The sequence below is a fragment of the Leptodactylus fuscus genome, chromosome 1 (assembly GCF_031893055.1).
Source record: "Leptodactylus fuscus isolate aLepFus1 chromosome 1, aLepFus1.hap2, whole genome shotgun sequence".
Classification (NCBI taxonomy): Eukaryota; Metazoa; Chordata; class Amphibia; order Anura; family Leptodactylidae; genus Leptodactylus; species Leptodactylus fuscus.
Window position 1 is genome coordinate 73,157,199 of NC_134265.1, and position 288,358 is coordinate 73,445,556.

General features: G+C 41.5%; 3 protein-coding genes and 1 non-coding gene across 5 annotated transcripts; 2 read left to right on the plus strand and 2 right to left on the minus strand.

Moving 5' to 3' along the window:
* Positions 1-584: 584 nt before the first annotated feature.
* On the plus strand, positions 585-24,878 carry WDR36 (WD repeat domain 36). Its single transcript, XM_075272020.1, has 23 exons — positions 585-823; positions 4,373-4,400; positions 4,672-4,772; positions 6,730-6,847; positions 6,961-7,093; positions 8,916-8,970; positions 9,530-9,662; positions 9,812-9,987; positions 11,106-11,226; positions 11,326-11,391; positions 11,575-11,658; positions 16,741-16,889; positions 18,434-18,548; positions 19,835-20,000; positions 20,224-20,332; positions 20,414-20,493; positions 21,275-21,382; positions 21,957-22,057; positions 22,174-22,313; positions 22,414-22,530; positions 23,090-23,171; positions 23,298-23,485; positions 24,212-24,878. Exons 1-23 carry the CDS (start codon positions 665-667, stop codon positions 24,359-24,361), a joined length of 2,679 nt encoding a protein of 892 aa, XP_075128121.1. The 5' UTR covers positions 585-664; the 3' UTR covers positions 24,362-24,878.
* Positions 24,879-44,395: 19,517 nt separating this feature from the next.
* CAMK4 (calcium/calmodulin dependent protein kinase IV) lies at positions 44,396-218,120 on the plus strand. Of its 2 annotated transcripts, XM_075272258.1 has the most exons (12): positions 126,287-126,301; positions 144,534-144,592; positions 149,026-149,104; positions 155,458-155,520; positions 156,518-156,600; positions 169,969-170,041; positions 178,467-178,557; positions 190,285-190,359; positions 203,926-204,001; positions 208,465-208,591; positions 212,568-212,720; positions 217,001-218,120. In XM_075272258.1, exons 2-12 carry the CDS (start codon positions 144,549-144,551, stop codon positions 217,163-217,165), a joined length of 1,029 nt encoding a protein of 342 aa, XP_075128359.1. In that variant the 5' UTR covers positions 126,287-126,301; positions 144,534-144,548; the 3' UTR covers positions 217,166-218,120. The 2 variants fall into 2 exon arrangements, with proteins under 2 accessions (XP_075128358.1, XP_075128359.1); XM_075272257.1 differs by lacking the exons at positions 126,287-126,301; positions 144,534-144,592 and adding an exon at positions 44,396-44,757.
* LOC142190952 (small nucleolar RNA SNORA3/SNORA45 family) lies at positions 141,661-141,788 on the minus strand. The gene has a single exon (XR_012714590.1). It is a non-coding gene; the product is annotated as a small nucleolar RNA SNORA3/SNORA45 family (small nucleolar RNA).
* Positions 218,121-231,346: 13,226 nt separating the features above from the next.
* Positions 231,347-244,818, minus strand: STARD4 (StAR related lipid transfer domain containing 4). The gene is made up of 6 exons (XM_075262444.1): positions 244,796-244,818; positions 241,441-241,554; positions 236,073-236,122; positions 235,003-235,129; positions 233,714-233,828; positions 231,347-232,352 (listed from the first exon to the last, which is right to left on the minus strand). Exons 2-6 carry the CDS (start codon positions 241,543-241,545, stop codon positions 232,123-232,125), a joined length of 627 nt encoding a protein of 208 aa, XP_075118545.1. The 5' UTR covers positions 241,546-241,554; positions 244,796-244,818; the 3' UTR covers positions 231,347-232,122.
* Between the last annotated feature and the right edge of the window lie 43,540 nt (positions 244,819-288,358).

Sequence of the window (288,358 nt, forward strand, 5' to 3'; positions counted from 1 at the left end):
TAAATAAAATTTATTATTTCCATTTTTTGTTGATTTAAACACAATTGTTTAAATAGTAAAGATAAAGGGCTTATTATTATTATTAATATTAAATTATTATCTAATGTTGTCCCTTTATTGTGAGATTTACAAACATTACTGAAACCAGAGACAAGTTTTATAAAGGTTCTTACAGAGAGTGAGGCTTAGCTAAGTCACTGTGAAGCAACTAAATGGAAACTAGACTGCTCCTTCTGGAGTAGGGGATATAGAATTCAGTGTAAACTGGATAAATACAACTGCAGTTAAGGATCTGACCACTAGGGGGTAATGGTCTTTGCCAGTAAGGGGAAATAGATCACAGTGCGCCGCTATAATTGATAAGGACCAGGTCCTTACCGACTATAGTATTTAGTCACAACCTAATATAAAACGCTATTACAGTGCTTTCTAATAAGGCTCTCAGGCCAGTCTGTGCACCTTAATATAACATGCTGACTACTCGGGTCACCTAACTCCTAGGAACCAACATAGCGCGGAACAAATATGCCAGGAAACTGCATGACGGAAGAGTTAGAGTGAGGCGCTCTGACCCGGAAGTCCTAGTGCCACGCTGTGTTGTGGAGGTCCCGGCTTCTCCACACGTGGTTGTGACGGTGTATGTGGCTGGTAGCTCTGCAGAGACATGGAGGCAGAAAAGGGAAACCGGGGAAGCGTTTTATTCACCGGGTACCGCTCCGTGGGCATCTACAGTAACCACATACCTCATGTAGTGCGCTATCACAAGAAGCACAAGCAGTTTTACCTGGTCCTCGCGGTGGGCAAGAGTTTCCTGACGTATAATGTGAGTATGATGTGCTTGAGCCCACCATGGTGTATATAGTGCTGATGTTCACACGATGGCAGAATAGACTGGTGCTAGTAGGCAGGCAGGTCACCCAGCTGGCACTGTAGGGTACAGATCATCTAGGATTCAATGGCTGAAAGTTATCAAGATTCCTAGATCAGTTCTTGGGCATGGAAAAAATTGCAATTTCCTTCCAAATGTGGGTTTTCCATAAATTATCATTATTTTTTTAGTCACCCATGATACTTTCATGAAAGGGGGTGTGCTGTAGGTCGGCCATTGGCCCTGACAGATAACTGGTACCTGAAATATAGCTCATACCTGGCATAGAGTTTAGTGCTCCAATATACAGTACAGCTGGGGGATGCGCCTGAATTACGGTATATTCTTTAGTGCTGGGATTAATAATACTAAAGGGATTATCAACATACTAAATGGTCTCGTTAAATCCCCCCCCCAAGTGTGCGCAAAAGTTAAAGGGAGTTTGTCAACTATGCAGCTAGCCACTGTACTGTGTATTGGTTGGTCTGCTGAGTACCGTCATTTTGTTTTTGAGAACCATTGGCTCATTTGCACAAAATGGCATTTGTGGAGTTTGCAATATAGTCTAAAGCAGAAAGTGCTTTGAAGAAGTGGCAGAGCCTGAATGGGTTTTACTGCTAGTTCTGCCCCTAGACAATATACTCATTTGCATATTGTAAAAACCACAATTTTTGTACAAACAATTCTCAAAAATAAAGTAATAAATGTATTTGGCATACTCTCCACTAGAATGTACTGAAGATAGGCGCTTTTAGAAGGGTGGTACAACTGATAGTTTAACTGGTTGTGCTCTTAGAGGAGCAGTACTTATACACTGCTCAATAAAATAAAGGGAACACTCAAATAACACATGCTAGATCCAAATGAATGAAATCTTCTCATTGAATACTTTGTTCTGTACAAAGTTGAATGTGATGACAACAAAATCACACACAGATCATCAATGGAAATCAAATTTACTAATCAGTGGAGGCCTGAATTTGAAGTCAACCCCCAAATTAAAGTGAAAAGACACACTACAGGCTGATCCAACTTTGATGTAATGTCCTTAAAACATGTCAAAATGAAGCTCAGTAGTGTGTGTGGCCTCCATGTGCCTGTATGACCTCCCTACAATGCCTGGGCATGCTCCTGATGAGGTTGCGGATGGTCTCCTGAGGGATCTCTTCCCAGACCTGGACTAAAGCATCTGCCAACTCCTGGACAGTCTGTGGTGCAATGTGACACGTTGTCACGTTAAGGTGTAACTGCAATTTAAAAAAAAAAACACGTCAGAAGCTTTATGTGGTTGAAATTCTTATGAGTCCTTCCTTAGTTCCCAGGTGAACAGAGGGCTTAGCTGAGTGTTTTTGCTGCTTTGTTTCAGGGGCTCCGTTTTCGATCCACCAGCGATCACACCTTCTGATAGAACTTCTTAAAATGACAAATAACTCAATAAAAAATGTTTTCCTAAATCGTTTATCACTATATATCTGTCTGCTCAACATCATAGTTGCCACATACATCAGAGTGAATGGGTTACTTATTTATTCAGTCAATTAAAACCTACCCAAATAGCAAATTCTAAAACCAATAAATCGGTGTTGTATATTGGGCATACTAAACCCTTTACTCACGAGTAGTAGATCAGTGATTCTTAGCACATGAGATCATAGGCTGCAGGTAAGAAACACTTAAGTTAATGTCATTTTTATTTGGTGAACTACAATACACCCTAGTAACAAAGGAAACATTGTAAAACCAATAATTCAGTCTGGTGCTGTACAATCTATGCTAGGGATGCTAAACCATTTAGTCACGAGTAGTAGATCAGTGATTTTTAGCGTCTGAGATCATAGGCTACAGGTAATAAAGGTTATTTGGGATAAGAAAAATTTCAGTTAAAATATGTTTTTATGGAGAACTACAATACACCCTAGTACCAAAGAAAGCAGTAAGTCAGTACAGTACAGTAGGGATGCTAAACTGTTTAGTCATGAGTAGTAGATTGGGATTCTTATTTGATAAGATCATAGGCTGCAGGTAATAAAAACTATTTGGGATAAGAAACACTCCAGTTAAAATATCTTTTTTTTTTTTTGTCTGTGAACTACAATGTATCCTAGTAACAAAGGAAACATTGTAAAACCAGTAAATTGGTGCGGTGCTGGGACGCTAAGCTGTTTACTCACAAGTAGTAGATGGGTGATTCTTAGTGGATGAGATCATAGGCTGCAGGTAATAAAAGCTATTTAGTTAAAATATAACTTTTATTCAATGTGCTAAAATACACCATAGTAACTAAGGAAACATTGTAAAACCTATAAATTAATGCAGTGTAATACCTTATATACCAGGGATGCTAAACTGTTTACTCACAAGTAGTAGATCGGTAAGCCTTACCGTATGAGATCATAGACTGCAGGTAATAACAGAAGCTGGGATATCCCAGTTAAAATGTAACTTGGGGAGGTCAGGTTAAGGGCTCGTTCACATCTGCGTTCACTGTCCTTATTGCAGGTTTCCGTTTCCTGCATAAAACAGATGCAGGAGACGGAAGCCTGCAGGAGACTTTCTCACCCATTCATTTGAATGGGTGAGAAAGGTGTCCGGCCGTGAGCGGCAGTGAGCGTTTTGCGCTTTCCGCCGCGAAACCGGGTTTTATAATCCGGACACAGAGTCGGACATGCACTACTCTGTGTCCGGATAAAAAAAATCCGGTTTTGCGGCGGAGAGCCTAAAACGCTCACCTCCGCTCACGGCCGGACCCGGTCTATGGTTTCCGTCTTCTGCCATGCAGAAGACGGAAACCATAGAACGGAGTCATGAACGCAGGTGTGAACCCAGCGTAAGAAACCTTGTCCTTCTGTTCTCTCTACAGTCACACAGTCTAGAAGTGGGTTACATTCTCGAAAGTGTGTCACTTTGCTGTTAGTGTTTAGTCACCCTTAAAAATTATTCCGTTCTTTTTCCCATCAGAATAGTGGTGCTTTTTACAATGGCAGATTTTCTGCTCACAAGCAATGTCAAACGCATACGAGCGTGTTGTTGCACCCAGAACATGGCCGTGTCTACCAGAAACCTGCTTTTGTCTGCAGGTACCAGTGGTCGGGACTCTAGTAATCGGACACTTATTCCTTCCATTAGGTCAGGGATCATTTTTATTAGTGGGGAACCCTACTGTTATGCAGTAAAATAAAAAGAAATCGCACACTTCTGACAAGCAGGGATGCCTGACGTGTGACCAAGTATTTATAGTGGCTCTCCTATGTGCGTGTAAAAAATATTAGCCATCACATCTCACTTTGATCTGGCTTCAGGATAACGAAGAGTAGTGCAAGAACCCCATTTTCCCAATTGTTGGGGCTCCTGCAATGTATAATGTGAATATATTATTTTTATTAAGTAGTTTATAGAGGTTTCTTAATATATAATGCAAGAATTTTTAGACTCTCTTGCAATTGCCTCGTTCCCACTGCATACTTCCTGTAAGAAACCATTAACTCTGTCTGTTGTGTCTTTAAGGTTAACAAGCTTGGTCAAGTTGCTGTCAGTAAGTATAAATTTCAAAATTTTACGTTTTCTATGACTAAGGGAGATCCCTTATCTAAAAGATTGACAAATGCCCTCTAGAAACTCTATACACGTATTACATCGCGTTACTACATGTCAATTATTTACTATATACTTTTAGTATATTGAAGCCGGGAATTTTTGGCTTAAACTAACAGTATGTAAGAAAATTAGCCTAGCTTAGCTAAGGACCTCTAACACTGCAGACCTCTGTCATTGCTCTGTTATGTAATCTTTTTACCTACTTTCAGGTAATGCACTTCCAGAAGATATTACTTGTCTTGCTGCAGACCGCATGCTGGTGTTTGCATCTTATGGGAATCTCCTTAAAGCCTTTGCTAGGAACAAAGAGGTATGTATTAGTCAATATTCGGTTATTCACATATCACAATACTCATAGAGTGAGTAACCTATCCTTTAGCCCAGGGATAGGGAACCTTGGCGCTCCAGCTGCTGTGAAACTACAACTCCCAGCATGCTCCATTCATTTCCATGGGAGTTCCAAGAACAACAGAGCAAGTGTGCATGCTGGGAGTTGTAGTGTTACAACAGCTGGAGAGCCAAAGGTTACCTACCCCTGCTTTAGCCAATGGAAGTGTCAGGCAGAATGGAATAGAAGCAAAACAATTAAAATAATTCATGTTAGCAAGTTCACAATGATTCATTGAGGCAACGTTCAATTTTATTTTTTTATTAATTGCCCAATCCTAATTGGTGATGCTACACAGTTCATGATCTCACTTGGTTACCTTCTATTGGAGACACCGAGACTCTTTTAGCAGGCTTCCCTCTTCTTCCATATTCACATTTCCTTTGAGATTGGTCATAATCGTGACCTAATCATTGGGGATGGAATGTACTACGTGACTATGTGCTTACTGCCTGTGAGCTTTTAATTCACATTTTGTTACTTAAATAAAGAAATCATTCTTGCATCAGATATCGGGATTGAGTGCTGCCAATACAGGATACTGACTGTGATTGGTCCTTGAGGGTCACTAACAAGTTCATCTCTTTATATAATTTATTAGCTGCTGCTGCTCTACTGATTCTGGTGTAGTTGGAATCTTTTCTCTAGCTCACACCATTCCTGAGCAATCGGATATGCAGTTTAGTCTCTGTTCTGTCAGAAGGGTGGTATCGGGCAGGAGCAGACCAGGGGTGTGATTCTGAGCCCTGATACTGCCCACCTGTGACTGGAGCCCTGAATCACAGCCACCTTGCAGATTCCATACCTAAATTCTACCACAAAACGCAGTACTGTGATGGATTCTACCTGTTGTACAATTACCAGGCTATTCAGCACACAATTTTCATGATTGCCCTGCAGTTAAATCCGCCACAAATTCTTCAAATTTGCCTGTAAAACATTGTGTTTTGTACCGATTTTTACACTGTAAAGTTAGCAATTTAGTCAGTGTGGTCCTGGTTGGTAGGCTGCCCTGTACATATATATTTTTATAAAACGCTAGCAGTTGCAATGACCCAAAAACTGCAATGAAAAGCTACAGCAAAGTATGTACTGGGGTTGCTTTACCAATTAATAAATATTATATATGTGCATATCAGTCAGATGTAATGTGTGAGCAATGTCAGCCAGGTTTTCAAGGAGCTTTCAGAGAGTTAAATATTGATGACTTATTCTGGGTATAGATTTTCAATATTTGATCATGGGGTGCGTGATATCCAAGGCCCCTATAGATCAGCTACTTCTAGCGAGTTCTGCGACTGCCGTTCAATGATGAATGATATCACCTTCCTCTAAAGTGAAAGCGTTGCCTACCCAAGCACTACTGCTGATCTGTGGGGTTTCCAGGTGGGTGTATGACCCCCACCAATTAGGTATTTGATGTGTTTTGTTTTTTATAAGGGCGCCTTCACACGAAGTTACGCTTCGTGCATTTTGTCCATTTTACACGTATAAAAATACATGTGTAAAATGTAGTAAGCCATTGAGTTCAATGGCTTACGTGAGTATTTTTGCGCGTGTAATTTTGCGTCCGCAAAATTACACGTGCAAAAATATGCACGTAAGTCATTGAACTCAATGGCTTACTACATTTTACACATGTATTTTTATACGTGTAAAATGGACAAAATGCACGGAGCGTAACTTCGTGTGAAGGCGCCCTTAAACCCCTCTAAGTAAGGGAGTATAGGACAGGATACTCCTTTGGAGTTGCAGGAGCAAAAGCTTATCTCTAGCATGTAATAACCCTTTTATTGGTGTTCACTTTATATGACGATACTATACAAGTAACTCTAACTTCTTCTTTTCACTTGTTCACATGTGTTTGTGCTTTATCCAGGTAGTCTACACATACAAAGGTCACGATGCAGAAATTCATCTGGTGCTGCCTTTTGGTGACCATGTTATATCTGTTGATACCAATAACATTGTCATTATTTGGGATGTCCAGACACAAGGTGAGAATGGACATTGCCATAATTCTTCATTCAGAGCACTTTAAAAGCAAATATAATACTGCAGATTTTTTGCATTGTGATAGTAAATTATTTAATTCTTTTTTCTCCCACAGAGGAATATTTACAACTAAATTTTGAAAAAAGCAATTTTGAGGTTTCTGCAATAATGCACCCAAGCACATACCTGAATAAAATTCTGCTTGGAAGCCAGCAGGGCGCTCTTCAGTTGTGGAATGTGAAAACCAAGTAAGTAACAATTCTGGTGCACCATTATACTATATTACTGATGAATTGTATTAGACACAGATACATGGTGCTGTACAGTTATAAAGGCTGCTTAGTGCAGATATCTTCAACAATATTTTTGAGAAAATATGGCTGAGCATGTAAGTGTTACCAATGGGAAGAGGGGAGTAAGCCACTGCCAGAAACCTCTTATGGCAACTTCTCTTCGGAGAAGAAAGGATTGGGCGTTTTTAGAATGAACATGCTCGGATTCTGCATTTCTCTGGCATTATATGTCAGGGTAACATTAAAGTACCACCATACATGTTAGTTGGTTTGATAGTTCAGTCAAAATTACCATGTTTGACCTACAATTTTCTGGCTGAGATTGGAATATCCCTACTAATCTGTCCTGTGGATAGGGGATAAGTGTCCATAACAGGACAACCCCTAAATGGACCCCTACCACAGGTCTGTATCTTGCATCTGTTTTTCTCAGAACAAGTCCGTGTTACAATAGATGCATAAGAGAAGTATTCTTTTGTAAACCTAGTTTTCACACCTAATGGTAACCAAATCTGCAGTTTGTTCACGAAGCATTATACATTATAAGACTGGAGTCACACTTGATATTTTTTGAGCCAAAGTTGGGTATCATTTTAAAATGCATATACATATACCTCTTCTAAAGTAGCTATTGACTCTGGTTTAGAAAATTGTCAATGTGGTTTCAGGTCTATACTTATGACGAGGCGTAACTACCAGGGTAGCAGTGGTAGCAGCTGTCACAGGGCCTGGGACACTAGGGGGCCCGGTGGCAGCTGCTGTTGCTGCAGATGTTTTTTTTTTTTTTTTTTAAATAGGCTGTTACCTGCTGGAGTAACTCCAGCACGTAACAGGCCCTATATACTGCAGGGCCGGGGGCTGCCTGAAGATGGATGCAGAGCGGAGCTGCCTCCTCGAACAGTCCATCTTTTAACAGTAGTAAAGCTGGCAATTGCTGCCTTTACTACTGTACCCAAGTATGGGCCACCTGCTGTCTGGGCCCTGCCTCCCGGCACCCGCAAAGTGACAGCGGGAAGAAGAAACTTCTATCTCCTGCCCGCTGTCCCAAGCTCTGTGCCGGCATCTATACTAATAGATTGAAGGACCTGAGACCCGACGTCATCAAAGGTCCTTTAATCTACTAACATAGACTCAGTGTCTTTTGTGGGCGGAGCTACCCGGTTTGTATCGGTCAATGTACAATGGGGGGAATGGGTTGTAGGCTGTGTGTGAGAGAGTCTGCACCCCCATTCCTTCCTTTCTCATACACAGCCTGCACAACTATGTACCCCTCTTACTCGCAGTCTGCACCCCTCTTTCCGCCCTATGTGAGCAAGAGGAGGGAATGGGTGGTGTCTGTTGTGTGTGACAAAGAAGGGGGAATGGGTGCAGGCTGTGAGTGAGCAAGTGTGGTGGAATGGGGGGTTACCCCTACAGATCACCCTCTTGCTCGCACACAACTTGCACCCCCATTTCCCCTCTTGTTTATATACACCCTGCACCCCACGTCACCACGTCAGAAGTTGCCATAAGAGGTTTCTGGCAGTGGCTTACTCCCCTCTTCCCATTGGTAACACTTACATGCTCAGCCATATTCACACACAGCCTGCACTCCCATATACTTCTCTTGGAGGGGGCCCCATGTCCAAAGTTCGCCACGAGGTCCCGCCATTCCTAGTTACACCACTGACTGATGATAAATGTTGCATATATTATATCCCATCCTAAACATGGTATAGAGAACTGTGCCAATCTGATTCCATTTTACGATAAATATCAAATTTTCTTTCTTTCTTAGCAAACTTTTGTTCAATTTTCCTGGTTGGCAAGCAGGAGTGACTGTTCTTCAGCAGGTAAATATATTTCCAGATATGAGATTCTTTTTGTATCAGTTACTGGTCTATTGTCTAGTTATAAATGCAGATTGCATTCTTATTCATATATAGTATTCATCTTCAGTACTAGACTGATCTGATGTACTGCATAGAGTAAACTGTAATATATGAGATGTCATGTAGCAGCTCATAGCTTAGAAGTTTGTTGGGGGAAAAGTTGATGCGAATTCTTGCCTGTAGATACTTTTGACCTTATATATGAGAGAGGGATTGCTTAGCAAACTCAAATTATGTCTTTTACTAAGCCAGAGGTTATGAAATCCACCATATCTCATGTGTTTTAAAACGTCGAACTGATATTCCATGAAAGATAAGATTTCTCATACATATATACAGCTCCGATATCCTGACTGTAATACTAAATTTATAAACAACAAAGTTGTTTGAAGGTTTTAGGTATGCTTAAAGGATTAGACACTGTTTAAGACTATCTTGTCCAGGTTTGTCTTACATTTAGGCAGTAGTAGTGACTCTGCACAAGTATTATAACTCTCTTTTTCGCCTCATTATTTCGCAGGCTCCTGCAGTGGATGTTGTGGCCGTTGGTTTGACAAGTGGTAAAATTGTTATACATAACATTAAATTTGATGAAACATTAATGACTTTTCAGCAAGACTGGGGTCCTATTACTGCAATATCTTTTCGCACAGGTAAGTTCACTTCTAAGGTTCAAGCCTTATATTTTTTTTTATCCATGGTAATAACATATTTGTTAAATAGTGCTCAGCCACCTTCCTTACTGGAGGGTTATACATTTTGCTTTTAACATGAATGTTCATTCTTTCCTTTTACTTTTTAGATGGCCATCCAATAATGGCAGCTGGAAGTCCCATTGGCCATATTGGCTTATGGGATCTAGAAGAAAAGAAGCTGATGAGTCAGATGAGGGAGGCTCATTTAACAGCGATTGCTGGTTTAACATATGTTCAGGGAGAGCCTCTTCTCATAACCAATGGCGCTGATAATGCCATACGGGTAAATGCAAATTTGGTTATATCCTGCCTCCTTTCAACAAGTATGCGATAATATTGCTATATGTTTAGTTATAAACCCTTATTTGCGTTCATAGAGTTAGTTCTGATATTTACTATCTGATCATCGAGTCTTCACCTATCATTTGCATGTCCTGTAACCTCCTGTCCATAGTGGCAATGGCTGTTGCAAATAGGACTCAATGAACACAGCTCTCTCTGTTCTATATCTCTTCTGATCTGTAGGAGATACAGAAACCAGTTTGAGGCCAGGCCACATGTGGAGTACTCACAGTGGATTTTTGCAGATAACCTGCTGCTGATATACAGTACCAGTGCAGTGGATAGGATTTAAAAAAAAAAAAAAAAAATTGCAGAAAAAAATTCTGCAATGATTTTTCTTGTGCTGTGGGTTTTAAATCTGTACTATGTCAATTTCTTCCTGCAAGTGCATCACAATGCAAAGGTTGAAAGCCGACCCAGCTACAGGAGTAAAACTTGTGGCGAAAACCAGCCCTGGCGCGAGTCCGCTGCAGAATGTCCATGGAGGATATTCTGCAATAGATTTGCTCTTCGTGGCCTTAGCCAAACCGATATTTTTGAACATTTTTAATGACGCTGAGCAGTGATGAACACCTCCTCTACTCCTTATAGTACTCGTCCATAGGCTAGTAGTAGTATACTCAGCGTCATCACTGGGCGGTAAGGAAAGCCCCCTCTCACAGTACAGTGCAATAGACGCTACCGTGAGGAGAGGCGTCCCTGACAGACTGTCAGAAATGCCCATCTGACAGTGAAGAGCTACGGTAATGGCACCAATAGCCCTTCAGCGGGGGCACAGAACGGGAAAGACGATAGTGAACAGAATTCAGTGCACTGTCGGCTTTCTAGCGGTGTATTACACCGCATGTGTCCAAAATGGTGACAGGTCCTCTTTAAAGGTTTTTTCCAGGCTTTATAATTGATGACCTATCATTAGGATAGGTCCTCAATTAATGATGGGCTGGAGCCCAGCATCCGTGACCCCCACAAATCTTATCTTTGAAGATTAAAGGATTAGTATGAAAACCTTTTGGGCAGCTACTGAATGTAATAATCTTCCCACGTCTTTCCATCAAACAGGTATGGATTTTCGATGGCCCTGGAGGCCAAGGTCGTTTGCTTCGGTTCCGTCTTGGTCACAGTGCTCCTCCCACCTTCATTCGCTACCATGGACAGGATGGAAAACAAATCCTTAGTGCAGGTAAGGAATGTTTATCTTGTTATGTAGCTGTACTGCTAGTTTTATAGATGATTTATAAAAGTTGGAAATTTTTGATACATTTATTTTGCTTTTCTGTAGGACAAGATGGAGCCATGCATTCGTTTTCGACAGTTCATGACCGATACAGTAAAAGTCTTGGTCATGGTAAGTTAATAGAAAAACAGTAGCGTCTGTTAAAGTCTTTTAACCATTGACTGGGATTGCAGAGACTCAAATAAAAATATGTTGTTAATGTATATGATAAGACAAATCCCTCTAGCAAAACGTTTATTCACATCTTTGTTAGTCACACTACTAATGTTGAATCACATGGTCTTCTTTTCACAGGGTCACAAGATAAAGCCAAAGCTAAAAAAGTTGGACTTCGCTGCAGATCCCTAAGACTGCCTCCTGTTGTATCATTTGCGTCTGGTATGTTTCTTTCTAAATTACTTTTTTGTACATGTTCATTTTGTACTTCTAATAGTTAAAGGGGTTTCCCTGTTCTCCTGTTTCTTCTCCTCTCCACTACCTGGTTTCAATGACAGGTTGGTGGGCAGACTTAACCTGTGCGATGTAGAGCTCCTGCTCCAGAGACTAATCAGCACACTTAGTTCTGGTTCAAGCACTATTCTAAACCTTATCCGGGCTAATAGCTGAAAGACTTCTCTATGAGCCATAACAGTGTAGACAATAGAAGACGCTAGCCAGACCACTGCAGCCATATAGCAGAGGTGCTCTGAAACTTGGGTAATGAGCTATAAATAATGAGGAGGTATGATGAGCAATATCTGACAAACAGAGCAAGATTGATAAAGCAATGTTTTGGGTGAAACACTTAAGCTAACTTAAGTATGATGATATTGCCACCTTGAAAGAGTTTTCTTGGACTATGACATTTATTATCTATTCTTAAGATAGAAAGATATCATCAATACTTGATTGGTAATGTTGGACACCCAGGACCCCTGATTATCATCTGTTTGAAGATCTTGCAGCACTTTGTTAGCCTCTACTTCCTCTTCTTTGGCCAGTGACATCACGTCCATTTGTCACATGTCTATACTGAAGCTCAGTCCCATTTAGATGAATCTAGTTGAACTGCAATACCAAGCAAAGTCTGTATATAATGTACAGTATTATGCTTGGTAAACCGTAAGGAGGCTACAGTGCAAATACTAATTTTAATGAGCGAATCCTTGGGGGTTTCAGACCCACCGATCTCATACTGATGACCTATCCCAGTGACAAGTGACCAGCATCATAGTCCTGGAGAAACCATTTAGAGGCATGACGGCTGCAGTCAGAAAAAGTTGAATGTAGCAGTTGGGGCAATATTGATATGCCCTCTGGACACATTCGCCTCATGGGAATTTTTCTTATATTGCTGTGTCCTGATAATGGTACTTATTGTCAGAAGGCCAACAGTCTTGCAGAAAAGTAGAGAGAGGGAACTGAACTCCAGACATAATGCATGTAAGTGACGCTAGGTTCACACTAGCGGCCGAAGTCCGTTCTGAGCTTTCCGTCTTCTGCATGTGGAAGGCGGAAAGCTGTCAGACCGGGTCCGGCTGTGTGCGCCGGTGAGCGTTTTATGCTCTCCGCCGCGAAACTGTTTTTTTTTTTAAACCGGACACAGAGTACTGCATGTCCGACTCTATGTCCGATTTTAAAAAATCGGTTTCGCGGCGGAGAGCATAAAACACTCACTGGCGCTCATGGCCGGACATCTTTCAAACCCATTTAAAATAAATGGGTATGAAAGAGTCCTGCAGGTTTCCGTCTCCTGCTCAGTTTTGTGTAGGAAACGGAAACCTGCATGAACGGAGACCAGGCGCAGATGTGAATGAGCCCTGATGAATATTTATTGTTCTATATAATTTAATATTATATTTATTATGTTAGCAGGATTTCAGACAAGTTAGGCTTTGTTCACATTTCTGCTATTTAGTTAATTGTTCATATCTTTCATGGGATCATAACAACTGACTGAAGTAATAAAATGAAGGATGCAGACCATGCGCCTTCTGTCTACATCCAACATCACTGACAGTAACCACTTAAGGGCCACCATACACATATGTTCCATCACATACATACATCAGTGTATGACTGCTCTGATCATGAAATTTTTGAGGAGTCTTCAGTAGTTGATATCTTTATTAATGCTCTGATCATGGACAGTGAGCCCCTTAAATGCTGTGGCCAAATACAATCATGGCATCTGAGATTATACTTTCACTTTCAGCCCTTTTGTTTGGTTATGGTTCTCACCACAGGGAGATTTCCTGAGCCATTTATTTGTCATGGCAGCCACAAGTCTTTGAATACCTCCCAGGCCTGCCAATGCTATATTCATTTTCAGACTTGCCTGCATGGCAGTTTTTTAAAAATGAAGAAAGAATACATAGAAATATTAGATTCTAATCAGCCGGCCTTCGCTAGATCACATTAAAGAGGACTGTTCACCACATCCACCAATTCAAGTTCTTACCATCTTCTTCACATTTTTCAGCACAGTTGGAGTTTTTTCTCTAGCCCTCACTGTTCCTGAGCAACAAGCTCAGTCAGTTTTGGTGCCTGATGTGCTGTTTAAGCTGTGTAATGTCAGAAGGGCAGTGTCAGGCAGGGGGTGTGATTCAGAGCTCCAATCAGAGGCAGCAAGTATCAGAACTCAGAATCACACCCCTTGTCTGCTCCTTCCTAGCGCTGCCCTTTTTATTATTATTGTTTATTTATATAGCACCATTAATTCCATGGTTCTTTACATTTGGGGGTTTACATACAATACATAAAATATACAGGTAGGTATAATACTAACAATGACTGACTGGCACAGTGGGGTAGAGGGCCCTGCCCGCGAGGGCTTACAATCTGAGGGAAGGGGGTAGAGACAGAAGGAGAGGGGGAGACTGTACAGATGGCAGTGAGGTGATAGTGTTATTGGAGGTTGTAGGCCTTCCTGAATAGGTGAGTCTTCAGGGCCTTCTTGAAGCCTGTGATTGTGGGGGTCAGTCTTATGTGTCTTGGTAAGGAATTCCAGAGTATGGGGGGATGCACGGGAGAAATCTTGGAGATGGTTGTGTGAGGAGCGGATGAGGGCAGAGTGGAGTAGGAGGTCGCTGGAGGATCTGAGGTTATGTGTGGGCAGGTAGCGGGAGATTAGTTCAGAAATATATGGAGGGGACAGGTTGTGGTTGGCTTTGTATGTTAACGTTAATAGCTTGAACTCAATTCGCTGGGTTATGGGTAGACAGTGGAGGGACTGGCAGAGCGGAGCAGCCAATGAAGATCGGGGGGAGAGGTGAATTAAGCGGGCAGCGCAGTTTAAGGTGGACTGGAGGGGGGCGAGAGTGTTTGCTGGGAGTCCATGGAGAACGGTGTTGCAGTAGTCTAAGCGGGAAATTATGAGGGCCTGGACGAGCATCTTAGTGGTTTCAGGGGTGAGGAAGGAGCGGATTTGATGGATGTTCTTGAATTGGAGGCGGCAGGAGGTGTTGAGGGTTTGAACGTGTGACTTGAAGGATAGGTCGGTGTCCAGGGTTACCCCAGGGCATCGGACCTGTGGGACATGGGTAAATGTGGTTCCGTTAACTTTGATAGATGGGTCAGGTGGAAGGGCCATACGGGGTGGGGTGAAGATGATGAAATCTGTTTTCTCCATGTCGAGTTTGAGAAAGTGGGAGGAGAGGAAGGAGGCTACAGCCGCTAAGCAATCTGGAACTCTGGTCAGCAGGGAGGTAATGTCTGCTCCAGAGATGTATATTTGTTGTCATCGGCATAGCAATGGTACTGGAAACCATGAGATTCTATGAGTTGGCCCAGGCCAAGGGATGAGAGAATGGTCGACTGTGTCAAAGGCAGAGGGAGTGGTCAAGGAGGAGGAGGACAGAGTAATGGCGTTTGGCTTTGGCAGTTAGAAGGTCATTAGTGACTTTTGTTAGGGCAGTTTTCAGTGGAGTGCCGGGGTCTTAAGCCTGACTGTAGTCTGTCAAAGAGCAGGTTGGACAAGAGATAGGAGGAGCGTTCTGAGTGGACGTGTTGCTCAAGCAGTTTTGAGGCGTGCGGGAGCAGTGAGATTGGGCGATAGTTGGCTGGAGAGGACGGGTCGAGGGACGGCTTCTTAAGTATAGGTGTGACTGTGGCGTGTTTGAAGGCAGAGGGGAAGAATCCATTGGCTAGGGATAGGTTGAAGAGATGGGTTAGGGCCGGAGTAATGACTTCAGTGAGTTTGGGGATGAGATGTGACTGGATTGGGTCAAGCGCGCAGGAGGTGAGGTGGGATTTGGAGATGAGGGAGAAGAGTTTTTCATCAGTGATGAAGGAGAAACAGGTCATGGATGGGGAGCAGCGAGTAGTTGGGTAGAGGGGTTGTCAGGGGAGTAGGGTGAGACTGCCTCTGATGGTGTCAATTTTAGTTTTGAAGTAGGAGGAAAAGTAGTCAGCTGAGATAAGTGATGTGCGAGGGGGCGCAGGAGGACAGAGGAGGGAGTTGAAGGTGGTGAATAGCTGTTTGGGATTGCGAGAGAGTGCAGATATGAGTGTGGTGAAGTAGACCTGCTTTGCGGAAGTGAGTGCGTTCTTAAACGTGAAAACTGCCTCTTTGTAACTGAGGAAGTCTTCCTGGGAGTGGCTTTTCTTCCAGAGGCGTTCTGCAACCCGCGAGGCACGTCTCAGTTTTTTAGTCAGGTCGGTGTGCCAGGGTTGTCTATTGATTGGTCGGGCTCTGGTGTGTGTGTATAGGGGCCCACAGAGTCCAGGGCTGAGGTAATGGTGGTATTATAGTAGGCAGCAGCGGCATCTGTGTCCTGGAGTGAGGATAAGTCAGCGAGTGGTAGGAGAGAGTCTGAGAGGGTGCAGGTGTCAAGACGGTTGACGTTCCTGCGGGGGCATGTTGGTTTAGAGGTTGGGGTGTCTATTGGAGAGGAGAAGACAGAGAATGTCAGCAGGTTGTGGTCAGAAAGCCTCCTTCTGACAGTACAGAGGCTAAATAGCATATTGGGTACCAAAACTAACAGCGTTGATTGTTCAGGAAAGATGGGGGCTAGAAAAAAAAATTCCATCCCTCCAATGTTAGAGGGACAGCTCATCGTCATCACTGGAAAGTGATGAACACCCCTGACAGTACAAGGCTGTGGAAGAGTACTTTAGGTTGGGGGGGGGGGGGTTCTTGCATCCCAGCGATGACTCTAAGCTGTAAGGCCCATCCTTCTGTCAGTAAAGGGATATCTGTGTTTGCCGATAGCCGACTGTAATACAGTGATAGCAACTGAATATGCTTTAGGGTAGGGTAGACTCTTTAACTTATCTGGTGTTCCCATAGAGAATGAATGGAGTACCAAGGGTGCATGCTCGGCCTGCCACTCCATCAGGGCTGGAGAACTAGTCCACCTTACTCTGGATTTATGGAGGATCCTATCAATGGGGGATAACGTCAAATCTTGGCACAATTCATGTAATTTTCTTCATGTAGTTGGACTTTTAGAGATGTGTGAATTTTTTTTTTCTTTGCAGAGATTGCACGACAGAGTGACTGGGATGGCATTATTGCATGTCATAAACGGAAGTTATCCTGTACAACATGGAATTTTGTTAGATCTACTATGGGAGCTCACAAGCTAAAGCCCCCAAATTTCACAGAAATAAGAGGTGCCTATGCCACTGTAAGTATGGCTCACTTAAATTGTGATGTAGGTTGCAGTAACACATTTTATGACCCAAAATATGAGACATTTAAAGGAACCGATCCTGCTTTTATATGATAGAATTGACAATGAGTTTCTAATATTCTACAATTTAATAATATTTGCGGTGTTGTTTTGGTATAAAAGAGAAATACTCACCATCACTCCATTTGGGGGGTTTTGCAGGTCGTTTTTTGGCTTAATTGCTGGGTGCCCTAGCTGTGTGCCAAATATTTATTTCCTATCCTGTGGATAGAGGATAAATGTCATTAATGGGAAACTTTTTTTTTTTATCAAATGCCAAAAACTAGTGCAGCTCCTGTCTGAGTAGAACAGGTGAAATTTTTCTAAAAGTTGTATAATCAACATCACTTCGCACCGAGAACTAAATGATCCTAAAGTTTTTTGTTTTTTTCCTTTTCTATTAGTTGTTATGACTCCTAGTTTCTTTTCTAGCTGCTATTCTGAGCTTGTATGTGTTCTTTCTTGCAATATAGTACTATACTATCCATGCTGCTGTAACACACTGAATTTTCCCGTAGTGGTACTAGTAAAGGATTATCTTATCTATCTTATGATATTTTTGGCAAAAATGACATTTAGACCATTCATACATACAACAGTATTAAGAAAGTGCTTCCTGTGATTTACCATATGACGGTGAGTTTAAGCAGGATCCTGTTTGTATGATAGAACTGTTTTATATTGAGTAATGCTGCTTACTACTGTTCTAGCCAAGTTTAACTTGACCGCTAATCCATTAAAGGGATAATCTCATGTCAACTAGTTCTCATTTCTGGATAATTAATAGGGAAACATTTAATATGAATAATTGACAATTTTGCAGAGTTGTTAGGATTTCTCTATCATCTTGGTGAGTCTTTTGCCTTGATTGGTTGCCAATGAATATGACCATGAATGTAGGAACTTTCTATGCCCTGAACCCCAGCCATGTTTCATTAGTTTGGTTGGTATTAGAGATGAGCGATCACTATTCGAAACATCCGTTTCGAATAGCACGCTCCCATAGAAATGAATGGACGTAGACGGCACGCAGGGGGTTAAGCGGCCGGCCACCGGAAAAGTCTGCGTGCCGGCCATGTCCATTCATTTTCTGTGGGAGCGTGATAGTCGAAACGGCTGTTTCGAATAGTGTTCGCACATCTCTAGTTGGGATAGCTTCTCATACATGTAGTGTCCTTGCCTGATAACCTGTCCACAATAAGAAAATCATGATTGAGCTTCTGACAAGTCCCAGACCATAGAAAGACTGTCACTGCTACGATGGCTTGAGATCATCTTTAACATACTGCACATTTTTTAATCATTAAATTATTCTAACTTTTCGTTATCTATATATTTAAGTATGGTTCTGTTCATGGGACGATCTCTTGTAACAATAGCAAAAGCCAGGTTCATTTGTACCTCCAATTGCGTTTCCTTCTCTTGAGGGAGACTATTTGCAGTCTTTTATTGTCCGTCCGCATTGGTGCTTATGTCTTTCCTTTGTGTTTACTTTGCAGGCGGTAGAGATCACAAGCTGTGGCAATTTTGTGGTGATTGGATTGTCCTCTGGTAATGTGGATATGTATAATATCCAGTCTGGTATTCACAGATGCAGTTATGGTGAACCACGAGGTAAATGTTCCTTGGTGTTCTTCTAAATGTATATTCATTTAATTTGTCACTTTTGCGGATTTGCAAGATTTCAGCTCAATGTGTTCACCTCTTAGCTATTAGATGAAGGGCTTGATCAACAGGTGAATGGGTTTCTATCCAAAATTTGCACCTATTACGTATTTTAGAATAGTTAGTTTTTATTTAACACGACTAGAGGTCTGCACCAACATTTTGTAGTTCTTGAGCCGCTTATTACCATGTTTCCTCTCTTATTGTACATATCCAGTTTATCTCCATCTCTTCATTGTATTGCTTGATAGTTTTACATATACAAAACAACCTTTGGGGTCCATTTGAACTGGAAGTTGGGAATAGTTGACAGCTAAAGAGTTAACTTGTTAAGACTGGACTATCCCTTTTATTAGTTGGGGAAATAACTTGCAGACCAGTGGGGGTTCGACATCTCAGACCCTGACTGATAAGGAGAAAGGGGGAGTTTGAGATAAATAGAGCTGTGTGTGCTATATAATGGAATACAGTGCAAAAATTGACAAGATGGCGAGGGCCGCAGTAAATTTTTTTTGTAATGGGAAAAATAAAACTGTATCTTTTCATTAAGGCCAGCGTCATTACAGGGGGTCCCTATCTTGGCCAAATGTGACGCAGTCGGAAATAAGCTGCTCGTTCACCCAAGCTATAGTGGTCAGGAGTTACAGAAACAAGTTAATCGATATGTCCTAAGCTGTTTCTTTAAATTATGTAGAGGTAAATAAGAGTTGCAGAAACGACATAGCAAAGCAAGTTACACTGTTTCCACCGTTTTTGAAGTTACAGAAACAGTGTAGTTTGTTGTTCTACACTGCTTATATGACAACTAGTTACCTCTGTGGGAGATATGGAAACATCGTAAAACAGCCATGTCCTGCTTCCTCTAGAACTCCCAGTTACCTTAGGGAGGCAGAAATAGGACGATTTACATCTCAACCATGAAAGTGAATCATGCAGAATTGACTTTGGTGTTTCTCTGACACGCAGACTGTTACAGAACCAGCATGGGTGTCATGGATCAGAATTGCTAAATCTATTGTTTTACATGCTGCACATAAGACCCTAAAGTAGAACATTCACCTATTGGCAAGTTTTGTCTATCTTCCATTTAAGGGCTGTAATTTTTTGGCATACTTATGACAGCCACCCGGTACCCATACATTCTGCTGTGGTCAGATATATCTAACTGGCACAATTGTCTCATATCTTCGCTTATCACCAATGTTCTTCGCATACTGACTGAATCTGTTTTACAGCTCATGATGGCGCCATAAGAGGAGTTGTAGTAGATGGCTTGAACCAGATGACCATCACATTGGGCAGTGACAATCTCATCAAGTTTTGGAAATTTAAGTCCAAAGAGTTGCTGCACACAATAGACCTTACAGCACCTCCTACGTGTGCCCTACTTCATAGAGAAAGGTAGGTTATCACATGTTACATGTTGGTTCATTCTATCTATTGGGTTGTAGTACCATTTTCTTTAGAGACTCTAGGTCTACACCTCAGAATCAGATTTTATTTTGGATTTGGCCCTTGGTCGTGTGGTCAAGGTGCCATAAATGCAGTATAACAGCAACTTGTTCACATAGTTAAAAATGTTTCATATCATCTAACATTGCATAAATCTTATTTATTGTAACAGCGGTATGTTGGCAGTCGCCTTGGATGACTTTGGCATTAAGGTTTTCGATATTGAAACTTGCAAACTGGTGAGACAGTTTCCGGGACATAATGGAAAGATAAATGATATGGTGAGTGCAGTTGCATCATGTTCATTTACTGTGCAAAATCCAATGTCAATTTCTAATTTTTTTTTCCTTCGCTCTTATAAGACTTACAGTCCAGATGGCCGATGGCTAATGACTGCATCTATGGACTGTACTGTGAAAGTGTGGGACTTCCCATCTGGATGGTAAGATTGTCACAGAACACAGCCATGGACTGATTTAGTCACCGCATTGTCATCTTCATTTCCATGTCATATAATGTAATGGAATATTGGTTTATTGCATTGTAGGTTTGGGCTTTTTTGTATATAAAGAAGAGCAATAGGTTAAAACTTCACTTGTTTCATGATTAAACTTGTAAGGATTCACACAGTTCAGAACCCCTACTGGAAACACTGCACGCTGGAGTCCTCCAGTGCAGGACTCCAGCGCTGTAATGCTAACCACTGAGCCACCGTGTTGCCCAACACTGCATGCAGTTTTTGATGCACCTTATAGTGTATAGTATGGTTGCAGTTATTACTGGTGAAATTACATAAATATTAGCTCTGTGAAAACTGCAACATTGAAAGCTGCTGCAGAACTGCATATATTTGTTAGTGATTTTTAACCACTTCATGTGTGAAAGAACTGTAAAGCTAAAGTTTTGTTCATGTGTTCACTGTGTACGCAAGACAAAGTGAAGAAAACATTTCTACTCTATGCTGTGGATAGAGGATAAATACTTTTCATGGTATAATCCCTAGACTCGCTCTATGACTGTATTTTGACGCCTTTAGATTGTAGTGACTATATCGCTAATGGACATCAATGGGCCTCCCTGATATGACATAGCAGAGTTGTGTTTGTGGAAAGGACAATGCGTAGATTTATTAAGCACTTTTGATAGGTAGTTCTCAGTAATTAGACATATTTTTCTTGTTTGCCTTTTTCATGTTTTGGTTTTTTTTTTCCTCTTTCCCACAGCCTCATAGACTGTTTTCTGTTGGAGTCCCCTGTTGTGAGCCTCACAATGTCCCCCACAGGAGATTACCTTGCGACTGCTCATGTGGATGACCTCTCCCTTTACTTATGGTATGTTATAAGTATACACTTACAGGAATACACAAAAATACAGATTTCTATAATATAGCTGATGCCATGATTGTATAGCAAATGGCCTTCTTAAGAGCATTAAATTGAAGTTTTTCATGTGTTGGTGTCATCTGATTGACCAGAATGTAACACATTTAACCATTTGTGCTATCCTTTAACTAATAGTATGTCTAAGTGTCCATCCTGATGAGGGCTATACTCTCTTCTCTGTCAGTCCCAATGAAGTGAATGTAGTAGTGGCCACACTTGCGTCCTACTTGTCTTTACAAAACGTCTAAAACGTGTAATATTATTCCTTTCAAGAAACACATCCTTCTTAAATTCACACAAGGAAGCCACCATCCCAACATCCTGTGAGAGTGATTCCGTAGCCTCACTGCTCTTACAGTAAATGTGAAATGTTCTTCCCTTCAGGTGTAGAGGATGTCCCCTTGTCACCATCACGGGCTTGGTACATTAAAAGATCATTAGAAAGTTTTTTGTATTGTGAAAAAGATTTAGCAATGGAGTTTCTTTATATTTATTTTATTTATTTATATATATTTGGTAACAGGTCAAACAAGTCCATGTTCTCCTTGGTTTCCTTACGCCCACTTCCTTCCAATTATGAGCCTGCTGTGGTGATGCTGCCTGGTGCAACTGAAGACATTGAGGGTATATATATGTATATAAAATGTGTGTGTGTGTGTGTATATATATATATATATATATATATATATATATATATATATATATATATATATTGACTTCTTACTCTTTCTTGGTTACAGAGGACATAGTTGAAGTTGAAGATGCCAGCGAGGACATGATGGAATATGAATCACCTGAACAACTGGGAGAACAGCTTATAACGCTATCTCTTTTGCCTGAGTCAAGGTGGAAGAACCTCTTAAACCTCGATGTCATCAAGGTACTGCACCCTCTATATGATAAGTAAGCTTCGCCAAGTTAAATAGCACGTGGATGATATTAAATATTTACCCATCAAATATGAATGTTTGTTTTATTAGAGAAGGAACAAACCTAAAGAGCCTCCAAAGCTCCCAAAGGCAGCACCTTTTTTCCTTCCAACTCTGCCTGGTCTAGTCCCACGTTTTGGAGCTGAAGCACAGGATGAATCAACTCAAGTAAGTTATTTACAAGTTACAGGTTTCTTGCATAAAACTATAGGGTAGTTTATTTAAAAGTGGATTTTATATTCCAGTTTTGATATAAGGTGTGCTGGAGTAAAACTATTATATAGAAAAGTCTGCTAAAATTTCACTTCCCCCACCCCCAACTACAATTCTGGTACACAGCTGTTAAAAAAATACTATATATATATATATATATATATATATATATATATATATATATATATATATATATATATATATATATATATATATTATATTATTGCTTATATGTGGGTTTCTATAGCATCTTTAAAATTTAAAGGCCTTGTATAGGATTAGAAAAACATGAGTGGTTTATTTGAGAAACAGCATACCACCTGTCTATGATTTGTGTGAAAGGTGTTTACCTGCAGTACCACCCACAATGCTTGCAGTTGTGACACTGTTTTTGAAGGAAATAGGCCTTAGCATGTGTACATGTGTGTATGATATTAACTTTTATGGTACTTTTTATTTCCTGTTTTTAAGTTATTTACAAATCTTTCCTGTTTTTACTTTTACACATTTTTAGTCTAAAATTGTGAATCTTGGAGTTCTCGCACAGAAATCTCCATTTTGTGTCCAGCTTGAAGAATCCCTTGACCATAATAACTGTAAGTGCAAATGATATACTTTTGTGGTCTGGGTCTATTGTTGTGACCTATTAGTAAATTATACATACATTTGCGGTAACAGAGTATACAGTGGTTAAATGGCTCTGTATGAATTACTGTTTGCAGACGACATTCCACTAAAGATTATAAAGGAGTTGGGGCCTTCCAGCATTGATACAGAGATACGAAACCTGGCTCCAGAAAGTGGCGGCTCTGTACAAGTGATGCAAAGTTTCTTAAAGATGATTGGGAGGATGCTGGAAACAAAACTTGACTTTGAGCTGGCTCAGGCATACCTTGCTCTGTTCTTAAAGGTAAGAGTTTTGTCTTCATAGTTTTCTTTAAGATACTGTATATTGATGTATAGTGCATATTCTAAATATAGTGTGTAGATGTTGTTGTGATATATACAGCTGTAGCAATTGGTTAAACTGCTGCAGCATGATCTCTTATCACAGAATACAATATATCACGCTGCAGCAGGTTAACCTATTGCAGAAGTTAGGGTTAACGCTGCTACATCTGTACAGATATGCTCTTTTGCAGCAGACTTTGTACAGCAATCTGATATTGGATAATCAATTTGGCACACAACGTTGTATAATTTCTGCTAAGCTTTAAAGGGGTTTTGCCACAACAGCAGCTTATCTGCTACAGACAGGAAAGGGAATAAGTTGTAGATCGGTAAGGGACCCCAATAGTTACAAGGCTTAGTGTTTTGCTCCCCAGTCTGAATGGAGTGGGAAAAGTGTGGCCCACTTCAGTGATCACCGACGGCCCCTTTGAAATTTCTGAAGTTCAGCAATTGGCCATCTCTGGTGTTCCTATTTAAATGAATAGAGCAGTATTGCGCTCTTCCCACCGCTTCTCCATTTGAGACTAGGAAGCAAAATAATGCGTTTGTCATTTTCATCGAGAAAATAAAGCCGTTTGATGCAGATGTTAACATAGTGTAATATTAATGGGTGACTGATAACCTACGGTCTGTGTAAAAGTATCTTTCTTCATTTGTGTTCATTTCATTATTTACCTATTTCCAGATCCACCTGAGATTCGTCTCCTCACAACCCACATTATTAGAAGAGGTTTCCACATTGTCCACAAATCTGGAAGAGACCTGGCGTCACATGCAGACTTTGTTTAACCAGAGCTTGTGTGTGCTGAACTACATGAAAAGTGCTTTATTATAAAACCTTCGTATTTCACTACAAAAGTTTGGAAACTTTTGCTCTTTTTGCCAGTGTAAAGATTTGGGGAGCAAACCAGGCCGTGTACAGGTGAAACGACTGCTCAACCTAAAATCTAATGGTGTGCTTCTGGCAGGAACTTTACCCATATTTATATGAAGCAAAGAAGACGGTATTCAGCTATGAGAATTTCCAGCACGTTGGAAAATCTGACATAATGCACATTTCTGATTGGTTATTTTGTTTTATCGTATTTGTCCAGTTTTAGGCGAAAATGTCCTGAATGTGGCTGTATTCTACAAATGAAACGCCATGTAAAGATTTTGCTCTCAGTAGCTTTTAAGGGTCATCCTAAACTATCAGAAGTTGAAATGGTAATTTCCAAAGCACCGTTTTTATACAGAATTGAATTTTCTGAATAGCCAAGAGGGTGGCTAGAACCGTATTGTGACATGAGTACACAGTACAATGTGTAAATGTGATTATATTTTATGTCCCTTTCTATTGTTGAGACTTCAGTACAGATCATTTATTGTGTATAAAACAAAAATACATATATTAAAAAAAAGTGTATTTTATAATTCTATTTTGTTACATCATATAGGAAAAAAATTGCCTTTGTATTGTACAAAGCAAGTTATGATCTATGACTAGAAGACTCATATCTGTACTAGACTGTGAACACTTAACATGTGAAGCCATAGACAACACTGATATACTTAGTAGGCAGTAAGAGACCCCAGGTAATGTCAGGATGATACCAAACATGACAGAAATAAATACTGTTTTAATGGGGGTGCCTGAGATTTCCTGAAATTTCCACTCAGGCAGTGTATGGTATAAAGTCCCTTCTGTTCCAGCCTCGTGCTCAGATGATCGTTGCTATTTATGTGTTGATGTCCTGCATCTCATTCATGTGACTGCTGCAGCCAATCTGTAGTCTCAGTGGTCTCGTGCCAGCAATGCCACTGCAGAGGCTGGTGATTTGGCTGTAGCAGTCACATGAATTCTATATGTGAAGTCTCCTTTTCAGGAAAGGTGATGAGACTAAATAGGGGAGAACTGAATACTTTTATATTATTCACAGTAGTTTACAGATATCCTTTTAATGCCTCTATAATAGAACCTAAACATTTTTTTAATGAAATTGCATGCACCTATTACAATGTGCAGATTTTTCTAATATCTGGAAGATATCTGTAACAAAATTATTCCCCAAGTAGTAAGTGCTGCCATGTACTACTTTTAAGATTGATTTGGTACCACTATAATTACGATCATCAACAACAACAAAAAATGCTCCTAGATCAGACTTCTGCAGGATTCTGCATGTACAGTGGGAAAGGAAAGTATTCAGACCCCCTTTAAATTTTTCACTCTTTGTTTCATTGCAGCCATTTGCTAGAATAAAAAAAAAAGTTTTTGGGTCAGTGTTGGCGTAGAGCTGCGTATAGTTAGGCAAATGGTATTGTTTATGGTTGACTGTGTGCGCCCCTGCCCCCATTTACCCCCGCTCACCCCCAGGGGACCCCTACCTGCCGTTTGCTCCCGGCCTCCCTGGTTCCCTGCGACTCTGGGGGGAGGGAGGAGGGACTAAATGCAGGGGAGCCAGCCTGTGTTTCTAGCTATTCCTGTGTCTAAACCACGTGACCTAGGTCCTGCACTCAGATAGGGGAGAGGAGCTGCTTTCATTTCTGAACTGTCTTCTGTTCTCCCAGTTATCAGGCTAGCTAATTCAATTGTGTTCATTATGGCAGAGACAGGCAGTCTCTGTATGTAACACAGAATGGAGTTGCTGCTGCCTGTACTTCATAGTCCAATATGGGTGGGTGGAGCTACATGCTTATTTGGGGGTGGAGCTAAACGACAGGTTGCATGTTTAACCCTGACCACCAAATGATGCACGAAACCAGGAAGAAAGAAGATTTTACAGCAGTGAAGACTGGTTAGTATGCGACGTGGGAATACCACTTTAAACACAGCTGGACTCCAATGAAGGAGGAGAACCATCACAAGGAGGATCAGAAGGAAATAGACAGCATGTGAGTTAAATATGAGTGACACAGCAAAGGGTCTGAATACTTATGGACCATGTTATATTTCAATTCAAAGAATATAAAATATTCAAATAGATAACCAGTAAAGAAAGGAACATATAGATATTTTATGCAAAAATGCATTACTGAATGTTGTATGTGGTGGTTCCCTCGATTATGACACCAGTAGGCTAGGCCTTAAAAGGCAGGATTGGAGTTCTGACCATAAGGCCTCCATGCTTGAATGTGACTGTCATCGGATCCTAAACAGAACCTGCATTTATCACTAAAGACCATACGGTTCCAGTCCTTAGCAGTCCAGTTATCTTCATACAAAGGTGACGGTGTCTGGCTGGCAATAGAAGGACAAATCTACAAATGCAGACACTTTCAGCAGCCACGAACAATATATAGGCCACATTGACAGGTGACCCTGCAGCTGTACGGGGACGTATAGAGTGTTTTTTTTTTTTGCGGGGCCAGATGTACTTTTTAGTTATACCATTTTGGGGAATATCTATTGCTTAGATCACCTTGTATTGAAAAAAAACCTGGTGGTTTATGATATATGATTTTCTACTTTTATATATATATTCTAGGGACAGGAGGTGATTTAGAACTTTTATTTCATATTTTTAAAGCTTTTTTTTTTTTTTTTTCTTACTATTTTATTCCCCCCCGGGGGCTTGAACCTGCGGTCACTTGATTGCAAGTCCCATAGACGGCAATACAACTGTATTATATAGCAGCTGTAATATATAGCAGTGACAGGCCTGGGAGCCTCATTAGGCTCCCGGCTGTCACCCGAACAGGTCGGCTCTTGCGATATCGCCGCGCAGGAGCCGACCTGCAACTTCACAGGTACGAGGCCGGTGGGGAGAAGGGGCCACCGATACTGACCCGGCATCCGCTGTACTAGAGAGGCGGATGCCGGCGAGGGATAGACGCCGGCACAGGTGCCGGGGCCTGAGACATCGCTGCGCACCTCTGCCCTGCATGAAGCCAGCGGCGGGGGACGGAGGAGCGGAATAGCATCGCCGCTGCCGCTGCTGGCTTCATGCAGGGCAAAGGAGCGCAGCGATGTCTCAGGCCCCGGCACCTGCATCTATCCCTTGCTGGCTTCCGTCTCTCTAGTACAGCGGATGCCAGGCGCCACATTCGGACTATAAGACGCACCCTTCTTTTCCCCCCAAATTTGGGGGAAAAAAGTGCATCTTATAGTCCGAAAAATACGGTATGTGTGTGTGTATATATATATATATATATATATATATATATATATATATATATATATATACACACACACAGTGTATGTATATATATATTATAATATAAATGTATTTTATTTTTTTTTAATATAAGAGAGAATTTTCACCCTGACACCAGCTCTTCTGTTCCAGAAGTATAGATGATGTTGGCAGTGACTAGTGTATGATCGGGAATAGGCCTTATTCCCTACTCCATAGACACATGTGTATGGGAATAGCACTAATCTCCCTAATGAAACAACCCCCTAATGAAGTCTCTTCCTATAAGAGCTGCATTCTGTTTCTTATTTGTTGTTTTGTATCAGCAATACATGGTGAAATGGCTATGTGTGTTAGTGATGCATTTTGTGTGAAGAAGGAAGGCTTTCTAAATCTCTCAGGAGAGAATCCAATCTCATCCTGGACATGGCTAATGTATGGAGTCACTGCAAAATGATTTTCACTGCTAGAAGAACATGATATGAAAGATAATACAGCAAGAGAGGAGAAACCCATTGTTCACCCTCCCTTCTTCCATCGCCAGTACAGTTAGGCTTCATGCACATGACTAAGTGTACAGGCCGAGTGGATACTGATTTTATTTTTTATTTATTTATTTTTAGTAGAAGGCGCTCGGATCACCACACGTAGATGACATCCAAGCTGTCATCTCTGATACATTCATTTCTATGGGGGATTCCGTCCCATTCCGATCCGATATCATGAAACAGGATAGGATCTGCACTATAATTTTCGGTTTGGAATAGAGCATTAGAGCCTCACTTGTCCTGCACACTCTGTTATGTGCATGAGGCCTAAGTGTGCACCTGTTTTTTAACCTAAGTCATGACGCTCCTCTATGAGCTCAGAACTATCAATGGTGTTATCCAAAGTGATTTTCTGAGTTTGACATATATCCAAGTGGCGCAACTCTAATACTAAACATTGGAAATATTTGTCTATGGCGTTACCTTGATCTGTGCCTGGAAAATGAGGGTCATGTCCGTGTCAAGAGTCTCACAATAACTGCAATTTTATTGTTGAACTAGGGCCTTAAATTTTTAATTGGAAATACAACATCTTATAAACCATTGAATAATCTTGCTTTGCCTGACCTGAAGGAATCATTGATGACCTGTTTCCTCTGTCAAGAGAAGAGACATCTGGTGTGTGGGAAGAATCATTTTGGGTTCAATCTGAGGTAAAACTGGCTTGTTGGCAATTCTCAGAAGACTATCTGGCAAATCATATCGCTTTCAAGCTGTGACAGTTTCAGGGATGGGAGCCGCACTTATTCTTGGAACAAGGTCGCACGTCGTATGGGTTATGATGTCCTTATAGACCAGCCAGCATTGCTTCTTGCTTTAATGGTTTCTAGGTTATGCTAACGTGAGTTAATGGTGAAAATATTACTAAGATAATACTGAAGCTCCTGTACAACCATAACAAGATCTTATTTATCCATATTCTGATCTTCTACGGAGCAGAGCAGCCACCTGTCCTATGGCCTACCAAGGAGACTTGAATGTGATCTCTGTATATCAATGTACTTCATTTTTTTTTTTTTTTTAAATCCATGTCTAACAATTTGTTATTTATTAAATAACCCAATCCAGAAATATATAATACGATAAAACAGGGAAAAAAAACAGGCATTGCTTCTTAGGTCACATCCATATAGAATTAAAAAATATGAAAGACTAGCCTCTGCCTGTGACTTCGTCTATGGGTTGTTGGCATTGATGATTCGCCTATATTCAGCAAGTTGCTGCCATTGATAGTTTGCCTGCTCTGGCGTTTCGGCAGCTCTCAAGCTGCCCTGTTACTGACCTTGTTCCTCACACCATTCCTGTGATTGTTCCGGCATCTCAGCAGCTCGCTGGGACGCCACATAATGACCGTGCTGTTGGTGTTGATGATCCACCTGCTTCGGCGTTTCAACAGCTGTGAAGCTGTCCTGCTACTGAACTCGTTCCTCACGCTGTTCCTGTGATTGTTGCAGTATCTCAGCAGCTCGCTGGGACACCATATAATGAGCGTGTTTTTGGCGTTGATTATCCGCCTGCTCCGGTGTTTTGGCAGCTCTCAAGCTGGCTTGCCGCTGAACTTGTTTCTTGCACAGTGCCTGTGAATGTCCTGGCATCTCAGCAGCTCGCGGGAACGTCATATAATGAGTGTGTTGTTGGCACTGATGATCCGCCTGCTCCGGCATTTCGCCAGCTGTCAAGCTGGCCTGCCACTGAACTCATTCCTCGAGCTGTGCCCGTGATTGTTCCAGTACCGCAGCAACTCGCTGGGACACCATATAATGAGCGTGTTGTTGGTGCTGATGATCCCTGTCAGTTCCGATTGAGGAGACCTCTGTGACTTTTGGCTCCTTCATAGCTCTTGTTATTTGCGACAAATTACATTTTCTTTTTCCAGGCATGTTGAAAATTGGTAAACTGCCAATTTGCATTAAAGGTGTTTGCCCATTTTTCAGCAGTGCCTGGAGCAGATCAGATAATGTGCAAATGTGTGTACACTGAGAGTTAGCGTGTGTTTACGCAGAGTAATAACAGCCCTGGCATAGATAAGAGCAGTGTAATATAGTATGTAACCATAAATTCATAAGTCGTGAAGCCATGTAATTTACCGGGATAAAAAGTAGCCTATATGTTAATCGAGGTTACAATCTATGTGGCGAATTTTATCCATATCTGTTCAGCCATTTTTGCGTGATTGAGGAACAAACACACAAACATCAAAATGCACAAACTTTCCCATTTATAATATTAGTAGGATACCTTTTATCCCATGGCATATTTTCACTTTATCTAATTGTGGTTTAAACTGTAATTGGATTTTCCTCTAATACATAGTTACATAGTTGATGAGGTTGAATAAAGACATTAATCCATCAAGTCCAACCTATAACCCTACAATCCCTGCAGTGTTGATCCAGGGGATGGCAAAAAACCCCATGAGGCTCATGCCAATTGCCCTACTTATGACCAACATTACCTGAATGGTTATAGAACCTTAGAGCAAATATGGAAAAACCCAAAAGGTCTGTGGAGCTGCCTTGTGTATTGTCCATAGACCAGCGGTATCCGCATCATTCCTAATGTATGGATTAAAAGGGTTTGTAAGGGTTAAGTTTACTTAATTCTATTGGGCATTTGTTCAAGCTGGATTGGGAAGTTGTGGGCTGATTTGGACCCTGGGTCATGTGATCAGAACCTGTTCCTGTCCCCCTGAGTTTCTCCATCTCCTCTCCTGTTTTCACAGGTTGTTAAATATACCCAACTACAGTCATCTGTAATAATACAAGTGGCATAAATATGTTTCATGTTTTTATTTCCATGACATTTTTAGAGTTGTGTTATTTTACTAGTTTATAGCAGAGGCTATACATTGTCTCTAAGTGCGCCCAAGAGAATGACACTGTATGATCCATTGAAGTTATATCTATAATTGAAGTGTAATTTTTATGCAGCAGGTGGCAGTATAGATCTTTTCTTATGAAATAGAGCTGCACTCTATTTGTACCTACAAAAAATGTCAGTGATATTCCTGTCCATATGAATGTATTGAGTAGCTTGAAAAAAAATCATGAAGTAGGCGAGTAGAGCTTTATTTAAAAGTATCCTCTTGATTAAGAAAGGAGGTAGGGTCCTCAGAAATGTTGCATTTTGGATGCAGTTTCCAGTCTCTCCCTTGAAGTCTCTGCTCTCTAAGGATATGTAATCCTATGGATTGGTACACTTCACTTTATAAAAAGTCCAAAAAAATGCCACATTTTATGGTGATGCGTGAACCATATTTATCTTCAATAAAGTCTGTGCACGTACTGTATCAACTGTGAATTGTCTAGGCTGATCAGGTGGGGGGCTGGCAACAAAGACCCCACCAATCACCTGCTCGAAGCTGCAGCAGTGTTCAGATGTCCACTTTCTCAGCCCCTCTTGGCTCGCTCTCCTCTTCTGTGCACACACTAGATCTGTTCAGAATATAGCAAATATTGTTATGATATTGGCTAACCCTTAAAGTTTGGAATTACTCTATTAAGAAAATGACACATTTTAGAAAAAAAAAACTCAGCATATCCTTGCCCTAAAATGTATGTTAATTGGCTATTCACTGCTTACAAGGCTGAATGTTGGAGAGTATGTTGAAAAAAGGGAAATTTATTTTATGCTACATACCAAAATTCAATGATTTATTACAACGTATAAGGTTAAAAGAAAATTGTACCAATTATTATAACACTCAGAATTGCTGAAACATGTATCAATGAACAGTAGAAGACATCTTGGACCCTCTGGACATTCTACATCCTGACACTGTACCATGGCTACAGGGGATGCCGCACAAAGTGGGTTAAAGGGGCTCTATCAGCAAAATCATGCTGATAGAGCCCCACATATACGTGAATAGCCTTTAAAAAGGCTATTCAGACACCGTAAATATTATATTAAATCCCGGTCCCGTTTTTAAATAAAAGCATTAAAACATATGCAAATCTTACCGAACATGCACCATGGGCGGGGATGCACGATGTGACGTCAGCTTCGGGCACGCCTGCCTCTTCTGTCTTCTTGTAGTAACGCCCTCCGGTTCTGTGTCTTCTTCCGGCTTCTTCACTTCAAATCCTGCGCCTGCGTAGTAGCGCTTCCCTCTGGAACGCTACTGCGCAGGCTCACTTGCGAACTGCCATTAAGTAAAATGGTGAGTGAGTCTGCGCAGTAGCTCTCCGGAGGGAAGCACTACTACGCAGGTGCGGGATTTGAAGAGAAGAAGTCGGAAGACACGGAACCGGAGGGCGTCACTACAAGAAGACAGAAGAGGCAGGCGTGCCCGAAGCCGACGTCGCATCGTTTATCCCGCCCATGGTGCACGTTCAGTAAGATTTGCATATATGTTTTAATGCTTTTATTTAAAAACGGGACCGGGATTTAATATAATATTTACGGTGCCTGAATAACTTTTTTAAAGGCTATTCACGCGTATGTGGGGCTCTATTAGCATAATTTTGCTGATAGAGCCCCTTTAAGGTGAAACCTGCTAATATGGACTGTCATGCCATTTCATGTAAGTTTATAGCATTTGTAAAAAAAAAAAAAAAAAGCTAATGTAACATTGGTCAACCCCTACAAATTCCTGAATTATTGGATCAAACGCAAAAGGATATCATACAGTAGGTGAAGACCCATGTCCTTGAACTCCCAGAAACATTAAAAAAATGGAAGGGCCAGCTGTGACTGACTGTAAAGCCTAGGCCTCCTGCATATAAGTGAGTGAGCAGACTGAGGGGGGTTTTGGTGCTGTTATGTGCCAAGGATTTTGGAGCATGCTCTATCCAGCTCTATGAAAACAAAGCAGAATCACCCATTGAAATCAATATAGCATGCAAATCATTCAGATATCATCCAAGTAGCTCCAACTAAAAATCTGAATCCCCTCAGTTTGCAGACTCCGTCGTGTAGATGAGGCCTTACTAGAGATTTCTATTACAATGATAAACTGATTTTAATGTAGTAAAATGGCTGATAAGGTTGGAAAAAGTCACTGGTCCATCATGTCCATCCTATAATCCTATAGTGTTGTTCCTAATACACTACAATAGTGGGGGAAAATTCCTTCCTGACTCTAAATATGGCACTCAGATTAGATCCCTAAATCAGTGTCCCAGACCCGTACCATAACCCATACTAGAAGTCTTATTTGCTTCTACTACAAGCACAAGGCTTTAGAATAAGGGGCTCTATTCAGGACCATAACAACATGTCCGCAGGTAGAAATAATGTGCAAATAAAGTTTATTCATTTTATGACTGAGTTTGTATAAGTTTTTATAAGCTTCCAAATGACTTTACGTTTCTATTCCTCATTATTTGTAGCAGGACGTGACAAGCTGTGTAATGCCCAGTGCAAGCATTTATAATGTAGGTTTAGAGACAACATATCTGGTGACCATGGTTATGAGCAGTCACAATGTTATCAGAGGAGGTGCGGAAATGCTTCAAAGTGACACAGTCATTACAGTGTGCATTGTGCAGGGCTTTGAAATGTTTGGTAGAAATAAGTCATATGAGTTAAAGGGAGTCAACCACCTCCCTGAAGCGTATTCTATTACCCCCGCTTTGTAACAGAGCACATTACACCAATAAACATCATACCTTTCTTACATCTGTCACTTTTGTAGATTTGCAAATATTCAACTTTGAAGTCTTATGCAAAAAAAGGCAGGTGAAAGGGGGAGTTGATCCACCCAATGAAATCACTCACCCTACTTGTACAGCTAGAGCAGTGTTCCAGGGCTGATGGCCCGCCCCCAGTGCTCCAACTGCCTCATTTACATATTACTTCAAAGTTAATCTACAAAGTTATACACATAACAAAGGTATAACGTTTATCACTGTAATGTGCTCTGTAACAAGGTAGTAGAGTTAAATATGCTTATGGGAGGTGGTAGACTGTCTTAATCTTGGGTTTCTGTTCTTTAAGGTCAGTATTACCCTAAAAAGGATGTGGCAACTTTTTATCTGTCCACAGGATAGGAGATATGCGTCTGATTCAACCCTGTGAGCAGGGTTCCTTACTGTCTGAATGGAGCAGCATTTGCACTGGCACACTGCTGCTCTATCTCTTCTATGGGAATGTTTGTTTTTTATTTTATGCTTACTTGAATAGAACCATCATATTCTTCAACGCTTTACAGACATTGTCGGTCACTGCCCTATATAGGGCTCACAATCTACATTCCTTATCAGTATGTCTTTGGAGTGTGGGAGGTAACCCATGCAAACACAGGGAGAACATATCAATTCCTTACAGATGTTGTCCTTGGCAGGATTCTATCCCAAGACTCCAGTGCTGCAAGTCTGCAGTGATAACCACTGAGCTGCACCATGACTGTTGGAGAGACAAGTGCAGTGCTCAGTTATTTCTAGTATCCCAACAAGGATGAATGGAGTAGCAGCATACCTGCAGGAGACCCCCATTCTATGATCTATAATATAATATAATAATACATTTTATATGATCTATCCTATTGATAGATATGTTACTTGACACAGCCTCTTTAACCCCTTCCTGCTCTGCACCATATTATTACACTAGCTGTTACCCGCGACTTCGTCTGCGGTGATTCTAGAATTGGGTATATACAGGCGTGTGTAAGGTTTTCGTACTGTGTATAAGGTATAGGATATGAAATGTAACTTTGTATCTTGTTGTTTCTGTAATTCAGAGAATACGTGAGACTTTTGTGTTGAAGTTAATTTGTATTTGAGCTGCTATACAGTGTTGTGAGAAACTTTACATAGTGACTTTGGGACAGAAGTATTTGAAGTTAACCCTTTCCCGCCGATGGCATTTTTTGATTTTCGTTTTTGACTCCCCTCCTTCTAAACCCCATAACTTTTTTATTTCTCCGCTCCCAGAGCCATATGAGGTCTTAATTTTTCCTGGGACAAATTTTTCTTCATGATGCCACCATTAATTATTCTATATAATGTACTGGGAAGCAGGGAAAAATTCAGAATGGGGTGGATTTGAAGAAAAAATGCAGTTCTGCGACTTTCTTGCTGGCTTTGGTTGTACGGCGTTCACTGTGCAACCAAAATGACATGTCCCCTGTATTCTGCGTTTCGTTACGACTCCGGGGATACCAAATTTATATGGTTTTATTTACATTTTGACCCCTTAAAAAAATCCCAAACTGTGTTAAAAAATTATTTTTTGAAAAGTCGCCATATTCTGACAGCCGTAACTTTTTTATACGTGCGTGTACGGGGATGTATAGGGCGTCTTTTTTTGTGGGACCGGGTGTACTTTGTAGTTCTACCATTTTCGGGAAATGTTATTGCTTTGATCACTTTTTATTCAATTTTTTATCAGAATCAAAACAGTGAAAAAATGGCGGTTTGGCACTTTTGATCATTTTTCCCGCTACGGCGTTTACCGAACAGGAAAAATATTTGTATATCTTTGTAGAGCGGGCGATTTCGGACGCGGGGATACCTAACATGTATGTGTTTGACAGTATTTAACTACTTTTATATGTGTTCTAGGGAAAGGGGAGTGATTTGAATTGTTAATCCTTTTTATTTTTTTTTTATATTTTTTTTACTTTTTGTAAGCTTTTTTTTTTTTGCATTTATTAGACCGCCTAGGGGTATTGACATGGGTGGGCGGTGTCGCAGATTGTCAGAGCGGTGGGGGTCGGCAAACATGGCTGCTCCGGAGCGTTAAAGAGAGCCTCCTGGAGTATCGGTAAGGTGAGGGGCAAAGTGGTAAAGTATATGTATATGTGATTGTGTGAGGTTAGGGGCGAGGCTGAAGAGGGCAATATGAATTTTGGGGCTTGCTATGGTCCAAAGTGTGTGAGATTGCAGAGATGGTGGTGTGAGTTTGGGTTTTGTGGGGGTCCTGGCACAAACGTATGTGCGCTATTGTGACAAAAAGTAGCCTATTGCGCAATCAGGTGTATTAACTATGTTTGTGGAAAATTTCAGCCAAATCGGTGGAGCGGTTTTTCCGTGATTGAGGAACAAACATCCGAACATCCAAACTCACAAACCCACAAACTTTCACATTTATAATATTAATAGGATTGTGCTGAGTTAATGCTCAGCAGCATAATAGTATAGCACTGTAATTGTGTGGGCACAGGAACTGTGGCATTACTTCTGGCACTTGGATGTGTTACACAAGGCCTGGGAATAGCCACCAGAGTCGCAAGATATTCTGACTTCGGTTCTTTAACTCCATGGACACCATGATCAATTCCGATTACGGCATCCAGGGGGTCCAAGGATGCGCAGGGTTCGAATGGTTGCCATGGCAGCCAGGAGGCTGAGCAACAGCCTCCTGACTGCCATTCTCTGTCACACATGAGGAACCTATGTACGATGTGCTACAATACTATGTATTGCAGTACATTGCTCTATTGATCAGAGATTACAGGTTCAGGTCCCCTGGTGGGACAGTAAAAAGTATTTCAAAAAATTCAAAAAGTTTAAACTTAAGGATAAAACAATAATGAACAATGAAAAGTTCAAAAACCCACCTTTCCATAAAAAAAAAACACATAATGAAAATAAAGATGTTACAATAGCCCCCACTATCCAAAAATAGCATTATTTACCCCATATGGTGATCGACACAAAGAAAATGTATGAATACTGTATATACCGCAATGCGCAAAATAATATTTCTTTGTTACCTTCTTTTCCACAAAAAATAGCAATAAACAGTGATAAAAAAAAGTCATACAATCCAAACATTTATACCAATAAAACATAGAACTAATTAAATGCCCTTACATATCTCCGACAACAATACAGTAAAAAAGTTATATGTGTCAGGATACGGTGACCCCAGGAAAATCGTTCATTTTCAAAAAGTGATGTTTTATTTGTAAAAGCAGTAAAACCTAATAAAACCAATATAAAAATGCCGTATTGCCATAATTGTAATGAAGCACCAGACAAAGTTGCCAAAAAATGTTAATAAACGCTGAACAAAGCATCATATGTACCCCAAAATGGATCCAAATGAAAGTACAACTTGTTATACAAAGAATAAGCGCTCACTCAGCTATGTTGACAAAAATAAAAATGTTATGAATTTTGGAAGGTGGGAAGGGAAAATATGAAAAAAAATCGCCAAGTATTAACATATAAATTATTCTGCAGCCTTAAAGAGGATCTATCAGGTCTCAGGAACATGCGGTTTTATATACTGCTAGAAAGTCGAAAGTGTGCTAAATGCAGTGCACTATTGACTTTCCCGTTCTGTGCCCCTTGTGAAGGGCTATTGGTGCCGTTACTGTACCTCTGCACTGTCAGAGGGGTGTTAGCTAAATTCAGCACACTGTCGACTTTCTAGCGGTATATAAAACCGCAGGTGCCCAAGAACCTCAAAGGTCCTGTTTAAAGGGTTAATTCTGAGATACTGTTAGGAAAAAGCATCTCAATATAAGAAAATATGATTCACATATCACCGCAGTCTTCTCAATTGATGATTCTAAACCCAGAAAAAATTCTACCTCAAACAGTCTCATTAAATCTCTGCAGGAAACATTTTAAGGCTGAATCCCCACACTGCAAAAATACAGAGTTTCTTCCGCTGCGTCTTACATTACCTACAAAATGAAAGGTTTCTGGCTAATCCCATCCACACATTGCATAAAAAAATCTGCATCTGAAAACTGCGTTTTCAAAAATGCTTTTTTTTCCTCTGACAAGCCGACTGAGAATCTAAACATAAAGATCATTGACTCCTATAATGCAGAAAGTTAGAAACTCTCCACAATATCATTAAGAAGTTGGTGAAAGTATACCTCCAGTTCTAAACAACGTTTCATAAATGAATAGTACAGGTTCGTATATAAAACGTTCTAATATATCTTATGAAGAAATATGTTTTCTTCTCCACTTTTCAGGCAGTTACTTTCTCCATATCAGTCTACGAAGAGGGGAGGGGAGATAGGAAAGATGCATAAATGACTTTACAGTTCTAAATTATTTTAACACTGCTAGGTTGTAGATAAGAGTCTGTGAGGGAACAGAATGAGGCAATAAAACAATCAGCTGGCAGGAGTATCCTCCTCCCTCCTCCCCCTCCATAGAGCTCTATTTGCATGGCTGAATATGGAGACAGATCTAATGTAAAAAAGCAGTCACACTGAATATAAGGAGCAGCAGCTTATTAATCTCTTTAATAAGATATACCGCAAAGTTTCTTGTTTTCACTTGTACTATTAATTTATGGAAAATTGTTTATATGCTTGAAGTTATGGGTCTCATATTGGATTCATACAATACATAATGTTTATACAGTTCCTTCTAGAGTTTTCCTATACAGATATATTACACATATTAATTATATTATTAACCTGAAAAATACCTTGCACCTAAAAATACACTGATTTACATTAAAGTGGTTATCTGTGGACATAGGTGTGACTTATATCAATGTTTGTCCCTGAGCTAATCCTGTGCCATTTTTTAAAATATTTTTTATTCGGTTTAATTTAACCCTTTGTCAAGTGATGCAGGAAGTTGATAAATCAACCCTCCTATCACGCGACCTGGGCAATGTTTGTGCCTCCCATTAGTGTTAGAACAAGACAGAGTTAAATTGATGCCATCATATATATTATTAGCACAATCCTCGGAGAACCCCTTTAAAATGAAAAAAGGTGGAGTACACACGACAAAGATCTCCGTCTCTATTCTGATTTTAACAATAGGGCCTTATGATTTCTGCATATGACCTTTTGCATATGGCACACTACACGTGATTTTTACGCTATTTTGCACCATTTTTTTCATTTGTTCCCTTATAAAGTGTGTCAAGTCATTTGCATGTGATTGTATAGATAGATAAACTTAGATAATATAGATATTATTAAACAGAATTTTAAATTGTAATGTGTTCAGCAAATTCCCTTTGATAAATAATTTGTCTTATTCCGCACTTACAGTAGATGTGATCTAGCAGAGTAGCTATATGTTATGTATAAAACCCTTATGAAATGCTAGATTTTTCTTTGAAAACTGATCAAAGCAGAAATGAGAAATAAATTATATTATGCAAATAAAATCCTCCTTTTATGACCAGCCCTAAACATTGCATAAGAAATGTAAACCTTATTTATTGTGTATATAATCTGTACTTAACAATTACACATCTGATGTTTTTATTTAATGGAGGAAAGATGGTTTCATATAAATCACGCACATATTAATAATGTATGTTATGTGTACTTAGGCCCGCTTCACATCTGCGCATGGGTTTCTGTTCGGGGATCTGCTTGGAGACCTTACACAACAGAAACTTAATCCACATAAAAAAGTGGTTACCTTAGGAAACCCGCGGACCCCTTGCAGTGCTTTTCGGGAAACGGAATGACACAAATGCAGATGTGAACCGGGCCTTGTAGTTTCAGATGGTTGTTAGTTAAGACCTAAAGCTATATAGTAACTTTGGCTTAAAATTTGTATGTTGTTTCAATTTCAACTTTCCAGGGTCAAGAGACAAAGAATCAATATTGTCTACCATCTTTTATGTCATATATTTTGCAACTCACCTTGTTAAGATTTATTTTTAGCAAATTCAGATATGAATATTTCCAATAGTGTCTCCTACCTGGTGGGAACTCACTTGGGGGTACACAGGTAGCTTATGGTATCCAAGCTGTGGTGCCTGAAAGAGCCCAAAAGACCCAGCAGTCACAAAAGACATCAATATTATCAACAGTAATTGTCAGGCAGGGGCGCTGATTTTGCAGATAAGATTCAAGTTGTGATGTTCTAGTATTGATAGCCTATGCTTAGGATAGGTCATCAATATTAGATCTGCGGGTGTCCCAGATGTCAGACCACTACAGATGTAATATTCAAAGCCTAAGCTAAGGACAGGCCATCAATATTAGAAAAGGGATACCCCTTTAAGCTCTTCAGCTAGTTCCAGCTCGAGGACAGCGCGATTTCCAGTAACATTTAATGTTTTTAGTCATGTTTTACAGACTGCAGCAGTGGCTTTAGGTATTGCAGTACAATAGAGGTCTATGGAGCAGCACTGCAGTACCTAAAGCCACCACTACTCTTAGTACAGAGAGTGAGTAGTGTGGCTCTCAGCATGTGAATATTATCGAGAGCTGCTGATCTGCAGGGGTTCCAATAGTTGAGCCCTTGCAGATCTAATATTGGTGGTCGATATGGGGTGGGCTCCAGATTTTATTTAAGCTAGGATGTGCACAGGATTTTTCAAGCTATATATTTTCTAATTTTGAGTTCTTTTTTTTAGCTTTGTAATTTTTCAATATATTGTATACAGATGGGCTACGTTGTGCCACCCATATCAATGGGATCGATGAAGCAGTCACTGATCTGCAGATTTCAGTACTGGCGCATGGCCCCGCCGGAGGATGCACCTGATTTATGACAAGATGTGTTTCTCATCACTGGCATATTATTTATTATAGTTAACTGTTCACCTTATAGATATAATGTTAATAGTATTATCATATCTAAATATACTTAATGTACAATATGCTCTTATACTGCATACAGGATCACTTATTCCTGAGTGTCCTATAATCATGACAACCTGTCTAACCTAGAATTCTCCACCCATGCTCCATGAGTGAATCTTGTTACCTAAGAAAACTCCCCTGCTGCCAAAGAGGACGCAGACCCCAGGAGAGGTGAAAATAACTATTTATTATTTTAAGTCACCTCCCCTGGGTTAGTAGCTATTGAAAAGGAACCCAGTGACCTGCTGGGACCCCTTTTCATTTGCAATATGTATAGCGGTCAGGGAACCAGGCTTTCCCCGACCGCTGTCATAGTGGTACTGGGCCCCAGCCATCTCCAGCTGGCCGCGGGCCCTGTACCTTGCCAGGCCCGGTTGTTGTTGCACTCCCTGTGACCACGATTGTTACACCACTGAGTGCATAAGTATCCTCTATGGATCATCAAAAATATTACATTTATATGCTGACTCTTATCTCCTTGAAGGAAGTCTGTCACCTGGACCCAGCATATAGTCCTACTTCATAGATAGGCAGGTTATGGTCACCTGAAATAAAGAGTATCTTCCCCTTGTGTTTCAGGGCCTCTGTTGTTTTATCATTATGGAAATGAAGTCTTTGGAGCAATTAGGGCATTGTCGTTGCCCTAAAGACGTAAGTAATAACGCCCTCATTGCTCCAAATAGCTCATTTACATATTGACAAAAACAGAGATATCTCGGCAATGGGGCAACGATTCACAAAGACAAAAAAACTGTTTGATCAGATGACTCTGGAGTTGATATTCTGGTTTCCGGATTACAGACTCCCTTTAATGAACTTTTTAATGATGGATTTGCTTTGTTCTAAATATAGTGGGTACCCCAATTACTGGCTATCTTATGGTTTTCAATGGTTATGTTATAGTGAATTTAGTCATATCTCATCTATATGCTATATGACTTGGGTTTCTGGGTAATTTTGTTACTGAATTGGGTTCATGGGTTTTTTTTGCAACCCATTAATAAATAATGTGTATTCTCATTTTATAGATACTGCCAAAAGAGGGCTGCTCAGTACTAAGGCTTGGTTCACATTTGCGTTGGACTCCGCTGCAGATTCTGTCTAAAATCTGACTTTTCTCTCTGCCGGTTTCAGTATAAAATCAGTGGCAACGTGATGGACACCTGGCGGAGCCCTTTATATTCCATAGGGTCTGTGGGTGTCTTTGGGTAACCACTTTTTAGCAAACGGCTTTTTGTCTTTCGGGTCCCAATGTGGAGCCGAACGACGGAGAAATGAACACTATTGACTTAAAGGGGTATTCCCACGTTGCATACTCACCAGTCTTCACTGCTGTAAAATCTTCATTCTTCCTGGTTTCTTGCATCATTTGGTGGGCGGGGTTTCACATGCAACCTGTCGTTTAGCTCCGCCCCAAATTAGCGTGTAGTTCTGCCCACCCACATTGGACTATGAAGTACAGGCAGCAGCAACTCCATTCTGTGTTACATACAGAGACTGCCTGTCTGCCATAATGAACACAACTGAATTAGCTGCGGAATCTGCCTGAAGAAGGGGCAGCTCACGGAATAAAGTAAGCTGGCGGTCTACATAGACCTCCATTGTGAGGGGGTGGATTCTGACATGCATTCAGGGCCAAAATCTGCCCCCTCTTACCCCATGTGAATGAGCCCTTAGGATATCTACCCATATAGGTAATATTGATAGATAAAATGACATATTACTGGCAAGGCTAAGTTGGAAAGACATTAAGTGAACCCTAATGTCTCTAAGTTATATTCACATGGATCCATTTCTCATGGCCGTTTTGCATCCACGGGGCATCAGATTTCACAGATCCCTCATGTATGAGCCTATGAGGGACCCATGAAAAATGATCAGAAATAGGACATGTCCAATATTTAGAAGGTCTGTTAAAATGGACCATCATAAAAAATGGACATGTGAATAGTTCAATTACAATCTATAGGGGATTTATTATATCGGCTAAAATCTGGTATAAAAAAATCACAAATTTCAGGTTTTGTAAATGCCAGTTGTGGTAATACCGTAGTTGTTGCCACCGCCATTTTTGTGCCTCCCAGGACACCATCATGACAGCAAAAGTGGCGTGGGATTTGTGCTACATTTAATATAATTTATGTCAATTTATTGGCAAAAATGATCCCTAAAATCTACGCCAGCCACAAACTGGCGCACATTTCAGCAAAGGCACATGGACAGATGGACAAGTATAAACAGCCATGCACCTTGTCATATATGAGGCAGTTCTTCTATTGGCGCAGGCAATATGTAGAATGGTGTTAAATACGCCAGGTTTCATCAATATCCCCCAATGTGTTCTACTATTGGCTTGGTTTTGTGTGAATAAATTCTAAGAAAATGTATCTATTAATAACAGAAGTACTATCAGTACTATGTATCTCACGTTTTTGAGTGTCTATCGAGTAATTATAATGTTATAGATATAGGAGACCTAAGCGGCTTATATCGATATTTTTTAGGTTTACTTTGTAGTATTTATCATGGTTATATTATACTCGTCCACACAAGTGCATTGGACTCCCAGGAGTAAATACAGCATCTAGGCAGTTAACTACTGTATAATAGTGAGAATTACACTAGGAATGGCTCGGCAGCCATCCGTACTGTGTGACCTAAACAAGCCGCATGCTTAATTCCTTCATTATCAGTATGCTAATGATGTTCCCCCACCCCAATGGTGGGTGTTTCATAGTAACTGAGCTTCATGTGCGGTCACCCTCAGTGATTCTGATGCAGATCTATCTAAGACCAGCGTCCCTTTGCACATAGAGCATCCCCTTGGAAACGGAGGCAGGACAGCAATATCCCTGCCAACTGGTTGAGGATCCCTCTAGTTAGCATAATGCAAGGTGCTGACGTATAGGCAGTGTATTGGAGCTCTCCTGAGGGCTGGTTAATGTAGGAGGTGCCATGCTCATAAATAGTAGGCATCTGTGCAGGTGCATTTGGCTAGACATCACGTCCATATGCTGTTGCGAAGAGTATATGGCTGCAGTCTTCTATTATAGGCTTGGGTTTGATGGCTGATTGTTAATAAATGCATTTTCTGTAATAATATGGCTGGGGTCTGGTACTATGCACTATGTTCAGTCACACTGGTAAGTCACAAAACGCGTTGAGTGAATAGAGCTCTATTAGACGTGAGAGATGTTGGGCAGTATCTCCCAGGGGGACATCACTGAGGGGCATTACTAGTTGTATCTCAGTGTGTGATTTGCCATTCTGACACCTCCCTAGGGATAGCTGAGTAGATGGCTAGTAATGACAGGGAGCAGTCCAAGGAGCTGTGATTTACTTCCTCCCCTCCCTGTCTACTCTATTATTCATGTTAACCCCTTCAGGGGGTGTATTTGCTAGCTCCAATCCTCTAGATACGACTTACTGTATATATCCTTGGCATAGAGCTTTTCTTGTGTATTAAGGTGTAATGTCTCCATACATTTTAATCAATGAACAAAACCATTCTGTATTTTATTATCTTTCCCCCAATTCTGTGACCTTAGATGATATAAAGAGAAGGATATTGGGTTTACACAGTGGTAGTGATGGCAGCAAATCCACTAAACAAACTCCAAGTGTGCCTATAAATACCTCTGGCTTTCTCCTCACTCTGCTGTGTGACAGGAGCAGCAGGCACAGCCTCACTGTCACATCTGTGGGAACCCTGCCCTGGCTGCACCTAGTCACACTGGGGGCACTGGGTGCCAGTCCCTAAGCAGCAGGGTCTCTTCTTCTGGGCACACAGACCCTGCCTCCTTCTCCTGCTGCTGCCCCATTGGCTGTGCTCTGTGCTCTATTGATTGAGGAGCTGAGCTGAGTGCCTGTGTCTCATTCCCCCTCCTGGCAGCCCTGTCCTCCTCTACCTCCCCGAGATGCTGAAAGTCACTCTCCCCTCCTCGTCCTCCTCGTCTTCCTCAGCATCCTCCTCTACCTCCTCCTCCTCTTCCTCCAGGTCTGGCAGCACTGCACCGGATTACTGGATCGATGGCTCCAACAAGGACACCTTGGCCCATTACTACGAGCTGGAGTCCGAGCTGGGACGGTAAGTGGAGCATAGCATGCCTGGTGAATGCAGCGGTGCTTCTCTGTACACTCAGCAGCTCATTCAGTAGAGAAATGATGGAAGTTCCAATCTATAGATATGAATGGGCAGGAGCCATGAGAGGGGAGATGCTGGTGTGTGGATGGCAGAGGCTGGGTAGCAGAGCAGATCATCACCAGCATGGTTGTCATCAGAACATCCCATTCTTACAGAAGTCTTCAGAGACACCAGGCATTCTTATTCACACCACATCTCAGGACAGCAGCCCAGGATCTGCCTGCAGTCTACCTGTTATTAAGCTATTACACATATGTCTCCTTCTGCTGTGCCTGTCTGATCAGACATGGAGCTGAGGACTGGCCACTCTTCCTTCCACTACATGGGATTTGATACATATAAGCCATTAGGCTGTGATTGTATCTTGTTGCACAGCAGGTGGATCACATAGGATTAATCTTGTTGCCCCCTGATGGAGATCAGATGTTGTCTCCACCTTCTTGAGGTCACTGTCTTCACTTTGCCTGATGTGTAACAATAGAACTAGAGAATGTGTATATATTTATTGTACTTATACATTGGAAAGTGATATTATTATAATGTATCATTGTTTACATCCTGCCTTCCTATACAGTATGTAGGAACAAAATGATGTATTATATCCAAGAGAGATTGTGTGATACTTTCATGGATAAGCTCCTGTTCGTGTTATATAGAAAATTAGCTTTTCATAATTCATTGCGATTTGTTGTCAAGGTTGGTTTTATGGGTTTTCTACATACAGTATATTATTATAGCTACAAATAATCAGTATGGATACTGTAAATGATTATTTGTCACATCATCAGGGAAAAGTAGGTTACAGTATATACCTAAATGCTATTTGAAACATACATATATATATATATATATATATATATATATATATAATTTGAAGATTGACTGAAGATTGACTGAAGATATATGAAATTTTTCATTACTGTTTCAATGCCACCCAAAATCTCAGTATCTACAACAAATGTTTAAAAAGTAACATATTGCCTAGAAGCGAAGGTGCAGTAACCCTGGACGGCCTGTGTGAATAGCATGTATTTCAGCTGGGACAGGGGATGCATAACAGCATTAACTTCCTACTCACACCATCTTTTTTAATAAAAGCTGTCATAATAATGGTGTACTGTATAGTGGACATATAGTGAGGTATTTTGTCATACCAAACAGAAGAAGACTATGAGTAACTGCAAAAAAACAGGCATTTTCTCCCAACTCTGTTCTTTTGTCTTCTTATTGGCAGCTGCATATACAATGCACAACAAATTGGCAAAAAACAACAATACCCTCAAACGTAATATACTTCATGGCAGATACTTGTACAATTTACTGCATACAACCTGGGTTGCTTGAGGTTGCCTTGTGGGCTGACATCACTTCGTGCAAAACCCTCAACCATTCAGTTTTAAAAGTATTTGCCGTTCTAGCATCTTTAGGTAGGGGTCCATTGTTGGACACTGCTGTCTCCTTAAAGTGGTAAAGGGGCTATGGGTTTTGCAATTCCCGTAAACTGCTTGGTCTTCAAGATATTTCCAATGGACCTTCTGGTTACTATTTCTTATTGTTAAACCAATTTTTTAAAAACTTATGGAACAATATTATGTCATTTAGCACAATCTAAAGTGAAAAGCCTAACTCCACTCAAATCCCAAAATTTCATGTGCCCCAGATATCACACTCACAATTATTCCAGAATCTACATGTTGTTTTGTTAAGTCATATGGCGCTACTTTACCCTATAGGGTGGTGAGAACACTGTGGGTACCGTTCTTTCTTACCAAAACGGTTATCCTCAATCATAGGATTTCCCCTATTGTGGTCACAGTACAGGGTAGAAGATATCTCATGAAAGCTTGTGTTCTGCACCATACAACCACATTACACTCCCTACTTGTTGTACTCCACTCTGATGGTATCCGGCTGTTGTATGGTTATGCAACTCACCAGTTGAAATCTGTACTAATATGTGTGCTCTCCAATTTTATGGCTGCCAGTAATTCAGGTTTCTTAGGTTGTTATACTGCCTACCTGACCTGCTCTATGGTTGTTGCTATCTATCAAAATTTCCAAGCCTACCTGAGACAATGGCTCTGGTTGTGGCTTTTCACCAAACATCTGATCCATTACTATGTGTCCAATAAAGCTAATGCCTCCTGTTCTGGTAGCCTGCCAGTGACTTTCCCTGTAGCGCCCCTTAGCCATCACCTTTTACCTTGTTGCTTCCTTAGTTGAGAAGGTTAAGAAGCCATAACCAGAGATCCAGGAGCCTTGTCACAGCTTTAGACAGCGGTGCTGTGACCAGTTATTTACTTTCTTTCACAGTATACTAGGTGTCGCCTCTTATGTCTTATATTTCATAATACCCTTTATTTTACTGCTGTCTTTGTTTCTTATATGCTTTCTCCTAGCCAGTCCGCCATGTATATCTTCTCCTCACTAGGGACCCAGTAGATGCTTCCCCCTCAAAGTTGCAGAAGTAAAGCATTTTTTACTACTCTTTATAGTCTCATTGTATTTGTTTTTCTTTACAAAAAAGTTGTAGCACTTATTTTGGATGTGAGCCTTCACCGACAAGTCACACCAGACACATCTTTAGGTTTTGTGCAGAGTTAGGCTCTATTCACACTGTGCTTAAACCCTTGGAGCTATATATTGTATAGTGCATTGGCATTTACAGTGGCATACTGTATATCATCAATTGGCAGGGTATTTGGGTATCTCTCTGTAAAGCAAAAACCTGCATACAGCATTTGACATACATTGGGTTAATGGGGCTCTCTGGAGGTTTTTGGTGTATGTGTTTAGTGCATATGAACAATGCCCGGGGCTTCCATTTTAATGTTTTATGTGCATGTTACAAAACGCTTTGATATGCAAAAATATATTTCGTTGTATGCCAATTTTCACTGGGATATGCAGCATTCATATGTTTTGGTAAATCTGATACACCTCTGTAGAATCATATAAGGAAAGCCTCACAAAATCCCTTTACAGGGATTGCCATGCTTATCATGTCTAGACACAAAAACAGCGCAGGTAACATTATTTGTACACTTTTGATACACTGCTGAGAAAAACTTCCTCCGAATAGTATGCCATTTGACTCTCCCCTAAATACACTTGCCTGCTTGGCTTGCTTGAGTGGACATTTGTTCCAGTAAGGAGAGAGGAGCACGAGTTGGATAGACACCTTTGACAGCAGCTTATCTCCTTTGAGAAAGATTGAGCATGTTCAGCATGTCTAACCCTTCTTTCCCAGGAGATATGCCATCGGAGAGGAGTCAGAATGTCACTATACACATTAGATGGTTAGCTGGTCCTGCCAATATCAACAGGATTGGCCAACATTCATCTAATTTGTATGGCTACTTTTAGTCCTCACTTGAATAAATGCAATAGGGGGCCGGGCATTTGGGCTCTGGTTATTTTTATTTCTTCATTTATGTGCCAGCACTAAAATGCCCAAAGGGCTTCTTCAGTCATTGAATGAGTTGGATATAGTCAGCACCATTATAACCGCAGTCCCTATATTAACTGTATTTTATAATACAGAAGACTTTCTAAGGCTCGCCATTTCTTCAGTCGACAAAGTTTGGGTTTGGAAGGTACAGAATTTATAACATGTGAAGTTTGCAACATGGTGGCTCAGTGGTTGGCGCTGCAGCCTTGCAGCTGTGGCATCTTGGGTTCAAATCCTGCCAGATACAACATCTGCAAGGAGTTTGTATGTTTGCCCCGTGTTTGCGTGGATTTCTTCTCATACTCCAAAGACATACTGATAGGTAGAAATGTGCATTGTGAGCCCTATATTGGGCTCACAATCCACACACACACAAAAAAAACCGAATTTATAACGTGACAAGCAGCACCTAGACCTTAGCTTGTCACCAGATGACATGGTCCTGGTTCTAAATGGTAAATGACATTACTACACTACTAAGCAGCTCGGCGTTCATCCGATTAATTACTGTCTTATTTCTTTTTAATCAGATTTCTTTTTCTGCTTTGAAGTTATGTAAATCAAAGTGTTTAGGGAATAAATTATAGAAATTAACATGCAGGAGAAAATAAAAGCAGAATATTTGCAAAACAATTGACTTTGCTGTAACTTTTATTTATCATATATCCTTAGGGTGTAATTACATGATATGTCAGAAGGGCAAGGAAATCCAACTGTGTCTTTGGTCAGTTTAGATCCTAGATGATAAAAAGCAACTCACCATGTAGAGATTGGTAATGAAAATTGCATTTACTAGTTAATTTAATGCTACAAACAAGTGTATATGTTGAATTTGCAGGTATCTGCTCTGGTTGTAGAGTTATCGGTGCCATTAGATTCAGTACCAATATCACTGTAGTACTGTTAGATGGGCTGGCCTTACAGCTCAGTGTTATTGTTGGTCATTGCAGAGCATCCCTCCTCCCCAACAATACAAGACTATAGAGGTGTACCATCACTCCATCATTCCTCACTGAGGACACACAGGAATATGTATTATGGCACATGTTGAAGGACATGATACGTCCTTTTTAATACAGTGGCACGAGTCACTTGTGATGTACCTCAAAGGTTTTTCTTCGGTCCTATTTATCTTACTATTTTTGTTGGGGACATACAGTAGATGACATATATACTGCTGGCCAGCTGCGTTTTGCAATGAAAGGGTTGATTTTCTCCTTTATGACACTGGAAGGCTAAGTATCAGAAGTCTTCTCAGTCCTACTCACCAGAAATCGGGAGTAATAAATTTGCAATCAGCAGACCACAAAGCATCATAGGAAATCAAAACGGAGATCAAAGTTTATCCATATAGTGTGGCTTCTGGGCCCGGTCATAGCTGCCCAGTGATCAGAATATCTTACTCCCACCTCCAAGACTTTTCTCGAGCTGAACCGGTTCTCTGTAATACTCTTCTCTGGACAATCAGATTAGTCCACAGTTTCAGATTCTAAAACACATATCTTTACTTAGGATTGTCACTGTACCCCATCAAACTTTTCTACATTTCCTCACACTAAGCATGGATTCACACTTCTGTAAGAGACTCTGAACCACAGAATTTGCAAGGAGGACTTTTCTCTCTGCCAATTTCAGTATAAAACTGTCGGAAACCTAGCGAGCTCCATTACAATCTAAGTTTCCACGTGTAACTGCTTTTTAAGCTGACAGGGTCTCCATCTTTTGGGTGCCCATGCGGACCTGAAGGATGGAAACCCAAACCCTAGTATGAACCCTAGCGTAAGCATTTCTTATCTGAAGCTAACCTTTTCACTTTATTCCTCAGAACCTGAAACATCCATCCAAAAGTGACCACTTTGTGAACTTGGTATCTCTACATTCACTGATACCAGCTGGTGACTGGCTCATACAGTTGCATTTTTATTACTTTATTTACTCAAATATGGTGGAACCATTTTACTGACATTGTGCCACCTGTTTCCTCGTAAATGGTAAACTCTTGCGAGCATAACCCTCATCCCTATTGTTTCATATGGCAATCATTTTGTTACACTGTAATGTCTACTATTGTCTGTTCATCTAAACCTTTGCTCTTTAAAGTGCTGTGGAATATTTAATAATAATAAAAGTATTACTTCTTATTATAGTAATATTGACAACCATGAAGATTAGATGGGTGAGGATCTGATTCCCAGGATAAGGGGAGATTATATAGAACATGTAGTCTTTTCTGCCACCAAACTTCAATGCTTCCATACTGCAGTTCTGTATGTAGTAAAGGTATAGTTATTTACACTATGCTCACGTGTGCTACATGAATATATAAATACATAATATGCTACAAACTTGTTTCTATTGATCTGAAGCAACTGCAGTCAGTATGGCCAATGTAGTACATGGTATAGGTCAGTTCAGCTGTACGACAGGGTCAGTAAACAAGATACCGTAAGATGTGGACTAACAGAAGCCAGCTTATATCTGCATTCATCAGCTATGTATTAACATAAATCTCTATTATTAGATATTACCTGAGTACACGACATGACTCAGTTATTACTGTGTTGTGGATACGCTATTTGAGCATGTTTTGTAATCCTGTGTATATGGGAGGATTATTTGGTCAGGACTGTTTGCTGTTTAGTTGATAAGAATCAGGATTCCTTAGAATGAGAGCGTCCATTACATATATCATCAGGTTTCTGTTTGATTTTCAGCTTTTGAGAAATGAAGCCTAGATCCTTCAGACAATCTGAAGACTATTTGGTAACAACTCTAGGTGGCTTGGTTACTGTCCCTCAAGTTAGTTACAGACATTGGACTTCTATTGGGTGACTCTTCCCTACAAGGGTTGGCAGATAAGGGTTGAGGTTAACAAAGATTAACCAGGTTGCATTTTGAATATGTGGTATTATTGTTTTCCTTGATATTGCCAACGTGGCGCCACCTAGTGAGCCGCAGCCAAAAACCCCTGTGGAAAAAACTGTGGTGGAAGTGCATCATGCTTTTTACGCAGAGTTTTCCTCTGCAGCTATTCTGCTTCTATTTCACCTATATGGAAAATACCAGAGTTTCCATAGGTATAATTGACATGTTGTGATTTGCAAAAATGTAATAAATCACAGCATTTCCGCTGCGGATATTTTTCTGCAATGTGTGGATGGGATCAGCCAGAATCCCATCCACTTTGCAGGTAATGTAAAACGCTGAATTTTTTTTACACAATGTGGGACTCAGCCTAAAAATGTTTTCCAAGCAAATGATATTGATGACAAATCCTTATGATTGGATCAGATCGGTGTGGGTCCTAGTTGTAGCCAATTAGCTCTTCTCATCAGGTTCTACACAGAGCTGGAAGCAGATAGCCCTGTTCTCATTGTAGTGGCTGTACTCAGCACCTATGGAAGTGAATGGGAGCTAATCTGCAATAACTTAGCACACAGAGAATAGAGCTACCTGCTTCCAGCACTGTTCTCTCTATAGTGGTTGCTAGAAATAGCTGATTGGGGCAGCTCCAGATGTCAGATCCAAGCCGATCTGTTATTCAAGACTTGTCGTTCCTCAAGGATAGGTCATCAGTAGTTTCTGCCTGGAAAATCCCTTAAATTTATGTAAACATCTGTATAGAAGTGTACAGAATCGACCCAATGATGTTAGTATATTGGGCCATTTTGGAATGTTAATAGTGGGTTTAGGTGTGGAAGCTGGTGGTTGAATAATCATTTGGCTGATAGCTAATGTGTAAAGCCAGAATAACTAAGGCTAGGTTCACATCTGCACTCAAGTTACTGTTTGTGGGGTCTGCTAGGGGATCCCCCAAACGGAAAGCTAATCCACATAAAAAGCGGTTACTTTAAGAAACCCACGGACTTCATAGGCTATTTTTCATGCGGAGAGGGAAACAGAGTTCCTGAACGTACTACAAGCGCTGGTGTGAACCCAGCATAAAGCACATTTACTTGGCAGTTTTTATTTCTCACATTATCTATATTAAAGGATGACAAGGGACGCATGACCATATTTCTCCTCTTGCAATTCCACCTGACCCTATGACATGACTGAATGATCACCACTTTGCGTAATACCCTATTGTATTAATAATCAGTTTAGACAGATGCCATCATGAATTGTGGCCACACAAGGAGTCTGAATAGATCCAAAATCTCCATTCATGATAGAGCCCAAGCCAGGTGATTAAGTATAGAGTCTACATTTCCTAGTCTATAAGAAACCAGTGGGGAAGATAAAGCAATATTTCAGTATAAACAGCCTATAATTTTACAGTGATGGACATTCTGTAATTTGAAAAGATGACAATGAATTTATTAGCTGTGGACTAGCTTAGTATATTGGACTTTAAAGCAGCTCTTGTAATTGCGAGGTGTAAGTAGATGCCACGTGGCATTATGTGCTCTGTGACTCCCATTGATCACTACAACAAGCATTGAAACTTTTATTTTTCAACTCAGATCTTCACATCTCCTAATGTACAGTCAAAAGTCTTCCATTCACTGCTGTCGGATGGTAGTGCTGCTTTCTTATGGATGCGAGTACAGGGTACATTGTGAATGATGCCTTGCTGAAAACGCTACACTCCTAGCCCTATAAAAGCCATAGAATGTGGGTTATCCTGAGATCCTTCCATATCCCAAGGGGTGCTTAGTAACACTACAATACAGCTCTGCAAAGATCTAAATGAATTCTAAATACAGTAAGGGCCCACTGTATATCAACCATATTCAACATCTGTAGTGCAGTCCAATTCTGACGGACTATACACGGACCCATAGAACTGGAATGGGGCTATACACACACTTCAGTTTGTTTCACATATACCATTTGTCCTGTCCTGTATTTCCTGTTGTGGTCCGATTTTCCAGATTACGACATTTCTATTTGTAATTCATTTTTTTTCCTCCATAGTTGCTGTAGGATACAAATTGACCTGTCTAAATGCAGCCCGAGGCTGAAGTCCTACGTTGCAAAAATGCAGCAGTTTACAATACCTGCAAAGTACATGGGATTCTGGCTAATCTCATCCACACATTGCAGAATAAAATCTGGAGCGGAAAAGCTGTGTTTTCAAAAATGCCCACGTTGTTGAAATTGCAGCAAATCAGTTATACATGCGGAAACACTGGTGTTTTCCGTATGGGTGTAATAGGAGCAGAGAATGCAATGAAAATGGTTTTTTTTTTTTGCTGTTTTCTTGCTGTATTTTGCTATGTGGGGTTTCAGCATTAAAGTGCTTCTGTCAGCAGTAAATTCATTATAAACCTAATTCCAGTACCTTGTAGAGGTGATTCTACAGTTTCCAAATGTGTCTTTATTATTCAATTTTCATGTAAATCAACAATGTATTCCTCTATATCTATAGCCGAAGTTAGAACCCAGGCAAGCTAAGGGAATAAATTAGGGACCTATATGAAAATAGGGCTCCAAAGCTGAATAACAGGCATATCTGGAAACTGTAGAATCATCTTTACAAGGTCATGTGATTAGATTTATATCCCATTTTATGCTGACAGACTCCCTTTAAGGCCGGGGCCCCATGGGACGGAAACGCCATGATTTGCCTGTGATGGAAATGCCATGGGGAAAATTGCAGCATTTTACAGTAAGGACAAAGTGGATGGGATTCCAGCGAATTCCATGCCGACTTTGTGGTAAAAACCGTGGGGCAGACATGCCGCAATTTCCAAAACTGGTTTTGATAATCGCAGCATGTTAATTATACCTACGGAAACGCCCATCGGTATAATTGTAACAGAAAGTCAGCTGAGGAAAACGAAACAAACTTTCTGTCTAAATTGCTACAGAAACTGCAATCTGTTGCCGCCACAGTTTTTCCTGCAGCGCTTTTTTGCTGCAGGACGTCCCGTGGGGCCTTAACCTAAGTGCAAGTTTTCCATCCTATTCACTAGCCACTTACTCATTGGCTTGTTATTTTAGCCTCACAAGTAGAGGTCAGTGAGTGACATATCCTGCTTGATACTTTATTTCAAATGTCTGAATGTGTAACATACAGTATGTGGACATGTTGGTATTTGGTCAGAACCAAAGAAAGAGAGTATGATGGTAGTCGTTCTTCAGAGCTGAACTCAGTGTGTGGAGGAAGCTAGGGTAGAGGCGGCAGAAGGCTTTATGTCTTCTGGCCGGTGTCTCCTTGAGTCAAACTGTTATTCTATTTTGTATTCACCCAGCATTAAGCAATGTCTTGAAGAAAAATGACTACTCATGGCATGGAATATAATATGCAACACAGTGAGTGGGATTGCGCTTCTGAGTAATATAATAAAATGATTTTCTGTAATAATAGTTTTGAGAGTTATATATTCTACAACCTTAACATTCAGCCTACAGAGCTTGGACTCGTAGAAAGACAAGGAGAGTGCTCTAGGATCTGTGATTTGTATATATTGCTTGCTGAGACTGGTTGTATTCAATCATTCTGAGGAAGGGATGTGATCTTAGAGACCAGTGACTACAACTCACTGAATGATTTAAACATGACCTTCTGTACAAAGAATCTATATAAAACACTATGCATGCCACTAATATATTCTTACTAAAAAAAATTATTGCTTGACATGTTTCAAGTTTCATGAATTAGGCTAAATCCCCATGTAGCGAGCCACAGCAAAAAAAAAAAAAGCCTGCAAGAAAAACCAAGGGTTTTCCAGCTTTGCTTTTCATAGAAATTCTAACTCAATTATATCTATAGGGAAAAGCCAGCATATACATAGGTGTAATTAACATGCTACAATTTCCAAAACTGCAACAGTTTTGGAAATCGCAGCATTTCTACTGCGCATATTTTTCTACAATATGTGGATGGGATTCGCTACGAGGGCTGTAAAACACAGTGGTTTCTGCCACGTGGGGCCCCAGCCTAACAGACAATATCCTGCCATAAATTGCAGCTATAGGTGCAAATGGCTAGCGGAAAAAAAGGACACCAGCGGTCTACATAGGACTCTCTTGTATGGAGGCAGATTTTAAGGCGGATTCCATCTTAAATTCCGCGCCATTTTGTCCCGTGTGAACTAGCCCTAACTATGACTCCTTCATAAATGGCTGACAGTCATGGTCTTACAGAAGCAATATGTGACAAACAATGTATCTAACTGATTAACAGTAAATAATATAATTTAAAATAATTAATTTTTTTTAAGATCTTTACCGACTCTGACTCCAGCTAGAACTGGCCATGACTCTGACTTCACCTGCCCCTGTCACCCACAGTTATAGTGGTGTATTTTAAAAAAGGTTTTTTAAAAAATAAAGGTCTGGTTCACATCTGTGTTCAGTATTCCATTTGGGGAGTGCGCTTGGGGACCCCCTGAATGGAATACCGAACACATTGACAAACGGTGAGCAGACCCCATAGACTATAATGGGGTCCGTGTAGTTTTCCACGCAGTGTCCACATGAGTCATGCAGACTCTTGAAACACACAAACCCCATTATAGTCTTTGGGGTCAAGATGTTTTGGAATTATTAAGGTCTCCTAATAATTCTGGCACCTTTTTGGAGTTCCCAGAATTTAAATCTGTGCCAGCCAGGGACTGGCAAACATGGTAAGAATAATTCATACTAGTTAAAGCTGACCCGCCGAGGTGTCTCCACCCAACGCCACCCTTTGGCTTAAAAAGTGGGCACATCGATGGATGTCCGGATGATGAGACTAGTTTTGAGCGAATAGTATTCGTCGAATACCTGGCTCCCATAGGAATACATGTTAGCAGCCGTCAAATATTCACTGCGCTTAACCCCTTGGTGTTCAGCCGCTTACACGCATTCCTATGGGAGCGAGGTATTCGACGAATAGTTTTGAATACTATTTGCTCAACACTAGATGAGACATCATTAGATTGCTAGGATATTGGGGCAAATCTTTATGAAACTCTGACTTTATTTCTGTTTAATCAGAAATTAATTAAAAAATTAATGATTACAATTAAATTAATAATGATTAATAAAAATAACCATTTATTATTTTGTGTTGTGTCTATATTGCAGATAAATAACCTGAAGTTACTTGGTGCATATTAACCTATGAAAAGACTGAATGAGTTCACATTCCAGTCCATTGTGGTGATAATTATGCTATTCATAGTTCTTACATATCAGTCATTCTTTCCCAGTGCATTAAAGTCATCACTAGGAACATTAACAAAGATATATCATAAAAAAATATGGACAAGTGCATTTCATTGAAAAATGTTGTTATGATACAGTCACTACATTAAGCCTCATAATGTGCATATCAAATAGCAGGAGATATAGAATGCTGAGAGCAATGAAATATGGGAATACTAGGAAATAGATAAACTGTGCGGGTATATTACTTGTGGAGATGTTTAACTGGTTTATGAATATAAAATCTCATATAACCTATGTAGAAATATGCCCTGCCTTTCTCAGGGACTGGGAGAAGTGCCCATCTTCTGCCTCTAAAGATCAGTGCTTATTTTTTTGCCCCTCTAATCCCCTTCACTACCAATTCCTAGTTATTATACATAGTCACCATTTCCCTCTGTGGCACCCCACATACATGTGCAGTCCCCAGCAGAACCTGCCTGCTACTTTGCTACTTCTCATGATATATATATATATATATATATATATATATATATGAAACGTGAGCAGTTGCTTTATATATCCAATACTCTAATAAGGGCTAATAACAGAGAACAACAATGAGCAAGTGCTGTAGTCCTCTGATAATGGTGTATGTCAGTGAGGCTAAGAATGTACAATCCTCCGATAATGGCTGTGAGAAGGTGACAGGCAGAGTGCTGGAGTCTTGGTATATCTCCCCCAGGTTTCTGATATATGTGTGTAGTGCAGATCTTGAGTAGGCCAAAGCCCCAGGTGTGGGTCCTGGACTCATCACTGGGCCATAAAAGACTGCAGAGCCTACACTTCAGGGCAGATCCTGGGGGCGAGAGGAGGTACCTGGATCTGTCCTGAAATAACAAGAGTCTTGTGAGGCCGTACTGTGCTATTTTGTTTTGTTTATGTGGTTGGTAGTAATCCACACATATTAGCTTTATACTGTTTAGTTAGTGCTTGGACGAGCAGGGTTTTGTTTGAAGTTTGTGCCTGAAGTTAACGCTGTATTTTGTTTTAATTATTTTGTAGCTGACGTGAAGGTTTATTTATTTTGCCGTTTTTCCAAATAAACCTGTTTGCACGAGATATTGTGTCCCTGTCTCTGACTGGTTGGGTCTGCACCATTACTGCTACTGAGCTACATTCCCCACAATGCTAATAACAGAGGACAACTCTGAGTAAGGGCTGAAATCCACTATTCATGGTGTATGTCAGTTAAGCTAAAGAACCAACTATATATATATATATATATATATATATATATATATATATATATATATATATATATATATATGTTATAGATTAGCTACTTACTTGTACTGAGAAGTTCTGATTGGTGTGCAAAATCGACTATGCCTTCCCCCAGTGGTGCCCTAACAGTTGTTTCTGTCCACCCCCAACCCAAGCCAAGCTATATGACTTTATATCTGTTACATCTTATTCCCATTGGAGCAGGTTTTTCCGTCATTACAAAAAACAGTTAACTGTAAGTTACTTCCCTTGAAGACAATGTTTTTACTGTAACATATCCTTTGAAATAAAACCTTTGAAGCCAGTGATGTGTTTGACTTTGCCATGTCTAGTTTTTAATCCAAGACGAATACCTTAATGTAAATGTGGGCAAAAAATCTGAAGAGTTAACACAAGATGAAGGTACCATTATATAGCACAGAAAGTCCGTCCGTACCGCAGCGTTTAAATAATGGATATCTCAATTTATCTAACCTACATGATCATACCGCTACAGTAATGATTTAGCTATTCATAGTACATCTAGAATGTGAAAAGTAAAAAATAACTCGCTGTGAAGCCGCATTTCAGAAGGAGATCATCAATAATTAATTAAAATATTCAGTGCCAGAGCTTCTTGTGCAGACCCTTACCATGAACTAGATCGCCAACTGTGCTTAAAAATAAAAAGTAGAGCACACGTCCTAAGACAGATTTCACATCATAAGACACGTAATGCAGCAAGAAACTAGACCGTACAGAAAGACAAGTACAGTAAATAGGCATTGTGTATCCAGGAACCAGTTACAAAACATCCATGAGCAATTATATTCTGTATGCTCCTTTATATAATCTGAAGGCTCCATTATATAATCTGTATGATCCATTATATAATCTGTATGATCCATGATATAATCTGTATGCTCCATGATATAATCTGTATGATCCATTATGTAATTTGTATGCTCTATGATATAATCTGTATGCTCCATGATATATTCTATATGCTCCATTATATAATCTGTATGATCCATGATATAATCTGTATGCTCCTTTATATAATCTGAAGGCTCAATTTTATGATTTGAAGGCTCCATTATATGATCTGTATGTTCCATTATGAAATCTGTTTGCTCTATGATATAATCTGTATGATCCATGATATAATCTGTATGCTCCATTATATAATCTGTATGCTCCATTATATAATCTGAAGGCTCCATTATATGATCTGAAGGCTCCATTATATGATCTGAAGGCTCCATTATATGAGCTATATGTTCCATTATGTAATCTGTATGCTCCATGATATAATCTGTATGATCCATTATATAATCTGTATGATCCATTATATAATCTGTATGCTCCATGATATAATCTGTGTGATCCATTATATAATCTGAAGGCTCCATTATATAATCTGTATGCTCCATGATATAATCTGTATGATCCATGATATAATCTGTATGCTCCATGATATAATCTGTATGCTCCAAAGGAGCATGTTTTACATTATATCAAAATTTAATCATTATACTTCTACAGTAAAGGTATAATAGTTATCTCATGGCACCACCCAAGAATTCACATGCCAAATATTCTCAAGGCTCCATGTTACAGAATGCAGCTAAAAATCGCGGAAACATTTTTTTTCTGCAGCGTTTTTCATTGTGTTTTTGATGAGTTTTTCTCTGTGGATTTTCTTCCCTTATTAGGCTGAAGCCCCACGTAGCAAGCCGCAGCAGAAAGTCTGCCGAGGTTTCCTCACCAAACTTTCTGCTTCACTTATACATATAGGGAAGCTGCCAGCATTTCTTCAGGTATAATTGACATGCTGCGATTTCCAAAACTGTTGTGGTTTTGGAAATCGCTGCGTGTTCGCTGTGTGAATGTTCACGTAATGTGTAGATGGGATTCGCCACTCTGTAGGGACTGCAAACCGCTGCATTTTTTGCCGCATGTATACACCATTTGGGACCCAGGCCTTAAACCTATAGGGAAAATGCAAGTTTTTCAAAACACAGCTTTTCTGCAGCGTTTTTTTTCTGCAGTGTGTGGATGTGATTAGCTAGAATCTCATTCACTTTGCTGGTACTGCAAAACGTTGTGTTGTTTTTCCGCAGTGTTCCTGCAATGTGGGGCTTTAGCCTAAAGAATTATTCCCATTTTACCTGATGAAGGTTCTAGAGAGACTGGTCCTGACACAAATACGCCCCCTAGTGAGCTCTGCTCTGGACCCCCTCCAGTTTGCCTATCGGCCGGGCATTGGGGTAGATGACGCCATCATCCACCTTCTTCATAGAGCTCTCTCTCACCTAGAGAAACCCGGGAACACTGTGAGAATAATGTTCTTTGACTTCTCCAGTGCGTTCAACACCATTCAGCCAGGGCTACTAAGGGAGAAGCTGAACCTTGGTGGTGTGGACCATCACCTGTCCAACTGGATCCTAGACTACCTGACAAACCGCCCTCAGTATGTGAGAGCCCAGGACTGTGTGTCTGACACTGTGATCTGTAGTACGGGGGCACCACAAGGTACAGTTCTTGCCCCATTTCTCTTCACACTGTACACTGCTGACTTTAGGCACAACTCATCCAGCTGTTACTTACAGAAGTACTCCGATGACTCTGCTATAGTCGGCCTGATCACTGATGGTGACGATAGGGAATACAGAGACTTAAACCGGGACTTTGTTGAATGGTGCCAGCAGAACCAGCTCAGGATTAATGCTGGGAAGACCAAGGAGATGGTGGTGGACTTTAGTAAACGGAGAAGTGCTCTGACCCCGGTGGAGATCCAAGGAACATGCACTGAGATAGTCAGGACCTATAAGTATCTGGGCGTGATCCTCAATAATAAACTAGACAGGGCTGATCACCTGGAGGCGCTGCACAGAAAGGGCCACAGCAGACTCTACCTGCTCAGGAGGCTGAGGGCCTTCAGAGTCCAGGGGACACTTCTTAGGGCCTTCTTCAACTCTGTGGTTGCTTCATCCATATTTTTCGGTGTGGCCTGCTGGGGAAGCAGTATATCAACCAGGGACAGAAATAGACTTGACAGGCTGATCAGAAGGGCCGGCTCTGTCCCGTGGAGTCCCTTGGACCCAGTACAGGTTGTGGGTGACAGAAGGATACTGTCTGTGGTGACCTCCATGCGGGAGAACAAATCCCACCCCATGTATGGGACCCTGATGGGACTTGGCAGCACTGTAAGTGACCGTCTGCTTTACCCCAAGTGTGAGAAGGAGTGCTATCACAAGTCCTTCCTTCCAACCGCGAGCAGGCTGTATAATCTACATCAGACCAAGCGAAGACACTCCGCACAGAAAACTAATGATTATGATGATAACCATGAAGTCTTCCTTCTTTCTCTTCCGTTTTTCCTTAGCTGCTATGGACTCCTAGTATATCTTCTCTTCTCAGCTTGTGTGTGTCTACGTCTGTAATATATTACTGTGTATTATCCTGTACCTGTATTACTATGCTGCTGTAACATGCTGAAATTTCTCCAATGTGGGACTATTAAAGGATTATCTTATCTTATCTTATCTTAATGCATACGGAAATAGCCAAGCGGTGTGGTCTTTACTGGCTTTGTAACTCCAATCGAACTCCAACAGCATAATTTGTCACGCTGCTTCCGTAATTGTGAAGCTACAGAATCAGTGTTGCTTACCTACATGTCTCAGCTATGAATTGCCAAGATGGGAATAACCTTTTAAGTGTTTTTCCCCTCACGCAAACTCAGTTTTATATTCTGGCTGCACAGTGAATACAATACAAAATAACACCCAAAAGAATATGGCACAGTTGTCATTTTTCTCTATTTCCATCCAATTCTGAATTTTTTGAAGCTTTCCTGTACATCATGCAGAATATTTAACGGTTCAATTGTGAAGTTCAATCTGGCCCACAAAAAATAAGCTTTGTGAACGGAAAAATAAAAAAGTAATCGGTGTTGGAAAAAGGGGAGTAACAATGTCTGTGTCGACAAAGGGTTAAAGTTTATCACTAAATGATGTTAACACAATAGAGTAGAAGCTCAGGCAAGATGCAGAGTACAGAAAATAGAATTACTCTTGCTTTAATACTGTAAAAATGGTGTATATATATATATATATATATATATATATATTAAAATATATAAAAAAGTGTTGTCTGAAATCTGCTACAGGAAACTGAAATTCTCAGCACATTATTTGGCCTAGTGAACAGTGTCAGAACTGCAGGATTTTTAGGAATTTTTTTTTAAAATCTAGATAATAACATGGAAAATACGGTAAAAAAAAATCCTGGCAGCCAACTGATGCTCTGTCCAAATTTCAATAAATCCATATTAGCAATAGATGGAAGTATAAAGTTCTTCCAAATTGTAAGAACAACATTTGGAGTTTTGATCTCCCTAAAGAGAACCCTACAAAACCCTCCATACTTTCAAAGACAAATTGGACAAAGCGTTTTACATAACTCCAGCTGTGATCAGTAATACAGATTTGGGAAGTTAAAGGTGCGCACACTAATAATGAATGCTGTTATTTTGTGCCATGATTTTCTCAGGATGGAAAGGAGTCCACAAGAAATTTACATTTCTGCACCTCCAACATCACACCTTTTACCGCTCTGCAAGCAAATATTAAATGAACTAACCTGCAAATTGTGCTATTATGTTAATTCCACTGCAAGAACACCATGCATATTTATAATGAGCCACCGAGAAGTTTTCTGCTTTATTATAAACCTGCATGTTGTATAGTTAAAGAGTGAGGAAAGGAGAACGTATTAATATATGTCTAATACATATTACAATCTTATCTACTGGAATGATCCTCGATCTATTCCTCTTATTAACATTATCATGATTGTTATCTGAAAAGTTAGATTATCTGGAATTAGGATATGGCTCCTTACACTACATATTACTAAGCTTTACTGCTTCTGCCTGACTATGGATATCAAAACCCACTCCAGCAAAAAACACTGTATTTTACAGTCCCTGAGAAGTGGATAGGATTCCAGCCGTTGTGTTTTTTGTCAATTAAACCTTTTTGGCGGTTTTCCCTGTAGGTATAATGGAAGCAGAAAGTCCGTAGAGGAAAACTGCAGACGTTGGGTAAGTTAACGCTGTATTTTTTGGACCGGATTTTGGTGCAGAGGCTGCCTTAGAATCCGGTCCAAAAAACGGCTAGCCACTCCGGATTAGGCCCAAATGAATGGGCCTAGTCAGGAGGGAGTATCGCGTCATGAATCCTGTGACGGAAAGGCATAAAACCGCTAGTGGAAAAAAGAAGTGAGCAGATTCCGCATCAAATCTGGTCCAAAGAACCCCGTGTGAACTTACCCTTTCTGTGAAAATCGCTGCAGGAAAAATCACAATGCGTTTCCACAGTGGTTTTTCCAACAGCATTTTTTCACTGCAACCTGCTATTGTGGGAACTTAGCGATAGAGGGGTTTTTCCCAGATTATTATATTGATAACTAATATTTAGGATACGTCATCAGTATTAAATCAGTCAATGTCCACCACTTGTAAGATCCATAATCAGATGAGTATTGCAGTCCCTTCATTGCTTATCAGGCATTAGGTTATACATTGCAAAGCTTCTGTGCTTGATATTTCAACTCAGCTCCATTGATTTGAATACAACTGAACTATAAAGGGATTCTATCATTAGAATTCCATTTTTTAATATTAACACGTAGGAATAGTCTTAAGAAAGGCTATTCTTTTCTTACCTTTAGATGTGTTCTCCGCGCTGCCATTCCGGTGATATTCCCGGTTTTCTGCGGTATGCACATGATTTTTCTAATGATAGAATCCCTTTAAACACTTTAAAGGGATTCTACCATTAAACTACCTTTTTTTTCTAATGAACACGTCGGAATAGCCTTAAGAAAGGCTATTCGTCTCCTACCTTTAGACGTGGTCTCCGCCGCGCTGTTCCGTAGAAATACCGGTTTTAACCGGTATGCAAATGAGCTCTCCGCAGCAATGAGGGCGGGCCTCAGCGCTGAAAGGCCGATGAGCGCATCCCCATTGCTGCCCGAGAGCTCTTTCCATTGCTGCAGAACAAGGAGGCGGCGCAGGAAAGAGCTCTCAGGCTATTCCGACGTGGTAATTAGAAAAAAAAGTAGTTTAATGGTAGAATCCCTTTAAACATGCTGTTTGACTGATGAACTTGACATCACAGGCCTGTAAAATGGAAGTGTCACCCGCACAAGGCCCACCTACCACAATGAGCTGATAGATGGGGGTTTGAGTTGCCATAACACCACCGATCTAATTTTAATAACCTGTCATAAGAATAAATCGCCAATATTTTAATTCCAGAAAATCAGTTTAAAGCCGAGGTGCCACATTGTGAGACTGCAGCGTTTTGACCACAGCAGAAACGCTGCGGAAAAAAAAGCAGCGTTTTACACTACCTGCAAAGTGGATAGGATTCTGGCTAATCCCTTACATACATTGCACAAAAAACTCAATGTGTTTCCGCCATGGTCTTTTCTGCACCGTTATTTCGGCTGCAGCTCACTACATAAGGCCTTAGCCTAACAAAACATATAGTTGGTGGGTATATATTGCGGATACTTTTTTGTTGCTGTATAGAATAGCACAGCGGACGGTGTCATCAGCAATGCCAGTTTAGGAGGGAAAGAAGAAATGGCGCATATTTAGCTTCATTCCAAAATGATGAAGTAATTGAAATAAGTCATTGATTTTCCAGCATATTCCTCACACTTTTTGACGATATTAGTCAACACTTCCAGTTTCTGGGATATCCATTCTCTGTGTGGTATTTAGCAGTGTTTGTATGCAAGGTACGTAGTGAGGCTCCGTTAGGCCATGGACGCACATGGCATAAATGCCGAAGTTTGGCCTTGGTGGAAATCCCGCAGAAAAAAAAAACCATGGAGTTTGTCACAGTAAGGTCTATGGGATTCACCAAAAAGTACGAAAAGATATGAAAAAGTAGATGTTGCGGACATGCTACGATATGCAAAACCGTTGCGGTTTTGGAAATCGCAGCATGTCAATTATATTTACAAAAATGCTGTTGGTTTCCCCATAGGTATAATTGAAACAGAAAGTCTGCAGAGGTTTTCTTTCTGTGAAAAGCACTATGGGAAAAACTGTGATGTGTTGCTGCCGCGGTTTTTCCCGCAGTGTGTTTTTGCTGTGGCCCGCTACGTGGGGCTTTTGCCTATGCACTTTCAGTAGCTGTTGGCCAAATGTGCAGCTGACTGTTATTCCTCCTGATTTCCCCATACGTAAGTATGTTATATTCAGCTGAGCATGCATGTGTTGTTGATGGGGAGAGCGGAGTATGTTGCTGCTAAGTGAGTTGCGGTGGCTTCTCTAACCTGAGAACAAAAGGATCAGGAGTTTATACAACATGCCAGATCCATCCTTGTTGATGATGTCAGGGGAGAGTCACGAGACCCATATACACAATACAATTGCCTGTTATTGACAAAATTTGCAAGTGGTCATATTTTATCTTGTGTGTATGAGGTCTTACCTGAGTAGAGCTGTAAACAGATGGAATAAGGGAGACAAGGGCCACTATGTGGATACTGGAGGGCCAAATGCTACCCCTGTATTACATAATATGAGCAAAGGATTCAATTAGTAACATAAGTAATTGTATTAGACAGAAGAAGTGTCTTATAATAAGCAGAAATCTGATAATACATTTTTGTTCAGTTGTTTTAGATACACTACATCGATTTTCTTCTTTCGAAGAGATTAATTTTTTTCCCTATGAAAATACTTGGATTGCACAGACAGTTTCTTACGTTTTGTGCCTTACTTTCCATGTTTGCTATTGACTAGCTCAATCCAGACATCTTCTAATGTTTTAACGAAGAAACAAATGCTGAGCAGTCATAATGTAAAGTAGCCGTGGGCAGTGAAGTGGTCTCCGATGTATCAGAGCTTACACTCTATCGCTCCTCTGTACCGTGTCATTGATCCCCCAAACATTGTGCCTAATTATAACTCCTGGCTAATCATGAAAAGTGACAGCTATGGGAGCAAGAGCCCCTTCCCCTAATCTAAGGCGGACAAGCACTAACCAGCAAAGTATTTTACAGATAGTTTCAAAATAATATGTAACTTATTTAATATACTTAAGAGAAGCTAATACTGGGGCTCATCTAATATCGTTATGATTTGTAAAATCTATTAATAACCTTTATTAAACTAAATTTGGGGTATATCAACATGGGACAGATACATTGCAGATTTCCTGCAGCAGAAAATCTGCCGCATACAGAATATGCTGGAAATACAGAGCAGAAAAAAAATCAGTAAAGCGAAGAGAGACACAGCGAACATGCTGCAGAATTTCCCATGGGAAATCCTATAGTATGTTCTTCTGCAAACCTGAAATCTGGTGATTTACGCTGCAGGTCTGTAGGTTTCTCTTCTCTTTCATGTTGTGGTTAACCTGCTCTTTATAGTCTGGGTAGCTCCAACCAAATAGTGTATTTTTTTTGTTGCAAATTTGGTTGTGGACCTGCTGCAGAAGTGACGCATTGCAAGAGGAAAAATGTGCAGCATATTATTCAATATAATTCAGGTTTTAGAATTTGTGCCGCACATCTTTTCTGTACATGCTGGGGCAGATTTATTAAGACTGGTATATCACAAGGCATTCTCAATAAAGGCCCCCACTGGTGCAAGGAATGAAAGATATATGAAGAGACTGTTCGTAAATCAGCCAGACATACATCGCCACAATGGAAATATATGCTAGTTAAGAACTGGCGTAGATTTCCATTAGATCTCATGCCATTAAGGTGATGTGCCCCAGCCCATGGAAGTGGCATGGAAGTGGGGTTTTGGCACACGCGTGGCACAGGAAAGGACCCTGTGCCAAATGTATGCCGCAATATCATCCTTTACACCAGAAAACTGGCATAGAGGGATTGATAAATTTGGCCCTTTCTGTGTGGATTTTACTTTGCAGTATGTAGCTGAGATCTTGTAAAACTTTTTCTACTGAAAAATTCTTGTAAATTTTTGTACAGAATTTCCGCACCCTCTCAGCCTCATATGAATGTACTCAAAGGTCGGGTCCCGATGGAATAGAAACTCCACGGGAAAAATCATGGCGTTTTACAGTCAGGGCAAAGTGGATGGGATCCTAGCGAATCCCATGCCCAATTTGCAATTAAAAACCGCGGTGCGAACAAGCCGCGATTTCCAAAACCGGCCTGGTTTTGGAAATCGAAACATATCAATTATACCTACAGAAATGCCGGCAGTTTCCCTATAGGTATAATTGAAACAGAAAGATCGCAGAGGAAACCTCTGGAAACTTTCTGCCTAAAGCGCTGCGGGAAGAACTGCGATGCATTGTCGCTGCTTTTTTCCTGCAGTGTTTTTTTTGCTACAGGATGCCCCATGGGGCCTTAGCCTTAATGTCTTACTTAGGTTAAGACCCCACATAGTGAACCGCAGCTAAAAAATGCAGCAGAATCGTATCATCTTTTTTTTAAAAGTGCTTTTTTTCTTGCTTTTTTCTCTGCAAAAAGCATTTCCACAGGTAAAATTGGCATGCTGTGTTTTTAAAAAATGTAGCAGTTCTTGGTGGATACTGTTGTATGCTTCTCAAGAACCTTGTGGTAGTATGAAGAGTGATTATTTATGGTCAGGCTCCACAGGAAATAAGGAATGTCACATGCGGAAGATTTGTTGTAGCATGTGCCTGGGTATATGGCAGATCTCTTTCAGGTTAGTCACAGAAATTTTTGAAACAAGTCTGACTTATGTGATTTCACCCTTATGCCCTGTTCACATCTGCTTTTGTATTCCGTCCGGGTAGAGTCCACATGGAGACCCCCATCCATGCGGACTCTCCCTGAACAGAATACAAAAGCAGATGTGAACAGGGCATTAGGCAGGTTGCACATGACCGTGTGCCAGCTGCCGGCCGTGAATGAATGGCATTGATGGAAGACACAGAAACATGGCCACAAAACAGGACAGGAATAGGACCTGTCTTGAGTTTTGCAGCCCAGATTGTTGGCCTGCACACAGGACTGTGTGATTCATGGTCATGTACACGGGCCAACAGAAATGACAGGGTCATTGTGCTATCCGGGAAAAACCTGAATAGCACACTGGACCACGCCACAGTCATCTGCAAGGGGCCTTAGACCCAGGGAAATAATTCTACATTTTGTAGCACTACTAAATGATGTTAACTGTCTCAGTCTGGTGGATCCAGCCCTTTCATTCCATGTATTATGGTTGTCCTCTTGATGCATGTAAAGTAATTCTTTTAGAAATCAATGGTTAATAGTTCAGATTTGTTAGTTTTGGAATCATTGTATACTTTGCCATGTCCCCCGCTGAACACCTGCCTACAAATTTTACAGCAATTACATGTACTGTAGTGATCAAAGGATATTGTCTATCAGTAGTCTTCAACCAGTGGATCTCCATATATTCAAATACTACAGTTCTTGCCATACTCTGTTACCCACAGACTATAAATTGTAGTTTTGATACTAAAGACCAGTGGGTTGGAAAACTTTCTACTACACAATACATTGCGGCGCTGTAATATAAATGTATGTGGTGTACGATGCTTCAGGGAGACATTAACAAGCAAGGAGAGAAACACTTTAACTACAGTTTAATGGTATTCAGTCCTTTAAGGAACACTTCCCAAGAGTAATTCACAAAAAATCCACAGTTTCTGGGACAATGATAAAAAATTAATCTGTGTTGTGACATAAGTTCTCCTAATGCTCAGTAATGCTAGCTAAAGGGATTTTCTTACATTGGTTTCTATAAAGCTTCATGTGGCGATGTCCCTCAGGATGTTCTATACAAGTGCTGTTGTCTTATAAAATTGTAACGTCTCACTTGATTTTTCTCCACCTTGTATAAACCACCATAGACCACATGCGGCATTTCAGTGTAAAATGTTGTAGGGGGAATCCTAGAGAAAGGTAACGGGAAGAAAAAACAGGCATTTTCTATTTCCTATTTCCTTGATGGCTCCAAACATGAAGTTATTGCTTGATGTGATTTACTTCCTAACCATGTACATGAAGAAGAACAGTTTAGAATCTCTTGGGGTCTCCAGTATAAAAGTGTTGTTTAGATAATCTTATGGAAAAGAGTCAGAATAGTTGAAAAAAAACTCTAAAAAACTCAATGGATACTGTTATAGTCAGTGTTAGCTGTTGGGGACCATTCATATCAGTCACATCCCACAAATGCTCAATCAGATTAATATATGGGGAATATGGAGGCCAATCAACATCTTGAACTATTTGATACATTCCTCAAACCAGTGCTAAACAAGATGAATTATCCTGCTATGAGTTGTTTTGCAGTAATGGTTAGGTAGATGTTACAGTACAAGTCAAAGTAGCATCCACACACACCTGACCCATATGATACTAAAGAAAACATTATCTGATCAGGCCATCTTCCATTTCCACATTAAATTGTTGTGATACTTGTGTTCCCATTGTAGGCATTTTGAATGGTGCTTAGTCTGTGGCCCAGCTGCCCCATATGCAGAAAACCACAATGTGCTTGTGACACCTTTCTATTCTTCAGCATTTTGTGCTATAGTAGTTGTCCTGTGGGAATAGGCTAGATGACTTAGCCTACTCTGATGGACGTCAGTGAGCGGTGAGTTCCCATGAACCTATGTGGCTTTGCCTCATCATGACTGAGGCGCATCTTCCCGACGTCCTTGTGCCCAGGTACAAATCTATGCCAGATGTGGTGTAACCACACTGGTGAGTTCCTCCATGCTCTTACCACAGGAACTTAACATGCAGTTTTGCTGTGTGGTTGTTACTCTACTGCCCCTTGGCTGCCTTTATCTTATGGATGATCAGTTTATAATGTCTGAACATCAATTAACCTTAGGATTTTTCCTTTTTTTCAGCCATGTAGGAATTAGGTTCTAAGTTTCTAGGCAACCATGTACCTCCATAGGGCCGCCTGGTGGGCCATTTTTTTGTTACTAATGAGGAACAATTAGTAGTGTAATTCCTGCACGCTTGTTACGATCAAAACAATTAAAAGCTGGTTGTTAGCTAATTAAATAGTCAGCTATATGGAGAAGGATAACTGGACGATTGAGTGTTGTGCTATTGTACAGTGATGAGCTTTGTACTGTACCTGACACAATCAATAATGGTATGTGAGCATGTAGAAGAAGTGAAAAGCCCCTTGTCCATTAATTCCCCAGGAGCCAAATTCAACACAATTCTCTTCTAGTGTTATGCTTGCAGAATTTATCCCATTATATTAAGATTAGCAGAATTAAACATTTTTATTTGATATTGTTCCTCAAAATCGCTCAACGCTCATCCCAAATAATATCATTCAATGTCAATGGTATTACTATAAATAACTGAGACATATTTCACATACCTAACACTCGCAAGGGCAAAGGGAGTGATACCAAAGATATAATATGCCCTGTACAAGGCAAAAAGCTTGGACACAAACATCTTGTAATTTAGAAACCAAGCGCCATTCATCTCTTCTTGACAGGTCACCGGAGGTCACTTCATTATAAGTTGCCCATGACGTTTTCTTTAAAAAAAAAGATCTGAAACCCATCTCATTTAAAGTTTACATGAAAGGCAAAGGAAACAGTCATTATTAGGTTGTGTTGACATCATAGAAGGGGCTCATATTGGTAATCTCCGCCATTACGCTAGTGGAGAAACACTGGCAAGAGCAGCTCCCTCACTATCAGACTCAGCACACCCATGTAGTACAGTAATAATACTACTAGTTTCCTGATAAAGTCTGATCAGTGAACGCTGGAGGATGTTTACTTTGAGAAGGGGTAGTTCAGTTGGGACCTCTAAAATCCTTTAAAAGCTAAAGCCCCATGGCCCCATAGAGCCACATTGAATTAGCACTGCGGAAAAGACCTCGGTGGAAATGCATTACGGTTTTTTCCATGACACTAAGTTGCGAAGAACGCCCCCCCAGTACTAGTCTATGGACGGGTACAGTCGGGGGGGGGGATTCCTCACATATTAACGTCATTGCTGGGTGGTAAGAAATGCCCCCTCTGACAGTACAGGGTTATGGACAAGCACTGTCAGGGGGTGTTCCTCACAGCCCAGCTAGACTGTCAGGAACGCCCTTATGACAGTGGACTGAAATCTGCCCTGATATCTCCAGCCCTGGGGCACATAACAGGAAAGTTGACAGTGCACTGAATTCAGCGCACTGTCAGCTTTCTGGCGGTATATAAAACCGCATGTGCCTAAGGACATGAAAAGTCCTCTTTAAAGCATGCATTCAATATCTTCCTGGAATTGCTAATAACTCTAACAGTCTTTATTGTACTGTACAACAGGAGGGATGTGAATGTGCTACATAACATGCTATTACTTCATTTACGTTTAAAGTTATCACATTTTGAGAAAACTGTGTAATACATCATATTGCTCAGATTCTGTGACATAGCTGGCCTGATTCCTTGTGATACAGATAGAAGAAAATGGAGGAAAAAAATTCTCATTTTTACTCACTTTTAGATCCCCAACATGATGCACAGTGACATGTAGCAAGTATAACAGGTTCATGTTACGGTGCAGCTACACCATCATGACAAGAAAAGTATGCAGCCCTATGGAGATAATGATGGGGATTAACCTAATAATAAAAATACATGGAGCTGTTCAGTAAAATCCCCAAATAACTGTTCCATATATTTACCATTCTGAAACCTCACTGGTTTCTTGTCTCTGGACCTTGTGCGACCCCGTTGCTCTGTTGCGCTCTTTTTGCTGCAGCCTACTAAGAATTGCCTTTGCCTAAAAGTTCTTGGTTCATTTTTTACGCCATACCTCTATCCCACAAGAGGCCACACCTTTTTCGGTCAAGTTGGAAAGTTGTCTAAGGCCTGGTTCACATCTGCATTTGGTATTCCATTCGAGGACCCCCCGAACGGAATACCGTTCAGGGGGGTCTCCAAGCGGACTTCCGAAAGGAATACAGAACGCACATGTGAACCAGACCTAAAAAATGTTTAAAACACTTGATAAATGTGGCACACAGCTTCTTAGGCTAAGTTCACATCTGCACAGCTCTGTCTGTTGTTCTGATCCATCAATCAATTTCTTCCTTCTCCTCAATTCACTTCTTCCTATGGGTCAAAAATGCAGCAATTCTCCAATTAAAAAAAACATCTTTTGCACGATTTGGGGCCTTTGTTTTAGGCTAAGGCCCCAGGTAGCAAGCCACAGCTAAAAAGCACTTTGAAAAATACCACTGCAGAAATTCATTGCGGTTTTTTCTGCAGCGCTTTTTACAGAAAACTAGTAAACAAGCAGCGGCTGGAACTACTGAACGACCAATGCTGAAATGGCGAGGGATTTAACTCTGGATGAAACCAATATAATGAGTTTTATAACATCATGATACTTTTTTCCACGGCTCATTTCATAGAATCACACTCAAGATTTTCTACCAAAGTAATTTAATACATGCTATGTAATCCCTCGCCCCAATATACTTACATAACTAATCAGATTTGCAAATCAAGAGTATCCGAATCGGCTTGTCAGGCCTAGTAGAAATATCCAAAGAAACAATGGCACACAGTTTATTACACAAGAGCTATCCAGGGAGCTGCGGCTGAGTTTTTTTTTATTTTAGATGAGAATTCTCCTTAAACTTATTATTGAGGGGATATCGTCACTCCATAGGGAGAGACCACCATTTAGGTGTGTGGAGTCTTATTAAGCCATGAGCGCTCCACTGCAAAGGAACATGGGAAGAATATGCAAATCTGGCTTCCATGATGTAATTAGGAAGCCAGTGCCTCAAGAATGTACACCAATAGAGGGCGCTGACTGAGAATGTGCAAGTCTGTCTTCCATCATGCAATTTGGAAGACAGAGTTTCAGTTAGCAAACCAATAGAGGGCACTCCCTTTAACATCATGCCGACCTTCTCAGAGGCCTTTGTTTGCAATGATGTTGGGATTATACCAGGTAGTCCCTCAGCCAAGGATAGTTGTTTCGATGATTTTGCATCTCATCAGCTTGGCGCAGAGAGGACTGACCTGGCAGAGGTGAGAGGCTTAGACAGGGTTGAGGGGATATTGTCACTCCATAGGGAGAGAACCACCATTTAGATGTGTGGAGTCTTATTAAGCCATGAGCGCACCACTGTGCAAAGGAACATGGGAAGAATATGCAAATCTGACTTCCATGATGTAATTAGGAAGCCAGTGCCTCAAGAATGCACACTGAGAATGTGCAAGTCTATCTTCCATGATGTAATTTGGAAGACAGAGTCCATTTAGGTGTGTGGATTCTTATTAAGCCATGAACGCTCCACTGTGCAAAGGAACATGGGAAGAATATGCAAATCTGAGTTCCATGATGTAATTAGGAGGCACTGGCTTCCAAATTACATCATGGAAGTCAGATTTGCATATTCTTCCCATGTTCCTTTGCACAGTGGAGCGCTCATGGCTTAATAAGACTCCACACACCTAAATGGTGGTCTCTTCCTATGGAGTGATGATATCCCCTCAACCCTGTCTAAGCTTCTCACCTCTGCCAGGTCAGTCCTCTCTGTGCCAAGCTGATGAGATGCAACACATCGAAACGGCTGTCCTTGGCTGAGAGACTGTACCTGGTAAAATCCCAACATCATTGCAAACAAAGGCCTCTGAGAAGGTCGGCATGATGTTAAAGAGAGCGCCCTCTTTTGGCTTGCTTGACTGAGACTCTGTCTTCCAAATTACATCATGGAAGATAGACTTGCACATTCTCAGTGAGCGCCCTCTATTGGTGCGCATTCTTAAGGCACTGGCTTCCTAATTACATCATGGAAGTCAGATTTGCATATTCTTCCCATAAACTTACTATGTAAATCTGTTTCAGTTGTACTATGTATTATTGACTACCGTAGGTTTCTATCTGTTCTCGCATGTTAACGTCTGGAATATTAATCCACTGCTGTATAAAGGATATTTATATGGGTAATTTCAATACATTTGACTCCTGTATAAGCTTATCTCCTGTGTGAAAAATTGTGAATAACATCTCTAATCCTACCAGCCCTTGGGATGTTGGCAGATTCCTCATGCTTAGTAAATATTGACTGAATGAATTACTAATGAGATGTCGGAGTCCGTGACTAAAATTGGATTATTACTCATGTTAAGAGTCACTGTAGGATTTACAAGTAATGTTATATGCATATAACATGCAACTCTTTATAAGAAGCTTTCTTCACCTCCTTATATAAGTCTAGGGGTTCATGGTAATATGGCTTTACCCATGAGATGAGAAAGGCTAAGGTCCCACGTAGCAAGCCGCAACAAAAAGGCGCTGTGGGAAAAACCAAGGTGGTAACGCATTGTGGTTTTTCCTGCAGCGTTATTCACAGAAGATCTGCAGCGGTTTCCACTTTCTGTTTCAAGTATACCTATAAGGTATATTTTTCCGTAGGTAGAATTGATATGCTGTGGTTTCTAAAACTGCAAGGGTTTTGGAAATCACAGTGTGTTTGCTGGGTGTATTTTTCTGCAAAGTGGGGATAGGATTTGCTAGAATCCCATCCACTTTGTTGTGACTGTAAAACACCACATTTTTTTTCTGCGGCATTTCTTCCAAGGGTTTATGCCACTTAGGGCCCCGGCCTAAAACAGTATCATCAGATTGCAATGTGATCTTTTGATTTGTTGAGAAGATCTGTGTAATGGATGAGAGAAAAACAAAAAACAGATGGCCATCCATTTACATAGAGATCAATGTAAAAAAAAAAAAAAAAGGTTAAATTTCTGTCAAATTGTTGTTCTCATTGTTTATCCTATGACCAAGGATAACCCACATGGACAAAACACAAACCTTTTTTGCTTTGCATTATAAAGAGGATCTTTCACCACCTGCAACAAGTCCATATCGTTAATTCAATTCAATTAATAAACGCTGCTTCACTGATTCTGGAACAGTTTCCTCTAGCCCCCACCATTCCTGAGCAATCAATGCTGTTAGTTTTGCTGCCTGATATACTATTTAGTCTCTGTACTGTCAGGAGGGTGGTGTCAGGCAGGAGCAGACAATGGGTGTGATTCTGAGCCCTGACACTGACTGCCTCTGATTGGAGCTCTGAATCACACCCCCTGCCTGACACCACCCTTTTGTCCTCTTTAAAGTTCATTGGTAGTTTTAGTGGGGTACACCACCTCCAAACAGTATTGAGTGTAGCTTTAGCATAGCACTTCAGTAGATAAAAAGAAAGCATGCAAAACATCAGTGCCTGCTACCCTTATATCACATCTCATTTTAACCTTTTATCCCTCATCCTGCACTTCAGAATTCCCTTCATCTTCCCAAACCTCTATACAATACTGGGTGTTTGCATTGGCATGATGTCTTATGTGCCGCCTGGGAAGACAGCCAAACTGCTCGTCTCAACATGCGCTAAGGCATTCTCCAACAGAAATGAAATGCAATATATTAGCAAGGATGTTTTATATAATGCCAGAATCTTGTACTTTAACAGCTACTTTTTTATTTGCTTTGCTTTTTTTGCTTGTATTGTATTAAGAAGAGTAATGGACGGGTTCATCAAGCAGAAGACAGGTTGGTAGAGCTCTTAGGCACAACATTTCTGGTGCCTTAGGTCCCTCCATGAATAATGACATATCAAAACCTAAATTGCTTGTCAGAGTGATCATGTAAATTTATTGTGACTAAAACTATACAAGAACCATCACAGCTACATTACATGTATAAAAGTGTTTAAAGGTTTCTCCTTACCAGAGACAACCTCTTTCAAAATGAGGCTCCCTGGGTCATTAAACAGTTAATTTTTGTCAGCAAGTCATTTCTCCAGTAGTCCATGTAATGCCAGGACAGCTCTGATCTCAACTCCGCCATAATGGGAGCCTCTTCTACAAATAGGATCTTCATTCTGGCCCATGCGCAGAAAGCCCAGCCTTTATAATGTGAGTGTGACCTGATAATGCACATGGACAGGGCGTCTCCATGAGATAACTGTTTTAATGGAGTTTACAGTAACTACTCATTGGGGAGATTTATGAAGACTGGTGTTTCCAATGGCAGGTTTTACGAGAGGTGTTCAATAAGTTATCTACTTCCGTATGTACTGTCAGTGTTATGCTATGTTCACACCTACACCTGGGTTTCCATTCTGTGTGTCCCCAAGAAACCTGATCCGCTTAAAAAGCGGTTACCCTTGGAAACCCACGAACCCCATAGACTGTGATGGAGTTCGCTGGGTTTCTTGCAAGCAGGACTTTTCTCTCCAAATTTTTCAAGTGGATCCGGGGATGGAAACCCCGATCGTGAAGGTGTGAACTTAGTCTTAGAAAGCTGAGTTTGTTTGTGCGGGTTTAGACCTGCAACACACACAGTAGCAGTTCAGTCTGATTAAAGCACTGGAAGTGACCGGGTAGAAAGTTCGGTACATTACACTACAAGGAAATTGAGGTATTTAGAGTGTCATTCCTTGATTAAAATAGAATAGAAGCCTAATCAAATCCATGAAAGGCCACTTTTTTTCACTCCAGAAAACTGGGACAAATTAAGAAATCTGCCCCATTATATTGCTTATAATAGTGTTCCACTTTAGAGAATTGTAGGCTTTCAGATTGTAGAGTGCAGATTTCCACTCGGCATCCTTTTTGTATCTCTGTACTGTTTATGTCTTATTTCATTAACTGTCAAGAATTACAGAGTGTAAGTAAGATGCATGGCCTTAATGAAGCTGGATTATGACTATGGCTCAGAAGATAATAGTGCAATTGCAATAACATATTGTCACTGTCTGTGGCATAGAAGCAAATTGTAGACACATATTTTGCTGATGCATCCTATTATTTCTTAGCTGTCTCCGATCTTTAAACACTATACAATGTTACACAAAGGGATCTTGAGAAGACACATAATAGTTTCTGAATTATTAGTAACATTATTTAAGGAACAACAACCATATATGTGAAATGAAATTGTCCCTTTATACTTTATAACTGGCTGTACAATAACTGCAGTGAAACGTTGCGGATACCGTAATATTCTACTCTCCTCTTAAATCCCTCAACTGTAATATGAAAGAATAATGTCACACTGTAGAACGCATTAGATTGCAGTTATTGCTCCTAATTATTGCTGGTAAAGGGGGAAGATACTTTTATTACTTATATAGAGGCAATTACAGAACAAAAACTTTTCTTTATTACCTGTCTTTATTACTATTATTATTATTATTTAATTAGTTAATTATGTTTTAAGATTAGAGAATGTCTGAATGTACAGGATGTTTGAAGAAGGTTCCTGCGCCATGTATAAGACCAACTATGCAGAGAAAAGTTGATATTCTGTTTTGCTGCAACTACCGTTATTAATGTCTGTTGCTGTCATCCATTGGGATGAAAGCAACGGACATTAACTGCAGCAGACACAGAACGGACACAGATGGAGCACTTCCATCTGTATCCGTTCCCATGGACATTTAATGTAAACAATGTGGCAGACTTTCTTCCAACAAGTTTGTTTACTTTTTTAACAGAAGGAAAAGTCTTGCATGTAATGTCTGTTGCTCTCATCCTGTGACAGATGAGAAGAGCAGACATTAAGTAACGATAGTATAAACCTAGCCTAATAGTGAGAGATCCCATTGACATATAATTTGGGGTCTATTGAAGTTATCATAGTTTTCTCAGCAAGAATATAATAATAATAATATTTTTTTTTATTTATATAGCGCCAACATATTCCGCAGCGCTGTACAATTTGTAGGGTTCAAATAGAGACAGAAAGATACAATACAAAGAAATTTGTTTCACACAATGGGACTGAGGGCCCTGCTCACAAGAGCTTAAAATCTATGAGGTAGAGGGGGTGACACAAGAGGTAGCAGGGGCGGTGTTGCTTATGCAGAGGTCAGACACTTTTGTAATAGAGGTGACTGTCATTACATAAACATAAGACTTTATGAGCCGTCAACAGTCGTGTCCTATTATTATTATTATTATTATTATTATTATTATAGTACCCTGTAGCATTGTCTTTGTTATAACTCTCACCTAATGTGTCCCTAACACATGGGATACAATCTGTATAAGGACAGCTGAGCATTATAAATGATTTTACATTATTGCAGTTTTTCAATAAGTGAAGAAAATAAATACAAATTGGACCCCTTAATGTAACTATGTAAATTTTTCTTTTTAGATACTGTTGTTTTTATGTTCTTGCTTCTACACATTCACTCATATGTTGGTCAAAGTCAAAAGGTAAACCAGCCATTTGCCTAAAGCCAGAGGTTTATTGGAAAATCCTAGAGTAGACTATGGAGTATTGCCATATGAAATTCGTTTTGTCCGTTCTTCATGCTGTATGATTCACCCTTGATTCTGTTGGAATATTTTACCATCCAGATGTAACATCTTTGTTCATGTTCAGATACCCTGCATTTCACACCAGTGTCTTATAATGGAGCTGAAATCATATTTTAGCATTAATCTGCCCTGCGTAATTGACTTACTGTATTTGGGGGGTCTATATAATAATAATTAGGGAAAGTCAATATGCCTTTACTCCGCTGATGGTGGAATTGACACTTTAAGTGCCTTTATGGACAGCATCCTTCTTATAACAATCCTACTCATTTCACAAGGATTATTGTGTGGAAGAGCCAGCAGATCTGTGAATGTATAATATATAAAAATGTGCAACCTTTGGTTTGGATTCCTCTGCCTGTGACCTCCATTGTAAAACAAATGTATTCTTGTATATGTATACTATATGTATAAAACATGGATCTGAATATTTGCTATTGCTATGTATAGTAATTCAGTTTTTATTCATGAGGTCCATGAGGTACGTTATGTCTGTAAATAAGGGATGTAAAAATGAATAATCTTCCTTTTCAGTTGTAACCCCAAGATCAGCTTGCAGGCATTGTAGAAGTGTTCTCTTATTGAAGATATATATTCTATATTGAGCCGATACACAGGTGATCCATACAGTAAATGCAGAGAAGATGTGGCCTGCGCTAGAGCTTAGGTCATTGATCTAGGCTTCATTGTGATTAATTGGTGCTCGGTGGGATAGAGGAAGCTGCAGTATGAGCAGACTGGTATGGATTGCTAGTGAGGAACATTTGCAGAAAAATATATTTGCCTACTAGGCTGTGTTTAGCATATGTTCGGTGTTTGTACCAGGAAATACTCAGACATACGTCCATAGCATATTGGGCATAGCAGATGTCATTACACTTTTTACTTTACATTGCTTGTTTACTGGATGGGAAAGCATATCCTGTGTTGCTATATTGTTGGTCACCTTAAACATGTACTGTATATTGTGCGGCATATATTTTTAAAATTTTACCATGGTTGCCTATATACAGTATAAGTCTATGACATACTGGGAATGTGAATACTATTTTACCTAAAAAGTACCTTCAATAATAAAATAACTTGTCATAAATGAGTAGTATAGATGAATACTTCATTTAATATTTCCTATTAATGGAAAAACAAAGCTGCTAGAGCCCCTGGGAACACTGTACTGTGTATGTAGGCAATTGGGGAGCATTATAGTGTGTGTGGGGCTACTGTAGAACATTGTATTTAGGTGCCATTGATGAGCTTTATGCGATGTGGGGACCACATGAGGACAATATACTGTGTGTGAGGCCACTGGGAAGCATTATACTGTGTGGGGGCACTATTGATATGACTACTGATGGACCAGTATTAATGGACCAGTATTGGACACCCAAACCAGTATAGTGTTAATTGATATGGATGTTCCAAGGATTTTTTTTTTTTTTTTTTACAGGGGTTATATTTATCTTAAAAACTGGTCTGAGAAGTATCTAATGATTCAGTTCACAGTGAGCCAATCCATGTAGTTATGAAGCCTGCCTGTTTCACACATCCCCAGACAGGAAATGGTGTTATGTGCAGAGGGGCCACACAAAATTTGCCTGTATAGCCTCCAAAATTCCTGATGGCAGCCCTGCTTGTCACTACTAAACAGATTCTTTTTTTTTTTTTTTTTTAATGTAGACTTATAGGGATCACAATGTACCTTTTTCTTTCTTATCAGTATGTAAAATGGGAGGAAATCCATGCAAACACGGGGAGAATATACAAACTCCTTGCAGATGTTGTACCACTGGGCCACCATGTTGCCCCCTACCCGTAAATAGATTCTGTCGTATGTACTCAGTCTATGGAAAGGGGAGGGGGGGAGGAGGCTGCGGCATGATAATAACTGATACATTGCCTTGGTAAGAGTACTCCCTAACACTGTACAAAACAAGTTTAGAAGTGCATCTCGCTCACTAAGACCTTGTGCACATGACCGAGTGTGCATCCAAATTGGGGCCTATTTTGTACATCTGAGTGTCATCCAAATGCATTCCATTATGCACTTACATCTATGGGGGCTTCCAATTCAATCTGTCCTGATGGAATGGAGAAGAATAGGACTTTCTCTATTTTCATCGGAATAGACCCTCAAACACCACCTTGGGTATCACACTGCATGAAGCCTAAGGGCTAGTTCACACGGAGTTAAATGAACACCGCGTGCACACATTCCGTCGGATTGGGCTGAAATGAATGGGTCAGAGCCTTGCACTGCGGATGCCGCAGCTGATTCAGCCGTGGAATCCATGGCAAGATAGGGCAGCTTGCTTCTTTTTTCCACTACTCGCTAGTGGAAGAAAGAAGTGAGTGACTCCCATTGAAGTCAATGGCAGCCATTTTTGGCAACAGATTTTGAGGTGGATTCCGTGTCAAAATCCGCTGCCAACTTCCCCCATGAGAACTAGCCCTAACTATTGCTGAACATAATGAAAACCAAAATCAACAACCCAAAAAGTAACAGAATTGACCTAAAAACTAATACAATATAACTTTCTGAGTGTCCCACTGGTGATGTAGTGAATGCTTCCCTTTCACTTGGCTATTTTATTTGGATTATAGGAAGTATGAAAGTTTAACCATTTCACCACTGGTTAGTGAGTGATAGGGTGATATAGTGTATTTATTCTGATTATATACTTGTACTTATGATAGTTTAACCATTTCACCACTGGTCAGTTGCGGTATTCAACTGCCACATAGTGGGGGATTTGTTCCCCTGTTTGCCTTCCCCTCTTTTTATGTATAGTTTTGTTATATATTTTTGATATTCATTAATAAATTACTGTATTCATATATTTTTAATTTTTGATGTCTCAAGTTGTTTTTGTGTTATATTGCTGAACATAGCAGCAGCCACAGTATGTCAACTTCTTCAGCAGCATCCTCCCCCTTCCCCTTTCCATAGACTTCAATGTTAAAAGTAACTCTTAGGGTGCATTCACACTGAGTAAACGCTAGCTTATTCTGAACGTAAAACACGTTCAGAATAAGCGGCGTCTAAAGCAGCTCCATTCATTTCTATGGGAGCGGGGATACGAGCGCTCCCCATAGAAATGAATGGGCTGCTTCTTTCACTCCGTGCAGTCCCATTGAAGTGAATGGGGAGTGCCGGCGTGTACGCTCCGGCATGAGCAGAGCTTGCCGTATACGCCGGCACTCCCCACTCACTTCAATGGGACTGCACGGAGTGAAAGAAGCAGCCCATTCATTTCTATGGGGAGCGCTCGTATCCCCGCTCCCATAGAAATGAATGGAGCTGCTTTAGACGCCGCTTATTCTGAACGTGTTTTACGTTCAGAATAAGCTAGCGTTTACTCAGTGTGAATGCACCCTTAAAGTGCAAAAGTGGAAAGCAGCCCGATAGACAGAAGCATATTTCTTCAATTTGATATATTACACATTTTCTTAAATTCATGTGCACTATTCATCTTTCATCAGTTGTTTTATAATTGGAGGTCACTTTTAGTTTATATCTGACAATAAGCCTAGAACGTGGTATTATATTCTCTCGAACGATTACATTTATTAAACTAGTATGCTGATAAATCTATATACTGTGCCACCCGGAGGAGCCCAGCAGCTGAAGGAGTTTTATAGTGCCATAATGTAAAGGTTGTTTTCCATGAAATGGAAAAAATGATAGGAGTGCATGATTAAAAAAAAACAAAAAAACAAAAAATGTTTTATCTGAACGATTGGTGTATGTAGTCATTGATATATCACAAGTAAGCGTGCAAACCAGGCATATTATAGATATAACTTCAGTTATAGGATCCTGAGTATTACAGCGGAGCACTTGCGCTGTGCTCTCCCTTGTTCAGATCCACCAGGGGACCTGAAAGTGAAACCTCGGCCTAAAGCTTAGGTCCTACATAGCGAAACGCAGCTATTAAACACTAAAAGCACTTTTTTTCTGCAGGATTTTCACCATTTTTCTCTGCAGGTTTTCTTTTCTAAGGAAAATGCTTGTCTTTCTGCAGATAAGATTGTTATGCTTTTCCTTAGCTGTTTTGTTTTGCAATGTGTAGATGGGTTTAGCCAGAATTTTACTATAAGGCCCCATTCACATGGGGCAAGAGGGGGCAGATTTTGGTGCTGAATCCACGTCATAATCCGCCACCTCACAATAGCGGTCTATGTAGTCCGCTAGTGCTCTTTTTTCTGTGAGCGGCATGTTGCCGCTCAAGGAAAAAAGAAGCGAGCTGTTCTTTCTTCAGGTGGATTCCACGGCTGATTGAGCCACAGCGTCCACCTTGCGGCAGCACGCTCCGAACTGGGCCCATTAATTTTGGCCTACGCCGGACCGGAGTGCCGCGACTGTCAGAAGTCACGGCAGGCGGATTTTGGCCCTATTCTGACGTGGCTTCCCGTGTCAGAATCAGGACCAAAATCCGCCATCCGTGCCCCGTGTGAACGGGGCCTAATGGTTCTGTAAAACATAGTGGTTTCTTTTCTGCTTCATTTTTGGCTGTTGCGGAAACAGCTGAAAAAAAATGCTGAGTTTTACAGTACAAGCAAAGTGAATGAGATTTTGGTTAATCATCTCCATATATTGTAGGATAAAAGAGCTGTGGAAATAATTTTAGCCATGCTGGAAAAATGCAGTGCAATTTCTCAGCGTTTTTTTTAGCAGCGGTTTGCTATGTGGAGCTTTAGCTTTGCCATTTTCTGGTTGATGGGTTACTGAATAAGGAAAATTAAAATTTAATGAACTTGGAAAGAAGGTAAAAAAATGAGTTTCTTGGCTGTAATTGCCTTGTATATATTGTCCTTGAATGTATAGTAAGAATTAATGAGGTGAGTGGTATAATAAGCTTCACCCGTCCGCCCAGCAGAAACCTATTGTAGTACAGTTACCAGTGATAGATGCTTATTATAGATGAACTGCTTTTACAGTGAAGAAGCGAAATGTGCCTTATCCAAACAGGCTCGGAAAGATCCTCTAAAAAAATAATGATCTTTTATTAATAGATGAGATGCATCTTGCTGTTCCCTGTGCGTTCCACTTTCAAGTGATTTTCGTGGAGTGGAAGGTATACGGCTCCTGTGCCATTTCCCTTCTGGTAATATGGAGCGGTGAGGTATTAGCTCTCAAGGTAGTCGTAAGAGAGGTTTAACCCATTTCTAGCAAGTTAATTTACAGTTCATGAGATTTTATTTTTGTTCATTTTTATGCTTTCTGGGTTTTTCTTTTTCCTCTCAATTCACAAATTTTGCTAATTTTACAAGACGCAAACACAACTCCAAGCCACAACACAAGAAAAAACATAAATCATCTCAAGAAAAAACATCTGGAAGGTTACTATTCCTGTGAAACATTGCCCTGATTCCTTACAGTTCATAGAAAAACATTGGCTTAAACATCGCAGTGTAGACGACAACCAATATGTTCAGAGGTCCATTTTTTAAAAAGTGCACACCAGGTGTCTTAGACCAATGCACATTCTTTTAAAGTCCATTTTTAGAACAATGGGAGTCAAAGGTTACAAACACATGTCAGGTTTTTTTTAACTGACAGTGAATAACTCCAATTAAAAAATAGGTCATATTCTATTTTTGCCTCTTTTTCTGGCTTGGCAGACCCAATACAATTCAGTGGAATGAGTTTATAATGTCTATCTTTTGGACGATTTACCAGTTTCCTGGCATGAAAAACAGATAAATGGGCTTGGTATTAAAAAACAATGAAGTTCTTTTTTTTTCTGACAGTTATAAACTGTTACAAAACAGACGTTACAAACTGACACATGGCCTGAAAGCTAATGAAAAATAATTGACATATTAATGGGAAAAAGATGTTAAAAACCATCAGTTTCATCTGTTTTTAAAGGGGTTCTCCAGTTATGGACACTAGCGGATAAATGTCCATAACGGGGAAATCTTTTTAATGTCATGTGCATGACCTATGATGTCATTTCTAGAGATGAGCGAACACTAAAATGTTCGAGGTTCGAAATTCAATTCGAACAGCCGCTCAATGTTCGTGTGTTCGAACGGGTTTCGAACCCCATTATAGTCTATGGGGAACATATACTCGTTAAGGGGAAACCCAAATCCGTGTCTGGAGGGTCACCAAGTCCACTATGACACCACAGGAAATGATGCCAACACCTCTGGAATACAACTGGGACAGCAGGGGAATCATGTCTGGGGGCATCTAACACACCAAAGACCCTCTATTACCCCAACATCACAGCCTAACAACTACACACTTTACACATTCCAAAAAACCTCTATCAAAGTGGGAAAATACCTGGAAACCTTCTTTACTCCCCAAATGGATGGACACAAACCCCAATTTAAGCTCAACAAACAGTAACAACCACCCCTTTAAATCACGTTCCCCATGACAACCACGGATGGAATAGACAATGGGAAATCCAAAAGCCCTCACCCTTAACTGTCATTTTGAGTGTGTGTGTGTGTGTGTGATGTGGTAAGACCTTCCAAAATTCACTTTTCTAGCCCTTAACATGAGCCCTTCCAAACAAAGTTACAGGACCTTAAGCTGAGCTACCAGCAGAGATTGAGGCCCTTGGCATGAGTAGAGCCTTGCACCAACAGTGTTTTTGGCACTTAGGGTGAGTTGAGCCTTGTACCAGCGTGTGTCCCTTAACATCAGGTGGGCCCTAAGTTCTGCGCTTTGCACAAAAGTTCCACATTAACTAGGCTGAATGGTACAAAGATTAGTAGGCCCGAGAACCAGGAACAGGTCTTGCAATGGCTGTCGGATAACGCTTAAAGCACATTGTCCACCAGCCAGTCAGCCTCTACCTCCTCTTACCCAACAGTCTTGTCCTCCTTCCACCCAAAATTCCCAATCTTCCCAGAACAATAACCCCAACTGTCCCTGCTCCCCAGAGCTGTTCTCCCTTCCTTTGACTGTACCGCAACCTGCCCCTCCATTTCGCGATTCCACGGACCTAACAGACGAGTATCTGTGTCCAGATGCTCAAACACTAGAGTCTCCTCCATTCCATCTCCGGTCGATTTGGTGGTGGATGACCAGCAACCCACCCTCATCGACGACGATGAGACGCAGTTGCTGTCAGGGCAGCCAGTTGACATGCGCATTGTGCAGGAGGAGGAGGCGAGACAGGAGTTGGAAGAGGAGGTGGTGGACGACGAGGACACCGACCCCACCTGGACAAGGCGGATGTCAAGCTGGGAAAGTAGTGTGGATGTTGAGGCAGGTGCAGCACCAAAAAGGGTAGCTAGAGGCAGAGACATGTCCAGAGGCAGAGGTCAGCTGCTTTGCCGAAGCCAGGCCAGACCTGGAATGTCCGAAGATGTTCCCTTTTGTACCCAGCCCAGAAAAACTCCCCCATCGAGGGCACGTTTCTTGAAGGTGTAGAGTTTTTTCAAGGAATGCGCCGAGGACAGATATAGTGTCGTCTACACAATTTGCCTCTCGAAATCAAGTAGGGGCCCTGAGAAGAGCAACCTGTCAACCACTTCAATGCACCGTCATTTGGAATCCAAGCAATGGAATCAGTGGCAGGCAGCAACGGCAGGACAAACGTCGCCCGCCGTTCATGCCACTGCCTCTGCTCACAGTGCTGGCGATGCACTCCAGAGGACGAGCAAGGACATCACTTCATCTGCCTCCGCCACTTTGTTGACTTCTCCCTCATCCTCCCCTGTTTCTGTCTTATCTCCTTCTCCTGCACCATCAAAGGCACCATCAGGCGCTTCTTTACAACAACCCACCATCTCTCAGACATTGGAGCGCCGGCAGAAATACACCGCTAACCACCCACCCACGCAAACCTAGAACGCCAACATCGCTAAACTGCTGGCCCAGGAGAGGTTGGCGTTCCAGCTTGTTGAAACTCCCGCCTTCCCGGACCTGATGGCAACTGTGGCACCTCACTATGCCGTCCCTAGCCGTCACAACTTCTCCCGGTGTGGCGTCCCCGCCTTGCACCAGCACGTGTCACTCAACATCAGGTGGGCCCTTAGTTCCGCGCTTTGCTGCAAGGTCCACTTGACCACCGACACTTGGACAAGCGCCTGTGGTCAGGGATGCTGCTTATCTTTAAGGACAGGCAGGGTGAATGTGGTGGAGTCTGGTCCCGGGGTGCAAACTGAGGTACCCTATCTCCTCTCCCAGGCCAAAATTCATGGCAGGAGTAGACTTAAACCCTACGACGCTGCAACCTCCACCCCAGCTACTAGTGGCAAACGCTAAAACACTGGTGTGGGGAGATGTCAGCAGGCGGTGCTGAAGCTCATCAGCTTGGGGGACAGACAGCACAGTGCCTCCGAGGTCAGGGATGCCATCCTGGCTGAGATGGCATTTTTTTTCCCCTGCTACACCTGGGGCCTGGCATTTTTACGCCTGTGATAATGACTGGAACCTGGTAGCGGCTCTGGAGCTTTCCAGCCTCCAACACGTTCCATGTTTGGCCCACGTCTAACCTAGTGGTGCAAAGTTTTTTGAAAACATACCCAAATGTACCGAAGCTACTGTTGAAAATGCGGCGCTTGTGCGCCCACTTTTGCAAGTGTACAGGAATCGCTGCTAGCCTAAAAACACTCTAGCAAGGCCTACATCTGTCCAAACACAGGCTGTTGTCCGTCATTCACATACGCTGAAACCCTACAATACCATATCTTGAGCAGGGTGTGTGAGCTGCACAGACCTTTGATGGAGTTCCATCTACAAAACCCAAGGGTTCCTCAAAGTCAGCTCCCAAAGTTTCTGCACCATGAGTTTCCAGGGGTGGCAGAGTTATGGCTAGGGGCAGAGGCAAGGATAGGGATGATGTCTAGGGGCAAAAGCAGTGTGGATGTGGAGGCAAGCTAAGCAGAAAAAACTGGGGGTACAAGCAGAGGCATGGACTGGGGTGATATCTAGGGGCAAAAGCAGTGTGGATGTGGAGGCAAGCTAAGCAGAAAAAACTGGGGGTACAAGCTATGGCATGGACTGGGGTGATGTCTAGGGGCAAAAGCAGTGTGGATGTGGAGGCAAGCTAAGCAGCAAAAACTGGGGGTACAAGCTAAGGCATGGACTGGGGTGATGTCTAGGGGCAAAAGCAGTGTGGATGTGGAGGCAAGCTAAGCAGGGAAAAAGGTGGCTAGAGGCAAAGGGATGTCCAGAGGCAGAAGACAGCTGCATGACAGAAGCTAGACCTGAGCCAGCAAGGCCCAAGATGCCCTCTTTTCTAGCTTCCTTAGAAAAATTCCCCCATCGAGGCCACGTTCCTCACTGGGGGAGATAATTTCTAAATGTATAGGTCGAGGACAAACTGAGTGTGGTTTACACACTTTGCAATGCGACTCCCCATCTCCCAGGCCTTTCATTCCAGGCTAAAGTACAGCACAACCCACCCACATGCCCAAGGCTTCAACGGCCTCATCTCAAAAATTCTGGCCCAGGAGATGTTGGGGTCCCAGCTTGTGGACACTCTGCCCTTTTTGGGCCTGCTGGCTACTGCGCGACCTCACTGTGCCGTCCACACCAGCACTTTTCCCCAAACATGAGGCGGTCCCTAAGTTCAGCGCTTTGCCCAAAAGATCCACGTGACCAGCTACGAATGGACAAGTGCATGCGGACAGGGACGCTACCTTTCAATCTTGGCACAGTGGTTGAATGTACTTGAGGCATGGACCGGGTCGCAAAATGTGGTGGACTGACTTGTCTCCCCACACAACATTCCTGGGAGGAGGGCTGAAACACCACCCTCCTCCTCCGCTGTTAGATTGACCCCAGCTACGAGCTGGAAACGCTGCAACACTGGTGTGGGGAGACGTCAGCAGGCTGGGCTGAAGCTCATCAGCTTGGGGGACGGACAGCACACTGCCACTGAGGTCAGGGATGCCATCCTGGATGAGATGGCAATTTGTTTATCCCCGCTGCCCCTGGGGCCAGGCTTTTTTGTCTTGTTGGAGGGCTCTGGAGCTTGCCAGCCTCCAACATGTTCCATGCCTGGCCCACGTGTTCAATGTAGTGGTGCAATGATTTTTAAAAACATACCCCAAATTAGCTGAGCTAAGGGTGAAAGTAGGGCACTTGGACACCCACTTTCCCAAGTCTACAGTACCTGGAGCTAGCCGCAATACACTCCAGCAAGGCCTACATCTGCCTGAAGCACCTACTGTTGTGCGAGGTCACCACACGCTCTAACCCTAGATACCGTATGTTGAGCAGGGTGTGTGAGCAGCAGAGACCTTTGATGGAGTACCAGCTACAAAACCCAAGGGTTCCTCAGAGTCAGCTCCCTCACTTTCTGCACCATGAGTTTCCATGGGTGGCAGACTTATGGCTAGAGGCACAGGCATGGATAGGGGTGATGTGTAGGGGCAAAAGCAGTGTGGATGTGGAGGCAAGCTAAGCAGCAAAAACTGGGGGTACAAGCAGCCGGTGGCATCATCACTGACAAGCACAGCTGTCTGTCAGCTGACAGGCTGACTTTCACCAAAATGAACAGACAATGGATAGACTCATCATATACATGTCAGTTACATGACAAATTTAGTGCAATTTGCAAGTCCAAGATGGGTTGGAGATCTGCAGAGAGGAATCTCACCACCTCTTGCGGGTGCCATCATTTGGAAGGCAAGCCCTGGGCTCAGTGGGTGAGAGCAAGCGCAGGATAATCGTCGTTTGGCCTGGCGGCCACTGCCTCTCCCACTGTTGACAGGGCTGGCGCTGCAGTCCAGACCAGCAGCCAGGACACCTCCACATCTGCCTCTGACACTTTGGGGAGTTCACCCTCATCCTCACCTTTTCCTGCCATTTCTCCTTTTGCCCACGCCATCATGCGCCTCTTCCCAGCAACTCCCCATCTCCCAAGCCTTTCATTTCATGCTAAAGTACAGCGCAACCCACCCACATGCCCAAGGCTTCAACGGCCTCATCTCAAGAAATCTGGCCCAGGAGATGTTGGAATCCCGGCTGGGGGACACTCTGCCCTTTTTGGGCAGAGTGTCTACTGTGCCACCGCACTGTGCCGTCCACACCAGCACTTTCCCCCAAACATGAGGCGGTCCCTAAATTCAGCGCTTAGCCCTAAAGTTCCACGTGACCAGTTACGAATGGACAAGTGCATGCGGACAGGGACGCTACCTTTCAATTTTGGCACAGTGGTTGAATGTAGTTGAGGCGTGGACCGGGTCGCAAAATGTGGTGGCCTGACTTGTCTCCCCACACAACATTCCTGGGAGGAGGGCTGAAACACCACCCTCCTCCGCTGTTAAATTGACCCCAGCTACGAGCTGGAAACGCTGCAACACTGGTGTGGGGAGACGTCAGCGGGCCGTGCTGAAGCTCATCAGCTTGGGGGCCAGACAGCACACTGCCTACAAAGTGAGTCATGCCATCCTCGATGAGACGGCAATGTGGTTTTTGCCACTGCACCTGGGCCCAGGCATGTTGTCATGTGTGATAATGGCCGTAACCTGGGATCGGCTCTGTAGCTTGGCAGCCTGCAACATATTCCATGCCTGGGCCACGTTTTTAAGTCATTGCTGCTAATCATTTTAAAAAGGTACCCCCAATGTTCCTGAGCTACTGGTGAAAGTGTGGCGCTTGTGCGGATAGTTATTAAAGTGTATAGTTGCCGCTGCTAGCCTCTATGCACTCCTACAACGCCTGTACCTGCTGGAACAATGGCTGTTGTGCGACGTCTCCACACTGCTGGTACTAAACATATCATGTGTTGAGCAGAGTGTGTGAGCAGCACAGACCTTTGATGTAGTTCCAACTCCAAAACCCTCGGGTTCGTCAAAGTCAACTCCCTCAGTTGCTCAACCATGAGTGGCCATGGGTGGCAGACTTATGTGAAATCCCATCCCATCCATTGCACTGGACACGAAACATTAGCATGCGCTCAGCACAACTTCGGATATGGCAGCTGCGTTGAGCAGGGTGCAGGGTGCAGGGTACAACACAGACCAGGCCCGAGCACCAGGAACAGGTGTTAGAAATACTGCAGCATCCGCCATTTCCTTCCAATTTGGGGGTTTTGGACCCGCCACCGACTTGTCTGGACCTAAGTGGGGATCATGAGACACAGTTGCCATCAGGGCAAGCTGTGGTCATGTGCGGTTTGCAGTAAGGGGGCAGTGCGCAATTGGAAGAGGAGTTGGTGGATGACGAGGCCACCGACCCCACATGGACAGGGGTGATGTCTAGGGGCTAAAGCAGTGTAGATGTAGAGGGAAGCTAAATCAACAAAAAACCTGGGTAGAAGCAAAGGCATAAACTGGGGTGATGTTTAGGGGCTAAAGCAGTGTAGATGTGGAGGGAAGCTAATTCAACAAAAAAAACAGGGTAGAAGCAAAGGCATAAACTGGGGTGATGTTTAGGGGCTAAAGCAGTGTAGATGTAGAGGGAAGCTAATTCAACAAAAAAAACAGGGTAGAAGCAAAGGCATAAACTAGGGTGATGTTTAGGGGCTAAAGCAGTGTAGATGTGGAGGGAAGCTAATTCAACAAAAAAAAACAGGGTAGAAGCAAAGGCATAAACTGGGGTGATGTTTAGGGGCTAAAGCAGTGTAGATGTGGAGGGAAGCTAATTCAACATAAAAAACAGGGTTGAAGCAAAGGCATAAACTGGGGTGATGTTTAGGGGTGAAAGCAGTGTAGATGTGGAGGGAAGCTAAGCAGCAAAAACAGTGGGTAGAAGCAAAGGCATGCAAAACTCTACCCTGTTGGAAGACTTATTCCTAGGTCTGGAACACGTTAATGGCCCCCCTGGACAAATTACTGCCACTCAGGGGCCTAGTGTCACCAGGAGGGACAAGTATAGGCGCATGTTGTGGGAATACCTGGCCGACACCAGCTCTGTCCTCTCCGATCCCTCTGTGCTCTACAGCCTACACTTATTTTCTCATCTTTTTTTCTGCACTGCACATCTCTTGCCTGCTTCCTTTGGGATCTTACAAGTGGTGGTCCACTTCCACAGATGGTAACTTCAATAGACAGTGTAACGGGAGTAGCTGAGGGATCGCTGTCTTAACCACTTTTTTGGCACAAAATTAACTTCCAAAGCCAAATATGGTGCAAGTATATGATGCAAGGACACCTACACACCTATCTCTGACACATTGGGGAGTTCACCCTCATGCGCCCTTTTGGCCTGCACCATCATGCGCCTCTTCCCAGCCACTCCACATTTCCCAAGCTTTTCATTGCAGGCAGAAGTACAACACAACCCACCCCCATGCCCAAGCCTTTAACAGCCTCATCGATAAACTGCTGGCCCTGGAGATGTTGGTGTTTGTTTATGTTCTGGATACCCAGGCCTTCCGTCAGCAGATGGCAGCTGGGGCACCTCCCTATGCTGGGCCTAGCCGTTACTACTTCTCTTGGTGTGCTGTTCCTGCCTTTCGCCTGCATGTGTCCCATAACATCAGTCGGGCCCAGAGCTCTGCGCTTTGCTGCCAGGTCCACTTGACCACCGACACATGGACAAGCGCCTGTGGTCAGGGATGCTGCAGTGCTTATCTTTAATGACAGGCAGGGTGAATGTGGTGGAGTCTGGTCCCCGGGTGCAAACTGGGGTGGCCTATCTCCTCTCCCAGGCCAAAATTCATGGCAGGAGTAGACTGAAACCCTACGATGCTGCAACTTCCACCCCAGCTACTAGCGGCAAACACTGTAACACTGGCGTGGGGAGATGTCAGCAGGCCGTGCTGAAACTGATCAGCTTGGGGGACAGACAGCACAATGCCTCCGAGGTCAGGGATATCATCCTGGCTGAGATGGCATTTTTTTTTCCCTGCTACACCTGGGGCCTGGCATTTTTGCGCCTGTGATAATGGCTGGAACCTGGTAGCAGATCTGGAGCTTGCCAGACTTAAACACGGTCCACGCATGGCCCACGTTTTCAACTTGTTGGTGCCATGTTTCTTTGAAACCTACACCATTGTGCCTGATATAGGTCAAAGTGGGGCCATTTTCGTAAGTGAGAACTAGCCTCTGCTAGGCAGAAAACATTCAGAGCACACTCCTCTCATCTTCGCACCGTTGGCTGGCGGAGGAAGATGAGGGGGTTGGAGTGGCATCTGATGTCCCTGTCCCACACGAGGCTAGAGGGTGCACTTCAGTGCATCCCATTGCTTCACCACAAATGGTGTGAAGGGGAGTGGAAAATGGAAGAAATGGAGAGTGACCCTTACAGTTGGGGCCAGCAAAGGCATGCCAAGTAACACACTGGCACACATGGCTGACTTCATCTTGGGTTGCTTTTCAACACATATTTCACATCATGAAGAACAAATAATACTGGATTTTTACAAGCCTCGAACCCCGGTCTAGGTCTAATGTCTGTTCCTTTCTTATATTGGGGAGAGGGAAAAAAAATTACTTCAGTGATACGTTTAGCGTACATAGACTGACTATTAATGTGTATCCCACTTAGTGTTGTTAGGGTTACACACCGTCACAACCTGGCTAAAGCTTCTATAGCTGTTAATAAAGTCAACATAACTTTACGGTATCCAAAAAGACAGCTGGTACCGACAGAGAGCAAGACAAATGTCAACCAAAGCTGTGAGCTCTGAACACCCACAGTGACTTTGGCGTCATCATCATTATAAGGGAGCGGGTGGTAATAAATAACTTGGCAGTGCCTAAAACCCAAAAAGCTTATACAACTATATTTACATTAAGATACACAAATGACACTTTTTAGTAGCATGTCATGAGACAAGCTGATAAGATCTTCCTTTGTGCAGTGCTATTTGAAAGTTAAACGCTGCCTTTATTTTAATTCTGGAGAAGGTGCAGACATTAGATTTAGAACATGTTGTCTTCATTGTCCAAATCCTCTATATAGGTAATGTGTTTTTCGGGCCGAGCTGTCTGGGAACGAGCTGGTGCTGCACTGACAACCTGGGTGAATATGGCAAGAGCCTGAGATGTAGGGTGAATGAATCCCCAAATTATTTGGGGAATTTCCACTCAGAAACTGGCACTATATAACAGTAGCAAAAATTGTGGGTGCACGTAACCCCAATATATTCTTTGAATTACCAGTCAGAAACTGGCACTATATGGCAGTAGCAAGAAATGAGGGTATTTGTAACCCCAATATATTCTTTGAATTCCCAGTGAGACAATGGCACTATATACCAGTAGCAAAAATTGTGGGTGCACGTAACCCCAATATATTCTTTGAATTCCCAGTGAGACAATGGCACTATATAGCAGTAGCAAAAATTGTGGGTGCACGTTACCCCAATATATTCTTTGAATTCCCAGTCAGAAACTGGCACTATATGGCAGTAGCAAGAAATGAGGGTATTTGTAACCCCAATATATTCTTTGAATTCCCAGTGAGACAATGGCACTATATAGCAGTAGCAAAAATTGTGGGTGCACGTAACCCCAATATATTCTTTGAATTACCAGTGAGACAATGGCACTATATACCAGTAGCAAAAATTGTGGGTGCACGTAACCCCAATATATTCTTTGAATTCCCAGTGAGACAATGGCACTATATAGCAGTAGCAAAAATTGTGGGTGCACGTAACCCCAATATATTCTTTGAATTCCCAGTCAGACAATGGCACTATATACCAGTAGCAAAAATTGTGGGTGCACGTAACCCCAATATATTCTTTGAATTCCCAGTCAGACAATGGCACTATATACCAGTAGCAAAAATTGTGGGTGCACGTAACCCCAATATATTCTTTGAATTCCCAGTGAGACAATGGCACTATATAGCAGTAGCAAAAATTGTGGGTGCACGTTACCCCAATATATTCTTTGAATTCCCAGTCAGAAACTGGCACTATATGGCAGTAGCAAGAAATGAGGGTATTTGTAACCCCAATATATTCTTTGAATTCCCAGTGAGACAATGGCACTATATAGCAGTAGCAAAAATTGTGGGTGCACGTAACCCCAATATATTCTTTGAATTACCAGTGAGACAATGGCACTATATACCAGTAGCAAAAATTGTGGGTGCACGTAACCCCAATATATTCTTTGAATTCCCAGTGAGACAATGGCACTATATAGCAGTAGCAAAAATTGTGGGTGCACGTAACCCCAATATATTCTTTGAATTCCCAGTCAGACAATGGCACTATATAGCAGTAGCAAAAATTGTGGGTGCACGTAACCCCAATATATTCTTTGAATTCCCAGTGAGACAATGGCACTATATAGCAGTAGCAAAAATTGTGGGTGCACGTTACCCCAATATATTCTTTGAATTCCCAGTCAGAAACTGGCACTATATGGCAGTAGCAAGAAATGAGGGTATTTGTAACCCCAATATATTCTTTGAATTCCCAGTGAGACAATGGCACTATATAGCAGTAGCAAAAATTGTGGGTGCACGTAACCCCAATATATTCTTTGAATTCCCAGTCAGACAATGGCACTATATACCAGTAGCAATAATTGTGGGTGCACGTAACCCCAATATATTCTTTGAATTCCCAGTGAGAATGGCACTATATAGCAGTAGCAAAAATTGTGGGTGCACGTAACCCCAATATATTCTTTGAATTCCCAGTCAGAAACTGGCACTATATGGCAGTAGCAAGAAATGAGGGTATTTGTAACCCCAATATATTCTTTGAATTCCCAGTCAGACAATGGCACTATATAGCAGTAGCAAAAATTGTGGGTGCACGTTACCCCAATATATTCTTTGAATTCCCAGTCAGAAACTGGCACTATATGGCAGTAGCAAGAAATGAGGGCATTTGTAACCCCAATATATTCTTTGAATTCCCAGTCAGAAACTGGCACTATATACCAGTAGCAAAAATTGTGGGTGCACGTAACCCCAATATATTCTTTGAATTCCCAGTGAGACAATGGCACTATATAGCAGTAGCAAAAATTGTGGGTGCACGTTACCCCAATATATTCTTTGAATTAGCAGTCAGAAACTGGCACTATATGGCAGTAGCAAGAAATGAGGGTATTTGTAACCCCAATATATTCTTTGAATTCCCAGTCAGACAATGGCACTATATAGCAGTAGCAAAAATTGTGGGTGCACGTAACCCCAATATATTCTTTGAATTAGCAGTCAGAAACTGGCACTATATGGCAGTAGCAAGAAATGAGGGTATTTGTAACCCCAATATATTCTTTGAATTCCCAGTGAGACAATGGCACTATATACCAGTAGCAAAAATTGTGGGTGCACGTGACCCCAATTTATTCTTTGAATTCCCAGTCAAACAATGGCACTATATACCAGTAGCAAAAATTGTGGGTGCACGTAACCCCAATATATTCTTTGAATTCCCAGTCAGACAATGGCACTATATAGCAGTAGCAAAAATTGTGGGTGCACGTAACCCCAATATATTCTTTGAATTACCAGTGAGACAATGGCACTATATACCAGTAGCAAAAATTGTGGGTGCACGTAACCCCAATATATTCTTTGAATTCCCAGTGAGACAATGGCACTATATAGCAGTAGCAAAAATTGTGGGTGCACGTAACCCCAATATATTCTTTGAATTCCCAGTCAGACAATGGCACTATATACCAGTAGCAAAAATTGTGGGTGCACGTAACCCCAATATATTCTTTGAATTCCCAGTGAGACAATGGCACTATATAGCAGTAGCAAAAATTGTGGGTGCACGTAACCCCAATATATTCTTTGAATTCCCAGTCAGACAATGGCACTATATACCAGTGGCAAAAATTGTGGGTGCACGTAACCCCAATATATTCTTTGATTTCCCAGTGAGACAATGGCACTATATAGCAGTAGCAAAAATTGTGGGTGCACGTTACCCCAATATATTCTTTGAATTCCCAGTCAGAAACTGGCACTATATGGCAGTAGCAAGAAATGAGGGTATTTGTAACCCCAATATATTCTTTGAATTCCCAGTGAGACAATGGCACTATATACCAGTAGCAAAAATTGTGGGTGCACGTAACCCCAATATATTATTTGAATTCCCAGTCAGACAATGGCACTATATAGCAGTAGCAAAAATTGTGGGTGCACGTAACCCCAATATATTCTTTGAATTCCCAGTCAGAAACTGGCACTATATAGCAGTAGCAAAAATTGTGGGTGCACATAACCCCAATATATTCTTTGAATTCCCAGTCAGAAACTGGCACTATATACCAGTAGCAAAAATTGTGGGTGCACGTAACCCCAATATATTCTTTGAATTCCCAGTGAGACAATGGCACTATATACCAGTAGCAAAAATTGTGGGTGCACGTAACCCCAATATATTCTTTGAATTCCCAGTGAGACAATGGCACTATATAGCAGTAGCAAAAATTGTGGGTGCACGTAACCCCAATATATTCTTTGAATTCCCAGTGAGACAATGGCACTATATAGCAGTAGCAAAAATTGTGGGTGCACGTAACCCCAATATATTCTTTGAATTCCCAGTCAGAAACTGGCACTATATAGCAGTAGCAAAAATTGTGGGTGCACATAACCCCAATATATTCTTTGAATTCCCAGTCAGAAACTGGCACTATATACCAGTAGCAAAAATTGTGGGTTCACGTAACCCCAATATATTCTTTGAATTCCCAGTGAGACAATGGCACTATATACCAGTAGCAAAAATTGTGGGTGCACGTAACCCCAATATATTCTTTGAATTCCCAGTCAGAAACTGGCACTATATGGCAGTAGCAAGAAATGAGGGTATTTGTAACCCCAATATATTCTTTGAATTCCCAGTGAGACAATGGCACTATATAGCAGTAGCAAAAATTGTGGGTGCACGTAACCCCAATATATTCTTTGAATTACCAGTGAGACAATGGCACTATATACCAGTAGCAAAAATTGTGGGTGCACGTAACCCCAATATATTCTTTGAATTCCCAGTGAGACAATGGCACTATATAGCAGTAGCAAAAATTGTGGGTGCACGTAACCCCAATATATTCTTTGAATTCCCAGTCAGACAATGGCACTATATACCAGTAGCAAAAATTGTGGGTGCACGTAACCCCAATATATTCTTTGAATTCCCAGTGAGACAATGGCACTATATAGCAGTAGCAAAAATTGTGGGTGCACGTTACCCCAATATATTCTTTGAATTCCCAGTCAGAAACTGGCACTATATGGCAGTAGCAAGAAATGAGGGTATTTGTAACCCCAATATATTCTTTGAATTCCCAGTGAGACAATGGCACTATATAGCAGTAGCAAAAATTGTGGGTGCACGTAACCCCAATATATTCTTTGAATTCCCAGTCAGACAATGGCACTATATAGCAGTAGCAAAAATTGTGGGTGCACGTTACCCCAATATATTCTTTGAATTCCCAGTCAGAAACTGGCACTATATGGCAGTAGCAAGAAATGAGGGTATTTGTAACCCCAATATATTCTTTGAATTCCCAGTCAGAAACTGGCACTATATACCAGTAGCAAAAATTGTGGGTGCACGTAACCCCAATATATTCTTTGAATTCCCAGTCAGACAATGGCACTATATAGCAGTAGCAAAAATTGTGGGTGCACGTTACCCCAATATATTCTTTGAATTCCCAGTCAGAAACTGGCACTATATGGCAGTAGCAAGAAATGAGGGTATTTGTAACCCCAATATATTCTTTGAATTCCCAGTCAGACAATGGCACTATATAGCAGTAGCAAAAATTGTGGGTGCACGTAACCCCAATATATTCTTTGAATTAGCAGTCAGAAACTGGCACTATATGGCAGTAGCAAGAAATGAGGGTATTTGTAACCCCAATATATTCTTTGAATTCCCAGTGAGACAATGGCACTATATACCAGTAGCAAAAATTGTGGGTGCACGTAACCCCAATATATTCTTTGAATTCCCAGTCAGACAATGGCACTATATACCAGTAGCAAAAATTGTGGGTGCACGTAACCCCAATATATTCTTTGAATTCCCAGTCAGACAATGGCACTATATAGCAGTAGCAAAAATTGTGGGTGCATGTAACCCCAATATATTCTTTGAATTACCAGTGAGACAATGGCACTATATACCAGTAGCAAAAATTGTGGGTGCACGTAACCCCAATATATTCTTTGAATTCCCAGTCAGGCAATGGCACTATATAGCAGTAGCAAAAATTGTGGGTGCACGTAACCCCAATATATTCTTTGAATTCCCAGTCAGACAATGGCACTATATACCAGTAGCAAAAATTGTGGGTGCACGTAACCCCAATATATTCTTTGAATTCCCAGTGAGACAATGGCACTATATACCAGTAGCAAAAATTGTGGGTGCACGTAACCCCAATATATTCTTTGAATTCCCAGTGAGACAATGGCACTATATAGCAGTAGCAAAAATTGTGGGTGCACGTAACCCCAATATATTCTTTGAATTCCCAGTGAGACAATGGCACTATATAGCAGTAGCAAAAATTGTGGGTGCACGTAACCCCAATATATTCTTTGAATTCCCAGTCAGACAATGGCACTATATAGCAGTAGCAAAAATTGTGGGTGCACGTAACCCCAATATATTCTTTGAATTCCCAGTCAGACAATGGCACTATATACCAGTAGCAAAAATTGTGGGTGCACGTAACCCCAATATATTCTTTGAATTCCCAGTCAGACAATGGCACTATATACCAGTAGCAAAAATTGTGGGTGTATATAGCCCCAATTCTATTGCTAGGGGACTTGCAGGGTATTTCTGAGGTGAAGGTGGGGGGGGGGGCACACCGTTGGAACGGGGATTTGGGGTGTATATATGGGGTATACGGGAATACACTGTCAGTGTATTCCATTCAGGATCCTGGGAAAGCTGGGTTGCGGCGATTGAGCCCGTCAGTGCCACGTTACACTGACAAGCTTCTCCCTGGAATTGAAGTTATATGTAACCCCAATATATTCTTTGAATTTCCAGTCAGACAATGGCACTATATGGCAGTAGCAAAAATAGTGGGTGTATATAGCCCCAATTCTATTGCTAGGGGACTTGCAGTGTATTTTTGGGGTGAAGGTGGGGGGGCACACCGTTGGAACGGGGATCGGGGGTATATATAGGGCATACGGGAATACACTGTCAGTGTATTCCATTCAGGATCCTGGGAAAGCTGGGTTGCGGCAATTGAGCCCGTCAGTGCCACGTTACACTGACAAGCTTCTCCCTGGAATTTAGCTCTTATAAGAGCTGTTGTGGTTGTCTTCTCCTTCCTATCCTAGCCTGTCCCTGCCTACCCAGAATCTAAGCCCTAGCTAACTGGACGGAAACCTCCGTCCCCGGTGAATTGCAAGCTCAGAATGACGCGAAGCTGGGCGTCGCTGTTCTTTTAAATTAGAGGTCACATGTTTTCGGCAGCCAATGAGTTTTGCCTACTTTTTTCAACGTCACCGGTGTCGTAGTTCCTGTTCCACCTACCCTGCGCTGTTATTGGAGCAAAAAAGGCGCCAGGGAAGGTGGGAGGGGAATCGAGTAATGGCGCACTTTACCACGCGGTGTTCGATTCGATTCGAACATGCCGAACAGCCTAATATCCGATCGAACATGAGTTCGATAGAACACTGTTCGCTCATCTCTAGTCATTTCTCAAATATACAGCACGAGGACCAGGACCTAAAGAGGAAAAGTAACAACCCCAAAGATACCTGAGTGTCTTCTGCTGCATAGAAAATATTAGGGAAGTAGAACTCCTTGAGGTGTGGATTAAATGTACAAATAGGAGATAGATAGATAGATAGATAGATAGATAGATAGATAGATAGATAGATAGATAGATAGATAGATAGATAGGAGGTAGATAGATATATAGACAGATCGATAGATAGATAGATAGATAGATAGATAGATAGATAGATAGATAGATAGATAGATAGACAGACAGATAGGAGGTAGATAGACATTGATTTTTCAGATTCTATCTTACCGAGAATCATTTTAGACACATGCATATAATGAAGCAGTAACATCATTATAGTGTTACATAAGGTCAGTGATGAGTGTAAATCACATTTACTGATGTAATAGCTGTAATATATCCTCCTCCCATTACCTACATTCATCCTGTGATTTTACTGTTTGTTCATACATGGGATGCAGATATCTAATCCTACTCTATGTACAAGAGATATGATGATCTATGACCTGAAACTGGCTGGAGATTATTGGAGATATTCTTCTGTGTACTGCAAACTAGAAAGCACAGACTGACTATGTAAGGTCAGACCTGTATTTTGTCTTTTTAAATGGGTTCTTCAGGAAGTTAATACACGTTTATGTACGCGAACACAAGACGTGCTCAAATAGAAGAAGTGTTAAGGGTCCACAATAGATTATATTGCAGGGTTCAATGGGTTAGTATTTCCCGCACACACACAAAAAACATTATTAAAAGGGTTATGCCATGACAATTATATATCCCATATCCATAGGACAGGGAATAAATTGTTCCACAGATCACAAGAATGGGGGTCTTTTTCCCCTGTTAGTGCAGCCAGATTTGGGGCTATATAAAGCACAACGGTGAAAAATCCTAAACGGCTATCAAAAATACAGACATTATTTTTGTCCATTTTTGCAGACACACAGACCCAATAGAAATCAATGTATTAAAAAAAAAGGGTTGGATCAAAAAAGAAAGAACAATGAAAACTCTCCATTTCTTCACTGACTCCAATAAAAAACGGAAAAACATAAGAAAGCACATGAAATATGGCCGTCCTAAATGGATGTTAAAGAAGTTGTCCAGGATAACAGTTTATTTGTTTTGTTTTTTTTTTAACATGAGGCTGGGGAAGGTGAATAACAAAAACAAACATACTTACCTGTCCCTACCTGTGCTCCGATGGCCTAAGTAAGGGAACCAGGACATCACTTGACATTACCTGTAATGTCCCATGATGTTTCCTTAGGCCTCAGTGGTCCCGTAATCTTTCTTTAGGCCTCAGCGGTCCCTTGATCTTTCTTTAGGTCTCAGCGGTCCCATGATCTTTCCTTAGGCCTCAGTGGTCCCATGATCTTTCCTTAGGCCTCACTGGTCCCATAATCTTTCCTTAGGCCTCAGTGGTCACGTTCGGCAGGCAGTTCTGCCAAAATAAGACACTGGAGCACCTTCCCCCGCCTCATATAAAAAAAGGTTATCCTGCACAACCGCTTTAATGTCCATTTTCAATGCACATTAGATCTGTCAAAAATGTGACTATTGTGTTCAAAAGGCCTTAGAGGTAGCAGAGTTATAATTCAATGGTGTTCTTGAGTTCCAGAGCCCTTCAGTTTGTACTCCTCAATATGCAATATAAATCTGCAAAGTGTATACACATATATGTATATAAAATGTATCAGCTCTGTTCTTGAAAGTTTCTGATTTCTTTCCCTGACAATCTACATTTACCAGGCTTGACTATAAGTAAATGTAATGCTGTATACACTTTAAGTAGTATAAAGAATGGTAGAACACTATTCACATAACATCTGCCTGGTCACAGTTTCATTCTTGATCCTTTTCTAATCATTTTACCTATTTGTCTAGTAGAGGCAAGTGCAGGGATTATTGCAGCAATTGACAAAATACTGAATGCCAATGTGTTTCCATTAGACACGAGTAACCTTCATTCTTCTAATTATAATATGGAAATGACTTTGGCTTCCAATTCCTGGCAAGTGCAGTTACCCCACAGGTGGCAGTGCTGTCTGTGCTAGTCCTGGCGTACATCAATGTGCTGGAAAACCAAGCTGTGATAAATATCCCTGGTGAGCATAAAGAGACACCAACCTTTCTCAATGGAAAACACTTGTTTTTCTAAATACTAATAAAATATTAGTCATTGGGAGCCGAGCGGCAGATGTGACATACTATATACACAAAATAGTTTGTAGTCTGGTGACTCCTATTCTATTCTTATCTATATTTAAGTGCACCCATTGGCTAAAATGTATGAAAATATGTTTACTTTTGACTAGAGCTGGGTAATTTATTGAAAAATAACCAAAAGTCAGCTACAATAATCGATGTGAACGTGCTGACATCAATGACTTCACTTATTTTGCATCAATGCTATCCTGTCTTACACTGCCATTGGCTAAAGAATATGTCACCACTCTACGCTATCCAGTCAGGATTGCTGGTATACAAAGAACCGAAACCAAAATCCAGTTGTGTGTAACAAGGGGAATGTCCTAAAATAATTTATTAATAGAGATGAGCGAGTAGTACTCAATCGAGTAGGTATTCGATCAAATACTACGGTATTTGAAATACTCGTACTCGATCGAGTACCACTCGCTATTCGAATGTAAAAGTTCGATGCAGAACCAGCATTGATTGGCCGAATGCTATACAGTCGGCCAATCAATGCTGGTTCTTCTACCTTTAGAAGTCTTCTCCGTGCAGCTTCCCCGCGGCGTCTTCCGGCTCTTCATTCACTCTGCCAGGCATCGGACCTGGGCAGAGCCAACTGCGCATGCTCCCTTGTAGTGCGGGCATGCGCAGTCAGCTCTGCCCAGGCCCGATGCCTGGCAGAGTGAATTCAGAGCCGGAAGATGCCGCGGGGACGCTGCATGGAGAAGACTTCTTGGAGGATCCAGCCCGACCCCCACTCGTGGACTTGGTAAGTATAATTTGATTGAACGTTGCCTACCCCTGAAACGAGTATTTTCCCCCCATAGACTATAATAGGGTTCGATATTCGATTCGAGTAGTCGAATATTGAGGGGCTACTCGAAACGAATATCGAACCTCGAACATTTTACTGTTCGCTTATCTCTATTTATTAATCGTAATCGAGGAAAAATGTTTGCCTTGTGTGCCCGTGGCAAAAACGCCTAGAAAAAAATGCGGCATTTTACAGTCACAGTATGGATGGGAGTCTAGCAAATCCTATCCAACCTTTGTGGAAAGATATGCTGAGATTAACTAACCCATCGCTGTTTTGGAAATCACAGCATGTCAATTATACGCCCTGAAATATCGGTGATTTCCCTATAGGTATAATGGAAGCAAATAGTCCGCAGAGCTTTCCTTTCTGTGAAGAACACTGCGGAAAAACCACAATGCTTTGTTGCCATGCTTTTTCAAGGCAGCATGTTTTTGCTGTGGAACGCTACGTGGGGCCTTAGCCTTATTCGTGATTTTGATTTGTGCCATAATCACCCAGCCCTACTTTTGACTACTATGTAAAATATTGTATGTCTAGTTACATAGAATAGAAGAAATTGGGACTGGCAGCCAGAGGTGTAATTGGAAGCTGTTTGGCGTCATCCCTGTGTTTGTACAATTGATGTATTGATAAAGATTAATATTATTTAGTATGAGACTTGGATATTCTGTGCGCTAGTGTTGTATAAAGGGTATATTGTGTAGGTTATCTATGTTGTCGATGGTTCATAGTATTTTCAATATAATTTTATATGACAAGACTTAGTACCCAGTTTTGGTTAATATACTATATAGAAGTGCTATCCTGTAACTGCTTGCCCAATACTGTTGCCAGAATATAGGGGCGGCTTATGATACCTGTAGTGTACCACAGTTGGGAACAGAAGGGCTATCCCATAGTACTCCAGTATTTGGTGCAGTTACTTGCAGAACAGCTAAGTAGAGCTTGAATAATATGTTCTATTACACAAATTAATGTTACTTGAAAAGCAGTTTATTTAGGTAATATATATATATATATATATATATATATATATATATATATATTAGAAACATGTTGTTTATTATCCCACCAGAAATACAGAAAAAACTTTTAAAAGCTTACTTACATTTCAGAGCCACTTCACCGTGACAGAAATGTATCTAGAATACAAAGTCCCCCTGTATTCCCAATCTTCAAACCCCTCAGTGGTCCAGAACTAATCCCCTCTCAGCAGATTATACACTCCTATTCCACTTCAGTGGTTAACGTTATGTTATGTCCATGAGGTCTTGGTCTTAGGACGAGATGTTGCGGGTGTACAATAGTAGATGATGATATAGAGTTAGCTGAAATTTTATGCTAACTAAGAAATATGAGTTGTTCTCTGTCTATGGACATGGCCATATATTTTTACTCATCTTACAACATCTATGCAACACAATTTGTACTTTTTTAAAGGTTTTAACACTGAGCATCTTATATTGCTATTCACATCATACATTGTGAAGGCTTAATAAAAATAAGAACTCATGAGACACATTTTATAGCAAACCAAGACATTACACAAACTTCTCCCAGTACCACTGTATTATCTTCATTAGTGTACTTGGTGAGGAATCCCAGGAGTCTCAATCATACACAGGAAGGGGCTGCCATTATATGCAATGTCACAGCGTTAATTGTAGGTTTAGAAATCATCCTTGCAGCTCACATTTAATAACCTCAGTTTAGTATTTCTCACTATTTCCACTCATGACCACATATGTAAAGCTCTGCCTATCAATAAATTACTTCCAAAACACCAAGAAAGCAGATGCATAAGATTTATAGTAGCATAGCAATTTCTTGTTTTCCAAATTGACGTTTTAATCACACATAATGTATGGATATTCATGAGGGCTAATAAAGTGAAGCCACTAAATCTAAATACCCAGTCAGTTAAAAAGCACTCAGCTAATCTGCTACATTGATTGGTCTTATGTCAAACTAAATGGGGATTTTAGTCATAGAAAGTGTCAGTATAGCACTAGGATAGTGTTCCATAAAGAAGCAGTCCATAAAAAAGATGTTTTACTCTCCCATTTGGAAAAGATCATGTGTATAGTGTAATATTATTGAATAACTTCATTTATTGTGAGGTTATATGTTCTCCTCTGGAGCGCTGACCTTCCTCTCTGCTCCTCTGATACACACAGTGTTTCTTGTATAAGCAAGGGGTCAAACTCACCATGCAGGTCTATGCGAGTCTGATTAAGACTCTAAAAGGCTTGCATTGTGAGACTGACTGCCTACAGGATACACTATTTGCATCAGAGTATTAGACAGGAGGTCAGTGCTCTAGAGGTGAGCACATAACTTTACAATAAAGCGGTCAGCAATTTATTCAATAATATTACAAAACACATTTTCAAATAGGAACATAAAAATGTTTCTGGAGTGCCTCTTTAACCTGTGACTCTCTAACATTTGCAATACTATATTTTACATTATGTAGTAAAAACATACAATGTCTATGGCATGAAGGAAATTGTAGATCCAATGTCACAATTTTAATTGTTTTTATAGCACAAGAAAGTGCTATACATTTTAACATTTTGTTCAAAGGTGAGCCTTAAACTATTAAAGGGGTAGTGCCATAGTGAGCATTTATCCCCTATCTGCAGGGTCCCCAGTGATCAGGAGGACAAAGGGACTGAAAGTCCCCCTAAAGCCGCCTTATGAATAGAACACCAGTATGCTTGTATGACCAGTGTTTCAGTCACTTCTCTGGGGCTGTGGGTACTGCTGGATATTACAGCAGCCCCATAAAAGAGAATGGTGTCGGTCACGTCTGCACACTGGCGCTCCATTCACAGGATGCTTTAGAGGTACTTTTGGTCCCCCATCCTCCTGATGACTGGGAGACCCAGGGGTTGGGTTCCTAGTGATCAGACAATTATTCTCTGACCAGTGGATAGAGGATAAGTGTCCATAATGGCACAACCCTTTAAATACAATTCATTTAAGAGCAAATAGTAGTCAGATTTGACATCTGTTGCTACTTTATGGGGCGGCAAATGGTTAATAGTGAGATATTAATATTTTTCATATTTGATGTAATTTACAGTCCTTCCTTCTCTAATATATCTCTTTCAGGTCTACTCAAAAGCTTCCAAAGAAGTAACAAAATGCTATCAAATTTTATGGAACACTGAATTTTATTGTATTGTTTATTCGATTTTGGTTGTGGTGTAATGGTCATAAAAGTGGGATTGCATCAGTTTCAATAAGTTGGTGCTAATGGTTTTTATACTTGACATGTTTTTTTTTTTTATAAATGCAAATTCAGCCTTGTAATTTTCTAATCTCACTAAACGGTACAGGGAAATCTAGTAGAAACAATTTTCCATTCTTGTTTTCCACATCTGCCTTGTGTGTGGTGGTGTGTGTGTGTGTGTGTGTGTGTGTGTGTGTGTGTGTGTGTGTGTGTGTGGTATTGCAGCGCAGCCCTTCTCACTTCATTGAAGCCTAACACAAACCTTAGACAGATGTGGCCCAGTTTCTGAAAGAAAGTATTTATGTTTTATAATTCTGTACAACCCCTTTAAAGGCGTTGTCCCATCTCAAGGATCCTATCTATACTGGTAGCTTATATAAATTGAAGCCTTTTCCTAAATATATTGCTTTAAAAATTCTGCTATGTTTGCTTGTTATGTGACTTTATTCCCCCCATTGTTTACACTACGTTGCTATAACAGACCTATAGGACAAGTGATGTCACTTACTCACTGTTCTTGCCGGCAGGACAATTCGTTCAGATAATTGCAGTTATCTGATAAATACTAGTCTGTTATTTCTCTAAGTAAACACATAGATAACACTGTATTTGTTCTGTACAAGAATCTGCAGATTATCTGACCTGTAGAAGTGTTCTGTGTCCTGTTCAGCAGGAGGGAGAGAAATACAGGAAGTGAGAAGCACTACACTACATACAGCCTCGCTGAAAGGCTGACATGGGAAACCCCATTTAAGGAGTTCAATGGATGCCAAAATAATTTTCACAAGCAATGGTTTAATGATATTTGGAGATCTGGTGGTGTCACTCACTATGGTGTGCAAGAGCTTATGTTGATATTACAATATATATTGGATTGCTGTCATGCAGCTGATCTATTGATGGTGGAATAAGTAATACTATAAACATTAACAATTAAACAGCAACATTAACAACTAATTGAGGGGCAGTTTAATTAAAGGGATTTACCCATCTCATTGCTTCAGCTTTGCCTGCTGTCTCTTCTTCTGACTTCCTGTATTTCTCTCCCCACCTCCAAGCTTGCTGAACAGGACACTATGAAGTATCACAATACTTATGATTACTAGAAATCTAATATAAATGCAGATCAGATAATATGCAGATGCTTGTAGAGAATGGACTCAATGTTATCTGTATTCACAAAGAGAGATAACAGACAATATTTTATCAGCAAACTGCAATTAGTAGAACTGATTGTCCTGCTGGCAGAGCTGTAGATAACAATGAGACAAGTGAGTGATGTCACTTCTCCTGCTTATCTCATAGGTCCGATGTTATGGAAACACTGTGTAAACAATGAGAGGAATAAGTTTTAAAATAGCAGGCAAACAAAGCAGAATGATTCCGATGATCAGCCAAAAGCAACGTCAAACACCCTTCTTTTTGGCCGACTGCAAGCCTGAAAACGTCCAACACTGCAGATCTATATAAAATTACCTACAATTTTATTAGGGATGGGTTAGTTGTTTAAGAGAGCTTGAATGTAGCAGGCATGTGCACTTTTTCAAATTATTTTAGTATAATAGACCTCTATTTGTACTGTGGTCTCTCAGTCCACATTTGGCTGGCTTACAGATCAGAAAATAGAATTTATCAGAAAATTTTAATGTGTATGCTGACAGTTCAATTTGCCACCAGTGTAATGAAGGCTTAATAACTTATTGATTTTGTGAATGATTATTTATTTGATAGTTGAAATCTTGAGCAGTTCACTAATGGATTTAACCCTTGTTTATATCACCCATTCCTTCTTAGACAGCCTAAAACATTACAATTTTGTGTTTCTTTTTAGGAAATTCATTTAGTTAAACTGCAGAAATAGGATGAAAAATGTCCTAATGATGTCCACCACTTTTTCATGGTGATGATATTGTAATAACGACCCTGAGCTTCATTTATTTTATTTATTTATGTATTTTTTTTTTGTAGATTGTGAGCCCCATATAGGGATCACAATGTACATTTTTTTCCCTATCAGTATGTCTTTGTAGAATGGGAGAACATACGGTACCAACTCCTTGCAGATGTTCCTGGCTGGATTCGAACCCAGGACTCCAGCGCTGCAATGCTAACCACTGAGCCACTGTGTAGCCCCCTGAGCTTCATTTATGTCTCTGCTTGCATTGCTTCATTAGCTAATACCAAACATACGGTCAATATATATGGACTGACATTATATACACCAGCCCTAAATCAATGTGCCTTGGAGAAAACATTTGGTGCATTTTGCGCTAGAATTTAAGATGACTTGCTAACCAGGCAGTTTAGGGTTTGGATTGCATGTAGGAGAGTCATAGTTAGCTTCTACTTTAACAATGCAAAACCTGGAAATGCCGAGCCCACTAACACTCCTGAAGCCAAGGTAGCGCCACCTACTGGATCACACCTTATTTAAGCCACTCCATTCTAGACTCAACCTATGAATTACACTAGAATAGAAAAGCAGTGAATTCAAAACTTACAAAAACCTTCCATTATATTCTTGGCATGCAGACAAAATGCAGATTGTTTGATCATGAGGACCTGTCTCCAGATATGAAATGCTCAATGACAGAAGTATCGGCCATGCTCGCCTTGTACTGTAGGCCTAGCTATATCATATTTTAGTTCACTTTCAGACTTCAGTATTTGTAAACCAAAACCAGGAATGGATCTGACCCAGAAGAGGTAGAAAACTTTCCATTAAACTTTTCTACAGTGATTATGGCTTACATATACTGATGCAAAATACTAAAAAGAAAGCTCCATAAGCCATCTGTACTATTTACCATTTTTGTAAGTCATGCTCTCCATGTTATATTTTAGACATCAGTGTTGTGAAAAGCTAAATCCTGAAGGTTACTAGTATGTTAACAACTTCTGTAAAAACCAAGGCCATGGCCATAAGATTTAATTTCCTAACATTTCATTTTCTATTTTTATTGCTGGTATATACTACACTGTAGGAAACTTGCACTTGGACAAGGGATTTATGTTAGAATGTGTAAATCTTATGAAGTGTACTTTGTGCTTGTTATTCTCATATAGTGCATACTGTACATCTTATGAAGTGTACTTTGTGCTTTTTCTTCTGATATAGTATATGTCCCAAGGTAGATAAGGTATAGGTATCATAACAGAATCATGCAATAAACACCCTGTACTTAAAGGGACATAAACACAATCTAAAGTTTGTCTCAGTTCTACATTATGCTCTTAAAAGGAACTATTAACTGTCCTCCCATCACAATTCTTCTCCCCCTTTTGGGGGGTTTGCAAGACGGTATATAACCATAGCAGAACTTTTATATATATATATATATATATATATATATATATATATATATATACTGTATATATATATATATATACTGTATATATATATATATATATATATATATATATATACTGTATATATATATATATTATGCCTCAGACTCTACTGAAGGATGATACATGGCATATTGTGTCCTAATACTTAACTAAACTGTAATCTTTAGACGTTTTGCAAATCCTGGCTTACATAAGTGATTTTTTTTCTTTTTACACATAATCTTCTTATAACTAAAAAAATACAATAAACCTCAGTTTAAATCTTTATACAAATCACGTGCCATGGACAAAACCTACAGATGTGTCCTTCCTTACCTTACGTCTTGGGTCATCCCGAGATGAGTGATATGAAATGACCAGTTTTGAGCAATGCAAATGTGGGATGTTTTTGTCATCTCATGCCACCCCTCTTGGTACATATTAAACCTAAAGTAGTGACACATCTGTAACTGTATATACTGTACTACCAAGTCCACTCATTTGAGTTTCATTTTTTGAGAAAAAAAAAAAAAAATATATATATATATATATATATATATATATATATATATATATATATATATATACACACACATGTATATTAAGGAGTAGGTTGGTGTTCACACTATTGCTGACTGTCCATTCTTCTGATCATTTTTATTATTTTTTTTAAATATTGAAGTCAGGATGAACACAAATGTGAAGTCTTCCATTTACATCTATCACTTAGGGAAACTTTAATGTCCGTTGTTCTGATCCTCTGAGTGATCAGAAAAACAGACAGACAATGGTAGGGTCAACTTGGTTTAGTACAAACCAGATGCTCTAAAACCCTACTATTTATAATTGCCTACAATTTTGGTAAGCTAGAAAGCCCATGACTGAGTATTTCTTCCATTTATTTGTAGTAAACTTCAGCTTGTATGATAAGTTATGGCATTCATGAATTATTACCACATCTGGTCTCCATTTCCTATGAGATGTGTTTCCTACAATACACTTGTATAATGATCTACACCTCATGCGCTGAGCATCACCTTCTTTGATTTACTCCACTTTCTTATTCCACAATGGCTTGTTTTCCAGGTCAGTATCACAGTGACAATGCGCCACAGAAATATCCCCAGTGTAGATGCCACTGAACCTTATTTAATACTTCTGTTTTATCATGTGTGCTGAATATTAAGAGCATATTCATGACTTTGAGTTAACTAGTGATATCTCAGGTTCTGTTATAGCTAATACTTGGCATCGTATGAGAATGTCATCTTTCCTATGATACCAGAACATCCTTACATCTAGGAGACTTCTAGTTCTATGGAGCATGAAGATATGAGTGGCTTCTAGTCTGACTCCTGATATCCTATGAGAAAACCAGAAAATCCTCATGGATGGATGTAATATATAATGTCAATGTTATTTATGATATTCTGAATGATATACTTTAGATTCTGTTATTTCTCACCAATAAAATGACTTGCACATTATCTCAGATGATAATACATTGTATTATGCTGATACCAGCAAGTATAACAATATCTTACAAAGTGACTATTACTAGTTACAATGTTGCCCATAAAATCATGTTTTTACTAAAAAATCCGATCAAGTCACATTTTAAATATCATGGGTTATAGTCATGGGTTACAGTATTTATGTAAATGTGACATAAAGAGATAACTATGCAATTACTTACATACCACCATTTCTATCTTGATACACAAGGGTGTATCATGGGTATACACTACGTGATCAAAAGTATCCAAACACCTCCAAAAACATATGTTTTTCATATTAGGTGCATTGTGCTGCCACCTACTGCCAGGTACTCCATATCAGCAACCTCAGTAGACATTAGACATCGTGAGAGAGCAGAATAGGGCGCTCCACAGAACTCACGGACTTTGAACGTGGTCAGGTGATTGGGTGCCACACATCACGCAAGTCAATGCCAAACGACGCCTCGCTTGGTGTAAGGAGCGTAAACATTGGACGATTGAATAGTGGAAAAACGTGTGGAGTAATGAATCACAGTACACAATGTGGCGATCCGATGGCAGGGTGTGGGTATGGCGAATGCCCGGTGAACGTCATCTGCCAGCATGTGTAGTGCCAACAGTAAAATTAGGAGGTGGTGGTGTTATGGTGTGGTCGTGTTTTTCATGGAGGGGGCTTGCACCCCTTGTTGTTTTGCATGGTACTATCACAGCACAGGCCTACATTGATGTTTTAAACACCTTCTTGCTTTCCACTGTTGAAGAGCAATTCGGGGATGGCGATTGCATCTTTCAACACGATCAAGCACCTGTTCATACTGCACAGCCTGTGGCGGATGGTTACACGACAACAACATCTCTGTAATGACTGGCCTGCACAGAGTCCTGACTTGAATCCTATAGAACACCTTTGGGATGTTTTGGAATGCCGATTTCATGCCAGGCATCACCGACCTACATCGATACCTCTCCTCAGTGCAGCACTCCGTGAAGAATGGGCTGCCATTCCCCAAGAAACCTTCCAGCGTTTGATTGAACGTATGTCTGCGAGAGTGGAAGCTGTCATCAAGGCTAAGGGTGGGACAACACCATATTCAATTCCAGCATTACCGATGGAGGGCGCCACACCGACAAACTGGTAAGTCATTTTCAGCCAGGTGTCTGGATACTTTTGATCACATAGTGTAAGTTACATTGGAATTATTCATGTATATAACAGGAGTATCTAAGTTCCTGAGACACACCTATATTATTGGTATAAATGATTGGCAGGCACACAGTAGAGTTGTCACACTTATGTGCTGGTTCAAACTTATGGCAATGCACATAGGCATATGCAGAGAACAGAGTGGAGACCCTGACCTCTAACATGAGACTTCAACTGTCACACCCTGACCATTGTTAGCTAATACCATTATTCTGTATTTTTCCTGTGTCTGCTTTCATGAAGATTTCAATACATTTTCAGTTTTTATGAGTTCTCCTGATATCCTGTGTAGGTCACATGTGGGTAAGAATTACGATCATCCCAATATTATTTTTTGTAATTTCCTATAAAAATCATGTGATATGTAAGCTATACGTTTCTATCAATCTACCCAATAACCTAGAGGATCGATTGATTATTTGCACCTATCTGTTGTATTAGTCTGAACATTTCCAGGATATTTTTGACATTAGTGCAAATATTAGTGCATTATTCAGACTATTCAGTACTTACGTCTTACGTGTCATATACCGGGTAGTTCATTTTAGGTTGCTTTTTATGGCAACCAACCTACCTAAGATGAAAGAAATCATAAGGAATACACAAATCAAGAAATAAAACTTCAGAATCTCTGCCAGAGCAATGGTGCATCTGGCCGTACTTTATTAATACACAGGCTTTAAGGGGATCCGGTGCTTTCTCACTTCTGATTCTTAAGCTGCCATCAGCTGGGGGATTAGAAGTCTGTAAACTCATCCTAAAGCCTCTCAACAGAAATTCAGCTCTGTAGTCCACAATATTTAACCGGCATCTCAGACTGACCCAATTTTTATACACATATATAGCATTTCCAGGCAAAAAAAAAAAGAAAATTTTGTGGATGCCTCGTAATGTTATTTTTATGGGATCAGAGTATGGCATTGTAATTCATAAACTCCTTCTGGGACTTCCGAATCAGGAGCCCTGCCTTCCCCATTGATGGAAAACACATAGAAGGACCACATACAACAAACATGCAGCTGAATTTACATTAGTACAATTTCAGCAATGTGTTCCTCTGAAAACCACTGGGGCAAAAACCAACTAAAATTGAGTGATTTTTGCTGTGGCTCTGATGTCGAAATTGCTGCAAGTTTTCCACAGCTTTCAGTCTTTACATCGCAAAGGGTGGAAGCTGTAGGTAAAGCCATACAACATACATTTTAAGCACACAACATGTCAGTTATTGTTGTGTATAGAGATGGAGATTTCAGCTTTTGCAGTGCAAACATTGAAACCTGGGCTGGCTACATGGAAAACTGACCACAAACTTGCAGAACAAAGCCCTGAATTTAAGCTGTTTATTGCCATGACTTGATCTACTTTGAGATGTCAGGTACAGACACCCAACTACCTATTCGCAGTTTGTGATCTTAGCCTTAGGTCAGGGACTTCACGTTGCGAAAACGCAGCGTTTCATGGTACCTCCAAACCCGATGCATTTCCGCTTTTTGGCAGCTGCTTGCTATATGGAGCCTTAACCTTAAGGTTTTGAAGGCTAAACAATTGACCTATTCTTAGGATAGGTCTTCAGGTAAAGACAGGCAGGAGTCTGACAGCTCTTGTATACACCATACATATTTTTCATTGCCCCATACCCCCTTTGCCTATAGTCTATTTTTTTCTGAGAAGAATCAGATTCTGTAATAGAAGCTGGAATAAATTAATCATATTAAACACCGTATACATGTGTCTAGTATACATATATGTAGTAGTCAATATGTGAATACAGTTGTACTAGTGTGTGTAATCTGATCTATCGAAGTTATGTATTAGTGGAGCCCTGTATGGTGTGGGCTATTTATATCTGGAGGAGCAGAGGAAACACAGTATACATTATTAAGGTGAACCTTAAACACCATTATAGTAATGTACTACACTCACCGGCCACTTTATTAGGTACACCATTCTAGTAACGGGTTGGACCCCCTTTTGCCTTCAGAACTGCCTCAATTCTTCGTGGCATAGATTCAACAAGGTGCTGGAAGCATTCCTCAGAGATTTTGGTCCATATTGACATGATGGCATCACACAGTTGCCGCAGATTTGTCGGCTGCACATCCATGATGCGAATCTCCCGTTCCACCACATCCCAAAGATGCTCTATTGGATTGAGATCTGGTGACTGTGGAGGCCATTGGAGTACAGTGAACTCATTGTCATGTTCAAGAAACCAGTCTGAGATGATTCCAGCTTTATGACATGGCGCATTATCCTGCTGAAAGTAGCCATCAGATGTTGGGTACATTGTGGTCATAAAGGGATGGACATGGTCAGCAACAATACTCAGGTAGGCTTTGGCGTTGCAACGATGCTCAATTGGTACCAAGGGGCCCAAAGAGTGCCAAGAAAATATTCCCCACACCATGACACCACCACCACCAGCCTGAACCGTTGATACAAGGCAGGATGGATCCATGCTTTCATGTTGTTGACGCCAAATTCTGACCCTACCATCCGAATGTCGCAGCAGAAATCGAGACTCATCAGACCAGGCAATGTTTTTCCAATCTTCAATTGTCCAATTTCGATGAGCTTGTGCAAATTGTAGCCTCAGTTTCCTGTTCTTAGCTGAAAGGAGTGGCACCCGGTGTGGTCTTCTGCTGCTGTAGCCCATCTGCCTCAAAGTTCGACGTACTGTGCGTTCAGAGATGCTCTTCTGGCTACCTTGGTTGTAATGGGTGGCTATTTGAGTCACTGTTGCCTTTCTATCAGCTCGAACCAGTCTGGCCATTCTCCTCTGACCTCTGGCATCAACAACGCATTTCCGCCCACAGAACTGCCGCTCACTGGATGTTTTTTCTTTTTCGGACCATTCTCTGTAAACCCTAGATATGGTTGTGCGTGAAAATCCCAGTAGATCAGCAGTTTCTGAAATACTCAGACCAGCCCTTCTGGCACCAACAACCATGCCACGTTCAAAGGCACTCAAATCACCTTTCTTCCCCATACTGATGCTCGGTTTGAACTGCAGGAGATTGTCTTGACCGTGTCTGCATGCCTAAATGCACTGAGTTGCCGCCATGTGATTGGCTGATTAGAAATTAAGTGTTAACGAGCAGTTGGACAGGTGTACCTAATAAAGTGGCCGGTGAGTGTATAAATGTCATGTCTTATACTAGAATATTCCATGTATGGTATGTAAAATCCTGAAGAGAAGGCGCAGAAAGCCAGGACTGAAAGGTTTTCTGCCTAATGTTAGTCTGTGTTATGCCGAATCAGACATTATGGAATCCGTCAACTAAAGTCGCCTGTGGAATGAAGTGTATGTGACCTAAATACTAAGAGAAGGTTACTGAGCCAGTGAGAAAATGAAATGCACAAAGCTGATTGTAGTCACTTTCAATGGAGTAGAAAGACCAGCAAACTTCTAAAATATATTTTAAATATTTTGCCTAAAGGCATAGTAATAGTAATGGTACTATAGCAGGATGTTAAAGGGCCACAGCAGCTAGAGCTCAGCTGAATGTTAAAAACAGCTGAAAGTTCTCAGAGCTGGAGATCAAGGGCAGACATTTCCATGGGCTTCTTCACAATGATCCTGTTAGTTCAATTCCAGTTCAAAATGGCTTCTTAAAGGGAACAGTTTATTAAATTTAACTATATATATGAAATGGAGATAAAATAACCTTGAAAGGATACACATTGTAGAGGGTGCCATAGCCCCTTATCCACGTACATTGACTCTTCCATACATACATCTGTACCTGGTATTGCAGTAGGGCTCTACTTAAATCGGCCCACCTGGTCACAATAATAAGTTATTCTTATGGTAGAGTTGGAAGGGACCTCAAGGGCCATCGGGTCCAACCCCCTGCGAGTGCAGGTTTTCCTAAATCATCCCAGCTATATGTTTATCCAGATTCCGCTTGAAGATTTCCATTGATGGAGCGCCCACCACCTCCCGTGGCAGCCTATTCCACTCTCTCACTACCCTCACTGTCAGAAAGTTTTTCCTAATGTCTAATCTGTATCTCTTTCCCTTTAGTTTCATCCCATTGCTTCTTGTACTTCCTTGTGCTAATGAGAATAGGGTAGATCCCTCTGCACTGTGACTACCTTTCAGATATTTGTAGACTGCTATTAAATCTCCCCTCAGCCTTCTCTTCTGCAAACTAAACAATCCCAGTTCTTTTAGCCGCTCCTCATAGGACATGGTTTGCAGACCTTCCACCATTTTGGTTGCTCTTCTCTGGACTTGCTCCAATATATCGATGTCTTTCTTGAATTGAGGCACCCAGAACTGTACACAGTATTCCAGGTGTGGTCTGACCAGGGAAGAGTACAGCGGAATAATGACCTCTCTTGATCCAGATTCAATGCTTGTCTTAATACATCCCAGAATTTTATTAGCCTTTTTTGCAGCAGCACCGCACTGTTGGCTCATGTTGAATTTGTGATCTACTATTATGCCCAAGTCCTTTTCCCCTATGCTATCACTTAGTTCTATTCCTCCCATACTATATATGTTTTTTACATTTCTGTTACCCAGATGTAGAACTTTGCATTTGTCCCTGTTAAATACCATTTTGTTCGCCTCAGCCCATTGTTCCAGTGTGTCTAAGTCCTTTTGAATACACTCTCTCTCCTCTCTAGTGTTGGCTATTCCTCCTATCTTCGTATCATCTGCAAATTTTATGAGTTCCCCAATAATTCCATCGTCCAGATCATTTATAAAGATATTAAAAAGTACTGGGCCCAGAACAGAGCCCTGCGGCACCCCACTTTTGACTTTCTTCCAGTTCGATGTGTAGCCATTTAGTATTACTCGTTGTGCCCGATCATTAAGCCAGTTGTGAATCCACCTAACTGATTTTTTGTCAAAGCCATACTTAATCATTTTTTCAATAAGAAGGTTATGTGATACTTTATCAAATGCCTTACTGAAGTCAAGATATACTATGTCCACAGCATTCCCTTGGTCCAACCATTCAGTGATTTTGTTGTAGAAGGAAATCAGGTTAGTCTGACAAGATTTATTGGTCATAAAGCCGTGCTGGCTCTGGTTAATTAATGCCTTCCCTTCCAGGTACCGAAGTAAATGTTCCTTGACAATTTGCTCAAAGATTTTTCCTGCTATCGAGGTCAGACTTACCGGCCTGTAATTTCCTGGATCGTCCCTTTTCCCCTTTTTGTAGATGGGGACAACATTTGCCCTTTTCCAATCTAAAGGGACCACTCCTGTTTCCCATGACTTACTGAAGATTATAGCAAGGGGTTCTGTTATTTCCTCTGCTATCTCTTTCAGGACTCTAGGGTGTAAATCATCTGGTCCTGGGGACTTGGTTTCCTGTAACTTGGCTAAGTGCTCTCTTACTAGACCTTCGCTTATAGTCAGCTTGGAGTCCTCCTTCCCCTCATCTCCATTAATGTCGATATTTCCATTAGTTTCTTGGGAGAAGACGGATACAAAATATGAATTTAGTAGCTCCACCTGCTGTTCCACCATGTTAACTGTTTCTCCTTTGTCATTTTTCAGGACTCCAATGGTCTCCTTCACTTTTCTTTTGCTTTTAACATATCCCCAAAATCCTTTTACCTTACTCTTTGCCTCTTTTGCAAGCTTCAATTCGTGTTCAGCCTTAGCTCCTTTGATGCATGTCTTGCAGAGTCTGCAGACTGCTGTGTACTCTTCCTTAGGTATAGTTCCCATCTTCCACTTTTTGTATGTTTCCTTTTTCCTTTTTAGCAGGTTATGTAATTTTTTGGTCATCCATCCTGATATTTTTAGGTGCTTCCCATTTTTCTTCCTTCTAGGTATTGTTAGTTCCTGTGCTTTAATGATTTCCCTACGGAAGATTTCCCACCCTTCATGTGCATTTTTGTGCTTAAGAATTTTGCACCATGGAATTCTGCTAACCCTTGCCTTCAGGCTCTTGAAGTCTGCCCTGCTAAAGTCGAGCCTTGAAGTCTGTGTCTTCTCAGGTCTTCTTCTTCTTGCAACCCCAAACTCAAGTATAGCATGATCGCTGAATCCCAGTGTCCCTGCTACCCGTAGTCCCTCAACCATGTGCTCTTTGTTGGTTAGGACTAGGTCCAAAATGGATGTTCCTCTCGTGTTTTCTTCTACTAGCTGGGCAATGAAGTTGTCTGCTAGAGAGGATAAAAATTTGATGGAGCCTTTACTCTTGGCTGTGTGGGTTTCCCAATGAATGTCAGGGTAATTGAAGTCTCCCATGATCACTATTTCATGTTTCTTTGAGAGCGTGGTCATTTGCTGTGAAAAAATCTCATCCATGTCTTCTGTCTGTCCTGGTGGTCTGTAATAAACGCCTAGTATGATGTCCTTATCATTGTTTTTCCCTTGAATTACTACCCAAATAATTTCCAGTAGATTATCATTCTGTAAAACTGTAATTTCTGAGGAGATGTATTCTTTTTTAACATACAATGCAACTCCACCCCCTCTTTTATTAGTTCTATTCTTTTTGAATAAGTTGTATCCTTCCATCTGTATGTTCCAATCATGCATGTCGTTCCACCAGGTTTCTGTGATGCCGATGACGTCATAGTTTTCCTTGTGTATCATCAGCTCTAGTTCTCCTTGTTTGTTTCCCATGCTTTGTGCGTTTGTGTAAAAACATTTCAGATTGTGCTCTGTTGTATCCTTTTTCGTAATTTCCTTCTGAGTATCCTGTCTTGGGTCCTCTTTACCACATCTAGTAACCTTGTTAAGTATGTCTTTTAGCTGCATGTTCTTGTCTTTCTTTTTTCTTCCCATCCCCTCTTCTTCTAGTTTAAAGCCCTTCTGATGAGTGTGGCAAGTCTTCTGGCAAATATGTTTTTCCCAGGTTTTGTGAGATGTATTACAATATGTGTATCACAATATGTGTATCACAATATGTATCACAATATATGATGTATCACAATATGTGAACTATGCATAGCTTAAGAAACTGGTGTCATCTTTTTTTAGTACTTCTGGTTTACTTCCTCTGATTCCCAGTCACCAGAGGCATAGCTATAGGGGATGCATAAGTCGTAGTCCCTACTAGACCCGGGACCCCAAAGGTACCTCTGCCCCTTAAAATATGCCACTTTTCTAAATGGCACAAGGTAGTTAATGGCCACTATAGATTTTACATTGGTGCCCAGGAGCTTCAAGATACAGCTCTCCTGTTTATTTTTGTAAAATGGCCACCAACTTCTTTGACCACCCTATGCAGTGAGTGATTTGGTAGCTTGAGACACCTTTTACCGCTTTTAGTTGATCCATCCAAGGGCAGTAGAAGGCGGAATGTCTCACACCATCAAATCACAGCGTAAGTAGAGTAGACTAGTCTGAGACAGTCTTTTGTGCTCTTGGATGGACCATATATTCCATTATCCTAAAGGTTCTTTACCCTTACAGGTACTATATATGTTATATACCATACTCTTTATACTATCCAGGATCTTTTACACTTAGAAAGTCCTAATGATCTGAATTAAAGGAATTTTACTGTATTTGCCTAATATGCTCTTTGACTGACTTGTTATACATATACGCCTATGTAGCTATTACCGCAGTTCCCTGCCTTACAATTTGCCTTGTAGCACTGCTGCTTTTTGCCATATTATTTCAGACTGTGCTGTTATTTCCAATAAGACATTTTCTTTCTGTTTTCTATTGATAGTGAAAATGTAATAAATAAGCTCCTTACATGATGTTAACATCATTTCCATATCTGCAGCGTGAACTCTGAAACAAATACAGTGCCGGGAATATTACAAATAGTCGCATTAATAGGTTATATGAGCTTGCCTGCGGTTTGCTTGCTGCTCTGTATGCACAGTATATAGCTGTTTGTTTGTTCTATTTATACAGTGTACATATGTGGGCTTGTTGATAGAGAATCCATCCTACACAATGTCACTTTTCCAAGTTTGCAGTTTGTTAACCATGCTTTTCCCTCTAAATATATTTATACAAAGAGCTAAGAAATCTTTTTAAATAGAAAATTGGAATAAACTCATTAAACTTTGTAAAAGTTTTGTCTTTGGAAAAAATATAGTTTTCCTTTGTTCTATACAGTACCGTATGTAAATATCTAAGGGGTTGAAGTTCTTTAGGATATTTTATAATATGTATTAGTAAGTGTACATAAATATCCTGGGGGTAGACAGCCCCTCTCCATATACGTTATTGAAGGGCTTCTACCACTCAGTGGCGTTTTGCAAGCCATGCAAAGTGGGGCCATGGCCTAACTGAACATTGTCTAATATATCCCATGCACGTATTGCAGGAAAATATGTGCAGCAGGTATGCTGCGATTACCAAAACTGTTGCGGTTTTGTAAATCGAAGCATGTAAATGATACCTATGGAAATGCCAGCGGTTTCCCTATAGGTATAATTGAAACAGAAAGTCCACATAGGAAACCTTTTTGCTGCACCCTGCTACATGGGGCCATAGTCTTACTATACAGAGCAGAAACCTGTTGGGTCAGTTTTGGACAATAAGCCATCCACAGTCAGATCCTTGAGGACTGGTGGTTTAGGTCCAAAATAACCCTGCTGTGCCTGCAGTGAAATAAAAAAAAAAAAATCATGTTGGTTATAGAAAAAAATAACATAGTTGCAGCGCTATTTTTCTATGGTCCAAAAAAAAATACCATAATAGAATTGAGTGAACACTACTAGTCAAGGGGGTCCATTTGGCACAATTATTGTTTGTTATGTGGAAGATCCATTGCAGCAACTTCAACATTCTTCTTGGAAATTTCACAATGCAGATGTGAACTAGGCTTTACTTGTGCACTCCCTGGCATAAAAAGAAGAACATCCTCAGATCACTGACTTCACAGACATCTTATTGTAGTCAGCACCCTCTGTCCTGTAACCCTGAGTACGGTGAGATAATATTGCACTTGTTTTGTTCATGTGGCTGGAAGTAAGCCACACATAGTTAGGTTATCTGTTCCATATACCAGTTACTGCATAGAGGGTACACCATGGCCACCTACCTGGAGAAAATACCACACCCCAAACAGGGACAGACCCTGAGCCGGTACAGACTGAGCGCCCACAACCTAGAGATAGAAATGCGGCGGCACAGGCAGACGTACAAGCCACAGGAGAACAGATTGTGGCAACACTGTGCCTAGGGGGCCCTAGAAGGTGAGGCGCACTTCCTGCTACTCTGCACCAAATACTCCGCTGTGAGGGCTTTCTACTTTCAAAGACTCTCTGCCCACATCCCAGATTTCATATCTGCAGACAAGAAGATGAAACTCTACATCCACGAGGCCACTGTGGAGATAGCTGCCCAATATGTTTCCAGCTGTCACCAAATGAGGGGAAGTTGAGACCCCACGGACTATTATACCTCAAATCATCCACAAACTACTATACCCCAAACAGGGGTGAACCTGCCCCTTTCGCCGCCCGAGGCGAACTACAGAAAGCTGCCCCTCTCCCCCCCGCCGGGAGGAGGGGGCAGAGCGGGGACGTGGCTGAGCGGAGGGGGCGTGGCTAATCGAAAGGGGTGGGGCTTAGCACCATTCGCCGACAGAGAGCAGGCACGGAGAGGGCCTACTCTCTGCCTGAGCGTGAGGGAAGGTTGCTGGAGCAGCGCTGCTCCAGTGGCCTCCCCAAACCACCGCTCGGTCCTAAGCCAGTCCAGGACAGCTTGTCCTGAACTGGCTTAGGTTAGCAAAAATGCCGCCCTCCCTGGGGCCCTGGCATAGCGCCGCATAGCGCCGCCTAAAGCGGTCGCTTCAGGTCGCCTCATGGGAGGTGCGGCGCTGACCCCAAATCAACCACCCATCCACCCACCCTATGCTGCACCCCCCCGTCAACCTTAACCCCCCTCCCCCCATACCAACTACTCTACTAAGGCCACTGATCGGTCTCATAAGTCATGTGAGGTGCAGGCTTTCCATCAACATGGCAGTGTGAAAGAACTGAATCAACACCAGTAGTGGACAACAGAGCTCTGGGGACAGGTGAGTATGCTTTCTTTTTTTATTTGAAACCTCCTGCAGCCACTTCATGGTTTACTCCAGTTCCTGGACAACCCCTTTAATCTGTGGCTTAGCAAAGTCTTGCTAGCAGGTCTAGCTAAAATCCTTCTGTAATCCAGAACTTGCCCAATAAGAGTGCCATGTTGGGCTGTATATATAGATGTACTGTATCATTTAATGAAAAGCTTTAATATATTTTCTAGTGATCTGCAATATTAATTATCCTTAGCAAAACTAATGGTAATTTCAGTTTGTAACAAGATCACAAAATGAAGTTTAATCAGAAAAATATTAATACATTGCACACCCCATCCTTCATGTACTTGCATGTATTTTCTTGATAATTGCAGCTAATTACCTCCAGAGATTTTAATTGGATCCTCTAGATGACAGCTTGGCAGTTGCAGAGCCCACGCTGTCTCTACAGTGAATGGATTTTTGCAAATATGTTAAGAGCCAGCAAAGTCTTCAGTTGCAACAAACAAAATGTATCTTCATTTTATAGCCGTGTGATTTCAGTGCAGCCATTTGTAGAGTAATTATAGGCTATAAAGTTTACATTTAGATTTCTCTAATTACTACTTAGCCAGCAAAACTGGAGTCTTTCTCAGCATTGCAGTTTGAGTAAAACTGTAGTAAGGACCTGAAGTTCTGCTGCAAATTCTATCTTTCACATCAGGACTTGGTTCTGTGCTGATGTGCATATTACACATCTGTCATCATATATTTAATGTAAGGTATACTGTGTGTCTATATAGGATAAAGTGCTTCATATTGAACTTCACACACACACATATATATATATATATATATATATATATATATAAATTTTTCGAGGATAGCGTAATGAACTGATATGGTATTAGGTTTAAGCGGAACTTTCCACTAGTACAAATGCACATAAGCTTCATGTAAACCAAACCCATTGATTTTGGTGGGTATGTCTGACAATCTAATGGGTTTGAGTGTGTCCAGACAATTCTCGGGAAGAATAGTTGTTGGATGAACAATTATTTGAGTGACAGCTGTCCAAAGTGTATGGCTATAATTTTTGCATTCTGCTCCTGGGCTTAACCTAGATATTCTTAAACTCCGCTAGATTTATGAGAATGTTTAATAGGTCACATTATTAAATAACTGTCCGTTTTAATTTTTACACCTCCCATTATTTGACCTATCTTACGCCAGCAAAATAAATCAATTATTTGGAACACAGTTTTGCAACTTAAAGGGTTGTCCCATCTCAAGGATCCTATCTATACTGATAGCTTATGTAAATTGAAGACTTTACCTAAATATGCTGCTTTGTTTGCCTGTTATGTGAACTTATTCCTCCCATTATTTACACAACGTTGCTATAACTATGGACTCGTGAGATAGGACAATGCTGGCAGGACAATCTGTTCAGCTAATTGCAGTTTGCTGATAAAGCAGAGTCTGTTATCTCTCTTTGTAAACACATAGATAACACTAAGTTCATTCTGCACAATCATCTGCATATTATCTGATTTACATAAGTATTGTGATACTTCTCAGGCCCATTCAGCAAGGGGGCTGGTGGGAGAAATGCGGGCAGTGAGAAGAAAAGACTGCAGGCAGACTGCTGATACAAGAAGATGGGAAAACCCCTTAAGCCACAACCACTTCCTTTAAAACCAAACCCTTTCCCATGAAGCTACACCCCTTTTGTACAAGGCATAAAAGTTCTAAAAAGAGACAAAAACATTTGATAGGTTTGGCACAGGTCATATTAGACAATTTTTTGGGTCAAATAATGCCAGAATTCTGAAAATTTGGCATGAAATTGCTATGAAAAAAATGTTCATTATTGTTACTGCTATGTAAAAAAAATGAAAAATTGACCTGTCCTTGCTATTTCACATGACCACACACTGCTAAATATAAAAGCATTTGGTTACTGCAGCAGACGTGAATACTGAACTAGAAAACAATTTTTATTCACATTATTCTTTTTGATAGGTTTTATTCAACTTTTATGCGGTATAGTGTATTTATATGTTAATGCTTGTCGGTGAACACTTATAATAGAGCACAAACCATGAGAAATATAGTGTGTGGGCTAAATACTGTCCAGGTAGAGAGGGCGCTGAAAGTAAATCAATGATAGAAAAATTGATTGCTTCTTACCACTAAGTTGTAGTGTTGCGGGGTGCTAGACCAGCCTCTGGACCAACGAGGACGTCCACAATGGAGAAAATGTAAGAAGAAATGGCCTGCCACGCTCCGGAACTACAAAATTACTTCTTTATTTAGTCCATTAAAAACAGATCCACATAGAAGACATCAGAAAAAGATAGAAAAGATACACATGGTGCTGTAAAAATCGCTTACGCGTTTCGGGGGTAAGAAGACCCCCTTAATCATAGCTATGATTAAGGGGGTCTTCTTACCCCCGAAACGCGTAAGCGATTTTTACAGCACCATGTGTATCTTTTCTATCTTTTTCTGATGTCTTCTATGTGGATCTGTTTTTAATGGACTAAATAAAGAAGTAATTTTGTAGTTCCGGAGCGTGGCTGAAAGTAAATGTTTGTGAGACAGACAGCTATGACTCAGAAATGAAAAGTTGACTCATCGTGTTTTGCAGGAATGGATTTAGTTTGTTTGATTTTTAATTCTTGACTCTCTCAATACTCAGTAGGTAAGGATATGTTCGCTTTTGAACACCATTTTACTTTTTACATTCACATAGTTACAGATTTAGGTCACTATAATGCCAGCCACCATCACACAGGTAGCTATCTGTGAAAATGGAAGAGGAGGGAGGAGGCAGAGTGATCTGGAGGCAGGGTGCTGATCTTGATCAAACAAGTGGGGGTTGGAACCAGCCTGGAACCCCCAGGTCCAGCATCAAAAATCTGGAGGAAATAAGTAATATAAGACTTCCCTGGACAACCTTATTAACTGTGGGAATCCAAACCAACATCATACAATGTATGATGTTTGCAAGTACAAACTGGTCTGCGACCTCATGTGAACATCAAATAGGCTGCAGCCCTTTGAAACCTTGTATTGACAAGGAAACGAGTGCTATGAAAACTGTAAACCTCCTTTAAGGTTAAGGCCCCACGTAACAAGCCACAGACAAAAAAACGTTACAGAGAACACCATGTAGGAAATGCATTGTAGTTTTTTTCCATAGTGTGTTTCACAGAAAGCCCCTATTATATCTATATGGAAAACGGTATAAATGACATGCTATCATTTAAAAAAAAATGTAAATACAACAATTCTGTTGCAGATTTGATTCTGCAATGTGTGGATGGAATTATCCAGAATCTCATTCACTTTGCAGGTAATGTAAAATGCAACTTTTCTGCCGCAACCAAAATGTTGCATTTTTGCAGCGTAGGTCCCTGGTCAAAATGCTCAAAAGCACCACTCAGCTCTATCCTGGCAAATCAAATCAATGCAGGAAACATAAGGTCACATTGTTCTCCGTGCCATACTGCTGTATAAGATTTATATATGTGCTGAAAGACCAACTCCAACTCTTTGCGTCCTTCAGTAGGTGCTGCTCCAATGTTTCTTGGACAATTGGATTTTTTTCCTATAGCCCCCACTATCCAATTGTCATTTTTGTTACTAAATATGCCAATTATGCTCTAGACAGTCCCATGGGTGGTCCCTGTTTCTCTGCCCCAGCCTTGGACCACCTAGTTGACAGTAGAAAGCCTACTTAGCATAATGGGTGTTAAAACTAAGGGCCCCTTCACACTGAGTTTACGCTCCATGTATTCTGTATACGCTCCACTCATTTTGTTCATTTTACACATATAAAAATACACGTGTAAAATGTAGTTAGCCATTGAGTTCAATGACTTTTTCGTATAACGCGCGTCTTTTTGTGCGCAAAAAGACAGGCGTTATACAAACATGCCATTGAACTCAATGGCTAACTACATTTTACACGTGTAAAATGTACATAATACACGGAGCGTAAACTCCGTGTGAAGGGGCCCTAAAAGCACTGATCAGGAATGGTGGATGCTAGAGAAAACCTTCCAACTGTGCCAGAATCAGTGGATCAGCACCTTCTAAAGCATGCAGAGTTACAGGTGGTGAAAGGTTCTCCAAACATATCTTATATTTATCCTTTTTATAGTAGAATAATAATGGGGCTTTGAAATACAAGAGGGTTTTGTTAAATTGTGACCTCCTTATTCTTCAAGAATAAAAAGACTAAATAAAAGGCCAAAAAATGATAATTTTTTTTTAATTAGCTACCTACCAACCACTTATACTGATCTTTGTGAAAACAATGTTTCATTCATTATCCCCCCTCCTTCCCTTTAACTGATGTAAACAGTAACCAATAGCTAATAACATATGCAAAAATGAATTGCCTGTTATCTGTTTACCACAATTCAGATTACACCTTTTATACTCTACAAGAAGAAGTAAAAACTGGAATCCAATCAATCTACAGAGGTAACATTTTTTATTCCATTTGTTCTTGATGTTGGCAGGGGTCTCACCAATCATAATGGTATATCATTTGCTAATAATGTGCTATAACATTGCAAGAGAAGAATACCCCTCGGGTACTAATAAAAACTTAACAATTGTGTGAATCATTCTATAGAAACTGCTTTGCAATGTTCACAAGCATAAAACAATATATTTTACACTTTGCTTCTGTTTGTTCTTTTGAAAAACAAGGCTATTGATTTCTACTATACTGCCTTACCCAAAAGTAACAGCAATAACAATAATAGCTAAAAGATTCATTACGAGCAGTTATAAAGCAGTCGGGGACCTAGCGCCTGAATGTTAAACAATACATATGTCTTGGATCTCACATAAGAAAAACAGCAGAACAATTTTAGATCATATACTATCTCTAATCATTACAACAATCACATTTATAACCATTATTAATTAATAGAGATGAGCGAACACTGTTCGGAACAGCACGCTCCCATAGAAATGAATGGACGTAGCCGGCACGTGGGGGGGGGGGGGGTAAGCGACCAGCCGCCGGCAAAGTGTACGTGTCAGCTGCTTCCATTCATTTCTATGGGAGCGTGCTGTTCGGAACGGCTGATCCGAACAGTGTTCGCTCATCTCTATTAATTAACATTTACACTTCTTATTATCCTAATTTATGCTGGGTTCACGCCTGTGTTCAGGTTTCTGGTCGAGGGTTCCCCGAATGGAAACCTAATCTGCTTAAAAACACAGTTACCTTTGGAAACCCGCAGACACCGTAGACTATAATGGGATCCACCAGGTTTTTGCCTGGTTTCCACCCAGAAATGGGAGAAAATGCAGAGAGAAAAGCGCTGCTTGCAGGACTTTTTTTCTCCACATTTTTAAAGCAGAATGGGGAACAGGTGGAGACGGGACGCAGGTGTGAACCTAGCCTTACTGACAAGAATATTGTCTAATGATTTGCCAACCAAACATACAATATGTGTATATATATATATATATATATATATATATATATATATATCCCCATTCCTAGCTATTTTCATACACAATAGTAAAAGTTTTTCAGAACACCTTTGGACACATCCATGCAGTTTCCAAGTACTGTACAGCAGTTGTATATACAAACAATGATATATACTGTATACCTTCTTTCTTCATTCTCTTCTTTGTGGTGGTTTTTCATGAAAAGACATTCTATTCAAGGAAATGGCTTACTGAAATTGATTTTAAATTTGTTGCAAATTTGTCAGTTTTAGGTAATTAAAAAAAGAAGCGACATGCCTTTTCTCGCTACGGATTCCGCAGCAGAATTTGCTGCAGAGTCAGCGGTGCGACACTCCCTCCCGACTAGGCTCATTCATTTGGGCCTAATCCGGAGCGGAATACCGCGAGTGCATCCCGGTGCACTGTATGCACTGCACTGGCATCCAGTCATAGCTAGCCATTTTTTGGACAGGATTCTGAGGCGGCCTCCACATAAAAATCCAGTCCAAAAATCCCTGTGTGAACCCAGCCTTAGTCTTACTCAGAGTATTGCTTCATAACGTAAAACCTTTTCCTCCTCTATTGCTGTGCAGACATGGAAAAAGTATCTACAGGAATGGTATCTGCTGTATTTATGGTTCCTCTCTGCTCCTTGTCTCTCCACACCTCATTGTGTGGACATACTGAACTCATAGTCTGGTTTCTGAACAGTGAGATAAGTGCATGACTTGCTATTGCACTGTGGCATTGTTATTCTAGCTGCCAGGGCCGCACTATTTACACTGGACCTCAGGTATTGATCCTTGGTGGTTACTAGATGAAGTTGCTTTTGAGTAACTGTGTAATTTGAAATAAGTGTCCTCCCGTGTAGAAGAGCTTCAGTATGAAGTGACTGTCACATTGTGACACAAAGATATCTCTCCGATGATCCACTTGCTACTTGTAATAAATTGCACATTACAAAGAGGCAGATTGAGCTCAGGAAAGGAACTGCTGAGTAATTTTTATGTAATAATAATTTCTGCCTGGTTTATGGCAGCATAGATAGAGAGAACATCTTGTTAGTAGAGATGAGCGAACACTAAAATGTTCAAGGTTCGAAATTCGATTCGAACAGCCGCTCAATGTTCGTGTGTTCGAACGGGTTTCGAACCCCATTATAGTCTATGGGGAACAGATACTCGTTAAGGGGGAAACCCAAATCCGTGTCTGGAGGGTCACCAAGTCCACTATGACACCCCAGGAAATGATGCCAACACCTCTGGAATGACACTGGGACAGCAGGGGAAGCATGTCTGGGGGCATCTAACACACCAAAGACCCTCTATTACCCCAACATCACAGCCTAACAACTACACACTTTACACACTCAATACCACCTCTCTGACAGTAGGAAAACACCTTGAAACATGTGTATTTGGCACTTGCAGTGAGGAGAGCTTGTCACCAGCAGTGAATTTGGCCCTTGTAGTAAGTTGAGGTTGGCACCAACATTTGTTTTGAAAATCAGGGTGGATTGAGCCTCTAAACAGCCCAGTTTGGGCAAATTCATGGTGGAGGGAGCCTCTAAACACCCCAGTTTGGACCAATTCATGGTGGAGGGAGCCTCTAACCAGCCCAGTTTGGGCAAATTCATGGTGGAGGGAGCCTCTAAAAACCCCAGTTTGGACCAATTCATGGTGGAGGGAGCCTCTAACCAGCCCAGTTTGGGCAAATTCATGGTGGAGGGAGCCTCTAAAAAACCCAGTTTGGACCAATTCATGGTGGAGGGAGCCTCTAACCAGCCCAGTTTGGGCAAATTCATGGTGGAGGGAGCCTCTAACCAGCCCAGTTTGGACCAATTAATGGTGGAGGGAGCCTCTAACCAGCCCAGTTTGGACCAATTAATGGTGGAGGGAGCCTCTAACCACCCCAGTTTGGACCAATTCATGGTGGAGGGAGCCTCTAAACAGCCCAGTTTGGGCAAATTCATGGTGGAGGGAGCCTCTAAAAAACCCAGTTTGGACCAATTCATGGTGGAGGGAGCCTCTAACCAGCCCAGTTTGGACCAATTAATGGTGGAGGGAGCCTCTAAAAACCCCAGTTTGGGCAAATTCATGGTGGAGGGAGCCTCTAACCAGCCCAGTTTGGACCAATTAATGGTGGAGGGAGCCTCTAACCAGCCCAGTTTGGACCAATTAATGGTGGAGGGAGCCTCTAACCAGCCCAGTTTGGACCAATTAATGGTGGAGGGAGCCTCTAACCAGCCCAGTTTGGACCAATTAATGGTGGAGGGAGCCTCTAACCACCCCAGTTTGGACCAATTCATGGTGGAGGGAGCCTCTAAACAGCCAAGTTTGGACCAATTCATGGTGAAGGGAGCCTCTAAAAACCCGTTTGGACCAATTCATGGTGGAGGGAGCCTCTAACCAGCCCAGTTTGGGCAAATTCATGGTGGAGGGAGCCTCTAAACAGCCCAGTTTGGGCAAATTCATGGTGGAGGGAGCCTCTAACCAGCCCAGTTTGGACCAATTAATGGTGGAGGGAGCCTCTAACCAGCCCAGTTTGGACCAATTAATGGTGGAGGGAGCCTCTAACCACCCCAGTTTGGACCAATTCATGGTGGAGGGAGCCTCTAAACAGCCAAGTTTGGACCAATTCATGGTGGAGGGAGCCTCTAAAAACCCCAGTTTGGACCAATTCATGGTGGAGGGAGCCTCTAACCAGCCCAGTTTGGACCAATTAATGGTGGAGGGAGCCTCTAACCAGCCCAGTTTGGACCAATTAATGGTGGAGGGAGCCTCTAACCACCCCAGTTTGGACCAATTCATGGTGGAGGGAGCCTCTAAACAGCCAAGTTTGGACCAATTCATGGTGAAGGGAGCCTCTAAAAACCCGTTTGGACCAATTCATGGTGGAGGGAGCCTCTAACCAGCCCAGTTTGGGCAAATTCATGGTGGAGGGAGCCTCTAAACAGCCCAGTTTGGGCAAATTCATGGTGGAGGGAGCCTCTAACCAGCCCAGTTTGGACCAATTAATGGTGGAGGGAGCCTCTAACCAGCCCAGTTTGGACCAATTAATGGTGGAGGGAGCCTCTAACCACCCCAGTTTGGACCAATTCATGGTGGAGGGAGCCTCTAAACAGCCAAGTTTGGACCAATTCATGGTGGAGGGAGCCTCTAAAAACCCCAGTTTGGACCAATTCATGGTGGAGGGAGCCTCTAACCAGCCCAGTTTGGACCAATTAATGGTGGAGGGAGCCTCTAAACAGCCAAGTTTTGGGAAATTCATGGTGGAGGGAGCCTCTAACCAGCCCAGTTTGGACCAATTCATGGTGGAGGGAGCCTCTAAACAGCCCAGTTTGGGCAAATTCATGGTGGAGGGAGCCTCTAAAAAACCCAGTTTGGACCAATTCATGGTGGAGGGAGCCTCTAACCAGCCCAGTTTGGACCAATTAATGGTGGAGGGAGCCTCTAACCAGCCCAGTTTGGACCAATTAATGGTGGAGGGAGCCTCTAACCACCCCAGTTTGGACCAATTCATGGTGGAGGGAGCCTCTAAACAGCCAAGTTTGGACCAATTCATGGTGGAGGGAGCCTCTAAAAACCCCAGTTTGGACCAATTCATGGTGGAGGGAGCCTCTAACCAGCCCAGTTTGGGCAAATTCATGGTGGAGGGAGCCTCTAAACAGCCCAGTTTGGGCAAATTCATGGTGGAGGGAGCCTCTAAAAAACCCAGTTTGGACCAATTCATGGTGGAGGGAGCCTCTAAACAGCCAAGTTTGGACCAATTCATGGTGAAGGGAGCCTCTAAAAACCCGTTTGGACCAATTCATGGTGGAGGGAGCCTCTAACCAGCCCAGTTTGGGCAAATTCATGGTGGAGGGAGCCTCTAAACAGCCCAGTTTGGGCAAATTCATGGTGGAGGGAGCCTCTAACCAGCCCAGTTTGGACCAATTAATGGTGGAGGGAGCCTCTAACCAGCCCAGTTTGGACCAATTAATGGTGGAGGGAGCCTCTAACCACCCCAGTTTGGACCAATTCATGGTGGAGGGAGCCTCTAAACAGCCAAGTTTGGACCAATTCATGGTGGAGGGAGCCTCTAAAAACCCCAGTTTGGACCAATTCATGGTGGAGGGAGCCTCTAACCAGCCCAGTTTGGACCAATTAATGGTGGAGGGAGCCTCTAAACAGCCAAGTTTTGGGAAATTCATGGTGGAGGGAGCCTCTAACCAGCCCAGTTTGGACCAATTCATGGTGGAGGGAGCCTCTAAACAGCCCAGTTTGGGCAAATTCATGGTGGAGGGAGCCTCTAAAAAACCCAGTTTGGACCAATTCATGGTGGAGGGAGCCTCTAACCACCCCAGTTTGGACCAATTCATGGTGGAGGGAGCCTCTAACCAGCCCAGTTTGGACCAATTCATGGTGGAGGGAGCCTCTAAAAAACCCAGTTTGGACCAATTCATGGTGGAGGGAGCCTCTAAACAGCCCAGTTTGGGCAAATTCATGGTGGAGGGAGCCTCTAACCAGCCCAGTTTGGACCAATTAATGGTGGAGGGAGCCTCTAACCAGCCCAGTTTGGACCAATTAATGGTGGAGGGAGCCTCTAACCACCCCAGTTTGGACCAATTCATGGTGGAGGGAGCCTCTAACCAGCCCAGTTTGGACCAATTCATGGTGGAGGGAGCCTCTAAAAAACCCAGTTTGGACCAATTCATGGTGGAGGGAGCCTCTAAACAGCCCAGTTTGGGCAAATTCATGGTGGAGGGAGCCTCTAAACAGCCCAGTTTGGGCAAATTCATGGTGGAGGGAGCCTCTAACCAGCCCAGTTTGGACCAATTAATGGTGGAGGGAGCCTCTAACCAGCCCAGTTTGGACCAATTCATGGTGGAGGGAGCCTCTAAACAGCCCAGTTTGGGCAAATTCATGGTGGAAGGAGCCTCTAACCAGCAGAGTTGTGGGAAAGCAGGGTGGAGGGAGCCTCTAACCAGCAGAGTTGGTGGAAATCAGGGTGGAGGGAGCCTCTAACCAGCAGAGTTGGGGGAAATCATGTTGGAGGGAGCCTAGTATTAGCAGAATTGTGCAACGCTTATGGTGGATGAGTATGAGGATGCGGAGGAATTGGAGAGGTTGAGTACAGACATGGAGTTTCATGTTGGGGTGCTTTACACAGGTGGGCACAAAAATGAAGGCTCTATCCAGTGGTGGTTCATTTTTATCAAAGTGAGCCGGTCGGCACTCTCAGCTGACAGACGGGTGCGCTTGTCAGTGATGATGCCACCGGCTGCACTGAACACCCTCTCAGATAGGACGCTGGCGGCAGGACAGGACAGCACCTCCAAGGCATATAGGGCAAGTTCAAGCCACAGGTCCAACTTCGACACCCAATACGTGTAGGGCGCAGAGGGGTCGGAGAGGACAGGGCTGTGGTCGGAAAGGTATTCCCGCAACATGCGCCTATACTTCTCACGCCTGGTGACACTAGGACCCTCCGTGGCGGCACTTTGGCGAGGGGGTGCCATCAAGGTGTCCCAGACCTTAGACAGTGTGCCCCTCGTTTGTGTGGACCGGTGAGAACTTGGTTGCCTACTGGAGGAACTGCCCTCCCTGCCGCCAACGTCACATGCTGGAAACATCTCCATCATATTCTGCACCAATTGCCTGTGGCAAGCATTGATGCGATTGGCCCTCCCCTCTACCGGAATAAAAGACGAGATGTTGTTTTTATACCGGGGGTCAAGGATAGCAAAGATCCAGTACTGGTTGTCCTCCATGATTTTGACAATACGCTTGTCGGTTGTAAAGCACCCCAACATGAACTCAGCCATGTCTGCCACAGTGTTAGTTGGCATGACTCCTCTGGCCCCACCGGAAAGTTCAATCTCCATTTCCTCCTCATCCTCCATGTCTACCCATCCGCGCTGCAACAATGGGACGATTCGAAGTTGCCCGGAAGCCTCCTGTATCACCATCACATCATCGGACAACTCTTCTTCCTCCTCCTCCTCCTCCTCCTCCTCCTCCTCCTCCATTAAACGCAGTGAAGCGGACAGATGTGTGGACCTACTCTCCAGCTGTGACGGATCGGATGCTATCCCTAACTCCTCTGTGTGATCTGAGTTATCCCTGATGTCAATCAGGGATTCTCTCAGAACACACAAGAGCGGGATTGTAAGGCTCACCATCGCATCCTCAGAGCTCACCCTCCTTGTGGACTCCTCAAAGACCCGTAGGATGTCACAAAGGTCTCTCATCCATGGCCACTCATGGATGTGAAACTGAGGCAGCTGACTTTGTGGCACCCTAGGGTTTTGTAGCTGGTATTCCATCAAAGGTCTCTGCTGCTCAACCACTCTATTCAACATCTGAAACGTTGAGTTCCAGCGTGTGGGGACGTCGCACAAAAGCCGGTGTTGTGGCACATGCAGGCGTTGCTGGAGAGATTTTAAGCTAGCAGCGGCTACTGTCGACTTGCGAAAGTGGGCGCACATGCGCCGCACTTTCACCAGTAGCTCTGGAACATTGGGGTAGCTCTTTAGGAAACGTTGCACCACTAGGTTGAAGACGTGGGCCAGGCATGGAACATGTTGGAGTCCGGCAAGCTCCAGAGCTGCTACCAGGTTCCGGCCGTTATCACAAACGACCATGCCTGGGCCCAGGTGCAGCGGCTCAAACCATATTGCCGTCTCATCGAGGAGGGCATCCCTCACCTCGGAGGCAGTGTGCTGTCTGTCCCCCAAGCTGATCAGCTTCAGCACAGCCTGCTGACGTCTACCAACGCCAGTGCTGCAATGTTTCCAACTCGTAGCTGGGGTCAATCTAACAGCGGAGGAGGAGGCGGTGGCGGAGGAGGAGGCGGTGGCGGAGGAGGAGGCGGTAGAGGAGGAGGAGGAGGGGGGTGTTCTTCTCATATCCCTGCCAGGAATGTTAGGCGGGGAGACGAGGTACACCGGGCCAGTTTGGGAAGCAGTCCCAGCCTCAACTACATTCACCCAGTGTGCCGTCAGTGAAATGTAGCGTCCCTGTCCGCATGCACTTGTCCACGCGTCGGTGGTCAAGTGGACCTTTGTGCAAAGCGCGGAACTAAGGGCCCGCCTGATGTTGAGTGACACGTGCTGGTGCAAGGCGGGGACGGCACACCGGGAGAAGTAGTGACGGCTAGGGACGGCATAGCGAGGTGCCGCAGTTGCCATCAGGTCCAGGAAGGCGGGAGTTTCAACAAGCCGGAACGCCAACATCTCCTGGGCCAGCAGTTTAGCGATGTTGGCGTTCAAGGCTTGCGCGTGTGGGTGGTTAGCAGTGTATTTCTGCCGCCGCTCCAATGTCTGAGAGATGGTGGGTTGTTGTAAAGAAACGCCTGATGGTGCCTTTGATGGTGCAGGAGAAGGAGATAAGACAGGACCAGGGGAGGATGAGGTAGAAGTCAACAAAGTGGCGGAGGCAGATGAAGTGGTGTCCTGGCTCGCCCTCTGGAGTGCATCGCCAGCACAGTCAGCAGTGGCAGTGGCAGAGGCAGAGGCAGTGGCAGAGGCAGTGGCAGTGGCGTGAACGGCAGGCGGCCTTTGTCCTGCCGTTGCTGCCTGCCACTGATTCCAGTGCTTGGATTCCAAATGACGGCGCATTTAAGTGGTGGACAGGTTGCTCTTCTCAGAGCCCCTAATCAATTTCGAGAGGCAAATTGTGCAGACAACACTATATCTGTCCTCGGCGCATTCCTTGAAAAAACTCCACACCTTCGAGAAACGTGCCCTCGAGGTGGGAGTTTTTCGGGGCTGGGTACGAACTGGAACATCTTGGGAGATTCCGGGTGTGGCCTGGCTTCGCCTAAGCTGCTGACCTCTGCCTCTGCCTCTAGCTACCCTTTTTGGTGCTGCACCTGCCTCAACATCCACACTACTTTCCCCGCTTGACATCCCCCCTGTCCAGGTCGGGTCAGTGTCCTCATCATCCACCACTTCCTCTTCCAACTCCTGTCTCATCTCCTCCTCCCGCACAATGCGCCGGTCAACTGGATGCCCTGACGGCAACTGCGTCACATCATCGTCGATGAGGGTGGGTTGCTGGTCATCCACCACCAAATCGAACGGAGATGGAGGAGACTCTAGTGTTTGAGCATCTGGACACAGATGCTCCTCTGTTAGGTTCGTGGAATCGTGACGTGGAGAGGCAGGTTGAGGGACAATGAAAGGAGCGGAGAACAGCTCTGGGGAGCAGGGACAGTTTGGGTTATTGTTCTGTAAAGCTTCGGAATTTTGGGAGGAAGGAAGACAAGACTGTTGGGTAATAGGAGGAGAGGAGGCAGAGTCTGACTGGCTGCTGGACAATGTGCTGTAAGCGTTCTCTGACAGCCATTGCAAGACCTGTTCCTGGTTCTCGGGCCTACTAAGGTTTGTACCCTGCAGTTTAGTTAATGTGGCAAGCAACCCTGGCACTGTGGAGTGGCGCAATGCTTGCTGCCCCACAGGAGTAGGCACGGGACGCCCTGTGGCTTCACTGCTACCTTGCTCCCCAGAACCATTCCCCCGACCTCGCCCACGGCCTCGTCCACGTCCCTTTCCGGGAGCCTTGCGCATTTTGAATTCCTAGTTAGAAATTGGCACTGTATACCAGTAGTAAAAATTGTGGGTGCACGTAACCCCAATATATTCTTTGAATTCCCAGTCAGAAACTGGCACTATATGGCAGTAGCAAGAAATGAGGGTATTTGTATTCCCAATATACTCTTTGAATTCCCAGTCAGACAATGGCACTGTATACCAGTAGTAAAAATTGTGGGTGCACGTAACCCCAATATATTCTTTGAATTACCAGTCAGAAACTGGCACTATATGGCAGTAGCAAGAAATGAGGGTATTTATAACCCCAATATATTCTTTGAATTCCCAGTCAGACAATGGCACTGTATACCAGTAGTAAAAATTGTGGGTGCACGTAACCCCAATATATTCTTTGAATTACCAGTCAGAAACTGGCACTATATGGCAGTAGCAAGAAATGAGGGTATTTGTATTCCCAATATACTCTTTGAATTCCCAGTCAGACAATGGCACTGTATACCAGTAGTAAAAATTGTGGGTGCACGTAACCCCAATATATTCTTTGAATTACCAGTCAGAAACTGGCACTATATGGCAGTAGCAAGAAATGAGGGTATTTATAACCCCAATATATTCTTTGAATTCCCAGTCAGACAATGGCACTGTATACCAGTAGTAAAAATTGTGGGTGCACGTAACCCCAATATATTCTTTGAATTCCCAGTCAGAAACTGGCACTATATGGCAGTAGCAAGAAATGAGGGTATTTGTATTCCCAATATACTCTTTGAATTCCCAGTCAAACAATGGCACTGTATACCAGTAGTAAAAATTGTGGGTGCACGTAACCCCAATATATTCTTTGAATTACCAGTCAGAAACTGGCACTATATGGCAGTAGCAAGAAATGAGGGTATTTATAACCCCAATATATTCTTTGAATTCCCAGTCAGACAATGGCACTGTATACCAGTAGTAAAAATTGTGGGTGCACGTAACCCCAATATATTCTTTGAATTACCAGTCAGAAACTGGCACTATATGGCAGTAGCAAGAAATGAGGGTATTTATAACCCCAATATATTCTTTGAATTCCCAGTCAGACAATGGCACTGTATACCAGTAGTAAAAATTGTGGGTGCACGTAACCCCAATATATTCTTTGAATTACCAGTCAGAAACTGGCACTATATGGCAGTAGCAAGAAATGAGGGTATTTATAACCCCAATATATTCTTTGAATTCCCAGTCAGACAATGGCACTGTATACCAGTAGTAAAAATTGTGGGTGCACGTAACCCCAATATATTCTTTGAATTACCAGTCAGAAACTGGCACTATATGGCAGTAGCAAGAAATGAGGGTATTTATAACCCCAATATATTCTTTGAATTCCCAGTCAGACAATGGCACTGTATACCAGTAGTAAAAATTGTGGGTGCACGTAACCCCAATATATTCTTTGAATTCCCAGTCAGAAACTGGCACTATATGGCAGTAGCAAGAAATGAGGGTATTTGTATTCCCAATATACTCTTTGAATTCCCAGTCAGACAATGGCACTGTATACCAGTAGTAAAAATTGTGGGTGCACGTAACCCCAATATATTCTTTGAATTACCAGTCAGAAACTGGCACTATATGGCAGTAGCAAGAAATGAGGGTATTTATAACCCCAATATATTCTTTGAATTCCCAGTCAGACAATGGCACTGTATACCAGTAGTAAAAATTGTGGGTGCACGTAACCCCAATATATTCTTTGAATTCCCAGTCAGAAACTGGCACTATATGGCAGTAGCAAGAAATGAGGGTATTTGTATTCCCAATATACTCTTTGAATTCCCAGTCAAACAATGGCACTGTATACCAGTAGTAAAAATTGTGGGTGCACGTAACCCCAATATATTCTTTGAATTACCAGTCAGAAACTGGCACTATATGGCAGTAGCAAGAAATGAGGGTATTTATAACCCCAATATATTCTTTGAATTCCCAGTCAGACAATGGCACTGTATACCAGTAGTAAAAATTGTGGGTGCACGTAACCCCAATATATTCTTTGAATTACCAGTCAGAAACTGGCACTATATGGCAGTAGCAAGAAATGAGGGTATTTGTATTCCCAATATACTCTTTGAATTCCCAGTCAGACAATGGCACTGTATACCAGTAGTAAAAATTGTGGGTGCACGTAACCCCAATATATTCTTTGAATTACCAGTCAGAAACTGGCACTATATGGCAGTAGCAAGAAATGAGGGTATTTATAACCTCAATATATTCTTTGAATTCCCAGTCAGACAATGGCACTGTATACCAGTAGTAAAAATTGTGGGTGCACGTAACCCCAATATATTCTTTGAATTACCAGTCAGAAACTGGCACTATATGGCAGTAGCAAGAAATGAGGGTATTTGTATTCCCAATATAGTCTTTGAATTCCCAGTCAGACAATGGCACTGTATACCAGTAGTAAAAATTGTGGGTGCACGTAACCCCAATATATTCTTTGAATTACCAGTCAGAAACTGGCACTATATGGCAGTAGCAAGAAATGAGGGTATTTATAACCCCAATATATTCTTTGAATTCCCAGTCAGACAATGGCACTGTATACCAGTAGTAAAAATTGTGGGTGCACGTAACCCCAATATATTCTTTGAATTCCCAGTCAGAAACTGGCACTATATGGCAGTAGCAAGAAATGAGGGTATTTGTATTCCCAATATACTCTTTGAATTCCCAGTCAAACAATGGCACTGTATACCAGTAGTAAAAATTGTGGGTGCACGTAACCCCAATATATTCTTTGAATTACCAGTCAGAAACTGGCACTATATGGCAGTAGCAAGAAATGAGGGTATTTATAACCCCAATATATTCTTTGAATTCCCAGTCAGACAATGGCACTGTATACCAGTAGTAAAAATTGTGGGTGCACGTAACCCCAATATATTCTTTGAATTACCAGTCAGAAACTGGCACTATATGGCAGTAGCAAGAAATGAGGGTATTTATAACCCCAATATATTCTTTGAATTCCCAGTCAGACAATGGCACTGTATACCAGTAGTAAAAATTGTGGGTGCACGTAACCCCAATATATTCTTTGAATTCCCAGTCAGACACTGGCACTATATGGCAGTAGCAAGAAATGAGGGTATTTGTATTCCCAATATATTCTTTGAATTCCCAGTCAGACAATGGCACTGTATACCAGTAGTAAAAATTGTGGGTGCACGTAACCCCAATATATTCTTTGAATTACCAGTCAGAAACTGGCACTATATGGCAGTAGCAAGAAATGAGGGTATTTGAATTCCCAATATACTCTTTGAATTCCCAGTCAGACAATGGCACTGTATACCAGTAGTAAAAATTGTGGGTGCACGTAACCCCAATATATTCTTTGAATTACCAGTCAGAAACTGGCACTATATGGCAGTAGCAAGAAATGAGGGTATTTATAACCCCAATATATTCTTTGAATTCCCAGTCAGACAATGGCACTGTATACCAGTAGTAAAAATTGTGGGTGCACGTAACCCCAATATATTCTTTGAATTACCAGTCAGAAACTGGCACTATATGGCAGTAGCAAGAAATGAGGGTATTTATAACCCCAATATATTCTTTGAATTCCCAGTCAGACAATGGCACTGTATACCAGTAGTAAAAATTGTGGGTGCACGTAACCCCAATATATTCTTTGAATTCCCAGTCAGAAACTGGCACTATATGGCAGTAGCAAGAAATGAGGGTATTTGTATTCCCAATATACTCTTTGAATTCCCAGTCAAACAATGGCACTGTATACCAGTAGTAAAAATTGTGGGTGCACGTAACCCCAATATATTCTTTGAATTACCAGTCAGAAACTGGCACTATATGGCAGTAGCAAGAAATGAGGGTATTTATAACCCCAATATATTCTTTGAATTCCCAGTCAGACAATGGCACTGTATACCAGTAGTAAAAATTGTGGGTGCACGTAACCCCAATATATTCTTTGAATTCCCAGTCAGACACTGGCACTATATGGCAGTAGCAAGAAATGAGGGTATTTGTATTCCCAATATATTCTTTGAATTCCCAGTCAGACAATGGCACTGTATACCAGTAGTAAAAATTGTGGGTGCACGTAACCCCAATATATTCTTTGAATTACCAGTCAGACACTGGCACTATATGGCAGTAGCAAGAAATGAGGGTATTTGTATTCCCAATATATTCTTTGAATTCCCAGTCAGACAATGGCACTGTATACCAGTAGTAAAAATTGTGGGTGCACGTAATCCCAATATATTCTTTGAATTCCCAGTCAGACACTGGCACTATATGGCAGTAGCAAGAAATGAGGGTATTTGTATTCCCAATATATTCTTTGAATTCCCAGTCAGACAATGGCACTGTATACCAGTAGTAAAAATTGTGGGTGCACGTAACCCCAATATATTCTTTGAATTCCCAGTCAGACACTGGCACTATATGGCAGTAGCAAGAAATGAGGGTATTTGTATTCCCAATATATTCTTTGAATTCCCAGTCAGACAATGGCACTGTATACCAGTAGTAAAAATTGTGGGTGCACGTAACCCCAATATATTCTTTGAATTACCAGTCAGAAACTGGCACTATATGGCAGTAGCAAGAAATGAGGGTATTTGTATTCCCAATATATTCTTTGAATTCCCAGTCAGACAATGGCACTCTATACCAGTAGTAAAAATTGTGGGTGTATATAGCCCCAATTCTATTGCTAGGGGACTTGCAGGGTATTTCTGGGGTGAAGGTGGGGGGGCACACCGTTGGAACGGGTATCGGGGTATATATCGGGTATACGGGAATACACTGACAGTGTATTCCATTCAGGATCCTGGGAAAGCTGGGTTGCGGCGATTGAGCCCGTCAGTGCCACGTTACACTGACAAGCTTCTCCCTGGAATTTAGCTCTTACAAGAGCTGTTGGTTGTCTTCTCCTTCCTATCCTAGCCTGTCCCTGCCTACCCAGAATCTAAGCCCTAGCTAGCTGGACGGAAACCTCCGTCCTCGGTGAATTGCAAGCTCAGAATGACGCGAACCTGGGCGGCGCTGTTCTTTTAAATTAGAGGTCACATGTTTTCGGCAGCCAATGGGTTTTGCCTACTTTTTTCAACGTCACCGGTGTCGTAGTTCCTGTCCCACCTACCCTGCGCTGTTATTGGAGCAAAAAAGGCGCCAGGGAAGGTGGGAGGGGAATCGAGTAATGGCGCACTTTACCACGCGGTGTTCGATTCGATTCGAACATGCCGAACAGCCTAATATCCGATCGAACATGAGTTCGATAGAACACTGTTCGCTCATCTCTACTTGTTAGATGTGCACAATGAACAGGACCATGTGCAGCAATAACTGACTTCCTTAGAGAATTCTTTGTATTATTTGTCTCCTATCAACCATGTTACAGTTTATTTTTATTGTTTTGTGCTTATCTTTCCCAGTCTTTTTAACAAAAAATATAGAAAAGTAATTTTCAAGCAAAATGGAAAATCCAGTTTCAGCTGTAGCTATACTCTTCACCCTCCCCGCTATCGTATTCTTGCTTTTCCTTTTTGCTCTCCTGCTTTTCTAAGATGGTGAGGTTGGTCATATTAGTTGCAATAAAGGTGCTCATTCACCTTCAGTAGCTATTCCTCCTGATCCCCTCATAAATGTACTTAGTTTTTTTTGTTTTGTTTTTTTCTGGAAAGAAAAAGCAAGAAGTGGGTGAGAAAGCAGCAAAATAAATGTAATGCACATACACACTGCACAGGTATCGGGGCTCGGAGTCAGATGGGAGGGGCACAGAGTTTAACCCATTCTAAACCTCGCCAAATGTCGCTGAGCCGGTGACTGGATGAGCCATGTGAGGGCCGGTCCAGTGAATAAAGCGCAGCCATTGCTCTCCGAGGACTCTATCACACCGAGGGCACGGGCCAGCCAGGTGACTCTAGTCTCGGGAAATGTACTTAGTTTGCCAAGGGAAATGTTTGTTCTTGTACCGTGTTAGCCAGTGGGTAGGAAATATATATATATATATATATATATATATATATATATATATATATATATAAAAACCTTGATAGTCTTCAGTAGTTGATACCTTTTTAATGGCTAAAGCATACATGTCAGTGGGAAGAGGGACGTAAACTGCTGCCTGTCAACTCTCGAGATCATCTCTCTGAGAACAACAGGATCAACCGATCAAACAAGCAATGAGCATATTGTTGCTTACCTCTTTGGAACAATGGCAATACCCTTGTTTCTCAAAAAACTCACCTGTATAGTGAAAAATCAGCGTTATCTTGGCAATGGAGGCACCGAGGGGGTAAGCACTCTTTGATTCAGGTGAGGGACCTGGTTGATATAGTAGGCTCTGTAAAAGACTCACTTTAAGCCCATACGTAGTGAGCAAGGTTGCCGAAGCTGAATATCCTAGCCTAGTTTTGCTACCTGTAAATGCAGGGAGTATGGTTCATACATGGGTATGTTATGCATGGAGTAGGGTAGGAGACACCTTTATGGTGGCGCTGGTTAATTTAGGCAGTGCTGCTAGATCAAGGACTTTTAGGGACCATTCACACTGAGGAAAATGGTGAGGAATTTGGTGTGGATTTTCAGCGCTGAAAAAAAAGCCTCCCATTGACTTCAATGGGTTCCTTTTTCTGCTTTATGCTAGCAGAAAAAGGAATCCATTGAAGTCAATGAGAGGATGTATTTTTCAGTGCTGAAATTCCACACCAAATTCAGCGCCATTTTCCTCCGTCTGAATGCACCGTGAGTGTTCACGCAGGTGGCTATTTTAGTAGGTGGTAGCAATAGAACAGTGTCATTTGTCCCACAACACAATATTATATGTCTCTCTGTGGATTAGCCTCATTGCTTGTAGCTAAATCTGTGTGAGATTCACGGCATGTCAAATTGCTAAACTGTTGCAAAAATCCAAGGCTCAGCCTCAGATCTCTACTACAGATTTCATTGTCTGCACAGGTGCTTATAGTTCAGTGCTGTATTCCCAATTCTAGGCTAGAGATGACATTTCCCAGTTTTCCCTGTTGGAGCTTGCTCTTGTATAGAACTTTACATTTTGGGATGTGTTGTTACTGTGCAGTTCTCTGAGGATGGATGAAATGACAGCTCACATTCTGCATTTATAGGCTTTTAATGGCATCTCCATCGGCAAGCCAGTCTGCTTGTAGTCAAAAAAAAAATTCTAGAGTTGTGAATGCAGCTCTGGGGTGTAATAAATACTGTAATCCAGGGTTAGTACAAGTAAAACAATTCATGGTATTTGTAAAGTGAGACAATTTGTTATATAGAGTTTAGCCATATATAACCTGTAAGGTGAACAGGACAAGCTTTAGTGAAAAACGGGCAGGCTCTAGGCAAGACAATTTGTCAAAAATTCTACTAAAAACCATTGGACTTAATGTGACGTTCAGAGCTGTGATATTATCGAGACGTTCCATTAATATGTATTAGAAAACTATGATTTTCAACAGAACTCATAAACTATGAGAAATGGATTGTCCCTGTCAAAGTCCAATTTCCAGCAACGTTCCTTTAGAAAAGAATAGTGAAATAAAAATATAGTAGATGGATAGAGAGAAACATAATAAAAGTGAGATAAGATAGAAAGAAAAGATAGATAGATAGATAGATAGATAGATAGATAGATAGAAGCAGATAGATTAGAGTGGGAGTAACGGTAGGTTTGTACTCTTGACTCTCCTTATGAGACTCTATCCTGGATTTCACATAAAAGTCAGCGTTTCCAACAATTTCTCACTATAAAATCGTCAGAAACCAATTGTATGGGGTCCATGGGTTTCCACATGTAACCGCTTTTTAAGTGGACAGGGATTCTGTCTTTTGGTGTCCCCATGTGGACCCAAAGGACGGAAGTCTGTACGCTAGTGTGAACCTAGAGTAAGAAAAAAACAAAAGAGACACCGAGCACACTATATAGTGTAGAATGTCTGATAAATTTTGGTGGAAATAACCAGAAGATTTAAAAGGACCAAATGGCCTCTCACCTGATGAGGTTGTGACAATCGCTCACAACTACGTTTGGGGTTTACCGTCAGGTGGAGGAGGCAGCACGTCTGATGGACACCGGCCAAGGCCAGGGAAGATAGAGTTTTCAATGAAATGGAAAGACGGCGCTCTCAGGTCACAACAGGATTTTATTCAAAAAGACAATGATGCACAACGCTAAAAAATCGCCGCGTTTCGGGCACACCTGCCCTTTCTCAAGTGCGTAACTTCACACAAAGCTCGGTCAGTCTGGAAGATGTATACATCTTCCAGACTGACCGAGCTTTGTGTGAAGTTACGCACTTGAGAAAGGGCAGGTGTGCCCGAAACGCGGCGATTTTTTAGCGTTGTGCATCATTGTCTTTTTGAATAAAATCCTGTTGTGACCTGAGAGCGCCGTCTTTCCATTTCATTGAAAACCCTAGAGTAAGAAAGACAGATAGTGAAAAAGTGTACTAGATAGGTAGTTGAAAGCAAGTTAGACAGATGGATAGTTAGTGAAATAGCAAGACAGATAGATAGATAGATAGATAGATAGATAGATAGATAGATAGATAGATAGATAGTGCGCTCTTCTCTTGTACACAGAGGCATATGTCTAATAAGCTATCTGTGGAACATTCATGTAAGAGCAATTCATTTGTAAATGGCAACAATTTCAATTCACAGAAATGCAAATTCATAATGAAGCAGCTGGATCATTATTTCCAACATGACAGATCTGTTTGGTAAGTGAGATTCTTTAACACAGAGAGGGCTAAATATAAAATGTGATAGATTGCACTTTGAGATTCGTTTAATAAAACGTGTAATGAAATTTGTTTTACACAAAGTGAAGCCTTATGAGGTTGGGCTGTTCCGTTTACAGTGTGAATATTTATTCATACCCTTGAAGAACTTTCCTGTGCATGTTCCTCAGCATATTAGTGGCCTTAGAGCGGGGTTGGGGTTACATGTGGCAAACTGGTTGGAGCTAAATTTACTTGGGTATTCTGAAAAACAAGAACAGTAATTCAGAAAATAATCAGCTTGGAAATACTTGATCTGCGCAAATTATAATGCCTCCTCCATGGCCCCCACATAGTATAATGAATTAGTGGCTCTCACACAGTATAATGCCTCCCTAGTGGCTCCATACAATGTAATGTCCCTCATAATGTCCACTTCCAGGTTGTCCCCACATTGTCATGTCCTCCTCCAGGTTACCCCCCTAGATTCAGGTTCCTTCACCCCCTGGTTGCCCCCACAATGTTATGTGTCTCCCCCGAGTTGCCGCCACAGTATCATGTCACTCATCCCCCAGGTTGCCCCCACAGTATTATGCCCTCTCACCCCTCAGGTTACCCCCACAGTATCATGTCCCGCCATACCCCAGGTTTCCCCACAGTATCATGTCCTCCCACCCCTCAAGTTGCCCCCACAATATCATGTCCCCCCACCCTTAGGTTACTCCCACAGTATCATGTCCCCCCAAGTTTCCCCCAAAGTATCATGTCCCCCGTCATGTTGCCCCAAACCTCAGGTTGCCCCCACAGTGTCATGTGTTCCCCTAAGTTGCCCTCACAGTATCATGTCCCCCCATACCCCTAAGTTGCCCTCACAGTATCATGTCCCCCCATACCCCTGGTTGCCCCCACAGTATCATGTCTCCCCACAGTATGATGTTCCACTACTTCTCTGGTTGCCCCCACAGTATCATGTACCCCCTCACCCCTCAGGTTGCCCTGACAGTATCATGTCCCCAACTGTGTATATCAAAGAGAAAAACTCACCTTTCCCCGTTCTCCCGTTCACTCCTCTCTTTGGTCCCGGAGTCTTTAAGGAGTAATAGGCGGGATGTAAGTGACATCATGACATCGCACCTTCTGCTCTCAGGACACCTGGAGCCAAGACAGTGGCCAGGTGGTGAAGCAGGGGATGGGTGGCTCCCTACTTCATTACTGGCTTCAACTCAATGGTGTCCTCCAGCCACTGATTAGTTGGTGCAGCAAGGACCAAAAGGGGCCCCTGCTATCAGGGGGCCGGTGCAAGTGCACCATTGACCTTGACCCTATGGTTAAAGTGGCCTTGAGCATAGGTATACAAAGATTAGGCAAACTAAAAGAGTTTTTCAGGCCCTCCAGGCATCTTCCATACATATGACTTATCCAGAGGGTAGGTTATCCAGATAGATTACAGGATAGGTGAAGACCTCTTCCCAGGACAGATCATCAGCATTTGATTTGGTGGGGGCTCAACACTCAGACACTGCACTGATCAGCTGAAGCAGCTGTCTCCTGGCATCAGAATCTATAGAGCTGCAATAATAGGTGCAGACCCTCAGCCTCGTCCACTGTATAGCATTGATCTGTATCGATTACTTGCATAGGAGCTGAGCTTGCAGAACCCAGAGACATCCAGATCAGCTGACCAGTGGGGGGTCTGGATGTTGGTCTTCCAACGATCAGACATTGATATATACATCAGCTTGAAAAATACTGGAAGTCAAGAAAGTCCCTTTAAGTACTGTGCATTGATATATTTGTATACAGTGATTTCCCTGTTACCTGCTGTATTGTTACTACATGACAAAATATATTTCCAACATAAAACTGTTTACAACATTCCTGTTTTCTGTGCATTTATACACATAGATGCCCTTTTACTTGTCTTGTATTTTGTGAATATCATGATATATTTGGATGATGGGATTCTATATAATTCCCCTGATTTCCTTATATGGGAGATTTATAGAGTTTGTAACAATGACAATCTTTGCAACTCAAATCACATGGCTGAGTGAAGCAATGCTGTCATGAGTATACAATCCTTTACAATGAGGGAGATTTATGGCATTTATGGAGTGTAGGCGCTGGCGTGACTGCTGTGACAGTGTGTCTCAATGAATGGGAAGCAAGTTCTGAAAGGTAGAAAAAGCACTAATTGGAGTGGCATCTCTCTTTAAAGCAACCATTTGTATGTCTCCAGCCGCAATATATTGCAAATGTTGTCATCTCATTACATGACATTTCCGGCACAGTGGTTGAATCTTAATAAAAATAGAAAAGTTGATTCTCCTGGCGAGTAGGAGGACGATGTAATGAGATCTGCCCTGTCATTTGTCTCTCAGATGTAGCATGGCATTATCTGTAGTTAGAGCTGGCAGCGGCTCCTTGTCACTGCTAAAATGAACTGCTTGTTCCAAGAACTTTGCATGAATACTTTGAAACAGGACAAATCCTGATGTCTGATAGGGTTACAGACTGGGAGATACGCCATTTAACTCTTTCTCTACATAATATGATATATATCAATATAATTATAACGTTCTCTTGGTTATTTGTGTCCATAGACAGACACTTCCAAATGTAACATTACCTACATTGCTCTACATTGACTTGCTTTTACTCCTGAAGACCTTAGAATGGGTGCCGACACTGTAATAGGTATCTCAGCTGGAGGTATAGTAGTGACGTTACAAGGGGTGTCAATCCCATAAATTGAACACCGTGACCGACCCCTTTGAGGCTTCATAGTTGTTGAACGTGTCCCAGTAGTCAGTCAGTAAGCCTTATTATTAGGTTAGGTGTTTTAGGATCCTTATAGCCTATCAGTGCATGTAATGACTTACAGGTTGTCATGACCTCATGGGTATGATGAAGTTAAAAGGGATATGACATCATGACTTGAAATGTCAGTGACATTGCCTAATGTGTGTGTGTGTAAAGGGGATAGTAACAAAGAGTTTATGTTGTGTATTTGATCAGTGTCAAACTGGAGTTTCCAGGTTCCACCAGTATAATTCATTCTGGGGTTCCACTATTCAGCTAAGTGCAAATATTACCTGCCTCCCATTCCTAAACCTCCACTAGCACACATTCTTATTCATCCTGCTACCTAGCCCTCACCTTGGATTATTTCTGCCCTGTGGCCCCCTCAGTAGCCTGCTGACCCACCCTTGTCTTAGACTACATAATTGATAATGGGGGGCCCACATCGACAGTAAGGAGACTGGGCTAAGTGATCAGATAGTGGTCGACCTGTTGCTGTTCTCAGACACCACCTAATATATAATAAACTTGTTAATTTTTTTTAAATATTGTTCCCAGTTTTTTTTTTATATGTATGCTGCCTATCTGTATGAAATGACATGTACCACTCTTGAAGGGGTTGGGGGCTAGAAGCGTATTAGCACTCTTGGGTCATGGGCCAGTCTGAGCCTGCACCTCAGTGTAATACATATAAGCTCCCAAGATGCATTGCTCTCATATATCAGAAATCTGGCAGAATTTTGAAATATTATAACAATGTAATCAACTAAAGTAACAGAAGATAAAAGGATATAAGATATTACATGTATCCCTTTATGACATTACAGTTATCTCTTTAAGTTAGGAAATGCCTAGATGTAAATCATAGTTTATAGGAATGTCTAATATACTAGAAAGCATGTGTTATTTAATTTGACCATGCTTAAAAATCGTTACCATATTCCTATGAAATACTGATTTACCAGAGAATTGAAGGATATAATGTCCATTAAAGGGGCTCTATCAGCAAAACCTATAAAAGAATGATCTACTTACGCATTGTGCACGCTGGGCAGGCATTCAGGGTGTGTCTTCTTCTTCATCCACGCCTCTTCTTCCTCTGATGTCCTCGGGTCCCGTCCTCCTCCGGCACTCGCAAACTGACATTGATTAAAAAAAAATGACCTGGGCGCCTGCGCAGTAGCCGTAGTAGAAGCCGCATGTTACTGCGCATGCGCCCAGGCCATTTTTTTTTTTATCAATGTCAGTTCGCGAGCGCCGGAGGAGGACGAGACCCGAGGACATCGGAGGAAGAGGAGGCGTGGATGAAGAAGATGGTGCACCCTGAATGCCCGCCCAGCGTGCACGATGCGTAAGTAGATCACATTCTTTTTTAGGGTATTATTTTAAAACGGGGGGGGGGTAGTTTAATATAACATTTACGGTGCCTGAATAGCCTTTTTAAAGGCTATATATATATATATATATATATATATATATATTCCAAATGTTGCAATGAATGTGTGACCTTCTAATATAAACTAAACTAAACAAACATAGAAGTAAACAATCTGTATGGAGCCGAAATCTAATGCACTAGCATGTAACCTATTACCTTTGTATCATGACACTATGTTCTTCTTCCTTTTTAGGGGTGCAACGTCGGTTGTATACAGATGCAGGCAAAAAGGAACTCAGAAGCCTTTTGCAGTCAAAATGTTGAAGAAAACTGTAAGTTGACCCTTTGTTTAATGAGAAAACATATAAAACTGAAAACTTATTTTTCAGTGATGAAAACCAATTTGTTTAGTGCAGATTAGCCTTCAAGGAAAATGGTTATCATGATAGAACATTCGTGTCTGCATTGTGCTAATTTTCAGAGTTGGAAAAATATTCAGATATTCTAGAACTTAAAGGGGTTTTCAGTACCCAGTGGTTATACATATTGATGACTTATTCACAGGTTAGGTCCTCAGTATCTGACCAGTAGAGGTCCAACACCTGGACTGGGCACTAGTCAGTTGATCCTACTGCCTCCGAGTGATGGAAGACTACAGAGATAGATAAAGCCGGAAGTAACTCTGCTCATATTCAAGTAATAGGACAAAGCTGCATAAAATAGGAGCAGAGCTGCTTCCTTCTCCCTCCATTAAGGTAGCTTCCAAAAATAACTGGATCAGCTGATTTATGTGGGGTCTAGATGTTGAACCCCCTCGATGATATATGGATGATCTATCCTTTGAAAAGGTCATCAGTATGCAAAACCACCTGGGGGTCAGAAAACCCCTTTAATTCATGATTTTGTTTGTTACAGACTGTAGTATGGAATTCCAACAAAATCCTATTCTGCAAAGGTTGTTGTCAAAACATAAATGACTTATCCAAGTGATTTTCATGAAAAGGTCTGTCCATTAAGTTTTGTAAAAGTGCAACATGCCAAATACACACCCAGTGTTTGAATGGCCGGGAGAATGTGATAAACTACTCAGAGAATAGTGCAGTAGCTGATCCTGTAGCTTCTTATGGAAAGAGTTTCACGTCTGGTGGTTTCAGCTGATGTTGGACATGTTCCTTAGGGGGCGTTCACACTACCGTTGGTGTCTGCTCAGCAGTGTCCGTGGCTAGTGTCCGTACAAGATTTTGGCAATGGACACTAATTGGTCCGTTTGCAATTTCCATTCATTTCAATGAGATTTTATCTTGTGTCCTTTAGTGTCCATTTACAACCATGTCCGTTTTTTCAAGCAGACAAAAAAATACTACATACAGGACCTTTCTGTCCGTTTTAAGGTTAAGGTCTATGGACAACGGACATATAACAAACAGTAACTGATAGCCATCAGTTACTGTCCATTTGTGTCCATTAGGATAGGTGTCCTTTTTTTTTTTTTTTTTTTAAACCTTCTGAGCGGACACCAATGGTAGTGTGAACCCTACCTTAGGTGGACAGAGAAGCACTACATGCCACAAGTAGCCTGCTAACAAGCTCATCCCTAAATGAAAGGGCCTAATCAGGAGGGAGTCTTGAGTCGTGTACGCTGGGGCTGAATCAGCCGCAGAATCCATGGGAAGATAGAGCATATTGCTTTTTTTCCCGCTAGCTGAAAAAAAAATCACTTGCGGGAAAAAAAAAGCGAGGGACTCCCAGTGAAATGAATGGGGGGCCTTTTTACAGGCGGATTTTGAGGCAGATTCTGTGTCAAAATCTGCCTGCAAAAACACTGTGGGAACATACCCAAACTGATCTCCTATAACTCTATTAGAAAACGTATATTTTTACCTCCAACTTTTGTACAGAAAAGCAAACTATGTGCAAATATTTTTTTTTTCTGTAGATTGTGAGCCCCATATAGGGCTCACAATGTGCTTTTTTCCCTATCAGTATGTCTGGAGTATGGGAGGAAATCCATGCAAACACCGGGAGAACATACAAACACCTTGCAGATGTTGTCCTTGGCAGGCTTTAAACCCAGGACTCCAGCGCTGCAAGACTGCAGTGCTAACCACTGAGCCACAGTTTTGCCCATACTACGTGCAAATATTGAACCAGAGAATGATGGTGGGAGATTTAAGCTCTGAAGTCTGCAGAATTATAGTTTCACCTCTTGATCAATATAGTGTACAATCTGTATTAGAATTAGATGATGCAATATCTTTACAATACTGAGCTTTTCAAGTACAGGAGATATTTTTTATACGTACACTTAAAAGGGTGTTCCACTTCCAGTTTTTTTATCTCCCTAGCAAATAACAAACACTATATACTTACCTCTCCAGTCGGCTGAAGACCCAGCAGAGTCTCCATTTGGTTCACCGGTCTTTGTTTGCCCCTTGCACATCAGCCTATCACTGGCTTCATTTGAGCAGATCATCACTGCCCGGCCACTGATTGGCTGTCATGATCCTGCGCAGGGCAAAGGTCAGGAAGTTGGGGGATCCGAAGAGACTCCCTGCTGGATCCCCAGTGAATATAAGGGGGAATATAGGATATTTGTTGTTTTAAGGCATGCTGGGTAGTTAAAAAAGAAAGTGGAATAATCCTATGAGGTTTTTGAAGGTGAATATGTCCCATGTCTTAGTTATTTTTAGAAGACAACAATCTTTATATCTGTAGCCATATAGGGTTTCCAGTTTGGCTTATTCTTTTCCTCGTGGATATACCATACAAAACAACGATTGCATATAGATGGATTTGGGCTATTTGGCATCTTACCCCAAGCAACAGTAAAGGTTTCTACTATATAAGTAGGATGTCAGTACACTAAGTGTTATTGACACATATTTCATAGGACATAGCTAGATCTCCAATATGATCTTGATGTATAGTATGTGATAGAGTATTAACCTGTTGACCCCACATTGAAGAAGAGAGACATCAACACCTCGAAGATGAATTTCAGGATAACCTACTTGTATATCAAATTAAAATTGTCAGCCCTAGTACATAGAAATAATGAGATTTATGGATAGAAGATGCACATATATTCATAAGTGGGCACTACATGATTGCCTAGGTTCTACAGCTTAGTATCGCACTCTTATTACAGTATATCAGTGAAAAGGCTGCATTATTGTGCTCCGTTTCTGGCTCACAAGCACTGCAGCCTCTTCCCTATGCAATATATAGATGTCAGAGGAACCGCACACTAATAAATATAAAGGATATGGGTGCTAGCAGTCAAGGGAGTCCTGCGACTCATACACAATGTAAACAAATGCTGCTGCACACCGTAAATAGGTGAAAGGGTGAAACAAATTTTTATTTTAAGTACATAAATTTTAGGTACATTAGCGCCACGGATAGATTTGACAAGCATAAGAAGAGTACTAGATCAATAAATCAGCGTAACGTTTCGGTCATTGTCGACCTTCATCAGATCAGATCTAGTATCAATAAAGCAGAGTACGCAGCAGGGTCATGGCGTCACGCGTGCGTCTTATGGTCCGAAAAATACGGTAGATGATTAACAAATTTCACCGAAATTGGCGACTTCAGCAGATGTTTGTCTAAGGTGTAAGGTCACCTTAAGCTATACATTTATGGAAAGTTATAGTTGTGTATGGACATGAGTAGATTCCGAAATCTAAGTACCCTGACAGATGACCTATAGATCAACATTGGTATTGAAAATCATGTTGCAAGCAACCATAGGGAGAATGTAAAATACATTTTTAGAAGCGCACTTGTAAGGTACCATACTGTAAGAAATAAGTAGGTTGTGAATTATACATATGAAAGCTTAATGTTGGCATTTTAGCTGTAGCAGGAAAGGCTTTGTAGGAGTTGAGACGTTATTTGATAAAATATAATGAAGTGCTTCATTCAAAACATGGTAGGCTGAGTAAGACGGGGTGTCCTGTGGATAGCCGCATTTAGTTTTGGAGTGTGCTGTTCATAAACTTGCCCTGGATTCATGGGTAGTAAATGTAATGAGATCTGCTGTGTGTTGTGTCATTTACGTTTCAATTAGAAAACAGCAAGTGCTCTCTTATTTCTGTATACTAAATTAATAGACTGTAATAAGTTTAATGCAAGCATACATGCCTCCTACATGTCCTTGTCCCGGTAATAGAAGCCAAAGCGTAGGACTTAATTACAAGGTAATATCAATATATCCAGTGGAGGCTTTGTTTTTTCTGTATAGTTTGAGATAGAATCATATTGCGTAGATTAAAGTTTTAGTGTGTGTGTGTGCGTGTGTGTGTGTGTATATATATATATATATATATATATATATATATATATATATATATTCAGGTCTGTTATTAATATAGGAAAAGGTTCTTTACTATAAGATCAGTTGACCAGTAATAGTTTCTGACCCATGATTTAGAACTATTGAACTTTTTAGACTTATATCCTAAATTTAATGAAGATAAATACATAGAGGGAAATTATCTGAATGGGAGATGAAAATGTGTTGGGGGATTAAGCAGGGGTTGTAGACTTCTCTTTGGGTCAAACAGGCTAGTGTGAGAATTGTTTAATTTGAAGTGACTACTATCCTACTAGTAACATGTTTTGTGAGCCCACTGGAGGGTCCTTTTAATAAATATATACTTTACCAGCTCAAGAAGATACTCCATAGTACCCACAAATTGTAAATCTAGTTCATATGATGGAACCTTTCATCCTATACTCCTAGGTCATGGCAATTTGGTCCTGAGAGGTCCATCATAAAACAACAGGGAGGCCACCAACACTCCCACAGCTTTGGTTTGTGCATATGGTGACAGAAGCCAGCATGGGATCTACCTCAGCTTTCGACATAAGGTTGCTTTCCAAGCAACTAAAACCAATTTTTGTGTGGGTATAGAATCTGTTACATATATATTTGCAAATTACATGGAAACAGCTTGGCTCTTTTTAGATTGCCTTTGTTATTCCAGTTACTAAAATTTAGAGCTGTGCACTGATACTGTTTCTAAGGAAGTAAATATAATGGCATGAAATGTAAAATGGAAAGCAGCTGGATGTGCCGTAGTAATACAAATGAAGAACATTGCAGCTTAAGAAAAATCTTATTTTTGTTCTGAAATCATTCTTGATTGCTCTGGTTTGTAGAATATCCAACACAATTGTAATTCTGATCTCACGGTAAGCTTGAAGAAGCTTATACAATGTATCTTCCTCCCTCCTTGGGTACTCTAATCTTGAATTCCTATGTTGCCTGAATTGTATATCAAGAGGTTTCTGTCTATTGTACTGCACATTATACATTTTAAGTGGGGACTACAGTGTTAATGTACAAACCTGTTATTATGTCCTTATTATTCAGCATCCAATTAGACATTAATTCATCTGAGTAATATTGTAATTTCCAGAATACTCCCTGATCACACTATATAGAACACACATGTCATCTTCCATAAAATATCAGTTAGTACACCCTTGTAATCCGAAAATGGGGTCTTTTCTGTCAACAGTGTTTACACACTATGATCATAGTGAGAATTCTGACTATAAAATAATAACATTACATTCACTGGGAGATTCCATTTATACACAAGTGAAAATGACATAAGTGGAAGCTGTATAAGTAAAAGTTGATGCTTGGAAGAGCATGACTTTTTGTCTCTCTTAAAATTATATTAGACCGGGGAAGGTGAAAAAAATAGACCTACTCACCTGTCCCCTGTGGTCCGGTGTCTCCCAGTGCGGTTCAGTCCTGCTTTTCCACTGTTTTGTTTTGCCAAAAGTCCTTTCCAGCTGTGACGTTCCAAGTCCCTTTCCTAATTGGTCTTAGTGGTCCAGCAAATGAAAACTCAATTTGAAGCTTACCTTAGAGCCAATCACTTCCCGCCATGGATTCACAAATAACCAGTTCATGATGATATGTCTTGTTTGTACAATAGCACCAAAATGAAATAGGAGTGCAAAATAACTCTGCCTTAAAATATAGTAATATGATAAATGAGAAAATCAGGTCAAAAAAGAATAATCACAAACCCACAGAAGTTAAAAAAAATTACATTTTATTTGCACATTTTTTTTTTTTTTATCAAAAACACTATCGTGGTCCATGGTAACACCCCAATGCAACACAATTTTATAAATTTCATGATGGTGCCTTTATAATGCTATTTAGTATACAGGTTATAATTCCTAGATAGGGAAAGAAGTATTCAAATATGTCTTCCTAGATAGAAAAAGGAAAACTCACTCTAGCGCCATCTTTTGGAAGATAGCTTCTCGCAGATCAATACCTAATTTTCTGTGGAACCTAGACACATTGCCTGGGATTAAAACTAAACCAGAACACCTCTGTCAAAAGAAAAAGACTCATCTACAAACAACTATTTACATTGATGTATAAGGAGCTACATTCCAAAAGGAGGTGCTAGGGTGAGTTTTCTTTTTCCCATCTAGAAAAACGTATTCAAATATTCCTTTCCCAGAATTCTAAGTCTTTGTCCTGGGATTTTAGATGGATCTATTTTGGACAGACACTTGACACAGATGTGAACTGAGCCTAAACAGTGTAGTGATAATTGATTGAAGATAAATATTCCATTTTGTATTAATTATGATGTTACTCATTGTTACATTCGTTGTTCACCATGTTCCTATCCTTTTTTACCAGGTAGATAAAAAAATTGTAAGAACAGAAATTGGAGTCCTTCTACGTCTTTCACATCCGAATATTGTAAGTCTGATGTTATTTTGAATAAATACTGGAAAATAAATTTTGTTACTTTTGTTAATTTAAGTAGTGACCCCCACCTGTTGTCAGCCCATATTTGAACAGGGGTCGTTTTTTGGCTTTAGATTACTGTATTAGTGATATTGTTCATATAGAAACCTAAATATCAAAAATACAATGTCCCCACCTATTCAGATATGTTTTTCCATCATCACAGACTACAAATGAAACCTGTCGTCTGATCCTACAAGCCAGTGTGCTTCCTCTGGCCTTCTTCTTGCTGTCCTATAGACAATAGAAGAAGGGACAGATTATAGGGAACCTGTCAGGAGGTTTTTCTACCATAAACTGGCCCCTCATTTCTAGGATCAAGTAGTTCCCTTTCCTTTGGGGCCCCTCTTTAATCTTTCTGTTGCAGCAAAGTGATGTTATAAAGTAGTCACGGTGGGCAGGGAGTAGCTCCGGCCAAGTCACGCAGTCCACTTGGTAATCACGTCTTGTGGGAATGACTGACATCACCCTCACAGTCTGCTCACTCCTTGACGTGATTACCAAGTGGATAGTATGACTAGGCCGAGGCTGCTCCCGCTCTATTTACTTAGAATAATTCACATATGAGTCTTTATGCTTCCAGACATTTATAACTACACGTTGCTGCAGCAGAAAGATTACAGAGGGCAACAATGGAAAGGGAATTACTTCATCCCGGACATGATGGGGCCAGTTTATGGTGGAAAAACCACCTGACAGGTTCTCTTGAAAGACATTAACATTCAATGCAGGATCAGACTACACAGGCTTGTACGTAGTCTGTACCAATGGATAAAATTAGGTCTCTTTATACCCAAGTGGTAGTCATTTTTTATTAAAAATATTCATAAAATTACTTTATTTTTTATTTTTGATGTGTTATAGTAGCTTGAAATTAGATATTAGATAATATGTCATATAGATGCTAATGTCATGTAAACTAATGAAATTTCATGTAATTTTCTTCTAGATAAAACTGAAGGAGATATTTGAAACCCCTTTGGAAATTAGTCTTGTTCTTGAATTGGTGACTGGAGGTGAATTGTTTGATAGGTGAGCGATGAACCTTTGCTTACCACACTTCACAATTGCTTTTTGTCTATATTCAGGTGAATGAGAAATAAAATGATCTAAAAATCACTCACAACACAAACATATTAGAATCTGAACTTCTGTATTAGCAAATAACAGTGCCCCTGAGACTTAGACACTTAGCAGAGAGCCTTCTATTGTTCGAGAGTCTTGGACTCCTGATAAAAGCTGGCTCCAAATGAAGTCATAATCGTGTCTCAGTAAGATTGATGTGTTTTGTTCATAGAGCTGGGAGATGCAAATGATCCTATCCTCTGGATTCCTGTTAAATGTGAGACTAAGGGAAATGGTGCAGTTTTGACATCAGTGTCAAAACTTTACCCTGAATCCCTGTTTTCAATGGGAGTAGAGATTTAAAGGGGTTGTCCAGGATAAACTAAGAATTAACCCCTAAACTAAACCCCCTCCCCCTGCCTACTGCTAATAAAAATTTGGATTTATCTATACCCAAAAACAATTGATTATGAAGATAATCTTGTTTCCCTTAGTCCTAACAGCGGCACAATATGGGGTATTTCAGAGAAGGGAAATCCAACTACAGGCGGAAGATGGAACTACAGATGGGGGAGGGTAGAATCTCGAAGGTGTGGGACAGCCTTAAGCCTATATCTAGACACAAACAAAAGGCAGCTCACCAGATAGAAGGTGACAGGAAGTGGCTTAACGAGCTTAATCTATTCTTCAATAGATTTGACTCCAAGCCAACGCTCCCTTCACCAACATGTCAGTCAATCCCCCTCCCCTCACACACCAAGACCCAACCCCCACCGACCTGCAGTCATCTGTAATCTGAATATCTGATCCTCAAGGAGTCTCAGGTGTGTAGGAAAATCAAGAGGATTAAAGCAGACAAGGCCAGAGGACCTGATGGAATATGCAAAAGAGTTCTTAAAATGTGCGGTGACCAGCTGGGTGGTATTATTACACACATGTACAATATGAGTCTAAAGCTGGGAATGGTACATCAACTGTGGAAGACATCTTGTGTGGTACCAGTCCCAAAGAAACCCAACTCGATGGGCTACAATGACTACCGACCTGTAGCACTGACATCCCACCTGATGAAGGTCCTAGAGAGACTGGTCCTGACACACCTACACCCCCTAATGAGCTCTGCTCTGGACCCCCTCCAGTTTGCCTATCGGCCGGGCATTGGGGTAGATGACGCCATCATCCACCTTCTTCACAGAGCTCTCTCTACCTGGAGAAACCCGGGAACACTGTGAGAATAATGTACTTTGATTTCTCCAGTGCGTTCAACACCATTCAGCCAGGGCTATTGAGGGAGAAGCTGAACCTCGGTGGTGTGGACCATCACCTGTCCAACTGGATACTTGACTACCTGACAAACCGCCCTCAGTATGTGAGAGCCCAGGACTGTGTGTCTGACACTGTGATCTGTAGTACGGGGGCACCACAAGGTACAGTTCTTGCCCCACTTCTCTTCACACTGTACACTTCTGACTTTAGGCACAACTCATCCAGTACTCCGATGACTTTGCAATAGTAGGCCTCATCACTGATGGTGACGATAGGGAGTACAGAGACTTAAACCGGGACTTTGTTGAATGGTGCCAGCAGAACCACCTCAGGATTAATGCTGGGAAGACCAAGGAGATGGTGGTGGACTTTAGTAAATGGAGAAGTGCTCCGAGCCTGGTGGAGATCCAAGGGACATGCATTGAGATAGTCAGGACCTATAAGTATCTGGGTGTGCTCCTCAATAATAAACTAGACTGGGCTCATCACCTGGAGGCGCTGCACAGAAAGGGCCACAGCAGACTCTACCTGCTCAGGAGGCTGAGGGCCTTCGGAGTCCAGGGGCCACTTCTTAGGGCCTTTTTCAACTCTGTGGTTGCTTCAGCCATCTTTTTCGGTGTGGCCTGCTGAGGGAGCATTATATCAACCAGGGACAGAAATAGACTTGACAGGCTGATCAGAAGGGCCAGCTCTGTCCTGGGGAGCCCCCTGGACCCAGTACAGGTGGTGGGTGACAGAAGGATACTGTCCGTGGTGACCTCCTTGCAGGAGAACAAATCCCACCCCATGTATGGGACCTTGATGGCACTTGGCAGCCAAGTGTGAGAAGGAGCGCTATCGCAGGTCCTTCCTTCCAACCGTGACCAGGCTGTATAATCTACATCAGACCAAGCGAAGATCACTCTTTACAGAAAACTAATGATTATGATTATGAAGTCTTCCTTCTTCTTCTTCTGTTCCTTAGCTGCTATGGACTCCTAGTATATCTTTTCTTCTCAGCATATGTGTGTCTACTTCTGTAATATATTACTATGTATTATCCTGTATCTGTATTACTATGCTGCTGTAACATGCTGAAATGTCCCCACTGTGGGACTATTAAAGGATTATCTTATCTTATCTTATTTTCTGCCCCTGTGTGCTGGTAGGACAGGCGGAATGTTTTAATTAGCCAATAAAGTACATTAAATCCTCTGTAAAAAACTAAATCCAGCAAAGTCGAAGTGGAAAGTAAAGATTTCCTTCTTTATTGTTTACATCTTCTTATAAAAGCAGTAATGCATACATGTTATAGAACTTTTTTCTTGTCATATGATGTATCAATAAAGTACATGGTTTGCCCTATAAGAGGGTACAAGAACCTCCCCCTGCATGTTTATACAAAAGTAATACATGTAACAACAACAAATAAGAAGCTGCATACAATCAAATTGACTCCCTGGGTGGGAAGTCTTGTGCCGCTGTTAGGACTAAGGGAAACAAGATTATCTTCATAATCGCTTGTTCCCTATCGTCCGTACCAGCGGCACAATATGGGGAGATAGCAAGTAATCCCCTTTTAGGGTGGGATCACACTACAACAGAGCTCAACACAGTACGAGCAAAGGCCGTAGATTCTGAGACACGGTTCCTTAAACGATAGTGGGATATGAAGGTAGACTCAGAGAACCATGAAGCAGCAGTGCAGATCTGGTCCAAAGACAGCGCCTTGCTTTCTGCACTGGAGGTGGAAACCACCCTCATTGAATGGGCTTGAAGAAGGGCTGGAGGAGATAGCCCTTGGGAGGCATAGGAGACCTTAATCATCTCCCTGACCCATTGCGATATTGAAGCCTTAGAGGCTTTGAGCCCCCTGTGCTTTCCCAGATAATTAATTAGGAGGTTCTCTGACTTCCTGAAAGAGCAGGTGCGACGCAAGTAAATCTGTAAGCACCTCACCAAGTCCAGTGTGTGGAATTTCTCCTCCTCAGGTGAGGAGGGAGAGGGGAAAAAAGCTGGAAGGGAAATCATCTGATTAATATTCGCTGTAGATAGGACCTTGGGTCTAAACCCTGGGAGAAATCGGAGCTGCACACGGTCAGGGAAGAAGGAAATATAAGGCTCCTCTGACGACAAAGCCTGCAGCTCACTGACCCTCTTGGTAGAAGTTATTGCCAACAAAAAAAAACGCTTTATAAGTTAAAGACTTAAGCGGGACTTCTTCCAGAGGCTCAAATGGGTCTGCAAATAATGCGGTAAGGACCGTACTAAGGTCCCATTGGTGGACAGGGGTAGTAACTACCGGTCTCAGCCTAGTTGCTCCTTTGATAAAGGTGCTCACTAAAGGATCCTGAGACAAGTGCCTCCCCAGATAGGCGGACAGAGTGGCCACATGTACCTTCAATGTGGCTGCAGCCAGACCCCTGTCTAGACCGTCTTGAAGAAAATCCAGGATCACCCTTGTTGGGCAATCGGCGGAGTCTACTTCGTGCTGAAGACACCAAGCATTAAAGATGTTACCAATCCTTCGATAGTTGTTATTGGTAGACACTGCTCTGGCACTTGCAAGGGTCTTCAAGACGGCTTGAGACAGTCCTCTATTCCTTAATAGGGACTAGTCATCCTTCAGACTGTCAGGTTGAGTCTCCTCAGATCCTGGCATCTCAGCTCTTCTTGGATTACAAGGTCTGGGAGGGGGAAAGCCTCCAGTATATGCCTTGACTCATCTTTATGAGCTGGGCAAACCAAGCCCTTTTTGGCCAGAACAGGATTATGGCATTTCCCAAGGCTTGGTCCTGTCTTATTTTTATCAATACCTTTGGTATGATTGGAATGGGAGGGAAGATTTAGAGAAGCCTGAACCTTCATGGGATGGACAGGGCATCCACTGCCAAGGGACAGAGAGCAGAAGGTCCCCACCTTGGCATTGAGTCGGGTTACCATAAGATCGACCTCCAGGAGACCCCATCTCTGGACGATCTGGTGAAATGCGTCTTGACTGAGAGACCATTCTCCTGATACAGTGATACCTGGACTCAACTGATCCGCTACTATGTTCAGGGAGCCCTTGATGTGAACAGCGGATAACTGGGTCAGATTCTTTTCTGCCCAGGAAAATATAGGATTCGCCTCTCTGAGCAGGGCTGGAGATCTGGTGCCATCTTGCTTGTTCAGATAGATTACAGTGGTCATGTTGTCTGAATGAACCTTCACTGCTTTGCCTCTGAGATCCTGAGCAAAGTGAAGAAGCGCCAGGTAGACTGCACTGAACTCTTTGATATTGGACGTTCCCAACTCCGGTCTCCTCCAACAACCTTGCACAGTCTTGTCTTCCAGATGGGCTCCCCATGCCAGATGGAATGCATCTGTTGTCAACAGGGTCCACACTGTAGGGACTGAGGACCTTCCGTCTTTTAGGTCTATCCACCATCTGAGGGAAAGACGGGTACTGGGAGAAAGGCAGATCTTCTTGTGCAATCCCAGTGGAGATCCATTCCAGGTTCTCAACACTTCTGTATGAAGGGGACGCAAATGCCATAAAGTCCAAGGGACCACTCTGGCCGAGGATGACATCAGGCCGAGGACTCTCATGGCGGTGCGGATGGTAACTCACCGGGTCCGAAATAGGAAGCGGGCGGCAGCCTCTATTCTCAACCTCCTTGGGCTGGAATGGAAGATCTGCATCGACTCTGAATCCTCAATGAAACCCAGGAACTTCTTCCGGGTAGCTGGCGCGATCTCTGATTTCTCCCATGACTATCCAACCTAACTTCTGTAGGAAGTTGATAGGTATCTGGAGATGATGTTCGAGTATTGCAGTAGACTGAGCCTTTATGATCCAGTCGTTCAAGTAGGGAATGATGAATAGGCCTTGTAGTCTGAGGGCGGTGGCGATCGGAGCGACCACCTTGATGAATACGAATGGGGGTAAGGAAATGCCGAACGGCAGTGCGGTGAATTGATAATGCTCTCTGTGGTCAGACATATAAATGGCGATTCTGGGATACTTCCTGTGAGGACAAAAAATAGGGACATGGAGATACTCGTCTTTGAGATCTAGAGTGATCATTACTTCTCCCTGCAGAAGAAAAGATGTTACAGAGTCTACAGACTCCATCCAGAAAGATCTTCTTATTACGTATCGGTTGAGGTACCTTAGATCGATAATCATTCTCCAGTCTCCTGAAGGTTCTGGAACTAGGAAGGCTGGAGAGTAAACCCTCAGACCGAAGTCTGAGGGAGGAATCCTTTCTAGAGCCCCTTTTGCGATATACTCCGCAACCGAAGCTTCCTGGATGGCTTGCTGAGCAACGGGAAGAAGTCGGGTGATGACAACCAGTCAGGAGGTAGATGATCAAACTCTATGGAGTAACCGCGTTCTACCACCTCTACAACCCAAAGATCTTCTATGTGGGTTCTCCATGCCGCTGAAAAATAGAAAAGACGTCCTCCAACATGAATTATGGCCATAGAGAGCGGCGCCCCATCAAAATTCAGGCTTCTTTTTGGGGTCATCCTTGGATTACCACGACTCGCGCCTCTAGGATGGTATCTAGACCGCCGTTGTTGCTGGCGTCTAAGGCCAGATGTTGACCCTCGACCCCTAGGAGCGGGAGGTCTCCTTCCTCTGGAGGCTTGCGGCAGTGTTTTCCCTTTGTCCTCAGCTAGACCTTCCATGAGGTCATCGAGCCCTTGGCCGAATACCTTCCCAGACTCAAAGGGAAGGGAGCAGAGCGCAAATTTTGAGGCGAGATCAGCTCTCCAGGGTTTTAGCCATAAAGGCCTCATGGCGGCCGTAGACATAGCCATGGATTTAGAGGCGAGCTTTAGCTGTTGTCTGGCCGACTCCAAGGTGTAGTCCACTGCTCTGTGGAGGTTACGCATGGAAGCTAACATGTTATCATGAGGTACTCCCAAGTCAATGTCCCATTCAAGTTGAGGAAGACAGGTCCGCAGATAATCAGACACAGCAGTTGAGGCTATGGCCACTGAGGCCTGAGCTGAACTAGCGGAATACACCTTCTTTAGGTTGGAATCCGCTTTGCGATCCAGGATGTCCTAAAGATTCGAGCCATCTTCTAAGGCAGGGGTGGGCAATTAATTTTCCCATGGGGCCGCATAAGAAATTGAAACTATGCTAGAGTACTGCGCCATGGCAAATTTATCTCCACCCACTTCTACATTGACTCCGCCCATTCCCAATCATCTTTCCATGTACCCCCACAAAGTATAATCCTCCTACAGTCACCCGTACATTGTGTGTCCCCACATTATAATGTTCCCTTCCAACTGCCCCACAGTATTAAGTCCCTCACCTGATGCCCCAGTTTAAACCGGTGGAAACTAGAGGGGAATGAAGCTGTGACAGATGGAGGGGGACATTAAACAGTGGGGGTAGTTGGAGGGGGCAATAAATTGACAGCTGGAGCGGGACATCAAACTGGGGGCAACTAGAGGCAGGCAGGTCCCCCTCCAGCTACCTGCCCCCCCAGTTTAAGTGCCCTCTTCATCTACCCCATTTCATGTCCCCCCCTCCATCTCTCCCCCAGTTTCATGTCCCCCCCTCCATCTGCCATCTCTGCCCTAGTATAACAGTCCCCTTCCATCTCTGCCCCTAGGTTACTGAGACAAACACACAGACAGACACAGACAGACACATATAGACACACACACAGACACACACACATACAGACAGACACATATAGACACACACACAGACACACACACAGACAGACACACACACACACAGACAGACACATATAGACACGCAGACACACACATACAGACAGACAGATAGACACATATAGAAACACACACATACAGACAGACACATATAGACACACACACACACACTCTCCACCCTGCATCTCACCTTACATCTCTCAGTACCTTATAACACACACCACATGTCTCCATCTTCCTGCCGGCACTAAGACACGCCCCCTAGACACACCTCCCTAGACACGCCTCCCTAGTCAAGCTGTGCGGGCCGGTCTGAATCAGTCAGAGGGCCGGATATGGCCCGCAGGCCGGGCCTTGCCCAGGTCTGTTCTAAGATGACTACAGTCTGACGTGATAGTTTAGCCACTGCGAGGTCCACCTTTGGGGGAGGCCCCCACTTGTCCCATTGTGATGGGTCCATAGGGAAAAGGGACCTGAAGACTCTCTTAGAGGAATTGTCCCTTCTCAGGTTGTTTCTATTGCTGATGTATGATGCTGGCCAGAGATGCGTCCACATGGAAGATAATGTTCCCCCCAGAGGTGGATGTGGAGACTTCCCCGTCAACATCCTGGTCAACTGTAGACCGGATGGACTTCAGCAACCTCATAGCATAATAGAAGATAGGTCTGCTGGAAATAATAGATTCATTATCAGACGATTCTGAGTCGTCGCCCGCCTAGACCCTCTCCATAGAGGGGAGCGACAGGGAAAGCTTTTCAGGGCATGGCTTCTTTGCGAGCTGAGATACGGAAATACGGATGTCTACTAGAAGTGAGGAGATACTTTCACTTTCATTTAGGATCCATAATCACCAAACCACCTCGTTGTAGAGGGTCTATAATCTGCACCAGCAAGATGCTTCTGCTCATGATGTTCCTACAGGAGCAAAGGTAGCAGGCACTAAACATAGAGGAAATCTGGAGAGGACTCCGCTTACATTACTGGGCAGTGAATGAGCTGTAACACAGCTGAACAATCAGAACACCCTGTAGAGCAGGTAACAAAACCTAAATCTTTCTCTCAAAAAGAAAGAAAAGGGAAAGAAGAAGGGTTAACAGACACCTTCTTCCAACCCCTATAGGAGACCGCATGCGCAGTAGCCGTAGTAGAAGCCGCATGCTACTGCGCATGCACCCAGTCCATTTTTTTTTTATCAATCAGAAGTTTGCACCAGTGCCTTCCTGAAAGGATTCTTCCATTAATGCATCTAGTTCCACACCATCCAGTGTGAAGGGTATCACACCTGGTGGAACTGAGGCACAACAGCATCCTCTGCTTTGTGGGTCACTGATAAGCATTTATCTCAAATGATATGAGCGCTCTTTTTTTCTCTCCTATGCATCCACACCAGAGGCCATTGAAGAGCATTGTTGATGACGCTAGGCTGTAAAGCCCATCCTTCTGACAGTAGAGAGATATTAGTGCCGAAACTAACGGCACCGAGATATATCCGGAACCGGGCTGCATTCTGGGAAAGCTGACAGTGCACTGAATTCAACACACTCTCAGCTTTATAGCGGTATATAATACCACTGGTGCCAGACGATGTGAAAGGTCCTCTTTAAGCCTTTTTGACACATAACCAGGAAAAACTACAGATAATGTTCACTACAAAAAAATCACTTTTCACATTATACAAATTTTAGCTATTAAAAATAAAATGCTGCACATTTGTGTCCATCAGATATGTAGGCAGCAGTGCTGGTGTGGAGGCGATGTACACTGAATAAATCAGCACTTTCCTTATCTCTTAGTAGCTGATTGCCATAATGTCTACATTATCAGCCTCATACAGAGCAGCCATGGCGCTACACTAAGCAATTCCATTAAAAAAAAAATTTACACCTAAACACAGAGCTGTCAATGAAGAGACTTGAAATGTTTATAGAATTAATAATTTATCTCCATTTATAGCTTTTTCTAGAGAATAAAATTCTACATTTAACTTGATGTTTGCAAATATATTATGTGCACTAAATGCTATGTATCCATAGTGCTAAAGGAATGGTGTATTAGCACTAGATTACTAGTTATGTGCATTGTATCATATATGCAGCTCCGCTCCTGACACCTTTGGCATGTTTCACAGTTTTCAGGTTCACATCAGTGTACTGGACATTATTTTCATGCAAAAGATCTTTTATTCTCGCAACAAAAATGTCGTATTTTGGCATTAACATGCTTGTTTAGCTTGATATTATTGTAAGTCTATGGAAGCATTGAAGGGGATGACTAACTGTATAATACCTTTAGCTCCAACAGGCTTGTAGCCCTCTTATAGATGTTTCTATAGACATTGGATTATCACATGAGCGACATTAAAGTCAGCAGGAAAATTGATTAAAAAAAAACGAATGGAAGTCCCTTGTAGGGCAGCCCCTACACTTTCCAAAGATGCCTTTCTTATTTTGCATTGCAGCTCAATTTTGATGAAAATCAGTGTTTTATTCTTATACAATGTAGCTGAAAAGGGCTTTAGAGACATTTCTTCTCCTGCCAAGACTTGAGTCTGCCCTCCAAATATCCAACTGCAACTGCAGAGAAAGTGTGACAAAGTGGAAGATGCCTCTTAGGTAATGGCAGCGGAGCTAAGTGCCTGTTAGACATTATCTAGAGTAGAGGGTGAAGCCCCACTAGGGAAAAAAAATGCCCCTAAATTACTTTTCAGATAATCTTTGGAAAATGTAGAAGCAGCCCTACAAGGTACTGTCATTAGTTTGATACCAGTGTTCTTGCTGACAAATTCCCTTTAACCCATTTCCAACTTCTGCCATGATAGTACGGTGGGTGTCGGATTCTCACATGCTGTAATAGAAATGTCGTCTCTTGCAATACATTGCAAAGCGTTAGCATTGTCCTGCATTGTATTAATGATTAGACCTCCTGAGATTCAAGACCCGTAGGGAGGCTAATAATTACAGCCACAAAAAAAAGTAAAATAAATAAATAAATAAAAAATTTCCTTTTCCCTAAAACACATATAAAAGTACAAAAAAAAAACCCAAGTAAAACATGTACATATTAGGTATTCCTGTGTCTGAAAATACCTTGTCTACAAAAGACAAACTGACATTTTTTCGCTATCTCACCTTCCATAAAAAATATTTTTAAAAAACCAATCAAAGAAATACATTCCCCAAAATGGTATAACTAAAAAGCACATCGGTCCCTGCAAAAAAAGAGACATCCCTATGCATCCCTGTACACAGAAAAAGTTATATGTGTCAGAATATGGCAACTCCAAGAATTTTATTTTTTCTTTCTCAAAGCTTTGGATTTTTAAAGGGTAAGACCGGGGCCCCAAGGGCCAGAAACACTGCAATTTGCCTGCGGCGGAAACGCCGCTGGAAAAATTGCAGCGTTATACAGTAACTGCAAAGTGGATGGGATTCATGCGAACCCCATGCCCACTTTGCAGTAAAAACTGCATCGCGGACATGCTGCTATTTTCAAAACCAGCACAGTTTTGGAAATCGTAGCATGTCAATTATATCTACAGAACTTCGGTGGCATCCCTGTAGATAGAATGGTAACAGAAAGTCCATGGAGGAAAACTCTGTGAACTTTCTGTTCAAAGCGCTGCGTTCCCGCAGCATTTTTTCCCGCAGCTCTTTAGCGCTGTGAATCGCCCCGTGGGGCCTTAGATTTAAAGTGTAAAAATAAACTATATAAGTTTGGTATCCCCAGAATCTTCCCATCCCCTAGAATACACTTTGGCTGCACTGTAAAAACAAACACTGTAAAAACAAAGCCCATAAAAAGTCACGCAAGCTCAGTTTTTTTCCAATTCCACCCCATTTTGAAAATTTTTTCCAGCTTCTCAGTAAGTGTACAGAATATTCATTGGTACCATTACAAAGTACAATTTGTCCTGGAAACATTAAGGGCCCCTTCACACTACAGATGCGCTGCCTGATTCTGAACGTTAAAATACGGTCAGAATCAGCACATATAAAGCAGATCCCATTCATTTCAATGGGAGCTGGCATACGAGTGCTCCCCATTGAAATGAATGGGCTGCTTTAGACTCTAGGAGCGTTCTCATTGAAGTGAATGGGAAGCGCTCACGTGTACGGCTCGCCATGTGAAGGGGCCCGGCGCTCGGCTCAGTCCGAGCCGTACACGGGAGTGCTTCCCATTCACTTCAATGGATGCGCTCGTAGAGTAAAAAGCAGCCCATTCATTTCAATGGGGAAAGCTCGTATGCCGGCTCGTATACGTGCTGATTCTGCCTGATTCAGGCAGCGTATCAGTAGTGTGAAGGGGCCCTTAGTCCTCATACGGTTCTGTGAACAGAAAATTAAAAAAGTTATGGGGCTTGGAAAGCAGGGAGTCAAAAAATGCCTGCAGTAGGAAGGGGTTAAACATCGTGGGCAATCTGATAGTCTGAAGGTTTGAAAAAAAGAGTCTGAAAACATCTTACGTCCTATCCAGTCTTGTTGAGATTGTTTGATGATATTTTGTAAAGGGAAACAGAATGTGAATAGAAATCACTTAATGGTTGCTCTACTGTAACTCTACTGTAATAGACTATAATGTAGCAATAATGGATCTTATCCAATTGTTCTACCTATTCTTATAGATAGTGAGTCATGTTTTAATGTAAAAACTGTACTACTGTATTCCCCTTAGACGATGCAAAATTGTATTTTAATGAGACCAATTAAATAGACAGGCAGCTGTGACATATATAGCATACAGATGTACAAGCGCTATCTGCTTCTGCCGATATTCTGAAAAGGAGCGGCAAACTCAATACCAAACCAATCACAATGCATTGTAGGGGACCTTGTGCTGAGCACCATCATATCTATAGATAGTCCAATAGATGCACCATTGCCTTGAAAGCAAAGTTTTTATGAAGATACAAATGAGGGACGAGTGCTCTTTAATGGGGTATAATGACTCTCTTTTATTTTAGTTGGAAAGAGTGGGGTGGCTGTAAGACATGACAACGCCCAAAAGAATTGTGCCAAAACTCTGGTGCAAAGTATGTCAATTAATAGGTGGTGTAAATTTACTAGATGGGCTAAAACTGCACTGACAATCCATTATCAGTTACTGTGAAAAATCTGGTACATTTGAAGATGGTCTGTTCTTTGTTTGCATTAAAAAAAAAATAGGATTATTCAATCTGTGGCATTAAGCATTATTTACAAAACAGCGACATTTTTGAGTGATCTAATGGTTGTGAAAAATGGATTAACATATCTATTAACATGGCCGTTTTGTATCCATTTTTCATTTGTTCCATTTTTGATTGCCGACTGCCATCCATTTTGAATCAGTTTTTGTTTTTGTCGCTGAAAAAATGGATGAATTTCATTGGTCTTTCTTTGACTACATTCATGCTACTGTTATTAATGCCCGTTGTTGTCATCTGTCATAAAGATGACAGCAATGGACATTAACTGTAACAGAGTTATGGATACAGATGGATCCCCCTCTATTCCATTTGTGTCCTTTCCCATTGACTCTGCATGGAAGACTTTCTCTTTTGTCAGAAAAGTAACATAACAGATGGAAGGAAGATTCTTTAACATTGGTGTAAATGCAAGAGGACACCCAAAGGAGGGGGCTCCGTCTATATCTGTCATATCTGTCATTTAATGTTTGTTGTTCTCCTCCTGTGTCGGGTGAGATCAACGGACATTAAATAGTAGTAGTGTAAGCATAGCCTTTTTTATCCCAGTCCATTTTTAATGGCTGTTAAACAGACATCAATCTGTATTACATTTGTTAAAAACATATCCATTGACTTCTATTGGGTCCATGTGTCCGTTGAATTGGACAAAGATAGAGCATGTGGTTTTTTAACATATATGTGACATACATGTGCATGCATGACTTTTACTTCAATTACAAAAGTAAACAAACATAATGAAAGACAGCGTCCATCATGTCGTTTACATTGGTGTCAATGGGAACGGACACAGACTCAGTACGTTGCTGATATCCTATGATGGAAGACAGCAACGGACATTAACAATGGTAGCGTGAACCCAGCCATAGTGTGTCAAAAATAACAGTGTTTTTAAATTAACAAGCAACTAAAAAAAACCCATAAATCTAATAAAGTAAGCAATAAAAGTAAAAAATTTGCTTGCAAAGTGACCCCATACCCAGATGACACCCTGATCACCTTCCTGTCCCTGATAACTAAATTCTTCATTAATACATTTCAGGAATCCTTAGTGAAAACCTTCAAAGGGAAATTATTTTTTAATTTAATTTTTAATAAATGTAAAATTCTAAATGAGGAAAGTTATGAAGTAAACATAAGGGAACCTTCATGTTCAGAAACTTCCCTCTGTCCATCATAGTTTATATTGTCTTACTTTACTAACACTCTCTTGGTTTCTTTGCAGAATCGTGGAGAAAGGTTATTACAGTGAGCGGGATGCTGCTGATGCAGTGAAACAGATTCTAGAAGCTGTTGCTGTGAGTACTTTACACTGGTTCTGCAGTCATGTGCATGTACATTTGTATATAGAATATCAAGCTATTATGGTTAAAATTATTCAATATACTGTGTGTTTAAGTAGCAAAAGATATATGCAGTGTTATATCCTAGTGCAGGTCTGAAGTGGATAAGTACATGGCTAACATTATAGAGAGAATCCTGGGTCATGCATTGCCTCCCACAAGCCCTGTACCCTGTATAACGCAATGTAGTGTATGACCATTGCCTGAAATGTTATATAACATGGCTTGTCATGTTGTTAGAATAGAATAAGAAGGGTAAGTGGCTTGCAGACACCTTTATTCTTCCATGAAAATACTTAGATCATAATTTAGTCTCTCTGAAAAGTTGTCAATTGAAGACATTTATCCTTACACCCTACTACCAGTGACTTGCGAAGCATATAGTAATGTACATGCACAGTAAGGCCTCGTTCACATCTGCATCAGTAATCCATTCAGGGGAGTCCGCACAAAATAGGAGGGAAATCGTGTCTGGTTTTCACTTTTTTTTTCTTTTTTTTTTAAATTTAATAACACAAAGTGCTACTAAAAAACTTTATAAAATAATTTTTCATCTCTGTTACGGTAATTTTATAAGGTGTCATTGGGGGTGGGGTGTCATTGGGGGTGGGGCTATAACCTTTAATAACGGCGTTTTAATGGTGTATTATTTTATTTATTTTTTTAAATTATTTTATTTACATTTTTTTTTTTACTTTTCTATTTTTTTTTTTCAGATTGTGTCCCCATAATGTCAAAAGAGACCTTTGGGGACATCTGATCACTTTTTTTTGTATTAGAGACTGATTTCCCCTGTAACTGGGGCTAGTACATTTAGCCCCAGTTGCAGGAGGAATACAGCCTCCTGCACAGTAGTATATACATCTTATAGAGCTGGTCTGGCTCCTGTAGTACCCAGCAGCTTTTGCAAGACGCTGAGCCCGGCAGATCACGTGACCATCGAATCAGAGGATTACCATATCATGGCGGCTCCCATAGCTATGTATACAGTGCTCATTGAGTACTGTATACACACCAATCGAGAAAGCAGGGAAAGTAATAAACCTTCCCTGCTTTCTCTTCGGGAACTCCAGCTGAAGGTACAGTCGGCTCTCAGTTTCAGCTGCTGCATGATCTCGGTACATCCTGTCAAAACAAGGCAACCACCTACCGGGCGTATATAGTCTATGGTGGTTAACGGGGTTGTCCAACTGATTCTTTAAAAAAAAAAAAGAGAGACTAAGAATTGAACAAGCCAAACTTACCTAGCTAACCCTCCCCCCGCCCACTGCTTCGGGTGTGACACTTCCCAGCTATCCCACTGGTCTACTTCCTGCTCCTTCTTGACACAGGAAATGGCCCTCAGCCAATCACTGTCTGAGGCAAGTCAAGGCTATGCTTGTGATTGCCCAAATTTTCTGTGCATCAAGAGGGATCAGGAAGTAGAGACTCGAAGGGGAGCCATGAAACATAGGAAGAGGAGCAGCAGAGCATCAGTGAGGTGAGCATGACTTATTTCATTATTTTATATCATTTTCAATCTTTGTTCAAAAATTCTACTATTTTTAACTATTAAAGTGGATTTCCAGGTTCCTATTGTCAGATCAGTGATGGTCTGATACTCAGAAAACTGCTAGACAGAGAACAGAGCAGGAAGCTGATAGCTCTGTTCTATATGTATGGGAAAGGACAGACATTGTAGATCACCACCCATTTTCTTGAATGGGCCGTAAACTGTAGTAACTTGGTTTGGTCACTACACAGAGAACAGTGCTGTCTGCTTCCTGCTCCCTTCTCTGACTATTAGCTTATGAAAACAGCTGATCGGTGGGGATGCCAGGTGTAAGTCTGCCACCAATCTTATATTGATGATCTATCCTTCTGGATCTAGAAACAAAATAGGGCAATGACTTTGACAATGACACAGTACATTTGGCAGGCCTCTTAGTGGCACAGGACACTTTCTGCGCTCTGTGATTTTTACACCCTACTTGTTTTTGAATACACTAGCAAATAATAAGCAATATTTCCTGCAGCCGTAAATGTAATTGTAACCGTACGCTCACAGCCCTTACCTTCTAAACAAAATAAAAAATCTGTACGAATGACATTGAGATGATATTATTTTCTCCCAAGAGACAAATCTTTGGAGCTTTAGCCAGGAAGAAGTTTATTTATTGGTCTTTGTTTCATAAGGGTTTATAGCCGGGTGTCTTCAGAGCAGAACAGACCAGCTTCCCTGCTATCTAGAAATAACTCTCCTGGCAGATGAATTATAGGAAGCTCCATTCTTATATGGATTTATATCTTGTCACAACAAGCAATTACAACATCAAGGCATAGTCATTACATTTGTATGTACCTCAGCTCCATTGATTTACAATTTAGCACGTAATGTACCGTAATTAGAAATCCCATCATATAATTATATATCGAGGGTGTCAAATCAATGTTTTGATTGGGTTAAACATGGTAAATATATTACATTACTTCACTTGCATGGTTAATGCTGATCATGCTTTAATATTTTATTAACTGGTGATATATAACCATGTATAGCTGTGATATTGGCCATACCTGTCGATTTCAGCAGGAGCAGCCAACTATATAATGTATATGAGGGCCTCCTGAATGCTCCCCCAGTGCCAGATTTTGGGAAAGATATGGATCAATTTGATAGATTTCCAAAGATATCCAATTCTTCCATTAGCAGGACACATAAGTCGCCACTGAAGGAATGTCTCTATTCAGGCCTGGTTCACGTCTGCATTGGTAATCCGTTTGAAGGAGTCCGCATGGAGACCCCCGGAACAGACTACTGAACGCATTGGCAAGCAGTATACATGAAAGCACACAGACCCCATAGACTATAATAGTTAAGGATAATTTACTTTTTCGTACAAAAATGTCTAAAACTTTTTAAACATATTTATGTTGCTTGTTTTCCGGTTGGATGCTGGATAACAGTTTTCCTTGTACCGAGTGCTATAGTTTAGATAAAGGCGTTTCACAAATAAAGTAACATCTTATATGTCAGGTTTGTTCACTTGTACAATGTTCAGCTATCCCTCTGAGCATTTTTAACTGTAATTTCAGCAGTGGTTTGGCAGATTTATGACAAGCATCATATCAAATTCCCAATACAACTGAAATGTTTTTTGTGTTTATTAGAGGAGTAAGAAAGGATTTGGGATTGATAGATTTTGATTAATTGGGAGCTGACATGTGTGGATTCGCAGACTGACCCAACACTTTTCATCACTTGTCAAACTGTACAATTGTGCCACATGTGGACCAGCTAAAGGATCGTGATTTGAGATATACCCATTCCAAAATTCAAGATTGCGGGTAATGATAAAGCAGGAAACAAAGGAAATTTTACATAATTGTACAAACTCCTCTCCATATACAGTGGATGCCGGCACTTCAGATATCTCTGTGACCATAGTCAGGCCTCATTCACATCTGCATTGGTAATCCGTTCAGAGGAGCCCCCCCAAACACACTACCGAACGCATTGGCAAGCAGTGTGCAGTGAAAGCACACGCACCCCATAGACTGTAATGGGGTCTGTGTGCTTTCCGCACAGTCTCCACACGAGTCATGCGGACAGGAAAGTAGATCATGAAGTACTTTTCTGTCTGCATGTTCCATGTGGAGACTGCGCAGAAAGCACACAGACACCATTATAATCTATGGGGTCCATGTGCTTTCACTGCACACCGCTTGCCAATGCGATTGGTAGTCCGTTCAGGGGGGGTCCCCATGTGGACTCCCCTGAATGGATTACTGATGCAGATGTGAACGAGGCCTTAGTGTTATGTAAAACCAGGGATCTTACATATTGCAATATTGCAGTATATTGTATGAGTCACTAAATCCCCTACAGTACAAATAACCTAGACAGTCTCCTTTTTTTCCCTAGAATACATATAAACATTCAGTAATAGAAAACAAACTAGTGTTCTAAAATGCCCAAAGTATAAACATATGAAAACATTTCTCTCATTTTCTGGACTTGTTAGTAGGAATAAAAAAAAATCAAATAAAAATAGCCATTTTTTTAACCACTTTACCCTAAAATTAACCACTTTATCAACAATTATACTTTGGCCAAAATGGTATCAACGAAAACTACAAGAAAGAAAAGATTCCTTACATAGATTGTACATGACAATATAAAAAAAAGTTACGTATTTCACAAAAAAGCAATGCAAAGAAATTTTTGTAATTTTAAGATTTTTATTTTTTTATATGTACCAAAACATGAAAAAAAAACCTACAGACTATAAGAGGATGTCCAATTATGCATTTTTTTTAAATCCAGGTTCACCCCATTCTGAATTTTTTCCAGCTTCCCAGCACATTGTACAGAATTTTAAATAGTGAAATAAGAAGTACAGATTGTCTCACAAAGAATAGGCCCTAATATATAAAAAATGCAAATAAATAAATTAAAAAATGACTTTTGGAAAGCAGGAAGTAAAAAACGAAAACACAAAAAGAAAATGGCTGGAAAGGATTAATGGGTTGTAAAATACATAAAATTAACATCGTATTTGAGAAGACCATCCCTATGGATTGTCTCAGAAGGGTTCTACACTATATACAGTTCATAATTTCTTTATAACATGGCAGGATTTCATTCATTATTGCATAGATCTAAATTTACACTTTCCATTGAGTGAAGCGCTATGACATTTAATGACTGAAATGACAATGAACCTCTACCGTGATATAATGGACTTCTGGAGAATTTCATTTGACTGATATATAACTAAAAGGTCAACTGCTGTTCCAGGACAAAATATACAGGCTTGGGAGTACAAGTCAAGGTTTGTGGCTAGAGGCTTACTAGTCTGATTGTAATATGTATAGGCAGTAGCTGTTGGACAGTGTGAAAAACTATCCGTCCGGTCAGCAAAAAGAGAATAGTAAATGTGTTAGGAAATATTTGCTGCCAAACAGGTTCGCAACTTTAACTCAGTGACCTCTGTTCCTGAGATATAGCCTCTTTGTCTATATGTAAATGAGCTCTTAGGTGCAACAAGGGGGTTGACTTTGCTACAAAGAGGTAAATGGCAATGCTCTTGATGCTATAAATAGCTAATTTGCATATTGATAAAATATGCCTCAGCATCATAGGCACTGATTCACAGGTGGGTGGGATACAGACAGTTCTCCCTGGTTCTGCCAATCTCATTATAAAAATTGCAACCAGATCACAGAATCCACGAGAAGAGGGGCCCTTACTCTGGTTCTGTTCCTGGTAGAGCAGGAAGTCATTGTCTTCCTGCTCTACCACTCTCTGACTTGTAGGCCGCAAGTCACATTAGACAGGCAGTCAAAGGTAAATATTAGTACAGTACTTACCTCTCTCCTCTACAACCTCTCTCATTCTTTCCTGCTCCAGATGCACATGACATCTCAGCAGAGCACCACAAGCAGAGAAAGAGCGTGGTCAGAAAGGTAATACTATGGTACTAGGTTGAGTTAATTTCTGAGTTAAAAATATTGTAACTTTACTAGGATCGGCCTTCAATAGGCCATTAGTGGAGTTTTACACCAAACACTCCCATGGATCAGACAATCACAGCAGCACAGACAATTGAGCAGGAAGCAGACAGCTCTATGCCCTGAGAAGTGGCTGAACTGAGTCAGTGCAACTTAGTGAAGGAGAACTAATCCACACATTACATGGATGCCAGCAAAATCGCAAAGTGGCAAAGGTCATTTACCTATAATGCAACTGTCTAAGAAAGCCAATCAAGTACCAATCTAGTAATCTAGTGAAACCATTCAATGTAGTAGTGTAGTGGCAGAGAAAAGAAATCATTGGTGAACTCTGTCATGTCATTTTCATCAAGGGACCCATCTGGATTTTTTTGTGCAATGGGAATTAGCCAGAATCCCATCCATTTTGCAGGAACTGGAATACACTTATGTTTTTTTGTCGTGGCCAAAACATTGCGTATTCTCACTGTAAGATAGTCTAAAGTAGGCAACCCCTTGGATCTTGACTTGTGGAGTAAAAAAGTGATCTTTTTGGATACCAACCTAGTGCCAGTAGAATCCGCTTATTTTATAGCACGAAAACATGGATTCTTGGACTTCTTAGGTGCTGTTCACATTTATGCTAATCTTTACTTATCTTTTTCCACCGTTCTGCAGTCATGTTTGGAACAATGAAAATTTACATTAAGTGCTGAATCTGTTACTTGATAGACTATAATGGGTCTGTCGGGTTTCCATCATGGTGTTCATGATTGTACTGGACAAAATGGCACAGCATGCTTCGCTATTTTGTCTGTTATTATGGGCAGAATCTGCTACAGGGGCTCCTGACAGACTAAAACAGATGTGAACACAGCCTTATGGGATACAACCAGAAGAATGATCGTGTACAAGGTTTATTCAGCGACTCAGTTTTGTGCTTTGATTCATTTTGGTTTTTATGGGTTGTTGCAGTCATCATCCAGAAATTGCCTTTGTTCTAAAACATTTGAAAAGTTTAGCTGGCTATGTCACTGAGCTCCAAGATATTACATAGACAGTATTAGCCTTTGCTCTCGGAAGGATGCAAGTTTCTTTTCATTATCCTTAAGGCAGTGACATCTCTATAGCGCAGGGTATTTCATATCACCTTCTATTACTAGATGTCTATATCATTATCATTTGACATACTTTTTACTGGGTTGTCTGAAATGTTGCCATGAGAGGATAGGGATTACTCATCTCACGAACTATGTCTGCGGCTGCCACTGAGAGCAGAATATACGCTTCTGTTAGAAAAGACCTATTCATTATATGCTTTCTACTCATTTGACATCATCTAAAACATACCTGGAACTTCATTATGGTGTCTTAGAAAGCAAGATACACAAATTCTATGTGTCGTGGGTAAAACTTTTTTTTTGTTTGTGCTACCCAAATTATTAGTGCATCTTTTATCGGTGATACATGTGGCTGTATGTCAATATTATTTTTATTTTTGCAGTTTTTTTCTTTCTTTTTTTTCTGGATTAATGTAATAAAATTGGGACGGGAGGGGTAATGTCTTTCAATAGTGAGAGATGGTGCAGGGACTTATTAGATCTTACATGCCCATCTAAGATTTTTTTGGTATGGAATATACAATAAGATCTCATTAGTGAAAAAAAAGAATTTGCTCACAGTGCCACCTATGAAATAGTAACTCCCTATAGATTAAGGCTGGTCTTACATGTCCGCAAATGGTCCGCAATTGCGGGTTTTCAATTGCGGACACATTATATTCAGTGTGGCCTCTTACACCCCCGGATATTTTATCCATGGTGTGCTGGACCGTGACCGAGGTCCGCACTGAACAGAGCAGGTCTGCAAAGGCCATGAATTCATGGCACTGTACGGACTCGCCCATAGAACTTTATGGGAGCATGCGGCAGTACATGGGCGAAGGCAATGTCTATGTTGCTGATTAACAACTAGCATTGCTGATCAGCCACTTGCAGACCATAAAACCTTTGTAGGGCATTTTAATATTACTACTTTTTTCTATTGACGATTTTCTTTGTAACTGGAGTTTATACATTAGTCCCAGTCACAAGAGGTATACAGCTTCCTAATATACAATGCAGAGCAGCTCCTGTAGTTCCCTGCCTGCTGGGTATGGCGATCATAGCGATGACTCATTGAGCAACCGCTTTCTTCTCTTTGAGATGTCTCATGGTCAGCACAATTGTTGGCGCAATTTGCAACAGAATTCCGACGCTCTTGACTTGGTAAATTTATCCCATTGTACTTGGATAACATAGTGAAGTATCATACAATAGTATAATTTTTTTTTTTTTTTTTTTTTAAATGTAGCTTGTGAGCCCACATTGTACATTTTTTCCCTATCAGTATGTCTTTTGGTAATATGGGATGGAGGTCCATGCAAACACGAGGAGAACATACAAACTCCTTGCAGATGGTTTTTTGCCCTTGGTGGGATTTGAACACCAGGAACCCAGCGCTGCAAGGCTATAGTGCTAACCACTGAGCCACCGTGTGGCCCCACAATAATATAACATATTTTGTTACATCATTACAACCCTTTTTAGATGAAGCTGACCTGGGATTTCTCTAAATGTCACTAGTCTCATTTCAGAAACCTTTTACATACAGCCATTATTATAGTTTTCTTTTTTTCACTTTGTGAGCTGCTGGGTCTGCTCCAAACAGGTTTACTACATCGCCCAAAACTACGAAGTTGTCCCAAGGTTCAAAATTTAAAATTATTGCCAAATTTCCTGAATTTTGCTGACTTATATACTGTAAATGTCACTATGTCACTGAGCTACTGAAATGTTCTCCCTGCAAGGGTCACTAAATATTCTAGTTTTTCCATTGTGAAATGAATATGATCCTTTTTTTCCCCTAGTATTTACATGAAAATGGGATTGTTCACCGAGATCTCAAGCCTGAAAATCTGCTCTATGCTACACCAGCTCCAGATGCTCCACTGAAAATTGGTAAGCATGTCCTAAAACCTTCAGCAATGACCATGTGTATGGTAATGTCAAATATACGGTATACTTTCTCCATACTGACAAACATCTACACAGCTGGTTATATACTGTTGCTTTCATTAGGACTTGTCAAGTTGTTCTGATATTATTTTCCTCTAGTCTCCTCATGTGTTCGGCTTCAGTATAATTTTCCTATGTTTTGTAGTAATCAATCAGTCCCATAGATATTAATGGACTTGTTTCTGTATCATATGCATAAATTACTGTACGCCCTGTTCAGAGGACTGGGTTAGTTACAACATTTTTGTAAAAATTTTACTGGTGTCAATAAACCATAATTTTTTGTTGTATTGATTGCAACTTACCGCTTTACCTTGTATGATTAAAAAAAAAATAGAAAAATAATGAAGGACCCTCTTCAATACTCCATCCAGGCAAACCAAACAAATTATTTGACCCTACTTGACTTACATTTCAGATATGGCTCTGCTTTGTGCAGTCAAGAAGGAGCAGCCGCAGGAATTACTGATGACTTCTTGAGCGGCTTATATCACCTAGAGTGGACATACCACAGCTAAACTGTGTGAAAACCATCTGCCTTGTATGACTCTAAATATAGTCTTTATCTTTTCATAGATTCATAGATTTTTGAACAATTTCCCAACATCAAGAACAATAGTGAAGTATGCCACATTATTTCCAATGGTTTCTGGCACTGAAAATTAGAACTGCAATAGGCAGGATAAAAATATGTGGAAAAGTAACTAGCACATAACATATAAAAATGGCTATTATAATAATAAAATATAATATTTTTAGCACACAAGGGTATTGGGGGAGATTTATTTAACTAAATGTATTAGAATTTTAGATCACTTTGGAAGAAAAACTTACGTACATGTCTTCTGCTAAATATCTGTTTTTGGTACACTTTTTATGTCTTACCAAATAATTTAGAAAAGTGTTTAGACAAGCAGTACTTCTCAGTTAACATCAAAATTGGGCCAAGATGTTAAAATATTAATTGAAAGAGGTAGCATACGGATAATAAAAATATCTAACTGCATATGCATCCTAAGTGTATACGCCCAATAGTAGTCTACCATGTCAAGCAAGATATGTTAAGCCTATCTCACACTGTGAGCCATTGTCATAAACTTGTCAAATTTTCTTCCAACCTGGTCTGTTTTCATGCTGTCTAAATTTAAGGGGACTATGCAAGTAGAAATTACTTTTTTAATGTTAAACATACATTTTTTAACAAATTTCCATATCATTTCCAGATTTTAAAAATATCTGGGAATCTTGCAGTTTTCCATTGGACACTAAGTGTACTTTCTATTTTAAGCTTTTTTTCATCAATTACCCAAAAAGCATGACTACAACAACAAGTATCATCTATAGATAGACAACACAGGCTCTACCATTCACAATAGGTGATGGGTCACATCTCACCTCTTTCCGCTCCCTTCAAACTTAACAGAGCATGTCTATAAAATTCCATAGACTATAGTGAAGATGGCTTTCCCCATAACCAAATAATAATAAAAACAAAATAAAAAATAATCTTTCACTAATGCATTTTAATTTGTAAATTATAACTAGGAGATTCATTCACCCTTTAAAACAGTAAAAAAAAAATTATCTCCATCAAACAGGATTATTCCCATTTCAAGGATCCTATCTATACTGCTAGCTTATGTAAAATCAAGAGCTTTCCTAAATACATTGCTTTAACAATGCTGCTTCATTTCATTGCTTACACATTGTTGTCAAGGCGCCCGGCCTGTTATCTGTTCTTAGGTCAGATGACGTGACTCACTCCCTAAGAGCTGTTATTTACTGCTCTTCAGTCCAGGCATTCAGGTCAACTAATTGCAGTTTGCTGATAAAGGCCCAGACAGTGTTTTATCTCTCTATTTCAATACAAACATTACATTAAGTTTTTGCTACAAATCCATTGTCAGCATGGAGCATGTAAGATTTCTCCAACCCTGTATAATGTAATACACATTTACTGTACATTTTATTTGATCTGCATGATTATAAAGATTATTGTAAATTTCTAGTAATCATAATAAATCATCTCATGTGTAAAGGAAAAGTCTATATCTACTGAGATACTTCATAATTTGCTGTTCATCAAACAGTCACAAGCATGCCTACCAACTTGTTGAGATGGGAAAAAGTTTAAGTTCAGGAAAACACTGGCATACGTAATTGTGTAGCTGGCTTACTGTCCATTCTTAATCACTGGTGTCCCTGAGATCTCTGCCTTTATATGGTTACCGTAACATTAACGTGAGTAATTATGGGCAGGGATTTCTGTCGTGCCTCTACATAGAGGAACCATCCACGAGGCTGAGAGAATACAATGAATGTTTTCTCGGTCCCTTTCCCGGTAAGATGCCACAAGTGGTTAACACAGAAGGGACAGAGTTAGTAAGAATGCAATAAAAGATTTAATGTTTGACAATAAATGGCTTAATTATAAAGTGGAATGTTAATGACTGCTGCTTTGTTAATTGGCAGTAAATTTAATAGGCTAAGCTGGAGAACATCTTTTACAGCTGCAAAATGTTCCAGTAATAGTACAACATCTGTGAGACGAAAAAGTCTCTTACAAGTTAATCTTACAAAAAGTAACAGCATACACAAAAACATGAAAGAACGTGAACTTCACCCAGATAGATAGATAGATAGATAGATAGATAGAAAACATCTTGTAACAGGATATCTGAATAAACCATGTTGTTTCGAAAATCTGGTGGTCTTGTGACACACATATAGGGACATGTCAAGATTAAAGGTAGAGAAATAAACAGACTAATATGATTTTTAAAAGTGCGTAAATCTTTCAAATGATCCTACCAAATCCTGTGTCCAAATGTAGCATGAACCTAGCATTAGCTATGTGATTTCAGAGCTGGAACTATGACATTTATTACATTTTTCCTCAATATTGGTCTATTACATAATGCTGCATTTTACAGGACAATGCATGAGACAATGTAAAAGAATTTCTTACTCGCTAACAGTATCCTAAGGGGATAAATATGCAGCCGGCTATCACTTGATTAGTAAATGGTTTAAGATTGCTTAAGAAAGTGCAGCTGGCCTCTACAATCTTTGTATCTGTGGTTAGAAATAGTCTCTGGGCTACAGAAACACTGATTTTAAAAGGTTTCTATTGTGAAGCAAATAAAAGATATGCCATTAAAAAAATAAAGTGTTGCTAAGCACGACTATTGTTGGCATGCATCGTCTATAGAACATTTTATGCAGAGTTAACAATACAGACTATTCAGTGATTGTCTCATTGATATTCAAGCTTTGTTATCTGTATTGAAATCAAGATTGGTTAGCCAGAAGGAAGAGCAGAAAATACTTCCCATTTGCACATGCCAGCAGGATGAAATACAAATTTCGCCCAAAATGCTCTTTTCTCAGAATTCTGTATAGTCACAGTCTATTTAAGAGCCCTCACTTGATAAAAGTATTAGTTGAACTGCTTTTGTGAGATGTACTTGCTAAGTATTTAGAAAGCAGTATCTACTGCAGGGTAAACAATGTGTATCTGCTTCCATTTTCTTGTATTGCCAACGGCTTCCAAACTAACCAGTACAAAAAGTACCAACATATGGTTATCCAAAGACAAGATTGTTAACTCTCAATTTACATACCGTAAACTTCATGGGTCAGAAGGAATCCTTTGTCATATCTAATTTTTCAAGAGGCCTCGTAACGTGACTTGTGATATAAGCTAAACTAGAAAGTCTCCTTCCAGAAAGAAACGCCTCCCATCTTCAGACGGCTCTTTCATATCTTTTGCCTCTCATCCGGTTAGCTACGTGAAAGGCTATAGGTGTGACTCAGTAGATGTGCTTTGTCTCATTGAAGAGGCCACCATGTCAGCTTAGGGAGATTTACGAGCTATAGTTACTCTCCTAAAAATTCTGGGAAAAGGTATGCAAATTATTAATTATTATTGATCATTATTAGTTATTATTAGTTATTATTATTGATAATTATTGATAATTATTAATAATGATACATTTTATTTATATAGCGCCAACATATTCCGCAGCACTGTTAAATTTGTAGGGTTCAAGTACAGACAAAAAGATACATTACAAAGAAATAGTCACTTCACACAATGGGACTGAGGGCCCTGCTCGCAAGAGCTTACAATCTATGCGGTAGAGGGTGTGACACAAGAGGTAGCAGGGGCGGCATCAGAGATAGCATTGCTTATACAATGGTCAGACAGTTTTGTAATAGAGGTGACTGTCATTACACAAACATAAAACTGTATGAGCCATCACCTGTGTCTTTTAATGTGCATATTGTGCCTGGACATATAAAGTTAGTCTGAAATGGCATCATATTGTGTGGGGTAATGGGGAAGCTTTAACAATAAAGGGTTCATTTTATGGCTTCTACGTATGGTACAGAAGGGTTTACATTAAGAATTGTGATAGGCCTGTCTAAAAAGATGTGTCCTTAGTTTGCGCTTGAAGCTGTAGAAATTGGGAGTTAATCTGATTGCATTCCAGATAAGTGGTGCTACTCGATAGAAGTCTTACATATGAGCATGGAAATTACCTTTCTAAGTTTAAAAAAGAAAAATTGTTCCTCTAGTGCCACCATTTGGAAGGTAGCTCCCTACATGTCATGCCTGATATTCAAGAAAACTTTGTGACATGACTTGGGATATAAGCCAAGCTAGAAAGTCTTTTCTGAAAGGTTGTTGCTAGATGCACAGTTTTCCTAGATGACAGGAACATTATCTTTACAATGTCTATTATTCCATAATTCTGTGTGAGATGGTGCAAGTGAAGGCTCTATCACATTCAGCTGCATCAGTGTATGAAAATTCACAGAACTCAAATGCATGATGCAGATGATGTAGATATCATGTGAAATATAAAAAACACTACAATATAATAACTCCTTAACATTTCAGTCAGCATACCCATTTAAGGGGGTATCTGTGCTGCCACATCTGTAAAAATAAGGATCCTACAGACCCTAATTACCTCTCCCTGAATCTGTCCCTATATGTGGCCCTGAACACTGACCTTAATACACCTAAATTAAGTTATTAGGACCCAGGCTAAAGCATTTTCCTCAAGGCTTCAAAATGGTCAACTGCTTTTGATGGCTTTTTCGCTAGCATAAACAAACTCATAGAATACTCTCTCACACAGAAGAGTCAACTGGCGAACCCAAGTCTCTTTGCCAATGAGCTAAACAATTTAGATGCAGTACATTTAATAGGTTGGAAATAGCTAGATATGCTCTAGAGACTCCTTTTTCAGTCTTCTAAAGTCATTAGGTAGCTGAGACTTAGGGGTGTGCTACATTATAAAATGTCCCATCCTAAGGTACTTACAGAAATCAGCATTTGGTGTATTGAATTTTGCCAACATCTCTGTAAAAGCTCAAGGAAAGCCGACCCTACAAATGTCTGACGTTTTACGAATGCTCTAGGTTATCCAAATGGAGCGATCCAAATCAAGAAACAATTTCATAGTAACCTCAAGAGAAATGCATATAGGTAGAAGTCCTTTATCCAGTAGATAAAGTTGGATAAGTCCATCAAGTCTAGCCAATAAACCTACCAAGTTAATCCAGATATAGACAAAAAAAAACAAACAAAAGACCGATGCCAATGGTCCTGTCAAAGGAAAAATTCCTTTCCAACTTCGAATATAGCAATTGCACTAAGTCCCCGGACTTTCCAGGTACTGTATTATTTGGTGAAAAATAGAAGAACGGTAATAGGATGCAACATGTGGAAAACCCGGTCATCTGGCTCATTTGGGTTGCCATGTATATATTAGAAGTACCATAATTTCCTGAGTTTGTTCAAGTACTCCACTGAGAGGTATGGGGAGCTTCCAAAAAATATAGTATTTTAGGGATAATCAACATTTTATTGGTGCTTTGTACCTATTCAAGAGATTTCAAACTCCAAATCTTTTGCAGTGTTGCTAAATAACAGGCCATAGTTTAAAAAATCTACTATAGCTGGGAAGCAGGGTAAGTGAGTTGTAAGCAAATGAGTAGACCTGCTGCAATTTGGAATGAATATCAGGAGGTAGCATAAACTCAAATCTGAGACTGGAGATGCTTAATTTGCAGTATGAAATATGACTAAACTAACCAATATCTGAACTATATGAGCCAGGAATGTCAAAGGCAACAATAGTGCAATATGGACATTGTCGGTAAATAGGGCTGTTTTGTGCTCTGTGCCACCCATTGTAATGCCACGTACAGACAAAGAAGAACAGATTATTTAAGCCAGGGGTTCCATGACAATGGTGAAAATAAGAGGGGAGAGTGGGCAACACTATTGGATGCATTTTGTAATGATAATGGTTGTGGATTGATATATTGATGCCTCCTACCACCACCAAGCATGGCTAAACCACCTGAGCAAACCAGACACCCCCCAACCAAACAACAGCCAACCACCAAACCAAAAACACCAACAGATGATAACCAAGGCCAAAATAAAGGCGACCACAGAGGCAAACAGAGAAGAATGGAGAGACGAAATAAATAACTCCAAGAAACTCACCATGTACCAATCCCTACAAAGGGACTACACCATGGCCACCTACCTGGAGAGAATACGCCACCCCAAACACAGACAGACCCTGATCCGGTACAGACTGAGCGCCCACAACCTTGAGATGGAGACGGGGCGACACAGGCAAACATACAAGCCACGGGAGAACAGACTGTGCCAGCACTGTGATCAGGGGGCCCTAGAAGACGAGACCCACTTCCTGCTACACTGCACCAAATACTCAGCTGTGAGGGCCGTCTACTACCAAAGACTCTCTGCCCACATCCCAGACTTCATATCTGCAGACGAGAAGAGGAAACTCTACATCCTACTGGGAGAAGAAGAGGCCACTGTGGAGATCGCTGCCCAGTACGTGTCCAGCTGTCACCAAACAAGAGGAAGATGAGACTCCACAGACTGTTATACCCCAAATCAACAACCCCAACCCCCCATACCCACCACTCACCACATCCCCCCCCCCCCGACTCCAAATCCCCCCCCCCCACTTTACTAACTTTGGCAATGCCAAATATCTATTCGGACGTGCCAATACAGCTTGTTTGATTTGATTTGATATATTGATGCTAACACAAAAGCAAAGGAGTATAACTATAAGGCCATAATAATATTCAGGGCTTTACCTATTATACCAAATTTAGAGAGCACAGCACTGAGATAGCCCAAATGTAAGCAGTCCAACAGCTATAACTTTAGTTGCACTCATCACAACTACAATTTTAGAAGAAAATTTGAAGATATAAAAATAAATCTCTTATACGTAAAAAGTCTGCACAGTTTCTCCCACTCTCATCTCATCTTTGTATACATCTGAAATTTCTCTAAAAGTTCATTTTAAAGATATTTGCTGCCTACTCCTTTCAAGAGCCTCTCACGTCTCCAATTCTTTTCATTGATTAAGCTGAGACTGCAGAATGCACAAGCTCTCAGTATCCATCAAACGCCTCCTCATGCCACCCCTGTGCTCTTGAGGGAAGAGCTCACAGTAAAATAGAAGCTAGTTAAATACAGTGTGTGGCACTTCACCAAAGTTAGAATATAATTTCCATATATACATTTTCACTGCCTGGCTCAAAACTTAGAATGTGTCTAACATTACATGGGTCCACATGAATATGATACCTAGCTAGATGGGGTAAAGCTTGCCGTACATGTTATATAGCTGAGATGTGTTGTAGAATGGAGGAATTTTGGACAGATTTAGAGGTAAATTCCATCTCAATATTAGCACCAAATTCCCGTCTGATTCTGCCTCTCGTATACAACAGGAGACAGAGATACAATTACGCTGAAAAAATAAGCATCCTGCTCCATATTGTTGTAGACTCTGTTGCTGATTCCACTGCAGAACTCGACTTGCGGGGTCACTCCGCTAATTGGGCACTTTCATGTGAGCCTAATCAGTGGGTAAGTGCTGCGGCATGAAAGCCAAGGCTCTGCTGGAGGGGTACACATGGAAGAGGAAGTTGAAGCAGAAGTCTGCCTCAAATTCCTCTTCGATTTCTGCCATATGAGCATTCCCATACTATTCTCAGCCAAGGCACTGAAGGCAATACATTTCTTATCTTATCTGAAAGAATAGCAATGTTTCATATCCAGCATATCCGATCATTCTTTTTGGCTGCAGCCATACATATTACCGTATCACTTCATCTTTCCGCATTGACAGATTAGGACAATTTTAACCTAATGTATATAAGGTCACAATTGGCCTAGCCAGTCTCCAGACTTTTATCCCATAGAAAACTTATGGAGGGAGCTGAAGCTCTGAGTTGCCAAGTGACAGCCTCAAATCTTAATGATTTAGAGATGATCTGCAAAGAGGAGTGACCCGGAATTCCTCCTGACATGTGCGCAAACCTCTCCATCAACTACAAAAAGATCTCAGACTGCTGTGCGCACCAACAAGGGTTTTGCCAACAAATATTAAGACTTGTTTGCCAGAGGGATCAAATACTTATTTCTCTGTGCAAAATGCAAATACATTTATAAAATGTATACAATGTGATTTTCTGGATTTTATTTTTGATATTCTATCTCTTACTGTTAAAATTAACCTACCCTTAAAATTATAAACTGTTCATGTCTTTGTCAGTGGGAAAACTTACAAGATCAGCAAGGGATCAAATAATTGTTTCCTTCACTGTACATGCTATATTTTTGGATGGAATTTAATCAGTACAGACTAATTCTAAAGTTAATTGGGTGTAAATTAACAAACCAGTAATTTCCAATGAAGATAATGAATATTATCATCATAATGAAAATGATTTTGACTTGCAAAAAATTAAACATCATTGAAGCCCCATTGTGGTGTCTCATCTAAACATATCTACACAATACATATGATCAACCTTCCAATACCAAATTTTTGTAAGCATCTTAAAACATGTAACTCTTTGTGTCCAAGCCTGAGATATGTTAAATGTGTACCAGCCAACGGAAGGGAATTCAGATATCATTATCAAGATTTATTAAAAAAAAACAAAACTGGTGCAAAATAGTACAATTAAGCCCATTTTTCCAGGTCCTCCATTTTCGGTGTCCTCAACTATTCTTGTTAGAAAAAGATGACATCTTTGAGAAGACCATCTCCTTAACCAGACTCTTTTGTTTATGAAAATAGATCTTGTTAAGGGGGTGACTGATATTCAAAGCCAATTGGCATTTGGTTAATGCCATTAAAGCGAATTTGGTATTTGGGTCTACCAAACTTTGCACTTTTTTTTTTTTTTTTAATAAATTTCTCTGTACATGTTGTAAGATATTTTCTGAAAGTTGACCTGGATGAGATTGTCAAAGTATTATATTTCTACAGAACAGGAAATATGTATAATTACAGGCGTCTGCTGCTAGAGAAATGATAATATTACGTCATATCTGTATCACTGTAATAAATGGCTGAAGCAGATACAACTGTGTACAATAGTTCATTTATGAGAACACAGATTGCATTTATTGCTTTTTTGTAGGTTTTTTAACAGACTTGGCATCATCATACAATTTCTGAATTTGATATCACATACTACAGTACAATTAATTTTCCTTGCAGATTTAATTCAGTTTTGCCTGTCCATATATTTTTCCATCAATAATTGAAATAGATTCTGAATTTGCAAACATTTTGCATTAATCTATTCAATCACCTTATGTAAGTCATTCCATGATTGACATAAGTCTAAACAATGATTGTCAATAACATTAAGAGATACAGTCGATGTTGGCTTTGTGCCTAGTCAGGAAGTGATGGCAGGGACATAAGCAGCTGTACATCCTGTGGTGGGTGACATTTTCAATCTGCTAATAATATGAACAGTCTTGTAATATTACCATCATAGGATTATGCTTATGTATTCACTATTTGTTGTGGTTTTACAGCCTGGATTCAGTTGCCACATTGTTTAATGGTCACAACGTGCAGATACACCTGGACGTCAATCCCGTAGCATGCTATAGGTCCATGTATTGCAGCTAGAATATTAATCCTTAAAGTGGTTTCCCCTCTGTATTTAAATTTGTAGACAATCTATGGGTATCTCCAGATGTAAACAACTTTTCATAAATTAATGCTTCAGGTTAAAACTTTGTAATATATCTTATAAAAGAAATATGTTTTCTTCTTCACTCTTTAGGCAGCTATTATCTCCTTATCAGTCTATAAAGTGAGGAGAGGGATAGAAAATACACTCTTATGATTGCTGCTGTTACACTCTTTTTTAAAACACTGCTAGGTTGTAGATAAGAGGCTGTTAGTACACAGAATGAGGAAATAAATCAATTAACCAGCAGACAGGAGAATCTTACTCATCCCCTTCCTCCTCCATAATGTTGTATGTGAGAGGCGGAATACAAAGTGGAATATAATGTAAACAAATCAGCCAGACTGACAATAAGAAGCAGGAGAAAAAGAAAATAAGTGGTGAAGGAAACTGATCTCCTTATTAAGATATATTAGAAAGTTAAATATTTTTGCCACTATATTTTATACTATATTTTGCTAAATTTTGAAGATTTTCTCTAACCATTTTAGTAGTGACCATTTTAGTCTTTTGTTTTGACATAAATAACCATAAATGCAGGAACTCCAGCATGCAAAAAAAGATAATCTAACCACACTAAAAGAAATCATGGCTGGGTTTCTGACTCGTGCCAGACTATAGAAAGTTCCTGCATTAGTCATCCATTGGCAGCTGATCAAGACACTAGACTGTTACCAGTAAGGGCTCATTCACATCTGCGGCCCGGCACTCCGTACTTAGGTTTCCGTTTCCTGCCTAAAACACAGGCAGGATACGGAAACCTGCAGGAGACTTTCTCACCCATTCATTTGAATGGGTGAGAGAGATGTCCGGCTGTGAGCGGCGGTGAGCGTTTTGCGCTCTCCGCCGCGAAACCGGGTTTTATAATCCGGACACAGAGTCGGACATGCAGTACTCTGTGTCCGGATAAAAAAATCCGGTTTCGCGGCGGAGAGCCTAAAACGCTCACCGCCGCTCACGGCCGGACCCGGTCTATGGTTTCCGTCTTCTGGCATGCAGAAGACGGAAACCATAGAACGGAGACCCCAAACGCAGGTGTGAACCTAGCGTAAGATGGTTATATGCAATATAAATACTATTAGAGATTTATCATGTATATAAAGCCATAGATTAAAGCTTGAGTGTCTAATCGCTGTGGGTCTCAGTGCTATGGGTCCTACCACTAAGAGGTCTAGCAATCTTGAAAACAGGGCTCTTTTCCGAACATTTTTTTTTTTTTTTTTTTGCAGCACATTGCAGTGCATTGAAGATTGAAGTTTTAACAGTTTATTGGACTAAAATGGATAGCCGAGTCCTGTGCATGCATGTCTCGCCTGTCTTCAATAGTCTCCTGGGCTTTAGACGTACGGGGTGGAACCCCCTGGATTCCATTATAGTCCAGTAAGGTCTATTAGTTTCTATTAGTTTAGGTGGATCTGGCACTGTGACATGGCTTGGATTTATAATAGAAACCAAAAGGCGGAACCTTAGCTACCATTGGCTAGCTTTGATAGTTTTAGTCACTGTAAACGCTGAGTTATAGATATGAGCTCCTAATATTGAAATATAAGAAACAACACATGGAGGTAATCTTGACTTATCTTTATTTCCCAGCTGACTTTGGACTTTCAAAAATTGTGGATGACCAAGTGACAATGAAGACCGTGTGTGGAACCCCAGGCTATTGTGGTGAGCTAAATATGTTTTCACTATGTGTGCTTACATTTCTATTGTAACAAGGAATAGTGGTCTAAAGCTCTATGACAGTGAAAGATGAATATCTAATAGATATGCCATCAAACAGTAGCGTAACTAGGAATGATGGACCCCAAGGCGAACATTTGACATAACATTTGTGACGCATAAAGATGCAAGCCCAGCCCATGTGACGTCTGGGACGTCACCAAGTAGGCCTGAAGCCTTACGGAGCCCAGGAGAGGTAAATAACATAATTTTTCATGGTACCTCACCTCTTCTAGCCCTCTGACCATTATACTCAGGGGCCTGTATGGGTAACAGCCTAACAAAAAATAAACAAAACAGAACCCCATCAGGGGCCCGATGAGCCCGCTAATGTCCCAGGCCCTGTGGCAGTCGCTATCACTGCTACCACAGTAGTTACGCCCCTGGCATCAAACACTGCTGCAGAACCAACTCCATCATCTGTCTACTACAGAATGGGTTTGCCATGAGCTTCCTATACTTAAGATTTGTAGCAGGCCTCTTATTCTGAACCTACAAGGCATATGGAAATTGGATTGCAAACTGGATGTTCCATTTTCTATGGCCACTAATATTGTGCTTGGAAAGACAAAGATAAAAGACCATCTACTGCTGTATATGGCTAACAGAATGCTGTTGTAATATTCCAGGGGCATATGATCCCTACGTGTAAGATTAAACAAGCTGAACTGTGTCATACGTTGCTATAATTTCTTTGTTCTGATATAGTTTGACTCATTCATCAAAAGTTTTTTTTCTGCAGAAAGTGTCCTTCTTGCCCATGGCAACCAATCAGACTATAGGGACACATTTATAGACATTTTTGATTCATGAATCATAATAATCCTAAAACAAAATAATGTAATATCTGAAATTGCTCTGGGCCTATTTTTAATTGAGATTCATAACTCATCAAAGCTTACAGTTATTTAATCAGCCTGTGATATTAAATTATTCTGGATCTACCACGCTTATTAAGAAGCTGAATTATTACAATAGATACAATTTATTCCTTTCTCCTGTGCCCACTATATACGTTTCTGCTGATAATCTCTCAGAGTTTGCTCTCAGGATTTTGCTGTAACAGATGGGAGAGACTAGTAATAGTCTACTGAATATATACAAATAATAGCAAATGCGGCTATGCAGATCTGTCCGGAACTGAAAGGTCAACATTTACAACCCACCCATGAATATTATTATGAGGAGAAAGAAAAAATAAAGAGAAGATTCACTTTTCTCTTGGTATTTGTTTTACATAAAATTACAAGAATTGCAGTACTATACACAGATCTTGTTAGAGGGCATGCAAAGTCTCCATTTTGTCAAGTCGAAAGTCTCTTCTGTGACTTCTCATATCTCAGTGTGCCGTTGAATATATGCCCTTGATATACCAGTTATATACCCTCTCAACTGCATACATCTGCTATTGACTGCCATTACAAAACTAGATAGATAGATAGATAGATAGATAGATAGATAGATAGATAGATAATTAGTTTTTTGTATTCCATGCTTTTTGAAATACAGTTAAAATATACTTATATTAACCAAACAAGTAGCAAAAGGTCAACTTTTTTTGCAACCAAAGCCTAGGGGAACCCAAGCATATAAGTCAAGAGAGTTTCATAGCTCTAATGTGTAGCAAGCTCCATGAACGTTGAGTGAACAGAGACGTTTTTTCTGCTGATACCTTGTTTATGTAGGTAATTTTGCCCAATGTACATCATTACCTTTGCTTTGTCCTGGTTTTCTCTATTACATTTTGGGTATCTACATTACATACCTTCCAACTTTACAAAGTGCTGTCATAAATATATACAGTGCATACTTCAGTTATACCTTAGTAAGGTTGGGTTCACACTACCATTGAATTCCATTATGAAGGTGTCCATTTAAAAAAAAACAAAAAACCCCGACATGTAGTTTTTTTCTGTCCTCTTGAAAAGTCGGACATCTTTACAAGCGGACAGTGAAGGAAGGGCACGGAGTGCAAAAGAACGCACCCGATCGCCATTTAAATGAATGAAAAGTGTCACGGACACAGCTAGTGTCCGTTGCTAATGTCCATGTGAGATTGTGAACGGACACTAGGAGCGGACACTGCCTGTCGGACACTGACGGTAGTGTGAACGCCCCCTAAGCATGTGTAGAAAAAACGGACACAAAATAACGGACAGTAACTGATAGCCATCAGTTACTGTCCATTAAATGTCTTTTGCCCATAGACTGATGAAAAAAACTTCAAAAAAATAACAGACACTTGCCGTCCGTTTTTTCAAACGGATACAAAAGTCCTACATGTAGGATAGTTGGTCCGCTGGAAAAAAAAAGGACTTCTGATGTGAAGGTTGTAAATATATGAATCACAAAAACATTGTTACCCTTAATACTAAATGCAGTACAATTGCTTAAGTTTGAAACTGAATATGATATTACATAACAAGATGGCCCCTATGCTTGGTTGCTGTGCTCAGGAGTAGGCGTGACCATGTGGAACAAGGAGACTCCACAGGGTTTCCCATGGGAGATGGGAGGGCCTGGCACTTCCACACAAAGTGACATCACAGGAAGGGGCGTCGCAGGAGGTCACTGCTATCACGGAGGTTGTACCCTAGAGATGATGTCACAGGAGGCGGATACCCTGTCCAACCAATCAGACTCATGACAGAGCTTGCTGTTGTTTACTTCCTGTAATTGGATATAAAAAACCTGCACATGTTCAATAAAGGTCTCTTTGTGTGCACTGCTGTGGTTGAGAGGAGCTTGTACCAACGCTTGTTGTGTGGTGTGAGTTCTTCAATGCTAGCATTTAGTCTTTGAATTTGGCCAGCCATAGTCACTCAGTTACCGGAGAGGGGACCACCAAGGCCCTGTCCCTGACACTGACAGATTGGGTGTAAATGGGCGCAAATGGACACTAACGGACAGTAACAGACACAAGATAAAATCCCATTGAAGTGAATGGAAATTTTAATGGATCTTTGATGGTTCAGCTAATATCTGTTGCTAAAATCTTGTAATGGGCAATGGCTACGGACACTGCTGACGGTCACCAACGGTAGTATGAACACTCCCTTAGAGCTTAGTTCACGTTCACATACTATAAGCATACTACTATCAGGTTTTGATACAATAGCAGCAGCAGGTAGATAAGAAATCTCTGAAGCTCTGTGTATTGTTATAGTGATATTCCTGTTACTGAGAGCTTTCAAAAAATAAAACCACATTAGATAGTGGAACTCTTAACATACTGTAGGGAATTATTGTATGTGTATATATCCTTAAGTTCACTGCATGTATTGTGTATTACCCCTACTTATGTGGCACTAGTAGATTGGTAATGGTTCATTTTAGTTCCCTGTCTGAGTTTCTCACTGTCAAATGTCCCCACACACTAGGAGTTAGTATATATTTTTTTAGAGTTCTTAATAAAAAGATTTTGACCTAAGACCTGAGTACTGTAAAGCTAGAGTACCATTACAATCCAATATGCTTGGTCCTGGTGTTAAAGGGGTTGTCCTTGTCCAGGACATATTTTTTTTTTTTTTACATACTCTCCTGTCCACCCTGCTTGGCCTTCTGGCAAAACAAAACAGCAGGACCAGACCGGGAGACATCTGGGACAGGTGAGTATGCTTTTTTTATTTTTTTCACATTCCCTGGCCTAATATAATTTTTTTTTTTATCCTGGATAACCTTTGAAGCTTGCTCTTACTACATACCTTTAAAGGATTCTATCTGTAAGGGAATTGCTAGAGCAGCAATTTCCCAGTAACTGCTGATGAGTCCTGGGGGGAGGGGCACAAGGGACGGTGAACCCTAAGCTTAAACCCCCCCGCTGTCCCTTCCTGTTTACCGATCCTATCCTAAGCAATAGTGGCAACCGGTCGATGGGCTCTTCCTATATAAGTGACAACACAGACCCCTACAAGACAAACAACAACAAAGGGAGGTCAGCTAGCCATGGATACGGTAACAGTCGAGCAACACAGTCCAGAATCGGAATCCAAAAGAATAGTCACAAGGGAAGCCAGTGGTCAGAGGTAAGCAAAATAGAAGCAGAAGAGGAGCTTAGCAGGGACAAAGTCACAGGACAGAGTCTCAATAGCCAACATGGCTGTGTGGGCTAATGGCTTGTATATAGGAAGCCAAAGACCCGCCCTAGGCTTGACTGGTAGACAGGCTGTCAATCACACAGGCCAGACTAGAATTAACCATTTGATGATCAGAGAGGAATAAGGTGCAGGAGATGGGTGTGGTGGGAATTCAATTACAGAGGAGAGATAATAGAGCAGTATTCACAAAGTGCAATGAAAAACTCTAAGCAAAGAATCAAAATGAGCCCGCCTCCTGCGCTGCAGCATGCATACGGAGGGTGGTGCAGAGACCTGAACAGGTAGAGACTTTACACTATCATTAGAATCCCATTTTGAACTAAGACCACATCAGAATAGCCTTAAGAAAGGCTACCTACCTTTATTATTCTGATCCGCACTGCTGTTCTGGTGTTATTTTGTTTTTTCATTGTATGGAAATGAGTCTTCAGAAAGCACAGGGGGCATCCCTTGTGGTGACCGAAGACTCTCAAGCGACACCTACATCTTCTTCTCCCGACCACCATGTCATTGACCGTGTTTTCAGCTGACAACCAACTGCGCATGTCCGTTCGGCCATTTTCCTGTGGCCTCTTACACGAGCATCTGTTCTGCCACAGGAAAATGGCCGAACTGACATGCGCAGTCAGCTCTGCCAGCTGAAGTGGCGGCTGATTACACGGTGAAGAGGTAGTCGGGAGAAGAAGATGGAGGGTGTCACTGGAGAGTCTTTGTACAGCACAGGGGACGCTCCCTGTGCTTTCTTAAGATTTATTTGCATACAGTGAAAACAACAAAATAACACTGGAACAGTGGTGCGGAACAGAATAATAAAGGAAGAGGAAGACTAGCCTTTCTTAAGGCTATTCCGACATGTATTTAGTTCAAAAGGGATTCTAATGATAGAATCCCTTTAATTTAATGAAAGCAAATGTATAAGTACATTAGTAATATTTGTATCATGTTAGTATGAAGTCTGTTCACACCAATGAATCGAGTAGAACAAGTTTTAGTCGATGTTATTACACAGCCGTCCTTTGGTGAATTTCACTTTGTTCTGCACGCTGCCTAATTTCTGACAAACAGACTTGATATTCCTGCAGAAGTGAGGCCACGGCTGCTTATTACGCATCTGTTTCCTGGTCTGAATTATTTATTCCTGTCAAACCAAATGCCCCGATAATTTTGTTAGGTTCTTACTAATTCAATATTTCATTCTCTTTGTTAAACTAAACAGAACATACAGTATTGTACAAAGAAGTGGCTTTTCTAATGAGAAAAAAATACTTGTAATTACAATGCTCATGGCGTATTTAGTGAGCCCAGTTACAGTAAAATCTTAGCTTCACTGTGGAGGGTATACAATATACATTTTATAGGGAAAAACTAGAGAATAAATTATAATGGACTCTCAGGCTGACAGTATAGAAAGATCCTGTGTACACAGGCCATCCATTAGTAAAAATGGCCTTGCTTGTCCATGGATCTAGCCAAAAATATTTGTATATAAGACAAAAGATAAAACAACCCATTAATAGTCCCACCATGGGGAAATCCAGTGTGTTACAGCAGCATGGATAATACAGTAATATATTACAAGAAAGAACACATACAAGCTCAGGACAGCAGATAGAAAAGATACTAGGAGTCATAGCAACTAGGAAGAAAAGGAAAGACTTCAGGATCATTTAGTTCTCTGTGCGGAGAGATCTTTGCTTAGCTTGAGGGTGATTATACAACCTGACCACAGTGGGGAGGAAAGATCTCCGATAGCGCTCCTTCTCACACTCGGGTTGAACCAGTCGGTCACTGACAGTACTGCCCAGTGCTATCACGGTATCACGGTTGTCCTCCAGCATGGATATAAGTACATAAGTACAGTACAGACCAAAAGTTTGGACACACCTTCTCATTCAAAGAGTTTTCTGTATTTTCATGACTATGAAAATTGTAGATTCATACTGAAGGCATCAAAATTATGAATTAACACATATGGAATTATATACTTAACAAAAAAGTGTGAAACAACTGAAAATATGTCTTATATTCTCGGTTCTTTAAAGTAGCCACCTTTTGCTTTGATTCCTGCTTTGCACACTCTTGGCATTCTCTTGATGAGCTTCAAGAGGTAGTCACCAGAAATGGTTTTCACTTCACAGGTGTGCCCTGTCAGGTTTAATAAGTGGGGTTTCTTGCCTTATAAATGGGGTTGGGACCATCAGTTGTGTTGTGCAGAAGTCAGGTGGATACACAGCAGAAAGTCCTACTGAATAGAATGTTAGAATTTGTATTATGGCAAGAAAAAAGCAGCTAAATAAATAAAAACAAGTGGCCATCATTACTTTAAGAAGTGAAGGTCAGTCAGTCCGAAAAATTGGGAAAACTTTGAAAGTGTCCCCAAGTGCAGTTGCTAAAACCATCAAGCGCTACAAAGAAACTGGCTCACATGAGGACCGCCCCAGGAAAGGAAGACCAAGAGTCACCTCTGCTGTGGAGGATAAGTTCATCAGAGTCACCAGCCTCAGAAATCGCAGGTTAAAAGCAGCTCAGATTATAGACCAAGTCAATGCCACACAGAGTTCTAGCAGCAGACACATCTCTACAAAAACTGGTAAGAGGAGACTTTGTGCAGCAGGCCTTCATGGTAAAATAGCTGCTAGAAAACCACTGCTAAGGACAGGCAAGAAGCAGAAGAGGCTTGTTTGGGCTAAAAAACATAAGGAATGGACATTAGAGCAGTGGAAATCTGTGCTTTGGTCTGATGAGTCCAAATTTGAGATCTTTGGTTCCAACCACCGTGTCTTTGTGCAACGCAGAAAAGGTGAACGGATGGACTCTACATGCCTGGTTCCCACCGTGAAGCATGGAGGAGGAGGTGTGATGGTGCTTTGCTGGTGAAACTGTTGGGGACATTCAAAATTGAAGGCATACTGAACCAGCATGGCTACCACAGCATCTTGCAGCGGCATGCTATTCCATCCGGTTTGCGTTTAGTTGTACCATCATTTATTTTTCAGCAGGACAATGACCCCAAACACATCTCCAGACTGTGTAAGGGCTATTTGACCAAGCAGGATAGTGATGGGGTGCTGGCCTCCTCAGTCACCTAACCTGAACCCAATTGAGATGGTTCAGGGTGAGCTGGACCGCAGAGTGAAGGCAAAAGGGCCAACAAGTGCTAAGCATCTCTGGGAACTCCTTCCAGACTGTTGGAAGACCATTTCCTGTGACTACCTCTTGAAGCTCATCAAGAGAATGCCAAGAGTGTGCAAAGCAGTAATCAAAGCAAAAGGTGAAGAACCTAGAATATAGGACATATTTTCAGTTGTTTCACACTTTTTTGTTAAGTATATAATTCCACCTGTGTTAATTCATAGTTTTGATGCCTTCAGTTTGAATCTACAATTTTCATAGTCATGAACCTGTTTGAATGAGAAGGTGTGTCCAAACTTTTGGTCTGTACTGTACATAGGTACATATGCTTTGTAAAATGATAACTTATCCTACTTGAAATAGCTTTTAGAAGATGAATAGATCATGACAATAAAGCAAGGTGCAGAAATGGAGCTCACTGGATGTCTCTGCTTTGTACATTAGTGAATGTTTGAAGTTGTGGAGATACGGAAATTTCTATAATTACTTTTGTCAAGTCACCGAGCTCAAATTTCTACCTTTGCCTGGTCTTGCAATGAAACACAATGCTCTTGACTATGTCTGTATGCTTGTTTGTAGTTATGTGGCTCCTTTTACTTGGAGATCTATCTTTTCTGGTTAACATTGCTCATTGGGACATTATTTCTAAAATATGTCTATTGTCAGCCCATTGTAAAGCTATGCGTGACTTATACCGTATTGCACCTAATGCACTTCAGTCTTGTTACTGTAAGCAGTGTGACTAATGCTACATTGCATTTCATTGTGCTGTGTTTCTTGTTGCCTAGTATTTTGATGGTATGTCTCTTCCCTGCTGAGTACATGGTTTATACAGTGCGAGCTGGTTGTCAGGGATTGATGTGTGTAGGCGACAGGTGCGCTTTAAATATAGGTAAATGTAAGGTAAACTTTAGTGATTCATCCATTTCTAGCTGAAATCGAATTATCCAAATTGATCTGATAAATATAACATGGCTCATTTATTGTACTAAGCAGCGCTATAAATCTACGGTATTATATTGTATACAGGTAAAATAAATAGCGTTGCCGTAACATATTCATCTCCTTGAATGTATTAGCGCAGCTCCGCTACCAGCTCTACAATGCTAATGGCACATATATCTAATGTCGCCGTTGTCTCCCACTATGTCTTTGATCCTAATTTGTTTTTAATCACTTATCCCCTTAGTTTTATAAGGAGGCTTTGAAGTCATCTGAGGCCAGAAGGATTATATTGATTTTTTTGCCTTTTCTGCCAGAGTTTATTTAATTTGTAACAACTCTGCTAAAAGGGTCATTGCAAATGATCATCTCTTCTGTCTTACAGACACATTAAAATGACAATGTCTTGCCCATCAGATATTCATATTTTTTCCAGGGTTAGACACAAATCTTAATGGAAAATGTTCATTTCACTGAGATTTGCATTGCAAAGTATTTCAGATGCCCCTTAGCAACAGACTGTAAACAGTTTTGGTGACTGTAAGCTGACAAAGTTTTGGTTTGCACCTCTTACGAAGGAGCAAATAAGTAAATGGCGCCCTGTAGTCGGATCACTGCAGACCAAAACAGATTGTAGCCGTACAAATGTAGTAGAGTTAACCCCAAGTTCTGCAATCGGTTAAACTGCCATATTGTCACATTATATCACAGGAGACAACAAAACCAATAAAAAGTCATTGGAAAAAACATTTTTCAATAGTTTTTCATTAATTTTAGGCATCCAAGGCAATAGTCTGAGGTGGTAACTCCTGGCGTAAATTGTGGACGGGGGAGGGGGAATTCTTTTTTAATTGGATACTACTATTGGATTATTGCAACAGTTTGGGGCCAATAACTTACTCACCCATCCACACTTCTGTCCAGGCTGGCCTCTAGGCAGCACTGCATGTGAAAGAGGACCTTACACCATCTAGGGTACATGCGGTTTAATACACCGCTAGAAAGCAGACAATGCACTGAATTCAGGGCACCATTGGCTTTCCCTTTCTGTGTCCCCGGTGAAGAGCTATTGGTGCCGGTACCGTAGCTCTTCACTGTCAGAAGGGCATTTCTGACAGTCAGGAACACCCTTCCTCACAGCAGCGTCTATTGCGTCTAGTGAGAGCTGGGCGGTAAGCAACAACCACTCTCACAGTACAGCACTGTTGGCTTTCTAGCAATGTATTAACCCGCATGTGCCCCAGATAGTGAAAGGTCCTTTTTAAGTCACAACGCTGAACAATGCCAGGACGTACTGTACTGTACCCTGGAGGTGGCAGTGGAGGCAGTCTGGACAGGAGCATGGACAGTTGAGATTAGGAAATTATCAGACGTTACCTGTAGGCATAATCCAGTAGGTAGCAGCTCAACATATCATTGTGTAGGTGCGAAGAAAGGGATACCATATACATTGGAAGAAAAAAAGGGGGCAATATAGTAAGGGGGGGCAAAAAAGGTGGCTATATACTGTATGGGGCCAAAACAAAAGGGGGTATAAACTAAAGTATGTTGGGGAAAAAAAAGGGCGGCCATATATTGTATAGAGCCAAAAAAGGAGAGCCATATACTGTATGGGCATGAAAATAGGGGACTGTCGCTTGATAGTATGATCTATTCTATTGCCAAAACTGGACTTGAGGAAATTATATCCTCAGGAGGAATAGTCACTTGGAAGAGAGAGCTCCCCATCTTAACTGAGGAACACATGCTGAAAATGCAAAAATGTTTAATGTGGCCACATATTTGGAAATGCAATGTAAACTGTTACATAGGGGGATATTTCTTCCCTAATAACAAGCATTGATGGGGATGATGACAATATCTAATTGCCCAAAGTGAAGCAATACTATGTATTTCAGTACATTGTGCAGGGATCTTTGATCTTGGCTTCAAGTACCCTTGTGGAACATGTAAAAAGTGGAAAAAAATTTATTTATTTATTTTATTTATTTTTTTGTTTTTTATCTTAAAAATTAAAAGTTATGTTTTAAATTTACTCTTTCTGTGACAAAGTTAATATTTGAGTAAATTACCCGTCAGTGAATTCAATCTAAATAATAGTTTAAAAAAAACATATATTTAAAAAATATATAATGCAAACAAAAAAAAATAAACACTTTAGGTATCACCACATGCATATAAGTCCCCACCATGCAAGAATAGTGTTATTTAATCCATACAGTGAATGCCATAAAAAGGAAATATACCGCAATGTGCAAATTAAAGGGATCCTATCATACAAACACATTTTTTTCTTAGTAACACGTCGGATTAGCCTTAAGAAAGGCTATTTGTCTCCTACCCTGTTTCCCCTAAAATAAGACATCCCCCAAAAGTAGGGCATGGGGGGAGGTTTTGTTAAATTGCCTAATATAAGGCACCCCCCTGAAAATAAGACACTTCCGTTAAGGAAGTGCCGGCATGACTGCCGATTGTCTCCCGCTCCAGCCGCTCCATAAGACATCCCCCGAAAATAAGACAGGTCATATATTTCGGAAGAGAATTTAATATAAGACACTGTCTTATTTTCGGGGAAACAGGGTACCTTTCGTTATCTTCTCCGCGCCACCGTTCCATAGGAATCCCGGTTGGTTTTGGTATGCAAATTAGTGGGCCCGCCCCCAGTGCTGCGAGAGAACTGAATTGCACACCGACAAGAACTGGGATTCCTACGGAACGGTGGCATGGAGAAGACAACGAAAGGTAGGAGACGAATAGCCTTTCTTAAGGCTATTCGGAGGTGTTACTAAGAAAAAAATGTGTTTGTATGATAGGATCCCTTTAACGCATTTTGGTCGCTTTGCTTTCCTCAAAAAATTATAATAAAAAGTGATCAGAAAGTCATACATACCAAACATTGGTACCAATAAAAATTTACCCCGCAAATAAAAAGCCCTGACAGTTATAGTACTGTTGATGGAGACACCTATAAATTGTTATAGGGGTCAGAATACGATGACTCCTGGAAAATTGTTTATTTTCAAAAAGTGACCTTTTATTTGTAAAAGCAGTAAAACCTAATAAAACCCATAAATATGGTACTGCCGTAATCGTAATGATCCACCGGACAAAGCTGTCATATAAACGCCGTAAAAGAAAAATGCTAAAAAATTCTGATAGAATTGTGCATTATTTCATATGTACCCCCAAAAATGTAAATGAAAGCTAATCAAAACATTATATTTATTCCCCAAATGATGGCAAATGAAAGTACAACTTGTCACGCAAAGAATAAGCCCTCACTTAGCTACAGTATATCGACAGAAAAAAAAAAAAAGTTGTGAATTTTGGAAGACGGAGGAAAAATATACAGTCCTATGAAAAAGTTTGGGCACCCCTATTAATCTTAATCATTTTTTGTTCTAAATATTTTGGTGTTTGCAACAGCCATTTCAGTTTGATATATCTAATAACTGATGGACACAGTAATATTTCAGGATTGAAATGAGGTTTATTGTACTAACAGAAAATGTGCAATATGCATTAAACCAAAATTTGACCGGTGCAAAAGTATGGGCACCCTTATCATTTTATTGATTTGAATTCTCCTAACTACTTTTTACTGACTTACTGAAGCACAAAATTGGTTTTGTAACCTCAGTGAGCTTTGAACTTCATAGCCAGATGTATCCAATCATAAGAAAAGGTATTTAAGGTGGCCAATTGCAAGTTGATCTCCTATTTGAGTCTCCTCTGAAGAGTGGCATCATGGGCTACTCAAAACAACTCTCAAATGATCTGAAAACAAAGATTGTTCAACATAGTTGTTCAGGGGAAGGATACAAAAAGTTGTCTCAGAGATTTAACCTGTCAGTTTCCACTGTGAGGAACATAGTAAGGAAATGGAAGACCACAGGGACAGTTCTTGTTAAGCCCAGAAGTGGCAGGCCAAGAAAAATATCAGAAAGGCAGAGAAGAAGAATGGTGAGAACAGTCAAGGACAATCCACAGACCACCTCCAAAGAGCTGCAGCATCATCTTGCTGCAGATGGTGTCACTGTGCATCGGTCAACTATACAGCGCACTTTGCACAAATAGAAGCTGTATGGGAGAGTGATGAGAAAGAAGCCGTTTCTGCACGTACGCCACAAATAGAGTTGCCTGAGGTATGAAAAAGCACATTTGGACAAGGCAGCTTCATTTTGGAAACAAAAATTGAGTTGTTTGGTTATAAAAAAAGGCGTTATGCATGGCGTCCAAAAAGAAACAGCATTCCAAGAAAAACACATGCTACCCACTGTAAAATTTGGTGGAGGTTCCATCATGCTTTGGGGCTGTGTGGCCAATGCCGGCATCGGGAATCTTGTTAAAGTTGAGAGTCGCATGGATTCCACTCAGTATCAGCAGATTCTTGAGAATAATGTTCAAGTATCAGTGACGAAGTTGAAGTTACGCCGGGGATGGATATTTCAGCAAGACAATGATCCAAAACACCGCTCCAAATCAACTCAGGCATTCATGCAGAGGAACAATTACAATGTTCTGGAATGGCCATCCCAGTCCCCAGACCTGAATATCATTGAACATCTGTGGGATGATTTGAAGCGGGCTGTCCATGCTCGGCGACCATCTAACTTAACTGAACTTGAATTGTTTGTCCAAAATACCTTTATCCAGGATCCAGGAACTGATTAAAAGCTACAGGAAGCGACTAGAGGCTGTTATCTTTGCAAAAGGAGGATCTACTAAATATTAATGTCACTTTTCTGTTGAGGTGCCCATACTTTTGCACCGGTCAAATTTTGGTTTAATGCATATTGCACATTTTCTGTTAGTACAATAAACCTCATTTCAATCCTGAAATATTACTGTGTCCATCAGTTATTAGATATATCAAACTGAAATGGCTGTTATAAACACCAAAATATTTAGAACTAAAAATGATTAAGATTAATAGGGGTGCCCAAACTTTTTCATAGGACTGTAAAAAAAGCCACCAAGCATTAATGTACCAACTACCCTGTATCCTTAAGGGGTTAAATGTGGTGATGCGGTGTTTTATTTTTTAACACAAAGACCTAAATGATTCCTATTATACTGGTCATGGCCCTGTTGTGCTCCCATATTCTATAATTCTGGTCTTCCACACATTTTCCGTGGCTTACTCCATGTGTTTTCCTGCTCTCAGTTTCAATTAGTTATGATAGAAAACAAAATGGCTATTTAACTTATTTTACAGAAGAGGTTTTCTTTACACCGACACAATGAAATATGATTTTTATGACAGTAATCAGATAAATTGACTATTATTATGAATGATATCGTTTGATATATCTAATCATTTATTTCCCTTCTATTGCAGCTCCAGAAATTCTCAGGGGTTGTGCCTATGGGCCTGAAGTGGACATGTGGTCAGTGGGTATCATCACCTATATACTGTAAGTACTTACAAACAACTAATATGGTCTCTTAATATCTACTATATATTGCCAAATGATTTTACCAAATAAAACATAGATCATTTTTCTGTGAATTTATGATGAATGTTAAGACTAGACAACATAAAGGTGAGATGAGGTCATTCTTAATACTTTTGAACGTAAGTGTAGGGAATACAGGACGGATTATATGGTTAAATCCCAATATTCTTGTAGTACAAACTGGGGTTTTAGACATGTTATAAGAGAGTCCTAAAAGGCATTTATGCTCAGCAGCAAAGTATATTGATACTTTGGATGTTCAGAAAAATAGTATCACTAGGTCAGAGCATTCAGCCTCATATGCAGGCCAGAAGAAAGATGTGTGCGCTAAAGATGAAGCAGTCAATAACGGTATAATGCATACTACTATACGATTAGAATCAATCAAGAATCAAGACTATAATGGGGTCTACCGGGTTTCCATCGGTTTTATACTGAAACCGGCAGAGGGAAAATTCCTCCTTGCAGATGTGAACTTAGACTGAACTATTTTTTATAAGGAAAATGTTTGTTTTTGTACCGTGTTAGCCAGTGGGTATGAAATATAAAAAACAAAAATCTTGCGAGTCTTCAGTAGGTGATACCTTTTTTAATGGCTAACTCATAATGATGACAGAATATGACGTTTCGAAGCTTTTGGCTTCTTCTTCAGACATATCTAAAAACACTTTCTAAAGGCTGCATATTTATGTACAACTGGACACACAGGGATAGGATTTCGGGAGGGGGAAGAGGCTTATTACTATATACATATAAATATAAACAATTCACAGTTCCCAGGTTCTTTATCTTTATGGCTGTCTTAGTTCAGTGATTTGTATAGAATAACATGAACCCATGTGATGCATTCATTCCGTTATCCAGAGTGTTAAATAGGGTCATGCACCTGTACTCGTAAATCCTTCTCTGTTTCCTTGATTTAAAATTTCCTCTCAAAATCAAAATTTTCATGTCATTGGTGATATTATGATCTTCCTGGCAGAAATGTTTTGGCACGGGAAGGTCCATTCTTTGTTGCTTAATTGTATGGCGATGTCAATTAATTCTCATTCTGAGCCTCTGGCCGGTTTCTCCAACATACAGATTTTCGGTGGAACATTTGGTGTACATTATCAAATATACTATTTGATAATGTGCACCAAATGTTCCACCGAAAATCTGTATGTTGGAGAGACCAGCCAGAGGCTCAGAATGATAATTAATTCTCATCGCCATTGTTAGGGAATTGCTAGGACAGCAATTCCCCAGTAGCTGTTGAACCCTGGGATGGGACACAAGAGACAGTGAGCCCTAAACTGAAGCCCCCAACTGACCCTTCCTATTGTCAGGCCCTATCCTACGTAATAGGCGGCAACCACGAAGACAGTCCCTTCCTGTATAGGTGAGACACAAAACGCAGACAAGACGGACAACAACAAAGAGAGGTCAGCTAGCCAAGGGTCAGTAACAGTCGAGCAATGCAGTGCCAAATCGGAGTCCAAAGAATAGTCAGTGAGGAAAGCCAAAGGTCAAGGATAAGAATGCAAGCAAAAATAGTGATAGCAAGGAGCAAGTATGCAAGGCAATAGCAAGCACTGGTGTGAATGAGAGCCAAGATTAAATAGAGAGGAAGAACCCGCCCTGGAGTTGATAGGAAGGCAGGCTGTCAATCACACGAATTAACACTTAATGAACAGAGGCAAACAAGAGCAGAAGACGGGTGTGGTGCAAATTCAATCACAGAACTAAAGCCGTGTTCACACAGTGCAACCAAGAACTTGAAGCCAAGAACCAAACTACACCCGCCTCCTGCACCGCAGCATGCGAGCAGAGGTTGGTGCAGTGACCTGAACAGGCAGAGATGTTACAGCCATACAATTAAACAACAAAGAATGGACCTTCCCGTGCCAAACCATTGCTGCCAGGAAGATCATAATATCACCAATGACATGAAAATTTTGATTTTGAGAGGTAATTTTAAATCAAGGAAACAGACGGATTTACGAGTACAGGTGCATGAACCTATTTAACACTCTGGATTATGAACTATTTTTGTAAGCTTAACTATATATTGCATCTCTATGTCAATATTTTACTTCAATATTAAAAAATATATTAAAACAGAAAGATGTATTGCTGCTGCTGTTGTGTTTACCACACAGTGAATTAGAGCAATACCATACCTCCCAACTTTCAAAGAACAGAAGTAGTGACAGAATGTGCAGCACACACTGAGGGCAGCGGCAAATTTAGCACCGCCCACTTCTACTTTGACTCCATCCTTTCCCATTCATTTCTCTTGTACACAGTAAAATGTTCCTACAGTCACCCCTAAATTATAATATCATCCTCCTGGTGCTCCCACAGTTTACTTCCCTCCCCATCTTCCCTAGTTTAATGTTAAACAGGTTAGATACACAGGTCAGCATACACCATCACACATCAGAGGATTAGATACACAGCTCAGCACACAGTATCACAGATAGGAGGATTAGATACACAGCTCAGCACACAGTATCACAGATAGGAGGATTAGATACACAGCTCAGTACACAGTATCACACATCAGGGGATTAGATACACAGCTCAAAACACACCATCACACATCAGAGCTTTACTCCAGGTTTCCAGAACAACCCAGCCACTTTTCTTTACTGCTGTAGGTCAGCTTTAAAGGGGCAGGATACTATTGATGACACTGTTACACAAGGTCACCTACACACAGCTTTACTCCAGGTATTCATAACAACCGATCCCTGGTTTTTCACTGATATCCAAACTGAGATACACATGATTAGGTCATGCTTATGGACACACACAAACGACATACAAAATAGACCAGTGCAAAACTGGGCAATTCTTATGGGGCCACTACACAAAACAAAGCCGGGTCCTCCTGCTAGCATATAGATATTAGTCTCGGTTCACATAATTTTGGAGCAGTCTGACATATACTTTGGGAATATTGCCCAGCTAAATTCTTCCACATGTATAGGCATACAATCTCACAATCACCTATAGACTCCCATGCTCATTCAGTTTCTGTCAGGTAAATGGAGGCCTACAAATATTCCTAGTTTTTTTTCACTGTATGCACTGTGTCTTAGACTAGGACCATGTCAGAGCGAGACAAGAAGTGTATTAGAAATGAAGATAAGGGATAATGTACGTGACATGGCTTCATGCCGCACTCATGTGGTCTCTTTTTAAATAGAAGCACTCAGGTCCTTAAAGGAAGCTGCCGTCCACTGATAATCCTGCCAGGCTATGAGAGAACAGATAGGGAGAATTATTATCTATTTATTTTCAGAGTAGCACTCTTCATAGATTCTTACTGACTTATTACGTGTGACATATCACCTCTCATGCTAGCTCTTCACACATTATACCCTTGTATACCTCTGACAATGAGACTGCTGAAGATCATTGACTGTACATAAATGCAGCATAATACATGCTTGTCCACCACTTGCAACCACATAGTAGCGCACATTCCCTATGCCTTTGAGGTTTAGTTTTCTCAGGCACACCAAGGACCCTTCAAACAGCTGATCATGAGGGTGCCAGGAATTGGACTGTCATCAATCTGATATTGATGACTATCCTAGATATAGACTGTCAGTAGTAAAGCCCTGGAAAAGTGCTTTAGGCTAAAGCCCCATGTAGTAAGTTGCAGCCAAACACTGCAGAAAAAGCCGCAGATTTCCTTTCTGTCTCTATTATATCTATAGGGAAATTTCCAATGTTTCTATAGGTATACAGCAATTGACGTGCTGTGATTTGCAAAACCGCTTTGAAATCGCAGCATTTCCTTTGCAGATTTTTTTCTGCAATGTGTGAATGGGATTAGCCAGCATTCCATCCATTATGCAGGTACTGTAATACGACTTGTTTTGGCTGCAACGTGGGACCCCGGCCTTGAACATGACACACCAGAAGCAATTGCAATGATGTATAAGCCATTTAAGCAAAAACAAGGGATGTATTTTATTAGTCTTAAAATAACATCACCTTTTCAGCATACAACACATTTATCGGATTTATCATTGGGCTAATCTTATATTTCAGAAAGAATAGCAGAGGGGATTCACAAATTTGGCATTCGCCCATGTACAGGCATTGATAGATCAGCCCTATTCTCCCAATGCTTGTGTCATGACTCTGACCTTTATTCTTTAATTATGTATTGTGTTTTGTGTATTGTGTTTAGTTGTATATTTTATATCTGATCATTTTTCAGTAATAGTCAAGGCTCACAGTGGGACACCATATAAATTTCACTAGCATGTGACTATAACTGAAATGTTTTTGGAAATGTCCTTTTTTGCTAGCAGAATTGCAGGCTTTGATAGAACAAACATGTAATATACATGTAAATACACCTCATAGACAAGGAATCTGATCTATAAGATTGCCAATGTTACTGATCTTTCCTCTTTCAGACTCTGTGGCTTTGAACCATTTTACGATGAACGTGGAGACCAGTATATGTTCAAAAGAATTCTCAACTGTGACTATGACTTTGTCTCCCCCTGGTGGGACGATGTGTCACTGAATGCCAAGGACTTGGTAAGAAAAGAGTTCAACACTTCCTTTTTTCTTCTACCCAGTGGGACCAGATCATGTGCAAACCTCAGTGTTAGACAAATATAAAAATACATAGCTATAAATAGTGATTTTCTTTTTAAGAAAATCAAGTTTGCATTCGACATGCAAAAAAAGGCACAAAAATAAACTCACCCCGAAATGACAAATGTGCACCAGAGATAACTGGGTTTCCATTAGATACCTCCTAGGTGTCTAGTGTTGATCCAATTCCTTATTTCCAACAGGATGTTACCTTTTCCCTTGTTACTAAGTTGTCTGCCTACACAGTTTCCACATCAACAGTATATGACTATGTAAGACCAAATCCTATCAGCAAGATGTATGGTAACACCCATTTGTTAATTTATCCATATGTTATGAGAAGGAAAATAAAATTCTAAGGAAAAGTTACAGAAATAACATAGGAAATGTAGGTATTTATTAAGGCCGATTGCAGACGACCATGCTACAACTGGTCAGCCGTGAATTAAAAGCTTGGACTGCACATAGGGGACACAAGAACGTACAGGTCATGCCTCCGTGACCCCTTTCATTAGATGAATAGGAGCCACAGAAGCATGGGCCACAAAATAGGAGACGAATCAGATTTGTCCTGTCTAATGCAGATCTGTCCTATCTGATCACAGTTGTGTGTACAGGCCCATAGAAAAGAATGGGTCAGTGTGCTCTTCGTGAAATACTCGGATAGCACATTGACCCACAGCAGGATTGTCTGCATCCGGCCAAAGACAAACATATCAGGAGAGGTGACATTTGTTACAAGGTTAATAAAATGATACAAATGACACTATAAAGTGAAGGAAACGCCTGTAAGTAGTCTTTTATAGATTTGTGCTATTAAAAAACTTGATCTGTTCTTGTTGATAGTTATGAATAATACAGATACAACACAGTTAAAGAGTTAAAGGGGTTGTCCAGGAATCTCAGAACTTGGGCAGGAGGCCGGGGGTGAAATATTTAAAAAAATAAAAATCATACTCTCCTGTTCCCTGCTATATCTGTATATGTGGCAAAATGTATAGGAGAGTCTATATTTCTCTGGTGATGACATTTAACACTTTCTTTTCATAGAGGACTTTTTTTTAATAAGGACTTTTCTAGAAACAAAAGAACAAAGTAATATCTACAGATCAATCGTACTCCATACAGCTTGATGCAGATTGCAGGAACTCTCATATCATTGCAGGTCTCTATATATCCAGCTGCTGTTTGGATATATTTCATTTTGAGGATTGGTATTAGTTTAGGTTAGCTATGCTTATATGAAGAAGATAATTGTAGAAGATCTACAACTATATTCATAAACACTTGGCAAGTAGGATATACAGTTAGGGCCAGAAATATTTGGACACTAACACAAGTTTTGTTATTTTAGCTGTTTACTAAAACAGGTTCAGAAATACAATTATATATATAATATGGGCTGAAAGTGCACACTCCCAGCTGCAATATGAGAGTTTCCACATCCAAATCGGAGAAAGGGTTTAGGAATCATAGCTCTGTAATGCATAGCCTCCTCTTTTTCAAGGGACCAAAAGTAATTGGACAATGGACTCTAAGGGCTGCAATTAACTCTGTAGGCGTCTCCCTCGTAAACCTGTAATCAATGAAGTAGTTAAAAGGTCTGGGGTTGATTCCAGGTGTGTGGTTTTGCATTTGGAAGCTGTTGCTGTGACCAGACAACATGCGGTCAAAGGAACTCTCAATTGAGGTGAAGCAGAACATCCTGAGGCTGAAAAAAAAGAAAAAATCCATCAGAGAGATAGCAGACATGCTTGGAGTAGCAAAATCAACAGTCGGGTACATTCTAAGAAAAAAGGAATTGACTGGTGAGCTTGGGAACTCAAAAAGGCCTGAGCGTCCACGGATGACAACAGTGGTGGATGATCGCCGCATACTTTCTTTGCTCAAGAAGAACCCGTTCACAACATCAACTGAAGTCCAGAACACTCTCAGTGAAGTAGGTGTATCTGTCTATAAGTCAACAGTAAAGAGAAGACTCCATGAAAGTAAATACAAAGGGTTCACATCTAGATGCAAACCATTCATCAATTCCAAAAATAGACAGGCCAGAGTTACATTTGCTGAAAAACACCTCAAGAAGCCAGCTCAGTTCTGGAAAAGTATTCTATGGACAGATGAGACAAAAATCAACCTGTACCAGAATGATGGGAAGAAAAAAGTTTGGAGAAGAAAGGGAACGGCACATGATCCAAGGCACACCACATCCTTTGTAAAACATGGTGGAGGCAACGTGATGGCATGGGCATGCATGGCTTTCAATGGCACTGGGTCACTTGTGTTTATTGATGACATAACAGCAGACAAGAGTAGCCGGATGAATTCTGAAGTGTACCGGGATATACTTTCAGCCCAGATTCAGCCAAATGCTGCCAAGTTGATTGGACGGCGCTTCATAGTACAGATGGACAATGACCCCAAGCATACAGCCAAAGCTACCCAGGAGTTCATGAGTGCAAAAAAGTGGAACATTCTGCAATGGCCAAGTCAATCACCAGATCTTAACCCAATTGAGCATGCATTTCACTTGCTCAAATCCAGACTTAAGGCGGAAAGACCCACAAACAAGCAAGACCTGAAGGCTGCGGCTGTAAAGGCCTGGCAAAGCATTAAGAAGGAGGAAACCCAGCGTTTGGTGATGTCCATGGGTTCCAGACTTAAGGCAGTGATTGCCTCCAAAGGATTCACAACAAAATATTGAAAAAAAAAATATTTTGTTTGGGTTATGTTTATTTGTCCAATTACTTTTGAGCTCCTAAAATGTGGAGTGTTTGTAAAGAAATGTGTACAATTCCTACATTTTCTATCAGATATTTTTGTTCAACCCTTCAAATTAAACGTTACAATCTGCACTTGAATTCTGTTGTAGAGGTTTCATTTCAAAACCAATGTGGTGGCATGCAGAGCCCAACTCGCGAAAATTGTGTCACTGTCCAAATATTTCTGGCCCTAACTGTAGTAGTATTGAGCTATATTCACACCACTGTTGTAAAAAAAAATGGCCATGAAAAATAGCTGAAACAGTCTATATTTCATGGCTGATTTACATCTGTGGGATACCATTTTCACAGATCTAAGATAGACTTCAGTGTATGAGTAATACATTAAAAAGATCCAGAAATAGGTCATGTCCTACTTTTTAACTAGCTATTCACAGTGTCTATAAAACAAGAAATGGACATGTGACTAGTCCTCTAGACTCTTATTCTTGGCCATGACATTGCCATTTTTTCTGTTGTGTGAATAAAGCTGAGGCCCCACGTTGCGGAAACGCAGCTTGTTTGGTTGCAGATTTTGCCAAAGCCAAGAATATTTAGAAAAGGATAAAGGATACATATAGGAAATTCTTATACTTCTCCCTTCTGCTCAATCCACTCCTGGCTTTGGCTAAAAAAAAAACGCAACAAAATCCGCAACAAAACACGCTGAGGCCCCACATTGCGGAAAAGCAGCTTAAGGCCTTAAAGAAAAACTGGTCTGTCACATAGAAATGATTCATCTCTCCAGCTTGGTATTTGTTTATCCCCATTGCTAAGTTTCTATCTGATACATCTTTTCCTTTCACATGTACTATTCATTTAGTGTCGCTGTCCTTTTTTTACTAATTGGAAGGGCATGAAAGTAATCATTTATGTCATGTTTGAGCGCTGACCTTAACCTAAGACTAATTCATCTTCATCAACAATTACTTGTGAATCTTCATTTAGGACAACACAAAATACATTCACAACTCTGATTCCTAATCTGGATGTTCAGGACCTTGGAGAGCAGATGTGTACTTTCTAACTATTCAGTTCTGGATCTGCTCTGAACTTAGTCTTCATGTATTCTCTCCTCATTTAATACCAGATGAAGTGATTTGAGTCCAATGATGTTATAAGATATTGTTCCTTATTTTCCATTATTATCCTTTTAGGTGAAAAAGTTAATTGTGTTTGATCCAAAGAAACGCCTGACTACTCACCAAGCTCTTCAACACCCCTGGGTCACAGGCAAAGCTGCAAATTTTGCTCATATGGACAATGCTCAAAAGAAGCTGCAAGAGTTCAATGCAAGACGCAAGCTCAAGGTATGTATTGCATACGCCATGCTGGAAGACTTATTATCGTAGTGTTCATTCACACATATCACTATGATTGGCAGGTATATTCTTACACAGAAGCAAACACATGCTATTCTTTGCTGTGACTTCTATGGTTGGGGGTCTGTGTTTTACTACACATATTGTGGTCAGGATGAAACATATTATATTTAGTAGCCAAAAATAATTTTGTGCATGTTAAAGCACTGAAAAACCATTACAGAACATAATATAGTTTAGTTATGTAAAACAGTCCTGTTTGTGACCTTGAAAAATTGATAAGGGGTTGCTGTGCTTTTCTTGAAATACCTTATCTGCTACAGATATAACTCAGAGTCCTTGTCCTCTGACACAACATATTGGTATAATTATAAATGCACAGTTTTGTGCACCAGATCAAATGTAACTTTCTAATAATGAAGAGAAGTTTCTCAATATATCTAAGAAAACTACCCCCCTACTGAAATAAAATACATCATAGTGCCTCCAAAACTATTGTTCTATTCTGTGCTGCACCTAGTAAAAGCACAGAATAGGATAGAGCAAGCACTGCTTAGGAGACAGTAGGATACATACTTCAAAGGCTGATAGCATAAAGTAGAAAGGATTTACCAAATAATGACACCCTTCTCTTATGGAGATATATACACTCACCGGCCACTTTATTAGGTACACCTGTCCAACTGCTCGTTAACACTTAATTTCTAATCAGCCAATCACATGGCGGCAACTTAGTGCATTTAGGCATGTAGACATGGTCAAGACAATCTCCTGCAGTTCAAACCGAGCATCAGTATGGGGAAGAAAGGTGATTTGAGTGCCTTTGAACGTGGCATGGTTGTTGGTGCCAGAAGGGCTGGTCTGAGTATTTCAGAAACTGCTGATCTACTGGGATTTTCACGCACAACCATCTCTAGGGTTTACAGAGAATAGACCGAAAAAGAAAAAACATCCAGTGAGCGGCAGTTCTGTGGGCGGAAATGCGTTGTTGATGCCAGAGGTCAGAGGAGAATGGCCAGACTGGTTCGAGCTGATAGAAAGGCAACAGTGACTCAAATAGCCACCCGTTACAACCAAGGTAGCCAGAAGAGCATCTCTGAACGCACAGTACGTCGAACTTTGAGGCAGATGGGCTATAGCAGCAGAAGACCACACCGGGTGCCACTCCTTTCAGCTAAGAACAGGAAACTGAGGCTACAATTTGCACAAGCTCATCGAAATTGGACAATTGAAGATTGGAAAAACGTTGCCTGGTCTGATGAGTCTCGATTTCTGCTGCGACATTCGGATGGTAGGGTCAGAATTTGGCGTCAACAACATGAAAGCATGGATCCATCCTGCCTTGTATCAACGGTTCAGGCTGGTGGTGGTGGTGTCATGGTGTGGGGAATATTTTCTTGGCACTCTTTGGGCCCCTTGGTACCAATTGAGCATCGTTGCAACGCCAAAGCCTACCTGAGTATTGTTGCTGACCATGTCCATCCCTTTATGACCACAATGTACGCAACATCTGATGGCTACTTTCAGCAGGATAATGCGCCATGTCATAAAGCTGGAATCATCTCAGACTGGTTTCTTGAACATGACAATGAGTTCACTGTACTCCAGTGGCCTCCACAGTCACCAGATCTCAATCCAATAGCGCATCTTTGGGATGTGGTGGAACGGGAGATTCGCATCATGGATGTGCAGCCGACAAATCTGCGGCAACTGTGTGATGCCATCATGTCAATATGGACCAACATCTCTGAGGAATGCTTCCAGCACCTTGTTGAATCTATGCCACGAAGAATTGAGGCAGTTCTGAAGGCAAAAGGGGGTCCAACCCGTTACTAGCATGGTGTACCTAATAAAGTGGCCGGTGAGTGTATATCAGTCTCTCCCCTCACTTTCTGTCCCCATCCCTCTTCCCTCATAGACTGTAAGCCCTAGTGGGTGGTGCCCTCTATCCCACTGTGCCAGTTGGTCATTGTTAGTATTACATTTGTTTTGTTTTGTATATTTTGTGTATCGTGTGTAATCCCACAAATGTAAAGCACCATGGAATTAATATAGTAATGTACAGCACCAATGAATTAATATAATTGTAAAGCACCCATGAATTAATATAATATATGTACAGAGCCATGGAATTAATAAAATAATGTACAGCACCATAGAATTAAAGGGATTCTTTTATTAGAATCCCATATTTTACTATTAACATGTAGGAATAGCTTTAAGAAAGACAATTCTTCTCCTACCTTTAGAAGTCTTCTCCGCGCTGCCGTTTGATATTCCTGGTTTTCTTTGTTATGCTAATGAGTTATCTCACAGCACTGGGGCCGTCCCCTGTGCTGCTTGAAAACTCCAGCACCGCCGATATCTTCAGGATCTAAATCCCAGGTATGTGCAGTCGGCTCTGCCATCGGGCTTCGGGCAGAGCCGACTGTGCATGTCTGTGCGTTTTTTTTTTCTTGTGGCCACAGACATGTGCAGTCGGCTTAAGGGCATTCCTACGTGTTAGTAGCAAAATATGGGATTCTAATGATAGAAACCATTTACTAGTACTATATAAATAAATCAATAATAATAGTTTAAATGGGTTTCCAGTTTCTGAAAAACAGTCCCCCGGCATCATGACACAACTCTGAGTGGAGATGCTGGGAAGTATAGTAAGTGACAACTGAAACCATTGGTTGGCAGTATCAGCCACAAGTACGGATGTGTCCTTCCTCCCTTTCCCCCTGGCTGGACATGTCCAGATATGTATGGCTCCAGATAATTAGCTTTTCGTGACAATCATGTTTCACAGCATTGTATCCTTGTAAGTGATATGCAATATGTATCTACGGTATCTGCAACCAGCGAGTGGTTTGTATGAACTGCAGCATTTTAATAATTGTGTTTACTTATTGTAGTGAATTGGTTTCATCTCTTTTTTAGGCTTTTTTTGTTACAAATTAGATAACTGCATTTAATTCAGAAGCTTCTGAGCCCCAATGCAAACCAGGCAACATTTTAATACTAGTCCATTCTTATCAGACAGATAGGCCTTGGGTCCCTTCAGACATCGAGAACCTCTTATAACTGTTCTTTTATTTAAATGTATGAATAAAAAATCTCAGCTTTGTGACAAGTGACCTCCATATAAAATGTTTAATGATTCATGAAGATTGAGTCACAAATTTAATTTGTTGTTCCATAGGCTATTATATTTATACAGATGAGTCCCTGATGACAGGAGGTCAAAGTTCAGAGGAGTCTGTGATGAATAACATTCATCAAGTGTCAGTGCACACTGCAGTCATGTTATTCATGAGGTTTTGCCACTTCAGAATAAAATAGTGAAACGATACACGTCATTTTCACTGTTTTCTTTTTGAAGTGCCATTAAATTAAGGGTGCGGTATATATGACAAAGCATTTACAGTATACATACATTATTTCAGGCAATAAACATGAGCTGATAGACTATGACAGAGGAAGAGAAGACCCTGCCTGCGAGAGATTATAATCTACAAGGTGCTCGGAGACAATAGCAATGCTGTAGGCTTTTTAGAAGAGGGGGGTTTGCAATTGATTTTGAAGGTTCCTTTGATGGGATGAGTCTGAGAAAATGGTTTCCAAAGTATAGTGTATATATGAGAGAAATCTTGTAGATGATTGAGTAAGGAGCAGACAAGAGGAGAGCACAGTAGGTCATCCTGTGAATGCCAGAGGTTACATGTGGAGAGCAGACGGGAGATTAGTCAGAGATTATGGAGGTTACAGGTTGTAGACAGCCTGGCAAGTCATTCTTAGTATATCGGTAGCCCGTCAAGGGTTTAGCAGAGGAGAGAGGCAGAAGAAGAACATATAACTATACTATATGATGGATTTGGGGGGGCCATCAGTATTGCATCAGAGGCCACTGGTACAATACTATCAAATTTGTTGACTGGAGGCTGCTACAAGAGCTGGTTCCTGAAATGTCCTTCATAGAGAGATGACAAAAGTAAGGGCTTGGATATATGGACGGAGTTAAAGGTAATCCTGAGACAATGGTTGTGATGGATTTTATCCCCTTAGTGGTATTTTGGTAAATTGTAACTATGATATCTGGCTTATAGATTTAGCAAATAATAACTTGATATTTCATTATTATTAAGTTAATTATTATATGACATTGAATAATATGTAATGCATTAAATGTCAGGTTGAGTCAAGTTCACATTTGCTGCATCTGTACACAGATACAAATGCCCTAATGTTACGGCAAATATAATGATCTTTACTTTTCCCTATAGGCAGCTGTTAAAGCTGTGGTCGCCTCCACTCGTTTGGGAAGCGCTGGGAGCCATAGCAGTCATGACAGCAATAAAACAAGCAGAAACCCATCTCCAGTTCAAGAGGGTGGACAGGAAGAGGCATCCACTCAGCAATCCAAGGAGGCAGAGGAAGGAGCATCTTGAGTCAACATCATTCATGTTTGGGTCCGGGTCTCTGCCATTTCATGCACCAGCTACATCAATCTTTATCTTTGCAGGAAAGATTCCCTAGCATGGCCCTGTGATACAATATGTCTTATCACGGGGTCCTATGAAATGCACGAGTTGGTGGTACTTTGTTCAATGCATGTGACTGCTTATCAAAATAGTAAAATGGCCGACCTGAGACATGGAAGGTGTAGTGCTGTACCTACACATGAACTATGACTTGGGCAAATATTATTTCCAATATAACCTCGATATGCATAGTATCTACACTGTAGATAAAGTATGAAGTGTGTAGTGTTTCATTTTACAATTTTATAAAAGTGATGGACTTTATAGATGATATTCTACTAGTATAGGTTCTCATTTCATAATCTTTACCATGTTGCTGGGATTGATATTAATAATCTAAGAAACCTGTTTGTCACCTTGCGTCCTATCACTTCTGTTTACAAGAATATGCATCGATGACACAAAGAATAGAAACATTCCATTGATCTAACATGAATGCATAGACTGAGGGGCTGGAACATGGTGTGTTAAAATAGCTTGCATTAAGAATGCCTTATAATTACACTTTATATACAGTATTTTATTAACCAAAAAGCACTTTCATAGATCTCTGTCATTGTATTGTCTAGAATGGAATGCTTAAGAAGTAAATAATAAGCAACAATAATAATACAAGTGCAGTAATTATAGTCGGAATAGAATTTATCGAAACCTTTTGTTGGATTTTTAAATCACTCGATAATGGATGCGGAAAGTCATAGAGTAAAATCTTATTTCTTGTATATTTCTTTTTAATATATCAGGGTTTATTTAAGAGAGACTATTGTAACCTATTTAAGTTTAAAGCTGGCATTTATGGTTGGAATGCTCATCTCTACTATTAAGATTTTTCCTTTTTTAATTAAAATATAAAGCAATTGTGGCTGTCATTTGTATTCTTCAAGCTCTTATGTCAAGGTAAATGGTGACATACTGTGATATTACTAATGACCTATAGTTAGAAAATGTTCCTGACTATAGTAAAGCTCAGTTCACACTAGTTTAATAGCTATTGTTCAGAATGGGGCCATGACAGCAATGATAAATCCTTTTTCAAACTGATGCCAATGAGTCCTGATAGTTGGGACCGGTTACTGTCATGTTTCCCATATAACTTTCACAGCAGATAATAATACTGCGATCCAGATACAGGAATCCCAAAAGAAAAGTGAATAATGTCAGTGTGAAAGGAGACGAATATATTGCTTCAGTATAAGAGGGCTGGACATAAGACATGGCTAAAGAGAGAGGAGTCAGTGTTTGTATGACTGTTTTAGAACTAAGGAAGACCAAGGGAGAGTCAAACTTCAAAGTCAAGTCACAGTAAGGATGGGGCACCACGTGGCATAAACACTATGATTTGCCCACAGTGGAAATGCCACGGGAAAAAAACGTGGCATTTTACAGTCACAGCAAAGTGGATGGGATTCTAGCAAATCCCATCCCCACTTGGCAGAAAAATATGCGCAGCGGACACAACGCAATTTCAAAAACAGCGGTGGTTAATTATACCGACGGAAACTCTGGTGGTTATTCTGAAGGTATAATTGAAGCAGAAAGCCATGGCTTTGGCTCAGAAAACTGCTACGTAGGGCCTTGTTTTTACTGCAGTTTTATGCAAATAGCAGGGGATAAAAAGATAATTTAGTCACATTGTGTGAACTCTCTCTTAATCTTACCAATCAGACCTCCCTATCGTGGACCATTCACCAAGTCCACCAACACCAGCACTTTGCATCCTTCAGTAGATTATGCTTTACTGATTTTGGCACAGTTGGAATCTTTTCCCTAGCCCCCACAATTAGGCTCTCTACTGTCAGGTGGGCGCTCCCTGTTCATCTAATCCAGCCCAGGACTGATTGCTCATGAACAGTGGGGATTAGAGAAAAAAATCCAACTGTGCCGGAATCAGTAGATCGGCAATTATTAAAGGTTACAAAGAATTGGAGTTGGTAGAGGTGGTGACAGGTCCTCTTTAAGACATAACAGCACCAGAGGTAAAGTAGTTGTCTAGGATTCAAGAAAACATGGTTGCTTTTTTGGGCGATACACAACTGCCCTCAAGGCTGTTTGTGGTATTGCAGATCCCTTCCATTCATTACATGACCCATGGCCAGGTGTCGTCCTGTTTCTGGAAGAAATCAGCTATATTGTTTTGTTTTTTTTTAATCCAAGCCAAATCCTTTTTTTTATCAAGTATGATTATATAAAAGACAAGAAAATTGCCTAAGTTTACTTGGTATAAAATCCATCTATTAGTAGTTGCCATCAAGTACTCCTGATATTAGAAAAATAACTGAGTATCAACAGCATTGTACCAAATCCACTAACATATGAACTAAAGTATATGTCATTGTATGTGATACAAGATTATATACACAGGTAGAAAAAAGTGATTCACTGGGATTGGATATATTGTAGTGACGTGTTTACATGGATATGAAGTAATCTACATTTTTCACTATATGCAAGGAAGTTGACACCACCAAAAATAGAAAAAAAGGTGCATACCAAAGGAAGGAGTTGTTATATACGTGTTAATACCTTCGTCATAAAAAATCATGTGAAAAAAAGCTTGCATAACCATATATCATGACAGAATATCTGAATATTTATTTTTAACATAGAAACAAGCGAAGACTTCAGAATAAAATCAATTAAAATGACATAAATGGCTGGTATACATTACAATAAAGTGGTCCTACTATAGTACAGGCTTCTAATGTGGTCTATGGGGACCAGTATATATGTTATTCATCATAGAATATACACTGGACACCAGATGCATATTAAAATATCCAGTATGGAAACACTATGTACAATATTATCTAGGATAGTATCATGTGTACTAATGCTATGTGCTGAGCGAATAATGTGACATCTATAGACAATAAAGAGCATTTAGTTTTAGAAGGGGAAGAAAAACAAGAATGAATTCGTAAATGGTGCTGAACATTGCAATACTACTTTGTAAGGGAATGTGTCACCGGAAAGGGAACACTTAGTCTCTGTGATAGATGGACCAATACAAATTAAGTAGGAACAGTCTAGAAATAAAACAAGACCGCAAAGTGGATGTCAAATGTCGTACGTCAGCCTTTTAGCGAGTTAGTGATTGTTTCACAATAGTCTACGGCATTCAATGGTATAATGTTACCTAGAACCAGAGGGGAAAGGCCCACGCATGTCATGGTACTTGTTCAGCAGGGCTGTGGAGTTGTGGAATCGGAGTCGGAAAATAGTTACTGACCTCAACCCCAGCTTCAGAATGAAACAATCAATTGTTTTTAATTGGTTTATACAATTGGTATAATTAATTACAATGTTATATAAGTAATTATATACATAGCTTGTTACATAGTTACTAGAATAGGAATAGAGTCACTTTTATTTTTTTTTAGTGAATTACAAAATAACCATGCTTCTGACTGACCATGGCTATCAACCATGTAAGATAGGTTCACTCTTACGCTGGGTTCTCCATTCTTTGGGTCCACTGGGGGAGCGGAATGAAAGAGAGCCGTCTATGTAACAGCGTTTACCCACGGACCCTATAGTCTATAGTTGACTATATATATATATATATTGACTATATATAGTCTATAGTTGACATAATATAGTTGACTATATTATGTGGTGTCTGAGTCTGAGACTTTGACAGAGATGTGAACCTGACCTTATGAAGTCAGAGTAGGAGTCGGTGGACAGCAGAGAAAAGATCAGGTACACAGTAAGCCAGAGACCATTGGAAGGTTCTGCAAATACAGAACTGGATGACCCTATGGAGGGGGTGGAGATAGTCAGAATTGTGGTTGCAAACGTGCAGAGTGGCATAGTAAATGTATACCTAAGGAACATACTAGACAGGTTCCTTAATTTATCATCTTGCACAACCTGTATACAAGAATCTGCTGATCTTGGCAGGCAATAGGGTGGCTTTATACTTCCTGTTCAGACTATGAGTGAAATTGGATCACCCGACCAATGTGCTAGAAATCACTCACATTTAGTAAAGAAACTGATACATGAATATGGCACATATTTGTAAGGGAGAGAAAAATGCAAACTAATTCGAAAATGACACTTAATACTGCAAGGTAAATTTTAAGGAAATGTATCATCAAATAATAACATTGTTTGAATCAAATTTTTATGTTAGAGATTACAATGAAAGATAAGACATAAAACAAGTTCATCTTTATCATGCCCTTTTAATAACTTGAATCATAATCACCAGGAATGACAAAAATCCCTAAAGTTAAAGGGTATTGTCTAGTAGTAGTTAGAGTCTGGCAGCAGCATATAAAACCATACATAAAAGCATATATAAAAAGATAAAATGGCAACGTGTTCAGCAGAACAACTGCTGTCTCTCTCAAGCTACTTTAGACTTGAGGTTTGATACGGGCAGTAGTTGTTCTGCCATTACATCTTTTTCTTTCTTTCTTTTGATATATTATGGTATATTTTCCTCTGATCATTTAATCGTGGACCACAAGCAGCAGCCACCTTTACAATGGAACCAGACTGAGACGACACAGGAGGGATAACTGAGGCGCATTACCAGAGTTGTTCCTGTCTTTTGCACTATTCCCACAACGTGAGACCAAAACTAGCAGGTTGGTGTTCGTCCATTTGTGTATGTGTTCTTTTTGGTTTCTGCTCTAGGGAGCAGCCCTCTCTTTTTTTTTTTTCCCTCAAGCATCAGCTAGTGATGTCTGCTGAAAACCTGCTGCTTCGATCTGCAGAGAACAAATAGGAGGAACTCAGAGCTCAAGGAGTCTGAGGATGGGTAAGTGATAGTCGTATTTTTACTTGCATAGCACAACTACAGTGTGGGCCACTGGGAGGCATTACTACTTGTCTGGAGGCTGCTGGGAGACATTTACTTGCCTTGGGGTCACTGGAGGACATTATTGCTTGTCTGGGGGTCACTGGAGGACATTATTGCTTGTCTGGGGGTCACTGGAGGACAATATAGCTTTCCTAGGGGCCACTGTAATAATAATAGTACATTTAGGACATGATTACTTACCTGGGGCTACTGGGGATGATTATTAGATGTCTAGGGACCACCGGGAGCATTATTTGTCATCTGGAGCCACTGGGAAGCATTATTATGTAACTGAGGGTGCATGTAGTGCACATTGGACCACTGCGGAGCATGATACTCTGTAGGGTCACTAAGGGATCTTGGTGATGGTAAAAGGTTAGAGATGAGCGAACACTAAAATGTTCGAGGTTCGAAATTCGATTCGAACAGCCGCTCACTGTTCGAGTGTTCGAATGGGTTTCGAACCCCATTATAGTCTATGGGGAACATAAACTCGTTAAGGGGGAAACCCAAATTCGTGTCTGGAGGGTCACCAAGTCCACTATGACACCCCAGGAAATGATACCAACACCCTGGAATGACACTGGGACAGCAGGGGAAGCATGTCTGGGGGCATAAAAGTCACTTTATTTCATGGAAATCCCTGTCAGTTTGCGATTTTCGCAAGCTAACTTTTCCCCATAGAAATGCATTGGCCAGTGCTGATTGGCCAGAGTACGGAACTCGACCAATCAGCGCTGGCTCTGCTGGAGGAGGCGGAGTCTAAGATCGCTCCACACCAGTCTCCATTCAGGTCCGACCTTAGACTCCGCCTCCTCCGGCAGAGCCAGCGCTGATTGGCCGAAGGCTGGCCAATGCATTCCTATACGAATGCAGAGACTTAGCAGTGCTGAGTCAGTTTTGCTCAACTACACATCTGATGCACACTCGGCACTGCTACATCAGATGTAGCAATCTGATGTAGCAGAGCCGAGGGTGCACTAGAACCCCTGTGCAAACTCAGTTCACGCTAATAGAATGCATTGGCCAGCGCTGATTGGCCAATGCATTCTATTAGCCCGATGAAGTAGAGCTGAATGTGTGTGCTAAGCACACACATTCAGCTCTACTTCATCGGGCTAATAGAATGCATTGGCCAGCGCTGATTGGCCAGAGTACGGAACTCGACCAATCAGCGCTGGCTCTGCTGGAGGAGGCGGAGTCTAAGATCGCTCCACACCAGTCTCCATTCAGGTCCGACCTTAGACTCCGCCTCCTCCGGCAGAGCCAGCGCTGATTGGCCGAAGGCTGGCCAATGCATTCCTATACGAATGCAGAGACTTAGCAGTGCTGAGTCAGTTTTGCTCAACTACACATCTGATGCACACTCGGCACTGCTACATCAGATGTAGCAATCTGATGTAGCAGAGCCGAGGGTGCACTAGAACCCCTGTGCAAACTCAGTTCACGCTAATAGAATGCATTGGCCAGCGCTGATTGGCCAATGCATTCTATTAGCCCGATGAAGTAGAGCTGAATGTGTGTGCTAAGCACACACATTCAGCTCTACTTCATCGGGCTAATAGAATGCATTGGCCAGCGCTGATTGGCCAGAGTACGGAACTCGACCAATCAGCGCTGGCTCTGCTGGAGGAGGCGGAGTCTAAGATCGCTCCACACCAGTCTCCATTCAGGTCCGACCTTAGACTCCGCCTCCTCCGGCAGAGCCAGCGCTGATTGGCCGAAGGCTGGCCAATGCATTCCTATACGAATGCAGAGACTTAGCAGTGCTGAGTCAGTTTTGCTCAACTACACATCTGATGCACACTCGGCACTGCTACATCAGATGTAGCAATCTGATGTAGCAGAGCCGAGGGTGCACTAGAACCCCTGTGCAAACTCAGTTCACGCTAATAGAATGCATTGGCCAGCGCTGATTGGCCAATGCATTCTATTAGCCCGATGAAGTAGAGCTGAATGTGTGTGCTAAGCACACACATTCAGCACTGCTTCATCACGACAATACAATGCATTAGCCAGTGCTGATTGGCCAGAGTACGGAATTCGGCCAATCAGCGCTGGCTCTGCTGGAGGAGGCGGAGTCTAAGGTCGGACCTGAATGGAGACTGGTGTGGAGCGATCTTAGACTCCGCCTCCTCCAGCAGAGCCAGCGCTGATTGGTCGAGTTCCGTACTCTGGCCAATCAGCGCTGGCTAATGCATTCTATTAGCCCGATGAAGTAGAGCTGAATGTGTGTGCTTAGCACACACATTCAGCTCTACTTCATCGGGCTAATAGAATGCATTGGCCAATCAGCGCTGGCCAATGCATTCTATTAGCTTGATGAAGCAGAGTGTGCACAAGGGTTCAAGCGCACCCTCGGCTCTGATGTAGCAGAGCCGAGGCTGCACAAGGGTTCAAGCGCACCCTCGGCTCTGCTACATCAGAGCCGAGGGTGCGCTTGAACCCTTGTGCACACTCTGCTTCATCAAGGTAATAGAATGCATTGGCCAGCGCTGATTGGCCAATGCATTCTATTAGCCCGATGAAGTAGAGCTGAATGTGTGTGCTAAGCACACACATTCAGCACTGCTTCATCACGCCAATACAATGCATTAGCCAGTGCTGATTGGCCAGAGTACGGAATTCGGCCAATCAGCGCTGGCTCTGATGGAGGAGGCGGAGTCTAAGGTCGGACCTGAATGGAGACTGGTGTGGAGCGCTCTTAGACTCCGCCTCCTCCAGCAGAGCCAGCGCTGATTGGTCGAGTTCCGTACTCTGGCCAATCAGCGCTGGCCAATGCATCCCTATGGGAAAAAGTTTATCTCACAAAAATCACAATTACACACACGATAGAGCCCCAAAAAGTTATTTTTAATAACATTCCCCCCTAAATAAAGGTTATCCCTAGCTATCCCTGCCTGTACAGCTATCCCTGTCTCATAGTCACAAAGTTCACATTCTCATATGACCCGGATTTGAAATCCACTATTCGTCTAAAATGGAGGTCACCTGATTTCGGCAGCCAATGACTTTTTCCAATTTTTTTCAATGCCCCCGGTGTCGTAGTTCCTGTCCCACCTCCCCTGCGCTGTTATTGGTGCAAAAAAGGCGCCAGGGAAGGTGGGAGGGGAATCGAATTTTGGCGCACTTTACCACGCGGTGTTCGATTCGATTCGAACATGGCGAACACCCTGATATCCGATCGAACATGTGTTCGATAGAACACTGTTCGCTCATCTCTATAAAAGGTACATTTTTGTATGTACTGGATGGAAAGTACAGGATGTTGCAACTTTAAGGGTGCATTCACATGGTGCAGTTGTGATGCATTTACATGTGTGTCAAAACTGCAATGGAAAAATGCATGCAGTTTTAGGCTGAGGCTCCACATTGCGGAAGTGCAGCTTTTTTTTATGTAGATTTTGTTGCTGTTTTCAGAAGTGGATTGAGCAAGAAGAAGAAGTATAAGTACCGGTACTTCCTACACTCCTGCAGTTCTCTTCAATGAGGGACCAGATGTCACCTGACCCACGCCGGTGTCGAAACACATAATGACACTGGCCTGGGAGCATAGGAGAGGTAAGTAAGGGCGGGTTCACACCACACTCCGTTTTCAGTTTCCGTCTTCTGCCCGAGAAATTGGACAGAAGACGGAAACCGGCAGTCACTTTTCATTTGAATGGGTTTGCAAAGTGTCTGCCCGTAAGCACCCATGATCGTCTCCTGGTCTCCGTGGCAAAACCATTTTTTTTTTTGACCGGACACAAAGTCGGACATGCAGGGCCACAAAACGTTCACGGGCGCACACTGTCTGCCGGGTTTCCATCTCCTGTCAGCAGAAGACGGAAACCTACAAATTGGAGACCAGGCACAGGTGTGAACCCGCCCTAAGGGTGCGTTCACACAGAGTAACGTGCCGCGTGACCTGGCACGTAAACGGCGTGTGAGATTTTGAGCTCCATATACGCTCTTATTGATTTCAATGGAAGCTGGATTGTATACGCTGTGTTATTTTGCGGCCGTGATTTTGGTACCTTTTACCATCACCAAGATCCCTTAGTGACCCTACAGAGTGGTCCAACGTGCACTACATGCACCCTCATATAGAAGATGGCATTAATGTCTCTATTTTTGCATATAAAACCAAGCTATGGAGTACAATACAGTTTACAGAGGGTGTACATAGGTTACAAGCAGACGTGAACAGACTGAGTGTTTGAGCATCCACAAGGAAAATGAGGTTCAATGTGGATAAATGTAAAGTTATGCATCCAACATATGTCTTAGGAGGAGTAAAGCTGGGAGAGTCACTGGTGGAGAAGGACCTGGGGTAATTGTAGATCACAGGTTAAGTTATAGCATGCAATGTCAATTGGCTGCTTCTAAAGCCAGCAGGATTTTGTCAAATATTAAAAAGAATATAGACTCAGGGATGTAATATTACCATTTTATAAGTCATTGGTGGGACCACATTTGGAATATGCAGTTCGGTTCTGGGCACCAGTTCATAAAAAGGATGACCTAGAGTTGGAAAAGGTTCAATGAAAGGAGACAAAATTGATACAGGCCTCAGTTATGAGGAATTAGGAGTTACATTTGTTTAGTCTCAAGAAAGGAGTTGAAAGAGGACCTTTCATGTCCTTATACATATACGGTTTTATATACCGCTAGAAAGCCGACAGTTCGTTGAATTCAGTATATAAAACTGCATATCCATGAGGACAAGAAAGGTCCTCTTTAAGGGGAGATATGATAAACCTATATAAATATATCAATGGCCCATACAATAATTGTGGGTAAAACTTGTTTCGGGTAAAATTCCTTCAAAAGACAAAGGGGCACTCCCTCAGGGAAAAATCTCCAGAGGTGACAAGGCTTCTCCACTGTACGGACCATGAATCTGTGGAATAGCCTACCCCAGGATCTGGTCACAGCAGCAACAGCCGACACCTTCAAAAACAACTTAGATGCCTTTTTAGTGCAAAATAGTATTGATGCGTATGGAAATGTATAGAATTTCAGGCCCTTTCCCTGGTTGAACTTGATGGACATGTGTCTTTTCTTAACTATATTAACATCTTACACTAAGGAAAGAAGGCAAGCCAGAAATGCAATGATCTGGATTGTACATATTGATTGGAAATTTCACGTCCTGGCATTCATTAGATATTACTTTGACTTGCTATAGGATTGGCGAGGGACTCCCCTTCTATGACAACTGGCTTTAGAATATAAAATGAAGGGAGCATCAGCCGTCTGATATTATCCATCCCCTGACCCAAGAATGTAGAACTAGACAAAATCCGTTTTAAATTAGTTTTTATTTATTTGCAAGGCATTTACCACTGTTACAATTAATACTGTAATGTCACTGGTATACATTCCACTGCGACCTTACATATGTATGTATTTTCCATATACGGTATATGATGTATATATAATCGACACTTCAGTAAGTCTTAAGTAATTAATGATAAATCCCGGCCCAGACAACAACAGAGTAACATGTAGCCTTCATGCCAGTGCAACCATTTAGTATGGAGCCCCCAATCTCTGTGCACAGAGGCTCTATATGTGCAAAGATATTCTCAACTAAAACAAATACTTCTTATGAACATTGGAACATATGGAGTCAAATGCAGCGTACTGTACCATAATTGTTTTTTATTGCGACTATACTTCCATATGAATCCATATGAAAGTAGAGGAATACAGAGGTATGTGCTTTTATAGTCACCCTATTATGAAGCTGAATGCACAAACCCTTAGAATTGTCCATTTGGACACTGTTAGGGCCCCTTCACACGGCGTAAGCGCTTGGCTCATTCCGAGCTGTACACGCGAGCGCTTCTAAACACTTCCCATTCACTTCAATGGGAGCGCTCGTAAAGCCGGCTTTATGCGTGCTCCCATTGAAGTGAATGGGAAGTGTTTAGAAGCGATCGCGTGTACGGCTCGGAATGAGACGAGCGCTTACGCCGTGTAAAGGGGCCCTTACCTGGATCTTGCTTACATCTACTCACCTTTACCTGCTCACCTGTAGTCTAGACTGGGCCAAAGAGACAACACAAGCGGACACCTATAATATTACTTCATAGACGTAACATAGGCCGACTTTTTCTATTAATGCAATCGGATTGTCTCTATATATATTGCTATTCCTGTGTTAGTGGAGGTAGAATGAGACTATTTGTTACTTGCTTTGTACAGTATATACTTAGCTATTTTTTATACATGCGAAGATTAGTACCTTTAGTATTAGAAAGTGGCTTTTCTGTTTTCTCCCAGGCCGGGTCACATCTGCAATCGGTATTCTATTCGGGGAGTCCGCTTGGGGAACCCAGAATGGAAACCTATACACATTAAAAAGTGGTTAGCTAAGAAACCACACAGACCCCATAGACTATAATGGGGTCTGTGTGGTTTACGCTCGGTCACCTCACGAATCATGCGGAGAGAAAAGTACTGCAAGCAGCACTTTTCTCTCCCCAAGTTTTAAGTGGAAACCGTGTCTATGGGGTCTGTGTGGTTTCTTAGCTAACCACTTTTTAATGTGTATAGGTTTTCATTCAGGGGGTCCACAAGCCAACTCCCTGAACAGAATACCGAACGCAGATGTGAACTGACCTCACTTGCATCCTTCATAAATGGCTGACAGCCATGGTTAGCCAGAAGCAGTAAAGATCCTCAAATTCAATAAAGGCTTTGCAGAGTATAGGATTTAAGGGAACCCATCATGTTGAATATACAGTCCATTCTGTAGGCAGTATGTTATAAAGCAGAAGAAGCTGAGTAGCATGCTATATAGTTTTATTAGGAAAAAATGTATTGCAAGTTCAGTCCAATGGGTGATTTGATTCAGGGACTGACAGATCTTTTCATGGCTGTGTTTAGAAGAAAGCTGTCAATCGGCCACAGAATATTTTCCTACAAAACTATACATTAATCTGCTCGGCTTCTCCTGCCCCATAACATGCTGCCTGTAGATTAGACTGCATGTTCAACATGATGATGGGTTCCCCTTACAGGGAGTCTGTCACTAGAACCCAGCATATCAGCACAGCCCTGCAGATAGGTTATGTTCACCAGAATCTAGCATATCAATACTAATAGAGTCATACTCTCGAAACGCATCAGTCAGACTTAATGCTGTTTTTATTGCCTTGTTCTATACCATCCTTGTCTGTGATTCAGTTTTAATATGGCTACGGGCCACTGCAGATAGATAGGTTATGGTCACCATAATCTAGCATATCAATACAGCCCAGCAGATACATAGGTTATGGTCACCAGAACCTAGCATATCAATACAGCCCTGCAGATAGCTAGGTTATGGTCACCAGAATCTAGCATATCAATACAGCCCTGCACATAGATAGGTTAAGGTCACCTGAATCAAATAGTTTTTTCCACTTGTGAATTGATTTCGCCATTACTGAGACGTTGTTTTTGTAAATATGCAAATAATCTCTTTGGAGGAACAAGAGCAATGACATTATTCCTAATAGTTAAGCAGCTATGCCCAATTGTTCCAAAGAGATCATCTGCAATTCTGCATGTTAAGAGAAATGTCAATATCTTGACAAAAAAGGCACCAAAACACCAGGAGAAAACACTGTTTGATTCAGATGTCTGTAACCTATCAGCGGGGCTGGCTTACTATGCTGGAGTCTTTTAGCACATTCCCTTTAAGGAGACACCTCTAAGCCGTCAGGGATGCCTATTCACTAAATGTTGACCAGGTCTGGTAGAAGGCTGCATATGAATTCAGTTCTTGTAACCTATATGATACATATGGTATCAAATAAAAAAGTCATAAGTCCTATGTTAATGAGGTTATCCATAAGTGTAATACTGATGACTAATCCCTAAAATAGGTCATCAATAGCAGATCAGTGGATGTCTGACTGTATATTGTGTAATCACCAGAACAAGTATTACAAGCTCAGTCCCACTGACTTGGGTCTGTACTTGCAGTAACTTCCCTGGCTGTGTACAGTGTACAGAGCTGCTGCCACATTGCACTGATCAGAGGAGGTGCAGGGATTTAGACACCCGCCAGTCTGCTATCAAAAGTGAACAGAGACATTTATCACAAGCAGCACTTTAAAAAATATGTCTCAGGCATCTAAGGGTTTAGAAACAGACTTTACATAAAAAACTCATTTCTGTAACTCGATCGACAAAGTTGACCCTTAGTTTTGTCACTTGCATCCAATGGAAAATTCACAGCAAAATAATATATAGAAATTATACAATAATGTTAGAATTTCTCTTATATATTGCACCATTTAATAAAACCCAATACTAACATGGAAAAACTAACATAACATGCAGTGGTTCACTGAGGAGAGCCTGAGGACCTGAAAGCACATTTGCAAATGGGAATAAAGTTTTCTCTAAAAGTCTAACTCTATGAACAGCCATAAAATTAAATTTACACATCCATTCAATGCTTTTATGTCCCCTACAAGGGATGTGCATGTCTCAGTGGTGGAACATCAGCAGTGAATTTTCCCTAAAATCCTGTGTAGGAATTCAAAGGGGAATCACCGCGTGTGCTGCTTGGGGAAGAAGCTAAGTATAAACTGACACGGAGCAGCTTGAAAAGCCACAACAGGTCAGTTAGGGCTGCAGGTTTCTTTGTGCAGCATCTGGATGAGACTTGTAGGGTTTTCTACCCCCAAATGAACTTTTCATTCTGAAATCCACAGGAAAAAATCCAAAGCAAAAACTTTGCGTTTTGCATTACCTGCAAAGTGGATTCTGGCTAATCCCATCCACACATTGCAGGAAAAAAAATCAGCAGCGTAAATGCTAAGATTTCAAAAACGCTTCGTTTTTTTTTTATAAATCAGAGAATATCAATTATACCTACAGAAATGCTGGTTTGGGCTCAAGTAAACCACAGCAAAATCTGCAACAAAAAGCAGCACAAGTCTCATCCAGACGCTGAACAAACAAGTTTACAGCACAGACCTATATATAAAACCCGATGACAATAAATCTTATCACATTATGGCCAACGCTAATCGAAGAGGAGTCTTTTTGTATATTTAAAATACAATATAAAATATTCCCAATAAAATATAAAACATTTTTTTCTTAAATCTCTATTGCAGTACATTTAGCAACAAGTCTGAACATGTATATAGATTATAAATTATTGAAAATAATTTAAAAACAAAAGTAAATATCAGGAACAATTAATATTGCAAGAATGAAATGTGAAACGCTTATCATATAACTATAGAGGTAAGTTAACATTATAAGGTGTAGCATGCCTAACATTTTTGGAAATTTGCCTGCAAAGTTAAAGAACAGATGGTGGACCAAACACTTTGGACAGATGTCAGCCGGCAGCTATTCCTCCCAACTACCTCATAGACATGCAGGCTTAGCTCAGCCAAGTATGAATGGAGGTGATAGCTGCTGCCAAACTTTGCAATGGCTTATCTCCCCTGAGAACAATCCAACATCCCGCTCGCTATCTCAAAATCTGCCGTAGAACTGTGCAAAACTTACAGATTCTTTTTGCTTTTTGTTATATATAATATATGCTACATGCACAAAGCTGAATAAGCCTTTTGTGTACAAACACTAACACTCGGTCAATATTCATTACGCCTAACAAAAACCCATTCACAGCACTCATATATAAGCTGAATACTCTGGAACAGTGGTTTAAGTCACAAGATGGCTACGTCACCAGCGTAGGTGACAGGTCCCTGGGGTCATAGACATGTTTTGAATACAGTATCATATTGATCTAATCTCTTATTTTCTAATGGAAACTGTAAGTACAGCACCAATATATCATATAACATGAAGCTGGGTATATACACGGCAGTATGTGCAAATGAGAGCAAAATTATAAAAAATACATTTCACTCAGCTAAATAGAATACATTTCATAAAATATATGTAATCGCAATCTTCATTAAAAATATTCTAGCTTTCCGGAATATTAATATGCAATTACTATATAATAATTTTCAGGCATCTAGTCTAAAGCATTCACTGTAGGTTATCCTTTAATAGTGCAGAGTATATGAATTCTGCTTCAAGTCTATGACTTCTTCAAGGCCTTCCTAAGGTCGCTGTAGAAGTTTACCAAGGAGCCTGCCATAGCAAAGTCCACAGTACTCTGAGGAAGCATTCCTCTCAGGTCTGTCTGAATGTAGCCGGTCAGGAAGCTGTGCTCGGGATTGTTCTGGAGAGGTACGCAGAACCAGCCGCAGGGGTGATTAAAGCCACGGACGCAATGTGGTCTGACACCTTCATGTTCAATACTAACACCTGTATAAGAAAAAAAAAATTTAGTTAAAAATCAGTGCTAACTTCTACATAAGGAATTATGGCAGATACACAGAATTCTTTCAGTGTAAGCAGAATAAATGCAGGGATTTTACTATACACAAGGTAGGACTGGGCAATTTTTCCTAAAACTAAAATCTCAATTTTTTTCAAGCCTAGGAGCAATTCTCCATTTTAATCTCAATTTTCATGTAGAAACTAAAAAAGCTAAGAATGCTGGGATAGAGAAAAAGAGTCAGATATATTTAGTGCAGGACTTCACATCTTACCACCCAACTACTGACTACAGTGAAGAAATTGTTCATCACAGTCTGCAGAAGGGAGGACAAAGTCTGCATGGAGCATGTTTCAATGCACAAATGCAGATTTGTAGTACACACATTTTTAATTTTTTTGCCAAAAACAGGAATAGGTGACTCGTTAAGGGTTGGTTCACATTAGCGTATGTATTCCGTCTGGGGAGAGTCCGCATGGAGACCCCACGGACGGAATACAATTGCAAGCGCTGTGCTGTCAAAGCGCACGGACGCCATAGACAATAATAGGGTCTGTGTGCTTGCCGTGCACTGCCCACACAAATCATTCATGTGGGCAGTGCGCGGCAAGCACATGGACCCCATTATAATCTATGGGGTCCGTGTGCTTTGACAGCACAGCGCTTGCAATTGCGATTGTATTCCGTCCGTGGGGTCTCCATTCGGACTCTAACCAGACAGAATACATACACTAGTGTGAACCAGGGGTAAGGCCAGGGCCCCACGTGGTGTAAATGGTGTGGTTTGGAAAAAAACACAGCATTTAACAGTTCCTTAAAAGTGGATGGGATTCGAGCGAATCGCACCCACACACTGCGGAGCTGCCTCCCCACTCATTCTTCTCTTGAATGCAGTACCAGGCTGGATGGAGGACACGGGTCCTCTGTTCTGCAGAAAGGTCCAGGTGTATATACTGTAGATATATCATAAATGTGTAAAATGGGAATATCCCTTCAATTTAATCTAGGATCTCAGTAGTGCTGGAAATTTTGGAATCTGAAAACTAAAAAGATCTACGGTTTACTTTTAAACAGTAGTAGATTTGTATAATACCATAACCAGCCATCCATGTGCAGAATTTCAGTATGACCTACAGTATACATATTGTATGTCTATTGTCCATATAGATTTTGCCATGAATTTGCACATAATTTGACAATAGGAAATTTCACTATCCCTAAAAGTATGCATAACGCGTATATAAACAGTGAGTCTAAAGGTTCATAAGCCAGGAATCCAGACATCCAAATCAAAATACAATACCGCTAATAAAAAAGGAGCACCAAGAATAAAAGACTGAAATTATACCGCAAGTTAAAAGGCCATCTTCGTATTTTGTGGTGGTGGAGAAATCTATAAATTCTCTTGGGGAGATGATGTTCAAAAGTTGTCCAGCAGTCGTGTAGCTCATCACACAGCAACCCTAATGTGCAAAAGACAAGTAGCCAAATATATTACTGGGAACATTGCCAGAAAGTACAGATTTGGTCTTCAATAAGATCCCTGCGGCAGACTTAGTTTACTGTTAGGGAACGCCCATGTTACATGAAAACTAAGCTGTAGATTTGTCAGATTTATTTTAGCCACAGATTTACTGCAGCATTTCTGCAATAGAATAAGCATGTGCAGGTTCTAAAATTTATTTCATACCCCAAAAAATGTGTCAAAACATCGAAAGTTTTTCAAAACTTACAATGGTATAAAATAATGACAGTAATACTGATCGCCGTACGCTTCTGTTACTATCCCCAGGTCTCCTGCTGAGCTCTGTAAGCTGGCCTCCAAGGATGATACGCTTGCACATGCCTGTGACAGCAAATAATTGCTGGAGTCCATAGAGACCAACAGGAATCCCAAGGGGCATTAGAAGAGAAGCGGCTGGTGATCGGTAAGGTGAGTATCACTTTTATTACTTTATATAATTCAAAGTAGTTTATCAATGCATGATTTGGGTTCTAAAATGGGGAAAACATTGGGGAAAAAAGGGGAACTTGCTCTATTGCCATCTTTTCAAACCTAATGGCATAACCTGGAATAAAGCAAAACAAGAATAACTCTTCCATAAGAAAGAAATCCCATCCGCTAATGGCTTGGTGTAATTCCCATATTATGTCACTAGGGTTCAGGAAATTAGGCATATTTGCATATTATTTTCCCAGAATTCTTACGAGGGCATGCATAATAAGTCATAATGATTAGAGATGCGCGAACACTATTCAAAACAGCCGTTTCGGCAAAGTCGGCGTGCCGGCCACTTCCATTTATTTCTATGGCAAGATAGGTTGCCAATAGACATGATAAATGATTGTCGCCACTAGGATGATTAGTAGAGAACATGTTAAAAACTGTGCAAAATTTTAAATTTCTTATATTTGCAAATTATTAAAATTTTCTATAAATTTTGATAGGGATCATGGGAAAACCCCTTTAAGGACAAATAGTGCCCCTTCTGATCCTTGGCTAAAACTTCATTGTACAAAAAGGTAAACCAGAACTGTCAGGGAAATATATTTCACTAGTAATGCAGCATATCCAGAAGACAGGGCTTAATACCGTGAGTGAATGCAGGATTGGTAGACATGTATTGCCAAAAATACCTGTTGGAAATCTTTGATGATATCCATTGTGGTCATCAGGCTGTCCCACTTTAGCCTGTAAGGTCCTGGTCGGATGTAGTCAACAATTCTGTTTGTGACATCTTTCACAACCCCCTCCACTTTGTAGCTGTAACAAAAAAACAAAACTGGGCTTTAAAAAAAAATGCAAAGGAGCCTTGACATACAACCACGTGTACATTTGCAGCTACATCTAACTAAAAATCGCCAATCGGCACAGATCGATTCGGACTCCTCTGCCGGCAGATTCTGGACTAATGAATGGCCCACAATTAATGTCATGCATACTGAATGTATTATTATATTCACAATAATCTACTACAACAAGCAGGAGAGGTCTGTATTTTTCTTTATATTCAATTTTATTAGAGATCAACGAGTACTGTTCGGATCAGCCGATCCGAACAGCACGCTCCATAGAAATGAATGGATGCACCTGGTACTTCCGCTTTGACGGCGGCCGGCCGCTTAACCCCCCGCGTGCCGGCTACGTCCATTCATTTCTATGCGAGCGTGCTGTTCGGATCGGCTGATTCGAATAGTACTCGCTCATCTCAAAATTTTATGTTTGTAAAAATTGTTTGATAATTCTTAGAATATTATTCGTCCATGCTAATTTTATGAAACGAAAGAGTCAATACTTAAACACCAGTTTTTGCGCCACCTTTGCCACTTTCCTGTGGGCAGGGCCAATGGCACGATCAGATTCATTTTAATTTATATCAGCAAATAATGCCTTAAAATCTACACCAGCTACTTGCAGAAATAAAGCACATCCTCCAGCGGCATAAGGATTATCAAGACTGGTGTACTAAATGCCAGTCTGGATAAATCTTCCCCTACTGAGTCTTTATGTCATTAATGTGTGTGGTAGAAAGGTCATTGCTTCATTACTGCTTTCTTTCCAAATTTTGTAAACTTTCCCCCTTTCCAACCTGAATCCTGTTGATATATCCAGAGTTGTAAAACTGTATTTAGAAAATGAATAAAGATTTTAATAATAAAAATTGCATTGATGATTTATAAAATGAATAGACTTTTTAGACACTCACAGGCAACCACCAAATTCTTCAGAGGGTTTGCGCCACACGGTCACGTCACTCTGCAAACCAGAAAAGTCATGGTCAATAGTGCTAGTGCAAACAAGTCAAAGATCAGATAACAGAATACAGCCTGCTGGATTGAGATGTTATCATGCAAAGCAAACAGGGGTTATACAATAATGGAAACACTATATACTGTACATATATACCTTCTGCACTTGGATCCTTTCATCAGCTTTCATTAAGTTTATGCATAAAGGTTTCAACTGATCTTCATGTGAATGCTCAGCACATATTCTGAATGCACAGTAGTGTTCAAATGTATTGTGAAGATGTCTTTAAAGGTATAGAGGAGCCATTACTAGCACAGGAGACATACCTGTGTTCTCTAAGAAAAGAAGTGCAGATGCCCAAAAAATCGATTTCTAATCTTTATCCAATGAGGTTGGAAGCGCACCTGGTGTGTGTTACTGGTGGTGCGAGCATGAGAATTGCCACCCTGTGCGCTTACCCCCGACCCGATGTCTCCAATCCACAGAATCTTCAGGACCAGGCCGGGCCGGCGCATGTGCAGTGCTGTCTATGTGCCTGGTCTCACCATGACCATCAGTACCATGCCTGCTCTGGGCCGATCACTGAAGACACCATGATGGAGGCAACAAAACAGCAAATATCAGTCAATTTATAAGAGTGGGCAACACTGGGCAGGGATGAATGGCATTAGGCAGGGAGTCAGGATGGAGACAGCGTGCTCGCATGGCCTGCTCTTGCAACCTCATTTGGACACAGATTATAAATGGATTTTCTGGACATTTCTAATTGTTCTTTAGACAATAATCTATAATGATCCCTGGGCGACCATACTGGTGTTTTCCAAGTAACGGGCCTGATGGTACCAAAAACAGCACATTTCTTGGTGCGCTGACTATCTAGCTTGTGGGATCGGTCTCTATGCCGTACATAAATCACATCTCACCCCAGATTGTTATAAAATTTAAAAAAAGAATTGAAAAGTGATGTGGACTGAAGCTCACCTATTCACCGGTGAACTTTACGACCTAATTCAGATTATACTCTGGGTAACTGAATAATCAGAACTATAAGTAAATCTTTAACCAGTAATCCTTAGACAAGAAATTGTTAAAGAGGTTTTCGCAGAATCCTAGCTTATCACCAATCTATAGGATAGGTAAGTGTCTGATCACTGGGGATCTCACTGCTAGGACCACCAATGATCATGAGAAAGGGGGTCATGTAACCCCCATTTAAATAGAGCCACGTAGGACTGGCAAAAGTAGCAAAGTAACTATCTTTGTCAGTCTTATACACATAGAAACAGGGGACCATAGATGGTGTTTTGGCGAATCACATAACAAACTAAACAGGTATACCTGCATCATCTTATTAAACTAGTAGAGCAATCCTTTACAGGGTCGGTATATCCAGCGCATGAATATAATGAAATAACATGAGCTAGCACATTTACAATGTATTTATGACTACTAGGATACAGGTCGCGGTCAGACTCCAGACTCAAAATCTTTTCTTAATCTCTGATTAGCAAGAAAGTGGGCAAAGTTTATCCGAGACAGGTGACTATGGGGATAGCGAAATATTCGCACCTGTCAGAAAAAAAGCAAGACGGAATGCTAAAACCTATAGTATGTAAAAAGAAGGGACAAGACACAGCGCCAAAAAAATACATGGAAAGTAATAGCGTAAAACTACCTCCACACAACAAGCTTTATATGTAGACTACCTACAGGAGCATATTAGCTACTATATACAATGAAAGAAAGTGGACTTCTATTACTCTATAGGGAAGCTAAGGCCCCGTTCACACGGGGCAAGAGGGGACGGATTATGGCGTTAAATCCATGTCGTAATTCGCCTCCTCACAATGGAGGTCTATGTAGACCGACAGGCTACTTTTTTCCGTGAGTGGCATGTTGAAAAAGGAAACAAGGTGTCCTTTCTTGAGGCGGACTCTGCAGCTGATTCAGCCCCGGCGTCCGCACCCTCCGGACTGGGCCCATTCATTTGAGCCTACTCTGGAGGGGGAAGCCACGAAAGTCATGACAGGCGCATTTTGGCCCGAGAGTGACGCGTCACTCTCGGGGCCAAAATCTGCTCCCCTTGTGAACGGGGCCTAAGGCAACAGAGATTTTTGTGACTTCAAAACTAATTTTTTTTTTTGTTCCCATTTCTGCAATCAAGAATTTTTTTTTTCCAGCTAGGTAGACTAGAGATTATACAGCAATAGAAGACCATTCATTATGTTTATCTTCAGGATATACTGACACTTACCTTAGGAGATAAAGCCTATTATTACTGGCAGCTGAAGATGGCTTAAAAGGGATCTGTCATCAGGTCTGAAAACCCAATGACATCTGATAGCTGCTGACCATAAACATTTTAGAGTTTTCTTTATCAAAATCTGTTCAGCCATTCCAAAGATATAAGACCTTTTAGTGTTGATGGAAATTAGAATATACTAGCCAACTAGATGTACAAGTCCTGGTGTCCGGTGGTAAGAGAGTATGTACTGAGAACATTGTTCCCACTTATGGCATAAGCAGCTTCTTACTAAGTGTACTGTTTAGAAGTAGCCATGTGTGACCTGGTGAGCGGAGGATGGGCATCTGCAGGATTTAGCATCACTATAGTCAGATATATATGTGAGCCTGCATGGCATGTGCTAGGCCAGAGAGCCAGGCCTGAAGCCCTTGTACCTGTTCCAGAGATTGCAGGTTGAGTATATACAGTGAGACGGTATGAGTACGTGCTTGTGTGTAGTTGTCTCCCTTCAGGATGGCTTGGGGCATATCTGGTGGGGAAAAACCATCACAAACAGACCGTGTACAAAGTCCACTAGTTCTGAGGCAGACGTGTCTACGCGTGTCATTATTGGTTACCTGAATCTATTGTCCATAAGTATGCAGTGTGTTTCACACTAAGTTGAAAAGAGGAAAATTGATATTTAGCCCTGTCTTTGGATTGTATTTCTTATAAATGTTCCAGATATAATATGTTGTGCTGACTGACTATGTGACGAATCATCAAAGACATATGATTAATGTTTATTCTCGAGTTTTTCCCCTTTCCCCTCCAGATTCTAAGTCAGTGGAAGGAACTTATAAACTGAAACCCAAAGATTGGATGGTGATAAGGAGATATATGAGATTCAATGGTCACTTCCGGTTCCTGTTGATCGTCAGTATAGCTGTGAGAGTATAAGGAAAACCTTAAACCTTCGCCCACTTGATGATGTTCTTGAAAATAAATGGGACAATAAACTGTTAGAGGATATGGACCTTGAGAAGAGGAAATTTGAAGACTGTTGGATATATCTGAACTTATACTTCTGTTATGTTTCTATAGTTATTATATTCATATTGTTTATAGGTCTGACAATAGTCAATGTATATGCTTTTTATAAGATGTGAAGGGTATTTCCTTACAGTCCAGTAGTGAGAGATAGGGACAGACATCCCACTCTGCATTCCCTTTGTCTGGAGCTGTTTCAAGGGGGGACTATTAAGGTCATGTGTATATACATGCTGGTAACTGTACCTGTTTTACTGCCAATGAAACATCTGGAGTCAAACTAGGCATATTTGGCTCTGACTTCTGCATGGAAAACTCTACCACACCCTCCTCCTCTCTCCAAACCCGACTAGCTATAGATATGATCACAGCAGAAAGAGGTGGAGTCTGCTCCATGATTGGTGAAGAATGTTGTACTCACATTCCCGATAACACTGTGTAGAAATTTCAGGGAAAGAAAAATATAATTTAGGGGGGAATGTGAAGGTAGACCATGTCCATTCTTATTTTTATACATGCTTTATACTGCTTAAGAAATTATATTTTTCTTTGTGCAACGTTTATACATTAAGATGGCGCCTGTATCCAGTACCACACCCAGATGCTGACGCAGATGATCGTCATGTGGTTTACAAGAAAGACAGTATCATTTCCTGGGAACTCGAAAGCTAAAAGATGTTGAAATTTAAGAGCCAATGACTGATCGCCAGTGAATTCGGATACAAGACGTATATGCTTACAGCCTGCCGTTATCTTATCTTTCTTGCATTCCTGTATAAAAACTGTAACTTCCTCAATAAACCTCAGTACTGTGTGAGCAGCCAGAGCATCCAGCATGGCCTGAGATTGAAACTGAACCACCTTGTGTCAGAGTCTCTCTTAGCAAGCGCGCACATGCATGATTGATTTGGAGCAGGTGACTGACCACTGGAAGTGACCCGTATTCTGGCGGAGGTCACTACCTCAACAGTGTTACCACCCACTTGGCGACTATACCCAAATCTGCATCAATACTAAAAGGGCTTATGTCTTTGCAATGGCTGAAAGGATTTGGAAAAGCAAAACACCAAAATGTTTAGGATGACATGCCTATTCGATAATGATAATGTATGCAGGTCCACTTTAAGGGGCAACAACAGATATTTCTTGTAGGGTAGGGCAGTAAATGTGTCAACGGTGCCATTTTTAGTTTTCTAGGATAGTGAAGGGTTTAATGGAAATAACCTTGCTGGCCTAGGGTTGTGAATGGGGCAATTATTCAGACTTAGTGTCCTGAGCTTGGCTCTGTGTTGTGTTCAGATCAGTGTTCATAATAATAGTTCAAGGCAGAATATCAACAAGATGGGTCTGTTATTCGATCACTATGGTATGTGGGGCCAGTAGTGTTGATCCCGTAGTGCAAACTTCCCTTAAACATATTGCTCCCTTCCACATAGGTAGTCATTAGAGAGACTTGTGTAGTTTGCACTTTATGCTCAGGTAGAGACAGTCTTTTCCATAGTGCTGCTGCTGACCCCACAGACTATAATAGATTCTGTGCGGTTTCCATCCGGTGTCCACACGAAACATACGGCGAGAAAAGTGCTGCTTATACCGAACTTATAAAAGTGCTGGTATACCGTACGCAGATGTGAAAGGGGCCTAAGCTTTACGTTTTATCCCTGCTGCATTGGATCTGTTACTGTAGCTTATGTTTAAGCCATGTTGTGCCTCACCCCATTGCTCTGCTTTACACTGCAGCTCTGCCAAATCACATCAGATTACAGGTACTTTATGTCTGGACTTTTTGCTTTTCTGTAGATATCTCTATCTGCCATGAGCTTGTATGTGTTTTCTCTCTTGTTATATACTACTGTACCATCTATGAAACTGTATCACTGAAATTTCCCCATTGTGGGACTATTAAAGGATTATCTTATCTTATCTTATCTTATATAGGTGTCTACCACCCCTTGTAGTAAGAACCTGTTCTGCTCAAGAAAAAAAGGACTAATTTTTACCAACCAATATAACAACATAAAATAAAGGCAAAAATCTTGAAGCCACTTACTGATTTCTTAGCCACGCTCCATGCATCGTCTGGAATGTTATGGTACTGGATCAATGTGTTCTGCAGTTTTGTTGACATAGACTGTACATCAATTTGGTCCACCATTTTTCTAAACTAAAATAAAGAAAATATAAGGGTAAACATACAAAACTTGGGGTGAGTAGTAAAATTACATTCTAATATTTTACTTAATAATATCAAAATAGCATCCCAATCTATGACAAGATGGAACACTGTTGCAGTACCTACAACGGCCACCATCAAGAATAGGACGAGTGAGCAGCACAGTGCCTTTACATCTAAACAACAGCAGATTCCATTCCCAAATCGATGGCAGATTCCACCCAGATTCTGCCTCCCACTGTTTATAACGTGAGACAGAAATCGGAGCAGGATAAATAAGGAGGCTTGAGACTCCCTGCTGAGTAGACCCATTGGTCAGGGAACCAGTGGACAGAAAACGAAGAGGAATCCGAGGCTTGAATTCCTCTTCATTTTCCACTATGTGAACGGCATCTTAAAATTCAAAGCCATTTGCTTTTTTATTGTATATAAATAATTAGTTTATAATAATTTATTCAAAAACAGTCAGCTATTTATCAAAGAGTCATAGTGTGCAAAAACAAAGGAGTCAGAGTCACAATAGCATCAACTGAATCTACAGCCCTAAGTATAGTATGAACATAGACTTACTGAGCCACAGGAACTCCACATGTAGCCTTTTTCAGGGTATTTCACATATGTACATGCAGGTGAGAGTGTGATTGAGAATATCGCCACTGTCCCACCAGAAAGGACAAAGTCTCTACTGTCACTACCATCGTGCCTTCTACTTACAAAGGACCCATGATAGATATGACATTTTTCTACATATCCTATTGGCTGCAAGCTAAATTCATGCTTTAAATCTGCTCTAAAAGCTCCAAAAATGTGTTTGAATTACTATGCAGGAGTCTCCTTGTATAAACTGAGCCTTATAATAGTAATCTATTGCTGGCTGGTTGAAATCCTATTATTAAAAATGATGGAGTAATCAATGGAGGACACACCTAGATGAGAAGAGTCATCTGGCAGATACCCAGGCAGTAGCCAAACACGTACACAACCTACACTCATCACATTGTATTCCCTGCCAATATGCACACAGTGAGAAAAAGAAACTAACCCAAGGCCTGTGTGCACCAGAATAAAAAAAAACAAACAAAGGTGTCAGCAGCAAGTGCCTCGGGGAAGGGGTGTAATTTTATAGATATATCCAAATGAAAACATAACTCAAAGCTAAGGGACCAACGTTGGGAACAATTTCCAAAAGAGAGCCGGAGCACTTGTTGCAGTCGGGAGGTGAATCAGGTCCGCCCCCGATGCACTCACAGGCTGATTTGCATATTCATAAAAAGATGATCATCCCTGCATTGTTTCATGGGTTTGTAGCCACAACCATATGTTTCTGCTTTAATTAAAAGCACAGGAAACATTAAAACACCTTAGCAATCCATTATACGGGGTAGGGTCTTGGATGCTGCCATCATCATCATCATCCTAGCATTCTATACACTATAAGTTGCCACCAGTATCACAAGTCTAATGCAACACGGTGGCTCAATGGTTAGCATTGCAGCACTGGAGTCCTGGGTTTGAATCCTGCTAAAGACAACATCTGTAAGGAGTTTGTATGTTCTCCTTGTGTTTGTGTGGGTTTTCTCCCTCACTCCAAAGACATACTGATAGAGGGGGGAATACATATACATATATGTGTGTATCCCCCCCCTATATATATATATATATATATATATATATATATATATATATATATATATGACAAGTCTTCCTTTCTTCTGTATAGTCAGATCACTCACCATTAAGATGTAATCTTGCACCACAAACCCTGTTCTGTGCCTCACTTTCCACACTGTGTATGTGAGCGGGGTGGGGATGTTTTTTTGGAGTAATTTATACTGGAAATCTACAACAGTTCCAAACTGATGTAGATCTTGGTTCTGGTTCCACTTCGATTACTTGAAAGGAACAGAGCTGCTTTGGATGCCAGTTCAAAACTATAAGTTCTGGCAGCCAGATCAGTAGAGCTTTGTAAGGCCGGTTGGAGACGACCATGGTGCAACTGGCCAGCTGTGTATTAAAAGCACGGGCAGCGCACGGTGGACGTACCCCATGTGCCTCCCATGCATGGACTGTGGTTCTGTAGCCCCTTTCATTAAATTAATAGGAGCTACGGAAACAAGAGCCGCAAAATAGGTCAGGAATAGGATATGTTTTATATTTTACAACCCAGACTGTAGGCCCACACATGGGACCGTTACATTCACGGTGGTGTGCCCATTGAAATGAATGAGTCAGTGTGCTATCCATGAAATAGACAGATATCACACTGAACACGGCCGCAATCGTGTGAAACCGGCCTAAGGTCCACCTATAGTGCCCCCACAGATCAGATACTGGTCATCTATCCTGTGCATAGGTCAATCAGTATCAAAAATATATTTGGGGATGGAAAATCCTTCTAATAACAAACCTATTAGGGTCTGACTCTCGTCACCCCCGCCGATCACTTGCTGCAATAACTACAGATTCTTCAATGTTTACCTTGCCTATTTACACACATACTGTATATAGTAGTGGAGGTGCAGAGTATTGCATCTGTATCCCAATCCAATAGCGTTACAGTAACGTCTATGCTTAGCTCTCCATTTATCTGGTCCATCGAAGGAAAAAAAGAATGGAAAAACGGATCTATTCTAGGACTGACAAGAGCGGAGCCCGAGGAGCCACACTGACTATAAGGGGCCAACATCAGTTTTTGTCCTGTAATTTCATATGGATCTGAGACACTAAATGTGAACATGGCCTGAATGACAAAGCTGCAATAGCCTGCGTCATGTAAGTAGTCAGAAACATGTAAGCACTGAAGAGAACTGATGCGACCCATCAAACATACAATGGTGGGAGATGCTAGGGGTCAGACTGTTACCGATCTGGTACTGAGGACCTGGAGGACCAACTTTATCGTAAGCGACCAAGTCTGATGTATAAAGGACAAGGATGCAGCAGATGATACTGATTACAGATAACGATTAATCCATACCCATAATAATATGTCTGTATAACAAGCAGTGACACAGGCAGGCACATGGCTACACGCACGGGGCCAGCAGTGTTTGTATGCAGACCATTAGTAACAGCCCAACCTCCGCATCATCTGACCTTAGCCTGGGGAAAAGTCAATTACAACCTATTGTAGAACCACAAGACCCAGCCAGGCTGTGATGAGGCGCTTACAGCATCCCGGGTACCAGCCATAGGAAGCAATACCAAGTAGCCCAATGTCCCCGGCACTCACCCTGCGAGATCCTCTCCCTCCGGACGGCCAACGCAGACTGTGCTCGGGATCAGCAGTTTCACTACTAGCCAATAGCAGCGAAGAGTCATTCATAGGGTGTAACAAGACCGAGCGCCACAACCTATCAGAAGAGAGCTGAAGAATAGCTCCGCCCACTGAGCTGTGAGTCATTGAAGCATCTGTGTGTGATGTGAACAGTGTCATATACGTAGCTGTATACAGGACATCAGAGGATAGCAGGAGGAGGGGAGGGTAATGTTATGTAGATGTATACAGGACGCAGCGGATAGGGGGTGGGCACTGCTATATAGATTTATATACAGGACACAGAAGATGATGGCAGGGGGTGGGCAATGCTATATAGATGTATTTACAGGACACAGAAGATGATGGCAGGGGGTGGGCAATGCTATATAGATGAATACAGGGCACAGCAGATTAATGTGACGGGGTGAGCAATGCTATATAGATGTATACAGGACAGTAGATAGGGGAGGGCACTGTTATATAACTGTATATAGGACACAGCAGATGATTGCAGGAGGCGGGGGAGGGCACTGCTATATAGATGTATATACAGGACACAGCAGATTATGTGAGGGGGTGGGCAATGCTAGATAGATGTATATACAGGACACAGAAGATGATGGCAGGGGGAGGGCAATGCTAGATAGATGTATACAGGACACAGCAGATTATGTGAGGGGGAGGGCAATGCTAGATAGATGTATATACAGGACACAGCAGATTATGTGAGGGGGGAGGGCAATGCTATATACATATACAGGACGCAGCAGATAGGGGGAGTGCACTGCTATATAACTGTATATAGGACACAGCAGATGATTGCAGGAGTCGGGGGAGGGCACTGCTATATAGATGTATACAGGAATAACACAGCTGTGCACTTACGTTACACAACACCGTATCATGTCAGTGATGGGGTCTGTTATGTATGTCATTCATGTACTGTAGGGAGGGAGGGGGTCTGTGGCTGTGAGTCTACTGGCTCTAAGGGGGGGGGGGGGGGAAACACATGGAAAAAAAAACACATTAAAATTTCCCATAGAAAAAAAAAAACTAACATATATTCACAAAAGAAAAAAGCCCACGTGGCAAAAAAAAAAAAAAAAGCTCACAGAACAAATGCCTACAAGAAATTTTTACAATGAAAAAAGCCCAAATATGTTACTCAGAGCCTGCAGTGTTATTGGAGCAGCCTGTAATGTGCTGTGTGTTATCTGCTATGTGCACACAGATCTGCTCCTATAGTGAGTGCAAGGACTCGAGCCATGTGCCTGCGAACATAAAAGAAGATTGTGATAGTACTTTCCTGTCCACATGTTCCCTGCGGGGATCTCGCGGCAAGCACACGGACAGCATTATAGTCTATGGGGTCCGTGTGCTTTCATTGGCACACCACTTGCCAGTGTGTTAGGTATTCTGTTCGGGGGAGTCCCCATGTGGACTCCCCCACACGGATTACCAACGCGGATGTGAACGAGGCCTGAGACTTTACTTTTTGTAATTGTGTGGACAATAAACAGCAATATGAACACACAGGAATATGGGTCACAGACACAGTAATGTCAACCACTAAAGTCTCCCTTACATGTGATGTTCTCACCAGTCAACACACCCTGGTGTATTCACAGAGTAGGCCTTTAAGTCCTGTAACTCAATAGCTGCTTCCTAGAACCAAAATGAATAAACTAAGACCGAATGAACTAGACATATGAACTTCCCCAGAAAGGCGCAAAGGCCGACTTTTAGTGTACACTACAGCTCAAGCAGAGCCATACTAAGGGGCACCCCAACAGCTGTGCAACTAGGCGCAACCAATATTCTACCCTCACATGTTGCGCCTGCAAAAGTCCCTCGCATTATCGCTTATAGGGCACATCAGTGGAAATGGTCACAAATGAATATTATATCGCACAAACATAGAGAGAGATGCCAAAAAATCTTGGGAATGGACTATATATATATATATATATATATATATATATATATATATATATATATATTGTATGTAAACCCCAAAATGTAAAGCACCATGGAATTAATGGTACTATATAAATAAATAATAATAATAATAATAGGGATGGTCACTAAGGAGCACAAACCTTCACCTCCATACAAACCCCCTCCATATATCCCCTGCTCACAGCCAATTATCCATAACTGGAAAACCCCATTAATATACTTAGGTTATAGGTACAGTATCTATAGAATATAGGTAATACCTCTTCATTCTCATACATGAGAGATGAGGATATATACTTGACTTTCTAAAATTCTATAGTATTTGAAATATGCTTATTTCTCCATGTGGCCTTTTTATCCTGGGGACATTCTTCCATATGGGCTTTTTACAATGTGGGTTTTTTTGCGAGTAAATTTCATGTGAGGTTTTGTGGCTACTGACCACACTGATACTTGCGATATAGGGTCTGAAGCATTACAGCTCAGCATTGTTATGGATATGGCATCATATCCCCAATCTAGAGAGTTTCCCCATAACGCTCTATTGTAAGTGGTGTAAGTGGCGCTGCAACCCTTGTACTTTACTGAGACCTGCTAACAAATGGACTCAGCCATAATATTTGTCAACCTGATGTCTGTGACCGAGCTACAACAAAGAGGTGAACAGAGGAAATTAGAACAATGTCTATGCAGCTTCTTGAGATAATGAGTTGTGCATAGGACACATGCATATGAATAGGGAAGTTACTTAAAGCTGACCACACATACTCAATGAACTTGCTGACTTTAGCAGTACACTGCAACCAGGAGGTGAATGGGGGATGGGGGGTGTCAGTAAAAGTCTGAAGTGTATAGCTACCTAATTTCTCAATTATTTATTATAAGGGCATGTTTTTAGTATCAATACTATATACATGTATTACTGGCAGAACTGGTGTAGATTCTGTCCAAATTTAGTCTACATGGAAAGCTTCAATGTGTCACCATAGCCTGACTACTTTTGTATATTTGTATTTTGTATAACGTGGTAGATCTCTGCACAGACTCAATACTACATATTTTGGAGGATAATAGTAATAAATTTTGACTGTTTTTTGCACAAGCTGACACTGCTATTGTACTATTTTCTAATAGAAATTACAGTTTGTTCATACACAATGGCACATTTGCATTGCATTGACTTCAGTGGGATGTGCACATGTACATTCGCTTCTACATTTTCAAATGCAGATTTGAAATCTACATCTCATTTACATTTTCATTTACTTCTTAACATGGATTCCACATAGAAACAGACTTGGAGATCAGCCCCTGTCAGGGGATCCACTCATTGTATGGGGGGCTGTGGGGCTTAATAGAGGTTGCAGGGGGGCCGCTGTGGGACATAATAGAGGTTACAGGGGCCACAGTGGACCCTTCAAGCTCTATTATTCCCCACAGTTGCACATTCATGAACTATTATTATACTCAGGGGTCTTTTCAGACCCTGAGTATAATAATCGGAGCCCCAGGGGAGGTGAGGGAACATAATAAACACTGTTACTCACCTCTCCGGGATCTGATGTTACTCCTAGCAGGCTTTGGGCCTATATGGTAATGTGTCAGACGTCACGTGGTCTGGGATATTACCATATAGGCCCAAAGCCTGTGCTAGCAGTAACATATAGGCCCAAAGCCTGTGGTAGCAGTAACAGGTTATTACTACTACCACAGGCTTCGGGCCTATATGGTAATATTCCAGACCACGTGACGTCTGGGCATTACCGTATAGGCCCGAAGCCTGCTTGGATTAACACCGGATCCCGGAGAGGTGAGTATCAGTGTTTATTATGTTCTCTCACCTCCCCTGGGGCTCCGATTATTATACTCGGGGGTCTGAAAAGACCCCTGAGTATAATATTAGCGGCAGTGGGATTGCGGCCTGGCCCGGGCCTATTCACTACCGCCCGCCGCGGCCTAAAGTACAAGGGGAAGCGGGAGCGGCAGTGAGCAGGTCTGGGTTGATAAATAGGCCGCTGCCTGCTGATAGATACTCCAGCAGGCAGCGGCCTATTATAAAACAAAAAAAAGTTATTATACTTACCGACACCGCGCTGCTGCTCCCGCTGCTGCATCCTCTTCTCTCAGACGTCTGTGTATCAGCGTAGGCGGCGTGATGATGCCGCCTACGCTGATACGTAGATGGCTGAACAAGCGCAAGGATTAGGATTAGGGGAGGCGCCCTAAGCGCCTCCCCTAATCCTCCTCTGACATGGGCAGGGGCCGATTGAAATGTCAGAGGCCCGATCCAGCCCATTGATGATCGGGCCCCTGCCTATGCTAAAATAAGCATCAGTATAGTCGGGGCCCAGGGGCCCACCGGGGATTCCCCGGTGCTCCGGCAGGCCAGTCCGACCCTGTGTACAACCACACAGCCAAATGTGGAAACCCTGCCTACGCCCAAAGTGCATGAGGAGGGCGACACCTTTCCGTTACAGGTCCTAGCTGGAGAGGAAGATGATGCCTCTTCCCTAGCTCCTGAGCCTAACATACCTGAATTAGAGATCTCACAGGATAATTTTGCTACTGCACAGTTGAGAGATCCCACTCTTGCTAATGATCGTGATAAATTGACAGTTAACAATGTGCCTCAGGAACCTGATGCTGACCACCAATTCCCACATTTTGCTATGAATAATGACCTCTTGTATCGGGCTGCAAAAAGTAATGGGGAAATTGTAGAGCAGCTTCTTGTACCAAAGCCATACCGCCGTGTGGTACTTGATATGGCCCATAATCATGTGCTTGGGGGACACCTACGGACAAAGAAAACACAGGAGAGGATTCTCCAAAGATTTTATTGGCCAGACGTGTACAGGGAAGTGAAGGACTACTGTGCATCCTGTCCTACCTGTCAGGTACATGCCCCAGCCCCACATTTCCGTAGTCCCTTGGTTCCCCTGCCCATCATTGAAAGGATTGGTATGGACTTGGTCGGTCCAATAGTCAAGTCAGCTAGAGGTCACCAATATATTCTGGTTGTCTTGGATTACGCTACTCGCTATCCTGAGGCGGTTCCCTTGTGTAACACGACATCAAAGAGTATTGCCAGTGAGTTATTCTATATGTTTGCAAGGACATGCGTACCTAAAGAGATACTGACCGACCAAGGCACGACGTTCATGTCAAAGGTGGTGAAAGAGCTATTGAAGCTGTTTAAAATTACCCACATACGGACCTCTGTGTATCACCCCCAGACAGATGGGTTAGTGGAGCGCTTTAATAAGACTCTCAAGCATATGTTTAAAAAGGGGGTAGAAAAAGATGATTGTGACTGGGATTGCCTGTTGCCATACCTGATGTTCTCTATTAGAGAGGTTCCACAAGCGTATACTGGGTTTTACGCTTTTGAATTACTCTATGGTAGACACCCCAGGGGCTTAACTTGATATAGCCAAAGAAACCTGGGAAACTGAGGCTTCCCCATACTGTAGTGTCATAGAGCATGCAGCTCAAATGCAGGATCGCATTTCAACAGTTATGCCAATTGTAAAAGAACATCTGCAAAGAGCACTAGAGGCCCAAAGCGGAATTTACAATCGTTCTACCAGAGTCCGAGAGTTTAACCCAGGGGACAGAGTCCTTGTTTTGGTGCCTACTGTGGAGAGCAATTTCCTAGCGAAATGGCAAGGCCCATATGAAATTGTGGAAAAAGTAGGGCCAGTCAACTATAAGGTTCACCAACCAGGAAAAGGGAAGCCTTTTCAAATCTACCATGTGTACTTGATTAAGCCCTGGAACCAGAGGGAATCCTTGGTGGCCTCAAATACAGAGGTGGGTGATTCGTTGCCACCAATCCCTCCCGTCAGTGTGAATGAGACCCTTTCAGTGCCCCAGCAACAGGAGGCAAGAGAGTTCCTGCAGAAGAATAGACGCAAGTTCTCTGGTCTGCCAGGGCGAACACCCCTGATAGAGTACCATGTAGAGACAGAACCTGGGAGGAAAGTAAACCTCAAACCCTACAGAATACTGGAGGCACGTAGGGAGGTAGTGTCAGCTGAGGTTAAACGTATGCTTGAGTTGTGAGTGATGGAGGAATCCAAAAGTGAGTGGTCTACCCAATTGTTTTGATACCAAAGTCCAATGGTACTTGGAGGTTCTGCGATGACTTTAGAAAATTAAATGAGATTTTAAAGTTTGATGCTTATCCCATGCCCAGGGTTGATGAGATTATTGAAAAGTTGAGTAATGCCAGGTACATAACCACACTAGACATTACAAAAGGTTACTGGCAAATACCTTTGTCTAAGGAAGCCAAAGAGAAAATTGCCTTTGTTGTTCCAGAAGGGCTGTTCCAGTACAGGGTTATGCCATTTGGACTGCATGGAGCTCCTGCTATCTTTCAGAGGTTGATGGACCAGATCTTGCCGCCACATCGTGACTACGCAGCGGCATACCTGGACGATGTGGTCATTCATAGCCCAGACTAGGGAAGTCATCTCTGTAAGGTGCAGGCAGTACTAGACTCCACAAGTGAGGCAGGCCTTACTATCAACCCTGAGAAATGTGCTTTAGGGCTGGAGGAAGCCAAATACCTGGGCTATGTCATCGGCAAAGAGGTAATAAAGCCCCAAATCAATAAGGTGGAGGCAATACAAAACTGGCCAAGACCACTGACCAAGAAGCAAGTCAGAGCGTTTCTTGGCATTTCTGGCTACTACCGGACGGAGGTTTGCGTCAAACTTTGCCTCTATTGCAGCTCCTCTCACTGACTTGACAAAAGGTGGGAAGTCAGTGATGATCCACTGGACACCAGAGGCAGAGGAGGCGTTCCAGAGGTTAAAGCAAGCTCCATGCCAGCAGCCAGTGCTGATAGCCCCTGACTTTAAGAAAGAGTTCTTGGTACAGACAGATGCCTCAAATGCAGGTTTAGGAGCAGTGCTGTCCCAGGTGGTAAATGGTGAGGAGCATCCAGTGATTTACCTGAGCAGGAAGCTGTCCCCCGCTGAGAAAAACTATGCCGTTGTGGAAAGGGAATGCTTGGACATCATGGCTGATTTTCTGACCTTAGAAAGTTTCTGCATTAGTAGTCGTAACCACTGGCAACCGATCAAGACAACAGACTGTCACCACTAAGAAAGTTCGAGAAAATCTTTAAAACTTTGCAGAATTTTTAATTAGTTATATTTGCAAAAATGTTTAACTTTTAATTATCTACAAATTTAAAAATAATCATGTAGATGGGAATACCCCTTTAAGTGAGTGCTGGATGCTCTGAGGGGGGATATGTAAGCCGATGGCTGGTCAGGTAATGGAGGGGGTGTACATCTCACCCAGACTGCTAAAGTGGATGAGATGAGAAAACTCCAAAAGGAATGTTTGCTCTCAGCAGAAAACTTTCGTCTGCTGAGCATTTTGGTAAATGATCAGTATTGGGCTGGATTTTTAGGAATGGCAGGTAGGTTGGTAGTGGGACCTGTCATTCCATCCCCCTCCAGTCCAGACTTTGGGGATGTTTCGGCAGCGACTCAGCTGCAAAGAGTCTGAACATCAAGGGAACTTAAGAAGCCAGCTCCAGCAGTAGACTTTCCGCAGAGCCTGGCTGGAGAGCCAACAGAGAGGTCATATTTTTGGAGCTGTGTCCTGAATGATTCTACTGGCTTTTGGATTTCTGTTATTCTAGGTGAGGTAACATATTCTATGTTTAGTTAGAGCCTAGCCGGGCATGTATTTATTTTTGTATTGTTTCCTTTTGTTGCTGCACTACCTTTTTGAGTGAAAATAAAACTCTACCTTTGTTTTGGACTAAAGAAACTGGACTTTTGCGTCTATGCCACCCCATCTAGCAACCCCAGACCCTGACAGTACATACTGGAGTATGCCATGTGCAGCTTCAGCATCCACTAATGGCAGCTTGTAATCCATTCACTTATCTGCAGCAGCTATGGCTGTTTTCCTATGAAGTCTCATCCCTGCTGCCCGGACTTCCTCCCTCCCCCTCTCCTCACAGCGAGAAGTCTTTCACATCGTAGTGTGTGGGGAAGACAGGGAGCCATCTGCTGCGATGTTTCACTGCTGGAATATGTGAGTATATACTTTTGATAAAATATGTATGTTTAATATGTATATATGTGTACATTTGTGTAAAGTATTTGTCTGGTAGGGGCCAGGATTGGTAAGTGACGCCGCGGGCCCCACAATAACTATTATACTCGGGGGGTCTTTTCAGACCCCCAAGTATAATTATCGGAGGCGAGGGAGAGGTAAGAGAACATAATAAACACTGTTACTTACTTCTCCACGCTCCGTACTGGCATCGGGCCTAGTTGTCTGACGTCATCAGTGTAGATTAGGAAGGGGGGGGCCAATGTCAAAAGTTCGCCACGGGGCCCCGCCATTCCTAGTTACATCACTGTATCTATCTATATTTGATTCTATACATGTCCACCATTATACATACTAGAATTGTATTTTATAATGTGATGCTTAGGCCCAGTTCACATCTGGAGCCCAGTTCACATCTGTGTTCAGTTTTCCATTCGGGGAGTCTGCTTGGGACCCCCCCAAACAGAAACCTATATGCATTACAAAGCGGTAACCTTCAGGAGACCCATGGGCCACACAAAAACACTATTATTATACTCGGGGGGTCTTTTCAGACCCCTTGGTATAGTGATTGGAGGCTTGGGAGAGGTAAGGGAACATAACAAACACTATTACTTACCTCTCCACGCTTCATACAGGCATCAGGCCTAGTTGTCTGACGACCCTGACGTCACTTGACCAGGACCTGCGTCCCAGGTCATGTGACGTCGTACGTCATTAAAGATGCCCGACACCACCGAAAACAGCAGCCGGTGGTCTGTTTACACCCAGCTCTGAACCCTGGGATACTCCACTTATAACAGAGGACCCGGGACTGAACACTGGGGTACATCACTTATTACAGATGTCCAGTTTAAGCTGCAGTCAATGACCACAGCTCTGTGGATACAATCTTTTAACCAAACAACAGTTATTAATAACACAATTACAAACTATATTTTCTAACCTAATGGACCTGATTTATAACATTTACATGCAAAACTTGACACTTATGTGTCAAAAAAACAAAAGCTTTGTAGGTGTGATGCCTTTATTGGCTAATCAGAGAAAAATACATTTGCAAGCTTTCCTAGCACAATGTCTCTTTCTTCAGGTATTTCCAAATGAATGACGGAGAGTGCAACATTAGCAAGATGCTACACAAAGGAAATTGGTTCATCAGGCGACATGTTTGATGGAGGGGGTTGAATTGTGTTCCTGTAAGTGCTCATAAATCCAGGTGTTAGATTGAGTCCTTTTGTCAATGATCTGATGACTGAGAGCACAACATTAGCATTTCAGTCTTTCATTTGGAAATGCCCAAAGAAGGAGCCTTTGTGCTTTGAAATCTTCCCAGAGGCATAGCTAAGGTCTCAGCACAGGGGAGGTGAAACACGTCTGAGTGGGCCCTGCACCCAGTGGGTTCCCCCATAAATGTTGACAACTTCAGAGGCACATCTTAACCATATTAGTTATAATGCATTCTAAATAAAGATGGGTGAACCTCTTAAGATTTGTTTCGTCCTGTGTTCAGATGCAAAGAGTCTAATATAAATAGCCTTATTTGCTATTTTTAGGCTAAGGCTTGGATGATTTGAAATAACTGCTACACACTCATTTTTCAACGAAACTCAAATTTTATTTTTTCAATGTGTAGCTTGGATGTTGCCATTACAAAAATCAAAGGTCCAGGTGTAAAATCTGGCGAACTGATCGGTCCGACATGCGAAGAGCACAAGCATGCCGTACGGTTAAATGTTGAGGGCTGGCTTCAACTGTTTGACGCACCCTTTCAATGTTTTCCGAGGTCCGTACCGTTCGGGCACCTCCTTGTGCAGTTCCGGGTCTCAAAGAACCTGTCTCTTGAAAGTTATTCACCCACTTCATTATCGTGTCAAACTTTGGAACACAACCATGACGGAAACGTCTCTGTGTTTGAATGACAGAACGGCCCGTTTCAATAAAGGTGTTGTACACAAACACACGATGCTCTATCGACCACGTCTCCATTGCTACTAAAATGGCGGCTCCTGACGAGCAGATACCTCCACTATTTATCCACCAAGGTTATCCCCACCTTGCGTGGCGCCCTGCTCAAATCATCCATACCTCCCTGCCTAACCTTGTATAATTGACATGTTGTGATTTCCAAAACCACACGGTTTTTACCACAAAGTGGGCATGAGATTCACTGGAATCCCATCCACTTTGCCCTTACAGTAAAACACTGTGATTTTTCCTGCTGCGTTTCCGCCACGGCCAAATGGCGGCGTTTCCATCCCGTGTGGCCCTTGCCTTTGAGAGTTTATTGCTCATAGAAAGACTTTTAATTAATCCCTAATGGACTAAGGATATGCAGCTTTTTTGTTGCAGATTTTTGCTGCTTTTTTTGAGCCAAAGCCAAGAATGGCTACCTTCTGCTCAATCCACTCCTTTTTTGGCTCAAAAAAATGCAAAAAAATCTGCACAAAGAAAAGCTGCATTTGCGCAATGTGGGGCCTCAGCCTTAGTGTTTGGTTTTTTTTACTCCCTGCTTTACAAAAGTCATTAATTTTTTTCTGTTCACACATATGTATGATGACTTTTTTGTGAGACAAATTGTACTACATAACTGCATCATTTAATATTCTGTGCAATGTACTGGGAAGCTTGAAAAATTTAGAATAGATTGGAACTGAAGAAAAATGCAATTGATCAATTTTTTTAACAAGATTTTGTATTTGACCCCAGAATCTGAGGGTCAAGCGCCCACACTCAGAGATGTTTTTGCTTCGTAATAAAGCAGAGACCTGTGGCTATGGTGCCCACTCAGCTCCTGGCTTGTGTCACTATACACATTGAGGCTACATTCAAATCTGCGCTGTATGGTATCTGTCTAGCACAGATCTGTCAGAAAGTGCCACACAAGAAAAGTTCCGCAAGCAGTAAAAACCGCAATGTGTTGCTGCCGCAGTTTTTAAACAGTGCTTTTTTGCTGCGACCCGCTATGTTGGGCCTTAGCTTAATGAAGCTAATACATGCACAGAATCCATGGCATCATAAGCTGAAAATTCATACAGAAATCCAAGGCTTATCCTTAGATTTCTTATATTGATTCTGTTATTCTGTATATACATATGCTTAGGAGACATTTTTAAAGTATCTGTAATGGTCAGCCCATGGGATGTAACAAGTGGAGCTACCTCTTGTGTCACCCCCTCTACCTCATAGATTGTAAGCTCTTGCGAGCAGGGCCCTCAGTCCCATTTTGTGAAATGGCTTTCTTTGTAATGTATCTTTCTGTCTGTATTTGAACCCTACAAATTGTACAGCGCTGTGGAATATGTTGGCGCTATATAAATAAAATTTATTATTATTATATTATTAAGTGGAGGTTCCCGTAGAATAAATTTCCAGTAACAAATCCATACAATTAAGAATACACAGATATGACTAGGTTCACACCTGTGCTCAGATTCTGGTCAGGATTCATTCTACTTGAAAAATGTATATTTCAGGTGGATACCAGGGTGGTTTTCGCTCGTAACAGCTTTTTAAGCGGTTTGGGTTTCTATTTTATGGGTCCCCAGATGGACCAAGAGAACAGAAACGATGCACAAGTGTAAACCTAACTTAAGTTCAATCTCTTTTGTAGTATTGCAGGCATAAGGCAAAGACATTTTTTTTCCTTCTCATCATATGGAATAACAAACACAGGATGTTGGAAAACAATGAGGAACTTGAATTTCCTCCTCCTGTTTGTAAAAGGATATTAATCTGCTAACTTTATATAAAGGAATTTCTGCCTATGCAGTTTTTTAGTGTGCTAAGTAAGTGTGAAGCTACCCTTTACATGTAATATAGTATACAGCAAAGTCCAGGCAGCTATCAAGACCATAAAAGAAACAAGTTTATGCCATAAATCTATCAGCAAGTTCTCCTTAACACCCTTTGGACTTCAGTAAAAAGCTCCAGTTTTAACTTTAGATAGAACTTTTTCTATACATTTTTTTATATCTACATAAGATCAAACAGAAAAATTCTATGAAAATTTTAAGTTAAAGAGGTTATCCCACAAAGCAAAAATGGCAGAACTATTCTCCTACTGGACATTCAGGCTGGGCACAGCTAGTACAACAGAAGTGCAGAAGTTGGCTGTGCTTTGGCGCTCCCATTGAAGTGAATGGGAGCACCGTTCACCACCAGTCACATTCACAATCAACATGGCGGCACTCAGAAAGGTCTTGGCGGGATAACCCATATAAAGGGAGTCTGTCAGCAATAATTTGATTAAAACCTATAAAGCAAAACATGTAAGAAAATGTTAGAGATGCAATTTTTTGTTTAAAAAATAAATGTTTACATTTTTTTTTGCAACTTCCCAGTATATTATACAGACTATAACAATAAAATTTAATAGAATAAACTTTATTGAACCCTTTGGGGAAATTAGTATTTCCAACAGCTCCATTTAACACAGCCACGAGCACCTTCATAGGTCAGAGCAATCGGGCAGTAGTTATTCATGTCCAGTTTATCCTTCTTCATGGGCACAGGCACAGTGAAAGAAGTCTTCCACAACAAGGGCGCACATTGCGTGTGTTAGACAAGTGCACAAGTATTTCATACAATTAGCCATTACATCCCCTTAATACCTTAGGGATTAATGGTCAGGCACAGCTGCCTTGCCAAATCTCACTTTCTCCAATGTTCTCCTAACCTCAGCAAGTATTATTATCCATTAGCCACCATTTTCTATCTGCTTGAACAAGTTTCCATCTCCAACATTATTAGTAATAGGGCAGCTTGGACCACCACTTTGTAAGTGCTTGTTCACACGGGGCAAGAGGGGGCAGATTTTGGTGCTGAATCCACGTCAGAATCAGCCCCCTCACAATAGAGGTCTATGTAGACCGCTAGCTTACAGAAAAATAAGCAAGCTGCCCTTTTTTCAGGCGGATTTCGCAGCATCAGTCGCGGCAGGCGCATTTTAATCCTATTCTGATGTGGATTACCGTGTCACAATCAGGACCAAAATCCGCCATTCCGTGCCCCGTGTGAACTAGCCCTAAGCCAGGTACAGAAAAATCAGATTGTGACCAGACCTACCAAGTGAGAGCAGAGATACAGACCTGAATGCATCTTTGATGTTCACCAAAAGCAAGTTGTCTTCTCTAGAGTTGCACATTGGTAAAACTTAGGGAGTGGGACCAATTCACACACATAGTTGAAATCTACTGATACTACCATAAGGGCATAGGGGTATCTGTTCTGTAGTTAAGCCACAGTACTAGAGAAAACCTTGTAAGCTTTGTTCAACGTTGCTAATGGCAGAATACACATTGCCACCAAGTGAACCACCGTAAATTCCCTAGTGTGATAAAAATGCATGCAAAGCAACTGCCAGAATCTCAATGGCTTTGATCAGTGTTGTGTTCTTACAAAGACTTGCCCTGAAATATCTGCCTTTGTTAATAAAGACTATGAGTCCTTTGCGCTTTTTCTTACAGATAAAGTTGACATCTCCACTAAAAGTAGAAAAACCTGGAATAGTAACAAGTGTATGAGGGGCGTCTACATATAACCACAATTCTGGGCAGCTTAATAGGCTACACTGCTGGAATTCGCTTCCCCAGAGACTAGTGCAAATGGATTGTCTATCTTGTTAGCAATAGATCGCACACTCCTGTAATGATTGAAGGGGTAATTTGTTTCACACCTCTGCCTTTTATCTTAACCTTAAATCTTGATTTGCAACCCCTAGTCAGCCTCATAACCTCTTTGAGGACCCAAGGCCTCTTCACACCTCCCATTGTTATCTCTTTCTTAATTACTAGTAACTGGTGCCTGGAGTAGGTGACACAGCTGTTGGCAGATTGCTCCTCCTTGTCTAGACCAGATTCCTATAAGTTAGACACAACTCCTTGTTGATGGGGGGTAGAAGCCCTATTGATGTCTGTTTCCCCTCAGGGGCCTGTGTAGTAGCACTCAATACACAATAGAAAGTTAACGCCCAGCTTTTAGTGACAGTGGGACCAGGACCTTCCAGGGCGCTAGGACATTTGTGGCTGGTGCCTCTTAGTTGTGGTTGCCTGCGCCTGCTTGACCTGATGAGGAAAATTTTGAATATAGCCTGTCTCTCACCAAACCCCTAGTGGGAACATATGGGCATGTACTGTATGCTAGATCCCCTTATATTAGAGGTGTTCCTCTCTGGTGCTGTCAACACTGAGGGAGACATCCCTGCCATCTTCTCCTGTATTCTCATGCATCAGTCCAGTCCTCCTCTTCTTGCATCTCCATTGTTTGTCCACCAGATTGGCAACTCTGCCTTTATCCAGTCCCACCGGATGTTAGCGCTTCATCCAGCCTTGATTTGTCTTAAACATACCTAAGTTAACTGGGTAGCAACATTAAGCATGGGAAAAGCAGCCACAGTAGGCTCCAATACCTCTGGTAGCAGATGACCTCCAGGTCCAGAGTGGGACACACTCAAACACACACACAGGACTGGTGGGATCTGCAAGAGCTCTCCAGGATCCAGGAACACAGGAGCTATGGAAACTGCAGCCATACGCATGGCACAAAGGAAGTAACAGGAATTACCATGCTAGGTTCTGACAACATATTGTAGCGTTTAATGATATATTAATAAAGAAGGGTATTTTATGGTCTGATTTTGTTTAATGGAACTGGTCTAGGGACTGTAATAGTTTAGCAGTCTGCAACAGGATATGTCCCTAAAAAGACTGATACGGTCAATAATGACTCACTCTTTGACAAGTGGAATAGAAACACCAAGTTGACAATGCCGACAAAGAAAGGTAAGCTGTGGCAGTGTCGAAAGGGATATGAGCACCAATTGTTCTGAATTTTTTTTAAAAAACCACGTAGTTGCTTTAATAAAAAAAACAGGGCCACATCTGTCCCAAAAGTATTGAGTTGGTTGAAATAATCAGAGGTGCGCAGACCCAGCCAAAAAATAATATTGCGTGGTACTCACCATTTCATGTACTTACTGGTAGTGCTTGCTGCAGAACTTACATAGATCCAACAAGTGCGACTTTTTTATTGTACATGGAAACCTAGCCAAGGGCAGTCACTGCACATCGGCCCAGCAGGTCAGGGGGTCCTATCAGCTTTTTTCTGTCTATTAGATTGGGGGTAAACAGGTAAGTTAATGAACTTCATGGCTAACAATTATTGGTGAATTGTTAGAAAGATATAAAGGGAGTGCGTGGGAATTAGAAACGAAAGGGCCCATAATTCTTTTCACACAGGAGCCCTCTGTGTATGTGTCTTCCCCTGAAATGAAAACTATGTCACCTATTTTTTATTCTTTCAGCAATGTGTATGACAGATACTGAACACACTGTGCTGTATCATAGATAGTCAGCCCCGGCGTCTGCCTCGTGACAGCACTCTCCAGACTAGGCCCATTCATTTGAGCCTACTTCGGAGCGGGAAGCCGCGAATGTCAGAAGCCGCGGCAGGCGCAATTTGGTCCAATTCTGATGCGGCTTCCCACATCAGAATCAGGACTAAAATACACCATTCCATGCCCCATGTGAACGAGGCCTAAGAATTTAAAAAATGAGGCTAATAAGAGGAACAGGTTAGTACACACAATGTAGAAGGTATTGAAGAGCATGAATGTTCATTTTAGAATTCCAGCATGAATCTAAAGTGTTGTCACACCATTGCTAGTCATCACCACTAGGTGTTTGTAACAGATGACTGTACAACAAATTATAGCATCAATATGTAAGTGGCAAAAATAAAGAAATTACAGAATAATTAAAGAGTAGATAATGATTCTGCAAGCCAGAATGGGCCATATTGCTGTAGGGAGGTTTCTTTATTTTTTACCCATTATCAAATTCTATAACAATTTATTTCTGAGGAATGTCTATAGATCATAATTACTCAAAGCCAATCCCTGTTCTCGGAGGTGCTCACCAGACCAATATGAACATACAGATAAGGCAATTTATAGCACAAAGGTAATTATCCTTAAAGCATGATTCTTCAATATTGGTGACTGAACAAAATGATACAAAATTAAAGGGATCCTATCATTAAAACTCATTTTTTTCTGGGTATCACGTAGGAATAGCCTTAAGAAAGGCTATTCTTCTCCTACCTTTAGATGCCTTCTCCAGACCACCGTTTGGTATATAATCTGGTTTTCATTGATATGCAAATGAGTTCTCTCGCAGCTCTGGGTGTGGGCCCCAGCGCTCAAACAGCACTGGGGGCGTCCCCAATGCTGCGAGAGAACTCTCCAGCACCGCCTCCATCTTCTTCAAGAACGGGTCTTCTTCCAGCGGTGGCTTTAAACTTCTAGGCCTTGGGCAGCCGACTGCGCATGCCTGCCGGCCACAAGAAAATGTCCACTTGCAATACTGTGTAAGCGGCCATTTTCTTGTGGCCGGCGCGCATGCGCAGTCGGCTTTGCCCTAGGCCCGAGGCCTAGAAGTTTGAAGCCACCACCAGAAGAAGACGCGAAGAGAGCCTGTTCCTGAAGAAGATGGATGTGGCGATGGAGAGTTCTCTCGCAGCACTGGGGACACCCCCAGTGCTGTGAGAAAACTCATTTGCATACCGACGAAAACTGGATTATATACCAAACGGAGGCCCGGAGAAGACATCTAAAGATAGAAGACGAATAGCCTTTTTTAAAGCTATTCCTATGTGGTACCCAGAAAAAAAAAGAGTTTTAATGATAAGATCCCTTTAAGTAGTTCCGAACTGTCCAATGACTGTATATGCCCAGTGGTCCACTCCTACCTCTGCAAGGACATTCCTGTATGCTCTTGAAAGTTTAGACTACTGTAACATGTAACGTGCAGTTGTTTCTTCAACTGGACCTCCCACAATGCTCAATATATGCTATGTGCACAGTTATGGGAGCCACCCTGATACAGTTCCCCTCTGATCTGTCAATCACATGACCTCAATGGACCGGGAACTGTGAGCTGCTGAGTCCTAGGGGACTCACATCAGGTCTACAATAGACTACATTTCTGTAACTGTGGCTAATATTTCAGCCCCAGTTACATGAGAAATTATGTGTTAATAAAAAAAAAAAAACTGCCACATCCACCTCAAAGTTCCTAGCCCCACCCCTTGTGGCATAACAGTGTGTGTCACCATCATAAAAATGACTGTAACAGAGGGAAAACTATTTACATTTGTTATTGTTTTTTGTAGGACTTTGTGCTATTAAAAAAAAAATAAACAGACCAATTTCCCCTCCTTTTTTTTTTTACAATTTCTCAGATATTAAAATAAAGAAGGCGCATGAAAAAATAAAAACATCACCAAAAAAAGTCACAAAAATTATTTGAATAACCCAAAGGAAAAAATTAATGTATGAAAAAACCTGAAATTGTGTCTGATCCTGAACCACAGAAAATAGCCCAATCCTGACGTGATAAAGAAGAAGTGCACACTTTTTCCTTCACTGTACCTCTCACCATAATCTCCTAAAAACCTAAAAGAACCAGCATAGCAACCCAATCTAGCAGATAGATAGGTCAGGGTTATCTGAATTTTCCACTTGTGAATCAGTTCCTCTGTTGCCCAGATATTGCTATTTTGGTCAATAAGCAGATGAGCTCTTTGGAGCAATGAGGGCATTGCTACTTACATCTTTGGGCAACAGCAATGCCCTTGTTGTTCCAAAGAGATAATTTGCGTATTGACAAAAAAACAAACAGTTTGATTGAGATAGTTACATAGTAGAAGAGGTTGGAAGACATCAGTCCATCAAGTCCAACCTATAACTCTACAATCCCCTACAGAGTTGATCCAGAGGCCCTAACCTATCAATCTGTGGGGTTAGCTTGATATGCTGGGTTCTGGTGACAGACTCCCTTTATGTATACAGTCATGAAGTTAAACTGTCATCTTCTTCATTATAACTGTGTCTAATCATCAGCAATAAATGTCATAGGTGTTTGTGTCACCCCTTTAGAGAATCATCATACAGGAAGTGAGACTGTGAGTTTTTGCGTGAACAGAAGAACGTGCAATTCCCATCAGATCGGATTGAAGGAGCTCATGACTTTTCAGTGAGACTGGAATAACTAAATAAGATAATACTTGTTGAATCATATACACAGTACTATGCAACAATTATAGGCAAGTGTGGAAAATACTGTAAAGTAAGAATGCTTGCAATACTTTTTTCAATTAACAAAATTAAGTGAATAAACAAAAGTTAAATCTAAATCAAATCAATATTTGGTGTGACCAGCCTTCGGAGGAAGAGTCCTGGAAGTGTTTGATATGATCACTGGATTTCCGCATCATCCAGTCTGTCAGGGATTACATGAAGAAACAGAAGGATTTGAGCAAGCCTAGATCCACAGAAGAGTTGGGCTTTTTTCTCTAATACATTTAGCACTATAGATTAAGGTAACTTGTCTTTAATTAAAGGGGCTCTATCATTGTGAAAACTCATTTTTAACTAAGCACATAGTTGCATAGTCTTTAGAAAGGTTATTCCACACATACCTTTTATTTCTTAATCTTCCCAGCCGTTTTTGAATTAGCCTGCTTTTATTGAAAATAAGTTTTCCCCATGATAGAATCCCTTTAATTATAATGTGATAGGAAATAAACATATTCTACAAAGTTACAGAATACATATTGTTTTATACTTCACTCATACAGGAGATTGTCATTCACTACTTGAAACACTAGGTGGCAGGCAGATGTTACATTTATTCTAGTAATCTATATACTGGAATGTCAGACTGAATATAGCATTATTATCAGTAGTATTAGCCCCTGTTCACACAGTGTTTCACTATGAAAACAACTGTTACCAGATCCATTAAGAAATATATGTATTAAGTGCATATTCTGAACTTATGCAGAAGGGAAAAAGTGCTTTTCTTTGTTTATTTGGGGGGTTTTTTAGGTGAGAGACAAGACGTCTATAGATGCTGCTATAGAAACTCTCATTCAATAATGTCCATATTCTCTGTTTTGGAGTAATAAATATTCCGGACAGAATAATGTCCCATAGTGGCCCCTAAACACAGTATAATGTCCCATAGTGGCCCCTCCACACAATTTAATGTTCCTTATCGGCTCCTACACGGTATGATGTTCCACAGTTTCCCCTACACACAGTATAATGTCTCACAGAAGTCCCTACATGCAGCATAATATGCCATAGGGGCACATACACAGGGATTACTGAATCATTTATCATTACAAATTTTCCCAAAATTTCACGTTCTGTACCCACAATCTACTATTATGCTATCAGGTCTCATCAGACCCCAAAGTATAACACGTGGAAACCCAGGGAAGTTGAGTAAATATAGAAACAGTATTACTTACCTCCCCAGGGCTCCAGCATACAGGTCCCACTTTTAGGCCTTTTTTTCTCCAGAATGACATCAGGGATCTTTGAGACCTGTGATTTAGCTGCAGCAGTCACACGGGTGACATCAGCATAATCACGCTTGCCTCTGTTTATCATTACGCCAAGCCAAGTGATTGCTACTGTCAGAAGAGGCCTAAAGAGGGCAGGGACCTGGGCCTGGAGCCCAGGGGAGGTGAATAACACTGTTACACGTATTCACCTCCCCTGGGCCTCCACTAGTGTGTCTAGTGTGGAGTTCTGTGGAAGTCTCCTTATACTCTGTTTCAAGTCTTTGTGTTAAAAAAAAAAAAACCCCAAGCATATAACATACTATAAGTGACCAGTTACTTATATTCCAGACATCAGTTTTATGGTTTGTTTGTTTCAGGGATCTTATAAACACATGGTTTACTATTTCTACTGTACTTTTGGGGGTGGTCAAAAGAAAGTATCTAAAATGTTTTGATGCTATACTGAATCAAGAGGTTATTTCTTATGTGCAATTTAATGAAATAATGGCCCAGATTTACTTACTCTACTTTTCTACTTTTTCTTTTTTAATAGGCCGTTACCTGCCCTACTAACCTACCGATCCTTACTCCTGCTCACAGCCGTCTGCACTTCTCCTTCTGCAGGCCCGAGAACCCTACAAACACTGCTATCATTATGCTTATGGGTTTTTTCAGACCCCCAAGTATAATGATCGGAGGGCCAGGGGAGGAGAAGGAACATAAAAAACACTGCTACTTGCCTCTCCTGCGCTCCAGCAGTCTGGGGGCCTGTTTGGTGATGTCACAGATGTCACGCAGGCCAGGCTGGTGTCCTTATGTGTCACGATGCAGGCCTGATTCACGTGACGTCTGGTCCAACATTGAAGATGGCCAAAAGTAGCAGGGAGTGTACCGGAGACAGGGAGAGGTAAATAACAGTGTTATTTATGTTTGTATCCTCCCCTCATTATATTCTGCGGTCTGAAAAATCCCCATAGTGTAATAATTGTTCATGGGTGGTCCACTATGGGGCATAATAGTGTGTGCAGGGGCCACTATGGGACATAATACTGTGTGCAGGGGCCACTATGGGGCATAATACTGTGTGCCGGGGCCACTATGGGGCATAATACTGTGTGCAGGGGCCACTATGGGGCATAATACTGTGTGCAGGGGCCACTATGGGGCATAATACTGTGTGCAGGGGCCACTATGGGGCATAATACTGTGTGCAGGGGCCACTATGGGGTATAATACTGTGTGCAGGAGCCACTATGGGGCATAATACTGTGTGCAGGGGCCACTATGGCGCATAATAATGTGCGTAGGGTCCACTATGGGGCATAATAGTGTGTACAGAAATGCAATTTGTGCAGGGGAGAAGGGGTCTGGATTGGGGGGCCTTATGTCAAATGTTTGCCTTGGGGCCCAGCCATTCCTAGTTAGGGGGCGTTCACACTACCATTGGTGTCCAACAGCTAGTGTCCGCTGCTAATGTCCGTTCAAAATCTTGTGTGGACATTAGCATCGAACACTAGCTGTGTCCGTGACATTTTGCATTGATTTAAATGGCGATCAGGTGCGTTGTTTTGCACTCCATGCCTGTCCTTAACTGTCCGTTCCCAAAGATGTCCGACTTTTCAAGTGGACAGCAAAACCCGACATGTAGGTTTTTGCTGTCCGCTTGAAAAGTCAGACATCTTTGGGAACGGGCAGTTAAGGACAGACATGGACTGTAAAAAGAACGCACCCGGTGTCCTTTTAAATCAATGCAAAATGTCATGGACGCAGCAAGTGTCCGCTGCTAATGTCCGCACAATATTTTAAACGGACATTAGCAGCGGACACTAGCTGTCGGACACCGATGGTAGTGTGAATGCTCACACTGGACACTGATGTAAATGTTGGTGTGCTCAACTTCTGACTTAATGTAAAACAATTAGAAGGTGGCTAGACTGTCTAAAGGTATGCCAGATTTATAATTCACCATCAGCCACAGTAATAAATCTAGTGTATTTTCAGGCTGCCTGTCTAATTATTAGTAAATCTGGGCCAATTTAGTTTATGTAAGGCTAGATTCACACTTGCACATGGTTCTCCGTTGTTATAGCGTATAATCTATTGGGTTTCCGACATTTTTATACTGAAACTGGTGGAGAGAAAAGTAAAGTGTCTTATGAAATATTTTTGGTTTGTTGTGGATAAAAATGTTATGTAGCAGATCCCCTTTGAAGTAGATAGGATGATATGTAATACAGTACACCCTATAGAACAAAGTTGCTTTGTTTGGCTGATTTAGTCATTAGGTGTAATAAATGACAAACCACACATTGAACTTGTTCTACAACTTGTATGGCAACACAGTATGATGTCTGGAATATGATTTTAGAGATGAAGGAAATATTTACTGGGTTGTGTAATGAATGGAGTAGTTTATTCTTCATGATGTCACAGTTTTGGGCATAATATAAGTAAATAAACAATGTAGGTGCAGTAAAGTTAGACAAAGGTGACTAAAGTTGTGGCAGATTTATCATCCATTGTCAGCCAGTGTCAAAAATCTGGCTTCATAATGTCACAACTAAGCTTACACTGACTAATACTATTAGACAGTATTAGTATATCTGCCATGCTGTGTACCATTCCTTTATGTACAGTAGGGAGTAGCAACAGCCATAGTGCATAGCGCAGCATATGCCATAGCGACATTAAGAACAGTCAGTTGTCACAAGGCCATACGGTTTTCAATAGGGATTTACAGAAGGGCATAAAGGAAGAAAAAAATCACCTTTTATCTATATGGCATTACACATACCTCCCAACTGTCCCGATTTTCACGATTTCGGTGACGTGTCCCGTAGTCCCGGTTGGAGGGAGGTATTTCCCGATTTCAAACTCAGATCTGCGTCTGGAGGACGGAGATCTGAGTTGAATACATAGGCGACTAAAGCAAGGAGCTGTTACAGCTCAGCTCCTTGCTTTGCCGCTGCACTCCGGCTAGTGGCTGTGTAGATGTGATGTGAAGACGTCACATCGCACCTACAACTGTGTTAGTGAGACTGTGGAGAGTGCGGCGGGGGATCGAGGAAAAGGTGAGTTTAAGTGGTTTTTGTGTGTAGACATTGAGGTGGAACATGAAACTGGGGGCAGATGAAGGAGAGGACATGAATCTGGGGGCAGAGATGGGGGGAAATGAATCTGGGGGCAGAGATGGGGGGACATGAATCTGGGGGCAGAGATGTGGGGACATGAATCTGGGGGAAGAGATGGGGGACATGAATCTGGGGGCAGAGATGGGGGGGCATGAATTTGGGGGCAGAGATGTGGGGACATGAATCTGGAGAAGAGATGGGGGACATGAAGGCTGGTGTGTTGTCCAAGGGAAGACTAGTCTAGGGAGAGCTGAGGTGCAACTTGGCTTTCTTGTCCTGACCCAAGTCATCACAGGGCAGAGCAGATGACCATAATACATAGAGATTTCAGGGCATCCAGAGGATGCTTAAATGTAGGTTATAAGTAATAAGCAACTTTAGTCTGCAGCTAGTGACAGAATTCATATTAATAATTCATGTCCACTAGCTGTAACTTGAAGCTCCTGGGCCGCAATACAACATGTGTAACCGGGTCCCCATTTACCATATTCTATGTATAATAGTGGTGTCTTCTTATGCTGTAGAAAGGTCTTTGGGTCTGGTACCAATTGCTACTGCTGCACCCCCTATAGCTATACCCCTGTCCACTAAGATAGTGAAGTACACCTAAATAATTATAATCTATAAGGGCAGTAGTGACAATTATAATCCACTAGAGGACATCAGAGTACAGAGAATGAATACTGTCTACAATGGAGAGGAGTGTGAGAAATACAACTCACCAGATGGCAGTAGATGCTAAACATGAATTGGTTATGTTTTATGGTGCCATCCTACTAATATTATAAATGTGAAAGTTTGTGTGTTTGGATGTTTGGATGTTTGTGAGTTTGGATGTTTGTTCCTCAATCACGCTAAAACGCCTGGACGGATTTGCGTGCAATTTTCCACAAACATAGTTTTCCCTTAGGATTGAGTCACAGGCTACTTTTGGTGCCACTAAACAACATGGCTTCCTAGCAGGAGACTCACAAAAGCAGGACTCCTAGCCCCAGCTATAGACTCACACACACTGCCTGGCATTTCCTGCCTCAACCTGCCTGCACACTCCTTACTGTCACCTCAGGAGTAGCCCTCACTCTACTCACTCACATTTACATATAGCTTTCCACTATATAACACATCACATTGTCTGTATCACTACATACACATACCTCCCAACCGTCCCGATTTCCGCGGGACAGTCACGATTTGGGTGACATGTCCCGCGGTCCCGGTTGGAGGGAGGTATGTCCCGATTTCAACTCAGATCTGCGTCCAGAGGACGCAGATCTGAGTTGAACACATATGCGGCTGAAGGAAGGAGCTGACACAGGTCAGCTCCTCGCTTCGCCGCTGCCCGCCTCTCTCCCTGACACACGCGGCTGAAGCTGCTCGCTTCGCCGCTGCGTGTCTCTCTCGCTGACACATGCGGCTGAAGCAAGGAGCTGACCTGTGTCAGCTCCTCGCTTCGCTGCTGCCGCCGGCTCCTGGCTTGTAGACGCGATGTGACAAGCCAGGAGCCGGCGGCAGCTGCAAAGCGAGGAGCTGACACAGATCAGCTCCTCGCTTCAGCCGCATGTGTCAGCGAGAGAGACACGCAGCGGCGAAGCGAGCACGCGAGCAGCTTCAGCCGCATGTGTCAGGGAGAGAGGCGGGCAGAGAGCAGCGAGGGAGCGGAGGAGAAGGTAAGTTTAATGTGGAGGTGGAACGTGAATCTGGGGGCAGATGAAGGAGAGGACGGTATGACAGTGGGGGCAGAGATGGAGAGGACGGCATGACACTGGGGGCAGAGATGTGGGGACATGAATCTGGGGGCAGAGATGGAGAGGACATGAATCTGGGGGCAGAGATGGAGGGACATGAATCTGGGAGAAGAGATGGGGGACATGAATCTGGGGGCAGAGATGGAGGGACATGAAACTGGGGGCAGAGATGGGGGGACATGAAACTGGGGGCAGAGATGGGGGACATGAATCTAGGGGCAGAGATGGGGGGACATGAATCTAGGGGCAGAGATGGGGGGACATGAATATGGGGGCAGAGATGGAGGGACAGGAATCTGTGGGCAGAGATGGGGGGACATGAAACTGGGGGCAGAGATGGGGACATGAATCTAGGGGCAGAGATGGGGGGACATGAATCTGGGGGCAGAGATGGAGGGACATGAATCTGGGGGCAGAGATGGAGGGACATGAATCTGGGGGCAGAGATGGGGGGACATGAATCTGGGGGCAGAGATGGAGGGACATGAATCTGGGGGCAGAGATGGAGGGACATGAATCTGGGGGCAGAGATGGAGGGACATGAATCTGGGGGCAGAGATGGAGGGACATGAATCTGGGGGCAGAGATGGAGGGACATGAATCTGGGGGCAGAGATGGAGGGACATGAATCTGGGGGCAGAGATGGAGGGACATGAATCTGGGGACAAAGATGGAGGGACATGAATCTGGGGGCAGAGATGGAGGGACATGAATCTGGGAGCAGATGAAGGGTGTATATGAAACTGGGGGAGAGATAGAGGGGGGACATATAATTTACGGGTGACTGTAGGAGGATTATACTGTGTGCAGGCACATGAAAAATTAACGAGTCGGTGGAGTCAACACAAAAGTGGGCGGGGCTAAATTTGCCGCGGCACGCTACGCGCGACGCACATTTTGTCCCTCTTTCGGTTCTTCAAAAGTTGGGAGGTATGCATACACAATACAACACATCACATTGTAATTACATGTATCTCCTATCACTGCTATATACAGTACCTGTACACAGGCTGTATATACTATATAATTACATGTATTACCTATCACTGCTATACATAGTGCCTGATACATATATACTCCTGTACACAGGCTGTATATACTATATAATTACATGTATCTCCTATCACTGCTATATACAGTGCCTGATACATATATACTCCTGTACACAGACTGTATATACTATATAATTACATGTATCTCCTATCACTGCTATATACAGTACCTGATACATATATACTCCTGTACACAGGCTGAATATACTATATAATTACATGTATTACCTATCACTGCTATATACAGTGCCTGATACATATATACTCCTGTACACAGGCTGTATATACTATATAATTACATGTATCTCCTATCACTGCTATATACAGTACCTGATACATATATACTCCTGTACACAGGCTGTATATACTATATAATTACATGTATCTCCTATCACTGCTATATACAGTACCTGATACATATATACTCCTGTACACAGGCTGTATATACTATATAATTACATGTATCTCCTATCACTGCTATATACAGTACCTGATACATATATACTCCTGTACACAGGCTGTATAACACATCACATTGTCTGTATCACAACATACACAATATAACACATCAAATCACATTTGCTAGCCCACCAAACTTTTTAAAGCACTTTTACAGTTTCACACGTCTGTGTCCGCCCAATTCTCAAATCACCGCAGACGAAGTCGCGGGTAAAAGCTAGTATTTATTATATAATGGTATGTGTTTGCACAGTATATTTTAGCTTTGTGTAAGATAAATTAAAAAAAAAAATCATTTCCACTAAAATTGGCCTAAAAATGTGATGGGAAACCCATGGACAGCAGAAATAGCAAACAGCTGGATTACAATGGACTTTTCAGGATGGCACTGACACTGCGCCATTCCCAACCGTACATCTGTGCTGGCGTTCAGTCCAATTCTCCTCAAGTCAAAGTACTGACAATATTATGAGCCCACAATAATTTGCCCAATCCCTGCACATTGCATCACATATTTTTGTGGGTATTAGTTACATTGCAAAAACTTATTTCAGACACTGAAAACTCACTGAGGATTGGACTCTAAAGAACAACAAAAACAAAGCCAAATCTGCCAGAACGTTTTCTACTTTTCTTTTTTTGGATTGAATCCCAGATTTTAATAAATAGAGTGATGAGCAACAAGAGAGAAAGTATGGAGCGGAGGTAAGGGAAATACTGTTGTCTGTAGTGAGGATAGGTAGACGGATAACATGGAGCTGGTGACAATGCTAGCATCTCCAGGTGGTGTAGGGACATTATGGTGGGAATGCTCTAACACTTTAGAAAAAACATGGAATACACATCATAATATTATAAATTGATCTATGTGTTTCAGAAAAATCTACAAAAAACTCATGAGGTTCTTAGTATACGTTTTTATCAAGGTGTATAAGCTCACCAACCACTTCATAGCAACCTCTTTATTGTGGGTCCCTACTCTATTGGGTGCTGCATGGTGGTGATCACCTTCACTGTAGCTTGGCGCCCACAGGGGGACCGACCCAACAGAACACCCCCTGCCAGGCTAAGCCCCAGTCTCTGGGCCACACCACCCCACAATATCCAGAACAGCACCATAATAGTGGCAAGAAGTTAAGACAGGGGAGTGGGGAATTAATAATGGATAGGAAACACGGTAGATATTTAATTTAAGTACAAAACAGTGAAACAAGTCCCGTCCTAGTCTGTTTTTGTTATAAGACAAGGTTGCTGCACTTCACACAGATGAGTGTGGTAACTATAAGGTGTGGTGAGCTAGTCACATGCTTACAATGGGGTTATTTGTTAGTGGGAGGACAAAGGCTTTGTGTCTGGTCCCTGATTCAGATGGATTTAAGCAGACACAAAGGTTGGTCAGGGATGATCAGCAGCTGCTTGCTATCTCTTTGTAGGTGGGAGGGCTTGTTGTGTTCTACAGAGAACACTACAAAAGTCAAACTCATTATCTTTCTTTGTATGTACATTGACATAATGATGCTGCAATCTTGGCTTTAAGAGTTTTACACTGTAGTATGTGTGGTGTGCACTGCCACTTCATTTGGAGCAAACGATAGGGAGCGGGAAAATACACTAAGTTTCATCCACCATTCAGTCTCTATGGGATTGACTAAAACAGCCAAGTCCAGCTATCTTTGTCAGTAAATGTAACAGTATTGTGCATGTGTGTGTTTAAAGCATATCCCTTTTAGAGTCTATTATATCCACAAAGCCTCCAATAATAGGCAATGTAAGGGCATTTAATACACGTTTTGGGTACAAACTAATGGAACAATGCACAGATCTCAGCCTGCAAGTTCATTAATTAATGGTCACAGACAACCAGTTAAAGTTCACAGTTTTTACTGGCAAAATTCACGGTACAAAAAGTAATAGAATGCATGCAAGAACAAGGAACTCAAAGTACTTGCTACCGCCTCCACAAGCTAGCATGCCTTGTTCAGTTTTCTCTCTTTTGCAGGCTGTTCAAGCTAGCCTGCCTTGGATGGCTTCAAAGGAAGCTCCTTGTTCACCTTAATTCCAGAACATAAGTGATGGGCTCCCATTTACCCCTGAACTTTCCTTCCCCTAAGGCAGTCCAGCTCCTCACCGGTGCACAATCACCAACATGGAGTGGCAGTTCTCTTGGTTTGTGATTTTGTGAAGACAAGGCACTCGGCCTTTAGGTCGCACATTTATTGTACTTGCTGTCAATTCTTCCCCATTCTAGTCAGTAGTTACCAGGCCTTTTGGCTACTTACAAGTGGGCATCATCATGTCTAGTGGTCACCTCCCTTTTCGTCCAAACAACAGCATAAATATATAGTGGTCACATGCACCATATTGTACTTCCACAACAACTTAGCTATGTGACTCAGCCATTCTTCCTTCTTTTGCTCTTCCAAGGTATATAACAGCTGTAGCAAGGTGTGATTCATCCACTCATAGGCCCTGGGAGTGATATGGGGCAGTGTGCATCTTTAATATCTGGAACAGTCAACATAACACCTTGATCACCACACCTTAAAGCAGGCCCCCTTGTCTGGGGTGTAGACATAGGAAAGTATACAATACTTCCACAGGGCCTGGGCTGCTAACTCAGCTGTCCGGTCCGTGGTGGGAACTGCTACTGCAAACTTAGTGAAGTGATGAATAATAGTCAAGACAATGGTTGCCTTGTAGGCACTATGGAAAGAAAATCCATCAAGAGTAACCGGAGCAGACTTGTCATAAGGATTGGCACCACCTGAGCTCTCTCTTCCTGTCCCCTCGCCAGGCCACATCTGTGGTAGCTTCTGAAGTTCAGCAAAATGGCCTGTTGTAAATCTGGCTGATGGATGTAGCCATGCAGTAGCTTTCTAGGGCCCGAAGTGTCCCATTTCCTCAATCATCCATCTCATGACTTTATGCACCTCCCAGGTAGGCAACACCACCTGCCAAACCTGCTTTGTCGCCAGCTGCAATCAGCGGCGAAAGATGTTTTTATTGCTGCCTCAACTGTTTTGAGCCACATCCTGCACTCACTTATGCACATATGACTGCACCACTTCTGCAACTTAGGGGTCTTGGGCTTACTGCTTTTGCCATTCCTCATTTGCATTGGACACCAGGCAGTACCTGCCCGTAGACTCCAAATCTCACACCAGGACGTTGGCTTTGTTACACCCTGCCCTATACTGCATCTTAAATGAATAATTGCTAGGTCTATCGATTCAATGCTGCTCTATTACCACCAGCTTGCCAGGACCAAAATGCCTATAAATATCTGTAAACTTCTTAGCTGCCGTCCACACAACTGTCAGCAGCTTCAGTTTAATCCAACTATAGTTATCAGGATTTCTCTCAATTTTGAAGAAATCCAGACTGGTATATACCATCTGTTGGCAATGACAGAGGTCAAACGTTTTCTGTAAGTCTTCACAAGCTTGGCACACACTGTTGCTGGTATGTTTGCCCATTCCTCCATACAGATCTCCTCTAGAGCAGTGATGTTTTGGGGCTATCGCTGGGCAACATGGACTTTCAACTCCCTTCAAAGGTTTACTATAGGGTTGAGATGTGGAGACTGGCTAGGCCACTCCAGGACCTTAAAAATGCTTCTTACAAAGCCACCCCTTCGTTGCCCTGGGATCATTGTCATGCTGAAAGACCCAGCCATATTTCATCTTCAATGCCCTTGCTAATGGAAGGAGGTTTGCACTCAAAATCTCACGATACATGGCCCCCTTCATTCTTTCATATACACGGATCAGTCTTCCTGGCCCTTTGCAGAGAAACAGCCCAAATCATGAATTTGCCATCTCCATGCTTTATAGTAGGTATGGTGTTCTTTGGCTGTAACTCAGCATTCTTTCTCCTCCAAACAAGACGAGTTGTGTTTCTACCAAACTGTTCTACTTTGGTTTCATCTTACCATATAACATTCTCTCAGTACTCTTCTGGATCATCCAAATGCTCTCTAGCAAACTTCAGATGGGCCCAGACATGTACTGGTTTAAGCAGGGGGACACGTCTGGAACTGCGGGATCTGAGTCCCTGGTGGACTAGTGTGTTACTGATGGTAGCCTTTGTTACGTTGGTCCCAGCTCTCTGCAGGTCATGCACTAGGTCCCCCTGTATGGTTCTGGGATTTTTGCTCACTGTTCTTGTGATCATTTTGACGCCACGGGGTGAGATCTTGCGTGGAGCCCCAGATTGTGGGAGATTATCAGTGGTCTTGTATGTCTTCCATTTTGTAATTATTGCTCCCATAGTTGATTTCTTCACATCAAGCTGCTTGCCTATTGCAGATTCAGTCTTCCCAGCTTGGTGCAGGGCTACAGTTTTGTTTCTGGTGTCCTTTGACAGCTCTTTGGTCTTCACCATAGTGTTTGGAGTCTGACTGTTTGAGGTTGTGGCAGGTGTCTTTTATACTGATAACAAGTTCCAACAGGAGCCATTACTACAGGACAGAGGAGCCTCTTAAAGAAGAAGTTACAGGTCTGTGAATGCCAACCTTGCTTGTTTGTAGGTGACCGAATACATATTTTCCACCATCATTTGCAAATAAATTCTTTTTAGTCCATACAATTGTTTAGTCCAAAAATAGGTGTGCATCATAAAAGAAAAAAAGTACAGTGGTCCTCTTCTTGTTAATCCATTCCTGGTTTTGGCTTCAAAAACTGGATGCAAAAACCAAAACAATAATATGCTGTGTGTGTTTGTTAAAAAAAAAAACCTGAAGGTATGCAGAAAGCACACGTACCCATTATAGTAAATGGAGTCATTGACACATTTTATTTTTTTTTTTTTTAACAGAGATACATTGAGAAAAAAACATAATTGCATGCAGTTACCATGCAAGTCTATGGGTCGCGAAAAATAAATGAACAGGACATGGACATGAGCCGTCTGCTGTCCATGTTGCTTCCTTTTTTTCACAGATTTAGCTAGTTGATGCAGAAAAATAAAGTAAAAGACAACATCCTCTTTTTTTATTTTTTTAAAGACACAAAATCACAAATGACTATGATACTGGGACTCCAGGTCCCAGCTCAGCATTTGGTCCTGAAAATATAACAGTTCCTATTTCACAGAACAAATATGATTGTTTGAAGTCAACCTTATTCAAATGTTCATTTTAATAAACCATGCCATTCATTTTTCATTGATCCTAAACATGAAAAAAATGAGAAATGTTATTTTTAAAAAGTTCATCCATTTTTACTAATACTTACATTGCACATAAAATAACAATGCTGATTTTCTCTCTAACACAACATTATTTTGTTCCTCTGCTAAATAGGCCGTGTGATGTCCGGTTTTTGGGGGGGACGTCACAGACAGTCAAAATATAGGTCATGTCCTATTTTTGAGCGTTTTCATGGACTCCTCCATACACTAAATTTATGGGGAATCCGTAAAACGGCTGCCCCTCTGGTACAAGAAAGCCTTGAAAAATGGACGTTTTTCACAGTCATTTCGCACCTTGGTTGTGTGAATCTAGTCCATACCTTCCAACCGTCCCAGATACCGCGGGTCATTCACGGATTCAGTGTCCTGTCCCAGTCGGCGGGAGGTATGGCCCGGTTTCAGCTCATCGGCGTCCGGCGGACGCCGATGAGTTGAACACATAAGCAAGTAAAGCAGGAGCTGTCTCACCTCAGCTCCTGCCTTACCACTGCACTCTGGCTTCTGCATGTGTAGGTGCGATGTGATGACTTCACATCGCACCTACAACTATGTGAGTGAGTGAGACTGCTGAGAGAGCGGCAGGGAAGCGTTGGAAGGTGAGTATAAGTGTTATTTTGTGTTAAGCATTGAGGGGAACATAATGAAGGGGGCCCATGAAACTGGGGGCAGATGAAGGGGGGTGAACGGCATGAAACTGTGGGCAGAGATGGGGGGACATGAAACTGTGGGCAGAGACGGAGGGGGGACATGAAACTGGGGACAGAGATGGAGGGGGACATGAAACTGGGGACATAGATGGAGGGGGACATGAAACTGGGAACAGAGATGGGGACATGAAACTGGGGACAGGCATGGAGGGGGGACATGAAACTGGGGATAGAGACGGGGGGCATGAAACTGGAGACAGAGATGGGGGACATGAAACTAGGGGCAGAGATGAAGGGGGGACATGAATTTGGGGACAGATGGAAGGGGGACATGAAACTGGGGGCAGAGATGAAGGGAGGACATGAAACTGCAGATAGATGACTGTAGGAGGATTATACTGTGTGGGAGCACATGAAAAATGAACGAGAATGGGCGGAATCAACATAAAAGTGGGCAGAGCTAAATTTGTAGCGGCGCGCTGCACGTTTTCTCCCTCTTTCTGCTCTTCATAAGTTGGGAGGTATGCTGGTCTGAGGCTGCAGCCCACAGTATGGCCGTGGCGGAAACACTGCAGAAAAAAATGTGCCACGAATACCATCCACAAATTATGGTAAAATAAGTACAGAGGACTATGATTTCCAAAACCGTTGCATTTTTGGAAATCGCAGCATGTCCATTATATAGGTATAATAAGGTATCATTGAAGCAGAAAGACTGCAGACTTTTGGTGAAAAGTACAATGGGAAGAATCACAATTTATTGCTGCTGCAGTTTTTCCCACAGAGCTGTTTTGCTTCGGCCCGCTAGAGCAGTGGAAGGGAACCTTTGGCACGCCAGCTGTTGTCAAACTACAACTCCCAGCATGCATATTTGCTCTGCTGTTCTTGGAACTCCCATGGAAGAGAATGGAGCATGTTGGGAGTTGTAGTTTCACAGCAGCTGGAGAGCCAAAGGTTGCTGACCTGTGCGCTTCAGTGTGTAATAGTGTGCCCCATTGGTAAAGGGAATGGTAACACCATATTGATTTATACATTTCCAAGAGGAATAGCAAAGCAGATATCTAAGAAGGATGCTCCAAATCTTTAATTCATTGGAACTGATAATTCCCATTTGTACAGCTTCTCAACTAATTATCTTTATGCTGGAAAACATTGTCCTTGAACTACATCTGTTTGCCATAAAATCTGCCTTTTCTCACGCAAAAATGATTTTGGTATGGTGGAATAATATGCAGGACATCACATGACTTGTGTTTATGTAGTAACTCAGTCCCAACTTGGAGCTGCATATTGACTGTTTAGCACGTGACTGTGTATTAGTCATCTGTTTCTACAAAATAGAGCTGACTAGGAAAACATTTTTCTGTAGTTACAGTACGTGCAGACTTTGTTAGGGTCTGACACATGGAGATGTTTACTAGCAATATCATTATTTTGTTATCTATGTGTTTAGAATCAGAGATTATATCTGTGCTGTAGAGAGCAAGTAGAAATATAAGTTTTTGGTTTAGGGATTTGCACATTCTGCAGTTTTGATATTGTTTTTGCATCAATTTTCTTTAAATGTGAATTCAGACAAATGAGAAATATTAGAGCAGATTCATGGCACTGAACCAAGGAACATTACTGTGGAAAGTCCACCATTCCATAATAGCCAATTGGTAACAGGTCACATTTGCTACAGCTTCAAGCACTAAGATACAGTGTCTTACTGGAAAATTAGATCATCACAATCTACAACCAACATCAGGATATATAGGTATATTGAGTGGAACACATGTAATGAATACCCCATATCCAAGCTATATCTTATTCTATCTATGGTATAAAGCTGGGTTTATGCTGTAACTTGTAGTCTTCTCTCAGCTCCAATCGTCAGCGACTCAAGATCTGATGGAGTTTTAGACCAGACTTCTTGGAAGACAGAGTCTATATAAAGAATCAACATAGCACAGATTGCTACATGTCTATTCAAAATACTCACAAAAGTTATAAAAGTTGTGTTTTGTCTGCTTTCCAAATTGTAATGGGGTATCCAAAAACATGGTTTGCATTAAAACATTCGGGCGTGACCAAAAGAAAACACAAATACAATAAAATAAGAGTTCCTCTACAGACTTTCTGCTTAAATTGTAACTATAGGGAAACCACCAAAGTTTGTAGGTATAATTGACATGCTGTGATTTCCAAAAACACAACGGGTTTGGAAATCTCAGCATTTTCCAGTGCAAGTATTTTTCTGCTATGTGTGGATGGGATTCACTTTGTAGAGACTGTAAAACTCCCAAGCCTAAAGGGAGTCTATTGCCTCCCCCAAGCATACTCAACTGTCAAGACCACATTATAGTAATGATTAATATACCTTTGTTAGGCTGCGTTCACACGGAGTGACGCACTGCTCATTCTGACACGTAAACACGTGTCAGAGTGAGCACACTAAAACAGAATTCCATTGACTTCAATGGGTTCGGTCTTATGCGCGCTACCCATTGAACTCAATGGGATTCTGTTTTACTGTGCTCACTCTGACATGTATTTACGTGTCAGAATGAGTGGCGTGTTACTCCGTGTAAACTCAGCCTTATAAATGAGGCAATTGGAGCACTGCTCTTACCACTCAGGTCCCTACCACCTTCTGCCTGCCCCACCCTTTCAAGTGGGAGTTGACATCACCCTTATTACCCAAGTAGCATGCGTAGTGCTTCAGAGATGGGTTTTGTTTTTTTGAAGTAGACATATTTCTTTTAACCTAGATTGTGAGCCCCATATAGAGCTCACAATCTACATTTTTCCTATCAGTATGTCTTTGGAGTATGGGAGGAAATCCACACAAACACGGGTAGAACATACAAACTCCTTGCAGATGTTTTGTCCTTGGCAGAATTCAAACCCAGGACTCGAGCACTGCAAGGCTGCAGTGCTAACCACTGAGCCACTGTGTTATCCCCATAGATGTTTTTCTACAAATATACAAGAGGTAAAATATTTATCACTGTAATGTGCTCTGTAACATGGTGGTGGGGTGATAGGCTCCCTTTAATAAACTCTAGTATTGCTTTGCATCTTGATGTGCAGTCATTGTTTGGTCATATATAGTCTTAGGGCTCGTTCACATCTGCGTCGCCTTCTCCGTACTGCAGGTTTCCGTTTCCTGCCTAAAACAGAGCAGGATACGGAAACCTGCAGGAGTCTCTCTCACCCATTCATTTGAATGGGTGAGAGAGACGTTCGGCCGTGAGCGGCGGTGAGTGTTTTGCGCTCTCCGCCACGAAACCGGGTTTTATAATCCGGACACAGAGTCGAACATGCAGTACTCTGTGTCCGGATAAAAAAATCCGGTTTCGCGGCAGAGAGCATAAAACGCTCACCGCCGCTCGCGGCCGGACCCGGTCTGTGCTTTCCGTCTTCTGGCATGCAGAAGACGGAAAGCACAGAACGGAAAGAAGAACGCAGGTGTGAACCTAGCGTCATTGGCATTTCTTTACATCTGACACTAAGGTCTCACATAGCAAAACAAGAAACACTGAGGAACCAAAAAGTGAAAAAAGTAGCGTTTTGGTTTTTTTTGCAGAATTTTTTATTATTAATTCTATTAAATCTATAGGGAAAACGCTCAAGATTCCATAGACTGAATTAACATGGTACGTCTTTCAAAAACACAACTTTTCTGCAGGTTTTCTTCACCATATGTGAAACAAAATCTCATTCTGTTAATTCCTTGCTGTTACTTTGCTGTTCATAAATCCCAGTCCCAAACTGGTCATATATTGGTATTGTTAGCTTGACAGTATTGCAATACTTTGTTACACAGGAATTTACTCTTCTATAGACTATATTTTATGTTTACATTGTATACAGGGACTGTGATATAAGAAAGCCCCATATTAGCAGGGTACTACTTCAGGAATGTGTTCATAGAATGCTTTTTAAGTGTTTTTATTACTGTGGTTATTCACTGAATACATTTTGAACTTTTACGGACTGACTTGATTGTAAGTATTCTTTAGCCATTTAAGGCCAGGGCCCCACATGACGTAAACACCGCGGTTTGGCTGAAACACCGCTGAAAAAAACGCAGTGATTCCCACCTCAACATTGAAGGAAAATACAGGCAGCAGACAGAGTTTTGGAAATCGCAGCATGTCAATTATACCTACTGAAATGCTGATGGTTTCCCTATAGGTATAATTGAAGCAGAAAATCTGCAGAACAAACCTCTGCGGACTTTCTGTGAAAAGCAATGTAGGAAAATCCGCAATGTGATGCCAGTGCTTTTTTGCTGGACACTACGTGGGACCCTTAGGGTGCATTCACACGGAGTAAAATGGAGTGTAATTTGGAGCGTTTACGGAGCGTTTACGTAAACGCTCCGTAAACGCTCCGTATACGCTCCGTAAACGCTCCGTAAACGCTCCAAATTACACTCCATTTTACTCCGTGTGAACTTACCCTTAGCCTTAAACTCCGTTTTTGTTATTATTGGTCAATGTTTTGCATCAGTGGTTGTAAGCCGACAAAACCAGGATCAGGTCAATAACACAAAATAGGGGGCCACACAGTGGCTCAGTGGTTAGCACTGCAGCCTTGCAGCGCTGGAGTCCTGGAGTTCAAATCCCACCAAGGGTGAAAAACCATCTGCAAGGAGTTTGTATGTTCTCCACGTGCTTGCATGGATTTCCATCCCATATTCCACAAAAGACATACTGATAGGGGAAAAATGTACATTGTGAGCTCTGTATGGGGCTCACAATCTACATTAAAGAAAGTGGCCGCTTACTTACTGTGTAAGCGGCCATTTTTAACAAAACAGGTGTAAATTTTCACAGACCTAACGTCCATGAGAAACAGCTTTGTCAGTCCATTGAACCCATTTGTATAACTATAACAAGCTGTGTACCTGTGTGTCCATCACATGACCATTGACTGTATATCACATGACCATGAACTGATTTATAGCCACTGGGAGAAGGCAGAATGAATGACAGCAAGCAGAGATGTAGAAAACTTTGAGTAAATGATACAGAAAGCATATTGGAAAATAGTAGAACCTCTCATTATACACACATAACATTTGTCTCTTAATATTGGTCTAAAAGTAGGCAACCCCTTTAAAATAGTTAGCCAATATATTACTTTTATGTAGTGAACTGCTCTTTTTTATTGGCTTTCCTGTTAAGAAGGCAAAGTTAGACAAATAATACTGGCGCCGTTAGATAGATAGTCAGATCTGCAAAGCGCAGTATTTTAGGTTTGTGGGCTGGATATGATTCATATTTTGGTTGAGTTTATACAACTGAGAAAAACTACAAATAAAAAAATATATAATTAGAAAAGGAAAAGCAGGTTGTCAACAGTTGCACGATTGTAAAAATTCCAATACCTCTGAAGAAACCAGGGTTAGGTATTAGATTAGAAAAACAAATCTGTTTTTGTTTTTCCCTAAAATAATGCCACTGCTGCGTTTTCGCCTTCTGCCCTGAGAAACTGGACAGGGAAAGGAAACCCGGCAGTCAGTTTTCAAACCCATTCAAGTGAATGGGTTTGAAAAGTGAGTGCCCGTGAGCGTTTTGTACCTGTCCGCCACGAAAACGTTTTTTTTTAAAGGGGCTCTATCAGCAAAATCATGCTGATTGATAGAGCCCCACATATGCGTGAATAGCCTTTAAAAAGGCTATTCAGGCACCGTAAATGTTATATTAAACTAACCCCCCCCCCCCCCCCCGTTTTAAAATAATACCCTAAAAAAGAATGTGATCTACGTACGCATCGTGCATGCTGGGCGGGCATTCAGGGTGCGCCGTCTTCTTCATCCACGCCTCTTCTTCCTCCAATGTCCTCGGGTCCCGTCCTCCTCCGGCGCTTGCGAGCTGACATTGATAGAAAAAAATGGCCTAGGCGCATGCGCAGTAGCCGTAGTAGAAGCCGCATGCTACTGCGCATGCGCCCAGGCCATTTTTTTATATCAATGTCCGTTCGCGAGCGCCGGAGGAGGACGGGACCCGAGGACATCGGAGTAAGAAGAGGCATGGATGAAGAAGACACACCCTGAATGCCCACGATGCGTATGTAGATCACATTCTTTTTTAGGGTATTATTTTAAAACTGGGGGGTAGTTTAATATAACTTTTACGGTGCCTGAATAGCCTTCTTAAAGGCTATTCACGCATATGTGGGGCTCTATCAGCATGATTTTGCTGATAGAGCCCCTTTAACTGGACACAAAGTCGGACATGCAGGACTTTGTGTCTCGTGTCTGGACCCTTTTGCCTTGACATTTGACCTTGCCTCTGCCTCCTGATTTCATACTCTGCCTGTTCCTGTTAACGACCTTGGCTTGCCTCTAGAATTCTGCTCCCATAACTCTGCTTTGTACTTCGCTACTGTTCCTGTTACCAACTTGGCCTGCCTGACGTTCCATTTGGATTTCTCTCTGTACTGCGTTGCCCTCTTGCTGACAACCCGGACCATACAACTACGATTTACTCTCTGCCGCCACCTGCTGACCACCTGCTTCAGCCTTCTGGATCCCTGGACCAATACCGCAACCCGAAACATCTGCTGGTAAGAGTCTCAGTATCTGGTCTGCCATGATTTGTGGTGCACTGTGTGTTTGGCGTTTCTCAACCTACATCGTTCTGCTTGGCAGCGCAGCCAAGTCCATCCCCACCATCTGGGACTCTAGTGAACACCGTTGTGGGTGTGTTTATGGGTGTCCACTATGGGCTATAATACTGTGTGCAGGGGCCACTATGGGGATAATACTGTGTGCAGGGGCCACTATGGGGCATAATACTGTGTGCAGGGGCCACTAAGGGACATGATACTGTGTGCAGGGGCCACTATGGGGGATAATACTGTGTGCAGGGGCCACTATGGGGGATAATACTGTGTGCAGGGGCCACTATGGGGGATAATACTGTGTGCAGGGGCCACTATGGGGGATAATACTGTGTGCAGGGGCCACTATGGGGGATAATACTGTGTGCAGGGGCCACTACAGGACATAATACGTTGTGCAGGGGCCACTAAGGGACATAATACTGTGTGCAGGGTCCACTATGGGACATAACACTGTGTGCAGGGGCCACTAAGGGACATAATACTGTGTGCAGGGGCCACTATGGGACATAACACTGTGTGCAGGGGCCACTAAGGGACATAATACTGTGTGCAGGGGCTACTAATGGACATAATATCATGTGCAGGACTTACTAAGGGACATAATAGAGTGCGGAGGAGGGGGTCGGTCGAGGTATTCGGCGTCGGTGTCGGTTGGGGGGGGCCTCATGTCAAAAGTTCGCCACAGGGCCTCGCCATTCCCAGTTACGCCACTGCTTGTGATCCTATAATGTGCACAATAACTAGTTAAAGCAATGGATAAAACACAGAAACTGTAAAACTGTTGTTTTACATAAGACTTGGCCTGTACAGTATGTCACCACTCCTATCTCAGCTTTTCTAGGAAATGGGGTCCTGACTCCTGATACAATATGTTATGTAACTGTACTGTCCTGGAATAAACCTGATATTTGACCATTTTTGGAAAGGCTGTAGCATGATTCATACATATTATTCATACTGACCCTGCTTGGCTTGGTTAACAGCACAAGATGCCAGGTATGCAGTGCCAATATGAGAGCTGTACATAATGAATAGACATGAACATGAAGGCAGGTGTTCAGTTCTTCATCTTAAAACTGAACCAACATAATACTTTGTTGAGAAAAGTTATGTATTACAATTGAACAGTCAAATAGTTTATCATATTACTGGGGAAATGTTACACTGTAGCTTGGAGAGATTGGTGTTCATAAGAATAGACCTGCTGTTACGGGGAAGACCGGAGCCTCCGCAGAACTTTGTGGAGGCAGCCGGCCCTCTCCTCACTGCACTACCGAGTTTCCACTACTGGGTCTCAGGAGGCAGGCCGGAACCTCTGCAGCAATGTGTGGGGGTTGCTACTGTCCTCCTGAGGAGACTTCCAGTTTTGGCCTAGTGGTGGGCTGGAGCCTAATTAAGGAGGACTCTGGCTCCAGACCGCCGCTGGCTGTTCAGTTGTACTTCTTGTCCTGGTGGTAAGTGTTCTCTAGTTATCCATTTGTCAGTGTTTCTGACCCCTTGCCTGACCTTTGACCTTGCCTTCGCCTCCTGATTTTGTACTGTTCCTGTTTATGACCCTGCCTTGCCTGTGGACCTCTGCTTCCAGAACTCCATTTTTTACTACGCTACCGCTACTGTTACCAACTCGGTCTGCCTGATGTTCCCCTTGAATTTCCCACTGTACTGTGTTTCCTTCTTGCTGACGACCCGGACCGTACGACTATGATTTACTCTCTGCTGCCACCTGCTGATCACCCACCTCAGCCTTCTGGATCCCAGGACCTTCACTGCAACCCGAAACATCTGCTAGTAAGAGATGTCATTGTCTGGTTTACCGTGATTTATGGTGTGTTGTGTGTTTGGAGTTTCCTAACCCATACCGCTCCAATCAGCAGTGTATTCCATCCCCACCATCTGGGGCTTTGGTGAACACCACTGTGGGGTTGGAGTTGGTACGGCCCAAGGGGTGTTGGACACACGGCGCCATGTTGACCATTTAAATCAGTGTATCTAGTACTGGTTCTCACTTTGGCTCACAACTGCATCTGCTATCCTAACAAAGACTTAAAGGGGTTTTCCCATCGTAATGGCATGTTGCATATCAATGGGGGTCCAAACGTTAGACCCATCCCCACCAATCATGAGAATGGCTGTGTTTTGCTCCCTCTTTGTGTGAAGTGGTGGTCAGATAAGCGCACACACCATTTCATTGAGAAGGTCGGATTTATCCCAGCACTGTACTTCAGCTGTTGCTTCTAACTAGGGAGTTAAAACTCCATTCTCCGGATTGGTTGGGACCCCAGCAGTTTGACAGTCGCCAATCTGTAACTGATCCCCTATTTTTCAGAAATAAAACTATTTCTTTGTTCCAATAAAGTCACTCTGTAATGTATACTTTATTCCTATTTTGCACAATTTCATGTTCTTTATTTACAACCAGTGCCGCACCTCCCATGAGGCAACCTGAAGCGAGCGCTTCAGGCGGCACTATGCCAGGGCCTCCGGGAGGGCGGCATTATTGCGAACCTAAACCAGTCCAGGACAAGCTGTCCTGGACTGGCTTAGCACGGAGCGGTGGTTTGGGGAGGCCACTGGAGCAGCGCTGCTCCAGCAGCCTCCCCGCACGCTCAGGCAGAGCGCAGGCAGCCTCCGGGCCTGCTCTCTGCCGGCGAACAGGGCTAAGCCCCGCCCCTTTTGAGAAGCCACGCCCCCTCTGCTAAGCCACGCCTCCGCTCCGCCCCCTCCTCCCGGCAAGGGGGGGGGGCGGCTTTCTGTACTTCGCTCGGGCGGCTAAAGAAGCAGGTTCACCCCTGTTTACAACCAACAGTTTAGTCTAGAAATAACTTTACTTCAGCTGCCAATCTTCTCCCTTATGTCTAAGGGCATGTATAGACCCCTTTTACCATTGTGTTTCTTATATTTGTAAAAATCACCTGCATTTATATGGCCTCTGTGTATCCCGCAGCAATAAATGACATCAGCAAACCACTTTGTGCTGCATGTTTTAGTGGCAGCATGTGGATGAGATTTGTTTAACTCTGCACAGTGCTGGTGCTGTAGATTGTAGAGGATTAGCCGCCGGTGAGTTCAGGACTGCTAACCTGCTGCCATAACTCCCTATGTTTCCCCAGTCTTAAAGGGGGTTTTTGTCTTTATATTTTCAATTAGTCCTATTGTTCATAAAGAATAAGATAAGATATTCCTTTAATAGTCCCACAATGGGGAAATTTCAGTGATACAGTTTCATAGATGGTACAGTAGTATATAACAGGAGAGAAACACATACAAGCTCATGGCAGATAGAGAAATCCTAGGAATCATAACAACTAAAAAGAAAGAAACACAGACACACTGCAGGATCATTTAGTTCTCTGTGCGGATTGATGTTAATAATAATAATAATACAGCCGACTGTGGTTGTAGGACACGAGGAGGGGTCACAGCATGTAGATATAACAAGCAGAAATTTTTGCAGAGGTGGGGGACATAGTCAGCTATCATGATAACATGTGGTAGTTCTTGGTAGGTAGTGAGATCTCCTGCTCACAGCTGATAGTTCGGTATCTTGCATCAGCACTATTGTCCTTTTAACCACAAAAAATGCCCCAAATGTCCTTCATCACAAGCCCTCCTCCTCCTTTCTTCTTACCACTGTGTTCTACTGCCCCAAAGAAGTCAGAAACCATCCAGGTAGACAGGGTGCTGCTCTCTTGCCAAGCTTCCATAACTCCTGGGGTAGGTGGGTGATGGTAGGTTCCCAGGCTGTAACAGAGTCCCACGTGTCCACAGTAATAGAAAGAAATACCAGTCAGCTGTAGGCATCTTCACGCATCAGCAATAGACTCCAAAAATCATCTCCTTGAAGAAGAAGTCCACACTTCCATGTAGGTTTTCCTCCATGCCGCATGGTGTCCATGCTGTCCTGGGGGGATGGTAACAGGCACATGTGTACACAGCTGAACCAGGTCTTGTCATTGTCCATGCTTTACAATAGAAACAAAAGGAACAAAATACTCCACAGGGTCTTCCATTCGATTTATAGTTGCTAATTCATAGTGCTAGTTTGCTTGGTTACAGGATTCTTGAAGATACAGAGAAAAAGAGTGAGAAAGGAAAGATAAAGTTTGCTCCCAGCTTGGAGCCCTGTATCGAGGCAGCCAGCCACTCAGGGGGGCGGCGCCAGAATAAAAGGGCCTTTCAATTATTTGTTTATGGGGGAAAAAAATCATCTCTCTATAACTAAGCTCTTACACATGTAAACATTACAGAAGCAATTCCAATCTATGGCATGTATGAGATAACCATACATTGCACAAAAATGGATGCCAGTCCGGGCCGTGTTGCTGTGGGGACACCTTTTATTGGACAATGCCCGGGAAGGGGGGGGGGTTATTCCTCATAGCCCAGCGATGACGCTGAGCTGTGAGGTATGCCCTTCTGACAGTGGGAGATATCAGTGCTGAAACTTACGGCACTGATATCTCTACCACTGGGGCACATACTGGTGAAAGACGAATTCAGTGCACTGTTGGCTTTCTAGCGGTGTATAACATTGCACTTTCATGAGGGCATGAAAGGTCCTCTTTAAGGGACAAAGTCAGAAATAAGGAGAAAAGTCAGAAAAGAAACATTACTTTTTTTTTTGTAAGATTTAGTAACGAGACATTCAGTACATATGACTAATCCCAGCTGAGGGATGTACAAAGATTTATCTAGTAAAAACAGAATTTATAATGTGGGCAGGTGGAGTGTGACTGCCTGGTTAGAAGACCAAGATATGTCAGACATTCTGTTTATTGACTCATGGATGACAAGAAAGCATGGCTGTGTTTGGTCTACCCAGAACTAGAAGGTATAAATAGAGTTGACTATTAGTTTTATATAGTTATTGAATTGCTGTATTTTCAAGTGTTACCGCAGAATAAAGAGAAGTTAATGTTAGATTATGGTGACTGTATATTGTATATGAATTCTTGTAATGATATGGATGAAGTTAGTGTGAGCTTTTCCTGTGTAGGTGTACTGCATTTGTTATATTTCTAAGTAGTGGTAAATGTAGGTCAACAAGGATTATATCACTGACCACAGAGATGACACCCACTACTCACAGTAGATGCAGACAGCATTGCATTACAGACTCCATATGGCACAATTCAGACACATGCAATCAACTTATTTTTAACACATGCATGCTGTTTTCAATGCAAATTGGAAGAAGGATTATAGCGTTATTTTTACTACTGAGTTGTTGCTGTGTCGTGGTAAAAGGAGTCTGTCACCCACACCCACCCTATCAACTCAGCCCTACAGATAGGTT

Bases quoted from the DNA above. Each gene is read 5' to 3' on its own strand.
- STARD4 (XM_075262444.1), bottom strand. From the start codon at position 241,545: ATGGTGGACCAAATTGATGTACAGTCTATGTCAACAAAACTGCAGAAC. The intron at 236,123-241,440 runs GTAAGTGGCTTC...TCTGGTTTGCAG, and splicing joins GGAGCGTGGCTAAGAAATCA to AGTGACGTGACCGTGTGGCG. The intron at 232,353-233,713 runs GTATAATTTCAG...TTTCTTATACAG, and splicing joins AGATGGCCTTTTAACTTGCG to GTGTTAGTATTGAACATGAA.
- CAMK4 (XM_075272257.1), top strand. From the start codon at position 44,588: ATGCTGAAAGTCACTCTCCCCTCCTCGTCCTCCTCGTCTTCCTCAGCA. The intron at 156,601-169,968 runs GTGAGCGATGAA...GTTTCTTTGCAG, and splicing joins GGAGGTGAATTGTTTGATAG to AATCGTGGAGAAAGGTTATT. The intron at 208,592-212,567 runs GTAAGAAAAGAG...TTATCCTTTTAG, and splicing joins CACTGAATGCCAAGGACTTG to GTGAAAAAGTTAATTGTGTT.
- WDR36 (XM_075272020.1), top strand. From the start codon at position 665: ATGGAGGCAGAAAAGGGAAACCGGGGAAGCGTTTTATTCACCGGGTAC. The intron at 824-4,372 runs GTGAGTATGATG...TGTGTCTTTAAG, and splicing joins AGAGTTTCCTGACGTATAAT to GTTAACAAGCTTGGTCAAGT. The intron at 18,549-19,834 runs GTAAATGTTCCT...TCTGTTTTACAG, and splicing joins CAGTTATGGTGAACCACGAG to CTCATGATGGCGCCATAAGA.